Source organism: Strix uralensis, chromosome 28, assembly GCF_047716275.1.
Source record: "Strix uralensis isolate ZFMK-TIS-50842 chromosome 28, bStrUra1, whole genome shotgun sequence".
Lineage (NCBI taxonomy): Eukaryota > Metazoa > Chordata > Aves > Strigiformes > Strigidae > Strix > Strix uralensis.
This window is the reverse complement of record NC_133999.1, coordinates 5270100-5490082: the sequence shown is the minus strand read 5'-3', so window position 1 is coordinate 5490082 and position 219983 is coordinate 5270100. Positions and strand designations below refer to the sequence as shown.

Genomic DNA, 219983 nt, shown 5'->3' with positions numbered 1-219983 from the left:
CCATGCACTGTGGTTGGCAGGCTCCATCCTCTGGATATTTCCCTTCTAGAAGGTCAAACTCACCTCTAGAAGAAAACCTCTGCATTGCTTAGCCTTGTTTTAAACACATTGAGTTTTTAAACCTGATATATTCAGGGGTTTTTTGCCTCCTCGAGGCTGAGCTCTCTGCATCCCCCAGGTTATCCCCAGCCACACTTTCCTTTCTCCCCGAAGCCGCCGGCCCCATGTTATCCAGCCCATTGAAGCCCATTTATCCCTCCCTGCGCAGGAGGGGGATACGAGTGACGTTGGCTTCGCTTATCAAAGCTTTTATCCGCCGGGAAAAGTCCAATGTGAGTCGAGCCCGGCGGGCGCAGACGGGAAGAGCCATCGCCGGCGCGGCACCGGGTGCACGGGTAAGGGCAGCATCCACAGCGTGGAGTGGAGGGATAAAAAGAGAAAGATTTGGGTAGATAAGAAGGTGGAAAATGTAAGTTTTTGGCACATGCCTGAGCTGGAAGTTGGGATGGGGAGAGCAGCCTGGGGAGGCACCGCACGCTGCCCGGCTGCTTCAGCACTGGGGTTTTCCCCAGATTGTGATCCATAAGCTCGGATGCTGTAAAGGAAATAAAGAGGGGAAAAAATAGGAAGAAAAAAATCTCCACGTCTTAATTTTTGTGGGATTTTTTGCCCGGGTTTGCAGCATTTCCAGTGGTGGCGATGCAGCTCCAAACAGCTGGAAAGGGGACATGCGCTTCTCCGGGCTTTTCTTAAAATAAACCACGTTAGTTGGAGGAGCAGGGCAGCAGAATGAGGCAAATTAAATTAATCAAGCCCTATTTTTTTTTTTTGAAGAGCTGGGTTTCGAAGCAGGGGGGGTCAGGCCTGGCACCTTCTAGCGAGGGCCACGGGAGGGAAACGCTGACACAGGGATGCTGCGGCCGGGGCGGCCAGCCAGGGGGGCTCTGCTTTTTCAAAAGGCTTTTGTCAACACGGCTCCTGCTATTTTTGGGACGATTTTGGGGCTGCGATGGCTCAGCAGCTTCCGTACAATGAGCCTGTTTGCTCAGCCACCAGCTGGAGGGGTTGCAGGGTGGGGGACGGGGTGGGGGGGAATTGTATCGTGATGCTCTGGTGTTTTGCAGGGGGGTGGAAAAATGAGGGTGCAACTTTGCTCGGGAAGTTGGGAGCATTTGCTGGTGGTGCCCACGCTCTGTATGTATTAAATATATAGAATATGGTAAATATTACATTAAATATATTAAATTCTTAACGTAGGTTGGCCTGAGCCTAAGGCAAACCACGCAGTGCACGGAGCTGGGATCCCTGCGCTCACCGTTCCTCCTTGTGCCCCTTTCGCAGGTCGGGCAGGATGAGGCCCCGTGACGCCTGGTGCTGGGTGGCGATGCTGCTGCTCGCCCTCTTCAGCGACGTCGCTGGTGGCCGCCGCGGTGCCGGTGGGAGAACCGGCGGGCGAGGAGGCGGCGGCGGCGGCGGGGGGCTGCGCGGGGGCTTTCGGGCCGTCTCCCGCAGCGGTGGCACCCCTGGCCGCGGCTCTAAGGTGGCGGGGGCCATCGCGGCCGGCGCTGCCGCGGGGTACGGCATGGGGCTTTTGGGGCGCCCACGACCGTCCCGCCTGGGTCACGGTGTCCCAGCGGCGCGGCAGCCCCCGCCGGCGGGTGGCTTTCACGCCCCAAGTTGGCCGGACGTGGGTGCCAAGCGGGGACCCCCAAGCCGAGCTGCTGGGGACCGGCGTGGTGGCATCGGCCTCGCTCTGCTGCTGGCGTCCGCCGTCTGCTTCGTCAGCCACAGGCTGCACCGCTGAGCACGGGGAGGGGACCCCGGGTGACCCCCGGCCGGCCGAGCCCACCGGGATTTCTTAGTGAATGACTTTTCTGGGAGATTAGATGTGGCTTGGGGAGGTGGAAGAGATGCTCTGCCGCTGCCTCAGTTTCCCCCCGCCGGCGTGACGGGACCCTGGGCCAGCAGCTGGAGCTGGGCAGCCATCCCCGTGCCCGCGGGGCCACCCGGGAGCTGGCTGGATCCTGCAAACCCCCATCTTCATGAGCACGTATGTGAGCAAATCCAGCCCTGCGAGGACGTGGGGATATTTGCACTCGGAGAGATGCTGGATCAGCCCCTCCAGCACTTGGCTCTGGTTTCCCATTGAAGGGCTTTACCAAAAAACGCTCCTTTCCCCCCAAAAGAGCACTGGGACTCGGAGGGAGGGGATGCGGGGCTTGAAAATGGACTCCTCCACCTTGCAATAAAGTTTGGCCTTGAGACATCCTCTCTTTTTTTAACCAAACCCAGCATGTTTCGCACCGGTCTCAACCTGAGGAAGAGACAGATCTTCGAGGGATGCTGCAGGGGGGGTGAGCATGATGCTCAGGGACAAAGTCCTGCCCTGTCCCATCTCTCTGGCTTTTGACATGATCAAATATGTCCCAATCTGGCATCCCCAGCCCAAAACACACCCAGCTGTGGGACTGACCCTCCCTCAGGTGCTTCATGTTTAGCAGAGGGTGCAAATCCTCCCTGGGAAGAGCTTGAAAGCAGCGGTGAGGGATGCCTTCCCTTCCAGAACCTGCCTTTTCTTCTCTTAGACCCCGTCTTGGGTGGTTAAATCTTCCCTAAAACCTGGTTTAGCTGCAGCAACTCAACCATTGCTGTGAGCGAGAAAATAAAGAGGCGCCAAGCGAAATACTGGGGATCCCCAAGAAACCTGTGGGCAGCTGCAATCACCATCCTCCAGCAGGTGAGTCCCCCACTGAAGGATTTTTGAGCCTGGATGTCTGTGAGCAGGTCATGTCCCCATGGAATTAGTGTTTTATGTGGGGTATGAATATCCTTATCATCTCCCCAGGAGAGCTGTTGAGCCGGGTCTTGCCTCTAGCGAGGGGTGGAAGGAGCCCTGGCTGATGTACATTGATCTTCTTGGGCTCATTTACAATAATTACTTAAATTTTACAGAACTCGTTTGGCTCCTGAGGGATTTAATAGTGTTTCGGAGCAGACGGGCCAGGGAAGCCCCCGAGGCTGAAGCTCTTACAGCCGTGATCTCTCCCCTGGCTTAGGGACAACTTTTAGGTTGAACAAATCCAATTATTCCTATAATGCACCAAGGGGTTATTTTTTTTTTTTAATGCGCTTGTTTAAAATGAACAATAAACCCAGCAGAAGCTCCAGCCATAGCTCAAATTTGCATTTTTCCAGCATATATTTTACATCCAGACCCGCTTCGATGTCTGGACCCTGTCACAAGCATCTTCTGCTCACAGCCCTAATTTACAGCCTGAGCTCAGAAACGTCACACAGATTATCCCACGCTTCCTACATCGCATTCCCAAATTTTTCTTGCTTTTTCCTTCCTGCCAGTGTGCGATACATGGGGACACACTCCAAACCCCCCTCCCAATTTCATTTCCAGCCTTTGCACTGTGGGAAAAGGCCTTAGAAGTGATTAACATTCTCATTAATCACCTTGTGCTGGGGAGTTTTGGGGTTGCGTCTTTGGACGGGCAAGCGGGGCTGCTCTTGAGCAAGCCCAGACGCCGAGATCCCTCGGGGACGTGTTTTTCTAGGCAAGTGGTTGAAGGCAAGTCCAGGTGTTTTCATGCATTTTGCTCTGAAACAGCAACAGAGCAAGCGCCAGCCTCCAGTGTGGCTGGCTGCAAAGCTCAGCCTAACTTTGGAGGGTTCTTTGGGAGACCCAGCCTTGTAAAACCCTCCCCAGGGCTGATCCTGGGAGTGAGGGCCGGATTTAGACGGGAGATGGTGCTGTTCGCTCGGCGATGCATCTCCTCTAATCGCCAGCACCGGATCAGGTGCAGGGATAAAATCAGCCCTAGATGAGGTCGAGGCATTTGCTTTGCGTTTTAAACCTCTACATGAGACTATTTCTCCTCCAGCTCTTTGCAAACTCTCCAGCCGTGCACCAAAAATCCTCTTTTTTCATTTTTTTTCAGGCAAGAAAACTATATTCGCTTGCTCTGCCTGCATGGGGGATGCTTATTTGTGGAGATGAGGGATGCAAAGCGCCACGGGATGGGTAATTTGGAGGAGCGTATAAAAAATCAACCCGCAAAATTTTATTGCAGTTGGACTTTGGGGTGTGTTTATTATGAACCTGGCAAATCAGAAACGCTTCCTGTCCTCGTTTGGCAGCAAGGCTCCTGCCAGCACTGCAGGATTTGGAGTATTTAGCCAATTAATACAGAGCAATTAATTATCTAGTTAAACAGAGCAATCCTAGGGGCCAGGAGGGCTTCAGGATTACTGGATCCAACCGTCCTTAAAGGGCGCAAGGGCACAAGGACTCGTGTCCTGCTCGAGTGCTGCCGGAGCCAGGAAAGCTCCAACATTCCCCACCGACCCCGCAGCAGCGAGCGAACGGCTCCACTAATCACCATAAAACCCAATTACCCGCGCAGGACCCCACGCTGGTTAAAAAAAAAAAATCACCTGCTCTGCACGCAGAGGGGGAAATGGGGTTTTCTGAGCTCATCTGAGCATTCTCGACGCCAGGGTTTCTCCCTGCTTGGGGGGGTTGGAGAAGCTTCCTCGTGCTGGGGAGAATGTAGGGGAGATGGGGGGTTTGGGGCTAAAAATCAGCATTTTGTATTGGGGCCTGCTGAAGTCAAACCCTCCCCCGGGGAGTTGGCCGTGTAGGCACTGCCAGCCCCTTCCTGGAAATATCCATGTACTCCTTTCAGAAAATAGGCGGTTTCCTTCTTTTGGGTTTTTTTTGTTGGGGGGGGTTGTGGGGATGTGGTGTCTTTCTTTGTTGGGGTTTTTTTTCCCTTCTTTGTGTGGGTTTTTTTCCCTTCTTTGTGTGGGGGTTTTTTCCCTTCTTTTTGTTGTTTGTTTTTTTTTTTTGTTGTTGTTTTTGGTTTTTCTTTTCCCTTCTTTGTGTGTGTGTGTGGATTTCCTTCTGGGGGGGGGGATTTCCTTCTTGGGTTTTTATTTTCCTCCTACTGCTGGGCTGCAGCTCACCACTGCAAGGTCTATTAGGAGATGAGTCCTCCATCACTGAAGAACCATATCTTCATTGCTGCCTATTTCTCTTTTATTTTAAATTTGAAATCACTCTTATTTTAGCTTGAAAAAAATATTAATTAATAAGAAGGGTGATATAAACCTCTCCGTGGCCCTGATCAGCAGCATCCCCCTGTAGCTTGGGGACCACTGAAGCAGTTGTCCCTGCAGGGCAGCAGAGCTGGGGGCTTTGGGGGTCTTGCATTTATTTCCCCCCCCTTTAAATGACATCGGGGAAAGCCTGAGGTATTCAGCTGTGAGTATTTAGGGCAAAATAACCTCCTAAAATAGCCCAGTAAAGTTTGGAGCTGGAGAGCTTTTGGGATGAAGCTGGATGCTGAGTTGGTGTAGGATGAGCAGCGGCCACAGGGATGCTTAGGACAGACCCAATAACATCACGGGGGCTTTTTATTCCCCAAATCCTTCTTTCCATTACATTTTTTTAAATTGCTTTTGTGCAGGGAAGACGTGAAGTGTGGGATCCTGACGTTTTAATTTTATTTTCCTCAGTTTGGAAACTAGATCCCAATATTAAACCCTGCCTGCCATCTATTTTTTTGCCTCACTCACCATTTGCTGCTCCACTTACCAATATTCAGAGTAACGTGGTGATGCCCAGTAGCCAATTTCAAGCAAAAAAAAGCTTTTATTTTGCTCTTTCTGAGCACCTACAGGAGCTCTGGATCCCTGGTATGAACCTCTTAAGGTTTCTTCTTTGTGAGCAAGCTGCTTGCACACAGGAATAGTCATCTATTTAGCGTTGAATAGGTTTTTTTTCCTTTATTTTTCTGCCAAAAGTATGCAAAAGAGTCACATTTGGGGTTTACCTGGAGCACCACTTAAAGACCAAATTCTTTAGCGCCCTTGTGAACAAGGGAGTTTGCAGTGTAATAAATCACATCCTGCATATACTCAAACCAAACGGGTCCAAGGCTTGGTCTTGAGCTTAAAAGTAAAGCATCATCCAGCTGAAGAGTCCAAACTCTTCCATCTTTTTAATCATCATTTTAAACCCTTGCTATAGTCTAAGTCATCTAACTGTGATGCTGATTTAGGTACCCGAGAGATTTAAGTTGGGCTTGGGGCTTCACGTGAAGTTGGTCAGGCTTAATGCCACTGAAACAGGAAGTGTAAAAACTCTTTTATTAGACAGAAAATAGATGGAGTAAATACAAGGTATAAATGGGTGTTGACTTTCTGTGAGAAGGAGAAATCCCTGGGCCCAACCAGAGCATTGGCTTGATTAGAAAATACTTGTTGGATGGTCGTGATACCGTTAGTGGGAGCAGGGGAGGAGAAAAGGTTAACTGAAATTGTGGGGTTTAGGCCAAATTTAGTGCTGAAAGGGAACAAAGGCACCCACAGGCTGGGGAGGCAGGGCCAGCCAGGGCGAAAAATGCCACTTCTGTCCGCGGCGCTGCAGGGACGGGCGAGAGCTGTTTGCACCAAGGAGGCTGACGTGCATCTTGGCTTTATCCATTTTAATTTGTACCAGACGTTGAACACTTAGAAAAGTATCGGAATGGCAGATTTCGTGCATGCACCGTTACGGATTTACAAAACATTCGTGTATCACAAAGTACGGGTTACCTCAAAGCCCTGCTTTTCCGGTGAATGTCCTGAAAGATTTCTTTTCTCTACTTCTTTTTATATATATATATATATCTCTATATATCTTCACTTAGCTTACACCGATGCAAAAAATCATTTAGGACGGTGTTATTCAGTGCCTTGCAAAAAAAATACACGAGAGATATTAAATATAACTCAGGGTGACCAGTTCGACAAACGCAACTTTACAGCTGCTACAGGTTATACACAACCCAGCATCGACCCAAACACAAGAAGCAAGAATTTCACCCGCCGCTTCCACAAATTACTTGCAAAAGGTGGTTTTTTTAAGCATCTCCCATCCCTCAGGCTTGGTTTTCCTGATGCTGTTTGCTATAACCATGCGGTTCAGCGGATTTAAGTCTCTTGCTACGTGTTTGACCCCTCCGAGCATCCTTTTTTGCTGTATTTTAACATCCCTTAGGTTGTGGTGCCGAAGTGTGAGCATGACTTGTCACCTATAGCCCATCCAAAATAGCTTTTTCTCAAGCTGTAACACAGCAAGCGTTACTGCTTTGGGGGTTTTGGGGGCATTCAGCAGCAGTTTTTGCCTTTAGACAGGCTAAGAAAGACAGCGAGGCTCAACCGAAAGCAAAGTGGCACGGGGGTCAACTGAAACCCGGCCAGGGCTTCAGCCTTGCTGCAGGGGGAAAAAAAAAAAAAATCACTTTATTTTTGTGTGTTGCTGCAGGAGGTATTTGCAGCATGCAAGGTGCGGAGCAGGGAGACCCATATGTACACAAGGAAGGGTGTTTTTTAAGATTAAAGGGTTAAAATTGCAACCTGACAGCTTGTTGCTTGAGCAACCCATATCTGACCCTCCCCAAACCCCTGTGGGGTACACAGGTACTCGGGTGCAACGCCGTGGCGTGCCCAGGGGAAAGGGGTTTTGGTGGCAGCGGGACTAAGGAGATTAGGTAAAACCCTTCCTGTTAGCAAAGAGGATTTTCAGAAACGTTCTTGCAGGGATACCAAGGACCGGGTGAGCTCCTCTCTGCCCCGTCCCTCTCGGGGTGGCCCCGAGGAGGAGGACATGGTGAAGGCCATTTTTTTAGGCATCCAGCTCCATCACTGTCCTGCCACGCCAGGGATGCGTTTGGGGTGGAGAAGGAAATTTTCATCCAGTTGCCTAAACTGGAGCCTCCAGGGAGGTGATGGGGAGCGTCGGTGCCCGTGTGCCCCAAGGGCTCTTCACCAAAGACGACCGTAAGCAAGAACGGGGGGGGGGTTTAGGGAGTCCCCATGGGGACATCTTGAAGCTGCAGGATCCGGGGCCACATCAGTGCATGACGAAGAGGGTGAGGAGGAGGAGGGCGGCCAGGGAGGCGTCAGCGAGATGCAGCCGGATGCCGGAGGCCAGGCGGTACTCACGGTACTGCTGGATGCACATCTCCCGGATCACCTTCGTCACCACCTTGGTCTCCAGCTCCGTCTCCGTTTGGTTCACTGCTGGAGCAGCCTCTGAGGCGTTTTTCTTGGCGGCGGGTCCAATGTTGTATTCGGTCACCGTGATGTTAAAGCAGTCGGCGACGAAGGTGTCCTGCGAGACGGGGCTGCTGTAATCCCGGTAGTAAACCTGGTTGGGGTAACGCGCCGAATTTTCGTTCCACCAGCGGTACTCATCGGGGCTGTCGAAGCGATAGTGCATCCCTGACATGACACGTCCTACGGCGTAGCCCCCCAAACCTCCCACCACGGCGCCGGCCGCCGCCGCCCCGGCCATGTGCTTGAAGTTGGTCTTGGATTTGGGGGGTTTCCAGGGCTTTTGGTTGTGGTAGCTTCCTCCGCTGGATGGGTTGTAACCCTGTCCCCACCCCGGGTTGTGGGGGTAGCCCGGGTTGTGGGGGTACCCCGGGTTGTGGGGGTAGCCGGGGTTGTGGGGGTACCCTGGGTTATGGGGGTAGCTGGGATTTTGGGGGTAGCCGGGCTGGCGGGGGTAGCTGGGCTGGCGGTGGCTCCCTGTGCCCCAGCCGCCTCCGCTGGGTTTGCCTTTGCCCTTCTTGGAGAAGGCGACGTCGGTCCAGGCGCCGAGGAGCAGGGCCACCAGGCAGCAGGAGACGAGGAGCCTGGCCATGGCTGCGGGACACAAGGACAGGCAGCGTTACAGGCAGGAGGCAGAGACCCTGCAGCCCCCCCATCCGTGCCGCTGCGAGCACCACGGGCTTTGGGCTCCCTTACTCGTGCATCATATAAAATACATAACACCCCTTTTAATTCAGCTGCAGAATAAACAGCTTTGGACTTAAACGCATATTTATTCTCCCCAATAATATATTTTATATATATTTTTATATACTTTTACATATATATATAAAAATTTGTATATATATATTTATATTTTTATATATGTATACATCCCCCCCACCTTCCCAGCAGGTCTTCTGCTAGCAATGGCACTTTTAAGTAGTGGAAGAAATTTGGGGAGGAAAATGCTTCCCTTGTTTGGGAGGTAAAAATCCCCTTATCAAACCTGCTCTCTCCCATCACATGATATAAATGAGGTTTCTGATGTGCAAGGGCTGATGGCTGTGAACAGATTCATCCCAGTCTCAAAGTTTTTGAGTACCCAGGGCTGCAAGGAGGGCAGCGTCCAGACTTGAGCTGTTTTTTCCCAAAGAACGAAATTCAGCATGTTTTGCCCAATTCCCTGTTTATGTGCAACAGACCCTAACTGAAGAACAGCATTTTTCTAGCTTCATGTGTTTACAGATATCTGCTTACTCGGCGTTTTGCTGCTGGCATCCCAGGGGCGTGCCAGGCGTCTCCTGTGTTAGCTGGTGGGCTGGCAAGGATGAAATCCCATTTTAACGAGCCATTTCTCTCCCTCTGTATAGTATAATCCAGCCTGTGTAATACACACCAGGTCTGCAAATCCTTTGGAAAGACCTTTGGAAAATACCTCCCAAGCTGCAAAATCCCTTTGGATGCCTCCTCACAATGCCAAGGAGCATTGAATTACTGTTAGCCTTGTGTTTAATATGCAAGTCCAGCAATATCAAAGGGTTTTTCTGTCCTGCCCAGGGCTGAGCTATCCCCAAAGATCCCCTGTGCATGCCGGGATGCTGGGGAGGGAGAGCAAAGCATTCCCAGCAAAGCGTGGGTAGGCATTTCGCAGCATCCTTGGATGCTTCGGATGCACTTTCTGGCTCATGTTACAGCAAGAAACAATTAAGGTTTGGGTCCTGAGTGGGATTTTTTGCAGCAACTAATGGACCAGCTTCCTTAAGAGTCACCACTCAACCCAGAGATTAGGTTTAATGCAGGAGATGATGGTCTCTTGTGAGATATTGACCTTATCAGCGCAACAGGCAGAACCAACCTCTGTTTAAGCTGGAAATTCTTCTGTTGCATATTAGCCATGATTTTATGGTCCATAAAAAGCAAATTAAACTCTCCTTGGGTTCAGGTGATGATGCTCTTTCTTTCCTCTGCCCCCCAAAAGATCTGGTCTTATGGAAATGATTGAATTAAGGTCTTTTAATGTCAGTGTTATGGCTGGGTGCGTTATCAAGAAACTTAATTAAAAGAGCAAGGAAGATGTGAGAGCCTGCCCTTTGTGAGGGGGAGGAAAGCCAGGCTCGGGCTGCCTGCTTGGCACAGTCTTGTTAAAAAATTGGGTGCGAGCAGTCTGCTTTCGAGCAGGTTTGCTTCCCGACTCGCCTCGCAGCACCCACCCGCTGGGAGTGAGCAAGAATGAGATCAGGGGGTTTAAAAATAGCTGAAAGACATGACAAAAACTCGGATGGGTGAACGCTCCTCGGGCACTCAAAAAAAAAAAAAATAGGGGGAAAAAGCAGCAAATTGGTAATTATTATTATTTTTTTAAGGTGTGTGACTCCCCAAAGTGAGTTTCAAGGGGGGAAAAATCAACCCCTGGATGAAAACATAGGAAAGCCCTGGAGGATATTCCAGCTTGGCAGCACCAACCTGTTCCTCTAATTGCCTTCACAGAGGCAAGCTCTGATAAACAGAGGAAAGGCTCGTTTGCGTTTGTGCTGCTAATTACCGAGGTCCTTGGGCAGCTGAGCTTCACCCCAGATAAAGGCGGTCGCTGGCCCAAACTGCCTGCGCTGGGGACAGGGAGCTGCTTCCCTGAGGTGGGAATTGGTTTCCCTCTGCTTGGAAACAGCATTTACAGTGTGACCATCATATTATTATTAAATTATATTATCAAATGGCTTCGCAGGTTTTTTTTCCTGACTCTTTTTATCCTTCCACCCCCATTTTCCCCCTCCGTGGGTGAACATAAGCAATGAGAAATTAATTCAGGTGATTTATATCGGAGCGATTTATATCCACGCTTGTGTTGGAGAAGCGGAGAAAAGCCGTGTCTCCTTCGGGGCAGAGGAGGGAGCGGAAAATGGAGGATGCAATCGCAAGCAGCAATTATGTGCGCAGGGCTGGCAAGAAGGCAGTTTCGGATTTGGAGAGGAAAACCAACACCCTGGTGTCAAAATAACTGTGGAAATAACCTTGTTAAGGTGCCCAGGAGGAGAGAAGAAATGAAGGGAGGTGGGGAAGAGGAAGGTGGAGGAGCGATGTGGTGAGGAGGGTGGGAAGATGCTTGTGAATGGGGGTGTCCAGACCCCCCTGGCAATGCTGGGAAGGTCCTGGCTCATGACTGGTGCAAAATCAGGGCTGGGGCTATGGGGAAGGGGGATGCAGGCTGGCGGTTTGCTTTTTTTTTTTTTTTTTTTTTTAAATCCCCCAAATAACTGGGCAGCACAGTTCTGCACAGCCGGGAGCTGCGTGAAAGAACAAAACCCTCCAGGTAGCTCTTGGGGGGTGGGAAGAAATTTCCCACCAGCATCAGCTTTGAATCAGCTCTGAATAAACAAGCAGCAGCGAGAAGCAGAGCTCTGTCTTTTAAGGAGGACGCTTGTCTTCAGAGCTGGAAATGTCTATTTTTAGGCGGCAATGGCGGGGAGAAGAGCCAGTCCCCCATCCCCTGTGGTGCTGCTCAGAGTTAAAAGCCCCCTCACCTCCGGATTTATCCCACCCCAAGCCCCCCATGTCCCATTTTCCCCAGCACTCACCGTCTAGGAGCCCGTTGCTTGCTCAGTTCAGGGTGATTCAGCCTCGGCCGCAGAGCTACGGGGAGGAATAAATAGCGCGAGGGAGGAGCTGGCTCCTGCGCAGCCCAGCCCTGCACAGCCTGGCCACCATCCACCCTCCTTCCCTAGGGAATACCACAGCCGGCACGCCGCAAAATTTGGGTTCACCCCGCATCATCCCTCCCGGCGGATACGGGCGTGGGAGGCAATGTCAGCGACCAAACGGGTGGCTGGAAAAGTGCAGCACTTGGATGGTTTTATTCAAGAAATATTGATGGGATCGGCAGGGTTTGGGGCTGGTTTGGAAATCTTGGCATCAGGGCTCTGGGTAGAGGAAAGGATGTTTTTAACAGTTGCCGGCTACAGCTCTAAATCCATTATCCTGCGAAACAGAGAGATGCTCTATGCGTTGATGGATAGAAAATAAAATAGACTCAGACCTACAGGGAAAAGGATGAATCTGTTTTCCAAGTCTGTCTTGCTCCGGAGGAGTAAAATTCAATCTTGCACGGAGTGGTTGCGCTTTATGTTGAGGTACCCTGATATTTAACGGGAGGAAATGCCACAGCAGGCAACTAAAAATTGCATGGGATGCTCATGGCAAGCTGGGGCTTTTACAGCACCCTTTTTCAGAGGGTAAAGGTACGTGTGGCTATCGAGACCTAAAGATAAGGAGTTATCGCCATCCTTAAGGGTTAGGACAGGCTATAATAAACTGGTTGGGTCCAGAGCAACCTGGGATGCTTACACGGTGGTTGAGAGATGCAAATGAAGCTTGAAACTAATTGCAGTGAGACTGATTTCAGCACAGCCCCATGATACAGCCCAAATCCTCCTGAGGTTTTGCTGCCTGAAATAGTCAGGCCAGGCATGGTCGTCCCAGCGATGCTCCCACCCCTGGACCACAGAGCACATCTGGCTGTAAAGAGGATTTCCACCCCAATGCTCCATACACTTGTTTATCCATCTGGCTGGATTATGTCAAAAAGAAAAAAAATAATAATTTCTGTCTGGCAGGGTTGTGCTGGGTGCTTTGGCTTCACTGGGGAGATGTGCATATTAATTTCTGGAGGACACAATTAAATAACGGGGGCAGGATTAAGGTCAGCGAGCCTGCCGAAGCTGTCTCCTACCATACACAGGCATATTTATTCCTTGTGTGAACACGCAGATGGCTCCTGGTTCCCTGGTTTTGGTTTAAATGCTCTTCAGTGAGCTATCTAAAATCCAAAGCCAGGAAAAGAAAGCACTGGGAGTGGGATGGTTGGGATGAAGTCATCCGTGGCTTCTAAAAATCAGGATTTCTCCATAATAAGGTATTTCAGAAGTTCTGGTCTTGTCTGGGGAAATATAGAAACCCTGTCAGATCCCAGCTGCAAATCAAGTAGGAGCAGCCTATTGACTATTAATTTTTAATTTATTGTGGAAGTTAGCAGTGCTAAAACCACCCAAACCAGTACCTCCGCGGCATCTATTTAACGGAGCTATGTGCCACGTGGTTTCTTTAGCATCTTAGGGTAAATTTTTTCCTGGCAGCAAGCCAAGAGCTGCATTGATCTCCACTGGAGGTTTGGCCCTTCTTCAGCTGCAGCTCAGGCAGCGACGGGAGACAGAGAAAATAATGGGACATTAAGTGCAATGGGGGTTCGTGCCAGGTTAGAAAGCATTAATGGGATGGGTTTTTCTTGTAACAAATGGAAAAAGCTGACTTTGGTTTAATGATAAGCTGGGAAAGGACCCAGGTTCATTGCTTCTCACTGATTTTTTTTTTTTTTTCGCTTTAATTCATGCAAACCACTTTTATTCACATAGCTCTAGACTTACCTAGAGAATTAGCTGAAGCTTGCAAAGGCAGGGGAAGGCATTAAAATAGTTTGTGGGAGATTTACTGGGGTTTTGGGGTCATTTGGTGGGGTTTGGAGGTTTGGTCCCACAGCCTGTCCTCATCCCAATGTCACTCCCTGGAGCCAGCAAAAATTCTGGGCTCAAGCTCACCCCATCTCAAATCGCACTTAGCTCATCAGGCAACCTCTTTAAACTCTCCAAAAGCAAAAATAAATGGAAATAAGTGCTGTGTTTGCAGGGTTAATGAAAGGCATTTTGCAGAACTTAGTTTATTTTCTGGTCTCACCACAGAATAGCCTTTTTGAAGTTAAAATGCTCTATTTTGGATTTTTCTTGGAGACCAGAAGTCTTGGTAATATTCTGCTTCTGCCTGGATGAGAGCAGAGAAAATCTGATTTGGGAAATACAGGAGTGCAGGGAAGGGAATCGCTGTGAGCACTTGGTTCCTGTCAAAAAGGAAAAATGTTGCTCAGTCATGCTGGAATTTTCCCATGTCAGTGCATAACTAAAAAATTGAAGCCTTATTAGGGTATTTTCTTTGGTGGTGAGGGCTTCATTGTATGCATGGGGTAAAGCTACACCAGGGCGGCCCTGCAGACCCCAGGAAGGGCAGCTCCCCTCCAAGAGAAACAAAATGTCATTTTTGGCCCATTTTTAGGCAATTCTGGCTTTTTTTTTTTAAGATGTGTGACTCTTAAAAGAAGGATTTTTCCATGTGTTGCATAGAAATCTTTACCTGCAACATTATTCTGTATTAAACTGCAGCTCACGGATGGCATTTCTCCTTTGCTCTTGGCAACCGTAAGTTTTCCTGTAAAAAAAAAAAAAAATATACAGGACTATATAAATTTTTAGCCTTTTGCCATGAATGGAAACAGGCCAGAAGGCAAAACTGGCAGGAGCAGGGCATTAAATACGCACATTCCAGAATATCATCAGTTATGCAACGTGCGATGGTGGGGAGGAGAAGTCCCGGCAAATCCCTAATCCCGGAGGCACGTAAGGGCACAAACAACGTGCCAGGAGAGCAACCGTCAAGGGGGGAAAAGCAACCAACCCAAACTTCCCATAGAACATCTCGTGCTGCTTCCAGGAGGGGTTTTCTTTCTGGCCAGATGCAGCTCTGTTGCAAAGCCAAGGAGTGCAAAGCTGACGTGGAAAAAATAGATCAGTTTATGACTATTCTTTAGTAAATAAGACTCATTGCAGCCGTGATGCTGAGGAGGAGTCTGTCCCCCAGCGCTGACGGGCTTTCCTCACCACTGATGTCTTTTTGCAACGTGATCTACGGGCAGATGTGACTCAGGTAACAGGATCCTGCCAGCATCTGCCTGCTGGTGGGAGACTCCAGTGAGGGGCTATTGAAAGGTGGTTTGGGGAGGAGAAAACAATAAGGCAAGTCTTTTTCTTGCTGTGTTTCCAAGAGAAAACTAGATCCTTGAAAGCAGATTAGCCAAATCAATTTGTAAATATAAAAGAATACATATAGCTAAGAGAAAAACGTAACAGTTCTTTTAAATATTTCTTTTAAATATTTAATGAATTTCTTTTCTGCAGGCAGCAGCAACTGAAATATAGAATACTGGAGGCTGCACGCACCCTCCTTCTCTTTACTACTAAACAACTGTCTTTAAAAGGTTATAAATGTTCATCCAGCTGCTACAATCTGATTAGGAGCGTAATGACCTCTGCTCATGTGCTAGCTGCTATTCCAGGCAGGGACACACGTAAACTCCTTACAGATGGGAGGGACGCTCCCCACCCGCAGGCTGATGCCTTCCCAGTGAGGCACTGCGTCTTTGCATGGGACACAGCTCCCAAAAATGTGCCTTCAACCCCTCCCAGGGTTGGTGGCATCATCCAGGTGCGCTAGAAGGTAAAATAACAGCTTTTATTAAAAATAAATAAAATAAAATGCCTTTTTTTTGAAAATACTTTTTCGGTTTGGCATAAACACTGATAATAAAAGTGCTTTGAAGGGGGAAAAAAAAATCAAGTTTGGGTATTTGAGCCTCCGTGTTGCCATCTGGATTAGTTTATGGGAAATGAGAGAAGTCAGTCATGCTCGTTCGAGGAAGATGTTTGCTGTCTGATTTGGTTTCAGCCCAGCATTTGGTTTAAAAATAACTTGTCCCTGCGCCTTCGGAGCAGCCGCTGCGGGACACACCGGGTTTGTGCCTCTGGGCTGAACAATTCGCTGCTGTGTCTGGGAGAATGAGTGAGGGGAAGAGCCATAACCCTTCGCAGAAAGGGCTCATTATGTCCTTTTGTATGAATAAATCTCCTGTTTTTCGGACAGACAAGGACAGCCCAGCGTTTGGGCTCTTATAAAACAAGATGCCCTTCCATAAAGCTGCAGGAACAAATACTTTTCCAGCAATACTATAATCCAGCTTCCCATAAACTTCCTCGAGTGGTACATTACGCAGCAGCTGGCTCCTTTGCAGGAAAATCTGTATTTTTTTTTCCTCACAGCAGGACTTGTAATATATGAGTCACCAGGAGGCTTTCCTTTGCCTCTCTCCCATTTATTTTTAACTTACAATCCCCTCGGAAGACTTTCCAAGATCAGAGCAGCAGCGTAAGCACATTGCACGACATAATGTGGCTGCACTGAGGTCACCTTCTTAAAAATAAACCAGGGCACACCCTGGATGGGTGAAGGTGCTCCCATTTTCATCGTTTTTATATCAGTCACCCATGCCAGCCTTGGATCCCGCGTTGGGGAACTGCTCCTATCCCGGAATGCATCAGCTGTGTGTCGAGAGCCTGTAGGAGTGTGCTGGAATCCTGGCTGACTTATTTAAATGTTGTATCCCCAAGCGGAGCCGCAGGCAGCAGCATCTTCTTTCAGAGGTGTGACGGGTGGAAGGACACCGCCACGGTCCTTGGGGCTCCCTGGACTGGTTGGTGCTGGGAAAGGGGCAGGATGAATCAGTTTTCTCAGGGGGAAAAGGGGCTGTGGAGCGAGATGGGGAAAAGCTGAACACCAGGAAATACAAATTGCTTGATTTTTAATTTAAAAAAAAAAAAAAATGTCAAGCAACCGACTGAAACAAGGACCAGGATGGAGATGAAGAAATATTTAAAAGCACTGTTACATTTTTCTCTTAGCTATATGTTATTCTTTTATATACATAATTTTGGTCCAGGTCTTCACCTTGTTTATTCACTCTTGCACCCCATGACCTGGTTTCTAACCCATGTACTTGGTAAGGATGAGGTGATTAAACCCCACTCACTCACAAAATAGTCATGCAAATCCTCTTAGCTGAGCCGGTGAGTATGTTTCCACCACGACTTTATCTCTCTCCCACCATATAAAGGATTCCCAGGGCCAGGGCTGGCTTTATGGGGTTTCATCCCTCTTTTTCTCCGAATATAATTGGGAATAAGCAAAGATGAACTGGGCTTAGGAAATGTGTGCCTGTGGGGGAAAGCGGGTCAGATTTTTAGCCTTTAGGGTTTTGAATCTTTTGAAAGAGCTTCCCGTGTGACGTGCACCTTTCCATGCATTTTGGAGCACCTTCCAGCTGGGATGTCAACCCAAGACCACGCATGACTTAGTCCAAAGCTTTTCTTTCCCCTAAAGCAACAAACTAAAGGCTCTTTATGAAGCTTGTGCTGAGGATCAGGCTGACATTATATACCAAAGAGACATTATACACCAAATATTCAGGCATTATATGCCAAATCTGCTCCATATGTTTCATTCTCTGCCCTTTTATCTTGGAAGGAGAGCTGCTGATGGGAGAAAGCTTTACCATTGCCTGCGTGGGAGCAAGAACAAGCCAATAATCACAGTCTGGAGTGAGGAAAAGCCCGGGGAGAGACAAGGCTGCTCTGAAGATGCTCAAGATGCTCATGCAGAGTTGTCATGGGCACGATGCTCTCCGTAGTCATCTCCATGGCTACCTCAGCACCAAGCAGACGGAATGCAAGCGATGTAGGAATGGTGTTGTTAGCTTAAATGCTGCACACTCTCTCTCAGCTGATGTAAATAAGTAATGCTTGGGATCATCCAAGAGGTTTATCTCCAGGGATGACGACTGGTTTTTAACCAGAGCTTGAAGGCAGCTGAGATTGCCAGTGTTTTTATTTATGAAAAACTGAGATTTGTCACACCTCCCCTGTGGTATTTCTACAGTGGATACACTGAGGTACAAGTGCATGATGTAGTCAGATGAGCACAGGTTTTTTTTACTCGACCTTAGCCAGTGCGGTTGAAAAACACAGGTAATATTCCTGCTTCTGACCCAAGATTGTGCTATGGGAATGGCTACCCTAAGAAATAAAGCTGTGTGCAGATAAGGAAGCTGAGTTGTGACCAGGGTGTGGAGAGGAAGCATTTTGAAATTAGGGTTTTTCCCCTACCTAGCAATCTTTTTTGTAAACAACACTGAAGATTACACAAAACAGGACCGTCTAGTTAATGCAGTCTGGAGCCGAGGTGTGCTACCTTTAGTGACTGAGCAGAGATGCCAGAGCCAACAACTCCCCTAAAGGGTTTCTCCTTAATTTTATCTCCTTAACTTTTCCAAAGCGACTCCTGACGCAGTGTGAACGCCGCTGCTCACAGCCTGCGTGGAGAAAGCCAGGACAATAAAAGTCACATTAAATCTGTGCAGAGGGCTTGAATTACAAGGGAGGAAGCTCACAGACTTTTCAGGGCTTGGACTTGCCATGATCTCCATGTCACCAAGAGAGAAAACACAGAGGTGTCAAGCACAGGCTGCAAAACATTTTATCTAGCAATGCTTTGAGAGGATGGAGGAAAATAGTTTATAAGATGATGAACATAAACCTTGTTGTGATCCCACATGTGGGAGCAGCACTGGAGGACAAACCCCAGCTCGGGCAACGGCGTTTTGCTCCAGTGATTGGCAAAGAGATTTTTTCATTCTCTCTACAATTATTGCTAAAGCTGTGTCCAGTTGAACTACACAACTCTAACGTGCCCTTTTCCCAGCAGCTCCAGTGACCCTGGCCCCCAGCTTGTTTTTCAGTGCATTTCCCAGCAAGCCCAGCAAGGCTCTAGGGAGGGAATAACGATCAAAGTACAGAAACTGGCGGAAATTAGTTTTGCATTTACGGTGGCAGGTCAGGACCAGCTGTTTATCCTGAGCTGGGGCGGGGACCAAGCAAATTGTTCACACCAGGCTCGGTGCAAGGAGGCTTCCTGCAAGCAGAGCTCCATCCACAGCCATTAAATAACAAATAATAATAAACACTAATAATACAACACAGTTTATTTTTCCCAGGGTGTTTTCTTGTCCGTATTCTGGCCTAAAACAGCTGCATCATCCAAAATATTTTTATGGTATCAATAATCCAAGGAGTTTGTCATGTTAAAAATAAAGGAAGCTGAAGCAAAGCCTCTGGGACTTGAATTCTCACAAAGCTTAGCCTGTTTGGGAGCTTGGGTTATTCTGCTAAAGATTCATTAGGTTGCTCAAAAAAAAGGAAAGTTTGTTATAATTATGTCAACTCCTCGGCTGAGATTAAATGAAATAAAGCTGAGAATTGGGGTCTTATTGCTCCCTCACTAATCACGGGAGCTCTCCTGCACAAAGAGCTTTAAAATGAACATTTTTGGGAGTGGGATGGGAATGAAGTTTTGAACAGCTCTTCATGGCAGCTGTTTTGTATCTAAACCTTCTGAGCTGTTTTCAGGGAATGATGAGAAAAGCAGATGGAGGAGGTCGCAGATCCTTTTTCTGCAGAAAAAAAAGAAGTTGACGTTCTTTGAAAAATGGGGAAAGAAAAAAGGGAAATGAAATAACAATAGTAAAACTGAATACTATATTAATTCCAGAAATAGGCTGATTCTGCCAGAACTGGCTGCAAAGACTTTTCCGGTATTTCTCCTCTGTTCTGCTAATAGTGTGATTTATGTCTTGAAATAGGTGTTGGTGGGGAACCGCACCTGGGCTGAGCAGAGCTCCTGGCTCTCTGCCACAGACCCAACCCAGCAAGGGAGAGCTGACAATGCTGCTGCCCTCCAGCCCTTTGAATTATTTATTTTATATATAGTAATTATAGACACTTCTCAGGGTCAGTAGGTAGAGCGCGAGGAAGGTGTGCCAGGTGAGGTGTCGCAGGAGTTGAATTTCAGGAGAGGAGGATTTGAGAAGGGAAGTGGTTTAATCAACACCAGCTTACTTAAGTCCTTATAAGGGCACAGGACACAGATCCCGGACTGAGATAGGAAAAAACCCCTCTGATGGAAGAGATACCCACTTTTCATAAAAAAGCCACCACATCCAGGAGCTGGAAATGAGCTAATTTCAGTCTTTAATTTATCAACACTAGTAATCAAGCAGGGGGAAGGTGTGTTGGCCTATGAGAGAGGTCTTTTTGGGAAGGGATTGGAGGTTAATCATAGAATCACAGACTGGTTTGGGTTGGAAGGGACCTTACAGACCATCTAGTCCCAACCCCCCTGCCACGGGCAGGGACACCTTCCACTAGCCCAGGTTGCCCAAAGCCCCGTCCAACCTGGCCTTGAACCCTTCCAGGGAGGGGGCAGCCACAGCTTCTCTGGGCAACCTGTGCCAGGGCCTCACCACCCTCACAGGGAAGAATTTCTTCCTTAGATATGATCTAAATCTCCCCTCTTTCAATTACTTTACAACCATCACCCCTCATCCTATCCCCCCTCCCCGATCAAGAGTCCCTCCCCCCTTTCCTGTAGCCCCTTTAAGCCCTGGGAGGCCGCTCTAAGGTCTCCCCTGAGCTTTCTCTTCTCCGGATGAACAACCCCAGTGTAGGATTTCCTCCTGCAGTGGGCAGTTCTTCATTCTCCCAGGCCCTGCCCTGTGGAGTACCTCAGCCTTCTCCATATCCCAGGTAACCAGGTCTCCTGTTTCATTCCAGAGAGAGCCCACATTTTCCCTAGTCTTCCTTTTATCACCAACGTACCTATAGAAGCTTTTCTTGTTGCCCTTGATGTCCCTGGCCAGATTTAATTCTCTCAGGGCTTTGGCCTTCCTAACTTGATCCCTGGCTGCTTGGGCAGTTTCTCTGTATTCCTCCCAGGCTCCCTGCCCTTGCTTACATCCTCTGTAGGCTTCCTTTTTGTGTTTGAGCTTGTCCAGGAGCTCCTTGTTCATCCATGCAGGCCTCCTGCCATTCTTACCTGACTTCCTCTCTGTCAGGATGCATCACTCCTGAGCTTGGAGGAGATGATCTTTGAGTATTAACCAGCTTTCTTGGGCCCCTTTTCCCTCCAGGGCTTTATCCCATGCTACTCTGCCAAGCAGTTCCCTAAGAGGCCAAAGGCTGCTCTCCTGAGTCCAGGGCAGCGAGCTTGCTGTGCTCCCTCCTCACTGCCCTGAGGATCTTGAACTCCACCATTTCATGGTCACTGCAGCCAAGGCTGCCCTTGAGCTTCACACTCCCTACCAGCCCCTCCTTGTTGGTGAGAACAAGATCCAGCATGGCACCTCTCCTCGTTGGCTCCTCTATCCCTTGGAGAAGGAAGTTCTCATCCAGGCATTCCAGGAACCTCTGGGATTGCTTATGGGCTGCTGTGTTGTCCCCCCAACAGATACCAGGGTGGTTGAAGTCCCCCATGAGGACCAGGGCTTGTGAACGTGAGGCTGCTCCTATCTGTCTAGAGAGGGCCTCATCCACTCGGTCTTGCTGGTGGGGTGGCCTGTGACAGACCCCCACTATAATATGGGATGGATTGCAGTTCCTCTTCCCTGGCAACTCTAGTTTAAAGCCCTCTTCACCAGCTTGGCAAGCTTATGGCCAAAGATGCTCTTCCCCTCCTCTGACAGATGGGCCCCATCAGCCCCCAGTAGACCAGGCTTCTCAAAGTGAGTCCCATGGCCTAAGTTGCTGAACCCCTGTCTGTGGCACCAGTCCCATAACTGACTGTTGATTGGCCAGATTCAAATGGTCTTTTCAAACCCTTTCCCTTTGACCAGGAGGAGTGACTAAAAAACTACCTGCCCTCCAGAGTCTCTTACTGCCCTCCCAGGGCTCCGTAGTCCTTGATACTCCTCAGGCTGCTCCTGGCTGTATCATTGGTGCCTTCATGAAAGAACAGCAGTGGATAATGGACTGTACGGGGCTCAGCAGTCTCTCGGTGACATCCCTGGCACGAGCCCCCCGTAAGCAGCACACCTCTCTAGAGTTAGTCAGCAGCTGGGACACCTTCCACTAGCCCAGGTTGCCCAAAGCCCCATCCTACCTGGCCTTGAACCTTTCCAAGGAGGGGGCAGCCACAGCTTCTCTGGTGCATCAGGTCAGCAGGTGGGTGCCTCCATACCCCTCAGAAGAGAGTGACCTACCACTATAACCTGTCACCTTTTCTTAGCTCTTCCATGGAGAGCGGATCGGACTGTCCTACTCAGCTCCAGCATCTCTCCTGTCTTTCCTCTTCAGTCTGCAGAGCGGTGAAGCGGTTCTGCAAGGGCACCTCAGGCTCTGGGAGAAGCCTCTTTCTCCGGCAGGTCCTCGCCATTGTAAGCTTCTATTCTTCTGCATTATTGGCCCCGCTCCCTTCTGTGTGTGCCAGTGGGGGAGTTTTTGGCAGTTTGGCCATGGGCTGTGGGTCCGCTGCAGGCTGTGCTTGGAACCAGCTATCGTCTAACTCCTCCGCAGCCTCCCTGATGCTACGCAGCGCTCTCACTGCCTGCTGCAGGAGGTCCTCCACCTGGGCACACCTCTTGCAGGCAGATCTGCTGCCCATCTCTGCCCCAGGAGAAGGGTCTGGGCACTTCCCGCAGCCTGAGGTCTGCACCGCAGCCTCTCCCTTCAGCAGCTCCATCTGAGTGGAGACATCGACCAGCGCTGGGGCAGATGGTGCGGAGCCCCCAGCCGGAGCTGCAGCCTTTGCTCTCAGACAAGGACCCGCCATCCTGCCCTGAGGGTCAGGAGGGATGAGTGCCCTTGACCCGTGCGGGTGGTCACAGCACTGTGCCCCGCTGCTGGGTATGTGAACTTCCAGCCTCTCTGCTTGGCCAGTGGAATGCCCCTGCATTCATCATAAACCATGACCTTGCTTTAGGTGAGGAATCCAGCCTGTCCTCTTTTTTTTTTTTTTTTTCCTAAAAAATAAAGTGCCCTCCAGTTGGTTTAGGACTATTTTCTGGATTATTCATTGGTGATTTACTATCAACGCAGAGAGGCAACTGCTCACATTTTTAATCCATCTCCCTTCCAGGCACAGAACAGAGATATTGCAGTGGTGACCACACATATTTATAATACGCATCTAGTTTGGGGTGAATTCATCTGTTATTCATTACTTATCTGTGTGTTTATCTGTTATTTATTGTGACCCAGCTACAAGAATTATCTTTAGGAAGCAAAGCCAGCTGAATCTGGCATGTTTGTTTGCAAACTGTATCATTTTTTAACCAATGGACAAGCTAAACAAATATTATTGCGTTTATGTTACCATTTAAAGTAGATAATCCCTTTGCTCTTTGGCACCACATAGTGGGTATTATTTTATTTAAAATGTAGTACTGCTGTTGAGAGGGGCTCATAAAAACAAGGCAGACCTTTCCCTTTTAATTATCTCAGAATCTCATGACTGTAAGCCTTCAGATTATACCCAGCTGGGTGCAGAAGGGTTGTGGATGTATTTTCTGACTGAATCCCAGGTACCAACATCACTTCTCCACACCCCTGCCTCTCCCCACCACCAACCTTCCTCTGAACACAAAATACTCCATTTTGAAGCTGATTTTTGCAGATGACACCACGAGATATTTTCCAGATGGGCTGAGGACATGCCTGGGCATGGGGGTTCCTGCAGAAATCCTCCTTTAGACTTCAGTTCCCCAAATCCCTTTTGCAAAAAGCCTTTGCAATGCTGACCTCTGCAGGCAGATACTGCGTAAAGCCAGCTGGCTCCAGGCAGCAATAACCTAAATAATGCATAAACCAGGTATTTCACGCATTGTTGCTGGCTGTGGATAGCAATAGCCTTTTAATAATGCATAAATATGGGCCATTTCTCTGTTGGTTAGCAGAGAGCATTTCAGTGAGGGAAATACTGGGAAATCCTCATCTGCTTGGAAGGGTCTCATCCGCTAACTCATGTATAGATTTTGTAAATAATTTGCTGTAGTTGGACAAAGCACTTAGAAATCAGGGAAGGAAGGATGTGAATGAAAAGCTGGCATTTCATGCCATAAAGTCATTGATGTTATAAATTGGGAGTCAAAGGCCCTACCTGGGCTTCCCTGGGGGGAGGCAGGGGGAAAGAGCCAGAAACTACCTGCACCATACCCCTTAACCTGCAGCTTTGTCCCTGAGACCCCACCTCTAATTAAGCTCTAATTAACAGCATGCTGAGGCCCAGGAGTGCCCCCAACCACGTAGTGGGAGCGGGGTTATGTGTGCTGGGTTTCTGGGGGGCTGGAGATGGGAGTCCTTTCAGCCCAGACCCAGTACCTGGGCCCTGGCCCAGCCGCCTCCTCAGGTCCTGGCCTCAGAGCCCCCCCAGGTGCTGGAGCTCCCCCAGCTGCAGGCTCCCCCCAGCCCCAGAGGGTCTGGAGCCCTCCCTGCCCTGGCGGCCCCTCAGCCATCACCCTGGGGCCTCCCCCAGCCCCACGGTCCCTCCAGCCACCTCTCCTCAGCCATGCTGCCCGACCCCAGAGCCCCAGACCCCCCTTGGCCGCGACCTCCTCTCAGCCCCGGAGCCCCCTCAGACACAGCCTTGCCCCCAGCCCAGGAAGGCCTGGCATGGCCTGGCATGGCCTACGGGGCAGGCCATGGTCCTCAGCCCCGGTCCTGGTGTCTTCGAAGCCTCCCGTGAGAGCAGATGATCTGGGACAGGCCAGGTCTGCTCCTCCTCGGGGGTGCCACCCACCCCCCAGGGCCTGAACAGTTCCCTGTGGAAAAGAGGGGAGATCACAGAATCCCAGAATCATTGGGGTTGGAAAAGCCCTTGAAGCTCCTCCAGCCCCACCATGAACCTCACCCTGACCGTTCCCAACTCCACCAGATCCCTCAGCGCTGGCTCAACCCGACTCTTCAACCCCTCCAGGGATGGGGACTCCCCCCCTGCCCTGGGCAGCCCATTCCAACGCCCAACAGCCCCTTCTGCAAAGAAATCCTTCCTAAGAGCCAGTCTGACCCTGCCCTGGCGCAGCTTGAGGCCATTCCCTCTTGGCCTGCCGCTGGTTCCTTGGCTCAAGAGACTCCTCCCCCCTCTCTGCACCCTCCTTTCAGGGAGTTGCAGAGGGCCATGAGGTCTCCCCTCAGCCTCCTCTTCTCCAGACTAAACCCCCCCAGTTCCCTCAGCCGCTCCCCATCAGACCTGTGCTCCAGACCCTGCACCAGCTCCGTTGCCCTTCTCTGGACACGCTCGAGCCATTCAATGGCCTTTTTGGAGTGAGGGGCCCAAAACTGAACCCACTCATCGAGGGGCGGCCTCACCAGTGCCGAGCCCAGGGGTCAGATCCCTTCCCTGTCCCTGCTGGCCACGCTAGTGCTGATACAAGCCAGGATGCCATTGGCCTTCTTGGCCACCTGGGCACACTGCTGGCTCCTGTTCAGCCAGCTGGCAATCAACCCCCCAGGTCCAGCCACTCCTCCCCAAGCCTGTAGCACTGCTGGGGGTAGATGGTGGCCATGAAACAAAGCAGGCAGTGGCCGGTTTGGCTGGGGAGGACTTTAATGTGCCCACTGCCCGGGGTTTCCGAGTGTGGGGAAGCGTCGTGGGGCAGCAGACAGGCGTCCTTCGCTGTGGGGTCTGCGAGGGGTACGCCAGCAGCTAGCGGGAGCTGCGGGGAACCTTCCCCTGTGCCCTGGATCAGCCAGGCTCCGGAAGCGTCCCTGATGGGTGCTCAGACCCCGAAGGTGGCCAAGGAAGAGACATCAGAGGGACCCAGAGCCCCATGGCACATGGAGATGTGTGCCCCGCACCTGGAAAGGAAGCTCAGACCCTGAAGGACACTGAGGAAGAGACGTTGGAGGGACCCAGAGCCCTGCAAGACATCAGAGGGACCCAGAGTCCTGCAGTGCTTGGGCACAAGCTTGATGGGAGCTCCTGGGGTGCAGGGCATGCCGTTGCACCCTGCAGACCCCCATCCTAGAGCTTGAGTGCCGTGACACGGGGGATGTGGAAGGGACAGGTCTCCTCTGAACCTGTAGAGCTGCAGAAGAAGGAAAAAACATTGGGGGGTTGTGGAAGAGCCCCCATCTCCCCTCCCTGCATCCTCCCACCCCAGCAGTCCACCTGCCCACCCCGTGCCCGCCGCTTACATGAGCCGGTTGCGGATGGGGCGGAAGTGTTTGGTGAGCCTGACGGCGAAGATGATGTTGGGGATAAGGAAAAAGGTGCAGCATCCCAGACTGAACCAGAAAGCATTCTGCAAGGAGAGAGCACGAGAATCCCCACTGAGCTGCGTGGGGAGAGGCAGCCCCCAGGCTCTGGAGGGGCTTGGGGAGCCTTGCGGTGGCTGATCCTGCTGGTGTGGGGGTGTCAGGGCTGCTCTTGGCCCTGAATTCATGCTGCGTGATGTTGGGATGCTGCACCAGGAAGGTCCCCCCCAGACCCCTGCGCAGGGACAGGGATGGGATCCATACCCAGGGGTCAGCGATGCGGTCGCACAGGATCACCCGCCCATTGTCCAGGGCCGTGGCGAGCGGCTGGCACGAAGCCACGTCCTCCCTCAGCTGGAACAAGAAGTGGAGACAAGGCATAAACCCACTCCTGGCTTCGGGGGATGCATCTTGCTGCCTCGGCTCAGTGAGGGGCTTGCACCCAGCATCCATGAGGGCTCCCGGCCCCAAAGAATCCCACAAAGACGAGCACCTACCGTCTGCCCGACCCAGTTCAGGTACTGCGTGAAGTACCGCAGCTCCTTCCTCGTGAAGCAGCCGATCTCCTGGGCAGAGGGAAGGCAGCATGGAGGGCAGGTGCCGCGCTTCCCAGCACAGCTCCAGCCCCACTCCAACCAGCTCTGGGCTAATGCTGGGCTTGGAAATGAGGGATGAAGGCTTCAGGTGCCCCTTGCCCTCTTGCAGTGCTCTGTTCTCTCTCTTGCTGGTTGTGGGGAAATTTTTAGCCCCCTTGGCTCACCTGCCGGAGTATCTGCTGGGCTTGCACAGGTAGCCGGGCTTCCACCGAGGCTGTGGTGGCCAGTGTTGTCTTCACCCGCTCCTGGGGAATGATGGGAAGGGCAGAGCATCCTTAGAGCCCCAAGCAGCAGGATGGGTGCCCCAGGGATGTTGGGAGCATGGCGTGCAGCGCCATGCACATGCCAAGCTTCGAATTGGGTCTGATTGCTGGAGGGCAGGGAAAGGAGGACCTGCCCCGAGCAGAGAAACCGCCTTGCAGGGAGCAGGTGAGATTAAACACCATGGGACAGCTCTGCTGGGGACGCTGAAATGCTGTGAGTGCTGCAGGGGGATTTCTAATTTACAGCAGCAAATCTAAATACTAAAGGAGACCGGTCCTCCCTGTGTGGCATTTTTCTGGGCTCTCCCATCACCCTGTAACTGGATTTTTGGGGCACTGGCAGGCAGGACCCATAGCACACCACATATTTTTCAGAGCTGAAAGAAACTGCACAAATACCTGGAGGTGCGGTGCCAACCGGGAGAGGAACTGGACGCTTTCCCCCAGCTTTGCCTGCAGGACAGGGAGATGAGAAGGGTGCAAAAGCCCTGTTGCCCCTTTCACAGGGCCACCTGGGCAAACACCAGCAGCACCACGAGCCACCAGCCCGGCATGGACTCACCACCAAAGCCTCCTGCGATTGCACTGTGGAATTTTGCATCTGCCACAGGGCCCGGGCCTCGGCGGCCAGCCGCTCTGCCACTGTGCTGTTCCTCTGTGGGGGGACAGTGGGGTGAGGACATTCCCACGGGCACACAGCAGCCCCCACCACCTGTCCTGCTGCTCACCTGCATTTTCTGCAGCGCCTCGAGGCTTCTCGCCAAGCCAGAGAGGCTGGTCTGCACCACGGGGTTTTTCATCTGGGGGAAGATGGAGTTGGTGGTTGACCAAAACCAGCCCTGGAAGCCGGCCCTGGAGTGGCTGGGCCACATCCTGCCCACCGCAGCGGGGACCAGCTCCCCACAAGCATCCCCTCACCTCCTCCTGGAAGCGCCTATAGTCCACCTCGTCCACGCCACTGCGGGCGAAGGTCTCCAGGTCCTGCCTGCCCTCATTGCGGAGGAGCCGCACATCACCCAGGTGCGCCGTGAAGTCACCCAGGCGTTTTTGGAAATCAGCTGTGTACTGTGGGTGCAAGACACGGGGGATGCTGTGGGGCTGGGGCCAGGCACTGCTGTCCCAGTAACCCCAGTAAAGCTCATGCTTCCTCACACCGTTACCAGAAGCTCTGGCTGCAGCCAGCCCTCACCTTGGGGGTTTTTAGATGCTCATCCAGGTCGTAGGACCTCTTGAGCTGCAGCACCTCCCACAGCCCTGCACCACTCTTGCACTCCCTGGAAGGCAAAGGGACATGGGTGGCGTGACCCCAAATTATCCCTCTGATGTACAGGGGCAGAGATGGGCTCCCGCGGCACCCACCGGTACACGGCGCTGAGGTTGGAATCCCTCCTGAGGTTGAGCTGGCGGGTGAGGTTCATGGATGGAGGCAGGTTCCCAGGGGTGTCAATGAACTGTGCCAAAAGGAACAAAAAAGAGGGTCAGGATCAGGTGCAGGCATTCCCAGCAATGATTTTGGGGGTGCTCTGCCCTCCTCGGGTGGTGTTTGGAGAGAAAGCAGTGGACAGCCCCATGCAGGGCCCTGCCTGCATGTGCATGGCCACGGGATGAGCCCTGATCTCTTTCCTGACCCCTCTCTCAGCCCCATCACAACATGCCACTGGCCCCGAGCACCCCAGGGGTCCCCAGGGTCAGGACAGAGGTCCTGCAGGTACGAGCATCGTTGCCTTGAGTGAATTCATAGAATCACAGGATGGTTTGGGTTGGAGGGGACCTTACAGACCATCTAGTTCCAACCCCCCACCACGGGCAGAGACACCTTCCACTAGCCCAGGTTGCCCAAAGCCCCGTCCAACCTGGCCCTGAACCCTTCCAGGGAGGGGGCAGCCACAGCTTCTCTGGGCAACCTGTGCCAGGGCCTCCCCACCCTCACAGGGAAGAATTTCTTCCTTAGATCTCATCTAAATCTCCCCTCTTCCAGTTTAAACCCATTACCCCTCGTCCTATCCCTCCCCCTGATCAAGAGTCCCTCCCCCCTTTCCTGTAGCCCCTTTAAGCCCTGGGAGGCCACTCTAAGGTCTCCCCTGAGCCTTCTCTTCTCCAGCTGAACCCCCCCAACTCTCTCAGCCTGTCCTCACAGGGGGGTGCTCCAGCCCCCCGAGCATCTTCGTGGCCTCCTCTGGCCCTGCTCGAGCAGGTCCGTGTCCTTCTGATGTTGGTGCCCCCAGAGCTGGACCCAGCACTGCAGGGGGCGTCTCACGAGCAGAGCAGAGGAGGACAATTAACAGCGCAAGGGCAATTCACTGCTGATGATGCAAATCCAAGGACCTCATCCTAAACTTAATCTTCTGGTACAGGATGGGGCCTTTCTGGATGGTCTTAGGGGGAGGACACAGAGCATTTGGAGACATGGTGCATGCAAGCAGAGATTTATGGGGCAATGGGTGGATGCATGGCCACCCACCTTATAAATCTCCTGATTGACCCAATTCCTGCAAACCAGTGTCTGGATGTTGCCCCCAACCAGGAAGGTGGCAAAAACCAAGAGGATGAGGAGCCATGAGAACAGGAAAGCCAGGCCCACACCGCTGAAAGAGAGAGAGGAGGTGTCAGTGGTGGCTTTGCAGACCCGAGTGGGCAGAAAGGCTTGTGGGGACCTGCCTGGCTGGCTGCAGCCCCACGGCTCCCTCCTGCGCCCGGGCACGCCGGCCTGCCTGGGAAGGGCCTGTGGGAGTGGGGTGTGCCAGGCAGCGGGGCCAGGGTGCAGGAGCTGCCAGCTCCCAGGGAGGAGCAGCTTCTCCCAAACCCGCCGGCGCAGGCGGCGGCTTCAAAAGCCTTTCCGTTCAGCTGGCTCCCGGACCCTCCCTTGCCTTTGCCCCTCTGTTTTTTGGGGGGTGGGGTATGGCAACAGCCCCCCCAGCACCCGGAGAGATGCTTACACCAGGAGAAACTTGGCGCCAGCTTCTCCTCGGCGCTCATAGTCGCTCGGGTCTTCCCGCTTGGAGAGCCCATACGCCCCCAGGGCCATCCCTGTTACGTTGCAGGTGAGGATGAGGAGGATGATGGAGCACAGCACGGTGCCCGCAATCCACCTGGAGGAAAGAGCAGCAGGGCACAGCCTCGAGATATGGGGCCGATACACCAGCTGGGGCTCGGGGTGGGGGCTCAGCACCCATCTCTGCCACACTCCCTGCACCCCTTCATGCTCCCCGGCGTCACCTGTAGTGCTCGAAGCGCTCCACCTCCCGGAGGTACGGCTGGCTCCTGTCCTCCGCCTTCACCAGGGCTTCGCTGACGGGCTGGGTGTAGTCGGGGAGGGGGAAGCTGTCGGCGATGGACTGCACCTTCTCTGTCATGCGGGCCATCTCGTTCCGCAGATCTGTGGGGTCAAGGCCATGCTGGAGGGGTGGATGGTCCCCGTGTCCCACCCTACGTCCCCAAACTCCACCATTCCACGGAGGGTGTCCCCGCTCGGTCCGGCCATCCCACTCACCCTGGATGACCTGCGCCATCCTCTCCACGGCCAGCTCCGGGATGGAGTTGAAGGTGCCATTGCCCTGCGAGGAAAGAGGGGGTGCTGAGCAGCTTGGCTGGGGCTGCCCACAGGCTCCAGACCCCCCGCACTGCGCCCTGACCCCCCCAACCTGACGAATCATCTCTGCAAAGTCACTTCGGGGCAGACCGGCCAGCGCCTTCAACACCTTCTCCACCGACGGCACCTTGGAGTGAAAGAAGCAACATGTGAGCCTCAGGGCTGCCGGAGGAGGGGGGCTGGTGGTGATGGGGGGGTACCAGCACCCCGTCCCACCTTGCTGTAGTCGGCGCCCAGCTCCAGGCTCTGTGCCCTGCCCAGGACGCTGGCGCAGGAGGTGCAGCGCGGGTCGTCCAGCAGCGCGACCACGCGCCGACGCCGTTCCCGCAGCGCCGGCTCCAGCTCAGCCCGCGCCGCCGCCAGCGCCCGCACCGTCTTGTCGAGAATCTGTAAATGGTGCAGCGAGGTCTGTAGGTCTTAAAGAGAAAGCCCAGGGCTAGTTCATGCTGCTCCGCTTGGCCACCCCAGCTCTAGGGCGAGGCTTCAATATTGGCCCTGGGGAGAGCCGTGCTCGGCCGTACCTCCAGCCCTGTCCTGCAGGTCTGCCAGCGCTGCGTAGGTCATCGCCTTCAGCTGCTCGTGGATGGAGAGTCCCACGCTCCGGCTGAGCCCTGCAAGGCATCGGGCACCCTGTCAGCATCTCATCCTGGTGGGAAGCTCAGGACAGTGCCCGCCAGTGCCCGGCGCAGCGCTTACCACCCAGGTCGGAGATTATCTGCTGTCGGGGCACCTCGAACTGGTCTACCACCATCTGCACCCCCTGCCAGGAGAGAGGAGCCAGTCAGCCGGGGGCAGCAGCCACCAGGAGGGGAGGAAGCCCCACGTTGCCATTCAAAATACATTTTTAATGCAGCCACGCCACCTCTTCTCGCCTCCCAAACTATTCTGTAAGGGAAACACTGCCATCCTTGGGCTGCACCCCACAGCAGGGGGGAGGCCGCTCGGGAACCCACCTGGGGGACGTTGGTGATGTGCTGCCGCAGCGTGCGCAGGGTGGCCGGCACAGCCCCCAGCCCTGGCTCCATCTGCCCCTTCACCCGCTGGCTGGTGACGAAGGCGCAGATGACACTGATCCTGCCGGGGACAAGGAGGCAGTGACGGGGCTGCCCGGCAGAGCCTCCAGACCCCATAGGACACAGTTCCCCCCAACCCGGGGTGAGGGGGCTGGTTCGTGGGGTGCTTTGGGGGACTCACAGGATGACGAGGGAGGTGAGGGAGAGGCAGGCCAGCAGGCAGTGGCGGCGGCAGCCCAGCGAGCGCCGGTGGGCACGCAGGCGGCCCCCGCACTGCCGGCGGCTCCGGCAGTAGCAGAAGCACATCCCGGCCACCGGCACAGCCACGGTGAAGAGCAGGGCCACCGCGGCACAGACGACATAGCCCAGCTCATACTGCACCACCTGTGTGACAGGAGACCCCAGTCGGCACCAATGCACCCAGCTTGGGGTGCCCTGTCTTGGGTGGGTGTCGTCCCCGTGGGATCCCCCCACCCCACGTCCCGGCTCACCTGCAATGTCCGCACTGAGCCGGGGTCATTCAGGGCTGCCCTGAGCAGCTCTGCAAAAGAAACCACGGCACCAGTAAAAAAAGTCCCACCCAATGCACCCCCAGCCCTCCCCAGGCAGCCGGGCCGCGACAGAGGCAGCATCCCTCTCCGAGAAGTGGCTCAGACCCCCGGAGCAGCTCCGGACACGGGGATTGCAGTCAGCTCCAGGTATCACAAAACCCTGGGAGTCCCGGCGCCCATGGCAATGGGGTGCCAGCTCCCCAACTCGGGGCTCACCTGTGGGCAGGGGGTTTTGCTGGATGAGGTCCAGGCAGTGCCGAACGAGGCCATAGAGGGGATCGAGCGAGCTGGGTACCCGGTGCAGCGCCGGCACCCGAATCTCGGCGTGCGTGTCGGTGAAGCGGAGGACGCCGCTGGGGCTGGTGAGGTGGCATTGCTGGGTGCCAGCAGGACACAGCAGTGCCCAAGCCAGCAGCAACCCAGCTGCCCGCATGGCTTCGGCGGCGAGGAGAGAGCCGGGGGGCTCCGTCAGCCTGCGAGCAGGCGGAGGATCATGCCCGGCCCAGGATGGATCTCTCTCCGGCTCGGCTCGCTGCTCCGGGAAACCTGCCTGACGGGTCGGCCGCCGCGCAAAGCCCAGACGCTGCCGTGGCTTGTTCCCCCGACGGGCTCCCCGGGGCAGCTGGGCTTGGCGGGGCTGCGTGGAGGCGTCTCCCAAACCATCCCAGGCCTGTTTCGCAACCCCCGGCATCCCTGAGTCACTGCTGCGGGATCCCCACAGTCAAGGCCATTCCCAAAACGGGTGGCAAAGCCACCCCTGAGCTTTGGGGAGAGGGTCTGGTGGCGGTGAACCCCCTGTCCTCAGGCTGGAGGGTGCTCATCCCCACCACAGCCACTGTGGAAGGAGGGATCTGGGATTTGGGCATCACTTGGGGGGTGGAAAAGCCCTTGCGGGTGGATCCACGCCTGCAGCCGGGTTCCCCACAGGGCAGGATCGCACTTTGTAAAAGCGTCCGGAGACTCGGGGTAGCAATGGGCTGGGAAGGAGAAAGGAAAACAGGGGGGACACATGGAGAGGGACGACAAGCCCCAGCTAGCGACGCCTGCTTGCCAGCCAGGTGTGAGATGAGTTTTCCAAGCTCAGCCGGTCCCTGCCTCACACCCTGAGGCAGCCACAACTCCTTCCCAGGGCCGGATCCTGCTTGCCAGCATGGGCAAAGCGCTAATTACAGGGTTGACTGGAAACGAGGGAGGTTCAACCTGATTTCCCTGGCGTGGGGGGAACAGCCCCCGTGTGCCTAAATGGCTGCGGGGCACCCCAAGAGCTGGGACCCCTCCTCGGCCGGGCGAGTTGAGCCGGCCCTTCCCTGCCACCGGCTGCCGACGCCTCCGTCCTCCCGGCGTTGATGCTAATCCTTGTGGTTTTCCTCCCTGTGGAAAAGGGGCTTTTCTCCCAGCTGGAGATGCTGGCAGCTTCTTTCCAGGCTGGGCACAGGGTGCTGCTCCCCACCACCCTCTTGGGAATGAGATGCCGCGGACTGGAAAATCCTGCCCTGGCTTGGCTGAGTCCCCATCCTGGGACAAAACTCCCAGGGCCAGGAAAGCGTGGAGTGTGGAGAATGATTATATGCACAGTACATATTTTTTTATATATATATATGTATATGTATCTGCGCATGGCAAAGGCACCCCGACTGCCTGCACTGGCACTGGGGTGGTGATGGTGATAGCGGTGATGATTTCCCATCCCCATGATGGTTTCTCATGCCAACAATTTCCCATCCCAACGATGATTTTGGGGGGGGGAGGTGATTTTTGTGAACAAAGGGAAGGGATGGGGCTGGCACTGGTGACCCTGCGATGCTGACACATGCGTGCTGCCCTGTTCTGCCCCAATGTGGGGGGCGTTGGGGTACTTTTGGGGTTGTTTAGTCTGGAGAAGAGGAGGCTGAGGGGAGACCTCCTGGCCCTCTGCAACTCCCTGAAAGGAGGGTGCAGAGAGGGGGGAGGAGTCTCTTGAGCCAAGGAACCAGCACCAGGACAAGAGGGAATGGCCTCAAGCTGCGCCAGGGCAGGGTCAGACTGGCTCTTAGGAAGGATTTCTTTGCAGAAGGGGCTGTTGGGCGTTGGAATGGGCTGCCCAGGGCAGGGGGAGAGTCGCCATCCCTGGAGGGGTTGAAGAGTCGGGTTGAGCCAGCGCTGAGGGATCTGGTGGAGTTGGGAACGGTCAGGGTGAGGTTCATGGTTGGACTGGAGGAGCTTCAAGGGCTTTTCCAACCCAGATGATTCTGGGATTCTGTTTTTGTCCTCCCTCTTTCTGCCCCGAGAGGCTCCTCCCAGCTGCAGTTGAACTGTACCAGTACTGTGTGGCCGCCATGATGGAGAGACCATGAGGTGGCCCTTTGTGGGGGTCCCCAGGTGATACTTGTGGGGGTTGCTCCTGGTGGGGTGGGGGATGCTGGTACTGCAGGTGATGGTGCTGGGGATGGGGTAGGGGATGCTGGTACTGGGAGTGCCAGCACCAGCACAGGGTGGGAATGGCCCTGCTGAGGTTGCTGGTACCAAGTCCGGGATGCTGGTGCAGGGTGGGGATGTCAGTCCTGGGGTAAAACAGGGTGCTGGTGCTGGGCCAGTGATGCTCATACTGGTACTGGGAAGGTGACTGGTAGTGGGACAGTGATGTTGGTGCTGGGCCGGTGATGCTTGTACTGGTACTGGGACAGTGATGCTCGTACTGGTACTGGGACAGTGATACTCATACTGGTACTGGAAGGTGACTGGTACTGGGCAGGGGACTGATACTGGGCCGGTGATGCTCATACTGGTACTGGGCAGGGGACTGGTAGTGGGACAGTGATGTTGGTGCTGGGCCAGTGATGCTCATACTGGTACTGGGCCGGTGATGCTCATACTGGTACTGGAAGGTGACTGGTACTGGGCAGGGGACTGATACTGGGCCGGTGATGCTCATACTGGTACTGGGCAGGGGACTGGTACTGGGGAGGGGACTGGTACTGGGAAGTGGACTGGTATTGGGAAGGGGACTGGTACTGGGTCGGTGATGCTTGTACTGGTACTGGGGAGGGGACTGGTCCTGGGGAGGGGACTGGTATGGGCAGGGGACTGGTAACTGGGAAGGAGACTGGTACTGGGTCGGTGATGCTCGTACTGATACTGGGGAGGGGACTGGTAACTGGGCAGGGGACTGGTCCCGGGCTGGTGATGGCGGGGCCGGTTCCGGGGCTGTTGTTCCCACTCATCACCGCTAGGGGGCGCCACAGCGCCACACGCTACTGGGCACGGGGCGTGGCCTCGCGGGAGGAGGCGTGGCCTCGCGGGAGGGGGCGTGGCCTCAGCCGGTGTCGCTGGCGCGGACGGCGGCCGCGCGGGGTCACGACAGCGGAAGCGGAAGTGACGTTTGTTGCGCCGGGTGCTGGCGCCGTCGCCATCATGGTGGGCAGGAAGGCGTCCCGCGTACCGGAGCGGTGAGTGTGTCTCTCCCGGCTTCTTCCCCACGCAGATCTGGAGCTTCCTCCCGGTCCGGCACTTCCCGGGGGGTGCCCCGGGGCGCTGTGGGGGCACGCGGCCCGGTGCTGCCGGGAGTTCCGCGGCCCGGCCGGGCCCTGGCAGCGGCGGTTCTGCGTGGCCCATCGCGTGTAACGCACCGCAGCCCCCGGGCAGCGGGGAGCCGTAACTTAAAGCTCGGGGGGCGTCGCGGGTTGGGGGGTGTGAGGGTCCCCGGACCGAGGGAAGCACGGGGCCGGATCCCCGGGTCAGCGGTTTAACGCCTCCGTGCTGCGGGGTCTAGGTGGACCGACTACGTCCCGCTGGGCAGGAGGATGCCGGGCACCCGCTTCATCGCCTTCAAGGTCCCCCTGAAGAAGGTAAGTGCCCGCCGACGTTGTGGGCCCGTTTGGGGTGGAAAGTGGCTGTGGGAAAGCATCACTTTGCAAAGGATCAGTGAGTGAGTTCCTTCCAAAAAATGAGAAGGTGTCCGTAGGTCATTTTGTTGTTTATTTTTGGTAAGTGGGTTATAACTTGGGGGAGAGAGAAGCACAGTGTGATTGTTGCTGTTTGTACAGTCAGAGCATGTGATGGGATTGCAGTGGCCTTCACACCATGGAGGTGGCCAGGGATGGCTTCTGGGGGTCCTTGGCACCTTTCTGAGTGCCGGCAGCACCGCCCAGGTATCCTGGATACAAGGAGGTCTGTCTAGGCCAGCCCTGCTAGGACAGGAGGAACACTGTGGGCAGCCCCCCCAGCACTGCCAGGTGCCCGGAGGCTGTGCAGCCCGATGAACATGGTGCCAAAGCCGAGTTTCGGGAGCAGAGTCTGTGAGGGGTTGGTGTGACAGTGCCACTGGTGCACGAGCTGCCCACCCGGCTGTACCTGGAGGCACACAACTGGGTGCTGGGGTGAGCTCCACTCTGGAGCAGTTTAAGCACAGCAGTTACACCTCAAACAGACACTTGTGGGTCACATCTGTGGGGGTTGCAGAGCTCATGATGGAGAGCAGTGCTGTTTGCTCACCTCCATTTGAGCTGCAAGCCTATTTTATAGTTTTCACCAAAGGAAAGGTTCAGTTCCTGGGCATGTTTGTCACACTGCACTGTTCTGCCACAGTATGAAGTCTTCAGGCACTGCTGGAAACCCTCAGCTGAACAGTCCCAAAACACTGACTGCCTGAGCGCATTCTGATTTGGCTCGGTGTAATTTGTGTGTCAGTCCACGTCTGCCTTTCCTTGTTGCCTGTGTCTAGTTTAATGGATGACTTTCGGGAGGTTTTGGAGCATGAACTTCTTCCCGCCAGTCACAATGCACTTGAGTTTAATGTCTTCTCTTAAATATTACGTCTCCTCAGAGCTTTGATCAGAAGCTTCATCCAGAGGAGAGATTTTCCCCTTGTGACCTCATCAAGAAAATCAAAGAGCAGAAGGAAGAACTGGGGCTGATCATTGACCTGACATATACAACTCGCTACTACAGGCCAGAGGTTAGTCTCGGTTTTACTGTCAGGGAAATTAAGCTCTGTGTAAGCCTTGATTGCTGATCAAGTGACAGATGTTTCTTGCAAGTAGATAACTTTAAAGGGTGTGAGACCCTCACATCCTTTGGCAGAGGGGTGAGGTGAAGCATTGCAGACCTGTTGGGATGGGGTCTTTGTCTTTGATTGAGTACAGGCGTGGGGTCTTCAACCCCTCATTGTGCAGATCCTCTTTGTACCAACCAGCATAAGTTTTGGGATACCCTTTAGACTCTACTGAGTCTAAAGCTTATTACAGCCAGCTTTGGCTCGTGGTATCAAATGTGTGGTAATTGCTTAGAAAGGTGTTCCAGGCTCTGCGTGTGCTTCATCTTCCCCAAGGAGGAAAGAGCAAAGGCATGAGAAATAAAAATGCCAATAGGCTGCTCTGGAATATTGGTACTATGTCAGGGGACTGAAGCAGAAGTTTTCTTGCCTAAAACTGTGTTGCTGCTCTTTTGGGCTTAGTTGAAAAGCTTGACTTATCTGGATTATGGTTTTCTAATTGATAAGAATCCTTGTGCTTTTTCTGGAAATTACTGACTTCCTTTCTTGTAGGAGCTCCCAGACACACTCTGTTACTCCAAGATCTTGACAATGGGACATGAAATACCAAACAGGCACACCATTTTTCAATTCAAATGCATTGTAAAAAAGTTTTTGAGAGACAACAAAGATAACGGTAAGTGTGGATTTCCCTTATGTTGCTGCTGTTGGGAAGGGTACTGCAGACTTGGAGACTAGTGATGTCTTAATGAACAGCGTGAATTTCTTTTCCTTCTCTTGGCATGTGAATGTCAAGGCAATAAGATCAGTTTGTTATGCTAAAGGAATTCATGGTGACTCTCTGATAATTTGGCGGTAAGTCAAGCTTTAATTGAGTTTGAGACTCCATCTCTAGACTGGCTGTAAAAACTGATCGCATTTTGGTAGCGGTGTAAGCAGCGAGCTGTTAGTGCTCGGGAAATGTGAGATCCCATTTGTGGAGCTTTTAAATACATCTTCCTTGCAGTGAGCTGTGTGACCACACAGATGAGCTCACAGACTTAAACAAGTTAATGAGCTGAATCGGTGGTGCTAATTAGACATAAATACGGTGTTGTTGTTGCATGGTCATTTCTGTTGATTCACACTGGTGATGCTGTTGGAGGGTGAATGCAAATGGACTTGTTCTGGTGGGATTTTGGAGAAAGAGCACTTAAATATAACCTGATTGTCATGTGTTGCAGATAAACTCATCGGAGTTCATTGCACGCATGGCTTGAACAGAACTGGCTACCTGGTTTGTAGGTGAGTTGTCCTTAGGAAACTGAGTTAAAATCCTTCTGAAGGGTTTAAGTGCTCTGCAGCCCCAACGATGACTTGTGCAGAGCGTTGTCACCAGCTTCTTGTAACTCCAGGAGGAAATAGTGTTGCACCAGTGAAACAAGAGTCAAGTGATCTGCGTAATCCCAGACTTGCGAGGATTTAAAGCTTTTCAGCTTTGAGAAGGTTGTTGCTAGGGGATACTTCTTATCCCCAATTTCAGCAGACCAAATGCTGATACTCCATTCTAGCGTATAAATAGAAGCACTGAAAACTTCCCAGTTACTCTTTCTTCTTGAATTGTCACTAACCTGTCAGTGTTTCCATGGATAATTGTATAATTAGAGCTTTCTTGCTTATCTGTTTAGGTACCTGATTGATGTTGAAGGCATGGAGCCAAATACTGCAATAGAGTGTACGTATGTGTATGTTCTTGTTTGGATGCAAAATGTTTATCATGGACTTGTGGTTTTAGATGGTCAAAAGATTTGGGGTACCTCCAGGGAGGTAACTCTTTTAGTTGTATGTGTGTGTTTTCCTGTCACGTGGAATGGGAGTGGAGGAGGGGAGGTTGGGGGTTCTTTGAGGTAATTGGAAAGAAGGAATTAAGTTTATGGCCTGATTGTGGAGCTAATGAGGGTTGAGTGAACATGGGGAGCACTAAGTGCAGATCAGATAGTGCTGTGCTGCGGCTCTGCTTGTGTGTCTGCCTTGTCAGGGGCTGTGGTGTGAAGGGCAGTACGCTGAGTGGAATCACCCTACGTGACCTGAGTGTGGAAGTACTGGTTGAAGGGGTTAAAATCCTTCTGAAGGGTTTAAGTTCTCTGCAGCCCCCAAGGTGACTTGTACAGGGCGTTGTTGTAACTCAGACCTGTCTCTCTCCAGTGTTCAACAGGGCTCGAGGGCATCCTATAGAGAGAACCAACTATATCCAAGATCTTCGGAAGAGATCTGTAAAAAAGTAAGTCTTTTTGTGTGCATAAGTGAGTGCACGTGCGCAGGAAGAGCTGCTGTCAAGCAACAGACTTTAAACGTGATGCTCCTAGGAAGGGAGGTAGAGTGGGCCAGTGGGTAAGGAGGAAGGTGGGCAGTTGGAAGACCTGGGTTTAAAGATCTCCGCAGGCCTGCTGCCCTTCCTTTTTTTGGGCAGCAGTGATGCAAAGGGGTGGGGGTTTTAAGTGTAAAAAAGCCATTGAGATCACTTGGTGAATTGTTTGTGGACACGTGGCAAGACACAGAATTCTTTTTCAGGAACTGTGGACTAAAGAATTTGAGCTCAGACCCCTTCAAAGAAAAAGCTGGTGCTACCCCAAACACTAAAAAGCAGATGGTCAAACATCACCCGCATCATTCGAACCAAGCCCCCTTAGCGGTGCCCAGGTAGGGTTTTGCTTTTTGCCTCTGTGCATGCTGTACAGGTGAGCAGGTGGAACAAAAACAGCTCCTTTCTTAATTTTAAGAAACATAAACTTGGATTTTTACAAGCTGCAACTCACACAAGGGAGTGCCCATTGCCTTGCCAGTTCTGTAGTGGGGAAAAAAACCTCCCTGCAACTTGTCTAGATCCCACATACCAGCATTGAAGTGTTCCTTGTGTCTATAGCAGCAAAGCTCTCTGCCTCTGAATAACATACTTGTGCTTGTAGATGGGGAATAACATAACTGACAGTGTTGGTGCTAGTTCCCAGCAGGGCTGAAATGTTCTCAAACTGGCTAAGAGGTTTCAGGGGCAGGAGGATTTTGAATCAGGTGCCAAGTGAGGCAGCTCTTCCTGAGAGTGAAGCGGTAACTTTTCTGTTCCTAGGCTCCTCCCGTCTCAGCAGGGCTGGCAGGGGAACAGTGAATGCAGGTAAAGAGCTTCCTCTTGACCTGGAGCACACATCCTAGATGGGTGATGACCTCTGGCAGCTCCCAGCTATGGGGGAGCTCCAGAACCATCTCAGGAGTAGATGCGTGGTAGCCTGTGCCTGCTTCTGGCAGAGCAGTGGCTCATTCAGCCTCTCTTCAGGGGCATACAGAATCACAGATTCATCAAGGTTGAAAAAGCCCTTGAAGCTCCTCCAGTCCAACCATGAACCTCACACTGACCGTTCCCAACTCCACCAGATCCCTCAGCGCTGGCTCAACCCGACTCTTCAACCCCTCCAGGGATGGGGACTCCCCCCCTGCCCTGGGCAGCCCATTCCAACGCCCAACAGCCCCTTCTGCAAAGAAATCCTTCCTAAGAGCCAGTCTGACCCTGCCCTGGCGCAGCTTGAGGCCATTCCCTCTTGTCCTGGCGCTGGTTCCTTGGCTCAAGAGACTCATCCCCCCTCTCTGCACCCTCCTTTCAGGGAGTTGCAGAGGGCCATGAGGTCTCCCCTCAGCCTCCTCTTCTCCAGACTAAACCCCCCCAGTTCCCTCAGCCGCTCCCCATCAGACCTGTGCTCCAGACCCTGCACCAGCTCCGTTGCCCTTCTCTGGACACGCTCGAGTCATTCAAGGGCCTTTTTGGAGTGAGGGGCCCAAAACTGAACCCACTCATCGAGGGGCGGCCTCACCAGTGCCGAGCCCAGGGGTCAGATCCCTTCCCTGTCCCTGCTGGCCACGCTATGGCTGATACAAGCCAGGATGCCATTGGCCTTCTTGGCCACCTGGGCACACTGCTGGCTCCTGTTCAGCCAGCAAAACATTTCCTTTTGAAAACTTCCCTTACTCTAAGAATCAACATCTAGGAAATAAGCTGCTAGCTGGGCATTCTTCCTGGGTGTCACATTGTTGAGGCTGAAGCAGAAGGGACTGGGTAAAGCCAGAGGGGCCAAGGGGATTGATTCACTACCAGCCCATTCAGGCTCCACATACAGAGAGACTGAACAGGGCTGTGATTCTCCTGGTACTGACTTCTGACTTTTCTTCCAGAAACTCTGGCAGCACCAAGAAGAACGGCAGGCGAGGCGCCAGGGCGCAGGCACACCACCAGGAGCTGACACGCAGGCACGGGGTGGCGGAGCAAAGGCAGCCGTGCAGTTTGGCAGCCAGGAACTGTCAGGTGGCGTTGCCCGCTAACGAGCGGCGCAATGGACTGTGCTTTCCTTCCCAGAGCACCCACCTCTGCGCACCCCAGGAAACACCAGCAGCCAGGAAACGCAGGCGCCGGCGTAGGAAACCTGTTGTGATGGCGTAGGGAACGTTGAACGCCACAACAGCCCGTCCGGGGCTGCGGAGCGCTGGGATGGGTCTGCTCCTGCTGTAACCTCCACGAGCAGTCAGGAACTGCAAATGCAGGTGTTCTTAATCTTAACACAACTCTTTCGGGATTGTTTGTTTGTTTGTTTGTGTTGTTTTTTTTTTTTTTTTTTTTTAGTTTTTTTCTTCCCCACCCCTCTGGTACTTTTACAAATCTCACAGAAATTTTTTTTTAATCCTACATCGTACCGGAGTGAAGCACCTTGAGGGAATAACCATGGACCTAAATGGAGCTGGAATAATCCTAAAGAAGCATCCTCAGGAGCATCCCTTTAACCTTCCACAAAAAGGGCTTTTCCTTGATTTCCTCAGTACATAACAAGAAATAGGACTCGGCCTGAAACTAGATGATTTTTTTTTTCTTTTCACCCACTTTTGCTAAAGTAAATGTCTGCGGTGCGTAAACCTCAACCCCCGGTTGTGGAGCGGTTAATTGTTCCCCTTGCCGGGCCTGGCGCCCCGCGCTGGATCCGCGATTCCGATCCGAGCGGAGGGCTGGCTGGCGGTGAACGCTGGCCGCGCGACTGGGCCGTTTTGGGGTGAGAATGGGTGTTTTCGGGGTGGGAAGGGAACTGCGCCTTTAAGGTTCAGCGGCGGCGTGTGACGTCATGACGCGTGGCTTTCCGCCGAGGGAAAGCGAGCGGCCGCTCGGCCGGGCGGAAGTGGGAGGTGGCTGCGACGTGCCCGGATGTTGCGGCGGCTCCTGATTGGCTGCTGAAAGCGAGGCGGGGCGGTGCTGTCGGCGTTCAGCAGCAACCCGGAAGCGCTGAGGGAGGCGGCGGGTGGCGGCGCCCTCCCGGCGGCAGGTCAGGTCCAGGCCCAGGCCCGGGGGCGGCGGGGGTCCCTCCCTCGCTTGGGGGGCTAGGGGCGACTGTCGGGCGGGTCCCTTCCTCTCCTGGCGGGACGGGCCAGGCGGGCTCCGGTTGGGGGAGGGAGGGGGGTGTCTCGTATCGGGGTTCCCTTCGTGGGGCTCCGGTCAGGGGAGTCTGGCTGGGGGTATCTTTCACCTTAGGAAGGGGGGATCCGGTTTGCGGCTCCCCTTGCTCTGTTGTGGGGGGCTAAGAGCACGTGGGGGCTTGGGTTGGGGGATCCGCTACTCCTGTTTTAGAGGAGAAGGACAGGGGGAGGCTGTTCTGGGAGGGACAGGCAGTCCAGGGGGGGCTCCTCTGCTCTCCCTTGCAGGGGAAGGGCTGTGGACGTTCTGGATGGCTCTGATTTGGCGGGGGCGGGGGGGGGGGGGGGGCTGTTCTTCCTCTCTCTTGGTAGGCAATGACTGGAGGGGTCAGTGGTTGGGGGGCTAGCAGCTTGGGGTGGGGTGGTTTGGGCACTTTCCTTATCTTGAGGGATGCTGTGGGAATTAGGGGGAGTTCTGGGTTGTGGGCACCGGGGGTTATGGTGGGTGAGTGGTGTCTGTTCCCTCTTGGGGAAGAAGGACTGTGGAACTTGGCAGAGGGGCTTTGGTTTGGGGAGGTGACTGAGAGCTCTGGCTTGGGGGAGCAACTGAACCCACTCCCTTGGCAGAAGCACCAGTGAGGAGGAGATGCTGAAGCCCACTCTGAGCTGTGGCTCTGTCACACCCTCTGAGTGCTTTGGCATGGCAGCCCCTGGCAGGACCCAATCCCACAGCCCTTATTTAGGGCAAGTGGCTTGTGGATGCCCCTCCAGGATGCAGGCTGAGAAATGTGGGCCTGCCTGCCGTAAAAAGGAGCTTCTGCTCTGAGGTAACCTCAGAAGGGCAGCTCCTCTGCCACGCAGGATCCTCAGATGGTGCTTAGCTCAGCTCGGGACCTTTCCCCCAATTTAGGAAGGAGCCGCAGTAAATCTTGACATCATGTGTGTGGCAGTCCCGTTGCTGGAAGGCTTGTGAGGTGCTCTGGATTCAGCGCTGTGATTTCTTAGGGAGTTTAATCCTTACACTTGTCTGGGGTGTCTTTTCCAAGGGAAAAGTGCTTTTGGTGTAGGGGGAAGAGCGTTGTGGAGGATGTCTGGGCTTGCTGCCCCTCAGACAGTCTCGGCATTTCCTCTGCTTCAAATTTATGGCTGTGGTGAGAAGGGGTTTGTCAGAGCCAAGCAGGAGGCAGACACACGGATCAGGTCGAGGTGCATTCCTGGGGTGACGGGTGTGCCTCCCGCAGCATGGAGGGGAGAGGGATTGCAACTGTGCCCGGGCAAGAGCAATTTGGGATTGAGCTTGTTGGGTGAGGACAGATCTGCTGAGCAGCAGCGGCTGGAAGGATGGCCTTCAGCTTCTTCGCTGCTGTGTAAGCGAAATGGTGAATGCTGCGGTGTTGAAACCCTGTGTAAAGCCATTTCTGCTCGAGTCTGAATGAAACAGCCAGAGAGGGACCTGGGGGTGCTGACTGCTAGCTGGCTGAACAGGAGCCAGCAGTGTGCCCAGGTGGCCAAGAAGGCCAATGGTATCCTGGCTTGCATCAGCAATAGCGTGGCCAGCAGGGACAGAAAAGGGATCTTACCCCTGTGCTCTGTGTCTACCCCTGTGAACCCTCGATGAGTGGGTTCAGTTTTGGGCCCCTCACTCCAAAAAGGCCATTGAATGACTCAAGGGTGTCCAGAGAAGGGCAACGGAGCTGGTGCAGGGTCTGGAGCGCAGGTCTGATGGGGAGCGGCTGAGGGAACTGGGGGGGTTTAGTCTGGAGAAGAGGAGGCTGAGGGGAGACCTCATGGCCCTCTGCAACTCCCTGAAAGGAGGGTGCAGAGGGGGGGGGGGGAGTCTCTTGAGCCAAGGAACCAGCGGCAGGCCAAGAGGGAATGGCCTCAAGCTGCGCCAGGGCAGGGTCAGACTGGCTCTTAGGAAGGATTTCTTTGCAGAAGGGGCTGTTGGGCGTTGGAATGGGCTGCCCAGGGCAGGGGGGGAGTCCCCATCCCTGGAGGGGTTGAAGAGTCGGGTTGAGCCAGCGCTGAGGGATCTGGTGGAGTTGGGAACGGTCAGTGTGAGGTTCATGGTTGGACTGGAGGAGCTTCAAGGGCTTTTCCAACCTAGATGATTCTGTGAAACGCTTTGGTCATCTCTCCCCAGACTAGTGACTGGCACTAGTTTTGTTGTGTGGAGAGACAATTGGGAAGGAATTGCTACTTTGGGTGGGATTTGGATGGGTCAAACCCTGGCTTGAAATCAATCACCAAGAACTGATCTTGAATTTGTGGCAGCCTATCAGGTCGTAAAGGTAAATATCCAAGCACTGTGCCTGAAAAGAGCTGGGCTTCTCCCAAATTCCTTCCTCAGGACCTAGCTTGGCCCATGTATTAAAAGCTTTTCTGCTGAGAAGTCATGATTTCTATCAAGGAAAGACAGTGCTGGAAACTGGATGAATTACCTGGTTTACGCTGGTTTTGATGCACTTGACTTTCCTCCCACCACAGAGTTCGTCAGCCTCGTGGCAGCTTTGATGTGTGTCATTATGCCCGACCACGCTGACGTCAGCCTCCCGCCGGAGGAGCGAGTGCGAAGGTTGATCCAGGTGGGAAGCGCCGTGGAAGTGAACGAGGACATCCCGCCACGACGCTACTACCGCTCCGGGGTGGAGATCCTCCGCATGGCGACCATTTACTCGGAGGAAGGCAATATTGAGCACGCCTTTATTTTGTACAACAAATATATCACGTAAGAGCAGCGTTGCTTTGTTTGCAAGTAACTTGTGTCGGGACGAGGGGTTGTGGGTTTGGTGTTGCATATTTCGAGTGTCTCTAAACACCGCGAGGCCTTGCTGAGCTGGAATAACTGGGTTCTGGCCAGAGCTCTGCTCCTTTTGAATTTTGGTTCCCACAAAGGTGAGGATACAGCTGGTTAGACTGACCAGGAGATGTTGTAAAGGTGTGAGGCACAAACCCACAAACGCCGCTCACCTCTTTGCAGGAGGTTTGTAAAATTTCCCTTTGAAACCAGGCTGAGCTTGTATCCCCCTGTCCCTCTGCTAGCAGAAGCTCCTGTCAGCAGGAGGGAGGTTTTGTCTCCCTGTATATCAGAGCTTCCTGGTGTTTTATCACCACAGAGTAGCTAGATTGGCCTCGATTGTCGCTAGGCTGGCCGTGACATCATACGGATTGGCAAGGATCCATGGTCGAGGATCTCGGTATCAGATATCTACTTGGAAAGGATCTAGGCTAGTTGGTGGTTTCTCTAATAAACCGTCTTCGGAGGAGAAACCTACTTTACACTTCAGTTGCTACAGCCTTTTACAGCAGGCAGAGAGTTCCTCCTTCAGGTGCAGGGACTGGGACCAGTTGTAGGTTTAGTTTTACATCCCCAAAAGATTATAATCCTCAACCCCCATCCCCAACACGCACGCATGTATCCAAGCCCTTCTCAGGAGGGACGCGGGAAGAGTTCTGGGTCCAAAGAACCTGATCCTAATCAACTCATGACTTTCTTGGGTACTGAGCGCCCTTCTAGAAAGCCCCAGACCATCTGTAAACCCAGCCAACACCCTGTTTGGTGTTTCACCTGCCGGGTCTCCAGCTGTAGGGTCTACGTTCTGTGTAGACAAGTGAAGACCCACGTATTCTTGCTGTCATCTCCACGGCTGCCCAAAAATGAGCCATCTTGGGTCTGAAACCTTGTTGCCGAGCTGAAGTGTGCGCCGTGCTAACACGGTGACGTGGTGTCAGGTCTGGATCATGTCTGAGCAGCCTGGAGTATGAGCAAGGCAAACATGTGCCTCTGTAGCTGTGCCTGTCGGTGTTCAAAGGGCTGAAAACTGTGAGCCTTGGAAAATATCCTAATGACACGGAGTGTCCTGTTCCTGTAGGTTTTTTGGCCAAAAGCCTGTCCCTCCCTTTTTCACCCAGTGCCACTCATATGGTCTCTGCTGTGCCCACGCTACCTGCTTATCCAGAATGTGGCTGGCATCTCTGTGGGCATTTTCTCTTCCAGCCCCCGTGTGCTTCCTGCCCCCTAAATCCAACGCATTTTTCTCTGATTAGCTTTTCTTCCCGCTTTGCACTTCCTGAGCTTTTATGGGCATTGTAGCAAGTGCCCTGAGAGGCTGCACAGGGAGCTGGGAAGCGTAAAACCCTCGGGAAGGTTTCCAGGCTGGTTACGTAGCCAGGGCCAAGGGAGAAACTCTTTAACTAAACAAATGAACTAAAAGCACCTTCTCTCTTTCATTATAGCGGTGATAGGTGCTGGTGTGTTTTCTCTCCAGCAGCTTTGAAATGCTCTTGGCATTTACATTAACCTGGCTGCTGGGCTGCCAGGAAGGTGAAAAACCCTTCCCTTGGTGTGACTTTTTCCAGTGCTGATGAATATGAGCTGTTGCCCCGGATTGTCTAAAGATAGAAACTTAATGTCACCATCTCATTTCTTTAAATGAAGATGTGAATCTTGATGAAGTGTTTTCTAGATTTATCTTTCGGTTTCCCCAAGTAGCCAGGGGGGTTTAGTCTGGAGAAGAGGAGGCTGAGGGGAGACCTCATGGCCCTCTGCAACTCCCTGAAAGGAGGGTTCAGAGAGGGGGGATGAGTCTCTTGAGCCAAGGAACCAGCACCAGGACAAGAGGGAATGGCCTCAAGCTGCGCCAGGGCAGGGTCAGACTGGCTCTTAGGAAGGATTTCTTTGCAGAAGGGGCTGTTGGGCATTGGAATGGGCTGCCCAGGGCAGGGGGGGAGTCCCCATCCCTGGAGGGGTTGAAGAGTCGGGTTGAGCCAGCGCTGAGGGATCTGGTGGAGTTGGGAACGGTCAGGGTGAGGTTCATGGTTGGACTGGAGGAGCTTCAAGGGCTTTTCCAACCCAGATGATTCTGTGATAGATGCCCTTCCCCAAGGGCGTGATCCAGAAGGCAAGAGCAGGGCAGTGGTAACTGGAGCCCCTCACGGGACTCGCTCTGCTCTCCCCTGTCTAGAAACACGACCGTAATTCTTCCCCCGGCGCTTCAGCCCACGCCTGCAGTAAGTGCTGGGGCTGTCCTTTCCCAGAGCCCAGCTCCCTGCCGGAGCATGTGGCCTAGTGCAGGTGCTTTCCATGTCAGGCTGCACCTTCAGGAAGAGGAGGACTCCAGCTCTGAGAAGTACGTGAAAGGCTCTGAGCTTGGTGCGTTAGGTGGGAGTGAGCGCATCATCCTTGGGAGCGAGCCATGGTATGTGTGGCTTTAGGAAGCTGGATTTCTCTTAATTTCCTTATACAGCACTCCCAAGGCTGATCTTAAGGCCTGAATTACATGATGAGATCCGTGTTGTGGCACCTGATTTGGAGAACCATTGGTTTTGAGACAATCTTGTCTAGACATGAGGTAATCTCAAGCCAGATCCGCGCTGAAATTCCCGTCGAGGCCACCAGGTTCCCTGCTTGGCCTCTGGCCACCTGCTCGATCTCGTGCAGGTCGTTTGGCTGCACAGCACCTCTCTTTCCCTTGCGGAAATGGAGCTTGTTGCCCAGCCCTCATGGGAGCAGGAAGGCAGCACGACTATCTCTAAGAATAACCAGGCTGGACTTTTAACACATCTTGTCACTTTGTAAGACATCTGCTTGCTTCTTGTCTTGAACAGCTTCTTCTGCGTTGATCTGAGTGGATGTTTTCCTTGAATCCCCATCAGGCGCACTAGGTTTGATTTTTTTGCTAGAGCCAAATAAGAAAGAAAAAAAAATAAGACATGAATTTTCCGTGGTGTTTGGGCTCCTGGTTTGCCTGCGTGGCTGTGAGCTGCTAGGATTGGCTCCAGGGGTTTGCGTGGGGTGTTGCAAGGGACTCGAGAGACGCCAGCTTGGCGTGCGTGCCGTAGCAGTGCTTAAAAATAGCCTGTGATGTGGCTGCTAGTGCCAAACAGCTGCTGCTCATAGTGGACTCGGGAGCAGGCGGAGGTTTGAACAAGCCCAAAACTCTGGCAATGGGAGCTGCAGGTTTTGGTCTTGCCAAGCCTCAGCTGTGCTGTCGATAGGAAACGTGAACCGTTCCTGCCCTTCCTCTGCCTCCATCCCCAGCCTACTGCTGCCTGGTCTTGCCCCAGAGTTTTCCTCTGGCTGCCTGAGTCCTCCTCTCATCCTGCTGCCCACTTTTTCCCCCCTTCCTGACTTGTGGAAACCCAGCTGTCTCTGCTGGTTTTTCCATCCTCCCCAGGCCAGCATCTGGTCTTAATCCTTCTTAATTAATCCCTTCCATTTTAATCTGCTAGCTGTTGGCAATGATCACAGCCTTGTTTTGTCTCCTCGACACAGTGACCTACTTCGCAACCACCAGCCGGGAGCGGGGACCTTGCTGGGTGTTTCGGATGGAGCGGTGGCTTCTCCGTGCCTCCGGGCTGTGATGTGGTTATGCTGATCCTGTGGTCTCTGGCCAGAGCATCCTCACGCTCTCCGTGGCAACCAGGACCGTTCTGGGTTGCAAAAAGTCCTTCCCTTTTCCCAGAGGACTGAGGTTTTGGAGCAGCTGGGTTTATTTACTGCACACACAGAGGCTTCTCAGCGTGAAGAGCGTTCTCACTCTGTCCCCCCTGAGTTTTTCCTGCTTGGCTCTGCTTGGTTGGTTTGTGCTGCTCCCTGGGGCACTCACTAACCTTCTTCCTTGTACCTGGGCACGAGGCTGCTCTCTAAAGGAGCTGGAGAGCATCCTCCTCTGAATGCTGAAGCAGTGTAGCAAAGAGCCATGAAGGAGGGCAAAGTTTTTATGTTATTCCCAGAGGCTTTGTGGGCACTCAGAGCAAGCACAGCTCCACTTGCAGGACACAAGGACCCAGCTAAGCTCGCTGTGAGCTCACCCTGAACACGCAGTCGGCTAGCGTGCTGCTGGAGACTTGTTTGCAGAGATAACTCAGGGATGCCTGAAGCCTGGGGAGCCTCACAGAGCTGAGCCAGAGTGAATGGCCCCATGTTTGGAGCTTTTTCCCTTGTTCTAGTGCTTGCAGTACTCTGTGTCTTTGCCACTGTGTCCTGCAGAGCTCCTTGGAAGGGGGAAGCCGTTGAAGATTAACCTGTTTGTAGCCATGCTGGGAGTGGGGTGATGTTGAGCTCAGTCTTGATTTCCCTCCCAGACATCTGCACAGAAATAGCCCTGCTGCCTGAAACATTGCCCTGACCTTCTGGGGTGGTCAGGCCGCAGAGCCTAAAGGCTCCTGATGCAGCAGCTGGGGATGTTGTGAACTTGCTTTTAGCTTACCTACAAGTTTTCTCTTTTCAAGGTCTGAGTTAATTTCCCCATCTCTTGCACAAACTGTTTGTTCCCCCATACAGAAGGACAGTGTGAGCACTGAGTCAGCCAAGTCCTTGAGCTTGTGTGTTATCCCCTTGGATGCTTGCAGAGGTATAGGCAGGTGCCCAAGGACCTTCCTGAATCACTGCCAATGTCCTTGGTGTTTTAGACCAGCTTATTAATGTTTCTGTTCAAAACAAATGTATTTATCCCTGAGGATTGTCTCCAAAGTCCAGGTGGAAGAAAAATCTGTGTGAGGTGCTCCCCTGGGACTGAGCGAGATCTCCTGAGTGTCGTGAAGAGCTCAGAAGGCCGTTACATGATGGAGGGTTTCCTGCAGAAAGGCAGACAACTGTCCTGACTGTGGGGAGCACAGGGCCCGGGGAGGTGGCTGAGCAAGGGGACACTGCTGGAGCGGAGTGATCCATGCCCCCAAAATACCACTTACTGTCTTGTGTTTGTCCCTTTCTGCTGTGATTCAGAAATGCAGTTTCTCTCCTGTGTTTACAGGCTCTTCATTGAGAAGCTGCCGCAGCACCGCGATTACAAAACTGCCGTCATACCTGAAAAGAGGGAGACAGTGAAAGTAAGTTGTAACATTCCCAGGTCTTTGATGGCTGCTGTTGGAAATGTTTTGGAGTCATCAGCCTTGGGTTTCTATGCCTCTGCGATGAGTGATCCACGCAAATGCTGAGAAGCCTTGTCTTGACCAGGCAGTCCTGACCCCTTGGGAGTTATGGTTTGGGTTCTTCTTACCCCGTTGTGCTTGTGCTGGGCGGGCTGTGGTTGTCCCGTTTACTCTCTGTTGAGCACTGGGGTGTCCTTTCTTGTTAAACTCCCTGTTTTCTAAAGACCTCGTGGCTTTTCCGTGCATGGTGGCTGGATGCTCAATGTGGTGGTTCTCCAGGGATTTGCCAGGGGATCCTTGGAGATTGCTCACATCCACGAGAAGCCTCTGCTTCTCTGCTCAGCACTGACCAGAAGAGCAAAGGACAGCTTGTCTAAATTCTTGCACGGGGCTGTGTGTGCCACCCAGCTGCAACACGCCTCTCCGCAGCCTGCCAGCATGTCCACGCGTGGTGGTGGAGCTGCTTGGCCCTTCCTGCCTCGTGAACGGTTTATAATTTCTGGGAGCTCCATGTCCGTTGATCCTTGCATCTGTTCAGATCTTGTTTTTCTTGCCTTGGGGCTATCACACTCTCATGACTGCGTTTCCTCCCTTCAGAAACTGAAAGAAGTAGCCTTCCCCAGAGCTGAAGAGCTCAAGGCGGAGCTATTAAAGAGGTACGCCAAGGACTATGCTAAGTACGAGGAGCAGAAGGTGAGTGAGAGCAGACTGGAGGCCTGTGCTCCCCAGAAGACCCTCAGCCACAAAGGGTTTGGAAGAGGGCAGGTCTCCAGGGCTCCCTGGGTGCTCTGAAACGTGAAGTCTGGGTAGTCCCAGCTTGCAGGGTCCAGCCTCGTCACCTGCAGCGCAGGATGGTCCTCATAGTGTCTCTGCTGCCCTTATGTAGGTGAATCTGTCATAGGTGCCCCTGCATCTCTTCTCATTGTGCATCCTGGAGGCCGTCTGAGCTGGGAATGTTGTTGGGTTGTTGTTTCTCTTTGTCCCAACACGAGGTCTAGGTCTTTATGATCCAGAAACTCAGCAGGCGGCTTGTAACAGCATGGGCAAGGATCTGGGGTTCTGTGGGCAAAGCAGAAAACTCTGCAGTCAGTTTTGCTGTGGACGTGTGCAATTTTAGAGACAGGATAGAGGGAAATCAACCTGGAATTATATTTCTGTGGCAGAGGGGAGGGTAAGGCAGTAGTTTCACTGCCCTAGTCTAGCTGGCTCTCCTGATGGAAGTGCAGATCTCTGCTTTGCAAGCTGAAGCTTCCTGGCAGTGAGTGCTCTTCACTGGGTACCTTTTGCAGACCCTTTAGAAGCAGTTTGCTGAGGGTCTGCAGTGCATAGGCTTCATATCCTGCCTCAGACTAGTGTTCCCCTGTCTGCTGATGTCTCTTGGCATATCTCCTTGCAGAAGGAGAAGGAAGAGGAATTTGCTCGCAATTTGGCTTTGCAGCAGCAGCTGGAAGAGGAGAAAAATCGGGTAGCTCTGATGAAGCAGCAGCAGGCAGAGCAAGAGCAGTTTCATGCCTTCGAGGAGATGATTCGACGGCAGGAGCTGGAGAAGGAACGTCTAAGGATAGTGCAGGAATTTGGAAAGCCAGAGCCGAGTCCTGAGTCGCTGGACGGACCCCTCATTCCTGGCGTGGAAAAGCCCCCGACTGATTTAATCCCAAAGGTTCCCGTCTCTCCAGTTCACCCTGCAAGTCCGTCAGCGGGGACTGTCTCATCCAAACCTCCTGTTGTGGACAGATCTTTGAAACCTAGTGCTTTGGGGAGCACGGAAAACAGTTAGTACCTCTCAGTGCACCCTTCTCCCTGGCTGGGGCTGAGCCAAACACGGCCAAGGAGCTGATTTGTCTTGGGAGGCTCTTGGAAGTATCTGATGATGGCTCCATCCCTTCTAGGGGTTTGTCCTTCCAAGTCACTGGGTGTTCTCCCCATTGTCCAGTAAAGGTTTGCAGGGCTGGGGGGAACTCTGTCCTCTTGGGAATCAGCCCCTCGTGCTTCTCCAGCCCGGTCTCTCTGCTCATCTAGAGTCTAGGCCTATTTGGCCTTCCTAGATCCAAATATTTACTGGAGATTGGCATTTAGCTCCTGGCTAGGCTGTCCAAATTCTCCTCTTCTGCCAAATACGGCTCCAAAATACTGATTCAGACACTTCCAAATGACTGGTTCTTGACCAGTGACACATCTTTCTTTAGATGACGTTTTGTAAGTGTTTGTGGTATCTTTTTCTTTAACAAAATACTTGGGTTTTGACACACTGATAAAGATCTCTTTCTCTCAATTTGTCCCTGTTTTGAAAGAGGTAGTGACTCTGCTTTATGAAGTGTCACAGTGACTTTATTTCTCTGTGACTGCCGCTATAAGGGTAGACATTAGAGGAGTTGATCTTTCCAGGCTGAATTTTCTAGTCCCTTCAGGTACTGACCTGCGGGACCATTTCTCCAGCATCCCCGACCGTCGCTGCTCACTGTGCTCCTGTTCTCCCCCCAGATGCCAGCATGGATGTCCTTCGCCAGGTCATTGTCCCTCGGGAGCTCTGCCAGAAGTTCCTCCAGCTGGCTGATGCCAACACAGTCCGGGGTGTGGAGACCTGTGGGATCCTCTGTGGTAAGCTGGTAAGGTGGTAATCCTAATTATACCCTGGAAGTGGCGCCGCAGCCTTTTGTCAAGGTGTGCAGTAGCTTTGAAAATGGCCCAGGGACCCTGATTTTTGCCACGGAAGGCTGTAGTGCAGTTTCACTGATGACTAGGCTTTCACGTGAGCATTAGGGGTGAGCTGCCTCTCCTTTTCCTCCCTTCTGTGTTAGGGTTTCCTCACACTGAATGGTGCCAGCCACCAAGTCCCTGCGAGCGTTCAGCTTCCTCTCTTCTCCTGATGACTCTCTGCTGGGTTGCTGCCTCAAGCACTCCTCCGTGGCCAGTGACGCGTCCTCTGGGACCAGCAGGACTGAGGTGTCCCAGCTGTGAACTAGGACCCTCACCCAGACAAGGCTGTGCAAACCCCACCTGGAGACAGTTAATTCTCCCCCAAAGAGTTTTGTGTGCACAGGTGTCTGTTGGCAGCTCTAGCCTATCTCCCCTGAGTCACTTGGGGCTGCTTTGCTTGCAGAAGTTTGCTTTGAAATGAAGTTGTTTGATGTAGCAACTTTCTGCAATCCAGCTCCTTCCAGACACTTGGTGATTATTTAATCGTGAGGCATCATCTCCTGGTGAGTGGAGAGATTCCACTTTGGTGGGCATCCAGGACTTCTCTGAGCTCTTGTGGGTGCTCTGCATGGCAGGGAAAATGAAATAGAAAGCTGTGGGTCATGCTCAGACTCAGAAAATCCTGCGATTCCTTTGTCAGTAACTTGCAGTTCCCCTTTCTGTGACCTGTAAATGGACAGTAGATGCACCCGTGGGCTTGTTTCCAGAGCTGCCGTTCCCCTGGCTGGGCCCCTGAGTGATGAATGCAGAAATACTGCGTTCCCAAAATTTAGGAAATTACGATTGCAGCAGTGGGCGGCAGCAGCGTTTCCTGCTTGGGGGGGTCCGGTGGGTAACAGCCTTCCTGTGCTGCCTTGCAGATGAGGAACGAGTTCACGATAACCCACGTCATCGTTCCCAAGCAGTACGGAGGCCCTGATTATTGCAACACAGAGAATGAAGAGGAGCTCTTTGTGATCCAGGATCAGCACAGCCTTGTTACGCTAGGCTGGATCCATGTGAGTCTCGTTTCTGTTTCACTTCCTGACTGGCCTTGCGTTCAGCCGGGAGGCAAAGGGGTGTGTGGGGCAGGGTTGGCGGAGGAGAATTTGCTGGAGGAGCTGGGATGGAGCAGGCAGCATCCTCTGGTTGGATTTCTCTGGTGCAGTCTCAGTCACTGCTCTGCTGGAGAAGTCCAGATCTGTGTTAAGCTTAGCTCCCTTCCTAAAGCATCAAGCCCTTTGAAACCGGGATATTGGGCATGAAGCTCCCGTTTCATCCAGCTAAAAGCTGACTCCAGGGGCACTGGGGGCATCCTGAGCTCCCGCTGTCAGCGCAGGGCCTCTCCCGCGATGCGTCCCCGTAGTAGCGCTGCTTTTCGCAGACAGCTGCATGCTGCTCTGCCACGGGATGTGCCAGTTCCAGATTCCTCCGCTGGCTTCAGCGCTGCCCTGCTGCCTGTCCCCACGGAGCCTTTGGCAGTCGGATCGGTGCCAAGCAAAATGTTTGGTGCTGCTGAGTAATCTCTCGAAAGCAACAGCTGCCTCGCGGGCTTTGACAAATAAATGCCTGCTGCGTGTGCCTGATACGTGTGGGGTGTCTGCTTTTGGTGTTAACTCTTCAGTGACATCCCTGCAGCATCCAGGGACCCTCAAGAGTCCCTTTGACCTGTCTGCTAGTCTTAGCAGCAAAAATCGAACAAGGAAAAGGAGAAAGGGTGAAGGGTCTGAAGCACAGGCCTGATGGGGAGCGGCTGAGGGAACTGGGGGGGTTTAGTCTGGAGAAGAGGAGGCTGAGGGGAGACCTCATGGCCCTCTCCAACTCCCTGAAAGGAGGGTGCAGAGAGGGGGGATGAGTCTCTTGAGCCAAGGAACCAGCGGCAGGCCAAGAGGGAATGGCCTCAAGCTGCGCCAGGGCAGGGTCAGACTGGCTCTTAGGAAGGATTTCTTTGCAGAAGGGGCTGTTGGGCGTTGGAATGGGCTGCCCAGGGCAGGGGGGGAGTCCCCATCCCTGGAGGGGTTGAAGAGTCGGGTTGAGCCAGCGCTGAGGGATCTGGTGGAGTTGGGAACGGTCAGTGTGAGGTTCATGGTTGGGCTGGAGGAGCTTCAAGGGCTTTTCCAGCCGAGGTGATTCTGTGAAACACCTTTAAGCAAGAGTTAGGCTGTGACATGTAGCTGTCAGCCAGAGTTGGGTAAGGTGTGGTCTATGATCGTACAACCCTCAGCCATCTCGGTGGAATGTGATCTCTTGAAGTGCCTTGGCAGTGTGTTTCGAGCCTGATGATGCTGTGCTCTTCAGAAACATGTGAATTGCCCTGCAGGGAGGCGTGCAGGAAAGCAAGGACAGTGCTGTGCCTTAAAGTGTGACTTTCCATGGGATATGGCCAGAAATGTAGAGCTCCTGTACTTATTCCAAATGGAAAAGAGGAGCAGATGTTTTGGGACAATCCAAAACATTTTCTGTGTGCAGTGTCCTCTGTGCCATCTGAGGAGCTGTGTCTCTTCTCTGTTACACCTTATCTTGGTAGACATGGTCCCTTTGGACTAGCTCTCCAACCCTGCTGTAACTTCCTCTCTTTTCTGTTGCCCTGTGTTTCAGACTCACCCCACGCAGACAGCCTTCCTCTCCAGTGTCGACCTGCACACACACTGCTCCTACCAGATGATGTTGCCAGAGTCCATTGCTATCGTATGTTCTCCAAAATACCAGGAGTAAGTATGGGTGTGGGGTAGGGAAGGCCTTTCCCTCTGCCTGTGCTGCCCAACCAAAAGGGTTGGGCAGGAGGTCTGGCCTCTTCAGAAGGTGTTGAAGGGCTGTTTACCACCACCCTTCCTCTGTCAGATTCCTGGTTGGGAATAAAATGTCAAGTCACGCAATGAATGTGGCTGGAGAGCTGTCTGGAAGAGAAGGATCTGGGGGTTCTAATTGACAAGCAGCTGACCATGAGCCAGCAGTGTGCCCAGGTGGCCAAGAAAGCCAACGGCATCCTGGCTTGGATTAGAAATAGTGTGACCAGCAGAAGCAGGGAGGTGACAGTCCCCCTGTGCTCTGCACTGGTGAGGCCACACCTGGAGTGTTGTGTCCAGTTTTGGGCACCTCAATCCGAGAGAGATCTCGAGGGGCTGGAGTGAGGGCAGAGGAGGACAACGAGGCTGGGGAAGGGCCTGGAGAATAAATCCTGTGAGGAGCGACTGAAGGAGCTGGGACTGTTCAGTGTGAGGAGGAGAAGGTGAGGGGAGACCTCATCACTCTCTACAGCTCCCTGAAAGGACGTTGTGGAGAGGTTGGTGCTGGTCTCTTCTCACAGGTGATTAGTGACAGAACAAGAGGGAACGGCTTTAAACTGCAACAGGGGAGGTTCAGACTGGACATGAGGAACAAATGTTTCCCCGACAGAGTGGTCAGAGAGTGGAATAGGCTGCCCAGGGAGGGGGTGGAGTCCCCACCCCTGGGTGTGTTTAAGGGCCGTTTGGATGAGCTGTGGGGGGATGTGGGGTAGGGGAGAACTTTGTAGAGTCGGACTGAGGGTTGGACTCGATGATCCCAAGGGGCTTTTCCAACCTGAATGATTCTGTGATTCTGAAAATCTTGCCAAAAGAGGCTGGAAGAGCATGTGTGACCCGAGAGCTCCTTTGAGCTGGCTTGGAGGGGTCGTATCGGGGCGATGGGTGCCCACCTGTGAAAGGAGACTGGTCTGCAGCTGCGGGGCTGGGGAGAGGAGTGTCCTGGGCAGAGGAGCATCCCACAGCAGGCATCTCTGCTCGTGCTCGAGATGAGTAGACCCAGGCGTGCTCCTGGAGACGCAGAAGGAGGTGCTTCTATTTGCAGAGGCTTGAGCTACACAGAGCTTGTGTTTGTTTGCTCTAGGACAGGGTTTTTCAAGCTGACAGAGCATGGCCTGGAGGAGATCTCTTCCTGCCGGCAGAAAGGATTCCACCCGCACTCCAAAGACCCCCCTCTCTTCACTGTAAGTCACCCCACGAGGCAGCGGGGGCTGTAGGACCACGTGGGCACTTGGGTTGAATTTCTGTCTGTGTCTGGGTGCCAGGCTGTGACCCTGTTACGGGTTGACCCAGCGCTGAGGGATCTGGTGGAGTTGGGAACGGTCAGTGTGAGGTTCATGGTTGGACTGGAGGAGCTTCAAGGGCTTTTCCAACCCAGATGATTCTGGGATTCTGTGACCCAGGTCAGGAGGGTCAGCCTGGCAGGGGCTTGTCTCTTCCTAGAGTTGAGGTGCAAGAGCAGTTTCTAGCTTGTTAGCATGTGTTGGAGGCGTGATGCAGAGCACTCCTCTGCAGAAACAGATCAAGGCAGCGGTATTTGGGAGACACACATTTATATTTGTGTAGTGCCACAGTCTTTGTGTGGCATTGGCTGGGGCACTAGTTCCTAGTCCAAGAGGGCTGTCCTGTAAAGGATGCTGGGTGCAGGTTATGTCAGGAGGTAGAGGGGACTCACCCGACCTGTGGGAACATCTAAATAACCCCCTGTCCCCTCTTTCTCTTCCCCTCTCTTCCAGACTTGCAATCATGTGTCAGTAGTCGAGAGAGATGTGGTCCTGATGGATCTCCGATAGGCCTCTTGCCTTACCCATTTACAGAAAACCATCTACCTTCCTTCTAGGCCTAGGGAATTTTTTTTTTTCCCCCTGTAGCAGATGATTTCCACCGTGTAGTGATCCTTCCCCTTCCTCCCCCAATAATCACGGTGAAATCAATACCCTGACCTCAGCAGGAGCACGTGAAACCTCAGTGCCTGGCGTCGGGCTGGCGAAGTGGTCCTGAGGTTCAGGGTGTGGGGAAAAGCTAACTGGAAGTTCAAAGACAGAAGCTAACACTGAAGCAATTGTTTAATACTCTAATCTATGGCTTGAACAGCTTCTTGGGGAAATTCCCTGTGATTTGCTGCAACCATGAGGTGTGGAAACCTCTTCCAAGTGCTTTCCAAAGCGGGACTTGCCCTAATTAACCCATGCTTTGTTTTGCCTCTCTCTCTGGGTTGCTGTGGTCTCAGTGCAGCTGGCTGGAGTAGATAAGTCTTTGCTGTAGTTTAAGATTAAACCTTCCTAACCCCTCTCACCCCCTGCAAGATCTTACCACTGCTGAGCCGGAGCGAGTCCTGCTTCTGGTACTCGGGTCTTTGCCCGCTGAGGTATGGAGGGGCCCAACCTCCTTCGGGAACCCCTGTTTCAGTGTTTCAGGGCAGAAGGTGCCTGGATGCGGCACTGCTTTGCACAAGCTGCTCCATTCCAGCAGTGACGAGGGGTCTCTGGTTGCTTTATTCCTTTTCCTGGATGGGGGATTCACTCTGGTCCTCAGGCTGCCCGGCGAGGGCTTATGTTCAGCTTGTTGCTGGTGTTACCGTGGAGGAGGCTCTCGGTCTCTTGGCTGCAGCGTTGGCCTGTGAAGGCTCTGCAAGGCCATCACCGCTCAGAGACAGGACTCCAGCAGCTTTGGCCTCTTCAGTCTCAGAGATCACCATGCCCAACTGCCTCTGCGCTTCTCAAAGCAGTATAAAGCCTGTCCTTGCCAAAACCCAAGCGCTCCGTGACGTCGCTGTTCTGCGGTACATCAGCCGGGGACCTCCTCCGAATGACTTTTCGTCAGATGCCAAGCAGCAATTTTCCTTCCCTGCGCTCTCCGTGCTGAGCCTCCGCCCTCGCTTCTGCCGGCGTTGAAAGGGAAGAAGCAGTGTTGAAAGGTGGAAGGCATCTGGCCTCAAAGGGCCGAGCGTGATCCACGGCGTCTCCACATCCTCCAGCAGGATGCTCTGATGATCAGCACATGGCCGTGCGGGGAGGGGAAGGCGGCTGGAGTTGCCTTCCCACCTGGCATGCATACATACATGTTCTCTATGTCATGTCCTTGTACTTCTACATACAGGATTCCTTGGTGTTCAGTTTTAACACAGATGGATTCTGTTATCTTGGCTGGGTTTCTTTGGCCACTCGTTTTCTTTGAGCGAACTCGGTGGGTTGGAGGGGGCCGGTGTGGCTGAGAGCAGGGAGGGAATTGATTTATTCAGGGGTTGTGTTTATTTGCAACAGCCACCTCCTTGACTCCTGCGTGACAAACTACTGCTGCCATCACTTTTGCAGTTGGTTTTGGAAACAGGCTGCTCCCGGCAGTGGGAGGGAAGCAAGGGGACTTCAGTGCAGCTGTGGGAACGAACTTTCAGACCTAATTTATTTAAATTATGCTCAGGGTGGGTTTTGCAGCCTTGGTGTAGGGGTGTCCATCCCGTGGCTCTACGCAGAGTGCAGCAGTTTGTTCTTCAGCCTGGTGGCTCCCTCGGAGCATTGTGGGGACACGAAGTGTGAAAGCTTCTTGCAAGGCAGCGATTCCTGCAAATTGGTAGTGAATATCACAACAGATTTATTTACCTGAAGGTCTCAGGTCTGAGCTGACCCCAGCATTGAGCAGAGAGCACCAGCCGCGGAGAGGAGCTGGTGGCCAATCCCTGCTTTGTTTGCAAGTCGTCCCAGTGACCGATAAACCCTCGTGGAGAATTTTTCAAATACCTCACAGCACGGCCCTACGCAAGGGCTGCGTTTCTCACGTCAGCGGCCAGCTGCTGCCTCGCGCCCGGCCCTGTTCTCTGAGCTTGGCGGCTTTTTAATCACATTTTTTCACTTAAAAGTCACTGAGTCATCAGTTTGTGCGTTGGGATGAGTGCTGATATCCTGGCACTACTGCCTGTGTCCCACTAACCCCCCCCCCCCGTCTGTCCAGCTGCACCAGATGTGACCATTACACCTTAAAATCGCTCAAAACGGGGGGTTGAATTTGGTAGGAGCTAAATCCTAACAGGAACCACGCTTTGCAGTAGCGGTTTATTTTCTGCAACAGCGTGGGTTGCGTGTTTTGGGGGGTTTCCTGCAGGCAGGGAGCAATGTTATCTCTGCCTTGGAGATGGGAACAGACCCAAATCCCTGCCCCAGCTCTCGTCGCTGGTTTGTCCGTCCTCAGCGACAGCCCGAGAGGTTTAAAGCGCGAATGTTACCCTTATAGGGAGGTGCCGAGGGCCGGCCTGTGCGCCGGCACTTTTGAAATCCCACGACAAACCAGGGCTGACTCCCCCTCCTCGTCCCGCGTTCGTCCCAGGCCAGCCTCGCCCGTGCCGGGGGATGCCTCGCGTTCCTGCGAGCATCCCGGGGCCGCCGAGCGCCGGCAGAGCCGGCAGCTGGATTGGCTGCGGTGGCCAAACCTTTCCTTTTTAGGCTGCGCGCCTGCTCCCACTCGGAGCTTTGCCGCCGCCGTCCCAGCTTCAAACTGGCCATGCCAAAAGGCTTCCTGGCCCAGCTGGCCACTATGCCGCGGCTCGGGGCGCTCTGGGGATCCTGCGGGGATGGGGAGCTTGGAGCCGACGCGCCCGTCCCTGGCGAGCACCAGGGATGGCGACGCCTCGTGACTTGGCACTGCAGAGCAGGGGCTGGGGTTGACACCCTGTGGTTTGCACCAGCTGCGGGTTCGGGGGTGTCTCCGTGGCTTTGGGCACGGTCCCTCTCCACCCTGAGGGGCACCTGACAGGGTCCCACCACCAGCTCCATGCAGCCCCCCACAATTGTGCTCCCTCCACGTGGGGCTCTCCAGGCCACTGTCTCCATCCAGCCCCCCTTTTTCCCCCACCACCACCACTCTCTGCTGGGTTTTGGATTAATTTTTTTTTTTTTTTTATCAGCATGTCATATATGGCAACCTTTTGCCTCGGTGACCTCATGTTTGGCAGTGAACCAAGGGAACCAGGTTGGGACACGAGGTGGCAGCAGGTCCCCGGGGTGCAGGGCATGTAGTGGGGACACCAAGTGCACGGCTGGGGACCCAGGGGCCACATCCAGCCCCCCTGTGCTGAGGTTTTCTAGAGGAAGGGGAATAACCAGGGCAGAGCCACTGACTGGGGACATTGTTGGAGGTGCGAGCGGGCTGGGCGTGCCGGGGAGGCACTGTGTCCCTGTCCTGCCCAGGGTGACAGCTTGGAGTCTGCTCCCTCTCTCCAGGGCTGGGGGAGGGACAACAGGATTCTTGGGTCCCTTCTGGTAGTGGTGGGACCCTGCAGCTCTTGATCCTTATTGCTGCACTGGTGCCTTGATGGCCCTGCCCTGAGCACAGCTCAGGACCCCACAAAGCAAAGCAGGAGACAGCCCAGGCCCCCCCCGTGCCTCAGTTTCCCCATCTCCAACCCGAGTCCCTGTAGCTCTGGGTGGTGGCTTCGAGGCATCTCTCCTGCCTCCCCCCTGGCCCGGGTGCTCGGGGAGAGTCCCCAGTGTGGGACCGTTGCCCTTAAAAAGGCAGCCGGGAGTTTGGCAGCCATTGGTTGGCCTCTGCGAGGGCTGTGGGCCCCTGCGGCTCCGTTTGCCGCTTGCCAAGGCTGCGTCTGCAGGGCCAGGGGTGGCTCCGGCCCCCCCATGCTGTGTTCGGGCTGGGGGGCCAGGGGACAGCACCCACATTGCCCCTTGGGGGGTCGGGGCTCATCCTGCCTCCAAAATCCTCCTGGGGACAGGGAGCAGCCATGACGCAGGGCTGGGCTTTGGACCCACGAGTCCTGGCCCTGCTCGAGCCAAGGATCTGGGGGACGAGGGGCACAGAAAGACCAAAAATGGGGGCAGAGAGAGAAAACCCCAGGGAGAGTCATCCCAAAGGTGCCGGATTCTGGAGATGTGGTGGAACTGAGGCTGGGAGGAAGCGATGCACCAACCCAGGGCATTTCCAGTGTCTTGGCAATGCCAAATTCCCCTCCCGGCTCCGGGGTGTCCCCCACGGCAGAGCCCCAACACCCACCTCCACCCGGGTGGGGTTTCTCCACGCTCGCCCCAGGAACCAGAGATGCTGAGCCCGTCACTTATAAGGACTTGTGTCTCACTTGTTTATCGGAGCGGAGCATAAAAGGAACAGACTCACAAATGGGATGTTGCCTCCCAAGCATCCCCACATATATTTTTCTTACAATAATTAACCGTGCTGGGTCCTACCATCAGTCCAAGGTCAATTTAATGAAATAAAACACCTTATATGGCCATATGGCTAACACACCATCACTTAGCCTATTTAGGGTCTTTGTTTAGAGAGGATCCGCCTCTGAGGTTTCACGGGCTCGCTGGTATTTATACCAAAGGCTCCTCGGGACTCGGTCCCAGAGGAAAGGAGCTCTCGCCTCCACGGTGAGTACTGCCCAGCCCTGGTTTCCCTTTTGCTTGCAGAAAAAGCGGGAAGGAAAAACACCCCGGGGGGTTTCGGGGTGCCCCTGTGCTTAACGGGGTGGCCCAGGCTCAGTTCGCATGGCACAGGGAGGGGTGACAACCCCAGCACGACCCCGCAGCTGGGGGCTTCCGTGGAGGCGACGAGAGCTGGGCTGCGGCCAAAGCGGGTCCTGCTCTTCCAGAAATCCCTGCGATTTTGGTGTGGTTTTTTTTTCTTTTTGGGCTCCTGCGATGTTTTCGCCTGCTTCCCTCTGGATTTGGGAGCGTATCTGCCGGTGGAGGAGGGCACCCTCTGGGAAGGGCTATTTTTTTCCCATTTTTGGGAAAGGATGCGAGGGCAGAGCGGCAAGGGGCTGCCAAGACAGGACCGGAGGAGAGGCCATCGGCTGCCTTCCCGCTGCCCGCTCGGGGGGCACCGGCCGGGGACGGCAATGCCACAGCTCGGGCAGGAGCGCGGGCAGGAGGCTTTGGCACCCGTTTTGGGCACCATCTGGCGAAGGATGGAGCAGCAGCATCAGTGTGGAGCCACACCCATGGGGAACGAGCATCACCCCGCTCCCAGCATCGCCACACCGGGGCCGGACCCGGCAGCCGCCCCTCGGCACGGCCCGTGGAGGATTTTGCAAGGCCGCACGTCCCCCCAAGGACTCCAACCATCCAAAGCCGGACGTGGCGGCGCGGCGTAACCCTCTCCCCACCCATCCTTTAACACTGTTTTCCCCCCTTGCCCCAGCTTTTCCCCCAGGTCCCCCTGAACAGCAACCGCTCCCGGCCCCACCATGTGCGAGGAGGAGACCACCGCCCTGGTCTGCGACAACGGCTCCGGCCTCTGCAAAGCCGGCTTTGCCGGCGACGATGCCCCCCGCGCCGTCTTCCCCTCCATCGTGGGGCGGCCCCGGCACCAGGTGGGTACCCAGGGGAGGCGAGCGGCAGCCCCCAGCTGCCCCCCCACCCTGCTTTAATCACCGAAATGAAGCTAACGAGGCCATCTCTCTCGCCGGCGTTAGGGTGTCATGGTAGGCATGGGGCAGAAAGACAGCTACGTGGGCGACGAGGCGCAGAGCAAGAGGGGTATCCTCACACTCAAGTACCCCATCGAGCACGGCATCATCACCAACTGGGATGACATGGAGAAGGTGAGACCCCCGCCCTGGGATGGGGAGTGGGTGCTGGCCCCAGCTTCGGTTTGGGGTAAGACCCCAATTCTCCTTTACCTGCCCTAGATCTGGCACCACTCCTTCTACAACGAGCTGCGCGTGGCCCCTGAGGAGCACCCGACCCTGCTCACCGAGGCACCCCTCAACCCCAAGGCCAACCGGGAGAAGATGACCCAGGTAAGGTGCTGCGGGACCCCCGGAATGGGGACAGACCCTCTGAAACCACAGCCAGGGATGGAGGATTTGGGGGTTCAGCGAGCCAGGAGGGGCTGGTGTAGGGTGGAGGAGTAGGTGATGGGGTAGAGCTTGGTGCTTTAATTTTTCTTTTAATTTTTTTTCCCACCTATTTTTCTGTGCAACGCAACGATCTGTGTGTTTTCCCATGACCCCGTCTCTCCGGGAAGGCACGGTCCCCATGGGTTGGGGGTGGGATGCCACTGGGGACCCCCTTAACCCGCTGCCCCTCTCACCCTCCCTCCCAGATCATGTTCGAAACCTTTAACGTCCCCGCCATGTATGTCGCCATCCAAGCCGTCCTCTCCCTCTACGCCTCTGGCCGCACGACCGGTGAGTAGGACACGCGGCATCCCAGGGACCATCCATGATGGAGAAGGGACCAAGCCGGCTCCGAGCCCCCTCCCTCACCTTCCCTCCCTTCCCAGGCATCGTCCTCGACTCCGGGGATGGCGTCACCCACAACGTGCCCATCTACGAGGGCTACGCTCTGCCCCACGCCATCATGCGTCTCGACTTGGCCGGCCGCGACCTCACCGACTACCTCATGAAGATCCTCACTGAGAGGGGCTACTCCTTCGTCACCACCGGTACGGGGGCGGGGAGGGGGGTATGGGGTGACGGGGGACCCCACGGTGCTGCTGCAGCACCCTGCTGAGCCCATTCACCGTCGTCTCCCACAGCCGAGCGGGAAATCGTGCGTGACATCAAGGAGAAGCTCTGCTACGTGGCCCTCGACTTCGAGAACGAGATGGCCACGGCTGCTTCCTCCTCCTCGCTGGAGAAGAGCTACGAGCTCCCCGATGGGCAGGTCATCACCATCGGCAATGAGCGTTTCCGCTGCCCTGAGACCCTCTTCCAACCCTCCTTCATCGGTGAGCCCACCCTGAACTGTCCTGGCAGCTCCCAGTGTGGTTGCCCCACATCCCCACCACCCCACCAGTGGTCACCCACCTCCCACGGGTGCCCCACAGCGCTGTTTCGGGGCTCCCCCAAGCCCTTTTCACCCCACATGGCGGAACAAACCCTTGGGTGACCCCATGGCTCTTTTGGGGAGCCCTGAGGAGGCATGGGTGGGAGTCAGGGTGCTGACAGCCCCCTTCCACCCCAGGCATGGAGTCAGCCGGCATCCATGAGACGACCTACAACTCCATCATGAAGTGTGACATCGACATCCGCAAGGACCTCTACGCCAACAACGTCTTGTCCGGCGGCACCACCATGTACCCCGGCATCGCCGACCGCATGCAGAAGGAAATCACGGCGCTGGCTCCCAGCACCATGAAGATCAAAGTAGGTGATGGGGAGGGGGGGGGTTGCAAGCCATGGCCACCAACACCCCAAATGTTGGGGCAGGGGGTGGGGATCAAGGGATGTAACCTAACGGGCTCATGTCTCGGCAGATCATTGCCCCACCGGAGCGGAAGTACTCGGTGTGGATCGGCGGCTCCATCCTGGCGTCCCTCTCCACCTTCCAGCAGATGTGGATCAGCAAACCCGAGTATGACGAGGCTGGACCCTCCATCGTCCACCGAAAATGCTTCTAAGCCCCCTCCCTGCCCCGCAGAGGCCCCCCCCCCCACCTCGCCCCCCTGCCGGGGTTGGGGTGCCCTGCTCCTCCTCGGTCCCTTCTGCTCCTCCCTGCCACCCTCTGCGCATTAAAGCCTTTTCTCCAGGCTCTGTCCCTTTTCTGGGAGATCTTGGATGGGGGGGGGGGGGGGGGGGGGGGCTTGGGGAGTCTGAGGGTAATGGGGTGATGGGTGGGGGAGCCCCTACCTCATGTTGGTGCCCCTGATGCCATGCTGATGCCCTTGACTTTGGCTTGATGCCCCAGACCCCGTGTTGTTGCCCTTGACCCCATGTTGTTGCCCCCCATCCCACACTGATGCCTCCAACCCTGTATCAATGACCTTGACCTCCTGTTGTTGCCCCCAACCCCCATGTCATTGCCTCTAACCCTGTGTCAATGCCCTTGACCCCATGTTGGTGCCCACACCCCACGCTGATGCCCCCAACCCTGGGTTGATGCCTTTGACCTCATGATGGTCTCCCCAACCCTGCACTGATGTCCCCAAACCTCTACTGATGTCTTCAACCCCCTCTCAATGCCCTTGACCCCCTGTTGGTGTCCTCCACCCCATGTTGATGCCCTTGACCCCCTGTTGGTGTCCCCAACCCCATGCGGGTGTCCCCAATGTCACATCAATGCCCTTGACCTCATCTCAATGCCCTTGACCCCCTGTTGGTGTTCCCCACCCCATGTTGATGCCCTTGACCCCATGGTGGTGTCCCCAACCCCATGCAGGCATGCCCAATATCATGTTGATGCCCTTGACCTCATCTCAATGCCCTTGACCCCATGGTGGTGTCCCCCACCCCATGTTGATGCCCCTGACCCCATGGTGGTGCCCCCAACCCCATGCAGGTGTCCCCAATGTCACACTGATGCCCTTGACCTCATATCAATGCCCTTGACCCCATGTTGGTGCCCCCGACCCCGTGTTGCTGCCCCACCTGTCCCCTCTCCAGCGCTGCCGGGACATGCTGTGGGCGGGGTAACATTTGCATAAATTACCATACCGCCCCCAGCACCCCCCGCACTTCCACCCGCCGCTTCCGCGTCTGTTTCCACCCCTCCCCCTCCCCTCCCGCCGCTTCCCGCGTCTTGACGTCACGGGGCGGCAGCGCGCGCCGCTCATTACCATGTCATTAGCATATGACGAGGGAAAGCGGAAGCGGTGGCGGGATGGGGCGGTGCGGGGCCGCCCTGCGCCTGGCGCTGGAGGGGAACATCGGTACCGGGGCGGGGCGGGGGGGAGGACACGGGACAACGAGGGGGGGTCCCGCGGTGGCACGGGGAGGGTGGGTGGCTTTTGGGGGGTGGGGGGACAGCAATTTGGGGTGCAGGGAGCTCCCTGGGGGGGCAGGAGGATTTGGGGTGCGATGGAGGTGGGGGGGATTTGGGGTGCGTGGGGGGGTTTGGGGTGCTTGGGGGGGCGCAGCCTGAAGCCTCTCGGGGTCCAATTTAATGTCTGTAATTAATTATTATTGCTACCCGCCTGCGGGGCGGGAGGGGCACCCTGTAAACCTGCGCAGCCCCGCGGCAGGAGCCGGGGTGGGGGGACACACCAGCTCACCCTGCGCTGCCCCCCTCCACCCCGCAGCTGTGGGGAAATCCACCTTCCTGAAGCTGCTGGGGGCCACCTTCCCCACGTGGCACTTGGTGACCGAACCCGTGGCCCAGTGGCGAAAAGGTGCCGGCCAGCGGCACGGCGGAGGTAATGGCGGCTACCGGCTGCGTCGTGGCGCCACTCGACGCCGCGGTGGGACAACCTCATCCCCCCCAGCTCTTCCTTCGCAGGCGCCCGGGGGCTCCACCAACCTTCTCCAGATGATGTACCAGGAGCCGGCGCGGTGGTCCTACACCTTCCAGACCTTCTCCTGCCTCAGCCGGCTGAAGGCGATGCTGGAGCCGCCGCCCGAGCGGCTCCCCGGGACCCCCCACCCCGTGCGGGTCTTCGAGCGCTCCGTCTACAGCGACAGGTACCCCCGAATTAAAATAGGACAGAAGAGGGACGAAAGGATTAAATGGGATAACGAGCATCCGCGCCGCCCGGGTTGTGTCCCCTGCGACCCTCGGGGTGAGCCAGCGAAGCCCAGAGCGCTGCGTAATTCCATGTTGGATAATTTGGGGCTTCGTTATCCCCCAAATAATTTTTGCTGGTGGCTGCTCTGTTCTCCCCCGCGTTCGAAAGCCCTCGGGTGATGGTAGCGCCGCGTGGCTGCGTGTCCCCGTAGGTCACTCAGCCCCAAATTAAAGATTTCTGCCTTCGTTAAACTCCCCGATTGGTGCAAAAAAAGGTGTAAAAAATGGGCGTGCAGCCAGCTGGATGGCTTGGAGATGCTGACAGTGGTCCGGCCGCCCTGTCCCCTCTCCCATCCCATCCCAGGTACGTCTTTGCCAAGAATCTTTTTGAGGCCGGGCACCTGGAGCCGCTGGAGTGGGGCATCTACCAGGACTGGCACGGCTTCCTCCTGCGGCAGCTGCGGCCCCGCACCACCCTCCACGGCTTCCTCTACCTGCGGGCGACGCCGGAGGTGGGTGCCGGTGAGAGCCCCCCCCGCTTCCCCGTGTTCAGCAGCCAGGGGGCTGCGGCAGGCATTGGGCTCAGCTCAGAGTCCAAGGCCAGCGCTTGGAATTGCCAAAATATTGGGTTTTAAGCCTGAATCGCTGGCCCGGAGGAGCGGGGCCTGCTCCCGTTCCCGTGGGAATGGAGGGGGGGGGTCTGCTACTGATCCTAGAGCGGCGTTGGGGGAGGGAGGGCTGCAGCGTCCTCGGGATGTCCGGCTGCTGCCTCACTGGGGCTGCTTTGCCAGACTCCTGCATCACGTTAACCTCCCGTCTCTCACATCCGTTACCTTCCCCTCTCCCGTTACCTTCCCCTCTCTCCTGTTACCCTCCCCTCTGTCCCGTTACCTTCCCCTCTGTCCCGTTACCTTCCCCTCTGTCCCGTTACCTTCCCCTCTGTCCCGTTACCTTCCCCTCTGTCCCGTTACCTTCCCCTCTGTCCCGTTACCTTCCCCTCTCTCCCGTTACCTTCCCCTCTCTCCCGTTACCTTCCCCTCTGTCCCGTTACCTTCCCCTCTGTCCCGTTACCTTCCCCTCTGTCCCGTTACCTTCCCCTCTCTCCTGTTAACCTCCCTCTCTCCATTAACCTCCCTTCTCCCACATCCCGGTAACGTCCCCTCTCTCCTGTTAACGTTCCCTCTATCCCGGTAACCTCCCCTCTGTCCCGATAACCCCCCATCTCCCACGCGGGTGCAGAGGTGCCTGGAGCGGCTGCGGCGGAGGGCAAGGAGCGAGGAGGGGGGCATCCAGCTGGGGTACCTGCAGCAGCTCCACGCCCAGCACGAGCGCTGGCTGGTGGAGAAAACCACGGAGTGAGTCCCAGAGCGTCCCCACCGCGCTCCCCCCGGGCACCCGGACCGGCTGTGGTTGTGGGGTGACCCCCCTGATTTGGGGGGTGCGTTTGTTTTCACCCGTTCTCTCCCTCCCTTCTTCAGGGTCCACTTTGCGGACGTGAAGCACGCGCCCGTCCTGGTGCTGGACGTGGACAAGGACTTCGAGCACGACGCGGCCGTGCAGGGCGTCCTCATGGCGCAGGTGGGCACGGCCGAGGCAGCATCTCACGCCAACCTCCGAGCCTCCGCCTCATCTTCATTTTTCCATGGGAAAAAATAATTTCCACACCCTCTATCCGGGCTGGTTTAAACCTCGGCCATCCCGGCACCATCCTGGCACCGAATTCTCAGTCAGCTTCTCCTTGCAGGTGGAGGCGTTCGCGACAGCGCTGCGAGCCGAAGCTTCGCCGTCGCACCCTGACCCCCTCTGAGCGGCGGCACCCCCGCCCCCCCCGGTACCCGCGGCAGAGCCGGCGGCCGAAGATCCCGACACCGAGGACAAGGGACATGTCCTGGTCCGCAGCCGTCCCCCCCTCGCCCTTTTATTTGGGGCGAGGGGTGTATTTAGGGCGCTGACAGCACGGGATGGTTTTAAGGCGAATAATCGGAGGCGCGGATGTGTGATGAGCTTCGGGGTGGGGTGGGGTGGTCCCCCTGCTCCCCCCCACGCTCAGGGGTCCAGGTCACCGCCGTGACCCCCTCCCCATCTATAGGCACCCCCAGCTGGGGGGATGCTGGAGCCAGGGATGCTCCATAAGGTGGATTTAACATGCTGGTTAAATTCCAACGGCAAATCATCATGGCTCATGTTGAAGTTAAACCAACCTTCATATTTTATGTATTTTTTTCCTTAAATTAAGTTTCCCTTAAATTAAACACAAAGCAACATCAAGCTCTTCTGTGTCTTGAACCACGGTGGGGGGGGGGGGGTGGCGCATGGGGTCGGGATGTGGAGGGGCTCCAGTGGGTGCTGTCCCATGGGGGGATGTTGTTTCTCCAATTCTGGGGTGTTTGTGGTTGGGGGTGACTCCGTGGAGGGGGGACAGTGCCCCAAGGCCCACCCGAGCAGGGGTCAGGCTGGGCTCGTTTTGGAGGAAAACCACAAGGATTTGGCACTCGCTGAGTGGTTTTTGCTGGGGAGGGGGGTTGGCTCTTTAGGGGTACCCCTTGGGGGGGGGGATGATCCCCCCAGGGTGCAGGGGGAGTGGGGATGACGGCCCGGCCCCCCTCTGCCTTTAGGGGAGGCTGCGGGGGGGGGGTGCGACCCTACATAAACGCGGACGGGGCGGGGCGAGCAGGGGGCGTGGCCGGGCGAGCAGGGGGCGGGGCCGAGCACGTGTGAGGGGCACCTGCCCCGGAGGTAGCGGGGGGCGGGGGGCAGCGCGGGGGTGCGGGTATGCTGTGGGGTTGGGTTTGGGGCTGGGAGGGGCGATTTGGGGGGCAGGATATGGGGCAGGGGTTGGGGGGGCTGTGGGGTAGGGTTTGGGGTGGGGAGGGGGGATTGGGGGGGGGCTGCGGGGAAGGATGTAGGGCGGGGGGCGGGGGGGGGGCTGTGGGGTGGGGGCCACAGGAGCCGGGCTGCCACCCCCGGGGTTTTCTCCAGCGACCCTGCAATAACAACAGAGCGGGAGCTGCCCGGACCCCCCCAGCGACCCTACAATAACAACCAGCGCGGGGACGCTGCCATGGCCATGCCACGACCCTCCAGCACCAACCCGGCACAGCCCCGTGACTGACGACCCCACAACAACCCCCCCGGTACGGACCCACAGCCGACAGCCCTACAAGAACGACCCGGTGCCCCCCCCCCCGCCCCCATCCAGCGACCCTACAATAACAACCCACCGCACCCCCTACAATAAACACCCCCATCACCCCCCTTCCCCAACTCACAGCCTCCCCCCCACACACTCCTTTGCTTCCCCCAAAACCCTCCCAGCACCACCGGGGTGCAACCACCACCCCCTAACCTCCTCCCCCCCATAACCTCAGAGGGTCTGGGTGCCCCCCCCCCAACCCTTGCTTGCTGCAAAGCATTGTGGGGGGTGGCGTGGGGGGCTGGCCTCGAGCCCCCCGGCCGGCCGGCGGGTCCCCCTGAGCGGGCGCCTGTAGAACAAAGGAACCAGCAGCAGCAGCAGGAGCAGGAGCAGCAGCAACAACGTGCAGCTCCGCTGCAACCACCCACCCAGAGTGGGGGGGGGCCCACAATTTACAGCCCCATTTCAAGCCCACTTTTCCTTCTCCCCCCCCCCCCCCAACTCCCCAACATCCCACGCCGCCGTGCATGCACGTAGCTCCAGGTCGAACCCACCCGGCCCCCCATTTCCAAGGGGGTGCCGTACCCCCTTTTTTCCGGTAATGCTCTTTATATCTAAATTTGGGGGGGGGGGGGGTGGGGGTGGTGCGCGTGGAAAGTTGCCGGTGTGCGGCTGAAGTTGTGCGGCGGCGGGGTGAAGTTGTGCCGAGCTGTGTGTTTTTAAGGGGAAAAGCAAAATAAAAAGCAAAATGGGGTTGGAAAAAATAAGAGGGTGGGATTAAGGGGGGGGGGGTGGCAGCACCCCGTTTTGGTGGGAGTTTAGGGGAAGGAGGGGTGGGGAGTCAGCGGGGCCGCCCCCGGGGTGGAAATTAAAAGTCGGGGCGACTGGCGTCAGCTGGGTGCTTCACTCGGCTTCGTCTCTGTCCCCACAGAAGTCACCGGCGTCCCCACGGCGGGGGGGACGGTGTCGGCGTTATGTCCCTCTCGCCGGGCACCCGGTTCCTCTGCCAGCCCCATCCAGCCGCCGCTTCCCCCCGCTCTGCTGCGGTGGGGGGGAGCCCCGAAATCTAGCGTTCGCCCCGGGAGCGAGATGGAGAGGTGTGAGGGGCTTCGCAGGGAGGTGAGTGCTCCCCCAGCCCCCCCCAAACCTATCCGCCCCCCCCCCCCCACCTTCCCGGGACACCTTCACCTTTTTGGGGTGATTTGTGGCCTCTTTGCGGCGGTTGTAACGTCACCGTAACTTGTAGGGGGGCTTGTCAGGGTGGGCAGGGAAAGCCCCTTCTTGGTTGGTTGATGGTTTTATTTTTTTAAGGGTATTTCGCAGGAAATGGGACCTTCTGCTGCCTTAAAAGCCGCTTTGATGCCTTAAACCCCCCCAAAGTCTCAGCTTGTCCCTAAAGCATCCCCAAAACACCACCGCAGGGTGGGTGGCAGTGGGATACGTGGGACAAAACCCACCTTTAAATTGAATTTCTTTGAATTTCTTGGTATAAAAGAGCAAAACGCTGCGTGAAACCCACCTGGGTGCTGTTGGGGGGGGGATCCCCAAAAAGAAGGGGGTGGTGAGGAAGGGGGCACGTGGTGAGGGCAGAGCCGTGCCCTGGGGGCAGCATCGCCAAGCTAACAAGTTGTGGCATTTTCTACGCCAAAAATTACAGTGCCTTCCTTCGGCACTTCTGGTTTTACCGGCTGGGGTGGTTGTAACTGGGATTTCTAATGTCGAGCCCGTCGTGCCCAAGCAGGTGGGGTGAGGTGGGGGGGCTGCTCTGGCTGGGGGGGTCTCCGCAGCAGAAAGGTGGGGAGGGAGAAACATCTCCTGCTCGGGGTTTATTTTTAGGACTTTGCCCCCCCCCCCCCCCCCCCCCCCCAAATTGCTGCTGCTTTGGTTTTGGGGGGATTTGGGGGGGGTGTTGAGTGGCTGTCTTGTGCCTTCGAGTTGTAGCCGGCAGGTTTTGCCCTTGGGATGGCTGGTGGGACGATGGGACGGGGCAGTGGGGACGTGGGGACAGGCGGCTCGGCCAGCGCTTGGCACACGGCAGGGCAGGGGGAAGGACTTTGCCCTTGGCAAAGCGCCGGTGAAAACGGCTGACGGTGGGGATTTGAGCCCCGGCACTTTTCCGGGGTGGGCGTGCTGAAGATGATGATTTATAAAGATGCTGCCAGAGCTGGGGTCGGTGGTGGTGGGATTCCCCCAGGAACACAAGCGCCGGCGGGTCCCTGCTCGCTCTGGGCTGGTCCCGGTGGTGCTGGCGGCCGAGCGAGGGGTGTGCCGCGGTTCCCATGTCCCGGCGCCTTTCCCGGGGTGGTTTGGCAAACGAAGAGAGCTGGGGAGCCAGCCCCTTTCCCCGGCACCGGTTCTGCCCGTTCCTCTGGCTTGGCCGGGCCTGGGAAAGCCGGCGTCTCCCCTCACACCTCCATCGCTGCAGCCGCGCTTGTGTCTCCCCCGTGGGGTTGGGTTTCCACGCTGGGTGATGCGTCCCCAGCCACGAGGGTTTTGGGAGAGGAGGGGGAGGGAAGACACCAGAAGTCGAGGTTTTGCTCTGCTCCCCATCCCGCCGGCACCACCGGACCCTCTCCCGCCTTCCCCGGGTGGCTCTTGATGCTTTTGCCATTTGCATAACTAATCAATGTCTTGGGAACCCGCTCATTACCGCCGCGGCAAAATATACGGCAAAGCCTCGCTCAGCGCCGGGGAGCCGCCGGTTTCTCTCACAAGAGCTGCTCAAACTGCCCGGCAAAGATCGGGGCTGGTGGAGGGGAGGATGCTCTGACCCATCTCCCCCAGTTTTGGGGGGAAAAAACCTTAAATAAACCCCATGGGAAACTCCATTCCCAGGAGGAATAGTTACACCGGGGAGCCCAAAACCTCTTTGCCGGGTGGCGGTGGGTCACGATGCAGCTCAAGGTGTCCCCAGCGTTGGGAAATGAAAGCCCTTAACTGAATTTGGCAGGCTGTCTCGGTGCCAAACGCTGGAGATTAGGGATAATCTCATTTAAAGCATTACTAATAAAAAGTTACTAAATTTGTCCATCTCGAGGGGTTTCCCTGATGGGTTGGGGTGGGTTGTTTTGTTTTTTTTTCCCGCCCCAAACTGGGTCTGGCATCTCCAAAAAAGCATCAGGGTGATGATGGATGGGATGAAGGACTGGCTGGGGTTCGTCTTGTTTTTGGCCGGCGCATCCCGGTGTCACCCAAAGGACCGTCACCCGCCTGCCGGGGGGATGTCCTCGGTTAATCCGGAGCGATGCTCACCGTTACCATGCCTCCGCTAAAAATATTTCAGATCTCAGCTGGGATGTTAACAGCTAAAATGACTCAGGAGCAAATCGCCGGGTGGATGCTGGCGGACGCTGTCCAGCCGGAGGAGGAGGAGGACGGGAGGAAGGAGGCGTCTGCGTTAATTAAATCCCCCCCCCCTCCGTGTTTCTTGCAGCGACCTGTTGCACGGCGGTGCCGAGCTTGGCCAGGCAAAAGGGGTTTGCAGCCCGCGGCGCTGTTGTGCGAGGTTGGAAATTGGGGGAAAACCCAGTTCCCCAGCACCGGGTTATCCCTATTTATTCCCGCGGGAGTCGCGTTGCTCGGAGCAAAGGTCGGATCCCGGCAGGCTCCGGCTCGGCGCCGCAGTCGGGCTCTCGGCTCACACCGGGGCCTTTTCGAGCATGAGCAAATATCCCCGGGATGGGGATGTCGGGTCCGTGGTTGCGTTTTCCACCTGGACTCGGCATCTGGTTTATCCGTCCCAGCGGGCGTTACGGGGCTCCTCGGATCGCTCCTTCTGCTGCAAATCCCTTTGGAAAACAGTTTTCACTGGGATGCTCCTGGGAAACCTTCGTGACCTTTGAGTTTGGAGAAGTTTTGCCGGCGATTCGGCCGGGTGTAGGCTTGGAAAACCCATAGCGGGCTGGGGAGTCCCAGGAGCTTCACCTCGAAGCCCTGGATGAGGAAGACTTTGGGGGGAATTTGCTTTCCCACTCCCCTTTTTCCTTCCTTCCCCCCCCCCCCCCCCCAAATACACGTGCGCTTTGTAGCAGAGACCTGCCAGCTCCGGACAGGGGTTGGAAAAGCGGGAGCTGATCCCATCAGGGCTGTTTTAAGGACTCCAGCCCCGGCTTAACCCTTTCGCTGGCCCATTCCCACTGCTTTTCCCATGGGAAAATGACCCCCCCCCCCCCCTTTTCTGGATTTTGGGGAGCAGGGGGCAGCTGCGCGACATGCGGTTTCCTATGTGGGATTTAAGCCTCGCAAAGCTCCGACGGCCCCAAATTAACGACGTCCCCGGATTAATGAGGGCCCCAAATGAACAATACCCCCAAATTAATGACATCCCCAAATTAACGAGGGTTTGAACAGTGGGACAATATTTAGGGGGGGGGGCATAAGCGTGGTTTTGGGGATCCCCTGGCTGCTCTAGGGGGTCCATCCCTGCGTGTTGTTCCCACTCACCAGCGTGGGCCGTTGCCTCAGTTTCCCGTGGGGGGGGGGACACGCACACGACTGGGGTTTGGGGGTCTTGTTACCCAATTTTTTTTTTTTTTTTTTGGGGGGGGGAGAGGCACTTGCGGGGTCGGCGGCGTGGGGAGGAGGCAAACCCCCCCTGCGTGTCCGTGTGTCCCCCCCCGCCGCCCCCGCTCCTGCGCAGCGGCCGGGATCGACTCGCGGCCCCGGCGGGGGGGAGCGGGCGGGCGGTGTCGCGCTGCGTGGGGCGGGGGGGGGGGGGTTACGCGTGGGGGGGGGGGGTGTTGCGCGGAGGGGGAAGGAGGAGGAGAAGGAGAAGGAGGAGGAGGAGGAGAAGGGGGGGGGGGGAAGAAGAGATGCGCCGGTCAAACACCCCCCCGGCTGCAGCAGGGCGGCGGTGAGGGAGCGCGGAGGAGAGGGAGACAAGATGGCTTCCTCCTGAGGGCCGGATCCGTGCCGGGGCCCGGCGGGGGCTGCGAGGGGGCAGCGGCGGGGGGAGCGGCGAGGTAAGTACCCCCCCCTCCGCCCCAAAATACCCCCTCCTGCATCCCCCCCCTGGGCATCCCCCCCTGCATCCCCCCTGGGCATCCCCCGCTGCATCCCACCCGTGCATCCCCCCCCCCCCCCCCCCCCCCCCATGGACTTGCAACCTCGCGGTGGGCTCGGGGCGGGGGGGGCGGCGGGAGAGGGGGGGAGGGGGTGAAGTCGCTCCCCCCCCCTCCCCCCCCCCCCCCCCGCGGTGTTTGCGCGTGTTTTGTGGCTCCGCGGGTGCGGATGAGCAGCGGCGGGCGCGGAGGCGCGGCGGGGCCGGGAGGACAAAGCGGCGGGGCCGGGGGGGGGACACGCACCGCTCGGCCGGGCCCCGGCTCTACCCTGCCCCCCTTTTGGGGGATTTTGGACTAATTTTCCTCTTTTATCCTTTTTCTTTCTCTCCAGCAGCTGGGGGGGGGGGGGAACGGAACGGATGGGGGTTGCGGGGAGGGCGGAGATAAGCCCTTACGTGACCTCCCCCCCCATCTTTATTACACCATGGCTTTTTAGCTTTTTTAAAAAAATTATTATTTTTATTAATCCTCTCCCCTCCATCCCTGAAATGTGCTGAGCTCAGAGGTACGGCGGGTGATGCTAACAAGGGCGATGAGGCTCCCCTGGCGTGACGTCACCCTGACGTAACCCGTCTGCTGGCAGCTGTCATCCCTCGCCGTGACGAGGACACGGGGTCCGGTGGGGTCGGCCCCCCGCTTTTCGTCACGCCGGGGAATAACGGGGGGTAGGATGGAGGTGGGGAGAAAAACCAGCATGTCCTCCTCGGAGGGGTCTCATTCGCCAGCCGAGGCGGCGATTTGGGTCACGCCGGTGCCGAGAGCGACGTGGTTCGGTGTTGGGCAGGATCCGACGGGCTGTGGATGCTGGTGGCATCAGGGGACGTCCCCGAGGTCAGGGAGTGCGGTGCCGAAACGCGCGGCCGCCCCGAAGTTTTGAGTCCGCGGCGAGCGGCTTCGGCACCACGTGTTGTCGAGGGACGGGGATGCTTCAGATCTCGCACCCGCGATGCGCCGGCGCGTTGCACCCGCCAACGCCGGAGCCGCCTCCGGAGCCGCGGATGTTTTGCAAAATAAGATCCCTTCGGAGGTGCCGGGGTGCCGGGTACCGTGGGGTGCCGGGATGCGGCGAGCGCCGGTGCGACCCCGAGGTTGCATCATGCTGGGGAGGGATGGGCAGCGCCGGAGCAGAGTCCTCGCAGGTTGTTACAGTGGCCCCATAAACGAGCCCCGCTCGTGGCCTTTGGCACCTAATTAGCTGTGACGAGGTTTGTTTTTCGGATTACCGACCTGGACTCTTTATCGCAGGTAATTAAGGGGAGAGGTGGCTCGGAGGAGGAGCTGATGGGACCTTGGGAAAGCAAAATGCCCCCCCCCCCCCGCCACTTTGACCTTTCTTGGTGGGGCTTTGCTGGCCCCACTGGGGACGGGGACAGCTCAGTGGTGGCGTGGTGTCTCTGGGACGCGCGGTTGTGCTGCGGGTCTGCATCCCAAAAAGCCTTTCCCGGGGTGTCCCCAGCGCTGGCATGCTGCGAGTGAGCTGTCCCCACAGCACTGGGGTCCCTGGTCCCCTGCCTGCATGTTCTGGGGTCCCCAATACCTGTCCCCATGGCATCAGGGTCCCCGGTCACCTGCCTGCATGTTCTGGGGTCCCCAATCCCTGTCCCCATGGCATCAGGGTCCCCGGTCCCCTGCCTGTGTGTTCTGGGGTCCCCAGTCCCTGTCCCCGTGGCATCAGGGTCCCCAGTCCCCTGCCTGCATGTTCTGGGGTCCCCAATCCCTGTCCCCATGGCATCAGGGTCCCCAGTCCCCTGCCTGCATGTTCTGGGGTCCCCAATCCCTGTCCCTGTGGGATCAGGGTCCCTGGTCCCCTGCCCACATGTGGTGGGGTCCCCGGTCCCTGTCCCCACGGCATCGGGGTATTTGGATTCCTGCCTGTGTGTGCCAGGGCCAGTCCCCATCTCCACAGCATCAGGGTCCCTGTCCCCTGCCTATGTGTGCCAGTGTCCCCTGTCCCTGTGGCATCGTGTGTCCCTGTCCCCATAGCATTGGGGTTCCCAACTCCCTGCCTACGTGTGCCGGAGTTCCCTAGTCCCCATCCCCACTGCGTCAGGGTCTTTAGTCCCCTGCTCATGTGCGCCAGTGTCCCCATGTCTGTGGCAGTGGTGTCCCTTGTCCCCTGCCTGTGCGTGCTGGGGTCCCTGCTCCTTGTTTCTGCAGCGTCGGAGTCCCCGCTCCCTGCCCTGCACGTGTGTGGGGTCCCTAATCCCCATCCCTGTGCCATTGCGGTCCCCAGTCCCCTGCCAGCCTGTGCTGGGTTCCCTTGTCCTTCTCACTGTGACATTGGGGTCCTCAGTCCCCTGCCAGCACGTGCCGGCATCCCCAGTCCCTGTTCCTGTGGCAGTGGGGTCCCCAACCCCTGCCCGTGTGTGCCGGGGTCCCCGCCGTGTCCCTCGCTCCATGTGCGTGCGCATTCTAATGGGATGGCAGCGAAGGGGCCAGCACCGTCCCTGTCCCCTGGCTGTCCCCACCGCGATTTGGGATGCAAACTGGGACAAGAGCGATGCACCCCAAACCCAGCCCTCCTGGGGACTGGTCCCCCCTCTCCCCTCCTCTGCCAGCTCTTTAATCTCGCTGCTTTGAGCTCAGTGCAAGAGGGTGCCAGACCCATTTTTGAGGATGAAAGAGCTTTTTTTTTTTTTTTATTGCCCCCCCCCCCCTCCCCGGGCCGGCATCCAAGGGGAGATGAAATGAAACGGGAAGAGGCTGGAGGTGAAACAGCTGCGATCGGCTCCGTCCCCGCTCCACATCTGCCCGCCACGCCGCTGCCAGCCCCACAAACCGAGCTCAACCCCAATTTTCTTCTCTCTCCTGGGGCCAAAACGTCCTTTCCCCAGGAGCCGGGATGCTCGGCGGTGGCGGGACAGGGCTGGCAGCGCGCAGGCAGCGGGGCTTTGCAGGCAGGGTTCTGCTGGCTTGTCGGAGGGAGTCGTGTCGCGGGGACAATGCGGCGTGTTTGTTTGCTACAGCTAAAATGGCAGTTCTTAAGGGGAAAAAAAAAAAAAAGAGAAGTGCTTCTGCACATCCAGTCGCCGCATCTTTTGATTAAATGAGATTTTGCTGTCGAATGGGGGAGCTGGGGACCGCGAGCTCCTGAGCCTGCAATTTCCATCGCAGCCAAATGAGGGGAAAAAAAACACCCTGAGCCACCCCAAGCCCTGGAAATGCTGTGAAAAAAATGGATTGGAGCAAGTTGTAATTGCTGCAGTCATCAGCACGGAGGCAGGGGATGCTGTGTAATGGCCGGAGGGTTCAGCACCGCAGAGCTGGTGGCTGCTGGTGGCATGACTGCGGTCGCCACAGCCCCCTACTCCTCATCCTGGCCAAACTGGGTGGAGGAGCATCCCGGGAGCTGCGGCCCAGTGCGAATGCTGGGCTAGAAGGTGATGGGGTGCAGGAGGGGGTTGAGCAGCAACAGGGTGAGGGGCTTTCAAGACCCTGAGCCTCTTAGGAAACCCCAGTTGGTGTTGCAATTAAAGCCGGTGCGTTTAAGACCATTGCAATTAGAGCCGGTGCGTTTAAGGCCGCTGCAATTAAAGCCGGTGGATTTAAGCTGTTGCATCTAACACGGGTGCACTTAACACCTCTGCATCTGACACCACTGCATTTAAAGCCGTTGCATCTAACGCCCTTGCGCTTAACGCCGTCGCATTTAAAGCCCTTGCGCTTAAAGCCGCCCCAATTAAAGCCGTTGCAATTAAAGCCCTTACATGTAAAGCCGCACCAATTAAAATGAAAGCCATCGCAACGCAAGCTCTTGCGGCGGGGCCGACTTCTCCCACCTGCCTCGCCGAGCCTTCCCCGGTCAGGATCCTGGCCCAAAGGCAGCCGCTGCCTGCGCCTTGCCCGTCACCGTGCTCCTCGCCTGCAGCCGCTGGCAGCCGGTGCTGCCGGCCAGAGCACGCTGCCTGCCCGCACATGGCTTTTTTTAGGTTTACAAACATGACGGCCCCGTGCACGCGCCGCTTCCCCCCCTCCTTCCCCGTGAGTCATCAACCCCGTCACCGGGCCGGGGAAGCCGGAGGCGGCGTCGGCACATCCCCCTCGGTGCTGATGACCCTAGCGGGGGGAAAAAAAGCAAAATTAGATTTTCCCCCCCCCCCCCCCCTTTTTTTTAATCATTCCCGTTCCTCTGTTGGCGAGTGAGATGGGGAGGATGCGGATGGTCACCGTGGCTGCCGCCGCGGCTGGCGGGTGATCCATGATGGGGTGTTTTTGGAGAGGACCGTGGCACCGGTTGGAGGGTGGGAGAGCTGAAACGCTGCCGGCCGGCGGCCGCGTTTGGGTAGCCTTGGATTCAAGGCGATGCTGGTTGGCGTGGTTTTGGGGGGTGGGTGAGGTTTTAGGGGGAGGAAAAGCCGGTGAGACCCCAAAATGTAGGCAGAGATGCTGGCAAAAGCCTCGCTGTGCGGCTCCCCAGGCCCAGCAGCGCCAGTGCCGCGGCTGCCGGCGAGCGTAGAGGTGCCGAAGCCCCCGCGCTGAGCTCATCGCCGGGGCCGGTTGGCGTCGGGGCTGAGGTGGCTGCGGTGACTCAGCAGTGCCAGCGCTGACTCAGCGGCACCGGCCCCCGGGGAGGCAGCCGGGATAAGGGGGGAGCTTTAAACTTTGGGGGAGATAAAGGGTTTTTTTTTTCTGTACAGCGTCCTGCAGAATGGGTTTGCTGGTGCCGAGCTGGCGTCCGTGTCACCGACACGCGTTTTCCACCCCGTGCATCTTCCTCCAGCTTTGGAAAAGGGATTTCATCCAGAGGGGTCGTGTCTCCCACCCGCCGCGAGATGCTTTTCCCCACAGGGGACGGGTCGTGATGGTGAAACCAACTCTGGGTTTGGCAGAGCCGGCGTTTTCCCTGCTCCCAGACGGGGCAGGGCTGGGCTCCCACTCATCTCCCGGCTCCTGCCCGCCGGCCATCATGCCGCCGACTTGTCCATGCTTGTCAGGCGGGAGGGCGGCGGCGCGCACGGTTCTCCTCCTCCTCCTCCTCCTCCTCCTCCTCCTCTGCTGAAAGTTCGGGCTGTGCGGCACGGCGGCGGTGGTGGTGTGAGGAGCCCCCACGTCCCAAGGAGGGGGGGACAACCGCAGCATCCCCCAGGTATGACAGGATGTGGATGGGCTGGAGGGGAAGCTGAGCACCCGCGGGTGCTGTGTGACACATCCCTGGCTTGCACCCAGGGGCCAGGAAGGCACAGGGACCTCCCTCTGCTCAAACTGGGGGGCAGAGCCTTGAAAACTGGGGTGCAGTTTGTTTAGTGCTTGGGTGCGGTGCAGCTTTCCTCCTCGCTCCCTGAAAACCGGCTTTTCCCCCCCCGATTTGCAATGCAAAGCAATCGGCAGGGTGGAAATGTCTCTGCCGGCGTTGGTGGGGGGGCTGGAAGGGCCAGGAGGGGACCGAGCCCGGTCCCGCGGGGGACGCTGGCGGCGGGGCTGCGAAATCCGGCCCAGCCCCGCGGGGGCGGCTGGGGTGGGACGGCAAATGCTGCCGGGCTGGGCAAGAGGCGAGGCAAGGCCCCAAGCCTTTCTCCTGCGGCCCACGCGTTTCCCCCTCCCTTCTTTCTTCCCAGGTGGGTCCTTTTTCCTTCCTGACCCTTTCCTCCTGAACCCTGTTCCCTTCCTCCCCTTCCCCTTCTTCCCCTTGTTTCCCTTCCTCCCCATCCCCATCTTCCTCTTCTTCCCCTCCTTCCCCATCCCTTCTTCCCTTCTTTCTGATGCTTTCTCCACATTTCTCCCCATCCCCTCCTTCCCCTTCCCTTTCTGCTCCTTCCCCTTCCCTTTCTGCTCCTTCCCCTTCCCTTTCTCCTCCTTCCCCTTCCCTTTCTCCTCCTTCCCCTTCCCTTTCTCCTCCTTCCCTTTCCCTTTCTCCTCCTTCCCCTTCCCTTTCTCCTCCTTCCCCTTCCCTTTCTCCTCCTTCCCTTTCCCTTTCTCCTCCTTCCCCTTCTTCCCCTTCCTATTCCTCCCTATCCCCTTCTTCCCCTTCTTCCTCTTCCCTTTCTTCCCCTTCCCCTTCCTCTTCCCCTTCCTCCCCATCCCCTCCTTCCTCCCCCTTCCCCAGGGACAGAGCCGACACTGCTCCCTGCCGAGCCACCGCTCCCCACCAGCCGGCGATTTGGCTTTGCCCAGGCGGCCCCGGTGCCAATCTGGTAGCCGAGCGCCGGCACGAGAGGAGCCAGCTGTGTTTGAGGAAAAAAATGCTCCAAGAAACAAAAATAGCGCTGCGTTTTGTTGGTGTGGTTTTTTTTTTTTCTCTCCTTCTTTTCCCTTTCAAGAGCTCGGCTCCCTCCCTGCCCGGCCGGAGCCGGGAGCCTGACGCGGCTCTGCGCCGTGCCAAGCCTTTCCCCCTGCCCGCGCCAACTGGCGGCTCCCGGCTCGGCTCCGCGCCGCGGTGGGAAGGCACGCTGGAGTGGGAACGCACGCCGTGGTTTGGCCGCGGCACCTTACTTCCCAAAAGCTGCTCCAGTGGGAGCATCCGCTGGGACATCGCTTGCCTGTCCCCAGTGCTGAGTGTCCCCGCTCTGAGTGTCCCTTCAGTGAGTGTCCTTGCTCTGAGCATCTCTTCCCTGAGCATCCCTGCTCCGAGTGTCCTGATCCCAAACATCTTCACCTGCTTTGAGCATCCCGTCCCTGAGCATCCCCTCCCCGAGCATCCCTGCTCCGAGCATCCCTTCCTGCTCCGAGCATCCCTTCCCTGAGTGTCCTGACCCTGAGCATCTTCACCCAAAGCATCCCTGCTCCGAGCATCCCAACCCTGAGCATTCCCCTTCTGAGCATCCCCTCCCCGAGCATCCCAACCCTGAGCATTCCCCTTCTGAGCATCCCCTCCCCGAGCATCCCAACCCTGAGCATTCCCCGTCTGAGCATCCCCTCCCCGAGCATCCCAACCCTGAGCATTCCCCGTCTGAGCATCCCCTCCCCGAGCATCCCAACCCTGAGCATTCCCTGTCTGAGCATCCCTTCCCCGAGCATCCCAACCCTGAGCATTCCCCTTCTGAGCATCCCTTCCCCAAGCATCCCAACCCTGAGCATTCCCCTTCTGAGCATCCCCTCCCCGAGCATCCCAACCCTGAGCATTCCCCGTCTGAGCATCCCTGCTGTGGTCTCTCCAAAAGGGAAGACGCTTTCCCTGAAGGAAACGAGCAGGGAGATGGGGACAAATATTTTTCCACCTGGAAAAAAATCCCCCATCTCCCTTGGAAGCTCCTGGTGCTGGTGGGATGCCGGTGCAGGAGCCGGGAGCGGGACTATATCACGTTCAACTGGTTCTTCGTACCCCGGTGAGAAGGAAAAAGGGGTGAAATAATTGCCCTGGCGCCATTTGAAGAGGGGTTATGGCTACGGGGGTCCCCGAAAGCGCTCCCAGGGCTCGTGTAAAGCAGAGCCGGGCTTCCCACGGCGTAAATCAGCTCAGCTCCCTCGGCATCAGCTCTATTCCGGCTTTTCTCCGGGCTAAATGAGGACAGGAGCGAGCAGCTCAGACCCAGCGCCGGGGTCAGCTGGGGCCATGGAAACAGCTTGGAAAACAAGGCGGGAGAGGCAGCGGCGGCTGCCCGCGGCGCCGGGAGGCAGAGGGGCCGCGAGCCGGCGCGGTGGGTACCCCGGCCCGGGGGGAGCCGGGGGCTGTCGCGGGTCCGGCTCGGCGCTCGGCCTTCCCAGATTTCCTTTATTTTCTGTTTTTGGGTGCGCTGAGCGTGGATATATGGCATCCGCACTGTTTGGCTCCTCTCCGGCATCCCCCCCACTGCTACCTGGGGACCATGGTGGTAGTTTGGGACCGGGAGGGGGTTTTTCCATCTTTTGGGGTGCGGTGAGGTGGTGCCCCCCAGAAGCATCAATCCCCACGACGTGGGGGGGGTGTATGTTGTGATTTCAGCAGCGTTTTCTTCCCCGGCAAAGCCCTTTGGTGGCAGCGGCCGGGCGGTTTGTTATTGTAGGGTCTCCTGCGTGCAGGGATTCTCAGGGTTCCCCCCCCGCCCCCTCCAGGCGGTGCCCCCCAACCCGCCATCCCGGCGGAGGATCCCCAGGGCCTGTTGTTGCCAGAGGAGGAAAACCACAAGCCGAGTGCCGGGGCTGGCTGGGCTCCACCGACGCGGCGCGGGGCTGGCAGCCAAGCTGCCTCCTGCCTCTTGGCCGGCCCGTGCCGCTGGCTGGCAGCGGCGCCCGCTGACCTCCCAAACACCCCGTCGTGTCCTCGCCACAGCCCCGGCTCACGGCGGTGGGGGGGGGTGTGTGTGTGTGTGTGTGCGCGTGTCCCCCCCCACCGCCCAGATGCCACCGGGAAGGGCTCAGCATCCCCGCCGGTGCGGTCCAGCCTTCATCCGCTCTCTTCCACCTCCCAAATTCGGCATTTGTAATAAAATGGAGCGTTTTTTGCCGGCGGGATGGCATCAAGCGATGTCTTCCAAGCTGCTTTGCATGCACCAAATTGCTCCGTTCTCTGCAGCTGGGCCATTTGGCTCCTGCCAAGGGATTTAATAAACCCCCAAAATACGTATATGGGGGAATTTTTGGGGCCCTGGTGGGGGTGAGCAGGTGTTTTTGGAGGACAAAGGATTTAAAACCCTGTTGGCTTTGGGGGACTTCAGTTCGTTTTTCTTACACCGCAGCAGGGAGGTTGAAAGTAAGAATTTGAAAAAGGGAGAAAAAGGAAAAACAAAGTGGGGAAAAATGAGTTTGAAACAGCTCTGGCTTTCGCGAGGCGGCTGGGGGAGGCAGGACAGACAGATGCACGGACGGATGGACGGACAGACAGCGGGGGGGGGGGCGGTGGGCCCCAGCTCATCCCCTGGTTTTTGGGTTGGTGTGGGGCTGCTTTGGGATTTTGGGTATTTTTAGGTATTATAGACTGCTGGCCATATAGGGCTGTTGGATGTACAGGTCACTGGATGTCTAGGGTTGCTGGATATATAGAATTTGGGTATTTAGGGCTGCTGAGTGTTCAGGGTTGCTGGATATATAGGTCTGCTGGATATATGGGAGTGCAGAATATGTAAATCGCTGGCTATAACGTGTTGCTGGATATATAGGACTGCTTGATGTATAGGGCTGCTGGATGTGTAAGATTGCTGATTATATAGGGTTGCTGGAACTATAGGGCTGATGGATATATAGGGCTGCTGGATATAACGTGTTGCTGGATATATAGGGCTGCTGGATATATAGGACTGCTTGATGTATAGAGCTGCTAGATGTATAAGATTGCTTATTATATAGGGTTGCTTATTATATAGGGTTGCTGGAACTATAGGGCTGATGGATATATAGACAGCTAGATGTGTAGGGTTGCTGGATATATAGACTGCTGGCCATATAGGGCTGTTAGATGTACAGGTCACTGGATGTATAGGGTTGCTGGGTGCATAGGTCTGCTCGATATATGGGACTGTGGGATATATAAGCTGATGGATATAACAAATTGCTGGATATATAGGGCTGCTGGATGTGTAAGATTTCTGATTATATAGGGCTGCTAGATACACAGACAGCTAGATGTGTAGGGTTTCTGGATTTATAGACTACTGGCCATATAGGGTTGCTGGATATATAGGTCACTGGATATATAGGGTTGCTGAGTGTATAGGACTTGGGTATTTAGGGCTGCTGAGTTTTAGGGTTGCTGGATATATAGGTCACTGGATGTATAGGGTTGCTGGGTGTATAGGACTTGGGTATTTAGGGCTGCTGAGTGTTTAGGGTTGCTGGATATATAGGTCTGCTGGATATATGGGACTGAGGAATATGTACATTGCTGGCTATAACGTGTTGCTGGATATATAGGACTGTTCGATGTATAGGGCTGCTGGATGTGTAAGATTGCTGATTATATAGGGCTGCTGGAACTATAGGGCTGCTGGATATATATAGGCAGCTAGATGTGTAGGGTTGCTGAATATATAGACTACTGGCCATATAGGGTTGCAGGATATATAGGTCACTGGATATATAGGGTTGCTGGATATATAGGACTTGGGTATTTAGGGCTGCTGAGTGTTCAGGGTTGCTGGATATATAGGTCTGCTGGATATATGGCATTGCAGAATGTATAAGTTGCTGGCAATAATGTGTTGCTGGGTATATGGGGTTACTGGATAGGCAGGTTGCTGATTGTATAAGATTGCTGATTATATAGAGCTGCTGGATATATAAAGCTGCTGAAGGTATAAAATTGCTGGATATATAGGGCTGCTGAATATTTAAGATCGCTGGATATTCAGGTTGCTGGTTATATAGGGTTTCTGGATATATAGGGTTGTTAGATATATAAGACTGCTGAATGTGCAGGTCGCTGGGTATGTGGGGCAGCGGGATCTATAGGGTAGCGGGATCTATAGGGCAGCGGGATCTATAGGGCAGCAGGATCTATAGGGCAGCGGGATCTATAGGGTAGCGGGATCTATAGGGCAGCGGGATCTATAGGGCAGCAGGATCTATAGGGCAGCAGGATCTATAGGGCAGCGGGATCTATAGGGCCGCTGGCAGTGGGGGCTGCCATTGCCCACCGTAGCTGACGGAGCTGCCGCCGTCGTTCCCCGCTGGCTCGCGGGGCTGGGGTCCCCCCCGTGTCCCCCCACGGGGCGTCAAGGCGCCTTTCGGGGCCCAGCCAGCACCGTGGGGCTGTGGGGCCGGCGTGGGGCCCTCCGCCGTCCGTCCGTCCGTCCCTACGTGCGCGCGGCGCTGGGGCTAATGGCTCCTCCAGCTGGTTTTGCAGGGGGCGGGGAGGGCCGGGGTGGCTGAGGCTTGAACAACTCGTTTCGTCTTTCCTCCCCGGACGGTCCCGCCGTCGCCTTTGGCTTCGCCTCCCGCCCCACACACGTAAGTGCCGCTCGGCCAGAGCCGTACCCGAATCCGGCACCGTGCCCCCGCCAGGGCTCCCCCCCGGCACTTGCCGGGTTATAAACGGCTCCGGACTATTCCCAGGGAGCGCAGCCCAGGCTGGAAACCCTCCAAGCCGGGCTCTGCGTGTGTGGTTTTTTTTTTTTTCCTCCCTTCCCTCTGTTCAAGGCATTTAAAACGGGGAAAAAAATAAAAAAGAAGAGGAAAAACAGATTAAAAAAATACATGTTTTCATCCTCAGGGGGATTTTTCCCCTTTTATAGCACCCGGAGGATGCAGAAGGGACTGTGCAGGAGCCGAGCAGCTGAGCTAACCCGAACCAAAGCGCTTGGTTTTCTCTTTATTTTAATTTATTTCCCTCCCCCTCCCCAGCTTTTATCCTTTCCCGGGGTGAATGGAAAGAGGCTTGGGCGGGCAGTGCTTTTTCTGGGGAAAACGGGCCGAGGCGCGGAGGAATAGGTGCCCACGGCAGCGATGGAGGGATTTCTGTGGATGCTCTCGGGATGGGGAGGGGGATCGATTTTCAGAGAGAAGCCACGAGGTCTTTCCATCTCCCAGCCCGTGGGGCCAGGAACAAAAGGAGCTGGATGAGAGAGCCAGGAAAAAAATAATTATTTTTTATGTGTGTATATATATATATTTAAATTTTTTTCCCCCACTGATTTGAGGAAGGTTGTAGCTTTCAGATTAACCCTTTAGGAGCGGCGGGGGAACGCCTTGTGTTCACAGGGTGAACTGTTTTCCTGCATCCCCAGCCTGGGTTGATAACCTGGTTTATGGGATGGACCAGCCCAAGGTGCCGCCCCAGCCCGACAGCTGGTTTTTGGGGCTTCCCCTGCCCTTACCCAGCAGGTTCCTCCCCCCCGGGTAGACCCTTGGGGCCAGCATCTGCTCCCCACCCAGAGCAAAACAGGTTTGTCATCGTTTCTTTGGGCTGGCGTCACCGCTGCGACGCCGGGGACGCTTCGGGGCACAAGCGTGTCCCCCCAATGTCTTGGAGGGGGCTCGGGGCATTTTGCTCCAAGCCACCACGCGCCGCTTGGGAAAAACCCGAGGAGGAGGAGGAGGAAGATGACGGCGTAGGAAGGACGGGCGAGGCTGTTTCTTCCCTGGTTTGCAAAGGAGAGCGGAGGCGGCGTGTTGTCCCCACCCTGCCCAAGCTGCCGTTTCGCCGGCGCACGGCACAAACCGGCGGCGAAGCACTTGCTCCCCAGACCTGATGGACCGGTCCCATCGCTCGCGGCTCCGTCGCTTGGCTCCAGGGATGCTGCGAAGGGACCGAACCCGGAGCCCCTCTAAAGCTGCGGCAGCATCAGGGTGAGCCCTGTGCCGGAGTGGGGCCGCGATGATTTGCACCGGCGCTGTGCTCCCCCTCGAGTTTTCACCCCCGGGGAGGGGGGATTTTTTGGGATATAATCATGCCGGGAGTGGTTCCTCCCCCGGTTTCACCAGGGTTTCGCCCCAGTCAGCACCGTGCTTATCTCTGGCGTAGAAACCAGCCGCGCTCAAGCGTGCGGCTTCGCTCACCCCAAAGGACGCCCGTGCTGAAGCCGTGGGGCTGGTGGCTGAAGGGTTAAACGCGGCTCCACCAACAACAGCCGCACACTGACAGCTTGCTTGAACAGGGAGCCAACTTGGGGTCTCCTGGTGAGTCTGGGCTGTGGATCCCTCCCGCGCCGGTACCGGCACCGTCCAGAGACAGGAAGCTCTGCCCACAGCCTTTGCTTGCTTTGTCATATTTTTTTCCAGCGAACTTTGCTGTATTTTTAGCTTGCAGGAAGCTCCCCCTGCTTATCGGCAAACTGCTAAATAAGCTGCCAGCGCCCGGCACCCCCCAGGCTGCCAGAGCACTAAAATCCCCACCGCTGAGGCGGGGGGAGAGCCACAGAGCACAGAAAGAACCCCCCCATCCCTGGCAAAAGCCCTTGAAGGGTCTTAACCGTGGCACGTGAGCCCAGACGCCGGGGTGACGGGCTCCCTGGGTGCCGGTGTGGACAGCTCTAATGGTTTTGGTCTCTTCTTGGCACGCGGCCGGTTTTCTGGACGCCGGTGCTGTAGCTCGGCGTTGCCGGGGGCCCTGGGCCAGCCGTGTTGATACAGACGCCGGGTTATTCGAGGTGAAAGCATCCCCGCGCCGCCCCTGGCACCGGCGTAGCCAACTCGACGGCTTCCTGCCGTGCCGTGGCCCCCGGTGAAGGACGGCTGCTCCCAGCCAGGATGTTTGTTTTGGGCATGGGTCCAAACCCCCCCCCCCCGCCCCCCCTTTTCTCCCTGTGCCGCTTCCTTCACCAGTGCAAACTGTGTCGCCGGAGCTGGGGACGCCCTCCCCGTCCCACCCCGGCGTGTCTCGCCCTCGGCGGGCGATGGAAATCCCGAACCGTCCCGTGAGCAATTTCGAAAGCGGGTGGCGGGGTGGGGACGTGGGCGGCGCGGGGCCGGCGCAGTGGAAACTGGCCGCCTTCAGAGCCGAGCTGCTCCTTATGCAGCCGGGCAAAATCCGCGTGGTTTTGCTATCGGCAATTATATTTTCGCGTGGTTCATCTACGTCTTCATCACCCGGGTCAGAAAAAGAGATAGGGGAAGGGGGAATAAAAAAACAAGAGAGGGGAAAATAGGGTGGGGGATGATGGCACGTGGGTTGTGGTGGGGGATGCTCATGTCTTTCCTTCTTTCTCTCTTCACAGACAGGTTCGGCGGGCGACCCGGTTGATGGACCCAGCAGAAGCCAAATGGAAGAAGGGCCAATTAATTATGTCGAAGAAAGGCGGCTGAACGAGGGCAGCGGGCTCAGCCTGGCAAATGGGGGCCGGCCAGAGGCGGGGGGCACCGCACTGATGGAGCCGAGCGGCTGGTCGCCGGGCCAGCCGCCTGCCGCCAGTAAAGCCCACCTGGAAGACGTCAGGAACCTGGTGGCCTTTTCGGCGGTGGCCGAAGCCGTTTCCTCCTACAGACTACCACCCCCGGGTTCGCCGTCGCTGCTGTACGAGAAGTTCGACTCGGAGATGAGCCGGGGCGGGCTGAGCGCGGCGGATGGTGTGCCCCGAGGGGAGGACCTGCATGCCCTCAAGGCTGCCCTGGCTTTGGCCAAGCACGGCGTGAAGCCCCCCAACTGCAACTGCGATGGCCCCGAGTGCCCCGACTACCTGGAATGGCTGGAGCAGAAGATCAAAACGGCTCTCGGTGAAGAGCCGGCATCACCGCGGCCCCGCGCCACCGCCAACCCCCCGCCGCCCCCCCAGGAAGGTGCTATCGACCCCCAGCCGGTGCCTGAGACCGCCGAGCCGTGCCCGCCCGACGGCCTCCCCTTTTCCCAAAGTGCGTTGACCATCGCCAAGGAGAAGAACATCAGCCTGCAGACCGCCATAGCCATCGAAGCCCTGACGCAGCTCTCGGCCGCTCTCCCCCAGCCCGCCGGCGATGGCCAGCCCCCGCCACCGCCGCCTCCGCCGCCCCCCGCCGCCCCCTTCGGCCCCGGCCCCCTTGCCCCGCCGGGGGCCGCATGGCAGCGAGGGGATGAACCCCGTTATCCACCGGAGCCCGGAGCAGCACCAGAGCCATTTTTCGGCACGGCACCTCCCCGGGGGGGCTTCGCGGCGACGTGGGGGCTGGAGGCCGAGGGGGCGGCGGGGGCTGGAGACCCCATGGCAGAGCTGGAGCAGCTGCTGGGTAATGCTGACGACTACATCAAGGCGGCTTTCAAGAGACCCGAAGCGACGGCCGGCAAAGTGACGGTGCCGAAAACGGAGCCCCCCGAACGAGCGCCTGGCAAGGAAGCGCCGGGCGGCCCCCGTTTGCCACCGGCACCACCGGAGCCTGACCTGCACAAGAAGACGCAGCTGGTCCTGCAGCAGCATCTCCACCACAAGCGCAGCCTCTTCCTTGAGCAAAGCCTGGCAGCGGCGGCGGCAGCACCCCCAGATCGGCCGAGTGGCTGGTGGGCTCCCGGCACCCCGGCCGTGCCCCAAAAGCCCTTCGAAAAGCAGGCCAAAGAGAAGAAGAAGAAAACGCCGCCTGAAAAGCCCCCCCCGGCCAAACCGCTCCGTAAGCAAGTGCAGATCAAGAAGGCGAAGCAGAAGGACTCGCAGCCGCTCTTCCTGCCCCTCTGGCAGATCAGCCTGGAGGGGTTTCGGGCGCCCGCCGAACCCCCCGCCGAAGAGATGCAAACCGAACCGCCGCCGCCGCCGCCTGCCTTCCCGCTCCAGCCTCTTGCACTACCCTTGCCTGCCGCTTACCCCCCGCCGCCGAACCCCCTCGACGGCGGTCCCCCGGCTCCCGACTCTCAGGAAAGGGGTGCCCCCGGGGGGGGCCCCCAAATTCACCCGGCGCCGGCGGGCTTGACCGGCTCAGAGGAAGCACCGGCCGCCCCCCCACCAGCTACCCCGACCCCCATTGTGGTGGATGACAAGCTGGAAGAGCTCATCCGGCAATTTGAAGCTGAATTCGGGGAGAATTTCAACCTGCAGCCCCCCGAGACACCCGCCCCGCTCGCCCCCGGGGCTGCCGAGCTGCCGGGGGGGCCATCGCCAGCCCTGCAAGTGCCCCCCGCCGCCGCTGCCGCCGCCGCCCCGGCTTCAAGCAGTGCTCCCCAAGCCGGACCCAAAAGCTTTTCATTCTCACCGGGGAAGGGTCTGCTTTCGGAGCCCCCCTTCACCGCCCGGTCCCCCAAACAGATCAAAATCGAGTCTTCTGGTGCTATCACCGTGGTGTCGACCACGTGCTTTTACTCCGAGGAAAGCCAAAACCCGGACGCGGATGACGCCGACGGGACACCCACCAAGGACGAGGTGCCGCTGACGCCGACCCTGAGCGGCTTTTTGGAGTCGCCACTGAAATACCTGGACACCCCAACCAAAAGCCTCCTGGACACCCCGGCCAAGCGGGCGCAAGCGGAGTTCCCCACCTGCGACTGCGTCGGTGAGCGAGCGGCCGTGCCGCTGGGGTTCACCGGGGTGGGGGGTGGCAAGCCCTGGGGGTGGCATTTGGGGGAGGTGGCTTTGCAGGGTGGGATTGTCCTGGATAAAGAACAGAGCGATATCGCGGCGCAGGCACGGCAAAACCCCGATGCTGTGGTGCTCTCTTTTCTCCTCTCTTATTTTTTACGGCAAACGCTGAGGGACCGCCGCGTCACCGCGGGGGTGGTGCCGACGCTGGCCCGGCTGTGACAGTGTGGGTTGCAAGAGCATCAAAACCAAAGGGCTGTTGGGTTTTGCCTCTGCTTAACCACTCAGCTAAATCCCATAGAGGGGCCCGTGGTTGTCCCAAGTGCCTAAACCCACCTAAAACCCAGCTTGCCTGGTTATTCCTGCTATTTTAAGCCAAATTAGCTGGTTTAGGTTACTCAAAGTAACCCAAATTTTGACTCGGCGTGCGTGCTTATGCCTGGAGCTGTATTTGAAGCTGGGATGGTGGGTTGTTTGTTCCATGGCCGATCACACCAGGATGTATTGAAAAAGCACCAAACTCTTGGATTTGTTCGTGGGTTTTTGTGGGTTTTTTTGGTGTGTGTTGGCATTTGTTAGACTTTGCAGCAAGTGCTAAAGATTTCCCACCTGGTCCTCGCAGTCCACCTCCAGCCGAGTGTGGGGAGATGGATCTTCCCTCCCCAAAATTTAGACCGGAGCTGCGCTCTCCCGTGGGAGGAGCAGGGTGAGGATTTGGGGCATCCAGCCGGAAAAACGAGCCCCCGTGCTGCTGGGAGAGGTGGCCTCGGGCTAAGTGCAAGCTGCACTTTATTAACGGGGCTTATGATTATTTATTTATTTGCTTGTAAATGGCAGCAGTAATTAGCCCAAACGGCACCGAGCAAATTAAAGGCTTTTCTGGAGCTGTTTGAACCGATCTCAGAGTTTCACCCTGTGGTGCCAGGGAAAGATTCGGGTTGCTTTTTCTTTCGCAGCGTGGTTTAGGGGCTGGGAGAGGGGGGATTCCCCCCCTACCACCTCTCTCCCATTTTCTCAAGGAAAAGCTGTGAGAGAAAGCAATTAAGTAGGAGTCGGGGCTCGGTGCTTTATTAGGTGCCTGTGCTGTTAGATGCTGTAATAAAATCAGCCTTCGCTGCGTGTCCCGTATTGATCTCTGTCTGGACAGCTGCAGCCCAGCTGAGCCCGGCTTTCTCCTCGCCCTGGCGCCCAGCCAGCTAGACATGACAGGAATGAAAATCAGGGCGGTGAGAGCAGAGGGATGGAAAGACAGATCAGAGCCGGCCGTCGCGCCGGATGCATCCCACCCGGCGGCATTCGAGCATCCCCACGCGCCAGGGATCGACCCCTGCGCCGCCGTGGCTGCCCGGAGCATCTTCTGCTTCCCGTGCCGGCACCTTCATGCCCTAAAAGCCCTGAGGGGTTTGTTGCTGCGGGGGGGGACATGTTGCTCGCAGAGCTGTAGCCCCGGCATCCTTCTCCTGTAGCCTCAGCATCCTCCCGCAGCCCCGGCATCCTTTTCCCGCAGCCCCGGCATCCTTTTCCCGTAGTCCCGGCATCCTTCTCCCATAGCCCTGGCATCCTTTTCCCGTAGCGCCGGCATCCTTCTCCTGTAGCCCCAGCATCCTCCCGTAGCCCCAGCATCCTCCCGTAGCCCCAGCATCCTTCTCCCGTAGCCCCGGCATCCTTCTCCCATAGCCCCGGCATCCTTTTCCCGTAGCCCCGGCATCCTTCTCCTGTAGCCCCAGCATCCTTCTCCCGTAGCCCCGGCATCCTTCTCCCGTAGCCCCGGCATCCTTCCCCCGTAGCCCCGGCATCCTTCTCCCATAGCCCCAGTATCCTTCACCCTCTCCCCCGTGCAGCAGCTCCTTCCTGGCACGGGCTCAGCCAGCTCAGGGCATCTGTGAACATCCCCAAATCCTCCAGGCAAACCTAAAAGCAGGCAGCAGTAGTTTTCAGCCCCAAAATCATCCTGTGATGGTTTTAGCAGTGTCCGGCTGGGCTGGTCCCGGTGAGCGGGGCCAGGTGGGCGCCCAGGGTGGGAGCTGGCGGGGAGCAGGGGGGCTGGGGGTGAGGAGAGGGGTTTATAGGCCGAATCACCCGCCGCTGTTAATCGCTCCTTCTCGGCAGAGCTGCTCGTAACGCACCGCGCTTGAGCGCCCGGCGCAAATCCCCCGTGCCGGGATGGAGCTGCAGTTGCTGCTGGGATGCTCGGAGGCGCTGCGGCTGCTCGGGGAGATTTTTGGGTCCCCAAAGGGGATGGGTGCCAATGGGTGTGGGTTTGAGCACCCCTCCCCTTGTTGCCCAGCGGTATTTTAGTGCTGGGAGCATCTTCCAGAGCAGAAAATGAAGAGGAGCCCGCGGGCTGTTTAACGAACCCCTAATTGCAGCTTCCCTTCCCTGGTGCTCGTAGGGGGAGACGCCATTGAGGAACCTTTGATTTCTGGTGCACGAGTGCTTGGTTTGAGGGAATTTGGGAGTTTGGTATCCTTTGGGGTGGCTGCTGGAGGTGCAAACCCCAAAATCTCTGTCCCCCCCTCCTGCCTCTGCAGAGCAAATCGTGGAGAAGGACGAGGGGCCGTATTACACCCACCTGGGCTCGGGGCCCACTGTGGCGTCCATCAGGGAGCTCATGGAGGAGCGGTAAGGGTCCTCGCCCCGTCCTGTCCTGTCCTGGGGGGCCCTGAGGGTGAAGGGGGGGATTGTGAGGGTGAGTGGGGGGCCCATGGGGTCCTGTGAGGGTGAGTGGGGGCTCATGAGGGCGAGTTGAGTCCCATGGGGTCCTGTGAGGGTGAACGGGAGCTCCTGAGGATGAGTGGGAGCCCGTGAGGGAGAACCAGGGCTTGTGAGGGGTCCTGTGAGGGCGAGTGGGGATCTGAGGGATCCCATGAGGGTAAATGGTGTCCCAGGAGGATAAGCAGGGGCTTACAAGGGCGAGTGGGGTCCCGTGGGGTTGTATGAAGGCGAGCGGAGGCTCCTGAGAATGAGGAGGCCTGTGGGGGGCTCATGAGGGGTCCACTGAGGGCAAGTGGGGTCCTGTGAGGCGAGTGGGGGCTTGTGAGGGGCTCATGAGGGCAAGTGGGGGACTTGTGATGGGGGATGAGCAGGTCTGACGCCTGTCCCCTGCAGGTACGGCGAGAAGGGCAAGGCCATCCGCATCGAGAAGGTCATCTACACGGGGAAGGAGGGCAAGAGCTCCCGGGGCTGCCCCATCGCCAAGTGGGTGAGTGTCTGCACCCCGGCTCTCATCCCTGCTCAGAGCCCTCCCCAAGGGAACGCTCCTGCCTGGGGGACGAGGAGGTCCCGTGGCTGCAGCGAGCAGCGGGGGGATGTTCGATCTGTGGCAGGCAAGGAGGAAGTGAGAGTGGTGACAGCCACCCCCAGGGAAACTCCCCGGGGCTTCCCGCCCTCTGCACCCGCTGAGCTGCACGAACTGCACGTCAGCCCCTGGGCCTGGCACGTCCCTGCTCCCGGCACCCCAAAACTGTGGGGGTGAAGGCCACCATGGGAGCCCCCACAGCTCTGCCCCAACAAACCCCCACAGGGCGCTGCGGAAGGCAGCCAGGACCTGCTTTTGGGGTCCTCCCCATCCTGGGAAGCGTTTGCCGTTGGAGTGGTCTGACTTGGCCCCTTTGTTTTTTTTCCAGGTGATCCGGAGACACAACCAAGAGGAGAAGCTGCTGTGCCTGGTGCGACACCGGGCCGGCCACCACTGCCAGAACGCTGTCATCATCATCCTGATCCTGGCCTGGGAGGGCATCCCCCGCACGCTGGGCGATACGCTCTACCAGGAGCTCACCGACACCCTCACCAAGTACGGCAACCCCACCAGCCGCCGCTGCGGCTTGAACGACGAGTAAGTCGCACCGTGCCACCGGTCCGCTTCGGGGAGACACGGGGTGGGAAGGGGGGTGCGGGTTTCCCCCCTATTTTCGGAGCTGCCATCACCGTGCCGGCGGCTGACACTCCTCTGCGGTGTCCCTCCCGCAGCCGGACCTGCGCGTGCCAAGGCAAAGACCCCAACACCTGCGGCGCTTCCTTCTCCTTCGGCTGCTCTTGGAGCATGTATTTTAATGGCTGCAAATACGCCCGGAGCAAAACTCCCCGCAAGTTCAGGCTGGTGGGGGACAATCCCAAAGAGGTGGGTGACACGGGCGAAGTGGGGCAGCACCGGTGGGGCTGTGGGTTCAGATCTTCTTTTACCCCCAGCTCTGAGCTTTGCAGGGGGGAAGCCTGAAAATAAGTTTTCTTGTGGGATTTTTTGTTGAATTAGGGAGATGGGGGAAAGAAAGCCAAGCTGGTGAAACCAGAGGGCAGGCTCGTCTTGGTGTCCCAACGAATGGGGTCTCTCTGGAAACCCCAAGGAAGATGCCAGAGGGCTCATGGGTTGAGCAAGTAAAAGCAGAAAAGACACTGAGGCTGGAGCTTGAACGGCCAAAATGTCACCAGGAATTTAAGCCTGATCATCGTGGGAAGGGTGGTCGGACGCGGCGTGGCGTGTGGGGGCTCTGCCCCCAGTTCTGTCCCCGCTGCTGAAACCCCTGGGTGACATCCTCCTCGTTTCCCTACCGCAGGAAGAGCTGCTCCGGAAAAGCTTTCAGGACTTGGCCACCGAGGTTGCTCCGCTTTACAAGAGGCTGGCGCCGCAAGCCTACCAAAACCAGGTACTGGCCACCCGCTCGTCCCCTTTGGAATACGTCGGCCCGGCGGCCAGCAGAAACGGGTGCGGGGTGGTGCCACGTAGGAGATTTCGGATAATCAGAGCCCTCTCCTCCTTCCACCAGGTTACCAACGAGGACGTAGCGATAGACTGCCGGCTGGGCTTGAAGGAGGGGAGGCCGTTCTCAGGAGTGACGGCGTGCATGGACTTCTGCGCTCACGCTCACAAAGATCAGCATAACCTCTACAACGGCTGCACGGTGGTAAGCAGGTGGTTGGAGGGGCTTTTCGGGATGCTCCCCCCCTGTTTTAGGATGCTCGTTTTTGAGCCACTCGGTCGCCACTGTCCCCAGTTGTCATAGTTGCATGAATCCGGTGGCCAGTCCTCAGCGTTTCCACACCTCAAAGCCCAGAATCATCTGGGTTGGAAAAGCCCTTGAAGCTCCTCCAGTCCCACCATGAACCTCACCCTGACCGTTCCCAACTCCACCAGGTCCCTCAGCGCTGGGTCAACCCGACTCTTCAACCCCTCCAGGGATGGGGACTCCCCCCCTGCCCTGGGCAGCCCATTCCAACGCCCAACAGCCCCTTCTGCAAAGAAATCCTTCCTAAGAGCCAGTCTGACCCTGCCCTGGCGCAGCTTGAGGCCATTCCCTCTTGGCCTGGTGCTGGTTCCTTGGCTCAAGAGACTCATCCCCCCTCTCTGCACCCTCCTTTCAGGGAGTTGTAGAGGACCATGAGGTCTCCCCTCAGCCTCCTCTTCTCCAGACTAAACCCCCCCAGTTCCCTCAGCCACTCCTCACTTTTTTTTTTTTAATTTTAAAAATTTTAAATAATTTCTAATCTCCCAGGAGAAATCCACAATCGAGATTTTTACACCAACTGAGAAGCCACATAAGTATCATTGAGGCAACATGTCCTGAATTATATTGCAATTGGACATTGGGTATTCTGGGTCCCCTGCTCCATATCCAACAGCTCAGGTCTGTGGGGTGCTGAAGCCACCCCAGCTAGGCTAAAGCACAGTGCCTCCGGGAACCGTGTGTTTGCTTTTGCCCAATCCAAACCTCGTGGAAGGTTTCTGAACGCTGGCTGGGGGCCGGTGTGGGGTGGGGGGGTCCCAGGCTGGTGTGGCTTCACACCCCTGGGGGGAATAAGGAGGTTTCACCCCCGTCCCCCAGGGGCTGCGTCCGGCAGTGTCCCGCTGACGGCACCCTGCGCTCCCCCAGGTCTGCACGCTGACGAAGGAAGACAATCGCGTGGTGGGGAAAATCCCCGAAGATGAGCAACTGCACGTCCTCCCCCTCTACAAGATGTCCAGCACGGATGAGTTCGGCAGCGAGGAGAACCAAAACGCCAAGGTGGGCAGCGGGGCCATCCAGGTGCTCACGTCCTTCCCCCGCGAGGTCCGCAAGCTGCCTGAGCCTGCCAAGTCCTGCCGGCAGAGGCAGCTGGAAGCGAAAAAAGCCGCCGCGGAGAAGAAGAAGCTGCAGAAAGAGAAGCTGATGACGCCAGAGAAGATCAAGCAGGAAGCGCTCGAGCTCCCCATGCTCCAGCAAAACGCAGGTAACGGGGGCAGAGCTGAGGTCCTGCCGCCCCACGCTGATGGAAAGTGTTGAGGGGACAGGGATGCGGTTGGGGGCTTCCTCAGGCTGGTGCCGTTGAGCGCTCGGTGTTTTGGGGTGCAGGATGGCATTTGTGTGGTGCCTGGGTTTTTTTCCTGTACTGTGGTGCGGTGGGGAGCTCTCGCCGCAGCCTGGAGCGCGGGTGTGGATCGGTGCCAGCGCACCGGGCGGTGCTGGGCGGTGCTGACCTCTGCGTTCGGCCGGTGTTAAGCCCATCACCGTGAGATTTTTGAGTCTGGCTGAGTTTTTGGGGTCCTTGCTCCCCACCGGCGGCTTCCTCGGCTGGTGAGTCACGGGGGCTGTGTGTGCTGTGCCCGCAGGTATGGCGTTGAAAAGCGGGCTGCCCCCGCAGCCGCTGAAACCTTCCATCAAGGTGGAGCCGCAGAGCCATTACAACGCCTTCAAGTACAACGGCAACGCGGTGGTGGAGAGCTACTCGGTGCTGGGCAGCTGCCGGCCCTCCGACCCGTACAGCATGAACAGTGTTTACTCTTACCATTCCTACTATGCACAGCCCAATCTGCCTTCCGTGAACGGGTTTCACTCCAAGTTTGCGCTTCCCTCCTTCGGGTATTACGGCTTTTCCAGCAACCACGTGTTCCCCTCGCAATTTCTGAATTACGGGGTGCCCGAGAGGAGCGGGAGCAGCTGGGTGAGCAACGGCTACGAGAAGAAGCCTGACGTCCCAGCGTTGCAGGAGAGCCTCAACCACACCTACGGGAACTCCGATTTCCCCGAGCCCATCCCGCACAGCGTCCGGAGCAAAAACCATCACCAGCGCACCTACGAGCGGGCTAACCGCTATGCCAGCCAGCAGAAAGCGGCGGCGGCCGGGGCGCACAGGACTAGCTCGGGCTCGGAGGAGACGCCGTCGTTTGCACAGAACTGTTTCAGCAGCCGGCCCATCAAGCAGGAGCCTCCGGACCCTCCTCCTGCCATCGAGCCCCTTCCCGGCACGGTGGCCATGCCTGGCGCTGGCTTAGCCCTGCCAGCTGTCCCGGCGCGCGGCGGGGGGCCGGAGCAGCGCTGGAGCCCTTTCAAAGCGTCCCGGGGCATGTCTTCCCCCGAGAGGACTAGCACGACGGAGGGCTCGTGGAGCGCCCTGGCGCTGGGTTCAGGCGGGCGGGAGAAGCCCAGCGCCTTCGACGCCGCCGCGCGCTTGCCGCCGCCGGAGAAGCAGTGGCCCAACGTGCTGGCGGGAGAGGCGGCGGCGCGTGGCTCGGGCTTGCTGCCGAAACCGTGGAGCCCCTGCAAGCTGGGGGAGGCGGCGCTGGCCGGCGCGGGCACCCCGAGCCTGCTGGGGCCGCTGGGTTTCAGCTCAGCCCTGCCGGGGCTGGCCAGCTTCCCCGAGGAGCCGTGGGGCTCGGTGAAGGCGGAGGAGCGGAGGACGCCGGCACCCAGCCCGGGGCTGCCGGAGAAGCTGTGGGAGGCGGCGGTGGGTGAGAAGGGGGCGGCAGGGCCCCGCCGGGAGAAGCCGTGGGACCCCTTCGGCTTGGAGGAGGATCTGCCGGAGAAGGTGGTGAAGGAAGAGGAAGAGGAGGACGAGGAGGAGGATGAGGAAGAGGAGGAGGAGTGGTCAGACAGCGAGCACAACTTCCTGGACGAGAACATCGGCGGGGTGGCCGTGGCGCCCGCCCACGGCTCCATCCTCATCGAGTGCGCCCGCCGCGAGCTCCACGCCACCACCCCGCTGAAGAAACCCAACCGCTGCCACCCCACCCGCATCTCCCTGGTCTTCTACCAACACAAGAACTTGAACCAGCCCAACCACGGCCTGGCGCTGTGGGAGGCCAAGATGAAGCAGTTGGCGGAGCGGGCTCGGGCCCGGCAAGAGGAGGCGGCACGCCTGGGTCTCCCGCCGGACGCCAAAGCCTTCGCCAAGAAACGCAAGTGGGGCGGCGCGTTGGCGACCGAGGCGCCCAGCAAGGAGAGGAGGGACTCGGTCCCCACGCGGCAGGCGGTGGCCATCCCCACCAACTCCGCCATCACTGTGTCCTCCTACGCCTACACCAAGGTGACGGGCCCCTACAGCCGCTGGATCTGAGACGGAGGCAACCGCCGCGGCCCCATCTTACCTCAACCCTCGGCAGCGCCGGAGCCCGGCGTTGCTTCGTGGTGCTTTCTCCTCGGGCGTGGGGGAGAAGAAAAAAAAAAAATAGAGAAAAACGAAGCAAAACACAACAACAACAACAAAAAAAAACAACCAACCCACAGAAAGCGAACCCAACACGCACGCTTGGAAACAGCGGAGCCGGTGCGGGCGCACGCTGTCGGAGAGCTGCGCTTGGCGAGGAGTTGGCAAACAAAGCAAAACTCGATAAAAAAACAAAAAGAGGGATGATGCTGTTTGATGCTTTTCGGTAATCTCATATTTATATCTCCGCGTTTTTTTAATCTAGCCTCGTGCGCCACGCGAGTGGAGGGAGAAGTTTATAGCGTCCTTTCGCAAAGGAGAGGTTTTTAATTCCACTTAAAAATACCTATTTATTGGATTTTATTTTATTTTATTTTTTACTCCGACGACAACGACGAAGCTGATCTTCAAAAAAGAATCCACCATCGAAAAAAAAAAACCCTAAACACAAATAAAAAACAACCTGAACACCAAACCAGCTTAAAGGCAAGAGGTGACTCCCTCCAGCTCCAACGCGTGGGGCCTGGCGGGATCGTGTGCTTTACCGTCAGCCGGACACGCTGAACATCCGATCATTTTTTTTTCCCAAGGACCTAAATAATATCTATTTTGCAACTCGAGGAGTCCTTTCTTACAGCAACGGGAGACCCGCTTGTGAGCGGGACATCCTGGGATGGCGCGTCTTCGCCTGGCTTCTCGCCGCCGGCGGGATCGGCTCCGCCGGGACGGAGCGAGCCGGCGTCTTTCCCGGCGCCGGAGACCTCAGGACACGTCCGGGCTGGGGACTGCCGCTGCCGGGGCGCTGCGCTCGGGCTCGGACTTGGGGGCTCCTTTGCCGAAGGCCCCAGGGAGAGCGGCGGCGACGGCGGCGGCAGCATCTCTGAAGGAGCCGACAGGACAAAAACAGAAAGAAAAAAAAACAGGAAAAAAAAAAAAACACAAACCAACCCCAAACTGTGAATAGCTAGTGTTGCTCTCTGTACATCACTGTTGCTAAAGTCTGGTGCTTTCCGTCTCCGGGGGACTTTCTCCGTGCGATCGGCTCTGGGAAGAGCAAATCCCAAGACTTGGCTGGCCAAAACCCCCGCTGGTCTGCCTTCCCCGCCGGTGCCGGCGAACCGGCGCGGCGGCAAGCGCCGCCGGGGCTCGGTGCTTTTTCTCTCCCCGGGTGCCATCCCTCCTTCCTACGGATCGCCGTTCTTCCCGCAAAAAACAAACAAACAAACAAACAACCCAGCGACGACAAAAACCGCGTGGTGCTTTTCGAACAATCTCAGTCGAGACTTTCCGCCCGTCGCCGATGCCGAAGCCGCGCCGGGATGGACGGGCGGGCGGGCGAGCTCCCCCGCGGCTCACCGGGAGGGCGGCGTGGCCGAATCCGGGTGCCGGCGTCCCCGGGGTCGTTGCTTTTGCACTTTGAGGTGCCTTTTGGAGAGCCAGCGAGCCAGAGCCGACGCCGTCACCGTGCAGAAATCACCTTGTGTTTACTGTCACCCTCCTTCCTTGCGCACTGGCACAGATCAGCAGGATCTCGGTAAAACAGCCTGAACATTTACGTGGTCTGATTTTAAACCTGTAAATAGGGAAAGAATTTTTTTAAAAGCACTTTCACCTAGATTTAAAAACAAAAGCAAAACTTAAAAAACAAATCCCCTCTTTCCTCCCCGCCCCTCTCCCCCCCCCAACAACTTGAAAGCAGTATGTTTTAAACAAGATTATTGTGGGAGAACTGTAAATACTGGCAGAATATTTAACATGCTTTGTCCGTCCTTCATAATTAATTTTTTTTTTTAACCGTAATCTGTAAAGTCGCGTATATTTGACAAGGAAACTCAACGAGCTATTACCGCTTTTCTTATAAATACCCAATAGCATATCAGGATTGTAAGAGTCGATGGCAAGTCAGATTTTAGGGATGCCTGCGGGCGATGCCGGTTCCAGCGCGGGGACCCGACGTGTCGATGTGGTTCGGAGGGCGAAAAGGGGACCCGGCTGCTCCCCGCCAGCGGCGTTCGGCGGGGCCGGATTCGGGTGCCGGCCCCGGTTTGCATCGCCCGGGGTCTCGTCTGACTGTCGTGGCGGGGGTGCCTTGCGAGCTTCGCCTGGATGGGTTTAGAGTCGGGAGGAAAAAGGGTGCGTTCGGAGAAGGCGAGGGTCCGTGTAACCTGTCTAAGTCCTGCTTCCTCGGAGGTTTTTTTTTTGGTGCAGGGAGGGGGTTCGGTCCGGCGCGGCGTTGGCTCCGGCGGGTTCAACCCGGGTAAGCGGGGAGATGCCGGTGCTGCGGGTCGGGGAGCGAGAACTGCTGCAGTCTCACGTTTTTACACTACATAACGTCTAACCTACCTCAAATCTCAGTCATTAAAAATTAGCACGCTTCAGACTTCTTCTACGAAAACTCGAAATCTATGCACAGCTCTTTACCCCTTGCTGCTGAGAGGCTGTTTTTCAAGCAAAATCTTTTCCTTTACCTGTCCCGGTGGCCGTGCTCATCCCACCCGTGCCGAAGCCAGGGGGGTCGCGGCGTTAAGGGGGACTTGCTGGGGCGGGGGGATGTTTTTAATTGCTTCGGGGTGGGATGGGGACCTAATTTTGCAGCAGGTCATGGCCACAATGGTGCTAGAACAACGCCCGCGGTAGAAACCCTGGGGAGAGCTTGGCGCAGGGAGCCCTGACGGGCTCCTGCCACCCCGCTTTGGCTTTTCCGGCCGCGATGCTTCGCCTCGGGAGGGGAACGGGGGACACGTTTCGGGGTTCCCCCCCCCATCTCGATGCTCTCGGGACGAGGCACGGGAAGGAGAAGGAAACCAGAATCCCTGAGGTGCCTCAATTGCTGATTTTTCCTTTTAATACTGGAGTATGCTTAGTGGGCTCTATAAGGCATATTTTTATTAAATGAAATCTTCTAATAAAAACGGTGCTATGGTGTTTTAACAAACTGTATCACGCTTCTGCCTGATTCCATCTCGCTGAGGTGCTACTAATGTATATACGAAACTAGGGAACCAAGAAAAAAAAAAAAAAAAGCAATGTCGTTGAGAAGGAAGTTTACTTTTCCGGAGCGACAGCTCGAAGCGTGCCGGGATCTGGTTGGGTTTATGCAAACTGAAATCGGTGCGGCGTCGGAAGCGTCCCGCCGACCGGGCTCGCGGTGGAGCCGTTCCCCTCCGGTGCGGGGCCGGGGTGCTGGCAGGAGAGCCGTGTGCGGGTGTGGTGCTTGGACGAGGTGCTCAGTTGCGGTGCTGGGGCACGGTGCTCGGCCACGCGTCGTGGACATGGTGCTCGGATGTGGTGCGTAGGCACAGTGCTCGGCCAGGGCGTGTGAACGTGGTGCTTGGCCACGGTGCTCAGCCCGCGGTGCATGAACGTGGTGCTTGGACATGGTGCGTGGACATGGTGCTCGGGCGCGGTGCTCAGCCACACATCGTGGATGTGGTGCTTGGATGTGGTGTGTGAACATGGTGACTGGCCACGGTGCTCGACCGCGGTGCTTGGACATGGTGCGTGGACATGGTGCTCGGGCACGGTGCTCGGCCACGCATCATGGCCATGGTGCTCGGGCACGGTGCTTGGCCAGGGTGTGTGGATGTGGTGCTTGGGCACGGTGCTCAGCCACACATTGTGGACATGGTGCCTGGACATGGTGCCTGGACACGGTGCTCGGCCACACATCATGGCCATGGTGAATTGCCACGGTGCTTGACCACGGTGCTTGGATGTGGTGTGTGGACATGGTGCTCAGACACGGTGCTCTGCTGTGGTGCTTGGACGTGGTGCATGGCCGTGGTGTTTGGGCATGGTGCTCGGCCACACATCGTGGATGTGGTGCTCGGACGTGGTGTGTGAACGTGGTGATTGGCCACAGTGCTCAACCGCGGTGCTTGGACATGGTGCGTGGACATGGTGCTCGGGCACGGTGCTTGGCCGCACATCATGGACATGGTGCTTGGATGTGGTGCATGGACACGGTGCTCAGCCAGGGTGCGTGGATGTGGTGCTCGGGCACGGTGCTCTACTGTGGTGCTTGGACGTGGTGCGTGGCCGTGGTGTTTGGGCACGGTGCTCGGCCACACATCATGGACTTGGTGCTCGAACGTGATGTGTGAACATGGTGCTCGACTGTGGTGCTTGGACATGGTACATGGACACGGTGCTCGTGCACGGTGCTCAGCCACGCATCATGGCCATGTGTTTGGGCACGGTGCTCAGCCACACATCATGGACGTGGTGCTCAGACATGGTGTGTGAACATGGTGCTTACCGTGGTGCTTGGACATGGTGCGTGGACATGGTGCTTGGGCATGGTGCTCTGCTGTGGTGCTTGGACGTGGTGCATGGCCATGGTGTTTGGGCACGGTGCTTGGCCACACATCGTGGACATGGTGCTTGAATGTGGTGTGTGGACACGGTGCTTGACCAGGGTGTGCGAACCTGGTGCTCAGGCACGGTGCTCTGCTGTGGTGCTTGGATGTGGTGCGTGGACATGGTGCTCGGCCACGCATCATGGACGTGGTGCTCGGATGTGGCGTGTGAACATGGTGATTGGCCACGGTGCTTGGACATGGTGCGTGGACATGGTGTTTGGGCACGGTGCTCAGCCACACATCGTGGACCTGGTGCTCAGACGTGGTGTGTGAACATGGTGCTTGGCCATGGTGCTCAACCGCGGTGCTTGGATGTGGTGCTCGGGCACGGTGCTCTGCTGTGGTGCTTGGAGATGGTGCATGGACATGGTGCTCGGGCACGGTACTCAACCGTGGTGCTTGGACATGGTGCGTGGACACGGTGCTCAGCCACGATGCGTGAACATGGCACTCAGCCGCGGTGCTTGGACACGGTGTGTGGACTCGGTGCTCAGCCAGGGTGTGCAAACGTGCTCGGACACGGTGCATGGGCACGGTGCTGGGGCAGGGTGCTCAGCCTGGCGCCCAGGGGTGCTGTGCACACATGGTGCACAGGCACGGTGCAAGGGCACGGCGTGTGGATACGGCGCTCAGGTGCTGTGCATGGCCACGGTGCTCCAGCACCGTGCGTGACCGTGATGCTCAGACATGGTGTTCGGGCACGGCCACGGTGCTTGAACAGGGTCCCCGGGCATGGAGAGGGTGCGAGGGCACGGTCCACAGACGTGGTGCCTGGACATGGTGCTTGGGCTTGCTCCATGGATACGGGGTGAGGGCATGGCGCTCGCCCACCACACGTGGACACGGAGCTTGGCCACAGTGTTTGGCCACGGTGCTCGTGCACGGTGCTTGCCCACCATGCACAGACATGGTGTTTGGGTGTGGTGCTAGGGCATGGTGCTCACCCACCGTGCACCCCCACGGTGCTTGGCCACGGCGCACAGGCACGGTGCTTGCCCACCATACGCGGACACGGTGCTTGGGTGTGGTGCACGGTCATGTGCGTGGACACAGTGCTTGGGCACAGCGCTCAGGCACGGTGGACACCCACGGTGCTCAGGCACGGTGCTCGCCCACCATGCGTGGCCACAACGCTTGGCCACAGTGCTCGGGCACGGTGCTCACCCACGGAGCTTGAGCATGGCCACCCAGGCACGGTGCTTGCCCACCATGCGTGGCCACGGCGCTTGGGCACGGTGCTTGCCCACCATACGCGGACACAGTGTGTGGCCACCGTGCTTGGGTGCAGTGCTTGCCCACCACGTGTGGCCACAGTGCTTGGATGCAGCGCTTGGGCACAGTGCTCACCCACGGTGCTTGGACACGGCACCCAGGCACGGTGCTCGCCCACCATGCATGGCCACCGTGCTTGGGTGCGGTGCTCGCCCACCATGAGCAGACACGGTGCGTGGCCACCATGCGTGGGTGCAGCGCTTGCCCACCACGTGTGACCACGGTGCTTGGACGCAGTGCTCGGATACGGTGCTCACCCATGGTGCTTGAGTATGGCCACCCAGGAATGGTGCTTGCCCACCATGAGCAGACACGGTGCGTGGCCACCGTGCTTGGGTGCAGCGCTTGCCCACCACGCGTGGCCACGGTGCTTGGACGCAGCATTTGGGCGCGGTGCTCACTCACAGTGCTTGAGTATGGCCACCCAGGAATGGTGCTCGCCCACCATACGTGGCCACCGTGCTTGGGTGCAGCGCTTGCCCACCACGCGTGGCCACAGCGCTCGGGCACCGTGCAGCCCACGGCGCTCAGGTGCGGTGCGCACACACGACGCGCAGCCTCCCCTCGCCCCCCCCGGTGTGCAGCCCCCCTGCACGAGCCCCCCGCGCGCCCCCGCTGCAGGGCCACCCTCCCGGCACCATCCCTCGCCGTGGCGCCCAGGCCCCGTGGCCCCCGGCGCTCAGCACCGTGCTCAGCACCGCGCTCCCCCCCAGCTCCCCCAGGCTCATTCCCCTCCCCAAATCACCGGTGTCTCCCCCGCGGCGAGGGCTCAGCCAGCCATCGCGCTTCTGCCCGTCTTCTTTCTTTTCCCCTTTTTTCCCCTTTTTTCCCCTTTTTTTCCATTTTTTTGGGGTTTTATTGGTGCTACTTTCTTCCCCTTCGGCTTCCTGTCAGCGCCGGGGCAGCAGCTCCCCCGCGCCCCCCAAACTAAGGCAAATACCTCAAACCCCCCCCAATCCCCCATGGCGCCGCGGCAGCGAAGGCGAGCGAAACCGGGGCGAATCTTTCCGAAATCAGGGATCCTTTCGCAGCGGTGTTTCTTCCTTAATTTTTTTTTTTTTTTTTTTTTTTCCCTCCTTTATCCCTTTCCGCCTGGGTTTTTCCTCATTTTTCCGCATCCTTCAGGGATTACAAACCGCCGTAATTTCAGCCTCATTTTTATTCCGGGAGCAATTTTTTTTTTTTTTTTTTGGGCCAGTGGGTTTTTGTACCGCGGCGCAAAAAAAAAAAAAAAAAAGTAATAATTCAAAATTTAAAAATAAAGCGCCGTTTCTTCTCGGATTCGGGAATTCGGTCAGAGGCGGGGGGTTTATTTTTGGCATTTTGTTGGGGTTTTTTTTGGGATAATTGAGGAGGGGAGGTGGGACGGCGGCAGGCGGAGAGGGGGGACACCGCGGGGGTGTCCTGGCGGCTCCGAAAAATTCACACTTGAAGATTTCTTGGTCGGCTCGGGACTGTGGTTACTTGAAATGAAGTTTTTTTCCGGGGCGGATCGAGGACCGGTAGATTTTTTCCCATGTCTCAAGGCAATAGGATTAATGTGTATTAAACTGTAGATACTTCTAGGACAGTAAATTTATGCTGATAATTTTATTTTGTATAATTTTCCCTTTTTCTTTTTTCCCCTCTTTGTGGGTTGTTTTTTTTTTTTCCCCTTAACACCCTTTTCTTTTTCCCTTTCCCCTCAGTGTTTTTGGTAAATTTATTTTTTAGGATGCCTAAAAATTGCAAGTTTGGATCCTTCCCCTTTCTTCCCCGGTTTTGGTTTTGTTTTTTGTTTTGTTGTTGGTTTTTTTTTTTTTTTAATTTGTATTTTATTCTAAGTTACACGCGGCCGGCCGGGCCGCGAAATGTATTATTCCTGATATCTTTAAAATATTGTGGGTGTTTTAATAAATTTTATATTTATTTTTTGCACTCAACACACAGCCCCTGCTTTCTGTTTCCTGCTGGGGTGGGCGGGGGGGGGGGGGGGGGCAGGATGGGGCCCTGGGTGTGGAACAGGGGGGACACAATGGGGGGGCAGGATGGGGCCCAGTCTATGGGATGGGGGGGCAGAATGGGGCCCTGGGTGTGGAATGGGGGGGACACAATGGGGGGGCAGGATGGGGCCCAGTCTATGGGATGGGGGGGCAGGATGGGGCCCTGGGTGTGGAATGGGGGGGACACAATGGAGGGGCAGGATGGGGCCCTGTCTATGGGACTGGGATGGGTGCAGGATCGGGTCCTTTTGGGGGGGGGGAGGGCGCAGGATGGGGCCCTGGGTATAGGAATGGGGGGGGCAGGATCGGGTCCTTTTGGGGGGGGTGCAGGATGGGGCCCTGGGTATAGGAATGGGGGGGTGGGGGGCAGGATGGGTCCATGGTGTGTGTGGGGTGCAGGATGGGGCCTAATTGAGGGGGGGGCAGGATGGGGCCCTGGGTGTGGGAATGGGGGTGGGGAGGGAATGGGGGGGGGGCAGGATGGGGCCACGTCGGGGGCGGGGGGGCTGTCAAGATGAGGCCTTCTTTATGGGAATCAGGGGGATGGAGGAGGGGGCCCTGGGGTGGTTGGGGGTGCAGGATGAGGCCCTTCTGGTGCCCTGCCTGGAGGGGGGGGGTGGCGGGTCCCCCCGGGGGGGTATCAGGATGGGCCCCCCCACTGCGCCCCGAGTAGCCATCGGGCCGAGTCCCCGCCGGGGTCCTCCGCGCCACCAGGGGTCGCGCTGGCGAGGCAGCGCCGGTCCCGCCCCCTGCCCTGCGGAGCGCGCGCTGATTGGCTGGCCGGCGGGTGACGTTCCCTCCCCTCGCGGGAGCGCGCGGCGCCGTGTCCGGTCATCGGGCGCGCGCCGCCCAGGATGGCGGCCTCGGCGGGGCTGCTGTGCCGCGGGCCGGTGCGTGTCCTCCGCGGCCCTCCGCGGCCTTCCGCGGCCCTCCGCCTCTCCCGCCCGCTGGCCGCGGCCCCCTCCCAGCCCAGGGATGGGGCGGGGGCGCTCGCTCCGTGTCCAGGACCCCCTTTTCCCCCCCCTTCCCCTCAGGTGTTTGGTTGGGGCGGGGGGGGGGGGGTGGGTGTCCGTCTCCCCGCGTCTCCCCTCCGCGCTCCCCCCCCCCCCTGTAACCGGTAAGCGCGGCCTGCGCCTCCTCAGGGTAAGTGCCCCCCCCCCCCCCCCGGTGCCAGCAGCCTTCCCCGTGCCGGTGAGAGCGGCCTAAACCCCCCCCGCCCCCGCGGTGTCCTACCCTCGGTGCCGGCAGCTCCCCCCAGCGCGGGTGTGTGTGTGGGGAGGGGTGTGGGGTCCCCCCCCGAAGCGTTTCTTAGGGGTGTTTTTGCCGCCCCCCCCCCCCCCCCTCCAGCTCTTCCTGCGCCGCGGCACCTGGCGAAGCTTCACCTCGCAGACGGACGGGGAGGCCCGAGTGAGCCGGGTCCTGCGGGAGAAGTTCCCCCGGGCTTCCGCCATTAAAGTCGTGGATATATCAGGTACGGGGAAAGAAAAAAAGCTCTTTATTTTCTTCTCACCAACCCGTGCGCTTTGTGAGGGGCCGAGTCTGTCCCCAGCCCCCCCCCCACCATGCTGTGGGGGACCCCCCAAACAGATCAGGGACGTGGGGGCACAGAGGAACCTCCTCTTTGCTCAAGCGTTTGATTTTCTTAGGGGGCTGCGGCGCCATGTACGAAATCCACATCGAGTCGGAGGATTTCAGAGAGAAGCGAACGGTGCAGCAGCACCAGATGGTTAATCAGGTGAGGGGGGCTGCGGCGCTTGGCGGGGGACGGGGGGTACGAGTGCGCGAGCGAGTGTGCGAGCACCGGGAGCCGAGCGTGCTGTGTGTGGGCTGCGCTTGGAGCTTGCACGCCGGTTGTGCGTACACACAGCAACACGAACAGTCGGTGGCCCGCAGTGCTGTGCCTGGATGTACAGTAACAGAACGCGCTGTAGCTGGGTGAGTGTGGGACAGTCGGGCTGCGTGTGTGGGTACAGCCTTTAGTTCAGCACAACAGGTGCTGCACACACACCCGCCCGGGGCTGTGCTACAGGTGGAGGTGCTGCACACACACACCCGCCTGGGGCTGTGCTACAGGCAAAGGTGCTGCACACACACACCCGCCCGGGGCTGTGCTACAGGTGGAGGTGCTGCACACACACACCCGCCCCAGGCTGTGCTACAGGTGGAGGTGCTGCACACACACACCCGCCCCAGGCTGTGCTATAGGCAGAGGTGCTGCACACACACCTGCCCAGGGCTGTGCTACAGGTGGAGGTGCTGCACACACACACCCGCCCCAGGCTGTGCTACAGGCAAAGGTGCTGCACACACACACCCGCCCGGGGCTGTGCTACAGGTGGAGGTGCTGCACACACACACCCGCCCCAGGCTGTGCTACAGGTGGAGGTGCTGCACACACACACCCGCCCCAGGCTGTGCTACAGGCAGAGGTGCTGCACACACACCTGCCCAGGGCTGTGCTACAGGTGGAGGTGCTGCACACACACACCCGCCTGGGGCTGTGCTACAGGCAGAGGTGCTGCACACACACCCGCTCAGGGCTGTGCTACAGGTGAAGTGCTCCCCACACCCAGCGAGAGGGTGAAGTGCTGTGCCTGCACCCAGGGTGACTGTCTTGAGTGCAGCCCTTTTTGTTTTTTTTTTTTTTACCCCTTAACAAACAGTGTAGCCCTTCCCTTTTTCCCCCAAGAATAAAGGGTGTGGCTCTTCCTAATCACTCGGGTGTGGGGGGGGTGGGCACTGTGTGTGTGCACAGCACTTACAGCCGGGCCCGTGTACACGTACACACACAGTCGGGTTGTGCCCAGCGCCTGGCTGTGAAGCGCTGCAGGCCCAGGGCCCTGCTCACACACCACACAGGCACAGCGTGAGGGTTAAGTGCTGCACCCACACCCAGTGCCGGTGTCTTGACAGTATAGCCCACCCTTCCTGCCCAGTAAGTGTAGCCTGCCCTTTGTGAGGGAAAAAAAGAGGTAGCGTAGCCCTGTGTGTGTAGCATACCAGCGGGGCACTTTGCCTGTAGCGCTTAACCAAGGGGGGTGTGTGCAGCACGTCCCTGCGGGACACGCTGACGGTGTGGGGGTGTGAGTACACCCCAAGCACAGTGCTGTGTCCACCTGTGAGTGTCAATAGCACAGCCCTTCCTTCCCCCATACGGAACAGTGTAGCCCTTTCTAATAAATAGGGTGGTTGTGTGTGGGTGTAGCACTTGCACCCAGGCATTGCGATGGGGCGTGTATGTGCACACACACAACCCGGGTGCTGAGCTGGAGTGTTGTGCCCACACTGAAGTGCCAGAGAGTACCTGAGTGCAGGTGTCTTTGAAGCACAGCCCTTCCTTTTTAACATGGCCCTTCCTTTTTTTCACCCAATAACAAATTGTGTGGCCCTCTAGCTAACTCCCTACCTGTACAGCCCTCTAACCAACCAACCAACCGCACAGCCCCCTAACCAACCAACCAACCAAGCGCACGGCCCCCTAACCAACCAACCAACCAACCAAGCGCACGGCCCCCTAACCAACCAACCAACCAACCAAGCGCACGGCCCCCTAACCAACCAACCAACCAACCAACCAAGCGCACGGCCCCCTAACCAACCAACCAACCAACCAAGCGCACGGCCCCCTAACCAACCAACCAACCAACCAACCAAGCGCACGGCCCCCTAACCAACCAACCAACCAACCAAGCGCACGGCCCCCTAACCAACCAACCAACCAACCAACCAAGCGCACGGCCCCCTAACCAACCAACCAACCAAGCGCACGGCCCCCTAACCAACCAACCAACCAACCAAGCGCACGGCCCCCTAACTGTAAAGGCCCCTAACCAGCCAACCAAGCGCACGGCCCCCTAACCAACCAACCAACCAACCAACCAACCAAGCGCACGGCCCCCTAACCAACCAACCAACCAACCAACCAAGCGCACGGCCCCCTAACCAACCAACCAACCAACCAACCAACCAAGCGCACGGCCCCCTAACCAACCAACCAACCAACCAACCAACCAAGCGCACGGCCCCCTAACCAACCAACCAACCAACCAACCAACCAAGCGCACGGCCCCCTAACCAACCAACCAACCAACCAACCAACCAAGCGCACGGCCCCCTAACCAACCAACCAACCAACCAACCAAGCGCACGGCCCCCTAACCAACCAACCAACCAACCAACCAACCAAGCGCACGGCCCCCTAACCAACCAACCAACCAACCAAGCGCACGGCCCCCTAACCAACCAACCAACCAACCAAGCGCACGGCCCCCTAACCAACCAACCAACCAACCAAGCGCACGGCCCCCTAACCAACCAACCAACCAAGCGCACGGCCCCCTAACCAACCAACCAACCAACCAAGCGCACGGCCCCCTAACTGTAAAGGCCCCTAACCAGCCAACCAACCCCACGGCCCCCTAACCAACCAACCACCCAACCAACCGCACGGCCCCCTAACTGTACAGCCCCCTAACCAACTAACCATACAGCCCTCGTTTTCTAAGAGCTACGGCAGCTCCGTGTGTAGCACCCACCCTGGGCACAGCACGGCACTGACAGCTGGGCGCGGGGGTTACTCAGCACACACCCAACCTGTGTCAGCGCTCAGCTGAGGCGGGGGAGCACGTGCACAGCCCCCACCAAAGCGCTACACTGCGCTGGAGGCTCCCACAGCACCAAGGGCGGGCTGTGCCGTCAATAAACCGGCCCCAGCGCAGGCAACGCTCCGATCCGGGCAGCGCACGCGCACACACGGCGTGTGCTCCCGTGGGGCACACAGTGACCCCCCCTGCACCCCCCAGCCGCCGTTCCGCACTTGACCCTGAGCGCTGGCACTTGGTCTGTTGCAGGCGCTGAGCGAGGAGATCAAGAGCATGCACGGGCTGCGCATCTTCACCTCCACCCCCAAACCCTGACGCTCCTGCCGCTGACCCGACAATAAAGATGCTCTCCCCGAGAGGTGCCCGCAGGGCTCCGTGCTGACGCGCAAAAACTACCTCCTTACCTAAAAACATCCAAAGGCTGCGTTTAAGACACCTGTGTGGGGCTGGGGGGAGGCAGGGGGAGGCGGGGAAGAAGATGAGACGCCCCCTCATTCTCTGAAAGAGATGAGACACCCCCTCATCCTCTGAAAGAAGAGCAGGAAGGAGAAATTTTATTATTATTGCCTTGCCACACAGTAGGGTCCCTCCCTCAGCCCCCCACTGCTGCTCTTCCAGCCCAGGGACAGGCTCCCCTCGGGCCAGGCACTTCTTTTCCTCCCCCCCACAACATTGTTGCTGCTGCTGAGGGGAGCTTAAGGCTCTAAGTGCACCTCTCATCTTGGGAAAAAAAAAAAAAAAAAAAAAAAGCACTTCCAAAAATAAGCTGAGCCACTCCGCTCTCGCCCAGGGGAAGCGGACGCTGGGCTTCGCCCCGGTTGGGCTGCTCACAGCCAAGCGCTGTGTCCGTGGGGGCCAGAGGAAAACGTTGCCTCTGGGAGTAGAAAACAGCCACGCAGCGCTCTGAGCTTCACCCCCACGCCTGCGGGGAACAAAACCCGCTCTGCGGCCGAGTCCCGTCTTCAGACTCGAGCACAGAGCCTAGAAAACCCAACGGACTACGCAGGGCAAGTCAGCGCAGCACAGCCACGGGCTTTTCAAACACCGCAGGCTGCGGCTGCAGCGGCGGCGCGGGAGGGGCGACGCTTGGCCCCCGAGCCCGGTGCCGCTCAGAGCGTCGTCCGGCATCTCGGGGCTTGTGTCGCTGAAGGCGAAGCGTAGAAGTGGCTGGCGTACGAAGCGGAAAGGAACGGCCCAAAGGGTCCTCCCGGGGAAAGTTTTATCTGTCCTTGGAGCCCAGCTTCTCAATCAGTTCCTGCAGAGGAGCCAACTCCCGCCTGTCAATCAAGTTGAATTCCTGGCAGGGGAAAAAAAAAACCAAACAACAAACAACACAAAAACTGAAGGCGCCTCTCAAAGTGCTGCTGGAAAACACGTCCGGCCACTGTACGCGTGGTGGGAACTCGGCATGTCAGCGCGTGCCAGCTCCCGAGAGAAACACCAAACAAGCAGCACTGCAGCAGCTGCCTCTCCTGTTTCTCTGCAGAGAAATTCTAGCGTTTCAGGGCAACAGAACTTTTTCTGCTGCGTTGCCGAGACGTACCAAGCTGCTCTGCGCAGCAAGTCGCACGCGCAGTCAGAGCGGGCTGTTAAAACACCAGCATTTAAAAAAGGCGCCGCTGCTGCTACTTCCAAGTCAATTCCTGAGCTACAAAACCCCCCAGGTTCTCCTCTGAGCCTGGTTTCTTTTACTGCAGGCTGACAGCTAAAACCTGAGAGGGAAATTCAACCATTTACAGCCAACTCAGCCATGCTTCCTAAAAAAAAAAAAAAAACCACCAACCAACCCAACACCACAAACCCACAGTGCTGCAGCTGCATGGTTTGCATGGTACAGGGGGGTGGGAGCCAAGTGTATCTTCCAGCACACACCACAGCTGTAAATCTTCAAAGAGCGAGGAGGTGCTTCAAATCCAACGCCCTTTAAAAGCAAATGGGGAACGAGAAATCCCCGAGGCAGGCGACCGGCCGCTGTTTCGCAGCTCACCTGCACAAAGAAGATAAAGTGCTTGAAGGAGGTGTTGAGGTGGGCCTCCTCCTGCAGCCGCATGACGGAATCGAAGTGCTGGTGGTAGATGTGGGCGTACACGCGGAACAGCCGCTTCAGGATCGTCTTGGCCACCGACATGAAGTTCTTGGGAAAAGGGACGCCTGAAACGCAGCAACGTGCAGAGACAAATCCTTCAGTTTGGTCCGAAGTACCAAAACAAGATGTTCCGGCAGCAGCTCGGCCCCGTCCGCGAGGCCTGTTGCATGGCACAGCCGCACTTACCGATCTTTGAAGGGAAGAGCGTTTCGTCATCCAGCTGGTCCTGCACCCACGTCATCAAGTAATCGATGTACTTCGGAGCCGAGCACTTGATCGGCTTCTTTATGTTAGTGCCGTCCGCCCAGTGGTACTCGTACCTGCGGGGAGAGGGAAGGAAGAGAAATTCTTTGCTCCTAGAGGCAAAATTGCCTTTTCAGGCCCCACAGCTTCCTCCTTATCTCAGTGAGGAGTGATGCTGCAACGCTCGGACTCCTCAGAAGCAACGAGGGCAGCACTTTGCCTTTCCACGTTTCTCGAGCGCAGCACAACAGTCTCAGAGTTCACACCTCCATCCCGACCGCTGCAGCCATCGCCCTCAGGGTCTGACCCTCAAAAGTGAACTTTGATTTTGTGGCAACCTCCTCCCAACATCAACATTTCCTTAAAACAAGACAAAAACTGGCCAAAGAGGACATGTCAGGGCCATCATCCGCCACCTGAATTAATTCACCTGTGGCTTTCAGACACCCCCCAGGAATTCGGCACTCCCTCTCCTCTCACACAAGATGGCTGACTTCTCCAGGAGATTGTCCCCAGGGCCACACGTTAGCCAAAGACTTTTGGAAGCCGCTGGCTCAAATCGACACGTGTGCTTATCAGTCCCACAGCTCCTCCAGACTGGGGCAGACATTGACACTAACACCAGGTGACAACACAACCCACTTTCTCTGAGATCTTTTGCAAAATCCTTCAAAAGCAGGGGAAAAACCCCCATGTTTAATTGTCGCCTCTTGACCGACGACAAGTGAAAACAAACGGTGTCATTTAAACAGGAAGTCGCTACAGGAAATGTCCCCAAATATAGAAACAGGAACTTGCAATCTAGATACTTCTGGGTAGAAAAGAGGGGCAGGATGTTACACAGCACCCTACAAACTGCCCACTGGCCAGACTCCCTGCTGCTGCCCCAAAAAACAGCCTCGAGCAACCTTACAAGTGCTGTAGCTCCACCTCGGCAAAATACAGAACCAACACGTAACGTTCCTCTCCCCACAGGTATTCACAGCTCCTAAAAACAATGAGGCACCCCAAATACACCTTCACTATTTCATTTCCACCCTCCACACTGCCCTGAGCTCCTCCAAAGCAGCTGCCCTATGTCAGCCAGCTAAACGTTCCTCCTGAACGCCATCGCCCGTGCTTCTCGCCCGCAGGACGAGCACCAGTGCGAATCGAGGGACAACAGCCCCTAAAACCCCCTCAGGACAACACACACTTCGTGCTCTTTTGAAACCACGCTACGGCCTCTCTGAGCAGCAGCACTGTGAGATGGCACATCGAGAGGTTACTGTAAGACCAGACGCTTCCAGTCAAGTTAGATCTCTCGTTTTCCTTAAACCATTTCAAAACCACATCTTTTCAGCTTCCAAACAACACAGGGACCTGATCAACAGAGGGAAGAGACATCCCCACGCACGCTTCCCCTGGGCGGATATTCGACAAACCGATGGCTCCTGACACCATGCAGCTCCCCCCCGACAGACAGCGTGGCTTCACACATGGGTAAGCACCGCCAGGGAGCACGTTGCTGCGCCTCGACCCGGTCTGGACACGTCCTGTCCTCTCTTTAGCTGCCTTCTACGCACGCTCGAGCAACCTGCGCACCCACCTACTTCCCCACATTTAAACTGCTGCCAGAGACAGCGGTAAACTTCTTACCTTGGTCCCGCAGACATGACCGGACAGCTCGCCTCCGTGCAGAACTCCGTAATGGTCCCGTAGAGCATGTTGATTTGGTTGAAGAAATCCACCGCTGGAAAGGAAATGCAGCAAGTTTACTCAAAGCGCAAACACGAAGCGGACCGGAGCGCCGGTTCAGCTGATGCAGCCTCTGAGGATCAATATACCACAAAGCTCTCAGCACAAACAAACACCCCCCTTCCGTACAATGTCACATGGCCGACAACTTCAAGACATTTTGACCATCTAGGAATCCGAATCTCTGTCAATTTTTCACCGTCTGGCTACCACCCCTAACTATTTGTACTGCATGAAGCTCCACTTAGCTTTCCATACCCTGGAAATGACTGCTTTATGTTCCAGGCAACTTTAAAAAGTGACAGTACCCCAAAAACCTCATGGATTTTGATAATTCAGGAGAAACCTTCCTTAGGTGAAGACTTGTAGCCTGACTTACTGTTTTATATTGCTGAAATCTACTTTTTCCTCCTCTAACATTTAAAGAAGCAAAGTTCAAGGCTAGGGAGAGCAACTGCTAAATGTAAAATAAATTCGTAGTATTTGGCCTTCTAAATTATGCACACAGCAATAACAAAATGAAAATAGAAAACACAAACTCCACAAACCTAGAGTTCAGCGGAGAATATGGTTCCACTTTGTCCCTGGACTAGTCGCTGTCACCATTTTTGCAGCCCACAGTGCTAACTTTGTAATTCCAGATGTCAAGACTTCAAGGCTTATTCCCCAGTACAAAAATAACCATTCACAAACCTAATCGCCTTTGCAAGTCTGAACTCAAAAAAAACCCACCCCAAAACCACAACGGCGCGGGTTTGTTTCTTGCTTTTTGCACGCTTCCGGAGCGCAACATCCCTCCGACGCAGGACCCAGCTGCTGTCAGCACCTCACGCCGCTTACTTTCCTTTTATCCCAGCTTGCTTACCTCAACAGAGCATGGGATAACACTTTCATTTGGGGAATTTCTAGGTTCTTTTAAGGATAAAAAGCAGAGATTTTTGGTTTGCCCACTCCACCTCCGTGCTCGGGCAGATCCCTCTTTCATAGGACTCACTGTTAACTGCGATCCACTCATTCAGGTCCTCTCCCTCCGGCAACATAACCGCTTGTCTAAGGTTACCGCTCCCCAGAGTCGCTTCCGCATGTTTCAAGAGTTCATACTGATGGGAGCCTTCGGGAATGTTCTTCTTGGGTTTGAACGTTTTCGAAGATCGACTCCCACTGATGAGAGAAAACATTTCCAATTAGTCTTTTAACAGCGTTCCCTTCCCAGAAGCATTTCCCGGGGTGACACCAGCCCTTCCCCATTTCCCCCACCGTTGAGGTGAACCGATACTACGTGCAAGCCGAAATGTTTCTGACCACGTCACAAAAAATCCACCCGCACGCTTCCCTCTTTCGCCTGCCCTTTTTAAAAGTCACAAAACATTCTGTGCAAAGGCCCAAAGACTCATCAAGCAACAGTTGCTTTCAGTCACAGAAAGAAAAGCCTACGGAACTCTGCCGGGGAACGAAACAACCCACTGACTGCCACTAGGTCAGTTTGACAGCGGCAAATATTAGACACTCAGCACTCAGATGCACCAGAGGAAACAGCTTGCTAAAAATAGTGACTTAATAGACTCCAGCCGTGAGATGCAAATCATCATCGTAATCTTCCCTTGCTGTGTCGTACAGACAGCTGTGCTCAGCAGCCGAGCCATTGCACAGCTCCTCATCAAACACCCCCCATCCCTCCAACGGGGCCGGCAGAACCGCAGCCTCTCCCCAAACAGCCGACGCTGCCAAAAACTGGATGAATTTTGGTACCTCTCAACCACAAAACATTAACTTTCAGACCCTGCCAGCTCTCTGCTTCCAAGCAAGGGGGATGCGAATGACCGGACGGCCAGGGCCAAAGCATGGCTTGGGGGAAACGGGCTTCTCCAGCGCGTGCCACTTGGCATCACCGGCATCCCGCCCCTGTTGCTCACAACCGGATGGGTTTGGCTGGCACGGGCCTCACAGCAGCTTCCTGGTGCAACCTTACAGCTTTGCACACTCTACCTGCAACGCTCAGTGCAGAAATAAAACCCCTCCAGATCCAGCTCGCTCTTAAACCAAGCCACCGCCTCCTGCTACAGCCAAAACACAGGTCCAGCACGTCACTTTTGAGGGTCTCAAAAGGCAGACCCAGTGCATCATCAGCCCTAGGAAGAGGCTCCCCAGCCCCTTTGTATGCTACAAAATGCCTCCAGTCCTCACCCACAGCACCTACCAGGCCTGAAGAGCCAGAAGCCCTCTCACACTTTACAAGCTTTCACATCTACAATGCAGGTATGCAACAGCCCATCCCCTGCAGCTTGTTAAAAATGCATTTTCTACACCACATGCCTGTAGATCTACCAAATTAACAGCATTCTGCCTGCAGTCAGGCCTGCCCCACCTCACAGGAGGGCAGCCCCTCGCACAAACACCAGCCAGCACCTACAGCCCAACACCCTTTGCACAGATGTAGGGTAAAGCCCATCCGAAGCCCACGCAGGTGACAAGGGCCTCCACTTCTCTGCCTCACCCCACACCCCCAAAGCCCCCTCCCAACTCCCAGGGCCTCCCACTGAAGCAGAGCACCCCTGCAGACACCCCCACCCCCTCAGGGCCACCCCCAATTCCCCTGGAAGACCAATCCCTCAAATTCTCACCACTTGGGAGGGATTAACCCTCACAAGACAACACCTCCCCAGAGCTTTCCCTCTAAGACTGCCCCCCAAAAGTCTTCACATCCCCTCCATACACCCCCCAAAGCCCTCCATAGCACTCGCCCAACATGGGCACTCCCCGGGACGCCAGCCCTCCAGGGTCACCCCCGTCCTGCTGCCAGCCCCCCTCCACATCCCGGCCGGGGACGCCAGCCCTGCAAGGCACTCTCTCTCACCCCACCAAGGTTTCTCTCCACGGCTTCCTCCCAAAAAACCCACTACCCCTCCAGCGCTTCCTCCACAGTCCTATGCTCCTCCCCATATCCCTCCAGGGCCCCGTCCCAAAATCTTCCTCAATCCCTCCTCATACATCCCCAGGGACTCTTTTCAAAGCTTTCTCCCCTCCATACACGCCCAGGTCCCCCCTCCCCAAGCCTCTCATGAGCCCCCAGGGCCTCTGCCCAAAGCCACTCAGGGCTTCCCCCTAAAACTTCCCTTAAAAGCTCTCCCGTGCCTCCCAAGGCCTCCCTCAGCTCCTGGGCACCGCTGGGGCCTCCGACCCCCCAAAATCCTTCCTCGAGGCCCAGGAGTCCACTCAGGACCCCACCCCACTCCCTCCCAAGCCCTCTCCACACCTTCCTCAAGCTCCCAAACACCGACAGCACCTCCCCGCAAGGCCTCCCTCAGCATCCCCCACCCCAGGGCCTCCCCAAAAGCCTTCCTCCCCCTCAAGCCCCTCACAGACCCAGCCCTCAAGGCCTCCCCAAACGCTTCCCCCCTCAAATACCTCTCACAGACCAAGCCTAAGCGCCCCCCCCCAATCCCCTCACAACCCTGCCGAAGACCAAAGCCCCTCACAGACCCCCTCCCCAGAGGCCTTTCTCCCCCCACCCCCCTCAAAATCCCTCACAGCCTCCCTGCTCCCTCAGGGCCTCCCCCGAGGCACCCCCCGAGGCGTGGGCACTCACAAAAGGAAGCTCATGGCGAGCGGAGCCGGGACGAGGCGCCAGGCCGGGCTGAGGCGAAGGCGGCGGCGCCGGCAGCGGCTGCTCGCGCGCTGCCCCAGCTCCTGCGGGCAGAGCCCGCCCCGCCCCGCCCCGCCGCCAACTCTCGCGAGAGCTCAGCGAGTGGGCGGGGCCTCGCCCGGCGCCGTCACCATGGCAACAGTCCCGGGGCCCGTTCACGTGGGTCTGTGCCGGCCTCGGCCATGGCCTGGGGACCCCCAAAGCCCCCGCCATGGGCCTGGGGAGCCCTTGTGGGCCTGGGGACCCCCAGAACCCCCTCCCCATGGGCCTGAGGACCCCCAAAGCCCCTCACCATGGGCCTGGGGACACCCATGGACTTGAGGACCCCCAGAGCCCCCTCCCCATGGGCCTGGGGAGCCCTTCTGAGCCTGGGGACCCCCAGAACTTCCCCCCCACCATGGACCTAGGGAGCACTTGTGGGCCTGGGGAGCCCTTGTGGGCCTGGGGACCCCCAGATGCCCTCCTCATGGGCCTGGGAAGCCCTTGTGGCCCTGGGGACCCTCCAAGTCCCCTCTCCATGGGCCTGGGCACCCCCTGTGAATCTGGGGACCCCCAGAGCACCCCCCCCATGCGCCTGGGGACCCCCAGAACCCCCTCCCCATGGGCCTGGGGACCCCCAAAACCCCCCTCCATGGGCCTAGGGGACTCCCCATGGGCCTGGGGACCCCCAGAGCCCCCTCCCCATGGGCCTGGGGGGCCCTTGTGGGCCTGGGAACCCCCAAAGACTCTCCCCATGGGTCTGAGCATCCCCAGAGACCCCTCCTCATGGGCCTGGGCACCCTGTCACCATGGACCCCCCTTCCCCTGGTTGCCCCCCAGCTCACAAGTGCTTCCCTACCCCCTTAACCTCTCCCCTACCCATAACCAATTTATTCCAGTGCCTCCTTTTCAGCATCACACCCAGCTGGACCCGTATGCCCCATCCAGCCCCCCAGACCAACTTCACAGGCTGAAATTCCCCCAAAACATTCTCAAGTTTGTTGAACCCTTTTCCCAGGGCTGATTTCTGCAGGTTTTCACCCTTTTTTGCAGCTATGTGACCCCTCTAGCCCTTGTCTTAGCAAGGAGCTGCTGTTATTAACCTAAAAAATTACTTTTAAAACCAGGGAGCGACTGTAGCCGCTCCAAACAAAAACTAAAATAAACACTGTGAGGTTATTTTAGCTCGTGGCCAGGCCACCTCCTGCAGCTCTCACAAGTGGCACGTGTGGAGCCGGCTCCGCTGGGGCACGTCCCGGGGACGGCGGCTGGTGATCCTCGGTGTTTATTTGACGCTCAGGAAGGCATAAAAACCTCCCCAGACTTTACTGAGCACCGCAGTGACCTTGGGATAAACCTCCAAGGCCGCCTTTCATAGCTCAAAGGGTACGTTGGGTAAAGCTAAGGAAAATAAACACATGGGAGACGGCTAAACTTGCTCAGCACGGGTTTACAAAGATTTACAGACTCTCCTTCTACCTCTTCTCTGCGCAGGTTCCTTTTTCTGTCTCCCTGGTACCAGGGAGCATCATTCACCCCTGTCCTGACCCAATCCTGTGCTATAGGCTGGATGGGTTAAAAAAAAAATTAATGATAGTTAGCTTTGCACAAAAGCATTTAATTGTTCCACCTGCGGAAAGCGTGGCCAGAAATGGTAGAGAAATACAAATGGTGAATAACGGCCCCCCTCTCACTGTTGGTGGGAGCTGATGGATGGTCACCCCACGTCTGCCTGGGTGCGGGATCCGGCCTCCCGGCCTGCTGAGCCTGGAGCTGGGAGCACCTGGAGCCGGGAGCGCCCGGAGCTGGGAGCGGCTGGTTTGCCCCCAGGTTTTGCGATGCTCCAGGAGGGGTGGGGTGATACCAGCGACACCCCGCAGTGAAAATCTCTCCTGTGTTTTAGCAGCTAAACTGCCTATCCCAGCGCATGTACACTTAGTCCCTAAACCAGACCTAACCTGAACCCTAATCTCAATCTCAGCCCAGTTTTAGATGTACCCACAGAATAATAGAATTGTTTACGTTGGAAAAGACCTTGAAGATCATCCAGTCCAACCATTAGCCTAACATTGACAGTTCTCAACTCCACCAGATCCCTCAGCGCTGGGTCAACCCGACTCTTCAACCCCTCCAGGGATGGGGACTCCCCCCCTGCCCTGGGCAGCCCATTCCAACGCCCAACAGCCCCTTCTGCAAAGAAATCCTTCCTAAGAGCCAGTCTGACCCTGCCCTGGCGCAGCTTGAGGCCATTCCCTCTTGTCCTGGCGCTGGTTCCTTGGCTCAAGAGACTCCTCCCCCCTCTCTGCACCCTCCTTTCAGGGAGTTGGAGAGGGCCATGAGGTCTCCCCTCAGCCTCCTCTTCTCCAGACTAAACCCCCCCAGTTCCCTCAGCCGCTCCCCATCAGACCTGTGCTCCAGACCCTGCACCAGCTCCGTTGCCCTTCTCTGGACACGCTCGAGTCATTCAAGGGACTTTTTGGAGTGAGGGGCCCAAAACTGAACCCACTCATCGAGGGGCGGCCTCACCAGTGCCGAGCCCAGGGGTCAGATCCCTTCCCTGTCCCTGCTGGCCACGCTAGTGCTGATACAAGATGTACCCAAACCCAGATGCAAGCCTAGATGCATCTCAGCCCAACCCCACGTGCAAGCCAAGCCCTGATCCCAACCCCAGCCCTAACCCCAGCCCCATATTTAGTCCTAACTCCAACCCCAGCCCTAACCCCAGCCCCATATTTAGTCCTAACTCCAATACCAGCTCTAACCCCAGCCCCAGCCCCAGCCCTATTCTCCCTCTCGGCCTTAATCCCACCCTAACCCCAACCCAAATCGCAGCCCTAAACCTGCCCCCAGCCCTAACCGCGACCCCAGGCCCAGCCCTGGCCCCTGACCTAACCCCAGGCCCAGCCCCTGGCCCAGCCCTGACCCCGCCCCGAGGCTTATGCAACCCGCAGCCCCTCTTGCAGCCCCTCTTGCCCCCCCGAGCCCAGCCAATGAGCGCCGCCGTGCCCAATTAGGGAGGGGAGCCCCGCCCACCTCCACCAATCACATCCCTTTTCTCCTCCCGCCCCGCCCACCCCCTCCCGAGCGCCTCTCTCCCTCTACTCCAATCGCAGCCCGGGAGCGCCTGCTCCGTCCCGCGCCCTCCCTCTTCGCCGCCATTCAAAACTCCTCTCCTCGCCGATTGGCTGCCGCCGGCTGCGGGGAGGGGCTGCGCCGGACCCTCCGCGCTCTATAAAGCGGCGCGCGGAGGGACGCACTGTTACCTCCTGCCGCGTGTGTCCTGCCGCCGCCGCCGCCTCGCCGCTGCTATGGCAACCGCGCTCTGCCCGCTCCGCGCCCTCAGCCGCGCCGCGCTACGGCCCCGCGGCCGCCGCCTCCACCTCAGCGCGCCCAGGTACGGCCCGGCCCGACCCTGCCGGCAGGTTGTGTGTGTGTAGGTGTGGGGGGAGTGGGGTCCGCCCATCTCCGCCCCATGGCGGGGTGGGCTGAGGGAGGGTGGGGGGTGTCCGGCCCGGTCACCCCTTCACCCACTGGGCCGGGGTAGAGGCCCGGCTCACTGCTGCCGGTACCGGGAATGAATGAGGCGGGCCCCCAGCGGCCGCCCCGGGCGGTGCAGGCTGATGAAATCCCGCTCCCGCCTTGCATGGTGTGTGCCGGGCTCCCCCCCGCTCCCCGGGTAGGGGGGCACCGGCTTTACCGGGCCCTCTCCGCACCCCCAGAGGCACCTCTCGGGGACCACGCCTAGGCTGAGCCCGGGTTTGAGCGGTGTGAGAGGGACCAGAGACCCCCGAGCATCCCCCCCCGCGGCTTAGGCCGTGCACCAACTGCCTTTCTCCTTCTATTTCTGTACCAACCCAGTGGATTTTGCTCTAATGCACCGAAACAGCCTTGAGGGAGCTGCTGCCTCTCGGGTCCTTTGGTTTCACTGCTGTTCCCTGCTCTAAACACGGCTCTGAGCTCTTATTTTGTCTTCCCTGCAGCTCACGGTGGGGCTGCTGGTGGCTGTCCCCATCCCCCGGGAGCCCAGGCTGGGCACCCTGGCCTCAGGTTTACGTAAGGGGAAGGTTTGGGTAGGTATGAGGCGGCTCTGATTTAGTGAATTCTTTAGCTTCCCAGGTACTTGTAATAATTCCTAATTAGGTGTACAGTAGTTTAGCACAGGTTTAGCTCTGAAGCTAAAACAAGAATTAGAGAGCCTGTGGGCTGAGCTGGTCAGGGATGGGTTTTTACTTGTTATTGTTAAATAGGTTTGACTGGGATGATTGCTGTTGGGGATGAAGTAACATTTAATTCCCAGTAAATGGGGAAAACTACATATTTGAGTAGGGCAGGGATTGAGAAAGCACAAAGGATCCTCTGCATCTCTAATAAGTAGTTAGACAAAAGGATTTCTTACCTGGGATGGTACCTTGTGGCTGTCCTGTGCAGGTGGGGGTCTGGAGCAGCTCTCGTGGTGGTTTTCCCCAGTAGCAGCTGTCCCAGAGCTCCAGGATCACAGGATTGTACCTAGAGAAGGTCAGAAAACAGCAGTGTTGGACTTAACATGGGATCCTGGTAGGAGGAAGTCTGTACGCCAGGCAGCTGATGGATTTTTGAGGAGAAACTGCAGCAATTCAGCTCGTTGCCCTTGGATGGTGTGTTGCAGGGAGGGTTGGAAACGGAGCCCGGTTTCTCCTGTGGGTCAGTTGTCTCCTGGAGTCCTGTGGCAAGTTGAGTAGCTTGTGGGGCTGCGATGGATATTGCTTGGTGATAGCTTCAGAAATGGGCTGGTCCTTGCGATTCGGGAAGGCACCATAAATGACGGTAACGCTGTGAGGAGCATCTTTGCTCCGGCTCAGAGGTAGGAACAACTGGGCACCTTACTCGGTGCTTGTCATGAGGCCTTGCAGCAAGGCAGGACTTAAAGGCTGTAGTGAAGTCTAGAAGTGAAGCCTGTGAAAGTGAATCCTCTTGCAAAGGGATTAGTGAACGAGAATGATGTTCAAATGGGCGTTATAGCGATAACCTGAAGAAAAAACCCAAGTGTGAGCACTGTGGGCAGCCTGTTGAGTGGGGGCTGGCAGCCGTGGCCTCCCGGCTAGCCTTTCCATGTACTGCAGGGTGTCCAGTTGCCTGGAATGTATTTGGCAGCGACTGGATATTCCCGTTACCAATTTAGACCAGAAATGTATGTGAGGAGCTGTTTTGTTGTGATTCGAACGGGCAAATGTCCCTTCTACTCCAGCTAGGTGCCAGAGTCTGTCAGAGGGGGTGAAACCACCTACCCCCAGCCCATTAACAGCCCTAAGACACAACTGAGCGGTGGCAGCAATTATTTGAGCAGGGGTGGGCGTGAGATTGCCTTGAGCAAAGTGCGTGCTGTGCTAGATGGGCCGACGGTCTCGCCGAGGAATTTGTGGGGGACGAGGATCTCTGGGAACAGCACTCGATACAGAAGCACGGCACGCTGTGCCTCCCCCGTCCAACGAGCCACGATTACTCGATGGACCTCTGGTGGTGGAAGCTCCGCTTAAGTGGAGTGAGTTCTGCTTTGTGTAAGTCCTTTGTAGTGAAGCTGTCATGCCTTCGCGAGGAACGGGGCACCGGCTTTCTAACAAGGGAACTAATAGTATCTTAGCTTGAAACGTGCTCCCGGTGAACGATCCGCGTGGACTCTCGGCCTTGCAGAGAACGGTGCGTAGGTTTTCTCAGGCTGCACAAAGAAGTTGGTCCCTCTGACAGTCTTGCTGATCCCAGCTTTGGGCAGCAAAGCTGTAAATTAAGACTGAAATATGCTGCTTCACATGATTTGGCATAAAGGTGCAATAGGCTTGTACGGAGCTCGAGTAAAAACCTTTTCTGCCCTGACTTGCGGTTGGCATCTGTTTTTCCCGGTCTATGTTGCACAGAGCTTGGATTTGATGGTCCTAATGATGCTGACTGCTTCAGTAACTCTTTCTCTGTTGCAGAAATGATGCAGTTGTGATTTCTGGAAGGAAGCTGGCCCGGCAGATCAGACAGGAAGCCCGTCATGAGGTTGAGCAGTGGGTAGCGGCTGGAAACAAGAGACCTCACCTCAGCGTTGTTCTTGTCGGTGAAAATCCAGCGAGTCACTCCTACGTACTGAACAAAACCAAAGCGGCGGCTGATGTCGGTATGTCTTCTGGAAAAAAAAAGTGGAGAAAGCGACAGATTATCTTGCTTTAGGTGGGAGTCCTCTACGCAGGAGGCTGGGGGAAGCTTTCTGGTGTGTGCTGTCTGGCAGCTTTTCCCCTCAGCTGCACGGCAGTCCACATTTGCCTCAGCATTTGCTGTGACTCTTTTGGCTGCCTTCATTGTTGTCCTGGGATGTAGTTAATAAACAGTTCAGGGGTGTATTGTGCCATTTGAATCCTTTGAGGCAACATCAAGCTCTGTAGTTTGGATTTGCAGCCTTCCTAGGGCCATATAAAGCTCAGACAGGGCTCTGATTTGCCACCTTTCCTCAACTGCCTGAGATGTGTTCAGCAGCCTTGCCACCCTCTGGCTCCTTCCAATCTTGCAAGCTGAGGTCCTGCTTGGTGTTCAGCCAAGGAGGCTTCTGGAGAAAACGTGCTGAAAGGCGTTGGGGCAATAAATGGTTTGGTTTTCCCTTGGGTTCTGTGCTGCCAAAGCCTTTGGAGCTGAGATTTTTAGGCTAACGGCCCCTTCTTACTGTGTCAAGAGGGACCACTGGAAATACAGGTGCATTTTCATCGTAGCACACAGGTTTCTCCAAGCCCTCCCTGCACTCAGAGGGTCTCTGATTTCAACTAGTCTTTCCCAGGTTATTAGACTGACACTAATGGTCCTTAACCATAACTTGCAAGACTTGTGAGAGTCTCAGCCTGGAAGGTGCTCGCTGTTACACACACATTGGGTGCCTATCAGATTTGGTAGAGCTATGAAACAGGGCAGCTTAAATCTGCACAGATGAAGAAAGCTGCTCTCCTACTTGTGCACAGCTGGCTCTAATGTGGGGCTTTTGATGGTCATGCAGGAATCAGCAGTGAAACCATCCTCAGGCCGGCTTCAATTTCAGAAGAGGAGCTGCTGGATTTGATCAGCAAACTCAATAACGATGCCAATGTGGATGGCCTGTTGGTACAGCTTCCTCTACCCGGTGAGTAGCTGGATTTCCATCTGTTTCTCTTTTACATAAAGCTTTTAAGGGTTTGTGTGTACCAGGAGGAGCAGCGCAGGGGCTATCCTGTGACATGAGAGGTGATGCAGCTTGAAGTTGATGCAGCTACTCCATCATGCAGCTGCCTGTATGAGTTAAGTGGCTGGGGGGGGTGGTGGTGGGGGTGTCACAGAATCTATTCTTGTGTAGGGAGTATCAGCTTCCAGGGCCAGAAGCTTGAACTTGGTTGTGACACTGAGGCTGCCTAAAAATACCCTCTCTGCAGTGACACTGCAGTCCCAAAGTGGTTTCAGTCCCCTTCTGCTGGGAGCTCTTAGCCTTGAGCTCGCTGGAAGTCTTGTCACTTCAAGCTTCCAAACTCTGAAGGGGCTGGTGCAGCAGGTCAGGGCTCTGACTGCAGAGAAGCAGGTTTCCTTGGCTGATCCCTGGGGTTAAAGCTTTTTGTTCTTTCCTAGAACATATTGATGAGCGCAAGATTTGCAACGCTGTGACTCCAGACAAAGACGTGGACGGCTTTCACGTGATAAACGTGGGGCGCATGTGCCTTGACCAGTACTCCATGCTGCCAGCTACCCCCTGGGGGGTGTGGGAGATCATTAAGAGAACTGGTAAGCTGCTGCAGTATTTAGCTTCTGTCTGGCGTAACTCCAGCTTGTGTGTGTGCGTTTAAGACTCCACCTTGTGCTCTGCAGGCATCCCAACGCTGGGGAAGAATGTGGTGGTGGCTGGCAGGTCGAAGAATGTGGGCATGCCCATCGCCATGCTGCTGCACACGGACGGCAGGCACGAGCGCCCGGGAGGTAGGAGCTCGTTGGCCCCTTTCAGCTCCTAAACCAGTCCTGGGAGCACTCCAGGGACTCTGTGATCCAGGCTAAGGAGTTAACTCTGCATGTAGTCAGTCTTGTAACATTTTGGAGCCGTGTTCAGGGGGTCCTTGTCCTCTTCCATAGCAGCTCCCTCCCTCTGGCTCTGTAGGCTGTTCCCTGGGGTTTGTCATCAGGCTCTGATGTTCCCAATAAATACATGGGTGGTCTTGAAGGGGAAGGCTTAGCGAAGTGGCTGGGTTTGGGTAGTATGTGAATTAAAAAGCTCCATGTAACCTCTCTTGCAGGTGATGCCACAGTCACAATATCCCACCGCTACACTCCCAAGGAGCAGCTGAAGCAACACACGATCCGTGCTGATATTGTGGTAGCAGCAGCAGGTAAGACATGACTCTAACAGCACAGGCAAGGCATGTGGAGGGTGCTGCACCACGGCTCGCTGGGGCTTTCTGGTGGGAATCCTTGCAGGAGACAGTCCTGTCGGTGTGGAATGTCCTGGGGCCTCCCTGCCTGGCAGCATGGGAGAGTCTGGTGCTCTCAGGGCTGTCTGTGGGCGAGGGGCTGTTTGAGCCAGGCAGTTTATCCTGTGGTTAAGTCTAGGAGTCACATACTTGGATCTTACTGGCAGAGCTGTTTGTAGCTCTGCCTTTGAAATGTAAAATAACATCTGGCAGGAGGGCTTTGGTATACCAGTGAGCACCTGCTCAGAGCTAGAGAACAGCTACAGACAGGCTCTGGTATCCGTGCAGACAGTTCTGCATCTGTGTGGGGAGGAGAAAAAAATACCAAGATGGCATCTGCTTACCTAGAAACAGTCAGAATGCTGAGGGACAGCTGCACTGTCACCTTCAGAGCCCAAGGAATCACTCACAGAATCATCTAGGTTGGAAAAGACCTTGAAGATCACCTACCACCACTCGTTGTGCTCTTCTCCAGGCTGTACCCTTGGCATGGAGGTAGCTCATCAGCAGAGGAGTTGAGCTGATTTGGGGTGTCTGGGTGTGAGCCTGTAGGGAGGGAGGAGAGAAAATGTGGGTTGGAAGTGGGGTATGAAGAGACAAGGTGCTGGAAGGATTAGAAGTGGTGATGGTGTTGGTGCAAGAAGTGCTGCTGGCAGATAAGATACGTGAATCATCACAAGTGGCCAGCAGACCAGAGGAAGGCTCGCATGGAAGAGTTAACGAAGGGGAGGGTGGAAGGAGTTCCTCTGCTCAGCTGAGCAGGCAGTATCTGGCAGAACCAGACAAACACACCCCACCCTGAAAGGGTGGCTTAGCCCCAAGCTGCTGCTCCCCACCCCTCTCACGCTGGGGTTTTACAGCCCCTGGGTGAAGCCAGTGCCTCTGCCAAGCTGGGTTGTGGTTTTGGACACTGCTCCAGCTTCCTGACTTAGTGAAGGAGCAAAAATGTTGCTGGAGCTGCGTGAACAAATGCAGCCGCAGACTTCAAATGCGAGCTTTGAGGTTTCAACTTGGAGAGGATGCTTTGGTCCCAGCTGCTTTGCCAGACCCCTTTCTGGGGGTGGATTCCAGCTCCTTACTCTCTGAGGTTACCAGTAAACCGCTCAAATTCCTGATGGAGCTGAACATAAGGAATAGGGCTGGATTGTGCAACTGTGGATAGATTTGTGTTTCATAGAATGATAGAATCTGGAAAGCTGCCAGCCAGAGAGGGACCTGGGGGTGTTGGTGAACAGCCAGCTGAACAGGAGCCAGCGGTGTGCCCAGGTGGCCAAGAAGGCCAATGGCATCCTGGCTTGTATCAGCACTAGCGTGGCCAGCAGGGACAGGGAAGGGATCTGACCCCTGTGCTCGGCACTGGTGAGGCCGCCCCTCGATGAGTGGGTTCAGTTTTGGGCCCCTCACTCCAAAAAGGCCCTTGAATGACTCGAGTGTGGCCAGAGAAGGGCAACGGAGCTGGTGCAGGGTCTGGAGCACAGGTCTGATGGGGAGCGGCTGAGGGAACTGGGGGGGTTTAGTCTGGAGAAGAGGAGGCTGAGGGGAGACCTCCTGGCCCTCTGCAACTCCCTGAAAGGAGGGTGCAGAGAGGGGGGATGAGTCTCTTGAGCCAAGGAACCAGCGGCAGGCCAAGAGGGAATGGCCTCAAGCTGCGCCAGGGCAGGGTCAGACTGGCTCTTAGGAAGGATTTCTTTGCAGAAGGGGCTGTTGGGCGTTGGAATGGGCTGCCCAGGGCAGGGGGGGAGTCCCCATCCCTGGAGGGGTTGAAGAGTCGGGTTGAGCCAGCGCTGAGGGATCTGGTGGAGTTGGGAACGGTCAGGGTGAGGTTCATGGTTGGACTGGAGGAGCTTCAAGGGCTTTTCCAACCCCAATGATTCTGTAAAAAACACCCTTAAGATCATTGAATCCAACTGTTTTATGGGGCAGGAAGGCCCAGGTGGGTCAAAACATGGCATGATGATGGGGAGAGGGGAGCAGGGGGGCTGCTGAGCACCGCCACGAGCATGGGGTTCCGTTCTCTTGCAGGCATCCCCAACCTGATCACAGCAGACATGATCAAAGAAGGGGCTGCAGTTATCGACGTGGGGATAACGCGGGTGCAGGATCCCGTCACTGCCAAGTCAAGGCTGGTTGGGGACGTGGATTTTGAAGGTAGGGAAAGGCTCTGCATCTGGTTCCTTGAGCATTAAACATTTAGGGTGCTGAGAAGGGCAGTAGAAAGTCCTAGTTCCTGCAGAGCCACGCTTCTGTTCTCCTGCTTGGTGCATCCAGTGTTGTACCCCCTGCAGCCTGCCTGGAACGTGCCGTGGGAACGCTGGGCTGCAAGGCAGCGCCTCACCCTGAGCCGAAGCAGTTTAGTCGCTTTGCTTTTAAATAAAAACATGCAGAACTTACTTTCTGGCTCACGGTTCACCGGCCTTGCTCACTGCTTTGCTGTGGCGACGAGCCTGGCACCTCCAGTGACAGACACTGGAACCTCCTGGAGGAAAGAGGGGGAATGGTCAGTGTTAGTATGTGCCCTCAAGGGCATGTGTGAAGCCCACGTCTAGGCTTGGACTTGACATTTTTCTGCTAAAAATCCAGCTATTAGACCATGCTCTTTGCTGATCTCCCAGCTTTGTGGTTGAGGTCAGCAGCAGGGATGGACAGACCACAGTGTGCTCTGTCCTGCCCTTGCAAACGGGGAGAAAGTTACTCTTCCTTCACTTAATCTTGACGGAATCTGAGCAATGTTAGACTGGCTACAGCTTCCCACTGGCCGGCCTGGTAAGCGTGGCTGCTCTTGCCTTGCTAAGCTCTGCCTTTCCTTCCCGCAGGGGTGAAGAAGAAAGCCAGCTACATCACCCCGGTGCCGGGGGGAGTTGGGCCCATGACGGTGGCCATGCTGATGAAGAACACCATCATCGCTGCCAAGAAGCTCTTGAAACCCAAAGAGCGGGAAGCGTTAACTGCTTAACGTGGGACTCTTTAGCACTGAAAACGACATTCCAAACTGACTCCCAAACAGGCCGATAGAAAATGCAATATTTTTATTTATTGTGTGGGAAGTGGAATTTCCTATTCTGAGGTCATAGATATTTATTGGAAGCTGAAGTGTATGCACATTAGTGGTGCTAAGGTGTGAGATCTACTCCTGGCCTAGTCATGCTAGCGAAGCTGCTTGGTTTAAGCTAGCTCTTCTAGGAAGCTGGCCCTGCCGGAGCCGGGCCCTGGGGGTGGCGTTGGCAGTCCTGTAGCAGGTAGAGCGCTGCTCCCCAGTGCACAAGCAGTGGCCTTCATGGTTCTGTTCTCACGAACGCTCAGTCTGCCCGGGCTGCTCGCGTTCGACTCGCGCTGAAGTTGTCTACTCGATGCTGGATGTTTAGTTTGAGTTAAGCTCTTCTGTAGAAGAAGTTACTTGAAAGAAAAAAAAAAAAGCCATATGTCTGTTCTTGGCCTGTGTGGGGCCCTGGGCAGTGGCAGATCTGTTGTAACATGTTTTAGTGTGCAGCTAAGCTGTGTTTTTGCTATTTGGATGGTGACTTTTTTTAAAAGCCTTTTTTTTTTTTCTAACCAAAGAACAATGGGGTGGGGGCTGTTGGTATCTACATTGGGCACACAGGAGGTTTCCTGGACTGTCTTGTAAAGCGTGCAAGTACTTAGTGGATAATGCAGGCTAACTCTAAATAAAGTATGAGAAGAAAAAAAACAAACCCTACTTGTGTCCTAGAATTATCACTGAGCAAGTTTTTTACTTTTCTCAGAAAAGGAGCGATAGTTATGAGAGTTTGTGATGTGAACTCCCTTTGGTCCCTACGGAGCACAGGGTTAGGTCTGGCTTCCTCCCCGAGTTTAGCTAAGACACAACTGCTCCACCCATTGGCAACTTGGCTTAGAAGTAAGCAGGTCTTTTACTTTCATGCCTGAACAAAACCTGTTCAGCTTCCTGACTCTGTTTTGTAACTACAGCATAAACCCAGTCCTCTAATGAGTTTGTTTGCAAGCTCTAATTATCTGTTGAACATTAACCTTACCTGAGGTTGCGATGCCTCGGGCAGGATGGAGAAACATAAACCCAACGTTGTTTGAGGGCAGGGAGGTGAGTCTTGGCCTCCTTTTCGTGTAAAAAGGAAAGACTGATCCCACCTTTCTGGGAGCAGGGAAGGTTTGCTGGAATGCTGGGGGGCTGTGAGTCAGCACTAACCCCCCCATTAGTGGCTCTCCTGGAGGGGACAGCGCTTCTAAAAACACTAAATACAGGGGAAGGAAAGCTGAAGTTCAAGGTCTCTGCGCCAGAAACACACTAAGAGCTGAGACTCCTTGAAATGAGGTTTATTGGGTTGTATCACTGATAAATACAAAATGGCTGAAGTGGTACCGTAATGGAGGTGGCACATCGGAGACGCTCCACTGTTTTCATATACAAAAAGTCTAAACCACGTGTGAACCTCGCAAAATGGACAGATTTAGTCAAAACAAGCTGGATGGTGGAGTGGCTTCAGCTCTGCTCTATGAAACACCTACCAGAGTCCGCAAAGCCTTTCTGGGGTGTGGTGTAGCACAGTTGATGTAGTGGATAAAGCAAATTAACCTGTTTGATTAAAATCATAAGCCTACCTGTACCACGCTTCAGCTACCACACAGGAGATTGGTACAAAATGCTACAAAATAGATAACGACACATTCAAGTTGAAATAGTTCTTAATGTTAAGGTCAAGCTACGTGGCTCTCGCTTAAGTGGTGATGGGAGTAATAGTGTGTTATTTATCTCCCCATGTTTCCCCAGGGGCTGTACCTGAACCAGAAAAAAATTGCTATAAATAGGAAATTGCCTTCAAGTCTTTGTTGGACTTGGCTATTTACAGAGAACTGGGATCTGTCCCACACAAAGGTTCAGACCAGCTGCAATATTTAACTGTTCCAGAACCCCCTGTATGGCTGGTATAAATATCAGGTAGGCTGTTTCTCCTCAGGGGAAGGGCTGGGGCTCTGTGAGGTTTGAAACAGAGAAAAAAATAAAGACTCCATCTAGCAAAAATGAGTAAAAGAAACAGATTTGACCGGGTTGCTTCACACCGGTGTTTCTAAACCAGAGCTGGGCTGAGCCCATGGAAGGGAAAAAACCCTTTAAAAGCCTTGTCGGCGCCTTGGCGCTGCTGGAAAAAGAGGTGGTGAGAGCTGGGCAGAGCCAAACCCAGCGTGGTGCTGGCTCCTAACCTGCTCCCTTCCCTTCCCTGAGGACCCAAAGGCAGCGGCGGGTGGGAAGAGCCTTTTGCGGAGCCGAAATGCCGACGGAGACCAAGCAGGAGCTGCTGGATGTGAGCCTGAAAGCACGAGTGGGGACGTGGCGGGGGACGCGCTCGCTCTCCCCTCCCTGCGATGAGCCGCTTCTTGATAAACCACCAACCAGGATCAAGGCGCTAAAAAGTGGGTGCAAAGGCCCTCGCGCAGGGGCTGGGCAGGCAGAGGAGGCTCCTCCAGAGAGATAACGTGGGCACGTCTCGCTCCAGTTCAGAGGGAGGGAGAGGCTGCTACCAGCCCCAGGGACAGGGGTGGCCCTGGGAGAGCTGCGGGTGAGGACACGGGGATGGGCAACCAAAGGGCTTCGCTGCAGCAACCGTTCCCGTTTCCCGGCCAAGAGCGCGCGGCGCTGCCTGCGGAAACCATTCCCAATTCCCTCTGGAAACCAAGGCCTCATTCCTGCCTCTGCTCTCCCACCGCAGCCCAGCTGCTGTTGCCCTCGAGCTGCAACAACCTTAAACCTGAGCTGCTTTTCCTTCTTTCCCCGTCCCCTCGCACGCATCCAGCCCGGGGCGAGCAGAACCGGGTCCCTCCACGGCCGGTGGGTCCCTCCCGTGTCCCCACCACTGCGCCTGGGATGCCGTGCCAAAGGAGGGACCCCCCCTTGCTGTGGGCTTGGACCAGCGTCCTCCCGCCAACACAAAGCCTGACGCACCATCCCCTTCACAAAACAAGACTCCCTGCGAGCCGCGTTGCGATGTCAGGGATTGGGGAGCGGGGCCACGCACCTCCCCTTCCTTCTCAGCCATGCAAACCTCCTCCCACCCCCAAAAATTCCCTCGAAAACATCACCTCCCCCCCCCACACACACATCCCGGCTGCTCCCACAGCCCCAACCACCTTCAACTTCTCCAGCCCAACAGCGGCTCCGGGGCTAGCAGAGGCCAAAATCGCCGATTCCACCTTTTCAGCCCCATTTCACCACCAGCGGCGATGCCTTCGCCCGGCAGAAAGGGAGAAAAATTCAACAACGCGTTTAAATCGTGACGCTAAAAATTACCAGAGCAACAGACCCCTGGGGTCACAATCTCCTTCATCTCACATAGAAAAATAAGCCCAATTTGCCTTATATATATATATGAATATATAAATATCTATATATATATATAAATCGCAGAGGAAGTGCTGCGTGGGACTATAGCGTGGTCTCACTGCCCATGTCCCGAGGTGGTTTTTCGGTGTCGGTGTCCTCGTAGTCCGACTCCATCTCTATCTTCACCTGGGGCACGGCACAGATGGGGTTTCGGGAGTAGTTAAATGCAGGAGATGACGGGCAAGAAATCTTCAGGTGAAGCGTGATACTGAGGAGGAGGAGGAGGAGGAGAGAGGGAAGTGAGCGTTCAGGCATGGGTACATGCACCCCAAACCCACCCCAGCACCCCCAGCAAAGGGCTCTGGATGATGCTACCACCAGTTAAAACTCACAAACATGGAGTTTTGTGTTTAATATGGACAATCTGCAGAATTCGCAGCTGCAGGTGGAAAATAATCCTAAATTTTCAGGATTCAGATGTACCTCCCAAACCTAAAAATCCCTGTGGCTGTTACCCAGCGGCGTTTTTATTGCTCTAAACCCTCCTGTGCCGGGCTCGGGATGCACCGTCCCACGCGGCCCCGCTCCCAACAACCCGATAGCCGGGGCCAGCGAACGAAAGCACCCAAAATACGGAGGGATGCTGTGAAAATCTACTCAGATATCTCAGAAAAACCTCAGGATGATGGCAGCCAGCTCGAGCGAGCGATGCTCAGCCAGGAGCATCATCTGGTGATGCCTTAAATGTCTCCCGTGGAGGGTGCTGGTCCCCTGGGGATGGGGGAGCCCGTTTGGTGCCATTTACCTGTGATCCAGGTCTGAACCGTTCGGGGAGGAATCAGAACGTAAAGCTCCAGGTAGAGGACCTCTTTCCTGGGGGGACACGGAGGTGAAACACTTCTCGGGTGAGGAAGAAGCCCCCCTGCAAAGAAAACACTCATCCCCCCCCTCCAAACTGCTGCCAGGTCCAGCATCCTCCGGATGGTGGGAGGAGAAAAGCTCCCGGGAAATGCTGATTTTTGGGGTGATTAGAGAAAGAGAAAGGCCCCACCAGCCCCTGCTAGCAGCAGCTTGAGGACAGAGTCAATGAATTATCACGTTAAAACTTGCTGGCATCATGATACAACCTGGTGCCGAACTTGGACAAACTCACCCAGATTTATTCTGCATTTTTTTTTTGGTCGTGGCTGGCTTTGCACCAGCTCCTGTATGATGCTTCAGGCAGAAGGTTGAGCCAAACGGAACACATCTGCTCTTTTGCAGCCGGGATAACGCCACCACAAGCTCTGCAGCCTCTGCTTTTGGGGGCTCAAAACCTTCCCAAATATATATATTTTTTAAAAATCCCCATCAGCACTGGCTCGGGGCAGGGGGAGACCCAGGAGAGTCCTGGCTTCCCAGCCACCTGAAATACAAAATAATTAGCAGCACCGAGCTTGCTGCATCCTCTCAAACCTGCTTTAAATACAGCAAATCCTCCTCCCTGCTTCGGTGGGACGGATCCAGGCTGCGTCTCTTAGCGGGGTTAGTGCCCTTGGCGGCCGGGCGGCCCCATCGCGGGGGGGTTAGGAAGCGGTAGGAATGCGAGAGAGGCTCCTGAGCTCTTTACTTACGGCTGAGGCAATGGGCCCCCCCGTTTCGGGGCTGCGCTGGCAGGGGATCCATGGGGATCTTAATGACTGAGGGAGGTGGGAACTGGGGAAGAAAGCGGGGAAATTCGGTGAAGGCAACGCCTGGGTGGGCTCCGAGACCACCCGGAGCACCCAAAGGGACCCAAAACCTCCAGAGGTGGGTGCATGAGGGAGAGGAGGCTTTGTCTTCCTCTTCTCAGTCCTTCTGCCTAGGGAAGGGTCTGTAGCAGGGGGTTCCATGGGTTAACGATGCTTTGCCACTGTAGGATGGGTGCCGTACCCTCAGCCATGGGATTTTGGCTGTTTTCCTTAATGATTTAATTTCTGCCAAGATTTTCCGGCTTTCAGGACACTTTGAGCATCCCGTGGAGCCTCCAACCAGCCCCTAAGCATCACTTAAAGCCCCGCAATCAGCCTGTCCTGTACATGCAGTGAAACACCTCCGTGAATCAAAGATCTTCATCCCAAATCCACCGACCTGGAGGTTTCGGTGGGACCTTTCCCTCCCTGGCCGGTCCGAGATGCCCCCGGCGTCCACAGGAACCCCCCACCCACCCCCCACCCACCTCCTCATCGCTGCTGCTGTCTCCTTTGTTGCCTTTTCTCTTCTTTTTCTTGTCATCCTCCTTCTTCTTCTCCTTCTCGGGGATGATGTTGTCAATCCAGGCCAGGTCATGTTGGGAGAAGACAAAATCCAGCAGTCGCCTCACCAGGATCAGGGCTAAAATCTGGGAGGGGAGAGATGCAAGAGCGGGATCTGTGTGTGCATCTCAGAATCCCCGAATCATTCAGGTTGGAAAAGACCCTTGGGATCGAGTTCAACCATCAGCCCAACTCTACAAAGTTCTCCCCTACACCGTATCCCCCAACATCTCATCTAATCAACCCTTAAATCTCTCATGCTCAGGCCTGGGGACCACCATGGGACCAAACCAAATTTTCCTTAAATCTCAAAAAATCATCTAAATGAGGCTGCAATAGCAACCCCGGGGGATGGCCTTACCATGACGGGGAAGATGATGGCGGCCACGGTGGATTTGAGGATCCAGAGGATGGACAGGCAGGCGATCTGCACCAGCGTGAAGAGGTGGATGCGACGCAACGGCACGTGCCGGAGGAAGACGTAGTCGGGCTGGTGCTTGGCCGGCATGAGGAAGAGCTTGCAGCGGTCCCAAAACTGCGGTGGGACGAAGGCTGGTGTCAGCTCCATCCCCCAGGCTCCCAGGTTGCCCAGATAAACCCTCTTTTAGTCTCCAACACGGGGAATTTGGGGCTTTTTGATGTTTTTCAGAGGGTTTTGAATATCTGCTGTCCCACGCAGCTGGAAATGTTGGATGCATGCAAACTTTGGGGTTAAAAATCCCCCTTTTTGCTCCAGTGTAGGACCCTTTCATGGCCATTACAGAGGAAGAGGAGGAGGAGGAGGAGTGCTTACCTGGATGCCGTTCAGAGACGCGACGCCCATGTACAGAAAGACGCCGTACAGCACCGGCATGGGGATGTACTGGGGACATGGAAAAAACACGGCGCTTACCCCAAGGAAGGCGGCAGCTCATTCCTGGGGACAGGGACCAATGCTGGGGGCCATGGTGGGGGGCAGAAATCCAGTTTTTTCTTCCCAAGCCCCCAGATATCTGCAGGGAGGGAGTGGGGATGGGGGCACGGGGATATTTTACCTTCAGGATGGGGGCCAGGAAGACAGAAATCCCCGTCAGCACAAAGACGATGATGCCTGTCACTCTCTGCTCCCTGGAACAGCAAGAGAAGCAGGATGAGGCCACGCTGGCTGGACCTGCTGCTGCATCTGGATTCCTCCCGGCACCCGAGGAAGAGCGCGGCTGAGCCTTCCTCACCTGACACCCAAGAATTGGGGCTGCTCCCCCGGGGCGCTGGTCTCCGTCTCCATCTTCAAGCTGTCGATGTGGGCGATGGAGATGACGGTGGCCGCCACGTACCAGGGTAACCCCATGAAGGAGCAGATGGCCATGAGGATGCCCACCCAGAAGAGGTCCAGGTGATAGCCTGCTGCTTTCTGCAACACAGCACCCAGGAGGGTCGGGGGGGGCCACACGGCTCATGAAGCTCTTCCCACCTTCCCCCCAGAGCCCAGCAAAGTGGGGTTTCCCCTGGGATGCACCCTGCAACACCCCAGTTGCACCCTCTGAAGCACCCTGCGTCCCTGTGGTGCACCCTGCATCACCCTCATGCACCCCACATCGCCATGGGCACCCTGCATCACCCGACATTACTCTGAAGCATCCTGCATCACCCCGACGCACCCCACATCTCCACACTGCAACCTACATCACCCCACATCACCCTGAAGCACGCTGCATCACCCTCATGCACCCCACATAGCCATGGGGCGCCCTGCATCACCCCACATCACCCTGAAGAACCCTGCATCACCCCGATGCACCCCACATTGCCACACTGCACCCTGAAACACCCCACATCACCCCGCTGCTCCCCACATCCCCCAGCTGCACCACACTACCAACAGCATCGGGTGAATTTAGCACCCCGCAGGCTTTGTCACCCCAAAAATACAGCTTGCAAAAGAAAAGGTGAGCCCCTGCTTTTGCACCAGGTGCCGAGCCAGGGCGAACCCCCCGCCGTGCCTTGCAGCAGCAGCCCGTCTGCACCCCAAAAGCGGGTGCTCGCAGGGATGCGGGCGGTACCGACGCGATGCTGCGCCCCGAGTCCCCGGCTCACCCGCAGCTTGTGCTCCTTCCTGTTGACAATGACAGCCGTGATCTGCTGGTCCATGAAGATGAGGATGGTGACGAGGAGGGCGGGCAGGGCGCTCGCCAGGTAAACCCACCACGGGTTCTTCCCAAAGGGAAACACAAACCACCCTCGGTCCACACGGGTGGGCTGGGGGGGAAGAGAGGGGGTTTAGACATGGCGGCCAAGCCAAAATGGGGGAAAACCCATTCTGGGAAGCCCCACGTCACCCCTGAACCCCATCACCTCTGAGCATCATCCTATCCCAGATCCATCCCTGAATCCCACCCCCACACATTGGTACCCAAACCACCCCCAGCATCCATATGCCTGAACCCCAAGCTTTCCCCGGATGCTCACTGGGACTCCCCACAACCCCAACAGCGATACCCTGGATGGGGGAAGAGAAATTTTTGGCAACACTTCCAGAAAGTGATTTTATTGGGTTGTTCTTTTTTTTTTTTTTACCTTAAAATCAGTAGGCACTTGGAGCTTTGGGGTGTTGAGTCCAAAAAGCAAATCCAGCCCCACAAACATTAGTATGGACACAAAGATAGAGAAATCACTAATAAGTTTACGCAGCTGCCGGGAGTGAGAGAAAGAGAAAAGGGGGGGAAAAAAAACAAAAAAAAAAAGGAAGGAAAAAAAGTCACAGAATTAGAATATTCCCCCAGGAAAGACAAAGTAGCTTTTAAGAAGGTGCCTGGAGACTGCAGAAACCACGAGTTTCCCCCAAAAAGCGGTGAGGAGCTGGAAGAAGAGTGTGAGTGGAGAGGTGAGGGGTCCCCCCCGTGCGACCGAACCTTGATGATAGTGGGGATGTGGAGCTTAGGGGTGTCCAGTCCGAAACAGGCGTCCACGCCGCAGAAGAGCAGGATGGAGAAAACATTGGAAAAATCAGCAATGAAAGCCCTGACCTGGAGGCAAGACGGGGAAACGAGGGTGGAAAGGGTAATTAATGGGATGAAGAGGTTAATTAATGGGATGGAGAGGTTTGCTCCCACTTTGGCATCCTTCCCTGGGGCTTTCCAGCTCTGCTCACCCACGGATAACCTGGGTATAACCCACAAAATGCAGATTTTTTTTCCCCTTTGCCTCGCAAGGTGATGGGTTATTCAGCGTGCAAGAGCCAAATCAGCGGCCAAAAGCTCAGGGGGCAAATGCCCTAATTGCTACCAACGTCTCCTAGAAAAATATATTTATTTTCCTGCAGCTCTTTGCTCCCATTTTTCCTATCTTTTGGAAAAGAGGAGGGTAAAACCCGTCGCTTTCCTTACCTTGGTGGGGAAATAGCGGCTGAATTTGAATTTTTTCAGGGTCAAGGTCGTGGAGTAGGTCCCAAAGAAGAGGATGAAGGACATAAGAGCCAGGTCAGGCACAAATTTACAGGATTTCCCCACTAAGTTGCCACCGTATTTGAGACATTCCTTCTTACTCAGCTGAGTCCAGTCCAGAGCTGTTAGGTTAATAGCATTGTACTGGGGAGAAACCCCCCCCAAAAAAGCAAAATTAGCGTTTTAATTAAAGGCAGCGTGCAAGGAAAAGGGTATTTCCCATCCAAAAAAGCAAAATCAGCACTTTATGCAAATGCAGCATGCAAGAAAAGGGGTATTTCCCAGCCAAATAAAGCAAAATCAGCATTTTTAGCAACTGTAGTATACAAGGAAAGTGGTATTTCCTGATCAAAAAAAGCAAAATTAGCAGTTTAGGTAATTGCAGTGTGCAAGGAAAGGGGCATTTCCCAGCGCTGCTGCCACTGGGATACCCATAACCACCAAAAAACCCTGGAGCTGCTATTAATTTGGGCAAAATAGCGGGGATTTGGAGCCGCCGAGCCCAACTGTGAACCCAACTCAATGCAAATCCCACATTTCCCTCGCTCCGAGCCGGCGCGCGTCGCTCCCTGGATGGAGAAGTCCCTTGGATTTGCCCTCCCTTTTCCCAAATTTCCCATCGGGATGAGCAAACCTGCTTACCAGAGAAACGTTAGTGGTGTTTGGTGCCACTGGAGCTGAAGCATTGAACAAGGTCACGTTGGCTGCGGGAAAGGAGTTTGTTATTGAGGTTTTTGGCTAATATTGAGGTTTTGGTATTAAAAGCAGCCAGGCTTCACCTGGAGAGGCTCGGCTCAGTAAACGCAGGGTTGAGCACATCCTCTGAGAGCCGCGTGGGGATCAGCATCCCAAGGGCAGACCAGGATTTGGGGAGAAAACCCCCATTTCTAACCCCACAGCGACTTCTCCCTGATTAATCCCATGTGCCGGCAGAGAACATGGCTTCTCCTTTGGTGGCTTCTCCCTCCGGGGCTGGCAAGTGCTGGGGGGGGGGAGTATTTTTAGGAGCTTCCTAGCTCCTAAAATTTTTAGGATCATCCTGGGGAAGCTGCCAGCAGCAGGGTCGAGCATCCCAACGCCCGCGTCTTAAAACCACAGGGGTAGAAGACTGAAAAAGCAGCCTGTTATTTTTGGACAGGTGGCACCCAATCATGCCCAATTTGCTTTTTTAATTTGCTTTTTCGGGGTTTGTAAAAAATATTTTAGGAATGTTTTGGTGTCTCACTGCAAAAACCCCATCCTTTCTAGCCCCTGGCACCTTCTCTTCCAGCACAAAAGGTGGCTCCGCTCAGCTCTTCGGGCGACGCAGCTCCGTGGCTTCAGGAGCACCCACGGTTTTTCATGGGTGCCCCTAAGTGGGGTCTGGGACTGCTCTGCCCTCCCCTCTTCCCTCTGGTCCATCCTCTTCCTGCGCCAAGCGGGAATTTCGGCTGCCCTGACCCGCTGCCTCCATCCCTGGCGCCGAGGATTAATGAAGGAGAAGCGATTGCTGGGTTAGAAGCAGAGACCCAGGGGCTGCCAAAACTGGGCTCTGGGAAATGACACTGGCAAACCCAGCACTAAAAACATTTTTTTTTCTTTTTTTCCCCTCCATAACCTTTTATTTTTCCAGAAACCGGCCTTATTTGTGATTTTTACAACTTAAAAGGAGCATACCACTGGTGGTATTTTAAGAGAGGACCCCTAAGGGCTCTACCTAAACCCATTTATCAGAGCAGAAAGGGAAGTAAAATACATGGAAAAAAAAGAACAACAAAACCCCCATGGGGGAAGAGTATCAAATATTAAAATAGTTTTAATATTTAGAAGGTGATACTCACTTGAGATTGAAATCAGCCCAAATTGATGTGTGCAGAAGAGACAAATATGGTACAAATCAGTTATAATAATCAAAAATCAGAATTAATTAAAAAAAAAAAGATTTAAAAAAAGGATGTAGGGGGGAATAAACATAATTTCTCAATATCTAAAGGAATGGAAAATCCGATGTGGACACTGCTGCCTTCGGTGTCCGGGGCAGCGAGGGAGAGGAACTAAAACCATTTTATGGGTTGCAAAGTGCCTTAAGGTTTTTGGGGTGCAAATGCCTCTCAGCTGCCTGGGGTTTGCTTGGGATGGGGAGTTTGGAAAAGGGGGAGACCTCCCTGGAGGCTAAAGGCTTTGCCTTCCTCCTGCGTTAGGCCACAGCGGCGGGTGCTGCCGGGCAGGTGCTGGCACATGCGGAGGGATGGAGGTCCCGGTCCTGTTCGGGATATTTCAGCCCCCGCCCTGGATTGCGTCGGGCATTAGGCTTCGCCTTCCTGCAAGGCAAATTTGGGAGGGTTTTGGTTTGGAAAGGATTGTGTCGTCTCCGGCTCCTCCTCACCGCACGTAGGGCTTTCAAAACCCAATGGGATTGGGTGGTTGATAAACATAAATCGAGAAAAAATACAAAATTAAACCAAATAAATGCTATTTCCGTGACGGCAGGTAAAATCTCTTCTTGCAATGGCAGGTGTATTGGGAACACGTGGTGTGGGACGTCTTGGATTCTTTCATTTCTGGGGAGAGCTTCACCATCACACTTCTCTGCCTCCTCTGTCTGCAGCTGATAATCCTCAAAACTGTTAGCATTTAGACTTTTTCAATAAATTTAGCTTGTCTGAGAGCAGGTGGTCACTGCCATTAGCCCAAAGCGAAGATCTCCGCTCCCTTCCAGGCAGCCACGGGAGCATCCGAGCTGCACAATTCGGACCGGGGATCATCTGGTACGTCTATCCAAGAGCAAAACCAGGGAAGTCATCAAAGGACTGTCTGCTCAGAGCCCGATGGCCTCTCCTTTTTGAAAAGGAGTAAGAAAGAGGAGAAAAACAGTTCCAAGGAGGTTTCCACACTCAACTGGGACATCCCAGAGCGTCCCAGATACTGGAGAGGACAAAACCCCTCTGGCGTATTTTCTGGAGAATAAGATTCCATTGGCAGTAGGCTGGAATTAACGATCTAAAATGTCTTTTTTTTTTTCATATTTCCTTTTTATCCATCCAGGTCTGGCTGCTCCGGGCTGAGGCCCTGGCTCTCCAGCACCATTCGTAGTGTTCTGGCAAGCACCAATGTGTTCATCCACGGGGGACAAGGCTCTACTTTCCTCTTGCCCAAAATCACTCTCAGAGGAGAACGAGGTCTCTCCACTCCACTCTGACCAGGTAGCTGCCTCCTTCCATGTCCTCGGCCAACGATCCAGTGGGATTTATCCGCAGCAGGACCCCCCCCACCCTCTTCATCTTCCCCATCCGGCACCGAAAAAGATGTGTACTCACCTGGGTCGGGAGCAACGCACTCGCACTTGTACATGGTCACGTAGTCCGGCTTGAAGTCTGAATTGATGGGATAGTAATTAAAGGCTCCGATCATCTTCTTGATGGCATCGTAGATGAAGATGAAGCTGATGAGGGTGGAGAAGCCTTCTTCCGTGAAGCGAGTGACGTACTTTATAATGAAGCTGGCGTCGGTGGCCACCAGGATAAGGCACTGTAGGGCAGAGTGCAAGCCGATCCAGAGGCGAAACTCCATGTAGTCGATGCCGTTGCCTCTGAAAGCGGGGACAAGGCGAGAGCGGCCCTGTGAGAGCAGGCCGTGGGCTGGGGGGCAGCTCCCATCCTGGTACGGAGCAGTCCTGGCTCCCCCCAGCATCACACAACACCTACTTGCTGAAGTCAAAGAGCAGCTTCTCGAAGATGAGGATGGGGCCGGTGCTGCTGAGGATGATGAGTGGCTGCCCAGCAAAGAGGCAAAACATGGAGCCTGCCATCGCCGTGCCGAGGAAGCTCTCCATGACGCCCTGGGGATGGATCAAACCCAGCATTATGGTGATGCCGTGCCACACTACATCCCCACGGATACCCCAGATGGAGATGGGAATTAAGGACCTCTGCTTGGACCCATATAGGATGGTTGGGACCATGTCCCCTTGCTCCTGGCATCGCCATTGAGATGGGTTTTCCCATCCTGTAGGTACTTCAGGAGTGCCAGTCCCACAAGGCAATGAATTTCCACCCCCAGTACAAGGTGGGCAAAACCCATCCCATCCCATCCCATCCCATCCCATCCCTGATTGCTGTTCCCAAGCCAAAGTGACCCCCCGCCTCCTTGGACTTGACCTGGTAGTTGTCTGTAGCGTCCCCAAGCAAGCCCCCAAACGTGATGGCATTGGTGATGCAGCCCAGGTAGATGAACAAGATGGCAGAGATGGACTGGATATGGAAACCTTCGTAGAAGTCGCTCATGAACCAGGGCAGCTTCCTCTTGATATCCAAATAGAGGCCACCACAAAACCTGGGGAGACACCACCAAGGACCCGATGCACATGCCTTCCACCAAAAGAGATACAGTGCTGCGCAAAAGCCTGGGCCCAAAAGGATTTCAGCCCTCCGTGCCCCAGGACACCACGGGGTGAGCCCGCAGATGTTGATGGGTGCTGGGGCGCTGCTCACCTGCCGGTCCATGCAAGCTCTTCCCCGACTTCATGAGCTTCGGGCATCTCCCCATCGTCGCTGCCTCCTCCACCGCCCCCGGCGCCCGCCCCACCGGCCATGCCGTTCATCTGCCCCACTTCGTTCAGTGAGAAAATGGATTTCCTGTGGGAGAGAGCCACCAGCATTGGCCACGGCACCTGCCCTACCAAGCTGGTCCTGCTGCAGAGACCATGACCAAGGCCACGGTGTAGCTTCCTGCCTGCACTAGAGCTTGGGTTTTGGGGTGAATTTGGACAGATGAAGAGCTGGATTTGCTCAACCCAGGGGGGTAATGCAGATTTTGCAGAGTGGAAACGGCTCTGAGCTGATCTGGGGGAAAAAAACTGCTGGAAAAGCAGCATTTCTGGAATATTTGCAGAGATTCTTTCTAGGGATGAAGGGAAACAACTGCTGTCCTCCTCCAGCTTCTCCAAACCAGGAGAGATGGGGATGGCCAAAGGGCTGGGACCTTCCCCACGTCTCCCACCCACCTTTTCTCAGCCGAGGGCACTTTTTTGGGTGGCTCAATCCTAATGTTGGGGTCCCACTCGCCAGGTGGCAGGACGATGACTTCATCCAGAAACTCATCTATGCCAGCAATCAGGTCTTCTCTATTCCGGGCTTTGTAGGCAACGTCGCTGAAGAGCTGGAGGTTGAGAGAGGAGAGGTGTCAGCCTGGGAATGGCGTCCAGCACGCACACGTCCCACGTCATTATGGGATTTTAAAGCTCATTCGTTTGGGCAATAGGATGAAAATTGCTTTTTCTTCTTGGCTCTGAGCAAGGGGGTTCCCGGTGAGGGCCGGGCATTGCATCTACTCACGTCATCCACCATGAGAGTCGCGATGGCTCTGCCGATCTCATTGTAGGATTTGGCTTTTCCCGCGGGACCAAGGAGAATAAAGAGGAACCTGGGAAGGGAAAAATGCTGTGTTGGCAACCTTGGACCACTGTCATCCATGTCGTGAGACCACCCGGTGCTTCGGACCTGAAGGAACTGCGCTCACCTGGTGGGGACAGGCACTTCCGTCACCCCTCCCAGCATCGTTGCCTGGAGGAGCCGCACGAAAGCCACGAAGGGCTTCTCCAGGAACTCTACTTCTCCCACCAGCACATTGGAGGCCTCTGCATCCTTGGGGATCTTCTTGATGAACTTGTTCTTCAACTGTTGGAAAGACAACGGTGGAGAAGGGAGCAATTGCCGGAATTTGGCTTTTCCCCCTGTTTTCCACACCCTGAACACAAAAGCTGAAGCCGCAGGCTCAAACCTCTTGATCTCTGATGGTCCCAGGACTCCCGGAGGTGGGGATTCAAGAGCCATATCCAAGAATAAACCAGCCAGAATTCATAAGGCTGAATTTCTTCATTATTCAAAACCATCACTGAGCCCAAGATTAACTTGAACTCGCATGCTCGGGGGTCCCTAACGCAACGTGCAACTGGGTGGTTTGCAAAAGGCGCTTAGCAGCACCGGGGTCTACACAAGGAAAATCCTGTTGAGCACCCCTGCCGAAAATCTGAGCCAAAAAATACAGATCCTGGAGCAAGCCAGAGTGCATTTTTGCAAGTCTATTTGCAGCCTTGCAGCCCTGGGCTCCCCGAGACCCTCTATAATGCAGAAACACTGCTTGGCATTGGGCACAGGGGATGTTTTTGTTGCTCATTCCTCCCCAGTCACATCCTCGGAGCAGGAACAAATAATGGAAGTAGGAAGCCTTGTTCATGGATTTATTCCTCTGGACTCTTCTCCCCTGCAGCTCTTTCATTATTAGTCTAAAAGGGTTCAATACCAACCCAGGCAGGGTGTTATTATAATCTATATGCCAGCATGAGGGGAGGCATGTGAGCCGGGCAGCAAGCTCTCCCCTTTCTAATCTTTTAAACCCAAATGGAAAAAAAATAATAATAATAAAGCAACTCCTCCAATGCAGCTTGGAATAAGCAAGAGCAGGAGTTAACAGTGACCACTAAGCTTCATGTAACACTTAAAAAGTCCCTTTGTAGTGGGCCTAATAGGGCGATTAAACCTAAATGCTTTGCATATTTTGGGATTAACCCTCTGAACCCCACTGCTGGAGGCTGATATTTGGGGTTCGTTAGTGGGCAGTTGGCTTCCTTTACTGCAGCTCTAATTTTGGAAGGTGCCCTGGAAACCTTCTGCCTCCCTGATATCACGGCACCCCTGTCCTGTGACTCCCAGCAACACATGAATTTCTATCCTTCCCCCTAAATTGCATCACCCCAGGTGAGCTCAGAAAGGATATCCCTGAGAAAAAGCAGCCTGTTATCCTGTACTGTCCCCTACAAACACATGTTGTGTTTGATTTTCCGTCAGGTTTATGCTGAAATCATGATCAAAGAAAAACAAAGGAAAGCCCATCTAATGCATCAACAGCTAAATAGCCTTGATACTGGGATGGGGATGGGGACATCCAGCAAAAGAAGAGCACAAAACCCCACCGATCCATCGCATCGTCAAGCAGAGATCTGCCCCTGAACCACCCAAGCAGCCCGACCTCCTTCCCAGCTCTCCTGTGCAAAGCAAACCAGGGGGGAGAAGCCCCTGACGGACTCTCAGCTGAGCTTTGTATTAAGAAACCCACATCCATCATGCTGCAAACAGAGGGAAAACCGGAATCCACCTCTGTAGTTACAGACGTTACCTTGAGCGGTGTATTCACGTTTGCAGAGCCAAGTGTTTGACTGGGATTTATTCCCTGCAACCTGCCCTTACCCAGCCAAGCAAAGGCTCTTTTAGGATCCCTGCGCTCTTCCTTTCCTAAAAATTTTAAGGAATTATTTTCTCCACCCTAAGGATCTCAAGTTACATCAGCATCCTTGTACGTCCCTAACTCTGCGTTCAACTTGCAAGCACAAGTATTATTTCTGGGACAGCCTCCCCCCGAGTTAGCAGGGATCAATATGTGTATTCATTTCCCTAATTAGGAATTTGTGTGGTTGTCGACACGGACCTCACCAACCACAGAGCCCCTGCCCCACCACAGGCCGCCTCGGAGATGCTCCTCACAGCCCTGATGTGTTCAGGGGGGGATTACCTGGTCGGTGCTCGGCGTGTCCGAGATGTCGTTCATGCTCCGACTCTGCGCGTGACCTGACGGAGATAAGAGAAAGGTGAGAAAACCACCCCGTGATGCGCAGCCGGATTTCAGCCCCACGTGCAAAGAGAAGACGTGGTGGGAGGACTTCAGTGCAAAGAAAATAAAATTATTTATTATCGCTGGGCTCACAAACCAAGCGCAATAAGATGAAAACACAAGAATATGATTTTTTCTGATATCAGCCACCCTGTGGTTACACAAACCACGTCGCATTTACGGCTGTGGTGGGACCCCCTTGTAATTCCAACTGCCCACTCTCATATTGCAACTTGAATTTTTTTTTTTTCCTGCTTCTTTTAGGACCGTTTCTGCCTCCCCACCGCCCTCCCCAGCTTACGCAGGCGGCCGTAGCTGGCGCTCTGCCGCATCCGCAGGTCCTCGGTGGAGCGGTGGAAGGCGGCGCCGGCGCCCGGGCTCCGGACAGGGCTGCGGGCTGGGGGAGAGGAGCCGTTAGAGGAGATGCCATGGGGAAGCTTTGGGTGATGCTGAAGGCAAGAGGCCAGGCTAAAAATCAGCTGCCTGCTGCAGACGTGACCCTTCCAGCACTGACACAACAGCGATTTGCTTTTCCCTCCCACTCCCATTTCCGCTTTTATCCCACCCAGAGTTATTTTCCCATTAGCGAAGAATAAACTGCCTTAACCCAAGTCTTTCTGCTGCAGAGGCTCTGTGCAAGGAGCCTGCACCACCCCACACCCCACCAATGCTCTCTTCGAGGCTATAAATGGGTTCAGAAGTTCAGTTTCTGTTACTTAGCAAGATCCAACACTTTATTTGGCTTTTTCATCTCCCAATTCTCCAAAGAAACCTACACTTGAAATTTGCCATGAACTTCTCACCTCAGAATATTTACATTGGCCACCACCAAGTTTCTCATCCCTAAACTGGTGACAAGTCCCATTTTTCATCTCAGATGTTTAAACTGAATTACTTTCCCATAAAGACTTCCCTTCTCTCCCATGCATTTTCGGTGTTAAGCCCGGCATTTTCTCAGAAAACCTCCCAAATTTCCTTTTGGAAAAACCATCTGGACCAGTTCTGTTGAGCTGCAACTACAGCATCCTCATTTTTTTTGTTAAACCCACTAAAAATAATGATGAAATTCCCACTGCGCATGGCCCTCCTGTCAATGTGCCGGCAGTATTTATTTCAGTATCGCGGGGTTGCCATTGGCACAAGAAATGGGAGGGACCCCTCTGCTCCTGCCAATGACCATCTTTTCCTTGGTGTCCCCATTTGCAAACTCAAAGCAGTGCCATCGTCTCAGCAAGAAACACAAAAGATGCCTCTAATTTCCTTATCTACAGGGACCAACCACAACATTTCCAAGTTGTGCTCCATTTGGAGAGCTTCTGGGCAAATGTTAGCTCAAATATCTAGTGGATAATGGTTGCTTTGAAACATGGGGATGCCCATGGGGTGGGAATATTGCTTTTTGATGGCCTCTTCCATGTGCACTTTGAGCCTGGGCGTTGCTGTTTCTGTCTACGCAAGGGAGCAGCCAAAGTCTGGCAAATCCCGGGCTCCACCAAATGACCTCTGTTTAAACCTAAGTAAATAATCTAGCGTGAAAACAAACAAATCCCCTTTTATAATGGCTCAAAAATAGGCAGGTTCAACCACGGAGCAGACTGGATTTGTCTGTAGGCTGCTCTGCCAGAAAGTCCCTTGGCCAAATGACTGCCAACAACTTTGTCCCTCACACAACGCCGTTGTCCCTCACACAACGCTCTTGTCCCTCACACAACACTCTTGTCCATCTCAGCAGACATCTCCTTGGCTTCTGGCTCCCTCCCACCCTTAAAGCCACCAGTGGCAGCACTTTCGGGGTCTTTCTCAATGCAGTAAATAGTTGGGTGTCACAAATAGTCGACTTTCCCCCTTTCCTTCTCCCGAGACCTTCCTCCCGCTCTCACCAAAGACTCGAGGATGCAACCAGGCATGGGCTGGACCCCAAGGACTCACTTGTGTTGGAGGAGACGGACTTGCCGATGTCGGCCAAGGACCGGTGGATTGGCTTCTTGGTTTGGTGACGATGCTTCCTGAGGAGCACATAGCTTATCTTCTCCCGCAGGTCTGGCGTGAGCAGACCGTCCTCGATCTGCTTCTCAATGACATCGTCTGCAAGCACCCAACGATGGGTTACCCCACTGCAAACCCTCCCAGAAAGCTCAAGACAACAACACTTACTGAACCAAGTTGATGGCTCTCAACTCCTGTCTTTGCTTATTGGTTTATATTTGTGTGTAGCAAGTAAATGCATCGAAACCAGCTCCCAGCACTTTAGGACATGGGGAAAAAAGTCATCCAACCCCCCTGATACCTGCCGGCTCCTACCTATAATTTGGGGCAAAGAGTAGCCGTCTAAGTCCAGGAGCACCGTTCCCGTCTGTAGACACGTCCGGAGCTCAAACAGGCTGTGCAAAGACAACGTGGACACGTGGGGCTTGCTCCACCTCTCCCCACCTTCCTCCACCTTTTCTTCAAATTTTATCCACCTGAAACGAGAGCAGAGCGGTGAGGACGGGCACGGGGCAGGCATGAGAATAACAGAATTGTTTTTCCTGCAACGTTTCCCTTCTGCAGGTGGCTTCACGGGCCTGAATTAATTCATCCTGCAAAGTGTTTGTTTGTTATTCAGGATGGGAATGGAGAAATCAAGTAACATTAAACAAAGCGCTGCTTGCATGGTTGCAGAGCGGAGCCAAACCTCTTGGCTCCACCACTGAACTCAACCCTGCAGATTTCACCCTCCACAAATTGCTCCTACGAGATCTGGGAGGTTTTCCCATGGAGCTGACCTTGCCTTGGACGGGATTTCACCCGCATGGACCAGCCGTGCACGCAGGAAAGCAAAACCCTGGGGTGTTGCAAACATCTTTTTAACTCCTTAGCAATGCTCGGACTTCAACCTGGGCGCTTCATGCCCACAGTGGGAGACGGGAGGGTTTGCAAGCCCTTGGAAATCAGCCCTTCCACCTCCTTCCCTTAATTTTACAAACCAAAGACTTCAGAGCAAATTCGGGAATGGTGGCTGATCTCTCCCAGCTCCCCAGGAACGGGACTCAAGGCTCCGGGGAGGGCAGGCAGCTCTCGGCAAGATGTTGATTTGGGGAAGAAAGCTGCTTTTCCTTTACAGGAGGTTTGCAGGCTCGGTGGATTAGCCTTCACAGGGCTTAACCTTACAACTTTTAACTGGTACAACTGGGATTTGGGTTCCTGCCACCACAGAGGGCACAGACAGAATGTAGGAGGAGATGGGGTTTTTGGAAATAGTTGATGGCTCACGAATGCTGCAGGGGAAGGGTGGGGAGTGCCCGGGATTGTATCAGCTGCAGGGGGCTGCATTAAAATTCTTCTGCAAAGAGAAAATCCTGGGTGTCCCTATCAAAAAAGCCCCAAAATATTATCTGGGAGTGCCAGGAATGGTCTGTACTGTGGACAAAACCCCAGCACATCCAAAAAAATAAAATTTGGCCCTAGTGCCCATCACTCCAAAGCTCTCCACCCTGATTTCTTTGCAGAAACCCTTTCTCCAGCCCTTCAAACAACGCTGCTTTTATTGGGAGGAAATTCAAGCTTCCCGCCGTAGCACCCACTAAGTCCCGTCGGTGCTCGCCCAAAGCCGATTAGGTTGCTTTTTGTTTCTTTTTTGCCCCGTTTTCCTGCCGAAAGTGGGTTATTAGTGTGCACACAGGGTGGCAGCTCGGGTCGGTGTGTGGGACTCGAGGCACGATTCCAGCAGCACCTTTGCCCTGGGACTGGCATCCCGTGATGCTTTCGCCAAGGCCACAACAAAACCCCGTCTCCCTTCAGCGCTCGGCTTCTTTATTTCCACTTATTTCCATTTCTTGCGGATTTAGCCGCAGGTAGCGCTGCTCCCACCAAGGAGCTGCTCTCCTGCGGCTAAAGAGGCTGAACTGCTCCTTGCCAGAGAGCGGAAATCCGAGACTTGAGAAACCTCCATCCTGCCAGGGGGAATTTGGAAACCTCCATCTCAAGCCCTCCCTGATGAAAATCCCAATGAAATTGCTGATTTTTTGCCTTCTGAGTTTTTTGGGGAGCGGGGAAGGATGAGTAGATACAGACCTATGCAAAATTGGGGCGGAAAAAATAAAGGATTTTAGCAACAGCATCCCTGCACTGCAGCACTTTGAGCAGGGCTGGCAACCAGGAGGACGCTTAAGAACTTTCCAAATTTTTGGTGATGCAAATAACCAGCCCGTGAGATAGGACGAGCACCCTCAGGGCCTGATCCTGCTTTCTCCCCATCCCTCGGGTGAAACTCTGCACCCAGGCTTGGAAATCCCACACGTGCTACTGAAAGGAAAGGGCTTGGACTACCATCAGCACCCCTGACTCCCTGCTCAGAGCTCCCCCCAACCCCCCCAGCACCCCTAGCCCTTACACAGCTGAGGAAGAGAAAATCCCACTTGGATTTGAGATTTTTCCCTTGGATAAGCTCCTAATTCAATAAAGAAAATGCCACTTGCAACTCCTCTAATACTTTTATTAAAGATGTAGTGGGTGGGTTTTTATTATTACTTGAGGGGTAGGAGAAGTTTAACTCTTGGCCTGGCCAACAAAAGTGTGGGGGGGTAAAAAAGACCTGGGAAAATATTCTTGATGTCACCTGTTCCCATTTCCCAACTCTCTGCTCTAATTCTACAGTTTCCCAGCACGTTGCCCCATTATTTTCACGCCCCCAACCCTTTCTGCTGGGCTTTGCTCTCATGCTGCAACTGGGAATGGGAAAAGCCCCGGCTCTGGGGTCAATCCCACCTGGGGGGATTTGGAAGAAGATGAGAAATCTTCCTCCCTTCCTTCTCCTCCTTCCTGGCAGGCTGCAGCTGCCGTGCAAAGCTCCCCAAAACGCCGCGTTTTCTGCATTTCCCTAATTTGGGCACGGCTTTTTTAACCTCACTAAAGATGATGCTCATTCTCTGACCCCATTTCCAACCAGGGATATTTGGGGGGGGATCTTTATCTGACCTATTTTCAACCCAAAGTATCTCCCCCCTCCTCACCTGGCCGACTCTTTCCACTCCATCTCCTCACCATCGTGCTGCAGCGTGTCCATCTCCGTGAAGAGCGTGGGGTTGGGGGGCTCATCGTCTTCCCCCAAGATGTAACGGAGGCGTTCGGCAGCTGGTGACACTGCCAGGGGGGAAAAAAAAGAGGTTTATCATCAGCTGGTGACAAGATGATCCTGAATCCATGTGGAAAGCCCCAGCTAGGGTAAAAAGGGATCTGTAGGGTTGTTTGGGATCCTGGGGTAAAAAAAGGAGGTTTTGAGGAAAATGTTAAAGGTGAGAGATATTGAGGAGTGGGGAAACTCTAAGTAATCCTGCCCCAAAATCCCTGTGCAGAGGTATGGGGTGTTGGTGGAAAGGATGAGCAGAGGCTGCGTACGACCTATATAGGTCCGGGCAGGGAATCAAGGAACCCACCCCTATATACAACATAGTCAAATTCCCCTTCCAGCAGCATTTTGTGCCCCATTTCCATGGGGTATCCCACATTTTTCCCTACCACAGAGCCTGGTTTTGCCAGGTTAGAGCCACCTGCCATCAGCAACCAAATCCAGCAGTCTCTGGCCCTGTGTGTTGGGATGTACGAGTGCTCGCCACTGGATCCCCGAGGGGAATAATACAAATTCACCGTTTCTGCAGGAAAAATCCAGCTTCTTGATGCAAATAACCAGCCGGGCTGGGGAGGGCACTTAATGCCTCCTGCTCCCTGCAGTGTGTTTCGGGAAGGGGAGCAGCGACACATCATCTGCCTACAAACCTCCTGACTGAGGGGAAAAGGGTTTTTCATCTTTGGTGAATTCCCCGAAGCCACAGGAGGGTGACGGACCTGCCTCCTCCCCCCGAAAAAAAAGCCAGGCTGGATTTTCTTTTAACCCTCTCCATCTTCACGTGCTTTTCTAGCAAAGCCTCATCATTTTGGTCACAGGGAGGAATCAAACACCTGGGTATGAACCTGGACATGGCACGGATGGGACCGCTCCCCAGTTTCTCTGTTATTCAAACAGGAGGTTAAAATCAGCCCTACACCAGGCTCTGTGGAAATTGTGTATTTTTAATAAAATCTTGGGTCTTCACCCTCTCCTAAGACAGCAGGAGTTAATCCAGATCAGAAAATGTCTTTGTTAGCAGAATCCTCCTGTTCTCAAACTTTGTAATGAGGAAGTCGGGTAATAGGGCACCCCAAAAAAGCAGGTAATTAAATTGCTGTGTGTGAGCAGAGAAAAAAACTGGGAATATTGCCCTGTCCCCCCACCAAAGGAGATGAAACCCAGGTTGTGGCGGCCGTGAAAGAATAGGATGTCCCTTGCACTCTAGGCTGAGCCTGCTTAACCGCTTAAGCTCTTTAAGCCCCACCACCAGGTCTTAGAGCCCTGTTGTCAAGTCCTCCTTCCACTTCCATAAGCTTCATTATTATGATTATTAATATTCCTGTTAATTTTAGAGCTGGGCTACATGCCTGGAGGGCTTCAGGCTCTTTAAGCCTAAGTGCTGTTGACGTAAGAGGGGATGAAATTGGGGAGATACCAGCAACCCTCCCCCAGCCTCACACTGTCTGCTTTGCTCTGCAGCCCAAACCTTAAATTTCCCGCAAAACCCCAAATTCACTGCAAATGCAATGAGCCGGACCACAAAAAAAGGGAGTTTGCTGGAAATATTCATCTTGGGAGGGATCTCTGGATGCATTTGTAAAAAAGGGGGGATTTGCAATTTTGCAGGAGAGGGGGCAGAGGGGTTAGAGCTTTGCAGATCCTCGGTTTGGGGGTTGCTGCTCCCAACTCTGCCCAAATTCCCCCCCTTGGGTGCTTAAGAACGGGTCCCTCCTGCTTCGACCTGCAGAGGGTCCCCAAGCGCCTCATTTTGGGGTGTCGGGGCTGTGCACACTTTAACCACTGGAAACCACAAAAGATAAAGCTCGCACATAAAGAGCTTTTGGTTTGTTTTTTTTTTTAGCTTTTTTACCCCTTTCTCCCCCAGTTTAAGGAATAAACCCATCTCTGAACACATAACGTGCTTCCCGGTGGCCACCTTCCCTCCCCACCGCTCGTTGACCCAAGCAGAGAGCTGGTTGCTAAACCAACAACGCCGGGGCAAAAATTCATGGGGTTTATTCACCTGGATGACCCTTTCGTGCTTGGGAAAGCACCAGCCCGGCATCTGGTTACAACCCAGCTCTTGGTGTGTTGTTGTTTTTTTTTTTTCTGCTGGAAATTTGATCCAGCATCTAAATTAATCCCGGGAAGCAGCAGGTATTCACCTGGGAGGAGATACTGTACAGAGGCGTCCGGGGCTTGGTGCCTCTGGGGAACCCAAAACTGCTGCAACAACACTGGTCAAAACCCACAAAGCCACCCCAAAATCAGCACCTAGTTCTTGCAAGACACAGTTCAACGCGTGCCCAGAGCAGATCTGCACCTCCCCGAACCAGCTTTTATGGTGGGAAAACACTTGCAGCTGCAATTCCTGCTTTACACCCATCAAACCTCCACCGTGATTTCGGCCACAGCGGATCCGAATTGAGCCCACAGCTGCAGAATTAGTTCAGCATTAACGCTGGAGATAATAGATGATAATTTTACATACATAAGAACCTACATTTCTGTGAGTGATCAGACAGGACAGAGCAGATTTACACCTCCTTTAGTTTGAGGTGCACAGAGCCCTTCACACCCCAACTTTGATCCAGCAGTAAAACCTCGCCTAGCGATGCTTTTCCAAACCAAAAATCCCGCTCTGGCTTTAGGTACAACACAAAAGGTGATAAAATGGGGGCCGGGGGAATGTGGTGCCACCCGGGGTTTGCAATCCGGCTGGGCAGCGGGACTAAGCCTGATTTAAGGCTCAGGGACATTAACTATCCGCTGTCATGGTCCTTCTGAAGACGTGACAGCCTTTCCCCTGGGTTTCACAGCTCAGAAGGGTCCCCTCACCCCAAAAAAAGAGGATACTGGGGTGCACATCCCATGGAATTAGATGTCCATTCCTGTTCAAGAAACCCCTAAGTCTGAGAGAATTTTCTCCTTCCAAATATCAACTTTGCTGCTTCCCTGCTGCTGGGGAGCAGTGGAAGCTGATACAGTCCCGTCCCCCCTTGTCGCTATATTTTTTGGGGTGAACTTTGAAACTCGGTGCCCTGAGCGAGTGCTCAACCCAACCCCACGCAGGCTCCCAAGTTGCTTTTATAAGGGAAAAGCAAAGCTGAAAAAAAATGGAGCCTTTCTTCCCCTCCAGCTCCCCCCGCCGCAGACGCCAAAGAGCGATGGAAATAACCTACCTGGAGTCGTTTCCATTTTTTCCCCCATTTCTTCCTGGCTAAACCAAACCTTCGCTGCACGGTACAAAAAAACCCACAAACCCCCAAACTTCCTCCTTTATCCACTCAGGCTTGTTAAACTCCCAAGGCTTAAGGAGCAGATTATAGAGAATATAAAGCACTTTCCTTTCGCTTTGGCTCTCATGACGGGAAGTTACCAAATCAAACGGGATGCGTGTAGGAGAGGTGAGCACTCGGGGTGGCAGCGGGATGGAGCGAGCAAGGGGAGGGAGGGAAGGAGAGGTGGATGGACAGAAATCAAAGGTTTGGGGTTATTTTGTGAAGGGTTTTTATCTCCCACCTGGAGCGAGGTGAGAAAATCCCCTCCAAGCTCAGGGCAGGGATTTTTTTTCTGGGAAAAAAACACCCAAATGAGGGAGGTTTCCTGGGGGAAAGCAGGGCTGATGCAGAGTTGAGGTTTTTTGGGGTGTTTTTCCTCCACAAAATGACTTTGCCCCATGAAAACCAGACCAGTGTTATACGCCGGTGGCGTTTACCGCCTGCGAAAAGGAGGGGACGTGGTCCCGCTCGCGCCGCCACCAAAGGCATGAAGGAGCTGCAAGCAAAGCTCACTGCAAATAAAAAATCTCTCCCCATGCAAAAAAAAACCTTGAAAACTTTTCTTTCCGTAGGGAAAAGCAAAGCCAAGCCCCTGCCCGCTCTGCTGAGCCGCGTCGTGGTCTCCTCGACGTAAACCCAAACGCAAATTTCTATAGGGGGTTGGAAAAAAAACCCAAGACCAAGAGATCGACAGCTACTTTACTGTGCAAAATGTTAATCTTTGCTAAGGAGATTTAAGGAGACCGGTCAAAGCCTTGGGCAAAAGCCTGTGGGGAACGAGGTGTGATGCCCAGAGGATGTCTGCATCCCTGGGACCCCACTGTACCCTGATTTCCTCGTTAGCAGCCTCCCAAGAGCAAAGCCAACCTGTTTTTAGCCCACCCACCACCTAAGAAGCCTCAAATCCCACTTCCCACCCTGTGCCCCGTTCTCAGAGACACCCACAGGGAAAAACAAAACTGGGAAGCGTTGGGAAAAGCGGTGCCCAATGCAAACACCGGACCAAGCAACATGGCCAGGTGCACAGGGGCGATTTAATCCTGGATTTTTGGGAAGCCCGAGGATGACTCACTGGTCCTGCTGGCATTGTCGTTGCCGCTCTCGTAGCAGCCGTGGCCACCGTCGTCGGTGTCGGAGCGATCCTGGCGCTCGTAGTGCCGCTCGCTCTCGCTCGTCCTGTCCCGGCTGGAGACAGATCTTCGCCGACGCCGTTTCCTCCGGTAGCCCTGGGGCACCGGCACCCCAATGTAGATGGAGTGGTAATCTAGAGGGGATGGGGATGAAAAAAAAAGCTTTAGAGAGCAGATCTGGGTGTTTCTCAGTTGAAAAAAAAACCAAAAAACCAGAAATCCAGGGAGATATTTGTCTTCTTCCCACCAGGCTTAAAGCCCCCCCAGGAGCTTTCCTCATGCTGTCCATGGGACGGGCGGAGCGCTGGAGATCTGATGCATCAGCCAGCAAGGGAAGAGCCAGCTGCCATTTGGAGCATCCCCAATGTTTCACTCACCTTCCTCATCGTCATATCTCCTCCTCGAGCTGCTGAGCCCCCTCTCGCTCATCCCATCCTCATCCTCCAGCATGGTCCTGCCGCTCAGAGAGAGCTGAGCTGTGGGGAGGAGAAAGAAGAGAGAATTTAAAGGGTGCTGGGCAGGGGAACAGCCTCTTTGCACACCCACCGGGTGCTCCCTGCTACGGGAATCCTCACACATAGGCCTGGCGATTTCACAGGGTCCTTCCCAGCAGGGACGAGGATGCACTGGGGAGTCAGAAGCTTCCCTGCGGATGCACCGGGGACCCTCCGGCACCTCCTGCAAGCGCCCACGTCTCGCTTGCCACAGTGAGCTCCTGGCCCTGCCTCGCTCTGCTCCAGCCCTGCCCGCGCTCCACCTCCGCTCTCCTCGTATGGAAGAAAATCCAGATAAATTTCACCAGGGTTACGTCTCCAATCTCTTATTTCTGCTGCTCAAAGGAAGGTGTAAGTGAAGCGTAAGAGATTATTCCAGAGATTTGCTGGTACAATTACGGACACAACTTCAGTTGTCAGGGGTTGGCTGCTGGCAATAAGCACCTGTTTAATTTTTTGGGGGGACGTGCACAGATAAAAGGGGTTTTGCAGAAGCAGAGTTCATTTTTCTCCATCTTTTAAGCACAGATTTTACACCTTACACACGCTGCCACTTGCAGATATCTTCCTTCAAACCTGCTGTTTTATTCCCCATACAAGTTTATTTGGATTTTGCCATGGATGCTAATTAATCTCTTAATTATCTGACCTCCAGTGATTGCCTTTCACACTTGACTTGGATGGGAGAACAGTTACTATTCATGGCAGCCCGGTCGATGCCTCCCAAAGTCACTTTGAGAGCGGTTGGAGAGCCAGCCTCTCCGCAGCCCCCGTGCCGGCTGCTTGAATCCATGGCAATATCATCTCATTATCCATCTATTTTAGGGAAGAAAATTCTCAATTCAAGCCAAATAGGTTAAAAATATAAAGCAAACAGGGTGTGCACCTAAATAGCTGGAAGTGTCCAGGGCTGGCCAGGTCAGCTCTGCTTGCATTGCCGAATTATTGACCCATTTTCCCCCAAGGCAAAGACCATTTTTAGTCCGATACGGGCTCCAGCCTTAACCCAGTTGCTATTTGAAGACACCTCTTGATTTAACAGATTTGGGATTTTTTTTTTTTTGGACCACGTTAACTCAAAATTTTTTACATAGGTGCAGGAACCAATTTATTTTAGGGGCAAACACCTCTGGATGGACAACTGTGTCCCAAACCTGGGCGTATTAAGGGATAACATCAAACACAAGCCTTGGCTTCCTGGGAGTAACATTATGGGGCTAATTCTGAGGATTTTAGGAAGCTGGTGCTGTCAGGAGAAACAGTGAAATACCCACCCAGCTGCAGGCATAAATATTTTTGCTTTAAAAATGATGCGGTACCCTTTAACAGATGAAGTGTCACAACCCCCCCAAGACATTTCCCCACAAGCTTCAGTGCTAGGCTGGTGTCCCCTGATGATGGATGGGGATACACAACCCTTCAGTTGGGTCTGTATTGGGAAGAAATAGGACTTTTTTTTGCAATCTAGCGTGGTCGGTGAGAGCTCTACCACAGCTCTTTTGGGCAGCAAAAAATAACCCATCTTTTGATAACCCCATGCTTTGTTAGATCCACTGATAAAGGAAAGGTCCTGTTTGATTACGGCTGATTTATAGCCTAGGAATTTTTCCTCTAATTTTTCACATATAAAGCTTTTTCCCCCAAAATCCTTGCACACAAACACAAGCACAACGCAGACTAGAACTGCTGGAAAACACGACGCGCACTAGAAATAAGGGGAGGAAAGAAGAGCGCTGCTGCTCTCTCTGCCAATTAAACACCACCAGCCGTCAGTTCCACAAAAACAAGTTTTACCGTTAATAAACTCACCTTGAGCTCCCCAAAAACGCTCAGAAATCGGAGGACGGGGCCACGGAGTAAATCACAGGCACTGGTGGGTGCGGGAGCCCAGATTGCCTTGAGATAAAGCTGCTCTTGCAACCATCGTATCGATGTCTACTGCCAAACGCTCTGTAGCTCCCAGGTTAAAGTGTATTTTGGGTGACGCTGATTGACTTTGGGAGCAGAAAGGCATCACGGGATGCAAACAGACCTCTGGAACAGATGGGACATTCAAGCCAGCAGAGACCTGGTCTCGCGCAGTGATGGTCTCTAGATATCAGATCACTGGGACGTAGGAAAATTCAAGTTGTCCATCCCCAACTTGCACCTTCTGGGGTTGTCAGGGGTTTTTTTGCATCAGTTTTGGCTCGATCCCTAGGGATTTGGGAGGGCAACTGCTTTTATTTTTTTGGTCTCTGCAATATCATCTACATCTGATCTTAAGAAATGGAAGGAAAGTCATCAGAAAGGTGCAGAGAAGCATCGCCATCAGTGAGAAAGCTCCTAAAACTCCTGGGGGCTCCAGAAAGCTCCTGGGGATGACAGGATGAGCCCTTGGGGACGATAGGATCAACCCCTGGCGCCATCAAATACAGTTTGGGGAGGGGGGGTGATGAGGGTTGTGTACTGAATTATTTTGCAATTCCCCATTTTGCTTTTAAAATGTTGAACATCCATAAATTTGATTTCATGAAAACCGAGCTGTCGGTCACAGGAGTACGCCCGAGCTGTCCGCTTCTATTTAACGCCTGGCTGGCTCGCCTCCGCTTCGCCTTTTAACAGGGGTATCAATAAAGCTGCATCAAAGCAGCGTCCAGCACTTCGTCACAACCAGCCTCATCATTAAGCTAAAAAATGAGGACTGGAAATCACACTTTGTGCTTTAAGGTCATCCGATATCGGGGCTTTTCTCTTGCCTCTGGGGAGATGATTTGATGGCACGATCCGGAGTCTCAGCAGAAGCAAAACAAAACCTGTTTGATGCTTTATCTCTGCTCCCATTTTCTTCCCTGCTCCTGTTTTATTAGATTTACTCTTCCTCATGTAGCAGGGCCAGGTCTAGAGCAAGGTAGCAGCGATTTCAAGATGCAAAATTTAGGGTGAATTAGGGAATGTTATTGGCATCCCCTTTATTTAGAGTAATGAGGTCTGTTTGTAAGCGTGGAGAAAAGCTTTTGCAAAGTGCACTGACGATTTCATGCTCTTGCTTAAATCTACTTTCCTGTTTTCCAGGTATTTGCAGACCAACTGTGCGTGGGAATAGGGGAGCCGGGTGCCTGAGCTGATGCCTGAATCACAGAATCCCAGAATCATCTGGGTTGGAAAAGCCCTTGAAGCTCCTCCAGTCCAACCATGAACCTCACCCTGACCGTTCCCAACTCCACCAGATCCCTCAGCGCTGGCTCAACCCGACTCTTCAACCCCTCCAGGGATGGGGACTCCCCCCCTGCCCTGGGCAGCCCATTCCAACACCCAACAGCCCCTTCTGCAAAGAAATCCTTCCTAAGAGCCAGTCTGACCCTGCCCTGGCGCAGCTTGAGGCCATTCCCTCTTGGCCTGCCGCTGGTTCCTTGGCTCAAGAGACTCATCCCCCCTCTCTGCACCCTCCTTTCAGGGAGTTGCAGAGGGCCAGGAGGTCTCCCCTCAGCCTCCTCTTCTCCAGACTAAACCCCCCCAGTTCTCTCAGCCGCTCTTCTTTTTTTTTTTTTTTTAATTTTTTAAAATTTTAAGTAATTTCTAATCTCCCAGGAGAAACCCACAGTCCATTCAACTCGAGACTTTTACACCAACTGAGAAGCCACATAAGTATCATTGAGGCAACACGTCCTGAATTATATTGCGATTGGACACTCTGTATTCCAGGTCCCCTGCTCCATATCCAACAGCTGTGCTGGGTTACTCAAAGAGAAGGTCTTCATCCTTCTCTTCTGCTAAGAGATTGGCTGGTTCATGTTCCCCACCAGCAGCCCTCCGCAGCTCCCGTTCTTTCTCAGATTTTTCTTTCAATACTTCTCCCCATCTCCCCTCGTCTCACCACCTGCCAAAACCCAGTATTAATCCAGTCTTGAAAACCTGCTTGCATCCCACCTGTCCAACGCTGCCTGTGCCAGCATCCAGCATCAGCAGGCTCTGCCCAGCCAGGAAAATGGTATAAAGATGTTGGTGGCTGCTTTACCTGTAAAAAAGAGAAAATAATAGAAATCAACTTTCTGTCCCCAAATCCATAGAAACACAAAGAGCAGGTTGAATCTACCAGCTTGTATTTCTTAAAGTTCCTCGTGGAGAGAGGGGGAAGAAGGAAGAAAAGCAAAATCCCAGGAGCCAATGAGCTGCCTGGGTAAAGCAACCCTGTTACTCCTTAAATAATCGCGCTCACCCGATTTCCCTGGGCTGTAGGTTTTACCTTCTCCACTTGTCAAAAAAACCTCCACAATTTTGGCCACACCGTTTAAAACCAATTCAATAACCCCACTGCTCAGCTCTTGTAGTACACAGCTCCATTTTCAATGTGATTTGCAGAAGAAAAAAAAGGTTCAAAAAGTGTTTTTTTCAGGCCTGTGCTGGGCATTGCTTCTCGTTTAGTTAAAAAATAAAGCCTGGAAACAGTCAGAAGAGGGAGACAGAGCCCGGCAGTCGCACACCAACACTCACCCAACTTTCCGTGCTTGGGCATCCAAATAAATGAAGCCAGCCTCCAGCTTCCAAACACCCTTATTAATAAAAGTGCCACTAATAAACCCAGCGTTTCCTTCGCCGAGTGGCGCTGCAGACACGTTGCTCTTTTGAAAAATCAACTTTGTTTTCTTTACATTTCGCTTTTGAGATGATTTCTCTCGCTTGACAGATGCAGGAACTACAGCGGCCCCAGGGTGCCCGCGGGATTTTGGTACATTCGGAGAGAAAACAGGTCCCTGATCCACGCTCCCTCCTCCGCGTTTGACTTATGGCTGCTGGGGAAAGCTTTGCCATTGGTAGGTTATTGCTGAGCCCGCACCAGAGCAGCCCACGGACCTTTGCAGAAGGTTTCAACCAGGGTTTTTTTGATAAAAACACACTCATATTTTTGCAATTCATCTGCTTTTGAGGTTTCTCTGTTTCCTAACGTGGCTCAATTTACCAGCCCAGGGTTGGATGCAACAGACACCAGCTATTTAATTCCTATTTCCCAAGTGACGCAGGAGGGAATTGCTGCCTTGATCATCAAGTTGTGCTAAGAAGAAATATTATAAAAGGTAATTCCTTACCTGGTCATTACAGGTTGGACTCCAGCAGAGGGGACCCCCACCATCTCCAGGGGCAGCCCGCTGCTGCAATAATGCTGTCTTTGTTTTTAAAATTGGTTGGCTCTCCCTGTCCTTGCCTGGGGATAAAAATTGAAGCCACAGTTCATAGGGAAGAGCTGGAAACCTTCTGAAATGGGTGTTTTTCCTCTGTGCAGGCCTTGCCCAAACATCCATCTTGCTGCAGAAGGTGCAAGCTGTGTCTCCCTGGGGGTTTGATTCCTGGAAAAGCCCTTTGGAAAGGCTCTGCAGAGCAAACTGCTCTGTTTTTTCCTTTAACTATGTCTTTCTAGGGCCTTGGCACACCTGGGAATCTACCATAAAGCCGCTGCTTTTCAGGAGATCAGGCTAAACATAACTATAAAGATACCCCAAAGCACAATGACGACGGTGCCACTTCCCTCTCCGACGGCCCAACCAGTGTACAGTGAATGGAAGTGACTTTGCAAAAAACAACAGAAAATACATTTATTGAGTAAAAAACCCCCCCCAAAACCCAATCAGGTGATGCACAAATGCTTCAAAACACCAAGGTAGTAAAAGGACCCCGAGGAGCTCACGTGCCCGCACAGTGCACTGCGTTTTTATAACCTTCCAGTGTTACTTTACAGTTTCCCCCAAAGCATCTCCTGAACCTGAGAAGATAAATCACATTATTTCCACATTTCAACATCCGCCGCCTCCCTAAGAGCTTTGCTCCAAGCTGCCTTTGAGTCTTCCACCATCTCATACTTTGCTGTGGCAGATGGCACCTTCTTCCTCGTCTTCCTCATCCTCAGCATTGACAGGAATGTAGCCCCCTTCCTTGGGCAAGCACCAGCACCATCCTGCGCCGCTCAGATCCACCGCCCCGAAGCTGAAATCCCGCATCTCCAGGAGCCTGAAGTCAACAGTGTCCAGCTTGGAGTAGATCTCGTTGAGCTTTTGCCAATACAGCCAAGCCATCACGAGGCCGATCACCTGCAAAATATGAGTATTAAAACCTCTAGAATCATGCAAACCCTTCCTGGAGGTCTTCTCCTGCCAGGGATCCTGTCACCTGAACTTCCAAACCTGGCCATGCGACAAGAGAGGACAAGCTCCAGTAAAATCTTCTGCCAAAGCAACAGGCTCATTGTTAAACTCATTAACGGCCACATCCATCTTACGACTTCAACATCAGCCCTGAGAGAGGGACGCGGATTAGTTGGACGTCACCACAAGCATTGCAAAGAGAGAGGCAGAGGTCCAGGCTCTTGCTAAAATTAAGATATTGCCGCAAGCACGGTGCCACACAGATTATTTCCCATTTCCCTGCTGGCTGTCAGGGAATTAAAAAAAAACGTTTGAAATCTTTAGGAGAAGAGGGGGGAAAAAAAAAAGGCATTTTCACCAGCGCAAGATTTCAAGCCCATTGCTTTGATTTCACCCGACGTTTCCTTTGCGCTGCTCCGCTGCGGCGGCTACGAGCACCAGGAGCTGATGAGAGGCACGGTGGCAAGCAGAGCATTTTCAGCACAAACTGCATCTTTTGTACTAACCCTTCGCCCACCTTGACTACTGATCCGTAGGAATAAGGTTTATTCCCCATAAGCCCCCAGATACTTTGAGCTCAGCACTGGGATACAAACAGATATTTTCAACGCACAAGACGGGATGGAGAAGGATGAGACCACCTTGAACCTCTGGGCTTTTCTGCTCAATTTTGAGGCTAGTTAACACGTTTTTCTGCGTAATCATTCCTTGCCACAAAGAGTCAATAAATAACCCAGTTGCACCTCTACCATCCATCAGTTGGAATCTCCTGCACCATTGCGGCGCATTGGTTTTGGAGCTGAAAAATGTTATTAATCATTTCTCTGGGTTCTAATTGATCCATTAAATAGTCTGGAAAGTGGGAACATTAAGAGAAAGATAAATGGGGATAAGAGCAAAGGGTTGTAACGCATCTTAAATTAGGGACCGTTTTATCCCAGAGTGGAAAGGGAAAAGTGTTTGCCCAGAGGAGGCTGCAGAAAATGGAGGCAAAAACTCCACAGGGAAAAAGCAAATCAGGTAAGTGTCGCCCAGTGAGCTGAAAGCAAACAGGCAAACACAAACGTCTCCGGGGTTTATTAATTCCCCTTTCAGAGACAGAGAAATACCCCGCCACCCACACGAGCAGCTTCTGCCCTGCACAGAAGCTGCCCCAAAACAACCCAATTTTTATTTTTCCCTCCCAAATTCAGCTGGAGGTGGATCCTGAGGGGACTCCTTGGATGGACAGCTTCAACAAGTCAGAAGTGGAAGACCCCGTCCTTTGAGCTGCTCTCCCAACATGGAGAGTCCTTCCTTGAAGTCCTCAGTTGGAGCTTGACCCGTTCCCACTTTCCTAATTACACCCACCGATCCTCAAAGAGCATCCTGCTTATTTGACGTTCCACCTAATTACTGATAACAGGATTAATCACCCAAAGAACAGGCGAGGTGCTGGAGGCTGTAGCGTGGTTACAGCTAGCAGGGCTTTCCCGACCGTGGAATTACAGAAACGCCGGGTTTGTGCCATGAGGGTTCTTGGCTGGGCAAGGCAACTGCAGATGCTGAAAAAAACCCTGAAGTCTGGAAACATCTCAGCACCTCCTTTTGTTATCCAAATGGCCTGAAATCAGGGTATCTTACAGCGCCGGTAACTTTTGTGTGTGTATCTGTGCGGCTCCCCGCTGCCCTCAAAATATTCACTGTTGCGCTGCATATTGTATAACCCTCTCAGCAGGCAACTCCTTCCCAAATACTCGAGGAAATGATTTCAGCCTGCAGATGGAGAGAGCATTCAACCCTGCCTCAGACTGCGCGAGAAGCATTCGCTCCCCGTGTGCAGGACCAAAATGGGGCTCTGCAACTGGAGCTCGCTTTTGGCGGCGAAGCAAAAATAACAAAACCAAAGACTTTGGCATGGAAAAGCCAGTTGGGGTCCTGCTCTCCTGTCCCATATCCATCCCCTCTTTGGTGCCCAAAAGCTGCAGAGATCTCCAGGTGGGGGTGCAGGAGGCCAGGGCTGGTTGGAGGATGCTTGGGGGACGATGCTCTGTCTCTACAAACTGGAGAGCCCAAAGCAACCGCTCCCACATGGATGCGGATAATAGGATCGTGCTAATCCATATTCAACAGCAGAGCCTTTAAGGGTTTTAAAAGTTTTAAGATAATATTTAAATGTATGTCAAGCTTTAGCATTATTTGCTTCTATTAGCATGTCATCGCTGGGCAGATTAAAATCCCGCTGCTGATACAGTGAAAGGACCGAGCAAGCAAAACCCTTTGAAATGACAAATTCTAAGGCAAGCGTGTCATTTTTTCCTCCCTAAACCAAACAGTAATTCAGAAAAGATTTGTGTTTACAATAAATTAAATGCAAATGAACGCAATTCTGCAAAACCAGCCAGGTTCAGGGACATCATCCCTCCTGCTCCTCTGCCCCCGGCGGTGATGTGACGTCTGAGGCATCGCAGGACACAGCATCCTGGTTAAACTGGGAATTTCTTGAACGGAATAAAATTACCCCAAGTCCTCAATCAGCAGCCTGCATCCCACAGCCCTTCACTCTCCTCTGAGTTATGAACCAACTTCCATTCCAGCTCGCCTCTAAATATCCTCTTTCACTTAATGAAAACAGAAAAAGCTGTCAGGAATATAGATGCATTCAATATCCCCAGCACCAAGGGCACCATGTTTTCCAGAAGTAAAGAGACTTCTAACGTGAGTGCTGATTTTATTGCGTTGCCATATGAAGGAAGGTGTTATTGCAGAGGAGCATGTTAACAAAATGTATCAAGTATGAGGCTAAAAAAATTAAAAAGCTGCTTTTCTCCCTGACTTCCCCTCCCCATGATGGCAATCACCATGGAGCGAGGGGAGAACTGCTCAGGAGTTACTGCTTGTGGGTCATTTAAAGTTAGAAAATTGCCTCTTCTTTCTGGCTGGCGTTCAGCGGAGTACAGAAACCATCGCTGCCTCGGGAGGTCTCTAGTCTGCCACTTTCTGAGCTTTTTGCTGGGGGATTTAAATGCACGGGGTTTGCACAGGGTACAAGATCATCGAGCAGCTGCTTTACAGTGTGCAAGAGCAGTTGTGTGCGTAAAATAAATCCAAAGACCTTTGCATATCGAGGGAATCAATAAAGCATGCAGACCCCCTGGGAAGTCACAATATGAGATACATATATATATATATATATATAATTTTTGCCATGATATGGCAATAGCAATTGCACTCTATATATTGCAATTTGCATTGATAATGCTATTTGTAATTTGGTGGCACCCAAAGTCAGGGATCCCCTGTGATGACAGCGATGGAGAAAACCACCCTGCAGATGACATTATTTGAGAATTATTGTCTTGTTTCCCGGCCGGACACTGCAGGAGGGAGCGTGCAAAGGCTTGCACAGGCACATCCTTCCTGCATCCTTCCCTTCACACGTGTTTTCCTCCCCACTGGGGCATGCTGCCCACCTCCCCCTCTGCTCCCTGGCCACCCTGAGCATGAATCTAGAAGAGAAACTTTACAAAACCAAAGCATCACTGTTAGAAGCGATGCTAATCACTATGGCCATGCAGATACCTGGATTATTATATTTTAAACCCCTAAGCACACGACGTGGCACCAGGAAGGAGATATCCTGTTGCTTTGGGTTGATTTTTTTTAAAGAAAAAGATAAATATATAAATGCACAGCAAAACAGAATGGGGGGCAGATGTCTGCTGCTATTTCCCACCTCTCCAGCTCCTCCCAGTAGCAGCTTGGCAGCCTGGACCCAATCCAAACTGGCATTTTGCAGCTGAAGACCTTGATTTTCATCTCTCAGCAGCACTATGGGACTCCCCTGGAAAGCCTTGGCTGAAGTCTTCCCCAAATCCATCCAATTTAGGGTAAGGAGCTTCTGCGTCTTCATTTTCAACCCACAAAAGGGTGAGCGGGACGTCTGCTGTCAGCGCGGGCCAGCCCTAAATTCTCCCATCCAACCCAGCCAAGCAGCTAGAGGAAATTTATGTCCATCAGAGAGAAAAAAAAATAAGTGCTCCAGAGCACAAATCCTCAGGGATTTTGTCTCGGACTCCCAGGGGCTGTACAATGCTTACGAGCATTGGGAAATACGAGCAATAAGAAATAAAACCCATTCATCACTTTCAGCTTTTCATATCCTCCCACACCGCTTAATCAAACCCCTCGTTTGTATTTCTCCTGTCCCCGTGAGCCCCGGGGAGAGGGACCTCCCTGCCCCAGCAAAAACATGTGGGAACACACAGCCAGGCAAGGGCAGCCTGATTATTTTCTTGGTTTATGCCCCAATTATAAATGCTCATTTAATCCCAGAAGGTTCCCATGGATGTCTGCAAGTCCCTGCTACTGGAAGACCCTTGAGTTTTCTTATGCAAAACAGCAAAAGCTCAAAAAGCAAATTAAAACCCTCAGTATTTTGCTCCTGAACTGGCAATTATTTCTGGCCAACTTATAACAGTGACATTAATTATAACTGTATCGTGATTAAGCTATGGGTGTTGGCCTGTCTGGCTGAGCAAGGACACCATCCTGCTGCTGTTGCCAACTCATCGCTCCAGAAATTAAATGTGCCCCTGCCACAGCAAATGTCTCCCTTCATCCACCGGTATTACTCCAAGGCAGGAAGAGTCATCTTTATATTTCAAGAGATATCCAGAAGAGATTGTAAATACATGGTCTGGTAGTTTCAGCACCTGTTCTCCACTCTTTTTTGTGGTGGCAGCGAAGCATCCTGGTTCTCCAGGTCTCAGATAAACTCTAATACTGCACTTGGGATCAAACAAAGCAGCATGGGTCCTAACTACCTATTTCCTACCAACATCACAAGACCAAAATTAGATTAATATGGATACCTTAACACAACTGATGGTTATTCCTTCTCTTCCAACACTTGAGGAAGTTAAATATATTCCACTATTTGAGGCTACACTCCACTTTCTGTGGTTCTGGTGCAGCACAGAGCCTTCTGCTAGACATAAACCGTGTATTTCTGTCTCCCACGTAGGTGCCGTGAGATGTACTATGAGGCTCTCTGGTGCTCAGCTCCATCCTTGCCAAGCCCCAGCTTTGCTCAGTGTCTTGTAGCGGCCCCACTTGTTCCTTCAGACTAAATGGTTTTGCATTAGGAACAGGCCTCAACGGGGCCGATATGGCCAAGGTCGAATTGCAATATCCTCCTCACTGGGAAATGCTCATTGATTGATGGCTCATCTCTTCCACGTCTGGCAAAAGAAAGCACGCTCAGTCAGGAACGTTTTTGGAAGCAAGGGAGGAAAGAACTCAAACACTCATTTTCACATTATTATACAACAAGAAAAAGGTCTGGAAAAACCACAGATGTTTTCCCTTAGGGGTGTGCACGTGCATGTGAGCAGTGGCTCGATTCGGGGTGGAAAGGTTGCATTTTGGGCCCTTGCAGATCACTCAAAAGGAGCTGAGCTCCTCCGGTCGCATTTTCCTGGGCAATCAAACATACAAGGCTTAATTTGGCTTTTGCTTAACAAGGGCAAAAATTAAGGATGGAAAATAGCAACAAAACAATGCTCAAGAGCCCTTGCATGGTGACAGCGTGATTAACCACATCCCGCTGCATCACGGTCCCCACAAAACCAACTCTGGTCACAGAGAACATAACCCACCAGCCCAACAAGGCTCTTCTGCAAGCAAAACTTTCTGCAGGAAAACCCTTTTCCATGCAAACGTCACCGTCTGCTGCGCAGGCGTCAGCCCGGCTCCGGGGGTCCTGGTCCGTTTGGGCGGCTGTAAAGCTGGATCTGGCTAAACAGAAGAGTTGAATCATTTCAAGCTTTCCCAGAGCTAATCAAGTAAAAAGCAAGCATTTATCTTGTATTGGCTTTTCCTTCCATAAATTGCTATTTATAGACCAGGCTCTCGTAGAGGTCATGGGCTGCAGATGGAAAAATCCCTTTTATTCCCCTTTTCTCCTACATTAAGCACACGTCAGCCACTTGAGAATGTATGGCTTTCCAGCCCCTGGAGCAGCTAAGATATTAAAAAGCAAACAAAATACACATTCATCTTGCGAAGAAAAAGGGAACTTTGGCAATACAAAGCCCTTTACACAAGGAAACATTTAACATTACTGTCACCAAGAGATGAAGACGCCAAGGTGCAAAATGCACGTTGCAAGTCTAATGCCACATTTTTGAGGACTGAAATAGTTGATCTTCTGGATTTACACTCTTAGGAGGCAACATCTACCTCTACGCTGATGCCCTGTTATTCTGTAGCTGCTCCCAACGTAGAGCTTTGGAGATTGATGAGATATCAAAGCGAAATGGAGGTAGCAACAATTTACTGCGAGTCGGCTGTGCCGCAGAGTCGATAAATACTAACTCTTGGCAGTGACCTTTCAGAGATTTTTTTTCTTTTTAATTGGACTTGTGCCACTTTCTGCTTCTTTAGGATGGAGAAAAAGGGGTTGAAGAGCTTTATTTTATGCGGTTTTTTCTACATTATTACAGTGGCTACATCTTCATCTTGCTAAGGAGGATGAAATACCATCAGAAAACATCCCCTGCAAAGACACGGGAATGGAAAAGTTGGAGATGCTTTTCCTTAGGTCAGTATAAAAGCTGCTGAAAAAGCACCTGGGCATGGCAAAGGGGAAAGAGCAAGACACGAGGTTATTTGGCTTATTTTAACTACAAACGTGTTTTATGCATACTGTTAACTCCTTGGATAATCTTGCTAGAGGCAGGGGAGGTAGGGATGCAGCCAGTAGGAAACAAATTTATGGGCTTTGTTGCACCTGCTGAAAGATCTGGGGTTGCTTCATAATTAAACACAACTCGTATGAGGCCACAACGTGAATTTGCCACTGACTGCCAGCAACTAAATTAAAACGTCTTTTTGAGAGAGCTATGAAATGCATCACAGTTTGGCCTCAGTCTGCAGCTTGGCTGAGAAGAGAGGCAAGGAGACAGGATTGTTACTGGAGAATGAAACATAGGAAAAAGAAAAAAGAGAATTAAAGGTACTCTGCAAAAGCAGAAAAATAATTGAGTTGATGCGTTCGTGCTTCGCTCTGAACAAACTGAGACAAATGAACACAACCGCTTTCCCACTCCTCAAATGGGATTTTTTTTCCCCATTGCTTGATGGCTTACTTAAAAAAGGCAGAGACATTCATGATTTAAGAGCGCTCATAAAGTGACAAACTCCCTCTGCCATGCACCAGCTGGCAGAGAGGCTGGCTGCTGTGCAGTGATGTACCCAGGCAGGATTTTTCCCTGCCTCCTCACCCGTTCAATCAGTTTAACACCTAGAAGGACCCAGCAGATTTACAGCTTTCCCCAAACCCAAATAGACAGATGCCCACGTGCCTGAGAAAGCAAAGTCAAGCAGCCTGCCCTGTACCCTTGGCCTCTCACACAGATATTTGGGGAAAAGCAGAGAAAACTTAAAAATTCAGTAACTTCCTGCATGATGGAAAGCCAAAATTTGATGGTTTCCCACACCTGAGCATGACAGAAAGACAACACTGAGAGCAATAATTGCTCACTCTCTGTGGGCGCTCTACGTCAACCCAAACTTTTCTTGACTTTTCCTTTCTGCACAAGAAAAGCCAGTTTCTTACCCCAAATTCAAGCACAAATCTCGGACACTTGGATGATAAACATCAGCCAAACTCCAATCCCCAACCTTTGAGCTCTCGAGCTGCTCGCCATCACAGATGAGGCTGAAGTTTGATCCTAAGAAAGTACAAGACTTTGAGGAAAATTGGGCAAAGCTCAAAGTCGGACTCAGTACGCGGATCGTGATCCCAACCTTCTCCCCGGCATCCTGCAAGTTTTCCACTAAGGTGGTTTGCAGCTCCACGGAGAGGCACTTGTCCTGTGTGATGGCAAATACCCAAAGGCCAAAGATGGGACAGGTCAATACGTTCACTCTTCCCAAAGTTCAAGGCACTGTCACCTCCCCACGTCAACAGTGCCAACTCCTTCCCCCTTGGATCAGCAATTCAGGAACAATATTCTCACCCCAGCTTTCTGCTGGCAGCTGCTGGGGATGAAGCTGTTTCTGGGCTGACAGCTCCTGGCAACACAGATGGCCATTTATAACTTAATTCCCTCCAAAACTTGACAGAATCAAATCCGATTTATATTTAAAACCTGGAAATCGTGAGCAGATGGGAAGAACGAGGTTCTTCATCTGAAGAGCATTTAACGGCACGCCAGAAAAATCACAACGCTCGCTCAAAAGCACTTGATATTCATCAAGGCTCAGCAATCCTTATTGCCATCTCTGGTTTTTCTTCCCATCCTTCCCAATTAAGAGCATCATGTTGGCAGGTTAATGGGTAACGCAACAGGCAGCTCCTATAAAGGGCTCTCGACAACCTGCGAGGCAGATGGAAGCGGTCGCCTCTATTACGGCACTTTCTCACCCCATTTCTGTGCCTGTTGCATTTCCTAGTGGTAGCACAGCAGAAGTCCATTGCTCATTTGCATGCTTTGGAGAAAGCACTTTAGAAACGTGGAACATCACAGCCAGGATTGGGCACAAACTGCTCCCCTGTCTTGGTTTTTCATTTGGACCATCTGAGAGCTCAAAAGGAAAGTCCACTTTTGAAAAATTAGCTCAACGTTTCACATATTTCCCCAACAGCTTCTGCTTTATTCAGCCACCATTCTACCTTACACTGCAAGCAGAAATACATTAAAAATTAAAATCATTTCACTTCCATTTAAATAAAACCCCATATCTGGAAAGCATCACCAAATACCTCCAGTAGCAAACCCAGCATTACATCCAACGAGATAAAAAGAAAGCTTTTGCTTGTGAGCTTCGAAAGGAATCAAAAAAAAGGATCAAATCAACGTTAAATCATCAAAATTTTCTAAAAAATAATTCTGAAAAGATCTAAGAGAGATATTCACCTCCTTGCCAGCACAGTGCCCAACAGTGCTGCAAAGGGATGGCCCCAGCTGCAGCCCAAAATTTCTCTCCATATCGTGCATCTGTGATGAAGAGCTTAATTACCTGTGCTGGAAAGTTGTTTGGATCCTCAGGCATCACTAATGGGAAATGGATTTCATGAGGCATGGCAAATCCGGCTAAATTTACGATTATGATTTATTTCGGTTAATATTTATGCTCTATTTGAAGAGAGCTGTAAAAACAAATATTAAAGGATTTGCTGTGCTAACATATGCATGCTTTGCTTTTAGATGCTATTACTCGATCAATAATTAGATTTCAGGAGTGCATTACGAGACAGGCAGCTCCACCATCGTAAACCATTAATTTTGCTAAGGATGCTCTAGAAAGCGCTGTGACGTTTGCTGTCCAAGACACAAATCTCACATGTAAATGGAGGGGAAAAAAAAAAAACTAAAAATGAATTATTTTCCTCCTCCAGCACAGTAGAAGAAGCTGAGAGCACGCCAACCACATACCTGTGGAAGCAACAGGGAGCAAACGATGCCCAAAGTGGCCTCGAAGTTGTCTTTGAGCCAGAGCCCGACGGCGTGGATGCAGCCTCGCACATGGATGATGCTGAGCAGCTCCAGGCGCTGGAAGAAAAGCGGAGAGAAGCATCAAGGTTTTCACTGAGATGTTGGGTTTGGGGGGAGATGTTATTTCTCACGTTTGCTCCTCCTTGCAAGCCAAAGGAGCGGCATGAGAAGTGTTTGGGAACTGAGTTCTCGGGTTGGACCTTTCCCTGGGTTTTCTTGCCAAAAAACTGTCCCTGGGAGCTACGGACCATACGCACAGAGATAGTGAAGCTCTCTGCTGAGATACAGCCCTGTGGTCAACCCCAAAGGCCTCAAAATCAGCTTCTCTCCTACCACCAAGCCTCAAAACACAACTCAGGACCAGCGTTGCCCAGGGCTGATCCAGAAAGGCCACGCCAAAGCCTACAGGGCCTAGCCAAGCATGTCATGAGCTTGCCTGTGCTGTGCGTGAGCAACACCCTGAGATGCCAGGGAAAAGCAATAAAAACGAATTTATACACAGCTGCAGTAACAAAATAAAAATAAATTTATACACAGCTGCAGTAACAGCCATTCTTGGTGGGGAAGCATCTACCTGCAGATAACTGTTTTTGTTTAGAGGGTTTGGGGAAGGAGAAGCAAACTCTTATATATGAAGGAAAAAGCCGATGTTACCTCTTTATCAAGTGTCCTGTATCCACACAGGGTGTTAATGACTTCTCCGGGGACCTGTGAACAGAGAATTGGTGAACAGACTTAGCTCAGAGGAAGCCAAATGGGAAATACAAGAAATAACACTAAAAAATAAGAAATAGAAGAACTCGCCCCGTTGTCTCGACCGTTCAGCACAGCACACGGCAGCAGCTACTCTCAAACCTCACTTTGCTACCACGGGCTTCTTTTTGCCCAAATGCAATACTGAAGCCATGCACGTTGGCAGTAAGTTGTTGGGGTTTTTTAATAATTTTTTTTTTTAAAACCACTTTTCTCTCTGGTTTCTGCTGTTTCAGAGGATGCTCAGATTCCCCCAGTGTTTTCCCAGTGCTTTGAGCTGGGACCACCTCCACGTCACGCAAGCATTTAGCAAAGCATTTCTTGGTTCCCTTGTTTTTTCCCCTTGTTTAATTGTGGCCACCTTTTCTAACACCTTCAGTTGTGTCTCTCCTTCATAATAAAGGGAATTCCACAGGGATTAAATGTATTGGGCATTCCAGAAACCAAGGGGGAATTTTTCTAAAGTCTTCCACCACTTTGAGGAGAAACATAAGGATTCAAGCCCCAAGGCTTAGATTTTTGTTGATCAAGAAAAATGTTTCAAGAGGTACAGCTAATGAGAAAAATCCCAGACAAACACTGCTATTCAGGACCTTTATGAAATAAAATCAAACCTAATTCCTCTGCTTCTGTCAGGATGGAAAGTGTGAAAGGTGGCACATTTTGGGTTAGAAAAGTGATTCTTGCTCATTCCAAAAAAAGCAAAGCTGGAGAGTAGCTCCTGAGCTAGTTGGGTACTTTGCACCTCTCGGGACTGATCTTCTGATGGGTTATTTTTTTGACTTGTTTCAGGGATCAAACAGCAGCTTCCATAACACCATGTATTGCTAAAGGGGCCTTGTGCCCATAAAATAATAACGTGCTGAAATTATTATGCTTTCAGAAAGATGGCTTTGACAACCAGTAAAAACTCTTGGACAACAAAACAAAAATATCAGAGGCACAGAGATGAAAAAGAGAAATGTGCACATTTAGATGTAAATTATGCTTTCTTGCAAGACACAGCATAAAAGAAATGTGCGCCTCCGGACAGACTCCAGCCATAAAGCTGCAACTTGTTCCTCCTGTAATTGGCAGGGAAATTATTCCAGTGCTACCATTCCGAGAGCTTCTATACCTAGCACATAACTCACAGTGCTATCAAAAACCCCATCTCTCACCATTCAAGACACTATTTACAAACTGGGCATAGTTAAGGAGACTAATTAGTCCCTGTTCATATGAAAGACTTGCAGGGAAATCTGGAGATCAGTAGCAAAGCACCCATCAGCGTCGCTGAGAGAGATCTCACCCAGGGAGACCACGAAACGGGAAGCCTTCAGCGTAAGAGCACTGCAAATTCCCCTTAAAGGAATCTGTACATGACCAAGGATCCGTCTATTTGGGTTACATTAAAAAATAAACCATTTTTTTGACAGCTTTCAGTTGTCCTTGCTTTTCAGACTCACTCTTGGGGACACCACAGGACCCTTGCCAGTTGCCTTCTATCCGGCTCATTGTTGGAACGCATCCGCCTACGGCGCAAATTCATCACCGTTTTTCTTTCTTCTTGCATTAAACAACCAATCATCTCCAGTCCTGCCCATCTCTTTGAGCAGCTCCCTCAACGCCTTGCATTTGGGAGAAGCGTGGAAGATAGAAAAGTGAGGTTTTAGCCTCGATCGACTTTTGTCAAGGGCTTGCATGGAAGAGAAGGTCAGAGCTGAATTGAAATTTCTAACATAAAACGAGGCAGAAGCCTTTATTCTTCCAGAATGCATTTTGATGCCTTCAGGGATCACAGAAGAGCAACACACACAGACATTTAAAACCCACTGAGGGCAGAAGACTGCAATCCTTGCACTTTTTATTTAAGCAACTGCTTTTCTCCCCAAACTCAGCGCCAAATGTCAGCAGTGACACTTCACAAGGGGTTCGGAGACACTGTGCTTGGCAGAGGCGCAGCTATGCTGTGGATTCCCGGGAGAAGGCACAAGTGTCTTGGAAAACCATTTAGGAACACACTTGAGATGAGGATCCAGTTTCACACCCTCAGGTAGGTGCGTATTTGCCAGTTCCTTCTTCCTGGGGAGAACTTCAAGGTCTACGACCTTAGAGATGAGACTTTTCAAAATAGCCCGAGCATTTTTGAAGGATGTCTGCCCTCATTACTGCAACGCAGCCTGCCCAGGAAGATGCCCCAGGGGATGCAACACAAAGGTCTTGGAGGGTCTTGTAACAGAAAAAGTCTTTTCTTGGGAAACAGGATGGTTTTACGGCTGTATTTAATGACAAGTTGAAAACATGTTGCAATCAACCCCCTAATCCATTTTTCACACTCCTTCCTTCAGACAAGCTCACTTCTACCAGCATCTTCTGTTTTTCCCGCAAAATTACATTTCCAAATGACATCTTCTGGTACGTCTCTATTTAAATCTCAAAGGTCCTCTAAGACAAAAGGATGCTTCACTCTCCATCTTTCATTTACGAAGCCATAAATAGATGAAGAAGGACACAAGAGGAGAAGGGTTTCTTGCCCTACAAACTGGTGGACTTATAACTGGTTGATAAAAAGGTTATTCACACTGAGGAGACCATCATGTTCATCTCTACCCAACGCAGAAGAATTCATACACATGCCCGGGTGGTCCCTGCCTGTCCCTCCAACTGCAGGGCCAACGCAAGATCTTCTCTTCAGCCCTCGAGTAACATATTTTAGTGGAAAGGGTTTTCAGCGGGGCCTGCACATTGCGAAGACCCAACCAGGTATGTCCACGCTATAGCACACAGGTAACTTCTTCATCCTGGGGTGCAGAGGCGCTTCTCCCACCTTCTCAGTCCTCAAGGAAAACCCCCAGAAGAACTTTGCAATTTTAGCAAATAGCTACAAAAAAGAGCTACGAATAGAGACATGCTGGAGCTTACGGTAAATGCAATTATGGGGGGTTTCACTCTGTTGCTTAAACTTAATGTTTATTAGCTTGTTTTATGTTGCAGAGAGCAGAAAACTCCCAAGGGAGCTGGCTCTCTTAATCCATTCCATGCACTACTGATACTGCGTCGGGCTGAGTTTTTAACCAAGTGCCCTGCAGTGCCAAAAATCAAATCTCTGAAGAACAAGGCTCCATCTATCTACCTGGTTATTGTTCTCCCCAAGAACAGGTTTCATTTCTCATGGAGATTTAGATGCATTCGGTGAGGTCTGGCTTCCCATAAAACCACTCCGGCTGTCAGAACCACCTTCATAGGCTTTAATTCTTGAAAAAAATGTAGAGGCTTTACTGTGGATTTTCCCTCACAGGGGCTGGCTGCTTCAGTCCTTTGCTAGAGCATCCTCCAGACCCAGCTCCTTGCAATGGGAAGCCCAAAAGTTGCCTTATTTCTTACCCTACTATATTAATCATCTGTGATTTCTTATATCTCCAACAGCGCCTGCTGCACTGAGATCTTTTGTTTGCCAAATTGTCACCCAAAACCGTGGGGAGTGTAGAAATACTGAAAAATGCACTTGACTCTCTCCAACACATCCTCACTCGTAATACAAAAGGACATCATATGAATTTCTAATTCCATCTTCAGGAGCTTTAGGATTCTTAATCAACACCCTGATTAGAGATGACAATTATTTTTGCAGCTGATTTGCATGTCAGACTGCCACTGATAATTAAAACACCTCAGATTTCCTTCTTTTTCCAGTAAAAATCCTACAACAATACGAGATTGATGATATATTTTCCTTGTGCAATTAGTAAAGCCTGGGGCAGGCTTCAGAGGCAACACTGATACTCCTGATGCTCTGAACCTCGAGAGGGGTTTGCTACCTGGATTATGTTTAGCAAATCCTTTTTAGCAAAGTTTACAGCATTTCTGGCCACAGCAACCAGGGGTATTTGCACTTTTTTTCCGCTGCCTTGGCCCAGCTCCTGGCATTTTATCCACAGCATGTGTTAGATTGATTGCAACGAGGCGGACGGTTGTATTAAACGAGACAGTGTCAGAGCACTTAGCTTAGTCTCAGCAGAAAAGCGCTGCGTGGCGGGGGTGTCTTGATTTTCAGCTCTGAAAATCAGCACGAGACCCTAATAGCTCTGCAAACCCACTCCCCCCTCTCTCCATCTCTGTTTGACCCGACTCGCAGCACGTCAGAAGTTCAGCCTCGCAAAGGCAGTTGCTCACAAGACTTTTTTTATTCCACTGCACAAGGGTGGCTGTTTATCCAAATACCTCTCCCGGCCCCATTTTCAGCAAAACCCTTAAAAACCTGCTCGTTAGGAGCAGACCCCAGCAAACACGATGCCCAAATACCGCTGCACCCCACAGCCGTTGGCTGGACAGGAAAGCAGAGGCCAACAGCTCCTTGGGATCCACGCTGAGATGCAGCCAAGTCCTTTTAAGATGCTGCTATTTCTTTGCAAAACAATCCTCCAAACTATTTTATATCACACACTAGGTTGAAAAACAGGAACTCGGCATTTCTAACAACTCCTTGGCATGATAACAACGCAATTAATAGCCCAGTGCTTTGGTATTTATTCTACCTTAAAACAGCAGCCTACTAAAATACAGTATAGCCCATAAATATATATTTTGTAGTTTCTTTAACATCTCACACTGATGCTGTCTCACACCGCTTTGCAAAATGGCAATGCAGTTTATAAGAAGCCCTACAGCGCAGAAATATGCAGTAATAACCAGCTGGAAGAGGGTGTTTTGCTGAAATATTGACTGAAATAAAGGCACTTTCCGTGCCTGGCTGCCTTACCTTCCTGACACAGCATGTGTAGGGCACTCCACATGCCAGCGGCCCACTGCTGTTGCAGGAGTGGTACTGGTTAACCTCCCAGTCTCGGTACTCATCGCCACCGCAGCAAGAAAACTACAAAAAAGAAGAAAAGGAGAGGATGAGACATGCAGCTGAACAAAGCTCGACATCTCCAGCCTTGCCCTGCACCCCCAGCACCACCGGCACTGAGAGCCCTGATTATTTTCTGCTTTCCAGGACCCTAAATAGGAAGCTGAAGACACTGTGTAAAAAAAGAAAAGTGGGTGTTTAACCCCGTACAGCCCCATTTCAGAGGCGTGCAGCAGTTACAGATGCACACACACATGTATCGGAGGCATCCTTGCTTTCACAAGCCTAGGAAAGATCAGGCTCATTCATGCCTCACTGATTTAATTACAGGTGACTAATCCATCTTATTCCTGGGGCACGCAGGAGAGATGACTCTTTCAGCGCCTTGAATGAATGTATTTCTTGGCTCTCGGAGGCAGCTCGGCTAGTTGGTGCCATTCGACAAAATGCTAATAAGGTTCTGCAGTCTAACAGGGATTTCTCTCCCCGTCAAGTTAAATTAGAGATCAAATGCTACAGCTACAAAGGAAAGAAGCTTCTTTTTTCTTCTGTTCACACAATGAAATAAAAAAAAAAGTTTAATGAAAGTAATTTTGTGTTCTCTGCAGAATAAAAGTGGGCTTATTATATACCGAGTCATCCCTTCTCTTGGTAAACAAGCCTGAATCTTTACACTTTTCCCCTGGAAAGAAAAGCCTGAAGTGATAAGACAGAAAAAAACAGGTTTTCCCCATTTCTTTAACCACTGCACTCTTCAAGGAGCAGTTTTTGGGAGAGGTTTAGCCCCGTGAGCATCTGCTCCCCCTCCCGCCGATGGGTTGGTGGCAATACTTGGCCAACGGGAGTAGGAAAAGCCACCGGCTCTTGGGGTCCTCCTGGCCTCCTTCCACGCCAAAATAGGCAGATATGGCCAGGAGCAGCCAACCCACAGATTTACAACTATTTTCTAGCTTCCTACCTTTAATTCCTCTATTGCTTTTAATCCTACCCCTATCAGTGGGGGAAAGCAGCTTGCAAAAGTTGCCTAGAAAGAGAGGGAGAAAAACACCTAAAGGGATATTGGCTATTGCTACCCATTTGATATCCTCCTGCTGCAAAGAAAGTTTTTTCCATTTGCTTTTCTAACTGTGCAAAAATCGGTACAAAATCCTTATAACAAGGGTTACTAGCTGCCAGGAAGCCTCACCGGGGTGTTTTCTTCTCTGCAAAGAGAGGTTTAGCCCTAACTACTGTTGTGCCTGGATTGATTTCTCAGAAGCTGAGACAGACTTTGGTGTGGGTTTTACTTTCAGGCAGGCTCCTGGAGCTCAGAGAAGCCTAACAAGCAGAAAAACCAAAGAGAGCCCACAGAAGGAACCTCACAGGTCACATTTGAGGAACTCTCCGTGTGGAGGACCACCACCACCACCCACGAGATGCGGGCTCGTTACAGCTGAAACCATCGCTCTCAAAGCAACACGCTCGAATGAGCCACGCTGGTGAAAGCTGCCTTTAATCTTCCCCAAGAAGAAAGGAGGAGGTTTGCAAGCACAACAGCTCATCCCTCCAAGCCTTACTTCGAGTTTGGAGTCACTTGGGTTTGAGCAAGAACCGCAGCCCCGGTAGCTCTTTGAAATTCAAATCCTGTGCTCAGCAAAGTGGTTTGAACTCTCCTCTTCCATCTGTACTCAGCAAACCATTAAAAAAAGATAAAGTGAGGAGCAGCAGATAGCTGCAGCTACTGACTCGGGGCAAACCTGGGCTTTTGAGTCATTGTTGTCTCCAGCCTCGCATTCAGGGGCTGCAAAGGGCAGTAGTTCAGCAAAAAAGAGTGATAAAAACAGGTAAGTATTATTTTCTTTAGGGCAATTTATTTCCATTATCTACCTGCTCACAGGCAGCCAGACTGAGTAGGTGTCAACTGGTAAAACCACATTATTTGCACCAATATCCTGCTAATGTAAAATATTAATGTCTGGCACTTCAGACCACAGTTATTTGTTATTTTTACTGTATGTTACTGGTTTAAGGGTGTGAAGGCAGTTGGCTCTAGTTTAAAGCATCTCTTGAGAGAGGGTTTAGGCAAAATTCAAATCCTAAGGAGCGTAGTGTGGTTTTGCCTGACCTAAAATAAGCTGTGTGCCAGCTAGCCTATGCATAGGGAAGGTTTTTAATAAGGAAAATGGCAAAAATAACCACTAAGTGATGATAACAGGCTGCTCTGAGCTTGTGTTTTATCAAAAAAGCAGGTCTGGGTGCAATCCTTCCAGACTGACTGCAAGTTTTCATCCTCCCAAAGTGAACCGGGCTGGCTCAGGTCCTGTAAAATTAATTTCCCTTCTCTTCAAAGCAGTTCTTCCATTGCATTGCTTCTCCGCGGTCCTACCCTCAGGACGAAGCAACTCTGCATTTCAATCGCTGACATTGCTGCCTCTCCTGGTTTGGAAATCCTACGCTAATATAAAAGCTCACAGCAATGAGCTGCACGTTCTTGCACAGCTCCTTCCCTCACTGCAAGATAAAATGTGCAGATGTTAAAGACTTATCAGTAACACTAAAAGTGGCCACAACTTTTTAGTACAGAGAGAGACTTTGAGATTAAGATCTACCCCTGAAAGCTTTTAACAAACAGTCAAGTGAAGAAGTAGATGGAAAAAATGTTGTAAAAATGGTGTGAGATTATATGATAAGTGCCTGATACTGGCTTGTTTTGAGATACAGAAACCTTCCTGCAAACACATCGGCTTTATCTGAAGATTTGTGGTCTAACCTCCTTGCCAAGGCTCGTTGAGGAAGACTCCAACATGGTCCTTCCGACCGCTCGCGGCAGCATCCATTTATCATTCATACAGAGAGGTCTGAATTATAGCATCCTCTTACAGAGGTTGGAGTAAAACTTGAAAAAGATTCAGATCTTTCTCAGAATCAGTCGTGTCTTGAGACCTTCAGAGAGCTCCCAGTCTTAATGTGCTCGGCTGAGTAACGATGGCTCCAAGAGTCAAAAGCAGGTATTTAAGCCAAGAGAGGGGAGAGTGGAGGGCACCACCAGCCTTAAATTCCAGCTACATCAAAGAAGAAGGAGCTTCACAGTCTCCTTTTCTTCAAAGCGAGAGATAAGATTCACATATTTATGATGCTTCAACCCATAATGAAAGGAGAGAAATCAGGCTGAGGTAGGAACATTCAAAGTTCATCTGAAAGCAGCTTTGCCGGCAAAGCCTGGCTCTCCTCTCCAAAACCAACCCAGGAGATGTAACATCACTGTGATTTCTCTCCTAGATCTCAAGTTTTTGGTTTTTTCCACTTTTATTTTTCATTCACCAAACGCTTTCAGCCAAGTGCTTCCCTCCCACAATAACACAAATAACGGGTAAACCAAATATCCTCAACTCAAAACATGAGCAAACCGACATCCCCCAAATCCCTAGGAATGGCTTCTTGCCAGTGCTGGAAAAACAAATGATACATTAGGGCCAACCAAGCTTCTCCAGCCTGGCCACACGCTTAATGGTGTGGATAATAACTTCAAATCCTGACTTCACTTGGCTTTTCGATGGACTTGGCGGGATGCATCGTTGCTTTGCTGAAGTGCGGCTACCTTGGGTTTCGAGAGACAAAAGGGAAACACATCTAGCTGGGGCACTTTAATTTAATACTTAATTTAATATTTCGTACCTCAAACAAACTACGTGGTGCATATAAGGCAAGAGCAGCAGTGTATCATAAGTTTGGTTAAAAAAACGTAAGTTGCGAGGATGGTTTTATCAACCTGTAGGTTGGCTTGAGGATAGGGGATGGATCCTGCCAACTCCTGGCAGGCTCTAAGCATTAGATATGAGACAAAATATATAACCACACACCTAAAAAATTAAAGCAGGCTATGCCAAGCCCCGGTATTGGACTGGACACAGCTCTCGACAGTCCCAGGAGCAGCTTGCCCCCAGTGCTGCCCACGGAGCAGCTGGAGCTCTTCTCTGCTTCCAGTTACTGTGTGAAAACTCCTTATCTGCAATTCTGCCACTGAGTCAAGGGCTTGGCCAGCTACTGATGACACCTTGAGTGAAGAGACGTACCTAAGGTGGCTTATCGAAAGGTCATTGCAGCCCTGAAGCAGCTTTAGCACGTTATTTTATTCCTCCATCTCTCTGCAGGTTGGGGTAGCTATCAAAAAGCTTTCAGGTGTTAGGCACCCGTTTCCCATCGAGATTGGGAATTATAAATATCCTGGTATGGGCCACGCGGTGGTGTGGAGCAGAAGATGCTCTTTGCAGAATAACTCACTGAAAACACCAGTGGGGTGGGCTGGGAGAGCAGCACAACGCAAAACTGTGCAAAAAGAGCAGTGCAAAGCAAGAAAGATCAAGATATTCAAGACGGATCAAGCAAGGCACTCTAGGGATGGGAATAAACTCTAAAAATACAGGGAAAACTAATGGTTCAGGCAGAGAGTTAACCACTCGCTGAAAAACTTCACAACCAGACCTCCCCAGTGCTGCCCCCCTCCAAACCCGAACCTTTTCTTGTACGAAATCCAAGATGTTCTTGAAGTCAAGGTCATCGTAATAGTGTCTGATGCCCTCTTGGATGTTGGAGTGGAAAACCGCATTCATCTGGGGACAGAAAAACCAAAACCACGCTCACACGTGGAAAAGGCACCAGGAAAATACTCCAAAACATGAACGTTTTTTCACAGCAAGTGTTGTCAGCTGTTGCCGGAGCAAGAATCTGACCCACATGATGGCTCAAGCCTAGTTTTGGGGGAAAAATTAATCATCTTTGAGCTCTCAGTTTTAGCAGCATCATTTTTGAGCTCTCAGGGTCAGCAGCATCACATAGCACCTCTCCATTTCCTGCACATGCAAGCGGAACCACGCACCTTTACCCACCCAATTTTTCCTGTATACTGCGTATTATATTTAATTATTCGGGTGATTTCTTCAAAAGCTCCCTCAAGCTCTCCAATCCCATTGACTAACACGATTTTAACCACTGGCAGGGGGTTTTCTGCTGCATTAAGGAGGGCTGGAGGAGGTGAAATGGGCTGTGACAGTCAACACTGTCGGCTACACGGTGATTTATCCGTGGGATGAGGAGCAGAGACCTCATCAGAGCCCTCAATCACTCCTGATCCCAACGAATCGTTCAGCGATTCAGTCGTGCCCTGAAAGGGAACGGTGCAGCCGGGCGGGGGCTCTCCCTGCTGCTCCTCCAGCCGTATCTCCGAGGACACTTTGACACATCAGGCACTTCATATTAAACACTAATTGAATCGAAAATGTATTCTACAGATGCCTGGGAAGCTTATTAGTGAGCCGGGAGCGGAGGCTCGAAATGTCCTATGCAGAGCCTGGCGCAGGTTTGCTGTTTGACTCCTGACAAACCACCAAGTAGAAATATTAATGAAGGAAAAAGGAACTTTTTTCTGAGTTAGAAGCAGGGGAAAGGGGGGGGGAAGAAAACGTTGTTTTTCATAATTCACTCTGACATGAAAATTAGAGGTTGGGCAAACTGGGAACGGGGAGAAGAACGTGAAAAAAAGAGAAATGAAGGCACGTCAGAGCGGCAAACAAAGCCTGCCGACAGCAAGGGATCAGGCAAGGGGATCTGAAAAAACCTTTAAGAAATTGCTCATGTGGAAGTTTATTAAAATGTTAATTCCCAGTTTGCCCACTGCTAAGACCAAACACAATGGGCAACGCCCAGGTTTTACCATTTTCTGCTTGTCTCCCCCCCAGACAGGCTCACCCCATGATCCTATTGCCCTCTGAGAAGATGCCAGCCCAGAGGCAGCCTCTGTAATTAAATCTTGATTTTAAGGTGGGAGATAAATGTCGCAGGGTTAAATCATTAAGTTCTGGTTATGAGACCTCTCCACTCCCTTCCCTTCAAGGACGCCAAACCCGTTATCTCTGATAATCTCCAAAACCCCATTTGCATATCAACAGACCCCATTTCAACGTTCAATAGCTTCAAGGCCGCTAAATTCGTTCCTCGTCCCTGCTGATTTAATACAAAATCCAATTAAATATGTTTTTAACAAGTTTAATAAACAACCATTGTTCCACATGCAGATTTGTGCCTCCGAACAATTTCAGGTCAAGTGGATTCATCGCTTGTCGGATCTCTCTTTTCTCTCTCCCTCATTGTTTGATTTTTAATTAGGTTTTGATATTGCCCGTTAAATTTAAATTAAGGGACAATTTAGGCGCTAATGGTTTCTACTCAATCCAGGAGTTTAATCACAAGGCTGCAATCCCTTCTCTCCTGATGGTACCAGCGTTTCCCTGTTGCATCCCTGCAGTGCAGGATGGTGCTGAGCATCATCACTGAGGCTCAAAGGTGGAGCAAAGCAGAGGATCTCATGCTGAATTTCACAAAAATACAGCCTCGATGTGGCAGCACATATTGATTTCCTGTATGGAAGGACTCAAGCAATGTGATTTTCTTTGGAGAAGAACATCTCTCTACTGGTGCCCCACGTTTTTCAGGGATCAGAGGGTTTTGGAGAGCTCTGGAAAGCTGCTGGCTGGGGTTGGCTGCAGCACTCAAAAGGCAACGTCCTCCCTCATTGCCTCCCTTCAGCTTTGGGGCTCACCAAGCACACAGCTGCCAACCCCAACCTGTCTTTGGGGCTCACCAAGCACACAACTGCCAACCCCAACCTGTCTTTGGGGCTCACCAAGCACACAGCTGCCAACCCCAACCTGTCTTTGGGGCTCACCAAGCACACAACTGCCAACCCCAACCTGTCTTTGGGGCTCACCAAGCACACAGCTGCCAACCCCAACCTGTCTTTGGGGCTCACCAAGCACACAACTGCCAACCCCAACCTGTCTTTGGGGCTCACCAAGCACACAACTGCCAACCCCAACCTGTCTTTGGGGCTCACCAAGCACACAGCTGCCAACCCCAACCTGTCTTTGGGGCTCACCAAGCACACAACTGCCAACCCCAACCTGTCTTTGGGGCTCACCAAGCACACAACTCCCAACCTTGATAGGTTTGAAAGCATCAAGCTGTTTGTGCAAAGGGGGATCGATTTTTAGAGCCCGTAAGTAGGTATTTCAAATGTTGTTCTCCTGCCTCGTGCATTCATTGAGCCAACAGAGATTGAGATTAGCTATTTAATCGTTTGATCGATTGTGAGGGTAAGATTAAATTGAAAATGGCAGGGGTTCTTCAGCAGAAGGCAAGTGGCCAGAAAGGACATCCGTTGGAAGCATTTACCATCTCTCCGGCTTAGCTATAACTCAAACCTGTCCTAGCAAATGCAAGCCAGCAGTTAACATAATTGAGGCGAGGAGTTTAATGAGTCCTCAAGAAAAAAAAACCCACAGGTTTTTGGCGGAGAGTCTGCACAGGGAGCTGCGGCTGCAGCGGGGGCTCTGGGTGGTGCTGGAGATCCATCACAGCCCTGGAGCAGGATGGGCCACCCCAGAAGAGCAAGAACAATGAAAACCTGCCATTTTCAGGGCAGATGCTAATAGATACTTGAGGGTTTTCCTTCCCGATGGCATGTGGGGCTGCAGTTTGTCATTGCGCAGCATCCAAAGGCCTCCTGATTGCACCCACCTTGTTTTCAAAGATGATTTCAATGAATATCAGCAGCAGCTCCGTAAGGAAGATCACCAGAAGGACCCAGAAGAACTGAAAAGAGAAAAGGAAGGATTAACCCTGCTCCAAGCCTGCATCATCTGTCAGTGGTTAACCGCAACAAGGGAGACCTGGAAACTGAGAGCTGCTTTGAAACACTTAGAAATCAGATCATTTCATTACGAGCTCCCCGGGGAGCTGCAAATCTCTTCCAAAGATCTTGGTCCTAACAGGGAAAGCAATCTGCTCCCTTGTAGACAGTGTGGCAGGAAGGAAGGAAGGAAGGAAAGGAAGGAAGGATGGATTGAAAAAAGAAATCAGATGCAATTTAAATGGGCAAATTCCTCACAGGTCAATGAGTAAAATGGATGCAGTGGGAGCAAATGTTATCTCTGGGTAGATGCAGGTGTGTGGGATGCGGGTGCTTGGTTGAACACCGCTGTTCCCAAGCTGAGCATCCAATGGAGGATCATCCATCCCCCAGAGTAGGGACAACAACTCCTGCCTCTGCCAAATTGATGTGGAACAAATTTAGGCTGGAAATCAATGTCCTGATGGAGCAAATGACTTAAACTAGAAGGTCTGATGTTCTCGCAGCCCACACCCATCAGTCTCCTAATGCATTGGACCTGAGAGGTCCCGGCGGGCATCGCATCCAACTTTGCAGAGGCCGGAGAGCCGAGCCCTGCTCAGCTCACACTTGTCTCCCCAAGGCTACCTCCATCAGTGACTTTGGAGACTCGCCAGAAAAAGGAAGGTGGAAAGTTACCATGGTAACTAGCTAAAAATCCAAAAGCAAGTTAAAAAAAAAAAAAGGGGGGGGGGGAAGAGGTAATTTATTACCATGATATTCACTTTGACCACTGGTTTATTAGAACATCCTCTTTACAAAGGCACGTAGCGCAGGGACCCGCGTGCCCAGAAATTATTTCCCAAGCTTGGCAAAACCAAAGCGCCGTTACTGCCTGCCCCAAACCAGCAAGGGTTGTGATTAGCCACCCACCAATGAGTTTTACACTGTGCTTATCTGCTAAGAGCCAGCTAACGTGGCCCCACTGGAGGCGCAGCAACGTGTTCATCACCAGCTAAATCAGTTCATAATGGGCCAGGTATAATTAGGCAAGGAATCCCGTAATTAGGGAATACAATTAACCAAGCACTTGTTATCCTGTAGGCAGAGATGATATGCAAAATGCTGCGTGCATCTAAGCTGTTATAAAATGGGGCTGCTTTGGGAGGAAGGCCAAGGCGGTGCGGTTCATGGTTTTACCAAGCTGGGCTTGTCTAGATCTCACAACGCTGCAGCAAGCAGGAAGAAAGAGAAATTCAATTTTGGAAATAATTTTGTTCTTCAGCCTTAGTTAAAACCCAAGGGAAAAAAAAAAAAAAAGTGCTTTATTCTCTGTTTAGTGGGAAGAAGTGCAAACTCTTACCAATCCCACTGTGAGCAGAGACTAAGTCCAAGTGGGGACCACCGCTGTGTTCATGGTCAGCCCAGTGCACCAAGAAACGCCTAAAAAATCAGCAGGATGCGGCACGCAGAGCCTTTCTTCTTGCCAAACCGATGGGAGGTTCCTCTGAAAGCACCGACCCTGCAGCTCTTCCCAGAAATCAAGAGTTTTAACCCAAGTGACCCCTCGTGCAGGTTGCTAGAGATGGTTTTTCTGCTCTTTCTAGTGATTGCACACCATGCACCGATTTTGCCCCCTGATCTATTTCCTTCTTTTAGTCTCAATTTCTGCTGTACAGGTTGTCCGGTCAAGATATAAAAGGCAAGGTTTATGCAATACAATTCAGCCTGCTCCGTGCATACTGAAATCAAGGCTAATATTTAATATCCAGGTTTGAATTAATATCTGATTTATAAACAAACGCGGGCGTGTTGTGCCGAAGTCCATGGGATGCCGGCTGTACCCGGCTATTAGAAAAAAGATGACTGAATGTGGTTTTCAAATGCTCCACCAGATGAGGTTTGCAGGTAGCAAAACTCACCGTTTCTAAGAGAGCAAGCCCAAAAAAGAGCTTAGCTCATCGTCTTTATAAATGGGGGAAAAGCGCCAGCATTAATTGGGAAGACACGGCAGATGCTGATTGCAATTCCTTGCAAGAGGGAAACTGCAAACCTGGGAAGTCACGTAGGTGATGCTCAGCTCCCCTGGACACCCCACAATACGTAACCTCACCTTCAGACAACCCAGTTTCCTTTATAATTGATAGAGGGTTTGTAAGAAAAGCAACCACAAACCCAGGTCTCCAGCACAAGCCTCGAAAATTGTGTAGCCTGAGCAAAAATCAGCTCCTCTTCCAGCAAATAATGGCTGAATGGAGCCTGCAAACCCTCACCGGCTGCATGGGCGTAGCGGAAAGTGGCACTTTTTGCATTCACAAGGATTGCAGCAACCACCAGTAACTGTAATGCACATTTAAGGAGCAAAAGTGCTGACATCATCATGATTGTCCCTTTTAACTAGTGCATTGCAGCCCTTGCTGTCTGCCAGACCGAATAAATCAGCATTTTGTTCCTTAAAAAGACTCCAGCAGCAAAACAAAGAGCAAAAATCCACATTAAACAGCACTTAATCCTGCCTTGAGCTGCCACAAGTTTGCAGCAAGTTCAAAACCACAAAGCAAGTTAAAAAACCTCACAAAGCAGTGTGGTGAGGAGCTGGTTTTTCCCCCAATTTTTGACAAAATTCACCTTTTGCATGGAAGTGGTGGCACACAAGTGAGCGGCTGTGCCTCCACCGTGTGACCCTCCGGCCGAGCTTCACTGCCCGCGTCCCCCAGAGGAGGCAAATGCTGCAGAAGAGGGACCAGGAAGGTACCTGAGGACCAAAACCATCACAAAGCACAAAGCAAAGCCCAAATTTAATGGAGAGAAACTGCAATAAAACCTTCATCTTGCTTAAGACAGCTGGACTGGGGAAAAGTTGCTCAATTCTTATTGAATTAACACTCGCTACAGCCAGCTCCCTTTAAAGAGCTCATCAATCCAAAAGTTCACAATAAATTATACTGCTTAATTCCCACAAATACCTCGACAAAAAGATTAATCACCCCCATTCCCACGATCACCAGAGCTCCAAGCTGCTCCTTCCCTCCTCTAAAGTCTCCAGCGCCATTTTGTTCACCATTAATCCCTCGCAAAGCCCAACCTAACGCGGAAGGAAAGCGCCCAGGGACAACGCTCTGCCTCAGGTTGAAAGACAGGTCTCCTTCCAATTTGGGGAATAACCTCCTTCTTTAGGGTCATTTTACATAGAGGTTGCCTGGAGCAATCCCTTCACAGAATCCCAGAATCACTCAGGTTGGAAAAGCCCCTCGGGATCATCGAGTCCAACCCTCAGCCCGACTCTACAAAGTTCTCCCCTACCCCACATCCCCCCACAGCTCATCCAAACGGCCCTTAAACACACCCAGGGGTGGGGACTCCACCCCCTCCCTGGGCAGCCTATTCCACTCTCTGACCACTCTTTCTGGGAAACATTTTTCCCTCCTGTCCAGCCTGACCCTCCCCTGTTGCAGTTTAAAGCCGTTCCCTCTCGTTCTGTCACTAATTCCCTGGGAGCAGAGACCAGCACCAACCTCTCCACAACGTCCTTTCAGGGAGCTGCAGAGAGTGATGAGGTCTCCCCTCCCCTTCTCCTCCTCACACTGAACAGTCCCAGCTCTTTCAGTCGCTCCTCACAGGATTTATTCTCCAGGCCCTTCCCCAGCTCGTTGCCCTCCTCTGCCCTCGCTCCAGCCCCTCGAGATCTCTCTCATATTGAGGTGCCCAAAACTGGACACAATACTCAAGGTGAGGCCCATATGTCCTCTGGGTGTTTGGTTTTCTGTCACCTCCGTACACCAACTAGGATGTCTTGCTGGCACATTTCATCTCCCAGAAGCTTAAAACCACCTGAAATACCAAATTGGTCCAGAGAAACTGCTTCCAACTGTTGGTCTGGCCGATAGAGGGGAGTAAACCTGCTGCTGCTTCATTTCCAGACCACGAGCAGTGTGCAGCCACCTCCAATTTCCAGTTCAAACGTGTCCTCACCAGGCAGAAAGGATGAACACGGGTCAGGGATAGGCTGAGACATGAATAAACCACGCAGGGATTTATTCGGGAGCCAGCCCAAGAAAGGAGCCTTGAGCCATGGAGAGAGGCCGAGCATCACTCCTGAGCTCAGATGCACTCAAGACACCTATGGCCATGGAAAGTTCACACATGCCAGGCCCAAGTATGACTCCAAGGGGATTTCGGATGGGAGAGGGATGCTCCGTTTGCCAGGGACGAGGCAGGGAAAGGAGGAGACGCAGCTGGTAGGATGGAGCTCCTGGAGCAACGTGAAAGCACCAGCGAAATCTGTGATGTTTATTTAATATGAGCAACGTCCATCTGCAAAACGCTGCTGCGATCTCACAGCGTGGCCAGGGAGAGCGACCAACTGCCATAACTGCAGGGGAAAAAAGTAAAAAAAAAAAAAGAAAATCTCAAAAAAATCCCTCCTTTCTACCCGGCGCCAGGAGTTTCCCATGCGGTTCTCAGGGGCTGATAAGGGAAAATATTTACTTCTTGCTGATCCATTTCCTACTTCAGCTCAGTTAGAGGAGAGGACAAGATAATAAGTGTGATAACAAGGATGATGATTTCTAGAGAACCCAGGATACAAGCCAAAAAGAAAAGAAATAAACTATAAATAGATTCCTGGGTACTTTGCAGCAGGACACTGGGAAAGCTGAGGCTGAAGATGCTGCTCTTGAATCCTTCTGCCCTCTAAATGAACTTAGCATTGAAATAGTACAAGCAGATCATAAACAGCTGCCCAGTTTAAGAAATCAAGTGGGTTTTTTGCTGAGAAAAAGTTACTGGTCACACTTAAAAGACCTACAGACCCCATATAATGAGACCCTGGTAGAAGCAAATAGAGGAGGAGGGGTTTGAACCCCCTCTGTGAAGGGTGGAGATAATTTTATCCTCATTCCAGGCTCTACAGTCACCATTAAACCCCTGTGGGAGCAGGTACATTCTGCCTTCATGCAAAAAAAACCCCAACATTTTACTTTTATCCATTTCTATAGCCACTTCTCCAGCAAAGGAGCTAAATCAGCCCCACTGAAGCCAATGCAAGAAAAGGGTTTGGACCTATGAATATAAAAGTGGTGACAGGTCATCAAGGGATGGAAAATCTGGGCTTCCCATCCCCAAGATGAAAAGAAACTTGTGCCATTTAATTTCTCTTCCTATAAAGCACGAATCCCCCCAGTTTTGCATGTGCAGGAGTTTACAGGATGGTGCCTCCGGTTTTGCCATATTTTTGGGCAGCCAGAGAGGAAACTGGTCATTCCCTCTCAGTAAACAGGAACAGATCGAACGTGCAGACACGTGAAACGCACCCGATGCAGAGGCGTCTTTATTGATGATCTAGATGAGGGGATCGAGTGCACCCTCAGTCAGTTTGCAGACGACACCCAGTTGGGTGGGAGTGTTGATCGGCTCGAGGGTAGGGAGGCTCTGCAGAGAGACCTGGGCAGGCTGGAGCGATGGGCTGAGGCCAACTGGGGGAGTTTCACTAAGGCCAAAGGCCGGGTGCTGCCCTTGGGCCACAACAACCCCCAGCAGCGCTACAGGCTTGGGGAGGAGTGGCTGGAGAGCTGCCAGTCAGAGAGGGACCTGGGGGGGATTGATAATGAGCCAGCAGTGTGCCCAGGTGGCCAAGAAGGCCAATGGCATCCTGGCTTGTATCAGCACTAGCGTGGCCAGCAGGGACAGGGAAGGGATCTGACCCCTGTGCTCGGCACTGGTGAGGCCGCCCCTCGATGAGTGGGTTCAGTTTTGGGCCCCTCACTCCAAAAAGGCCATTGAATGACTCGAGCGTGTCCAGAGAAGGGCAACGGAGCTGGTGCAGGGTCTGGAGCACAGGTCTGATGGGGAGCGGCTGAGGGAACTGGGGGGGTTTAGTCTGGAGAAGAGGAGGCTGAGGGGAGACCTCATGGCCCTCTACAACTACCTGAAGGGAGGTTGCAGAGAGCTGGGGATGAGCCTCTTTAATCAAGTAATAAGTGATAGGACAAGAGGTAATGGCCTCAAGTTGTGCCAGGGAAGGTTTAGACTAGATATTAGGAAGGATTTCTTTCCAGAAGGGGTTATTGGGCGTTGGAATGGGCTGCCCAGGGAGGTGGTGGAGTGCCCATCCCTGGAGGGGTTCAAGAGTTGGGTTGACATAGCACTGAGGGATCTGGTGGAGTTGGGATCTGTCAGTGCTGGGTTAACGGTTGGACTAGATGATCTTCAAGGTCCTTTCCAACCGAGATGATTCTGTGATTCTGTGAAATAAATCTTTCACTCTACCTGGGAGGACACTAAATCATCCTCTTGGCAAGTGCCTGCTGCCTCCTCTGCCTTCCTCAAGACCAGCCACGGAGGCAGTCCACAGTTTCACGTGAACACAGAAACATGAATCCGGTTACTTTTATCCCCAAATTGAAACTTTAAGTAATGCTTTTAAGGAACCGTTTCTTTCTAATGACACATCAGAGTTTGCTCCCACGCAGAGTGGCCCTTTCTAAGGGTTTGCTTTTTTTCTGAAAGACAGTTGCATGCAGCCCTTCCTCTGAAAAACGAAATAATTGTTTATTCCCACATAGAAACAGCTCTCGTAGTTGCTTTGAAGAAAAAAAAAAAAAACAAATCTGTCAGCAATGTCTCCTACACAGATAAAATGAGGACACCAAAGCCCAGCTGAAGAGCCTTTGCAGAGCATCTTCTCTTGTAGCAAGACAGCAATAACCCTCTCTGCCCAGGACATTGTTTTATTCATGCAAACCATGTTATTTTATTTTAGGGGCATGCAACATGCCCCTCCTGCCCATCCACCCCGGCTGGGGCTCATTACCCCTATCTGGGTTTCATGCACCCGTTTGCCAATCCTTGAGTCAAAATACACATTTCCTTTATGCTTCAGAAGCTAAATAACCAAGAAGCCTGGTTTTAATCCCAAAAGAGCCAGTAGCCTTGCAAATAATTGACTGGGAGTCCCCGAGAGCCCCGGGCAGCAGCGTGGGCTGTCCTCCACAGCCCAGGTACCCTGCTTCCACCAAGTCCCACAGATCCCTGCTCTGCCCCTTTGAACACCAAATCTGCTCCCCAGACCTGCCAGAAACCCCCTTTTTTTTCCCCTTTGAGCTTTTATAGCCTGCAGCTGGGTCCATCTGTGGCTGCTGTTAACCCTTCCCTTGGCTATAGCCCTGCCACCCTCCGCTTCCATCTCAAGACCAGGACAGATACTGCAGCTAGAACATACTCATGTTCCCAAAAACCCAAAGAAAAGGAGGTTTTTATGAACAGGGATGGATGTTGCCTCTTCAATCCCCCCTCCATTCAGCTCCATGAGCAATGGTTCCTTTCAAATCGAACTTATTTCAGAGTTTGAGGGCCAAGCAATCAAATTTCACCTCTTTCCAAAGATCTCTCTGTACTTGTTGCTTTCCCCCCAGTTGGGAAAAACATTTCAACGATGCAATCAGCTCAATCCTTTAATGAGCACCAGGCAATTCACTGGAAACTCCTAATGCAGATTACACCACTTGGATGCTATTAATATCATCTCAGACTTTGCAAAAACCTTTCCTCAGTCTTATTCGGGTGCTCACCAGCATCCTTTCATCATGCATCGGGTAGCACCCACTTTGAGGGATGCTGGAGAACCACCAGCAGTTCTCTTTGGGGAGGAAAAATGCAACATGGGATATCTTTGATTTATTAAAAATTCATATGAAGAAGGTAATTAACTCCAGAGATGTGGATAAATAATCCACACTTGGAGGATTTTGGGAAGGATTTTGTAGCATCAGCCCTTTACTGAGCTTTCCAGAAGCTGTGAAGCCCCACTAATCCACTGCAAGAACGGCTGTTATTAACGCAATGGCTAATTTAGCGATGAGATTAAAAAAGAATGGGGTGAGCACCAAGGAAAGAAATGCAACATGCTGGGAGTTTGCTGGCGATGCTCAACATATGAGACTTGGGAAGAATAAAGTATGTTTTTTGCTGCTTGCAAAACCTTCCTGAACTGCTCCTAGGAAGATGGTGAACACTGCAAGAAATTCAATGTGAAAGTGTCAATAATTAGTGTGGCAAAAGAATCATTAACTCCCCCAGGGCTCCAGCCCCCTCTTCTCCCTCAGAGGCAAACCTGGGCCAAGCAAATCCCCATTTAAAGCACATTGTGGTAATTAAAAAGCCCCAGCCAAGAGGTGAGCAACACTTAATGGAAGAGATCGGCCACAATTTCTTGCACAAAGCTCCTTCTGCTGCCCTGGGGTTTCCTACTCTGTCTCAAGCAAATGAAATAATAATAATTATAAAGGGTTGAAAACCACGGGTTTAAAGGAGAATAAATTAGACACAGAGAGCTGAGTAAAAAGTGCTGGAGGGTCCCTGCAAGGCTTTTTCTCACTGTATTTGGAGTGGATTTGGGTGTTAGGGGGTTTGTAGATCTGTCCCAGCCAGGAGAAGGCTGCGGATACTCGTTACACAAATGAAAGGCTGCCCATGGGAAACAACAGGACCTGCCTGCTCCAAAGCCCTTTCGCATCGGATCTGGTCCCTCGCACAAAGCTGGGACTCTTCTCCTTTCACTCGAAGCCTTTGCTCCCCAGTCCAGGATGTTTTCAGCTCCCCCAGCAATCCCGAACGCTCGCTGCTGCACAAATGTCAGACCCTCCTCGTTTATCCACCCCTCTGCGTGGCTAAGCAGAAAAAAACATGAAGAAAGTGGTGTTTTTGTTTAGAGAGCCTGTAATCAGAGCGCGCTATAATCAGTGAGCTTAGGAAGAAAAAAGAAATATATCCCCCAGCAAACCTCTGCAGGAAGGAGTTTCTTCAATTGCTTTTTTCCAACAGGCTCTATTTGTCTGCTAATTATCAGGAATTTGTTTTTTGGAGAGTTAAAGCAGCACCATCAAAACCTGCTGATATTGGAATATCCAGAGAAAACTCTTCATTGCGGATGTAGGGAGCTGACCCCCTCCCGGGGCAGCAGACCCTGAGCCCCAAGAAGCATGAAGAGAAATGGGGTTTTGCAGTGATGCTTTGCACAAAGCATCCTCTAAATAACCTAAAATTTCCCCACAAGCAGACAAAAGCAAGTGGAAAAACGCCTGGTGACCTCCCTCGCAGCAGCAAATATAACCCTGGATGAGTTGAAACGCAGAAATGCAGCTTCATTTCTCACACAAACCTGTAACTAGAAGGAGCCTTTTCTTGATCAGGTTTTCCACCCTTGATCAGGTTTTCCAGCCGAGGGCTGCTGTCCCAGCGAGCGACGCTGCCCTGGTTTGTAATATGCTGCACTTTGGTGGAGGTCGGATGCACCTGACCTCCAAAATCTGCATCTTTTGCAGCCAAAACCTGGAGGTCGGATGCACCTGACCTCCAAAACCTGCACCTTTTGCAGCCAAAACCTGGGACTGCTTCTCCAAAAGCAGCACCTCACCGATGGGAAAAACCACGCAGCAGGGTCTCTTGTGGCTAGAGCAGAAGGGGCAACTCTTTCCCTTCTTCATCCTCTAAGAGGGCAGAAATAGCCAAAACACAGCTTAAAGGAGATACTGGTCAAACCCCATTTCAGCTGGAAATTGCTTTAAGTTTTTCTGGAAGGGAATCTCCATATTTCCCATAAATACCTGTTTTTTTTTCACTGCATCCTAAACCATCTGGTTCTCCCTCATTTATTTTGCAGGGACAGAAGAACCCACCTCCAGCCACCAGCTGCAAACTTTGCAAACCCAGGCCAGCCTGAATTCACCCCAAATTCCTCCAACCACTGAGACCACCATGCTCAGGGGATCTCGCCGAGCTTTTCAGTTCATCCCAAGGCCTTTTCCAAGCCCTCTGGTCTTGGAAATTTGCCTCTTTACTGCAAATATTCAAAGGACTGTTTCTTTTTGCTGGCCTGGAGGCGAGCACGCCCTGGGGTGAATGGATGAGCTGGATACCCCGTGCAAACCCTCTGCTCTCAACCAAGAGTTTTTCCAGCACCACGAAACCACGAGGAATTTGCCCGAGTCACACATCCAAGTGGTTTAAGTGCAAGAGATGCACCCACAAAACATTAACTCTCTTTTAAACTATTTCACCCAATTCTTCCAAATGCAGAAGAAAAACAAGGGGAAGGTGCTACTTACTGGTATTTTCACTTCCTCTGACTTAAAACTGATTTTAAGTGGTTGCTATAGGGTAATGAATGAGTGCTGGTGATGTGGCAGAGTAATGCTTTATATGGCACCGCTGTAATAGAGGTTTTCTGCGTCAATTTTTGCCCCTTTCTCTGCACAATCGGAAAAAAACCCAGCTGCTTGGACCAGCTCAGACCTCAAAGTGCTCCTTCACACATGCGTTATTCTGATTGCTTTTATTCAGGGGCCCCAAGCTTCAAATCACTGTAGTAGCTGACTCTCTTCGAGGGGGAATTTATCTTCCCAGGAGAAGGACAATTCTCCATCCACACAATAGCTCTGTGATTGCCAACCATTTCCCCGCAGCCGTACTCGCTCCCCTCTTCAAACCTGACATATCTGCCATTTTCCAGCGTTTAATCTCTCTATTTACACGAGCAATCAGGGGCTGGAGAGGAGGGGGAAGGCACATTTCAAGCACAGCTCGGGAAGTCGCATCATGGGTCGACCTTGAGGGTAAAAATACAAAATTGCAAATAAAATAAATGGCAAAGCTGGTAGAGGTTGCCGGAGTTTGCTTTTCACATCTTGCTGTTGCTGACATTTGGAAATAGCAGTATAGATACAAATATACATTTTATATATATATATATAAGTATTTATATATATATATTTATGCTGGTTATATATTTTTTTATATATATATAACACCTGCAAAAGGCCAAAAGATCTGCAGCAGCAGCTGATCTCTTGCTGCCACAAACCCAAGGTCAAATCCTGCCTTGGGTGACGGATTTTGGCAAGTCCAAGACAGGAAAGGAGGAACTGAAAAAGGTCATCAAATGGAAAACAAAAATGGAAAAGTTGGATTTCCTGGCCGGTCTGGACCCTCATCTCTCTCTCTCATTGTGCATAAAGTAAGTGCAACTCTATTGAAACCGCCTCTGAAAATTCAGGGCTTTACTGACTTTTTGGAAGCTAAACCATCCATGGGACAAACACATGGGTCCCAAGCCCCCAGGTGGGAGATGCTGAGTAAGATATGATACATTTCTAGCAGAAACAGCTCTAAAAAAACATGAAGAGAAGCCAATTTGGGCATATTCAACTCAAAACCCAACTGCTGGAGCAGCCTGTCCCACTGCATTTCCAGTTCCTAAACCAAACCACCTCAGCTCCCCCAGCCGACTAACTGAGCAAGAGAAATATTGATTTTTATAGTCTATTTGCTAAATTACCCTGAAGTCCCTCAAAGCAAAGGCAAGCCATCTTCATTAGACAATCTGCAGCTCTTCAAGCCTTGCAAATATTAACGGTGACAGACGAAACTTGATTTCCAAATGGAAACTCTTAACTCATCTATTAAATACAAGTCTTCATAAGACCAATTACACATCCCAGCAGCTAAAATCCCCAGGTCTTGCCTGTAATTTTTCTAATAAACTTGAGCTGAGACCTGCAAGCAGCTTTATTGAATAGACTTTTCTTGGGTTATTAGAGGCATGATAATCTGGCTCACACACGGGTAGGAGTTGTGTGGTTGTGCATGACAATTACAGGTAATGACTGGAGAGAATAAGATTGATAAGGAAAAGATTAAAACCAAAACGTAATTTGTGGTACCTTGCAGGGGGGATATTGGAATAATATATCAAGTAGCAGATTTAGGAGCTGGGTGGCTTTCCTAACTGTTTTGCCTAAGAGAAATGTTGGTCGATTTTTCTCCCCGGCTCAGGAAAATAAAAATCCATCAGCAGTGAGTGTCTGAGATGAATGAGGATTTAACAAGCACGTACACAGCCGCACCTACACCCACCGCATTTCGTGTAAAAAATGGTTATTACTGTCAAGTTCTATCCGATGCACGTTTGTAGGGCATTGAAATATTTTCTCCTAAACAGACAGGAATTTCTTGCCTACTCTCCAGATTAACAAGACATCCTTTTAGATGAAGGGACAAGTCAATTTTTGTTAGTGATTTTGTTAGTTTTGTGCTCATCGCTAGCTCCAGTTCCCTGAAAACGCGTGTGCAGGCGTCCGAGCAGCTGCAGCACATCTGCACACACAAGCTCCTGAGAGCCCAACAGGATTCAGGCATTGATTTTCCATCAGCATCAATACATGCATTTTTATGCTGTCTCATGATATAATTTCCAGGGTCTGTTCTGAGTCTGGTTTTGGGGCTCATGGGGCAGAGCTCCCTCCCCTGTGGTCCTTGCACCACCAGATTTCCCCTCAAGGTGAACAGATCACAAAATAATGTCTTTTCAAGAGTTTTCCTGGTAAAATTCAGCAGAAAACCAGTGTGAAACAACTTCTACAAATGAAGGCAACCCCCAGTCTCATGTCTATAGAAGCTGCTGTACGAGAGAGGACGTCCTGCAGGGAAACCCGCTATGAATTCCTGGTATGAGCACCCACTTTTGGGTGATGGATGGAAATGCTAATGCATTTCACAGACAATTCCAACATAAACATAATGGAGACGTCCAGGCTCAGCCACATGGTTTTCCTAATATGATCGTGAGTGCCGTAAAACCACGCCAGCAGCCATGGACTTTCCAGTGCAGCCCAGTCTCACTGGGGAACTGTTTTAAGATACAAGGATAAAGAAATTTTGCTGGGATAAGCTGCGTCTCCACCAGGAAAACCCCGATCCAAGGTTGCTCCCATACAGATCTGCGACCCCTCTGAGTGGACAAGTCCTCCATGGCTCATCCAAGGTGGCAGAGCAAGCCAGAGGTGGACGTGCAAACCCACACTCATGGCCAAGGCTCTTAGAGATGCTCTAAGTGTGTTTTTTGTCCCCTGTGAGCTTGCAATGTTATTTCCTACAAGAAGAGGCAGCATTATGATTTTCACCTCCGTGCAGACCACAAATACCTCCCATGTTTCCACGACTGTGCAATGTGTGCGCTAGGAACACCCTTATTTATCTCCTCATCAAGAGCATTTCCAAAATGCTTCACTGCTGTCGTGTTCTCCTCCTTGCGCTGAATATATCCATGGGGGAAACAGTGTTTCAGCTCCAAGACTGGGAATTAGGCCGGGTCTATTATCAGAAATGAATAGAGGTTTAGTGGATCTGTGGTTTAGCAGTGGACTCGATGATCCTTTCCAGCCTAAATGATTCTATGAAATATCACTTCATTTATCTGCTTCTGGAAAATAGATCTTTAATGTAGCATATGGCGAATGGTGCTGCTCTGCAACCAACTAAAGGCAGGTGAGGAGCCTTCAGCAACCCTAAAAACCCACCACCCAGAAATACCACGTATTTTGACACATGAGACAAACATCCCTTATCTTATATCCTAGCCAAAAGGGATGCAAGTGTTACCATGTGTGATGACTTGCACGGGTATTGCTTTATTTATTCCACATGGCAGGCGTGAAGCTGCTTATATCCACGGGGAGAAAAATCCAACCCAAACGGGCAGGATTATCTCTTTTTCTCAGCTGTGCCCATTGCAGAATTGATTCGGCCAACAACCTGTGAAATACAGCTAATGAGCTTGGGTTTCTGTCGCCCTGGGTCGCTCCAAGGATGAGATTTCCTACCCTCTGATGTGTCAATTTTCCACTTCCAAATTCGGTCCAGGTTGTGGAAACAGAGTATTAACTATGATTCATGAGTATTAGCACAGAAAGAAAAATATTATCGGAAATTTGAAGTACTTATCCTTCTTTGGAGTAAGCCTAGATAGAATGAACACAATACTGTATGGCTTTAATAGCAGACAAATGAAAAGAAGATGAAATGTTCTCCACAAGCAACATAACTTCAGCTTTGGCAGAAAAATATTTTCTAGGCTTAGATCATAAAGAAATAGAGAGCTTTCCCAGTTGCTCTGATGGACGGGAAAAGGAGGGTTATACGTTAGAGGTATGACTGAGTCCAGCAAACACCCACCATTTAGTATCCAAACAGAAAGAATAAAGTCAGTTGATGAGGAATTCATTAAAAATTAAGTTTTAAGCAAGCAGGATATCAGGGCTATTAAAACACCACAAGTATCACTGGGATGGGATGTCTCTGGCCACTTGGAGACTCCTCCAAACACCTGGGGTTAGGAAGCAGCTCTCAGACAGAGCAGACAGTATCTCACTGCAACAGAGAGCTGATAGGAAACCTCCTCTTCTGCTCACTCCCTGCACAGCTCTGATCCCCGCAACCCTTTTAAGTGCAACACAAACAACCACTTATCGCAGGTGGCACAAAACCAGACGTATTGAAAAGCAATGATAATTTCATCTGCTCATGCAGAAGCAAAGACAATATTGGTTTTCTGATCTGGGCTCCCATCTGTATTAATTGGAAATGCAAACGCTGAGCAATTTTTAAAAGCAATGTTGCAAGTGAGTGCTAGCTACCCAGAGTGTTTGATTTTAATAAACCAATCAACCCAAACCAGTGGGAGATGGAGGTGTTATGCAAACCGTTAGCATGCTAGGCACACGCGTGCTGGCAGGAAGGCTCCGTGGACCGGCACAGATTATTCATCTGAAAGCAACTTCTTCACTGAGCGAGCGTCAGACGCAGCCAAAGAGCCAACAGAGCTGTCACGGAGCTCATTGATGGACGTTGGCCCTGGCTGAGGGTGCTGGAAGAGCTTTGCCCCCATCTGAACGGCTTATAATTCAGTTTATAAACCCCTGCAGCCTGCTGCTCCTCGCTGGAGGCAGAGGTGTTACCCCAGAGCAAGGGCAGGCGATGAGCTGCAGGGAGGACGGGTGGTCAGATGCTCAACAGCCCAACAAAACCCCTGGAAAGCAGGTTAGGAGTGAACAGCTTTGCCCTAGTGTCCTGGATCTCTTCCAGTTTGGACTTCAGAGGTGTTTTTTCCCTCTGCTAAGAGGGAAAACAAAGGAAAATGAAAAGGAAATGAAGTAAAACAAAAAAAGGAAACAAAGCTATTTTCTATTGGCATCACCATGGCTAAAATAAACTTAACAGTGGAGACTTTGCTCCACCCAAGATGGGATTTTAACCCCCAAAATAACTCCCTTGTTACCCCTGAAGGCAGCAGCGCTTCCCACAGATTTTGGGAGGCATTCAGCCGTGGATAACATGGAAATCAGGGTGCCAGCTCTGCAATTTAAATATATCTCTCCCTGTTACCCCTCTGCTGACTTCATGGCTGAGCTGAAAACACCGAGCAGTCACATCGTGCATGCATTTAAATCCGGGGAGGGGCACACTGTTGCTGTAAGTCGTGGTGGTGACTCGTTAGGATACCTTAATTTTCCTCCTTGAGATCACCCAGACCATCCCGAGGGCTGCACGGAGAGCATGGTAACGGCCTTACCGTCTTCAGCAACGTCCGGTTGTCCCTGAGGCTCCCCACCATGCCGACGAAGGAGACGCCAAACATGGTGAAGCCCAGCAGGAGGAGGATGATGGCCGGAGCCAGGAAGATCCCTTCCAAGGTTTTGTGCTTTTGCCTCTCCACTTCAGCGTAAATCCCAACGCACAGGATCACGAGGCCAAGGATCTGCAAGGGAAGCATGAGATGGGATTCACATGCCCACGGGGCAAAAGCAGAGGCTTTGTGGGAGAGGTGGAGGTGGAAGATGTCCCAGATGGCCAAGGAAAACCCACCCAACTCCAGGACATTTAACATCCAACCCCAAATGGTGCCGTTGACACTTGGCACATCCCCTTTGCTCAGGGCTGGGCTGCTCTTCCTCTGGCTGGGAAGGGGACTTATAACTGCAGTGTGATCAATCTAGCTGGACAGCTTTAAGCTAGGTTTTGCTAGGCTTTTCCTCTCCCCTCCCTGCTGGTATCTTTATGGTCTGCCTGGATGCTCAGCTTGGCCCTTGCCGTGGGTTTGATAGACCCAGAGGCTGATAGTCATTAACACCAACAGCCCACCCTCCCAAACTCCCCCCTTAGACAGCACCATCCCCAAAACTGCTCCTTCCACTCCATCATTTTTACATCTGGCTCCAGCACCGACTTGCACCCAAAGCCACGGCGAGCCGCTCGCCCCCTCTTCACACGCCAGCACCAACAATTAGAAACAAAGCCAACTGCACCGTTACAAAGCGCTTTTGATCCCTGGATGAAAAGTGTCATCAAGAAAAGCAACGGATTATTTATGACAACCTCCCTCCCCTCTCTCCTCCTTCGATGAAACAGCTCTAATTGAAAAAGAGAGCCTAACGATGCCGGGATAAAGCAGGGCTCTGAAAAGGGCTGCTCGCATCCCTTCAGCTCCTTCAACATCAAAGCCAGCAACGCGCTCCCAAGCGCTTCGTGCTGTCAGGAGCCGTTCGCATCGCGCCCGTCGGCCCGCGGCGCAGCCGGAGGCGAGCGGCTTCTCAGCCAACGCCGAGCTGACACCTGAAAAGGTCGGCGAGGAAACCGAGGAGCGTCTGGAGCCATTTTCATGCTGCCTTCTGCAGCCCTCCCCATCTTAAATCACAGCAGGCAGCTCCTGGGGGAAAGCCCCCGGCTGCAGACACCCACGCTCAAAAACGTACATCTCCAAAGAGGAGGAAAAAACCCTCCTTTTTTCGCTCCTTTTCCACCACTTTCACCTTTCCAAGAGGCTTCATTGCTTCTAATAAGTTCGCTCAAACTCTTCCTGCTAATTCACGCTGACAATTCAATCCTTAATTTTCATGCACAATCTTCGCTTTTTGGGGGGGTTGATTTTTTTTTTTCTTCTCTAGTCTGCCTGGACACTATTTCTGGTGCGTTTTTGTAGCTACTTTATGTCTATCAATCACTGTCTGCTTCCAGGCTCGATCTCTCGAAAAGTGAAATTTAGACTCGTGATATTTCACAGACGCTTTAGTTATTTGAAACTAAACAGGCAGGCTTATTTCTGATAACAGGCTTTTAATCACAGATTCATCTTTATACTCTATTTTAAGCGTCAGGTTGGTGCGTTGGGATTAGGTTTGATTTAATGTTTATCTCTTATACGGTGTCCCAGGAAATACATTTGGCTTTGAAGGCGGGGGGTAGACATTAATGCACACCATGCGTCCCCCGCTAATCCCCACCATTCCTCCCGCGTGCCAATCAGAACCACTTTCTCCGTTTTAATTAATCCATCTGCGATGCGAGCGAGGGAAGAGATCACGGAAAGAGCACGGAGAAAACACGGGAGGGGGTTCGAGGGCTGGATGCTCGAGGGGCTGAGGAAGCAGCATGCATGGGATGGGCTTCACCTGCTAGCAAGGGAGAGAAACCAAGGAGGGTTTGCAGGATGGACACGTGTTTTGCTTAAAAATAGCTTTTCCAGGGCTGAAAAGTATCCTTGAAAAATTTAAAGCACGTGGCATGCATAAGGCTGCTGCGGAGTGGTGCTGGTCCTTCCTCCCAGCATCCCTTCGGCAGGGAAACCCCCACCACTGCCATGCATCACACCCCTCTTTTATGGAGGGCGGCACGCACCGCTCATTTGCTATGCAAATGTAATGCGGAAATGCAAATGCTATAGGGAAATGCAAGTGCAACGAGGAAATGCAAGCACAACGGGGAAAAGGTGCTGCACAGCACGGGGAGATACTGCTGGCAACCCACACCACGCTGGGTTTCACAGCTTAGAAAAGGTCATGGGCTATGTGTGCTCAAGCAACTCCAACTAGTCCCTAGGACTAACAAACAAATATTGGGCTGATCCACTGGAAATTCTTGGCTTTCTCCTTGCTTAGCTCCTAGTTTAAAAGGTCACCCAGCCCCTTGCAAAGTGCTTTGCTAAGGATTTGCTTCAGGCTGGACCTCAGAGCCCATGTCCACACCCCGCTGGCTAAAAAGCACCCTCTGATTGGGAAAAAAAAAAAAAAAAAGAGTTACTTCTACTCAAAGCAGCTTAAAACACAAGAAAGCATCTTGCAAAGCAACACACACCTCGAGGAAGTGAATGGATACGCTGGCATATCTCCCAGCAAAGGCAGATTGCAAAGGGAGACTCGCTGGAATATAACGAGTTTTGGAAGGACGAGCAGGGAGTGATGCTGTCACAAGATGGGTGGCAGAAGGATTCGGATGGAAAATAGCTAGGGAGAAAGACCAGCGTTCTCTGAAAAGTGGCATTTCTGTGAAAAAATGGTGGATTTGGAGCAAACCGGCAACATCGAGGTCTTTGCCAGGAGCTATGAAGCACCATAAAAAACAAGGGGAATAATCATGTATTTCACCAAAAACCTGATCATCCCGTCCCCCTTCGGCCAGAGATGAGCATCAAAGAGCAGGAAAAGTTTGCATCACCCCTTGCAAAGCCTGGCTGCCTTGGTTTTCGTCACTGGGTTTCTCAGGAGGGATGTGTTTTTGCCATATGAATTCAATCAGCACGGATATTTTTGATTCCTGGCATCACAACCCTTTTCTACCACCCACGCTCGATGACATGGTAAGGCACATAATGAAGTTTGCTGGTAAATCCTCTGTAGTTACATATTAATTGCCTAATGATCACCTTAATAACAGTGCAAACACCAGGATAGACAGCAGCTGGTAATTACAACTGCTCTGTAATGCATCTGAGAGAAAAAGAAAATCTGCATTTACCTCTAACGAGGGGATGATTACCCCGTTTCTATATGATAGTAACCACGTGATCGAACCATCACCACGGGGAAAGCCACAGGGGTGGCTGCAACTCCTCCAGACCTTGCGGTGAAGGTGTCCTGCATCAATTCTCCTCTTATAAACTGGGAAGAAATCGCCTTCGGTTTTAATTTCAGCCCTGCTTGATTTTAGTGCTTCTTGGAGTTTGTAGGAGCTGAGTGGGCAGGGGATGGAGAGCAGCCGCCCTGGGGTGTCCAACCTCCATCCCCACCCAGAAAGTCACCCAGTGACGCGCTCTCCTCCCTCCCTCCCATAATCCTGGATAGGTAAAATACAAACTTGAATTTCTCAGCCTGATACAGGTTGCTATGACCAACCCCTCCTCCTGGCCAGGATTTTAGCAGCCTCCGAAACCACAGTTAAACACGGGGCTGTTTCCTGGTGGAGATGGGAAGACCTGACATGTTGCACCACGCTGTGATAAGGCTTTTGTGCAGCCCCCTGGAATCGGCTCTGACACCAAGAAGAAAAACTTGACAGAGCACAAACCAGGGAAGTTTAATCCTTGGGGGGATGTTACAAAACCAGAGAATTTAAAGAGCGTTTTTCTCTGGGTGATGAGGAGCTGCAGATCTGCCCGAGTCCCTTCCCCACTTTTACAACCCATTTCTAAAGCCGTTTCACTCCAACCTTGTCTCTTCTTAACGGGATAACAGAGATGCTGGTTTTCCTCTCCAGGCATTTCTCCATCTAATGGCAAGGAAAGAGCTGGAGGGGGGAGTTGGGGACCTGTGAAGAAGAGCTAAAGGTGGAAAACACCATCCCACTGATTGCAGAGTCATTTAGAGACCTGGAGGTCAAGAAGTGAGATGAAAGGTGATTAATGGACAGAAAATAATATAATACACAGCTCTGGTGATGCTGGCAGGGTTCGGGGGGTGCCAAATGGATGGCTTGAGCTCGCAGCTAACCACAGGTGAGGCAGGAAGTTTGCAAAGCTCTCTTCGAGCCACAGGCTCTCTGGTGCTTGGGGTTGTTTCTCCATCCTCGCATGACTTAGCTTTGGCACAGAGGCAGCTACCCGACGCTAACAGGAGTCGTGCATAGTCCTACCAGTGCTAACAAGAGACATGGTCAGTCCTACCCTGTTCTAAAAATCCCACTAAATACCTAAGAGATGCCACATTCTCCTTGTCCAAGACCCAAAAGACCCAAGTAACAGGAGCTACTCTCAGCCAGACGCTGAGCAAACAGGTACCACGAACCCAAGGGGACGTTAACGCGGCTGAAGCAGCACAACCTTGAAGCCTGCCAAGGGCCGAGCAGCAGCCATGGCTCGTTTCAGGGTGAACGGCATTAATTGGATGAGTCAACACCGTGCTAACGCGAGGCAGTAATTTCTCCCTATTCGGGAACACCAAAAAGTCACGATGACGGTGGCTTCAAGCCCACGCAGACCCCAGCAGCCACATTATGTGAGTCAGAGCACTGGTCTGGGGAGGAGCAAAGGGAACGGGGCATCACTTCATCCTCCATCCAAGATGACCAGAGGTTCAAAACCAAGCGCAAAACTCTTGTTTTTCAAATCCCCAGCTCACAGCAAAATCGTTCTTCCTAGCTTTTGAAGACCCATCTGCTTTCAAATTAGCAGACAGGGCACTCCTGCTCCTCCTCAGAAGGTTTTATTGTAATGTGCAGGCACGTTACAAAAAATCTGCAATAAAGTGCCGAATGCTTTTAGTCATTAAAAGACAGACTCACAGGATTAATAATACAGCGATTAAATACATCGTATAATGCTTAACTGCCGACGGTACATAGGAATATAAAAAATACGCTTTTATAAGGGTCAATTAAAATAGCAGTTTTCAATTTTATGGGAAAAGTAAGAAAAGGAAAGAAGCACTTTTTGAAAACTGCAAATCTATGCTCCACTGAATCCTCGACAATGAGGATTAAATCTACCTGTATAAAACCATCTGGGTCCAACCCACGACACTTGAACCACTCTGTCCTTTGCTCCACGTTTGGTTTAAAGCCTCTCTGGTTTATCCCACACTCCTTTACTGATTTTCCTACCTATAAGTGAGTGCTTTCATTACAGGAAAGCACTAGAAAGGATCTAGTGCCACTAGATCCACTGCAGGCTGGGACAACCCTAGAAAATCACGATGCATCTCACCCCAAACCTCCTTGATCCTTCATGGTGAACCGACTCAAGTCTTATTTCACTGAATTTTTACCCAGGGGGGTTAAATTTTTGAAGCCTTCACGCAACGCGAGCGAGAAGTTCCTACACAATCATTTTTTGTCGAGTACATTTGGCCAGAGTGAAACTCAGTCCCGGTCAGGTCTGGTTAACGAGGCTTTGAAGGGTTCGGCAGCACCGTTGAATTAATACGGCGTCACCATGTGCAAATGAGGCCAGAAGTAGGTCAGGCAGCTGAAAAGGAGCCGTGCGATCCCTATGGATTCAGTGGGGCAACGTCCCCACGCAAGGACTGTCTCAGGGTTGAAGGCAGGCTGGGTCAGAGCGATTCAAAGTGGCTTTTTTGAAGCTATTTTCCAGTCGCTGGGAAATTATTGAGTGTCTTCTTGCTGGCGGACTCGCCAGGATGCCCCACTGAGCCCCGCAAAATGCCCCAGCAATTAATAAGCATCTGGCATTGAGATTGTGCCTTCATTAATCTACATTTGCAAAGTGTAGCCCTGACTGCAGATTAATTGGGAGAAAAGAACCTGCACCTCCTCCCCATCCCTACAGCTGCTTAAAGGCATTTGGGGAAACCTCAAACCAAGCAAAACTCAGCTCTTTAGGGTTTCCCACAGATTTTTTGCAAGCAAAGATATCGCACTATCCTTACCCAAAAACTCAAACTGTAGCCACAAATGGGTTAAGAAATCTGGACATTTTTGATCTCACTGGGTGCAGTGGGAGGGTCCTGACCACCCCGCGGGGAGATACTTGAGTCTCCTCTCCCCTCCGGAGCCTTCCTACCCAGCAGACCATGAGAAAATCAGTGAGATATTGTACAAAAACCCTCCTTTTTTCTTATTCTCATTCATGCCCTGGGGTGGGCACAAGTCATTTGGCGCAGTGAGACAACGGGCTTCGCCATCCCCAGCTAGCAAGAGTGAGCGCTGCCCTCCCAACAAGCTCATTCGTTTAAAAAAAAAAAAAAAAGGAAATAAAAAGCATTTTCAAGCTCTGCTTGTAACCCCGTTTATCATTCACAGCCTGCCTGGGAACTCACGCAGATATTTCTGCAATTACACCTATACAATTAGATACGCATACCACTACACCCGCCCAGCAGGCAGCCGTGCGTGGGGCAAAGAGGATTATTTAAACCTCAGGAGGAAATATCTGTAAATATGGGCTGGATTATGCAAGATTAATCTCAGGAAGACGCAAACTTCCTATCTCATGCATTTACTGGGGATGCACAGACCCTAAGGGACAGGGAATTTCTTTCTTCCCCCTCCCCTGCTCTGACACGTGCTTGCACCTCCCAGATGCTGGGAAAGCCTCGCTCCCAGAGTAGCTCAATGATTCAAAACTGCTTAAAAACAAGCTTTATTTTTCCTCTCAAAATAACCAACCTGGCTGAAAGACCTGCCACTCGATGTCTGCTTTCATGCCTTGTCCCTGTCGAACAACGTAAAGGCAACGGCAGGGGGGATCTGGCTGGCAATGCAGCCCGATGGGTGCTTGTGGGGTGAAAACATGAAATTTCCACGTTTATACTCCAAATGCCTCAAAACGTGGCTTGCTGCCACGAGGGATCTGCAAGAGCAGCTCTGGGGAAAGGCAGTCCCTAGGAGGTGCTCTTAAATCCACCAAAACCTGTGGTTTTGCCCATTTTGGACCCAGCTAGCACCAAGCACGAGGAGCTTCAGGTTTCACCGCAAGGATTGGATGCCTTGGAAGGGGAAATTTGGTATCGAAAAGTCAAATCCAACCCACGAGGGTGGGATGGTGAGGGGGAAATGCCAGGAAGGACAGAAAAGCAACCGGAGCACCTACCGAGAAGAGGGTGGCATAGGTGGACAAAGCAAATTTGATGCTGTAGTAATAGAGGTGGGAATTTCGGCACTCGGAGGCTTGAGCCATCCTTGTAGCTCCGGCGAGAGGGGTCTGCTCGCTGCCCGCCGGACCCTCCCCGCTCCGGCCAGCTCTTGCCCTCCGCCGCCGAGCCGAAAAAGCGTTACACATGCACACAGACAAGCCTTGAACTTCAACTGCTCGCTCCAACTTCCGCCTGGCAGGAGCAGAGAGCAATTAGAGGGAAGGCAGCAGCGGCACCAGCGGCCAGCGTTAACCCTTTACTGAGTTTGTTGCTTGGTTTTGCTGCTGAGAGCAACAGCAAAGCTCTGTTGAAGCGGGTTTGCTCCAATAATTATTCCAAAAATCGGGGCACGGGGGGATCTCTAGTAAATTTAAACAGCACACGTGTTGCAAGCGGGGCCTCCTGCCCTTGCCGGCGCGCTGAAAGAGCCCTTTGCAATCCTGCAGCCATGCCAGGAGCCCTCCTGCAGCAGCAAAGGGTGAAGTGGCAGCCCAAAATCCGGCAAGAACAGGGACAGATGCCGCCCAGGCAGTTGCTCAGAGCCCAGGACCGGAGGGTGATGTCCAGATTTACCTGTCGTAGCTTGCTACTGCGTGTTACACCTCCCTTTCAACACCACCGTGAGCTGCCTGGCGCTTGCATGAATAGGAAGAAGGAAAGAGAAATTATTCCACCCAGGCTCGGTGAGGTTTAATGCTTGAAAGAAAAGGTGTGGGGAGCAAGAAACGGTCAGCGGGAGACCACACCGCTCCTGGAAGGGTTGGTATGGCCATACAAACGTGGTACTAGAGAGCGTAAAAGTGATGTTTAATGAAAAGAGCAAAAAGAGAAGCTTGGAAAAGCTGCGTCTGCTGTCGGTCTCCAGTGATGCAGAGCAGCACCCAGCAAAGAGAGGCACCCAGGAAAGAGGGGCACCCAGCAAAGAGGGGCACCCAGGAAAGAGGGGCACCCAGGAAAGAGGGGCACCCTTTGTTTCTGCAGCTTGCCTCGTTGCAGATCAGAGGTGGGAAGAACAAGGGGCACCATCTGCAATGTGACTTGTGGCCTGGGAAATGTTTAAAAACCCCAGCGCTTGGGAGGAAGATGCTGCTTCTCTCTGGGGTAGCCAAATGGAGAATTTAAAGCGAGGTTTGAAGAAATAACAGTGACTCAGGGCTACACCCAAAGACGTGGGAGCTGTATTTACCCAGCTCTTAGCAAACGTAGAGTAATGCAGGGCAGCAGAAGAGATCATATCCCTTTTAGTACATAAGCTGCAAGGGTGAGCACGGAGATGGGATGAGACTTAAACAATTTTCAGTGGGCAGCAGATCCCAAACGCTGAGGATTTTACACTTCAGAATATGATAACAGGGTGAAACATGTCCCAAAAATGACATTTCTGGACATGATTTAGCTACAGCTAGCCGTAACCAGGCTGAACAAGCAAAGACAGCAGTTAACTTTTCTCCCCATTTTTTAAAAATTAATCTAAAATGAACTTTTAGTGTCTTGGAGCCTGGTTTATACCAGCACTTTCCATTTTGCCAACACAATGAAGCTGGCACTGGGAACAACCCCTGCAAAGGAAGAAAACAGCAACAGCACCGTCAGCACCGAGCGTTTCCTTTTACCAACCTTTGCTGGAAATAAGAAACCCCAATGCACAGCACTGAGCAAGAGACATCTGGGGAGATGTATGAGGTATTTCCTCTACCCTTTCTTTCCTTTTCAAAGGATGCTGCAAACCAGGAGAACAGTCAATTAAAAAAAAAAATAAACACTTGCCCCCTGAAGTGCTAATGCTTGGACAACAGGCCCAAGCCAGAGCTGACCTCTAGATGAATCCTGTATATTTTATAAGTGATAACCATCGTGCTAGCAGGTGTTGTGCTGGGTTATAACAAACCACCTACGCTGATGGAAAAAGTGCTGAAGTGTTGAAGCCTGAACAACAGGCCCCGAGCCGAAGCTGCTAACTCAGTATGTAATCATTAACGAAATATGTATGCTCATTAATGAAAAATGTAGCTTAGACAGAATATAATCAGTGGTGAGGATGAAATGCTGAGAGAATGTACCCAACTTTCCTTGTTTAGCCTTGTTCAAGGCTGAACCCAAGTGTTTCCCTTGTTAGAAACTCCCTCGGTTCTCCCCCGAGCCCTGGCCAGGCTCTGGGTGGAATCCACCAGGAGGATGAAACCAGACGTTTCCACTCAAAACAAAAGTGCTGGTTATTCTGGGTGGCTGATTTTTGGTCCCTAAGGCCGGACCCGCTCACAGCGCCTTCGGGTGCCTCAGCTACGGGTGGACGCCCCGCGTAGGATTTCCCACTCGCCGGGACAGGCTCAACAAACCCTCGCTGCACCCGGGGCTGCCCAGCGCCTGCGGGGCTGGATGGTGGGAACGGGTGCGAGCGGGGATGGATCTGCCTTAATTCCCTCTCTCCCAGTGGTGATTTGATGCAGCCCCTGTATTTCCCTATTTAAGTGCGTGATTCCACCTTTCCTTACTGCGTCTTTTCTGTATGACTGTTACATTATTCCGTTATCCCCAGTAAAACACACCTCCTCTTGTCACCTCGGTGTCCGAGTTTAATTAACACCCTTAATCAGCAAAACACCCCCAGGACTTTTCTCTTGGTTTTCTAACCTTTTTCCATCAGGTCTGACTGGCGCAGAGATCGCAGCGCTTATTTTCAACTCGTTGCACACAGAAAACTTGGCACTTGGTGACTAACCCTCTGTGCAATTCGCCTATTTATATAATACGTTTTCTTTGTTTTAATTCAGAAATCAACTTAGTCTGCAAAAGAACAAGGGAGAAACAGTATTTCCCTACAAAACCAGGCTGTGATACTGCTAAAGGATGTCTAAAGCAGCAGATTTAAACCAGACTTAAACCATCAAGTCCATAGATAATGCTCAACATTGCCTAAAAGTTCCGTGTTAATTTGAAGCCACATTTAAGAGAATGATTCAGCATAAAACTTTGGTTCCTCCTAGGTTTTAGGAGTAATTTCAGGCTCTCTCCCCTCCTCCACTGAACCACAAGCAAACCCCAAACCTCGGGCAGTATAAATCAGGCCAGAACACCGCGAGCACATCACAGGCTCTTCCCCAGCACCGGTTCCCCATCTGACAGTAATTAACACCCGATATTCTGCAAGCAGTTAATTATGCCACACAACTCATTCCTAAAAAAACAGATTTGTGCCTGCAGGGATGGGAACAGCAATAAACCTCTCCAGCTACTTCCATACGACAGCATTAATGCCCTCAGGAAAGGAGAGATTTGCTTTCCATGGCGCTGATTTTCGCTGTCGCTTGGACCTCGGGCCAGGAGGATGGCTGGTGCAGAGACCCAGCAGTCTCACGTGTGAATCAGGAATTATTTTTATTCCCTTTAAAAATTCCTTCATTTGAATGAAAGCACATTTGCAAAAGCAGTGGCAAGCCCTTCTCCCAGCTCCCACCCTCGTGCGCACCTGCAGGAATTCAGCATTTTCCCTAGCAAGGGAAAAATCCCCTTCGCTTGACATCCAGAGATCTTTAAATTTTACTTTTTTTTTTTTTTTTCCTTAAGCAAATAAAATTTTATACCACGCTTTCCCTTCTGCAAAAGAGACGATAAAGAATAAGTGCTCTTCCGGCAGCACACGGATGCTTTGCTGCTTGCATCTACAGAGATGCACTCAGAGACAAGCAGACAGGAGCCGACCTTAAATCATCCATTTATTTATACTAACATTACCATAATGGGCAGATAATGCACAAGCCCTGCTGGACACAAGGGAGAGGCAGGCGTAGCTTTTAAAAAGCTTAACATTGAGTGGAATAAATTCTGCGGTCCAAATTTAAACAGAACTTGAAACTTTGCTTTATTTAACATCGCTCCAGCACGATGCTCTCAGGGCACAGAGTGAGCTGGGAAGGGTGATGGGAACAGGATGGGATTTATTCCTGAATATTTTTTTCCCCTCAACAACAGGCTGGAGCTGGGGGAAGGTCGCAGAGTGGCTTCGCGCACGTGGAATGAGCAAGCCCATATTTACGGATTTTAATCATTGACACGACACCGCTTCTGGCAGCATCAGGCCCAGGCAATCATTAACTGCAGGAAGAAATGACTCAGCCGGTGTTTAATGCCCAGGACCAACAGGGACCATTCAAACCGCTCTGGATGTCAACCACTGGCCAAAATTTGGGGGTTTGAAGCCGTTTGAGGGGGTAACGCTGCTGCTGGAGGGAGATTTTCCACCAGCAGAGCCCTGTCCCCCTCCAATGCCCAGAGGATGGGGATTCCCTTTCCACCCCACAGATCACCCCAGGCTTTACAGGCAGAACATTTCCTATAATAATCCAATAAAATCAAAAACTGAGGCTGCAGGAAAACATGTTAAACCCTCCAAGGGACCAAGCCGAGCTATTAACGTGCCCCGGGTGGTGCTTCGGCCGGCTCTGCATGCAGCCGGCATACCAAGCACCTTCAATAAAGATGCTACTTCTTCCCCCGAGCGGGGCTCCCCAGCATATTAATTGCAAATTACTGGCACAGCAACCTTGACGAGCCCAGGCACCCAACTGCCACTCAACTTTGCCAATGACATTTTGCCCCCCAGAAGCACAGAGAGGACCCTAAGGAGGATTTGTTGGTGTTTTGGGGGAGGGGACCCAGCTGCCCCCGTGCACGGGGAGTCCCACGCAAAAGCAGGTATGAGCCCTGTGCAAGCAGCTAGAGGGGAAAAAAAGGGGCTTGGGGAGCTTTTGGAATAGGTTTCATGGCCAAAAAACTAGATCTGGGGCGTGGTAGAGATCCATGCAACAATTTTGCTAAGATGTTAGATGGAAGCGGCTGCTGCGCGCTGCCTGTTCCTCACCAGGCCCCAGCTCCAACCCTTGGCCTAAACCGGGCAAGCCTGTGCTGCCTTAACTCTACCCAGGCCTGGGTCAGCCAAAAAACCTCCTTAGCAGCCCCAAAACTCATTTAAATGGGATAAGAATGGCCAGCTTGCAGCTGGAAGTGCAAAGGGAACAGTTAGTATTTGCTCTTTCAGAGTCTGGATTCACCACGTTAATGACGACCATTGCATAAATTAATTAGTGAGGCTTCTCATAGGATCCTGCTGCAAATCCCTAGAACCAAGTTAGGACTGAGACGTGCTAATTTAAGGTTTAACACTTCAGCCCAGGCAAGCTCAGGGCTGCTCACGTGGGCATGCTGCAGGGATGGGATCCATCTCCTCTCCGAGCCAGGGAACCAGCCGCACACCGCAGCCTCACTCCATCCTTCTTCAGACAGACACGAAAGCACCCAAATTATAGTCCCTGCCAACTAATTTTACATTTAATTGCATGAAAAGCAGTGCTGTTGTCACTCTCATCTGCGCTCCTTTTGCAAGCAAGCCACGCTGAACATCCTACATGGGAAAAAGTTTTGCAGATGAACAGTAAAACGGGTGTAAATGGCAAACTCCCTCCTCATCTCCCTCGGCTCCAGGTTGCCAAATCCCGTTACACGCCCTTTGCTGATGTGGAGTTTGATTTTACTCCCTGTCATAACCAGGGCCACAGAAAGCAGAAATTTTACTCATCCCTGCAACTTCATTAGCAAATACTCGTGCTAATCTTAACCCCATTTGCAAGCTTTGATGTGGGATTTCTAAGGCTTTATTTGATCACCTTTGCAGCCTTTCGGTGCTGTCAGTTCTGTTGTTGCAAGACTAGGAAGAATTCCTTGTTTAAAAGCACAGGGGCTTATCTTCTCATGATTTTTCTCCCTGGATATATTCTCAGGGTTAGTTTTTCCATCAGCATGGGCAACAGCAAGTCCCGGTCCCCTCCTTCTCCCAGGTCTTTCCAACTCTCCATCTGTCCCGCAGGAAAAAAAAAATTAGCTGAACACTTTTTACACCCAACGCTCGAGCCAGGCGCAGGAGTCATTTCTCTTTACTGGGCCACGAATAAACCAAGCTGCCAGTTTCCAAATGAAATCCTACGTGTTGCACACCAAGTCCAAGCTATATTTAAGCACCAGATCCCACGTTACACGCTTCCCTCGGCTTCGTTACCCTCTCCTGCAGCAGCTGAAAGCGCCAACCTGTTTAATAAACACGGCAGCAAATGAAAAGACCTTCCGCAGTGCAATTGCATTACTCAAATGACAACTTGGCCTGTTTTTTTTTTTTTTTCTCCCAGGCAGGCATTGATTAGAGTGGAAAATGTTAATCCGTAGTGTTGCAAACCGCGGCGCAGCTGGTTTGCTGCGACCGTGAGCATGGCAGCTATAAAGAATAAAGTGAGCAGCAGGGGGGTGGGAGGAGAAATCGCTCCAAGGAGTTAAGATAATAAGCAAGCAATGCCGGAAGATGATAAGCAGGAATAAAACCAAAGCATTAATGTGCAATTTTCTGATTTGCAAAACACTCTGATTACATGAGGAGGATAGGGAACGGGGCTTGGAGGTGCCAGGCTTGGCGTCACGCCGCAGCCACCATGCCCACGCCGGTGGTAAAAGTGATGTGGAGAAGAGGAGTCGCTCGCTCCTGCGGCTCGATCACACTCGAGCATCTTCCTGGGTCAGCATTGGTTTGCAGAGCATCATTGGCAGAGTATATCGAGGTGCTGGAGCGAGGGCAGAGGAGGGCAACGAGGCTGGGGAAGGGCCTGGAGAATAAATCCTGTGAGGAGCGACTGAAGGAGCTGGGACTGTTCAGTGTGAGGAGGAGAAGGGGAGGGGAGACCTCATCACTCTCTGCAGCTCCCTGAAAGGACGTTGTGGAGAGGTTGGTGCTGGTCTCTGCTCCCAGGGAATTAGTGACAGAACAAGAGGGAACGGCTTTAAACTGCAACAGGGGAGGGTCAGACTGGACAGGAGGGAAAAATGTTTCCCCGCCAGAGTGGTCAGAGAGTGGAATAGGCTGCCCAGGGAGGGGGTGGAGTCCCCACCCCTGGGGGTGTTTAAGGGCCGTTTGGATGAGCTGTGGGGGGATGTGGGGTAGGGGAGAACTTTGTAGAGTCGGGCTGAGGGTTGGACTCGATGATCCCGAGGGGCTTTTCCAACCTGAGTGATTCTGGGATTTGTAATAGCATGGGACAGAGCGGTCCTCCACAAACCTGCATTATTATCCCCTTGGGAAGTGCCCGATACTCCCGGCCGCCGCAGCTCATAGCCCTGCAATTTAATTGGAGAAGGTGGGACAGCACTGCCTTCCGCGGGGTATTTGTAAGGTTCACATGTGCCCAGAGTTTCTGCCTCCTTCCTGGTAGCTCCTAAAGGCCCCATTCACTGGGATCACTTCTTTTTTTCCCCTATTCCCCCACTTTTTAACTGTCTTGGTGTCTCTTTTCTGGCTGCTTGCTCTGCCGAGCCTCAGCGCTGGAGCCCCGCAGGTGGATGCGAACACACAGAGCTCAGTTGGGTTAAAAAAACCCCACACAGACACAGTGGGACATCTGACAGATACTGCTTCAGCAAAATACAGCTTGTAATTTGGGCTAGTACATGCCAAAGGGTACAGAGACTGTCAGGCTTAGAGCCCCAAGAAATCAGGTTTTGCCAGTAGAGAAGCTAATTGAAAAATGAAGATGAAGTTGTAGCTCATAGTTGGCAGCTTTGCCTTTTCCTGGCCTTTTTTTTTTTTTTTTTTTTAAAGAGAAAGATTATTTATTAGTTCATAAAACTCAGGGAAACAGGAATTTGATTCCGTTTTCTGTACAAGCTCTGTTCCCTGCAGCGCTGGGTAAAACCCACTGGGAAGACACAGCCCCAAAGACTCTCCAAAACACTGAGTCACTGCAGTTCCTTCCATTAAAAAAGCCTCACTAATTAACCCACAGCAAATAACAAACTCATTACATGGGTTCCCATCACTAAAAATAACTAAAACCTAAAAATAATCCCTCTGTACCTCCAGCCTGTGGTCTGTGTGGGGTCCAGACCTATGTCTCTGCCTGGGAAGTGTGGATGGAGGTGCTGCAACTTTCCTGTTATACCTGTTTTTCACTCCTGTGCTAAGATTTAGTCTCTGCCGTGGATATTTAATCCATTTACCATGAGATACCTGGCTAAATATGCTAAATAATAAAGCCATGGGGCTGCAGAAATTATCCAGCAGCTTGGGGAAGAAAACAACCTTCCCCTTCCATTCTCAAGGGGAGTCAGATGGGTTTAATCATCCACAAATTATTCTGAGCATAGATTTTCCTTGTTCATTTCTTTCCCCCCTTAATTGTGCCTATTTTCTTTTTTTAAAATCAAAAACTTCTTGGAAGTCCCCAAGCTTGTTATGATTTGCCCAGAACGGGAGCCACCGCAGTCAACCAGCCGTCATCTCATCCCCAGCAAACGTTCCTCGTGCGATTTGCTCGGCTTTTTCCAGGGAAAACTCTGCGGCAGGACTGACAGCACCATCACGCCGGGTAGGACAGACCCAACATCAACCGGCACCGCAGAGGGAGCTGCATCTGTCTGCGGTAAGTCACAGCAGATACCGCAGAGATATTTCGCAACTCAGATGCTCAACGCATGGTGAAACTTCTACCGTATAGCTTGGGAATTGGAGAAAATTAATCGAGGCCGTGGCTTGTAAGGAGACATACAGGCTCTTTCCAAACTCCTTCTCACCAACCTGCGACCCACACACCCCATCATACAGCAACGGAGAAAACCAAAGCCTTTAATGCAGCAAAAACCCTCAATTTTGAGCCTCTGGCTCAAACACTAGAGCAGCTTCTGGTTCTTCCCCAACCACACAAGCCTGATTTGCATCCCTGAAATAAATAAGAGTTGCTCAGCCCAGCCATACAACTCTGTCTCATTCCCAAGGCCTTCAGTAAATTAGGGACCTGAAAAATACCCCCCTGAGCACATCAGGGGTCCAGGTAGCTCCGTGTTAGTGCCCAGCATTAGCGAGAAGGACTTGCTGCCCAAAGCCATCGTTGACGGTGGAGGATGCTATATAGGGAGAGCAAGAACCTATAGGAGAAATTTAAAAATCATTGTCCCCACTTGCTTAGCGCCTCAAATAAAAATGTGGAAATGGGCCTTTTCCCTCTTGAAAAAACCTGTTGGACCAGGAGGTTGGGTTGAGCAGAGCCCAGTGATTTGCCCATTTAATGGTCTTCTGCAGGCCCCAGGCTTCAGGGCTGGGTTTTCCTCTGTAGGGTCTCAAGGAGGCAGCATGTTTCATGGAGGTGATGCACAGCCCTGTGGGCTATAACTACGGGGTAAATTCATTTACGTTCCTGTAGTAACACAGGTCTGCTTTAATTGCTCCCTCTACCTAGAATTCTCCCAGGCTTAGCCACCTCCTTGATGACCATCACTTGAGACCTAGAATGCCACTTCAACAGCTTAAAAAAAAAAACCACCACAGTCTTTTTAGGTCTTTTCCATGTTCTGGAGCTGAGCCCCATGTCTTGGATGTGACAGTGATGATGTTAATTCAGCCATAAGGATGGAGAGCAGGGAAAAACAGATCTGAACCAGATATGGAGTTTCAAAACAAAAGCAGGATCACGCAATAGCTGAAACAAGCCCATTGCTGACTCTTCTCCCCCAAAAATTTGTTCCTTAGGTGGATTTAAAAGCTTTCATGCCTCAGGTCATCACAAGACACAAGTGTAAAAACCCTCCCACTTCAGAATCCTCCCAGCTTCAGGTCCCACTTGTAGGCAGCCCTAGATCCTTTAACACATCTTGGAGGAACATCTGAAGGCACCACAAGCAGGTACGACTAACGGGGGGAAAGCCAGTCCCTCGGCTAAGTCGTCCTAAAGAGCCAAAAGCCAAACTTCAGTCCGAGCAGCACAGAAAGCAAGCTTAACCCTCTGCAACTGCAGCATTCATCACCCTGCTCAACCACACCAGGGAGAGAAAAGCCATCATCTCATGGTAAAAAACAATCCTGGCCACAAGCAGGGCAGATATATTTTGTTACAGGTCACAAATGTGGAATGCTTATAAATCAAATAAGCTAGACTTTACCCACAGACCCAAAACCTCTGCATGCCACGGACCTATAGGTGTTACTGGCCACCACCTCGTCTCAAGATCATAATCTTGGTGTGATCCTGTTCTGCCAAAAAGTTGTTGTTTCTCTCCATACATGTTGTTAAAAGTCAGCACAAAGCCAGGCGATACCAGCTCCCAAAAGCTCCTCTTTGCACCAAGTAGCAGCAAGATCCACTCAGCTGATAGAAAGGATTTACAGCCAGAAATGTGTCATAACATCTGTGTGCGTGGGAGTGGAAAGAAAAATAAATCGGGAAATAAGAGAATCTCTGTTGGCCAAATAAATGGATAACATTTATTCCACCTCCAAAATGTTGCTTTTGCTGGTGGTCACAGACCAAAACCTGCTCAGAAACAGCAGAGCAGTTAAAAAAAAAAGTGCAATAAAGGATCATCTCACTTTTAAATGCCTTTTAACTCCTATTTAGTGCTGCTCACATAAGTTTTGGAGGCCCAAAACCAAATAGGAAGCTCTGAGGGGACACCAAAAGGCACATCTGGGTGTACTCAAGCCCCAGACAAACCACCACGTTGTGTTATCACCGCACACGTCCTTGGGAGAGCAGGAAGCACCCGAACCCACAGATGCCCAGCGTCCGAGCACTGAGCATAGGTTAACAGCCAACTCCAATTTCTTGACAGTAAACGCATAAAATATTTTTAATCCCTCGGTTGCTGCTTCCTTAGATGTGTCAGTCACGCTACAAGATATTTTCAGGCCAAGCATGAGGAAATTCGGACTCAATAGCTTATTGCTAAAAATAGTCATGTTCCCTTGAAAGGCACCTTCCTGCAGCCTCTGTCCTGCACCGTCTCCAGGGAGAGAAAAGTCCCCCAGATGGCACCAATTTGTTATTTTAAAACCTTTTTTGTATGCAGCATCAATAAGTTTAATCCAGCTGCCTCCTGGCAGCAGGTCCCCAAAGGGCCCCGGCTCCTACTGCAGATTGAGAGAAGCGCTCGGTCTCCGTCCCCCTTCTGCAGAGGTGCTGGGGGGCTCACACAGGCTGCAGAGTCTGTGCCAGACAATAATGCACGAGCAATGAAATCAGGCCCAAAAACCCCATTATTTATCCTATTGACAACAGTCCTGCTGCCCCCAAACCCTTGCACCTTCCACACCTAAAGGATAGGGAGCAGGTGGGACTGAAAGAGCTGGAGTCACCTTCTAGCTTTACTCTTCCCCTTAATACTTGAATATGACCCAGATCTGAATTTCAGCC

The 219983-nt window shown here is 53.3% G+C and overlaps 12 protein-coding genes across 23 annotated transcripts; 7 read left to right on the top strand and 5 right to left on the bottom strand.

The window, feature by feature from the left end:
- Positions 1-6145: 6145 nt before the first annotated feature.
- PRNP (prion protein (Kanno blood group)) lies at positions 6146-11821 on the bottom strand. Its single transcript, XM_074852190.1, has 2 exons — positions 11664-11821; positions 6146-8703 (listed from the first exon to the last, which is right to left on the bottom strand). Exon 2 carries the CDS (start codon positions 8699-8701, stop codon positions 7907-7909), a length of 795 nt encoding a protein of 264 aa, XP_074708291.1. The 5' UTR covers positions 8702-8703; positions 11664-11821; the 3' UTR covers positions 6146-7906.
- Positions 11822-25584: 13763 nt separating this feature from the next.
- LOC141935713 (prominin-2-like) lies at positions 25585-32650 on the bottom strand. Its single transcript, XM_074852201.1, is given in 25 exon segments — positions 25585-25648; positions 25758-25864; positions 26082-26171; positions 26315-26383; positions 26578-26658; positions 27076-27129; positions 27239-27331; positions 27405-27476; positions 27595-27741; positions 27866-27950; positions 28036-28127; positions 29138-29261; positions 29613-29765; positions 29893-30052; positions 30167-30230; positions 30318-30392; positions 30482-30681; positions 30787-30876; positions 30962-31025; positions 31219-31339; positions 31460-31662; positions 31770-31819; positions 32046-32361; positions 32364-32584; positions 32587-32650. Coding segments are annotated over 25 exon segments (2859 nt in total).
- A 2524-nt stretch (positions 32651-35174) lies between these two features.
- DUSP11 (dual specificity phosphatase 11) lies at positions 35175-41382 on the top strand. Of its 2 annotated transcripts, XM_074852325.1 has the most exons (10): positions 35181-35254; positions 35578-35653; positions 36631-36762; positions 37351-37474; positions 38022-38082; positions 38466-38512; positions 38983-39058; positions 39349-39477; positions 39902-39946; positions 40996-41382. In XM_074852325.1, the coding sequence occupies exons 1-10, from the start codon at positions 35220-35222 to the stop codon at positions 41258-41260; spliced, it is 990 nt and encodes a 329-aa protein (XP_074708426.1). In that variant the 5' UTR covers positions 35181-35219; the 3' UTR covers positions 41261-41382. The 2 variants fall into 2 exon arrangements, with proteins under 2 accessions (XP_074708427.1, XP_074708426.1); XM_074852326.1 differs by lacking the exon at positions 39902-39946 and having other exon boundaries at positions 35175-35254.
- Positions 41383-41717: 335 nt separating this feature from the next.
- Positions 41718-58692, top strand: STAMBP (STAM binding protein). Of its 2 annotated transcripts, none has more exons than XM_074852323.1 (10): positions 41718-41861; positions 44704-44944; positions 49971-50046; positions 50686-50781; positions 51485-51860; positions 52570-52694; positions 53646-53783; positions 55363-55475; positions 56632-56731; positions 57284-58692. In XM_074852323.1, exons 2-10 carry the CDS (start codon positions 44730-44732, stop codon positions 57338-57340), a joined length of 1296 nt encoding a protein of 431 aa, XP_074708424.1. In that variant the 5' UTR covers positions 41718-41861; positions 44704-44729; the 3' UTR covers positions 57341-58692. The 2 variants fall into 2 exon arrangements, with proteins under 2 accessions (XP_074708424.1, XP_074708423.1); XM_074852322.1 differs by lacking the exon at positions 41718-41861 and adding an exon at positions 41874-42128.
- A 3211-nt stretch (positions 58693-61903) lies between these two features.
- ACTG2 (actin gamma 2, smooth muscle) lies at positions 61904-65026 on the top strand. Its single transcript, XM_074852324.1, has 9 exons — positions 61904-61921; positions 62694-62865; positions 62968-63096; positions 63184-63294; positions 63600-63684; positions 63780-63941; positions 64035-64226; positions 64463-64644; positions 64755-65026. The coding sequence occupies exons 2-9, from the start codon at positions 62740-62742 to the stop codon at positions 64896-64898; spliced, it is 1131 nt and encodes a 376-aa protein (XP_074708425.1). The 5' UTR covers positions 61904-61921; positions 62694-62739; the 3' UTR covers positions 64899-65026.
- Positions 65027-66067: 1041 nt separating this feature from the next.
- Positions 66068-69205, top strand: DGUOK (deoxyguanosine kinase). Its single transcript, XM_074852059.1, is given in 8 exon segments — positions 66068-66146; positions 66516-66598; positions 66600-66629; positions 66713-66894; positions 67302-67449; positions 68177-68292; positions 68416-68515; positions 68682-69205. Coding segments are annotated over 8 exon segments (801 nt in total). The 3' UTR covers positions 68745-69205.
- Positions 69206-71175: 1970 nt separating this feature from the next.
- On the top strand, positions 71176-99465 carry TET3 (tet methylcytosine dioxygenase 3). Of its 2 annotated transcripts, none has more exons than XM_074852321.1 (10): positions 71176-71189; positions 88633-90862; positions 93420-93510; positions 93997-94090; positions 94515-94723; positions 94858-95008; positions 95442-95531; positions 95652-95789; positions 96756-97092; positions 97472-99465. In XM_074852321.1, the coding sequence occupies exons 2-10, from the start codon at positions 88678-88680 to the stop codon at positions 99193-99195; spliced, it is 5019 nt and encodes a 1672-aa protein (XP_074708422.1). In that variant the 5' UTR covers positions 71176-71189; positions 88633-88677; the 3' UTR covers positions 99196-99465. The 2 variants fall into 2 exon arrangements, with proteins under 2 accessions (XP_074708422.1, XP_074708421.1); XM_074852320.1 differs by lacking the exon at positions 71176-71189 and adding an exon at positions 74920-75031.
- Positions 99466-107698: 8233 nt separating this feature from the next.
- On the top strand, positions 107699-111857 carry BOLA3 (bolA family member 3). Of its 2 annotated transcripts, none has more exons than XM_074852010.1 (4): positions 107699-107790; positions 108248-108371; positions 108547-108635; positions 111751-111857. In XM_074852010.1, the coding sequence occupies exons 1-4, from the start codon at positions 107755-107757 to the stop codon at positions 111814-111816; spliced, it is 315 nt and encodes a 104-aa protein (XP_074708111.1). In that variant the 5' UTR covers positions 107699-107754; the 3' UTR covers positions 111817-111857. The 2 variants fall into 2 exon arrangements, with proteins under 2 accessions (XP_074708111.1, XP_074708110.1); XM_074852009.1 differs by lacking the exon at positions 107699-107790 and adding an exon at positions 107845-108043.
- Positions 111858-112034: 177 nt separating this feature from the next.
- Positions 112035-128365, bottom strand: MOB1A (MOB kinase activator 1A). Of its 2 annotated transcripts, XM_074852008.1 has the most exons (7): positions 128066-128365; positions 123586-123695; positions 116562-116728; positions 115469-115562; positions 113774-113907; positions 113489-113652; positions 112035-112798 (listed from the first exon to the last, which is right to left on the bottom strand). In XM_074852008.1, the coding sequence occupies exons 1-7, from the start codon at positions 128117-128119 to the stop codon at positions 112721-112723; spliced, it is 801 nt and encodes a 266-aa protein (XP_074708109.1). In that variant the 5' UTR covers positions 128120-128365; the 3' UTR covers positions 112035-112720. The 2 variants fall into 2 exon arrangements, with proteins under 2 accessions (XP_074708109.1, XP_074708108.1); XM_074852007.1 differs by lacking the exons at positions 123586-123695; positions 128066-128365 and adding an exon at positions 119154-119295.
- Positions 116665-131304, top strand: MTHFD2 (methylenetetrahydrofolate dehydrogenase (NADP+ dependent) 2, methenyltetrahydrofolate cyclohydrolase). Of its 2 annotated transcripts, XM_074852004.1 has the most exons (9): positions 116665-117823; positions 124414-124723; positions 125138-125322; positions 126187-126309; positions 126786-126938; positions 127023-127130; positions 127442-127534; positions 129638-129763; positions 130429-131304. In XM_074852004.1, the coding sequence occupies exons 2-9, from the start codon at positions 124557-124559 to the stop codon at positions 130566-130568; spliced, it is 1095 nt and encodes a 364-aa protein (XP_074708105.1). In that variant the 5' UTR covers positions 116665-117823; positions 124414-124556; the 3' UTR covers positions 130569-131304. The 2 variants fall into 2 exon arrangements, with proteins under 2 accessions (XP_074708105.1, XP_074708107.1); XM_074852006.1 differs by lacking the exons at positions 116665-117823; positions 124414-124723 and adding an exon at positions 122296-122583.
- A 2435-nt stretch (positions 131305-133739) lies between these two features.
- On the bottom strand, positions 133740-159165 carry SLC4A5 (solute carrier family 4 member 5). Of its 6 annotated transcripts, none has more exons than XM_074852022.1 (26): positions 159062-159165; positions 157136-157234; positions 156701-156892; positions 152253-152382; positions 149563-149723; positions 149191-149346; positions 147563-147658; positions 147163-147218; positions 145114-145271; positions 144930-145017; positions 144599-144753; positions 144087-144230; positions 143754-143928; positions 143301-143434; positions 142914-143185; positions 140260-140321; positions 139561-139761; positions 139087-139200; positions 138272-138433; positions 137410-137588; positions 137233-137305; positions 136992-137060; positions 136560-136733; positions 136123-136284; positions 134731-134798; positions 133740-134193 (listed from the first exon to the last, which is right to left on the bottom strand). In XM_074852022.1, exons 2-26 carry the CDS (start codon positions 157206-157208, stop codon positions 134028-134030), a joined length of 3420 nt encoding a protein of 1139 aa, XP_074708123.1. In that variant the 5' UTR covers positions 157209-157234; positions 159062-159165; the 3' UTR covers positions 133740-134027. The 6 variants fall into 6 exon arrangements, with proteins under 6 accessions (XP_074708123.1, XP_074708118.1, XP_074708119.1 ...); XM_074852017.1 differs by lacking the exon at positions 139087-139200 and adding an exon at positions 138752-138865; XM_074852018.1 differs by lacking the exon at positions 139087-139200 and adding an exon at positions 138752-138865 and having other exon boundaries at positions 140260-140294.
- Positions 159166-162798: 3633 nt separating this feature from the next.
- LOC141935690 (tetraspanin-15-like) lies at positions 162799-208876 on the bottom strand. The gene is made up of 8 exons (XM_074852162.1): positions 208725-208876; positions 201480-201665; positions 185986-186060; positions 182928-183023; positions 178345-178458; positions 173505-173558; positions 172791-172907; positions 162799-163314 (listed from the first exon to the last, which is right to left on the bottom strand). The coding sequence occupies exons 1-8, from the start codon at positions 208809-208811 to the stop codon at positions 163081-163083; spliced, it is 963 nt and encodes a 320-aa protein (XP_074708263.1). The 5' UTR covers positions 208812-208876; the 3' UTR covers positions 162799-163080.
- Positions 208877-219983: the final 11107 nt, after the last annotated feature.

Coding starts and splice junctions, on each gene's coding strand:
- PRNP (XM_074852190.1), bottom strand. CDS start 8,701: ATGGCCAGGCTCCTCGTCTCCTGCTGCCTGGTGGCCCTGCTCCTCGGC.
- DUSP11 (XM_074852325.1), top strand. CDS start 35,220: ATGGTGGGCAGGAAGGCGTCCCGCGTACCGGAGCG. Junction 35,654..36,630: donor TCAAGGTCCCCCTGAAGAAG/GTAAGTGCCCGC, acceptor ACGTCTCCTCAG/AGCTTTGATCAGAAGCTTCA. Junction 39,947..40,995: donor CAGGGGAACAGTGAATGCAG/GTAAAGAGCTTC, acceptor CTTTTCTTCCAG/AAACTCTGGCAGCACCAAGA.
- STAMBP (XM_074852323.1), top strand. CDS start 44,730: ATGTGTGTCATTATGCCCGACCACGCTGACGTCAGCCTCCCGCCGGAG. Junction 44,945..49,970: donor TTGTACAACAAATATATCAC/GTAAGAGCAGCG, acceptor CTGTGTTTACAG/GCTCTTCATTGAGAAGCTGC. Junction 53,784..55,362: donor TTACGCTAGGCTGGATCCAT/GTGAGTCTCGTT, acceptor CCTGTGTTTCAG/ACTCACCCCACGCAGACAGC.
- ACTG2 (XM_074852324.1), top strand. CDS start 62,740: ATGTGCGAGGAGGAGACCACCGCCCTGGTCTGCGACAACGGCTCCGGC. Junction 63,942..64,034: donor CTACTCCTTCGTCACCACCG/GTACGGGGGCGG, acceptor CGTCTCCCACAG/CCGAGCGGGAAATCGTGCGT. Junction 64,227..64,462: donor CTTCCAACCCTCCTTCATCG/GTGAGCCCACCC, acceptor CTTCCACCCCAG/GCATGGAGTCAGCCGGCATC.
- TET3 (XM_074852321.1), top strand. CDS start 88,678: ATGGAAGAAGGGCCAATTAATTATGTCGAAGAAAGGCGGCTGAACGAG. Junction 94,091..94,514: donor GCTGCCCCATCGCCAAGTGG/GTGAGTGTCTGC, acceptor TTTTTTTTCCAG/GTGATCCGGAGACACAACCA. Junction 95,009..95,441: donor TGGGGGACAATCCCAAAGAG/GTGGGTGACACG, acceptor TCCCTACCGCAG/GAAGAGCTGCTCCGGAAAAG.
- BOLA3 (XM_074852009.1), top strand. CDS start 107,876: ATGGGGCGGGGGCGCTCGCTCCGTGTCCAGGACCCCCTTTTCCCCCCC. Junction 108,044..108,247: donor GCGGCCTGCGCCTCCTCAGG/GTAAGTGCCCCC, acceptor CCCCCCCTCCAG/CTCTTCCTGCGCCGCGGCAC. Junction 108,636..111,750: donor AGCACCAGATGGTTAATCAG/GTGAGGGGGGCT, acceptor GGTCTGTTGCAG/GCGCTGAGCGAGGAGATCAA.
- MTHFD2 (XM_074852004.1), top strand. CDS start 124,557: ATGGGCCGACGGTCTCGCCGAGGAATTTGTGGGGGACGAGGATCTCTG. Junction 126,310..126,785: donor GGTACAGCTTCCTCTACCCG/GTGAGTAGCTGG, acceptor GTTCTTTCCTAG/AACATATTGATGAGCGCAAG. Junction 127,535..129,637: donor TATTGTGGTAGCAGCAGCAG/GTAAGACATGAC, acceptor GTTCTCTTGCAG/GCATCCCCAACCTGATCACA.
- MOB1A (XM_074852008.1), bottom strand. CDS start 128,119: ATGAGCTACCTCCATGCCAAGGGTACAGCCTGGAGAAGAGCACAACGA. Junction 116,729..123,585: donor GCCACAAGGTACCATCCCAG/GTAAGAAATCCT, acceptor TTCTCTCATCAG/TGGGAGTCGATCTTCGAAAA. Junction 113,908..115,468: donor GTCATGTCTGCGGGACCAAG/GTAAGAAGTTTA, acceptor CTCTCCCCGCAG/GTACGAGTACCACTGGGCGG.
- SLC4A5 (XM_074852022.1), bottom strand. CDS start 157,208: ATGCTGGAGGATGAGGATGGGATGAGCGAGAGGGGGCTCAGCAGCTCG. Junction 147,219..147,562: donor CGCCAGCTACGGCCGCCTGC/GTAAGCTGGGGA, acceptor TATCTCCGTCAG/GTCACGCGCAGAGTCGGAGC. Junction 144,231..144,598: donor GTGCCCTCGGCTGAGAAAAG/GTGGGTGGGAGA, acceptor TCTCTCCCACAG/GAAATCCATTTTCTCACTGA.
- LOC141935690 (XM_074852162.1), bottom strand. CDS start 208,811: ATGGCTCAAGCCTCCGAGTGCCGAAATTCCCACCTCTATTACTACAGC. Junction 183,024..185,985: donor AAATCATCTTTGAAAACAAG/GTGGGTGCAATC, acceptor TTCTGTCCCCAG/ATGAATGCGGTTTTCCACTC. Junction 163,315..172,790: donor GCTCCCTGTTGCTTCCACAG/GTATGTGGTTGG, acceptor CATATTTTGCAG/GTGATCGGCCTCGTGATGGC.